This window comes from Lynx rufus, unplaced genomic scaffold, assembly GCF_022079265.1.
Source record: "Lynx rufus isolate CCGP_SWC_20201006 ecotype Redwood Valley unplaced genomic scaffold, mLynRuf1.p SCAF_13, whole genome shotgun sequence".
NCBI classification, from domain to species: domain Eukaryota; kingdom Metazoa; phylum Chordata; class Mammalia; order Carnivora; family Felidae; genus Lynx; species Lynx rufus.
In genome coordinates, this window is record NW_025814827.1 from 65,050,880 (window position 1) to 65,339,237 (window position 288,358).

Consider the following 288,358-nt stretch of genomic DNA (forward strand, 5'->3'; position numbering starts at 1 on the left):
CAACAAAAATTGGAGACTGATCACTGATTAAAAGAACTAATGCAGCCGAAGTCCTGAATAAATTGGAATGAAGGAATAATTATACAAGTAGTGATAATTATAAAAGTTTATCCTCACACTGTAACTAAAAAATAAAGAGAAAAATTTAAATGGCAGATTTCCCCAATGGAATCCATATCATATAGTCATTAAAAATGATGGGGCACCTGGGTGGCTCAGTTGGTTAAGTGTCCGACTTCGGCTCAGGTCATGATCTCACGGTCCGTGAGTTCAAGCCCTGTGTTGGGCTCTGTGCTGACGGCTCAGAGCCTGGAGCCTGTTTCGGATTCTGTGTCTCCGTCTCTCTCTGACCCTCCCCTGTTCATGCTCTGTCTCTCTCTGTCTCAAAAATAAATAAAGGTTAAAAAAAATTTTTTTAAACGTTAAATACTTTAATCACAGGACAAAAAATGTTAAATACTTTAATCACAAGACAATATCCATAGTGTGTTAAAGGAAAAAAGTCTGACTACAAAATAAATGCAGTGTCTCTATCAAATATATATGCATACAGAAAATAGAATTGGAATAATATACAGCAACATGTTAAACTGTAGTAAACTATGAGTAAAGAAGTTAATTTTTTTTCAGTGTATTATTATGCAATTTCTATTTTTTCAGAAATTAGCAATATGTGTTACTTATGTAATAAAATTTCAGTTACAATAGGTAAAAGTCTGAAGAGAATCTGAAAATAAAGATAATGTGAAGAGAAAAAATAAGGCAAAAGAGAGAGACAGTGAATTATCAGTGTTAAGAGAGGTAGAAATGACTAGAAGGGAGATGAGAAAGGGGAGCAAGATATTATGAAGGTAAAGAGCTTAAGACTTTGATTTAGAAAGCATGGATTTGGAAGCCAGTTTTATTATCACTTATCAAACCTTATGAATATTCTGAGCTACCATGAGGTCCAAAATTAAAATGGGATTAGGAATAAGAAAACATTTGTAAACTTCAAATTTTCTACAAAGGTAATTTTTTGCCAGAAGCAGATGAAGAAAGATGAACACAAACCCTATAGAAATCTTGAGTGTTAGGATAAGCTAAACCTACTTATTTCATTGCTAGTTAGGGGGGGTTGAATATATCAAACAAAGGCAAAATCAATTAAGTACTCAATTATCATTAATGATTTATGGTTTCATAAAGCATACTATAACAGAGAACCTAAATTCTTAATTCATAAACTCTCTGGGCAGAACAATGGATAAGCAGAGACTTAAAGATTTTAAAGTAATTTACAGATTTATCAAAGTAGTCGTTAATATATATATATATGTATGTATATATATACATATACTATACACATATATACATATACATATGTATATGTGTGTGTGTGTATATACATATATGGGACAGCATTATGTAAAATGAAGACAGAATGATCTGGTGGTACCAAATTTTGGCCAATCCTGAATTACTTTTTTTTTTTCACCACTCTACCTGGAGTAGTACCTAAGCTGGATGCTAAATAAATGATATTTGAATAAGATGGTGAATGTTACATAAATTTGAAATTTATTCTGGAGACAGAAAGCAATGTTTTCAAGGGTGGAAGTGGTGTATTAAAAAATAAAGCAAAATAACCAGTAGCAGAGGGTTAGTTGGATGGAGCAAGGCAAGGGTGTAGGCAAGGAAGTCAATTTGAAGCACTAATCCAAAAGGGACAAATAAATCTCATCAAATGTTACAGTCTAATGAGTTGACAGTATCTGCCTGTGCAATGTGTTGAAAAAGTTAAATCAAATTTCAGTAGGAAGGAGTGTATTGATCTATCCAGGACTCAGAGTCAGACTCTAGATAGTAAAGTATAGTAGAAGCAGTGAGAATTGAAAAAATGGATCTGAAATGTATTGGTAACACAGTTGACTGAATTGATGACACACTTAGATTTGGAGGATAGAGGAGTCAAAAATTAATGAAGTTTGTAACACTGGTGAGTTTCTCTAGAGCTTCTGCTTTTTTTGCTTAGGAAAGGAGGCCTTTTTTATGTACTTCTAGCTCTATCTCATTGACCACCCTTAGATTCATGGGAAGCTGAGAAATTGAGTATTTCATTTCCTCGTCTCAAAAGTAGAGGAAAATAATAGGGATTGTAGTGGGAATAGATATGACTGAGCCAGTCAATAATATCTGTCATATTCTATAAGCCCCCATTCTGTCTGATGAACCACAAAGGCATTCTATGCCCCTGGGAACTGGTATTAGTTCAGAACCAGTGTCCAATTCTGAAAAGCATATTTTTTCCCCCAGTGTGAAGTTACCTTGATACGTAGCCAGAGATCCCTTTCATAGTGATATTTTCATTGTGATATTATTGCAGAATCCTTAGTGGTTCCTTCCCTTATTTCAAGTGGTCATGGGAACTAGGTGAGAAATTGTGATTCCCTTATTTAGAGTTTTTTTTTTAATACAAAACAACTAAGATCTTAGTATTTTATTCATCTATTTCGATCCCATGATCAATTTGATATTACTAAGTATTGTTGCTCCTGGCTGGCTCAGTGGGTTAAGCATCTGACTTTGGCTTAGGTCATGATCTAACGGTTTGGCTCATGAATTCAAGCCCCAAATCTGCTGTCAGCACAGAGCCCACTTGGTATCTTCTGTCTCCCTAGCTCTCTGCCCTTTCCCCGCTCGTGTGCGCATGCACACTCTCTCAAAAATAAATAAATGTTAAAAAAACAACAACAACAACAACAACAACAACAACTTTGGGGCAAGTGGGTGGCTCAGTTAGTTAAGTGTCTGACTCCAGCTCAGGTCATAATCTCATGGTTCGTGGGTTCAAGCCACACATCAGGCTCTGCACTGGTGGCTTGGACCCTGCTTGGGGATTCTCTCTCCCTCTCTCTGTTCCTCCCCCACTCACATTCGCTTTCTCTCAAAATAGATAAACTTAAAAAAATAAAAAGATATTGCTAAGTATCCCTGCTGGTCAGACCATTTAATCACCACAAGATCCTGCTCCCTATTATCCTTATTATGCTTCTTTGCCTCTAATAATTGAGTTCTCTGCCATCTAGGAATCTTTGTATCACCATAGAAATCACTGCACGTATATCAACAGAAGACCCTACTATAGCACCCCCAGCCACAGAGAAAAACTACCACACAATCTTCCTTGACTTACAATGGGGTTTTGTCCCAATAAACCCATTGTAAGTTGAAAATGTTGTAAGCTGAAAATGCATCTAACACACATATCAAACATCATAGCGTAGCATAGTCTACCTTAAACGTGCTCAGTACTGGGGTGCCTGGGTAGCTCAGTTGGTTGAGCATCCGACTTCAGCTCAGGTCATGATCTCGCAGTCCGTGAGTTTGGCCCTGCGTTGGGCTCTGTGCTGACAGCTCAGAGCCTGGATCCTGCTTCGAATTCTGGGTCTCCCTCTCTCTCTGCCCCTCCCCCCACTTGTGCTCTCTCTTTCTCTCTGTCAAAAATAAAATAAACATTAGAAAAAAAAATTTTTAATAAAAAAAATGTGCTCAAGCACTCTCAACAATAGCCAAATTGTGGAAAAAGCCTAAATGTCCATCACCTGATGAATGGATAAGGAAATTGTGGTTTACATACACAATGGAGTACTACATGGCTAGTAAGAATGAAATATGGCCCTTTGTGGCAACATGGATGGAACTGGAGAGTGTGAAGCTAAGTGAAATAAGCCATACAGAGAAAGACAGATACCATATGGTTTCACTCTTATGTGGATCCTGAGAAACTTAACAGAAACCCATGGGGGAGGGGAAGGAAAAAAAAAAGAGGTTAGAGTGGGAGAGAGCCAAAGCATAAGAGACTCTTAAAAACTGAGTGCAAACTGAGGGTTGATGGGGGATGGGAGGGAGGGAGGGGTGGGTGATGGGCATTGAAGAGGGCATCTTTTGGGATGAGCACTGGGTGTTGCATGGAAACCAATTTGACAGTAAATTTCATATATTAAAAAAATAATAAAAAAAATATTTTCTACCAAAAAAAAACGTGCTCACAACACAATGGCCTATAGTTGGGCAAAATCATGTAACACAAAGCCTATTATATAATTAACTGTTGAATATCTCATGTAATTTATTGAATACTGTACTGAAAGTGAATAACAATGGTTGTATGTGTACAGAATGGTTTTAAGTGTTTTAATGTTTTTAAAAATGTTTTAATGTTTTATTTTTGAGAGAGAGAGAGAGAGAGAGAGAGAGACTGAGAGGGAGAGAATGAGTAGGCTAGGGGCAGAGAGAGAGGGAGACAGAATCTGAAACAGGCTCTAGGCTCTGAGCTGTCGGAGCTGGATGCAGCGCTTGAACTTGTGAACTGTGAGATCATGACATGAGCCAAAGTCATACCCTTAACCGACTGAGCCACCCAGGTGCCCCAAGTGTTTTAATGGTTTTAAGGGTATGTTTACCCTCGTGACTGAGTGGCTGACTATGTGCTTAATCACTCTTGCACCATCTTGAAGTTGAAAAATCATTAACTTGAACCATGTAAGATGGAGACTGTAGTACTTTTCAAAGATGCTGACTCTCCCCTCTCCTGTGTATTTCTTAAATCTTGGTGAAGGGAGTATACCTGGCACTCTTAGGGATACATGGTTACAGGTAAATGGAAATTTGTTGATGAATAGTTCATGCCAACACTCTTACAAAACAAACTATTAGAACCATTGAATTTATATATACATATATGCATATATGTCAATATGTAATATTATAAATATAGATAATACATATTACATATATATAATCTCATCTAAAATTATTTTCTTCTTCGTCTAGCACTCAGTGAAATTTCTCGTGTATTCTCCATACTTTTGTCAAGGTAAATTTGTAAACTTTCAACTGTCTTGCTATTTAAGTCTTGCTATACAAGTTTGACATTATAACTGGCCCCCAGAATATGCTGGAATCTGATTCTAAGTTGAGGAAAAATGTAAGTATTGGGAGTAGAAAATGAGAAAAACTGGCCTCTTCATGCAAGGTGTGGCCTCAACAGATTTGGTGAAGTCTATATAGATTTCCAAATAAGGCAGGAATGATCTCTTCAGACCAGTGAGAAGGGGTTGCTTTTGTTTGATGAATGAGGCTCAAACACTGAGAGGTTATGAGTTAAAGATACTTCAAATTATTTGAATTCTACCATGTGCCCATTTCATTTCTTTGGTTCTGCTCTTTCCTGAACAATGCCTTAATCTTCACAGAAGAGTTCTGACAAGGCTATGAATTCAACTGACATTGCAATTTGGCAATCTGTGGGCTCAGACTTTGAGTGTATTTGGCTCTTTTAGGCCCATGGCTGCGAAGAATAAATTCTTTTGTTACTATCAGAGGAAGTCCTTGATTTTTGGTCCCTACTTTAAGCTAAGAATTTAGAAATCTGATCTTATCACTGTCTTTAAGCTGTCCAGTATTAGTATAAATAACCACCCCACCCTTCATTTTCTGCCAAAAGTTTTGCCTTCCATGGGCACGTCATTCTAGATGGCTGCAGTTTTATGCCATATGTGTACTGTATGTGTTGAGAATCCCAAGCAGGCTCCACAAAGTCATTATGGAGCCCAATGTGGGGCTTGAACTCACAAACCATGAGATCACGACCTGAACAGAAATCAAGGGTTGGATGCTTAATCAACTGAGCCACCCAGGAGCCCCTGTAGATGCCTAATTCAAACAGAAGAGAGTTCATAAAAAGCATATGTTATTATAGTTTTTTATGAGGCTAGGTAGCTAGTAAGAATGTCCAAATTGCATCACAGAGCTGGTCTGGGGAAAACACTACTGCCAGTATTATAGAGGAGAGGTACCACATCACCCACTGATACCACACACTCCCACACTGAATCCTGGCCTTAAGAGTCATGTGTGCATATCTCTAAGTGTGTGTGTGTGTGTGTGTGTGTGTGTGTGTGCACGTGCGTGTTTGTAGGGGGACTAGGAAAGTAAGTGTCTAGTAGTTTTGGCTCCTACAGTGGAATGTAGGCTCTCTGCGTCAGAGAGAGGTGATATCCCAAACAGAGCGAGGGTTTTGTATGCTAAAACAAAAAATGTCCACTGCATGAGTCACTGACATATGGAAGGTAATGTAATCAATTAGGAGAAAACACATTGCATTTAAATTTCACATTTATGTGAGGTTTTGTGTTAGTCTGGGTCTTCCAAAAAGCAGATGCCATAATGGCAAGAAATTTATCAGGAAAAAAAAAAACAGTGGAGATTTTAAAGCAGGAGAGTGAGAGCAAGAGCACTGACTGGTTGGAAAGGTAAGATGTAGAAAACTAGATAAAGAGAAACAATGAATCTACAGTGAATAAAGAATAAGTAGATAGATTTTTACAAAATGGCTATTGGAGGGGAATGCTATCTCAGAGCTAATCTTATTTACTGATGAAGAATTTGTAATAAGTTTAGGAAAGATTGGAAGAACCAGAAAAGGAGTGACGGCTTGGCACTCAGAAACACTGAATGACAGTGCTGGGGCAAATTCTGCCAGTCTTTCCAATATATTATTCCCTTAACTGTTCCTTCCCATAGTCAACATCTAAAGTTGCTGGTTAAAACCAGTAAAAGGTGTAGCTGCACTGAGAATCCAAAAGTTAGCTTGAATATTAGAAGTGCCAATGGAAAGGGAAAGGGAAAGTTGCAACACAGTTTGATGAAAGTGAAAGGTAGACATAAGAAGACTGATTTTTTTAAGTTTATTTTTGTATTTAAGTAGTCTCTACCCCTAATGGGGGGCTTGAATTCAGCACCCGGAGACAGAGTCCCATGCTCCTCTGACTGAGACAGCCAGGTGCCCCCGCTTTTCCTATTTGGAAGCAAAGTTAGTATCGAGGGGATTTACGATTAACAGGGTTGTGCACAGGAAATGCCATCTTGCAAAGAAATATTTCTGGAATCAGATTCCAAAGGAGGAACTTGCAGTGCAATTATGGTACTGCTGAACCTTGAACAAGAGATTGCATGGTAGGTGGTGTGTGAACTCAGGAACCTTGTAACAGAAACAGGATAGAGGCCGGATTGGAAGAAAAAAAAAACCATTTTTAAAGTGAGGATGGGAGTGTAATTCGAGAGGACTGCTAAGATTGTCAAGGCAAGAAGCCTTCATATTTGTCCAGAGGATAATCTTACACATCCTTTTAATGATCAGTTCCTCAAGCCCCTAACTTGTTTCCACCAGTTTCCTCTTTTTTTTTTTTTTTTCTGTTTCCTCGTGAGGAGACCTGAGAGGACCCAGAATCCGTATCATCCTGAAGTATGGAGATTTAAGACCGAATTTCTGTTGATGTCTAGGGAGAGTGGTAAATTGTTCGGAAAAACCTTATACTTGCCCCAAAAGACAACATTTTTCTACAATATTTTTCTTTCCGGGGTGGGGCGGGGCGGTATCTGTGTTTAAGATCAAGAATTTAAAAGACCCTACACACCGTCTTCTAGTTTAGAAAGTCTCCACAGAGGGAAGAAAACAGCAGGAGCAGCTGCCCGGTCTTCGGTGACGGCGGGGCGTACACCAGGCGGAGACCGGGCGGGGCCGGGGCCCTAGGATCCCGCTGAGGGCGAGGCCTGCGCGCAGCACAACCACGTGACTCCTTCGCCCCTTGGGACACCGACGCATGCGCGCCGCGCTCTCGACGAGGCGGCTTTGGTGTTGGTGGCGGCTGCCGCGGTGGCTGTGGGACGGTGACGGTGGAACTGCCATCCTCGGCTCGGTTGGCCCAGACTGCGGCTCATGGCCTTGAGTGGCATCCGTCATCAGGTCAGCTGCGGCGGGCGTCTTGGAATTGGCCTGGGGGGGTGGGGTTGGTGATTCCAGGGACTGGAAGGGGCCTGCCTTGTTTCAGGCCGCACTGGGGTTGCGGCCTCCCTCTCCCGCCGTGTTTGAGGCCAGGCTTGGCCTGGCCTCGGCTCCCAGCTGTCCATTCCTTTCTCCTTCCCACCTGTTGGGTGGAGCAGTGCAAGGTTTCTTTTCTTAGTTAGACCAAACGCTTCTCTGACGAGTGCTTACGGAGCGCGGGGAAATGTGGGCCTCCACCTTGATATAGGAAGCGTTTTGGGGGTGAGTCTGAAGCCCTTGCTTCCTCAAGAGATGCAAACCAGTGTGCCGGGACAACTGGGAATGGAAGGGACTCAGTAGTAGCCGCTAGAGAATTGGGAGAATTCAAATTCTGTTAATTAAAGCTTGTAGGCGCCTTGTAGGGGCGCGCGCTGCGTGTTCTGACTACACTAGTCACACTTTTAGGACCCTGAGTCACAGCACCTCAAATACCAGCCAGAGGTTTTGGCGGCACAGGATAGAAGCAGGAAAAGCAGCCATTGAAGATCTTAATAGGATCTCTTAAAGAAATCTATTTAAAAATAATGTTTACCTTTTGTAGTCAGAGACCAACAGTGTGTTTTTCTCGCTTTGAAATTTAGTAAGTAGTACTGCTCTTTTTATCGATGATATTATAATACCATATTATTTTATGCCGATTTTTTAGTTTGATGTTCATGTTGCCTTCTCTGTAAGGACTTCATGTTATTTGGCAACTGATCCAATCTGTTCAGAAATACTGTAAACTTTTTTACAGCTGGAAAGGTTGAAGCTTACAGGGAAGCATGAAGCTCGTGTTGGAACTTAAGTGTTTTGTATGAAGCTCGTGTTGGAACTTAAGTGTTTTGTCTCTCTGGGAGCTTAAGTGGATTGAAAAAAAACAAACAACTGTCAGGTACCCCCCCCCTCCTTCCTCCCATTTATAACCTCATTCTAGAGTTGCAAAAGTTGGAACTTTCCACTGTTCAGCTTCTGGTAGGGATAAAGTGAACTAAAGGAGTTCTACTAAAGAATACAGTTCTTAGACTCTGAACTCTGGAATAATTAGGTGTTGACCAAAGATGGCTAATTAGTAGGTGGTATGAGATATTTGAAATGAGAATTGAAAAGCAGAATTTTTTTTTTTTTTTTTTAGTGTCAGAGTATTTGGTAATATTTTTACTTGCTTACCTATAGTTGAGTAAGAAAAAGAATTTTATAAATCAGATGATAAAAGTGTGTGTGTGTGTGTGTGTGTGTGTGCACACGCCTGTGTTTTAAAGATAAAGAACAGGGATACCTGGCTGGCTCAGTCCGTAGAGCATGGGACTATTGATGTCAGGGTTACGAGTTCGAGCTCCATGTTGGGTGTGGAGATTACTTAAAAATAAAATCTTAAAAACTAAATAAATAGAACAGAACCTTCTGTGGTATGTTAGTAAGTAATTCCACGTAGAACATAGGATTTTCTGTGTATGTGAAAAATAGTCAAAGGAGATAGGAAGTAGTAGTAGTAGTAGTTCCAGTCAAATGGTGATTTTTTTTCAAAGACCTGAAGATGACGCAGACATTTATGTAAATATGTGTATATAAAGTTGAGTTTTTGGAACATACTAAGTGTTTAATATGTGGAAACTTAAAAAAGGTCTATCTGTGAACATTCTGTTTAGCCTCTGAAAGTTGTTGCCAAAACCAGTGGTTAGTCTCTTTTCTTAACAGCATTTGTTTTCAAATTGGCTTATCTGTGTGTGAGGAACAGAGTATCTGATTGTAAAGCTAGTTGATTTGCAGTACGCAAACTACTGACTTTTTAGTCCTTAGATTTTTTTTGTGGGTTGCTCTGTTTATGAAAAGAATAATAAACAGTATGATCTTGAGTGCCTATAGAGTTAGAAGACATTAAATTAGACTTCCCATTCTTAGTTAAGTATGGGTTAAGTGATCCACCAAAAGACCTTTTAAATTTTGTTAGTGAAATGTTTAATGTATGTTATAACTGAACTAAAAGTTCAATGTATGATAAAGAACTGTATTTATTTAATGTACTACACTGTCATTTTATAATTTATCATGTTTTCTTCCGTGCTTATGAACTTTAGGTCTCTAATAAGATTTTATAAGAAAGTGCAATGTAGTAAAAAGGCATTGATTGGTTTGGTGAGTTGAGAAAAGGAGGAAAGTTTTGTTAGGCTCAGAAAACAGGGTGAGCCAAGGCTCAGACATGAAAAATATATTGGGCTTTGTAAATGGCAATGAGGAGGAATACTGTAGGATTCGTGTGTTTGAAAAGTTATGTCACTCACTTGTTCAACAGACATTTAATGTGCTGTTACATACCAGACACTGTTTTAGGTTCTAGGAACACAGTACTGAGCAAAACCAAGATCCCTGTTCTTCTGAATTTAACATTACAGTAATATTAATTTATCCGTAGCCTTAGTGTAGCAGTGTTTTTCAATTTTTTTTGACTGAGACCTGTAATAATTTGTACATGTAATAGTGAATCCCAAAAAACAGTAGTTGCATTCTGTATGTGTTTCAACAATAGGCCCTCAATATGTGCCTGAACTCTGATACTTTGTTTTCAATTCTATATTTTTCTATTAAAAAACAAATGAGAAGCTGATTTGAAAAGCTGATTTGAAGCGGTCTAAAGTTTGATAAACATTACTTAAGAGGGGAGATAAAATAGGAGCACCTGGCTAGCTCAGTCAGTAGAGCATGCAACTCTTGATCTCCGGGTTGTGAGTTTGAGCCCCATGTTGGGTGTAGTGATTGCTTAAATAAACAAACTTTGGGGGTGCCTGGGTGGCTCAGTTGGTTAAGCATCCAACTTTAGCTCAGGTCATGATCTCACGGTTTGGTTCGTGAGTTCTAGCCCTGTGTCGGGCTTTGTGCTGATAGCTCAGAGACTGGAGCCTGCTGAGAGAGGGAGACACAGAATCCGAAGTAGGCTCCAGGCTCTGAGCTGTCAGCACAGATCCTGATGTGGGGCCCAAACTCACAAACTGCGAGATCATGACCTGAGCCGAAGTCAGACGCTTAACCAACTGAACCACCCAGGCACCCCTAAAATGTTTTTCTATTTTATTTTTCATTTGCAAAAAAGAACAAGCTGGTCTGAAGCAGTCTACAGTTTGAAAAATGTTGGTCTATTGAGGGAGATAATGATTACTTAAACTATAGCAATACTACTGTGAGTAAAAAGAAGGGGATGGTTAATTCTTATGTTAGGGTATATACCATGTTATAGTGTAATACTATGAATAAAAGAAAAAAAAATAGGGGCACCTGGGCGGCTCAGTAGGTTCAGGTCACGATCTTGTGGTTTGTGAGTTCAAGCCCCATATCAGGCTCTCTGCTGTCAGCCTGTCAGTGCAGAGACTACTTCAGATCCTCTGTCCCCCCCTCCTGCTTGCACTGTCTCAAAAATAAATAAATATTAAAAAAAAAGATTGAGGAAGGTAAAGGGAATCTTGTGTGCTGGGGATGGGAGCAAGTTACAATTTTAAATAGGGTTGTCCAGGTAGGTCTTATTGAGAAAGTGACCTTTCAACAAAGGAGGAGATAAGGAAGTTATCCATATGAGTATCTGGGAGAAGATAATGCTGGTAGAGGAAACAGCCACCTAAAAGGTTCTAAGGCTGGAGAATGTGGTCTGTTTCAGAGAAAACAAGATGTCATTGTGACTGGGGCTGAGTGAGACCAAGGGTAGGAGAAGATGAGGTCAAAAGGACAGTGAGTCATTGCAAGGACAGTGACTTTTACTCTGTGAGAGCAGTGGAGTGACATGGTCTTATTTATGTTTTAAAAAGAATACTATCTGCTGTATTGAGAATGGACTGGGGATTGGGAGCTGGTGGAATGCAGCAAAAGGGAAGAAGCGGGAGACCTGTAGAAGGTTATGGAAGACTGTCATAGTATTGTAGATGAGAGATGAGTGGTTTGAATGAAGATTATAAGAAGTGTGATGCTGAATATAAAAGATTCCATAAAAAATTGGTTGGGTGTGAGGGAAAGAAGAGTCAAGCAAGGGTGAGTCCCCGAGATTTTTGGCCTGAGCAACTGAAAGGAGGGATTTTCTGTCAGAGATGGAGAAGGAAATGGATAGAGCAGGTTTTGGGGGAGAGATCAGAAGTTCTTTTAAGGACATTTTGTAATTTGAAATGACTGGATGGGAATTTGGGAGTTGGCACATAATTAGTATTTAAAACCATGTGAGATTGGGGAGTTAATGGAGATAGGAGTAGATGACCAAGGATTGAGTCCTGGGGCACTCTAAAAGATCACATAGAGGGGTGCCTGGGTGGCTCAGTCGGTCGAGTGTCCGACTTTGGCTAAGGTCATGATCTCGTGTTTTGTGACTGTGAGCCCCGCATTGAGCTCTGGGCAGACAGCTTGGAGCCTGGAGCCTGCTTCGGATTCTGTGTCTCCCTCTCTCTCTGCCCCTCCCCTGCTTGCACTCTGTCCCTCTCTCAAAAAAAAAAAAAAAAAAAAAATCACATGGAAGAGGAATACCCAATTTGCCTCAGGAGACTGGCACTCAGGTGAAACAGTGATAGGTAGGAAGAAGAGATGATGTGACTTGGAAGCCAAGTGAGAAAATATATCAGATGGGAGAACATTATCAGCCCAAGGAGAGTGTTGGTTGAAAAAAAGAGCTGAGGATAACATCTTGGGAGCTACCAATTCTTTTTTTTTTTTTTTAATTTTTTTAAATATTTATTTTTGAGACAATGTGAGAGACAGAGTGCAAGCAGTGGAGGGGCGGACAGAGAGAGACACAGAATCCGAAGCAGGCTCCAGGCTCTGAGCTGTCAGCACAGAGCCCGATGCGGGGCTCGAACTCACGAACTGTGAGATCATGACCTGAGCCAATGTTGGATGCTTAACCGATGTTGGACGCTTAACTGACTGAGCCACTCAGGCGCCCCGGGTGCTACCAATTCTTATAGGACTGTGAGAAGAAAAAAATTTCTTCCAAATGGTAAGGGAGCAATCCAAGAAGGTAGGAGGAAAGCTATGTAAATGCGGTATTGTCAGAAAAGGCAAGGAAAGAGAACCTTTCAAGTAGAAAGTCATCATTCCTGTTGGATGCTGTGAAGAGTGAATCAGAGAAAAACAAAACAAAAAAAAACAAGAGTAGATCAGAAAGATGAATTAGGAAGCGTTCAAATGGATTTATACACAAGAAGATTGTGACCTTGGCAAATTTCAGAGTGGTAAGGAAACCAAATTACCAAGTGAATGGAGGTTACAGAAGTAGAGATAACAAGCTTAGACAACTTAGTTGACTTTGTCCTTAGAATAAAATCCAAATTTTAACATAGCTTATGCTTGATTACCCTTTGCTTTTGTTTTTTTTTTTTTTAAGTTTACTTATTTTGAGAAGGAGAGGCAGAGAGAGAGGGAGAGAGAGAGAGAGAGAATATCCAAACAGGCACAGAGCCTGACATGGGGCTCGATCTCAGGAACCATGACATAATGACCTAAGCTGAAAGCAAGAGTCAGATGTCCCACAGACTGAAACACACCCAGGTGCCCCTACCATTTGCTTGTTTTTAAGTTAAGCTACATTGTAGTATATATGTTATAAATTATTATATAAAAGAAGAAAAACATTTACACATGTTGAATGCTAGTGGAATAGATTTAGTACACTGAGAGAAACTGATGAAGAGTAAAGATAATTTAAGAAGCAACATTCTTGGGGCGCCTGAGTGGCGCAGTCGGTTAAGCGTCCGACTTCAGCCAGGTCACGATCTCGCGGTCCGTGAGTTCGAGCCCCGCGTCAGGCTCTGGGCTGATAGCTCAGAGCCTGGAGCCTGTTTCCGATTCTGTGTCTCCCTCTCTCTCTGCCCCTCCCCCGTTCATGCTCTGTCTCTCTCTGTCCCAAAAATAAATAAAAACGTTGAAAAAAAATTTTAAAAAAAAAGAAGCAACATTCTTGAGAAGATGGGTGGGAGAAATGATCAGATCATGAGTTGTTCAGGGTATGACCTTTGGTAGGAGCAGAGATACTTAATCAGTTATGACCAAGGCAAGGAGGAGGACCAGTAATGATGGATTTCCGCCATTATAGGAGTGCTATAAAACAAATACTTTGAGAGGGGAAAAGAGGCAAGATTATAAATGAGGTGAGGGGGTTGGGAGGTTGGTATCATAATATATTTCTTGGAGGTGTAAGGAATTTTAAGAAGGAAATGGAGGATTAATGGAGATCTAATAGGATAAAGACTGACCACTGGTTGTGGCAAATAGCTCACTATGAGAAATTAGTATTTTTATTGGAGTGATATGGGCTGGACTGCATAGTGTACTAACAGATGGTTAAATTATTTCTAACTATAGAAATGTCACTTATTTTTAGGTATCTCTTTTATTGACTTTGTTAGTCTAAAACTTACAGGATTCATCATTCTTTCTTTTTTTTTTTTTTTAATTTTTTTTTTCAACGTTTTTTTTTTTTATTTATTTTTGGGACAGAGAGAGACAGAGCATGAACGGGGGAGGGGCAGAGAGAGAGGGAGACACAGAATCGGAAACAGGCTCCAGGCTCTGAGCCATCAGCCCAGAGCCTGACGCGGGGCTCGAACTCACGGACCGCAAGATCGTGACCTGGCTGATGTCGGACGCTTAACCGACTGCGCCACCCAGGCGCCCCCATCATTATTTCTTTAAGAGAAAATTCTACAAGTGTTAGTGTTAGGTTAAAATATGCTTAATTTTAAGGTTTATGCTACATGTTGGCATATTGAAATTTTAGAATATAATCCCAAAGAAATAGCTTTTCAAAAATAAGTATTTACATGAGATTCACTGTGACATACTTAGTAAGTATTAGGAAGGACTCAAACCAGATTGAGGGATATTTAAGCAAATATGGACATAGGGTCCTTCTTGCTTAGCGGGCTTCTCTGAACATGCTAAATAAACACTTGTCTCAGAACGTGGCTCTTTCTGCTGCCTGGAATTTTCTTGCTTTGCATATCTGTATAATTGACTTTCCTACTACCTCATCTTCTCCTTTGTTTTGTTCTTAGTACTTAATGCCATGTACATACTGTAAACTTACTTTTTTTTTTTTTTTTTAAAGAGATGTCTGTATTATTCAACTAAGATGCCAGCTCCTTGTAAGGACTTTGTTTTGTTCAGTTAAATTTCCAGTACTGGAACAGTAGTATCTGACACACAGATGTTGCTTACTAAATATTGAATGAATATTATTACACAGGGAAATGATACTGGTTAGAAATTTTTTAAAAACCCTAAATGGAGGGGATTCAGCATAATTTGTACACCTAATTTCAGTAAAATAAAAAAATAACATAAAAAAAGAAATAAAATTGTGTAAACCCTAAAGGACAAAGAACAGAAGAGCAAATCAGCATGAGAATTAACATCTTGGAAGAAACAGATGGACAGGACTTAACTGATGAACTTAGGTTTTCATTTTTCTGCGTTTAGTTCTGTACTTGCAGAAAGGGACGTTAATAAAAAAAAAGTAAGATGGATCATCCCACAAAATTCCAGAGAGGCTCAGGAATTCCGGGTACCAAGTGCCTCTGAAGATGAGAGTGCTGAGTGGAGCTAAAAATTCGAGGGTTGGTTGAAAGTCTGGAGTAGGTTAGACCATAGATTTTCCTTCTCCATGTAGTATAGAGTGCAAAAAACTGAACGCTAATTATTTGAAGAGGGTGGAACCAGAGAAGTTTTGACACAGGTGGTGGGAGGTGGGGCAAGGGTAAAGGGTCTTGATGCAAATGGGAAATGAATGAAAGCTTACATACTGAATGGTGACATCACTAGCCCTGTTTATTTTCTTTGGTCCCAGAATGCATGTTGCCTTCTTTATAGATTTTTAAGTTGAAACATTCTTCTTTGGGAAAACTTAACACAAGGGAAGTGATGTAAAGCACTGACATTTAGTGAGCTCCCCCTCAATAGAATGCCATCCTGTGTGGAGCCTCACCAGTTTCCAAACTTGTATCTAGCTTCTGATTTTTTGTGATGCCTCACACTTCTTCAACAGCAGTTTGAAGACCACTCCACTTGGGAGAACAAAGCAAATACTCAAAAGACACTCAGAAGAGATAGTGCTGAGAACAGAAGAAAATTTAAAAGTGACTTATAGAGAGAGAGAGAGCAGGAGATACTGCACTAGTGAAACAGGAATAGGAAACTACAAAATAGATTATTCAGAGAATTAAAAAAGGGAATTAAAATAAAAATCTAGTAAAAGTGATTTGAGGAGAATGGGGATGGGGATGAGGTAAATGAAGGAAAAGGTAAGAAAAGTAGAGAATCAGTCCAGGAGGTCTAACACCTGAGTAATGTGAGTTCAAAAAAAAGATAAAAGATAAAACCAAGTGGAGAAAATATCACTGAAATGATACATGTGGAACATAAGAATTGAATGATGTAAATATCTAAAGTAGGCCTCTGAAATAAATGCCAGAAGAATAAGTAGAAAAGAATCACCTTAAGGCACATATCATTATGGAATTTCGGAACACCTGAGATGAAGAGAGATGTTAAACACTGCCTTGGAGAAAAAACCAGGTCTCATATAGAGGAATTTTCTCAATAGGAGTACACTATGCTAGGAAACAATGGAAAGATTCCTTCAAAACTCCTTTTTTTAATGTTTATTTTTGAGGTGGGGGGAGGGAGGGAGGGAGAGAGAGAACGTGATCAGGAGAGGGGCAGAGAGAGACTGAGACACGGAATCCAAAGCAGGTTCCAGCCTCTGAGCTGTCAGCGCAGAACCCGATGCAAGGCTCAGACTCACAAACTGAGATCATGACCCGAGCCAAAGTCAGATGCTCAACCAACTGTGCCACCCAGACAGGCGCCCCCTTATCTATCTATCTATCTATCTATCTAATCTTTATGCCCAGCATGGGGCTCAAACTCACGACCCCAACATCAAGAGTTGCCTCTTCTGACTGAGCCAGCCAAGCACCCCCCTTCAAAACTCTTTAAGAAACAATTATTTTCATTCTAGAATTTTATACTTAGACAATCTATCATTCAATTGTGAGAATTTTAGAATTGAAAAGTCTTAATTTTTTTACACCACATACCCTTTTTGAGAAAGTTATAGAAATATTCTCTAAAAGAGGGAATAAGTCAAGAAAGAAAAAGGCTGTTATAAATGAGAAATAAGTGAAGGAATTCCTTGGATCAAAATGAACAGACAAAACCTAGACCAGACAAGCCAGTCTAGATTGCTGCAGATTAGATAGTTTTGGAAAGGATGTCTCCCGAAGGGAAAATGGACTTGATACTATAAGTATCAGGTTTTTTGTTTTGTTTTGTTTTGTTTTTTAAGTAAACTGTGCCACACATGGGGCTCAATCAGACTCATGACCCTGAGATCAAGAGTCGTATGCTCTACCAACTGAGCCAGCCAGGCATCCCAAATGTCATTTTTTTTTTTTTTTGAAGGACTTTTATAAGGCCTCTACAGGAGTTTGGAGTCATTTTTCAAAGACAGCCAAACTTGAAAATAATAAGGAAAGATTTAAAGAGGTAGAAGCAAGGAAATGTAATTATAGTATATAAGATAGCTTGAAAAAAATGTTTACAGAGGCATGCTAATATAAACCTGAATGTTGATTTAACTCCAAACTGATAGAAATTAGAGCATGTGAGAGGGAAATTGTGAAGGTATGTTTGGTACAATAGTTAAACCCTAATCTTCTGTAAGATGGTAAAAAATGTCTAAAATTGAAAAATCAAGAAATAAGATAGACCTCCAGATAAACTCTGTGTTGACTACTAGTTTTATGAAGTCAAAGTCAACAGCTCTTTCCCTCCTAATACTTATGCAAAAAAATTTAAGTGCATTGTGAAGTTCTTTTTTCTTTTCTGTTATTTAAGAAAAATTTTTTGAATGTTTATTTTTGAAGGAGAGACAGACAGAGAGTGAGCAGGGGAGGAGCAGAGAGAAAGGGAGACAATCCAAAGTGGGCTCCAGGCTTTGAGCTGTCAGCACACAGAGTCCAACTCGGGGCTTGAAATTCACAAACAGTGAGATCATGACCTGAGCCGAAGTCGGAGGTTAGGACGGAAGGTTAGGATGCTTAACCAGCTGAGCCACCCAGGTGCCCCTCCTTTGTTATTTTAAAGTATAACATCTTAGGTTTAGATAAAACTTTCTAAGGAACTTGTTTGCCATGATACTTTTCATTTATGTGAATTTATAGACCTCCACATGCTTTTATCTCATCTGATCTTAACAGCCCTGTGCAAGTAGTATAAAGTGTTTTAGAAGTGAGGAAAGTAAGAATGACCTAGGATCACATGCTTATATTAAGGGAGAGAAGTAGGACTTACTCCCCCTACTCTGTTTATTCTGATATTTACCATTTTATATCTTCTTATGATGAAAGAAAGATCTGGAAATTCTAATTCCTACTAGTCTTTTGTACTTTGTATTTCCTTTTTTTTTTTAATTTTTTTTTTTTTCAACGTTTATTTATTTTTGGGACAGAGAGAGACAGAGCATGAACGGGGGAGGGGCAGAGAGAGAGGGAGACACAGAATCGGAAACAGGCTCCAGGCTCTGAGCCATCAGCCCAGAGCCCGACGCGGGGCTCGAACTCCCGGACCGCGAGATCGTGACCTGGCTGAAGTCGGACGCTTAACCGACTGCGCCACCCAGGCGCCCCAGTACTTTGTATTTCCTAATGTAGTTATAATTAAACTGTTGTCTTACCTTTTATTTAAAATTGTAATAAAAACCACATAACATAAAATTTACCTTAACTATTCTTAAGTGTATAGTTCAGTAGTGTTAAATATATTCACATGGTTATAAACAGATTACTAGAACTTTTCATCTTAATCTGAAACTACACTCATTAAACAACTCCCCTTTTCTCCCTCACTCCATTCCCTGGTAACTGCATTCTACTTTCTGTTTCTATGAATTTGGTTTGTGACTGGCTTACTTCACTTAGCATAATGTCCTCAAGGTTCATCCATAGAGAATATGACAGGATTTCCTCCATTTTAAAGGCTGGATAATATTTCATTGTATATACCACATATTATTTATCTGTCAATGGACATTTGGTTTGCTTCCTTCTTTTGGCTGTTGCATGTAGTGCTGCTAATGAACATGGATGTGCATATAGCTGTTTGGGGCCCTGCTTTTAGTTGGATTATACCAAGTGGGATTCTTAGGTCATATATAGTAGTTTTATTATTACTTTTCTCAGGAAACTCCATACTATTTTTTATAGCAGTTGCATCATTTTACAATTCCACTAACAGTGTATGAGGATTCCAGTTTCTCCTCATCTTTACCAACACTTGTTATTTTCTGTTTTTTTTTTTTAAGTTTATTTATTTAGTTTGAGAGTGAGAGTGTGCAGGAGGGGCAGAGAGAGAGGGAGAGAGAGAGAGAATCCCACACCCCGTGAGATCATGACCTGAGCCAAAATGAAGAGTTGGACACCTAACCGACTGAGCCACCCAGGCACCCCTCTGTTTTTTTGATAGTAGTTATCATAACAGATGTGAGGTAATACCTCATTGTGATTTTGTTTTGCATTTTTCTGATGATTTGTGATATTGAGCATCTTTTCATATGCTTCCTGGCCATTTGCACATCATCTGTGGAGAAATGTCCATTGAAGTCCTTTGCCCTTTTTTTTTCTTAGAACAATTTTTTTAATGTTTATTTTTGAGAGAGAGAGAGAGAGAGACAGACAGACAGACACACACACACCAAGGAGGGGAGGGGCAGAGAGAGAGAGGGAGATACAGACTCTGAAGCAGGCTCCAAGCTGTCAGCACAGAGCCTGATGTGGGGCTCGAACTCACGAACTGCGATCATGAACTGAGCTGTAGTCAGACGCTTAACCGACTGAGCCACCCAGGTGCCCTGTCCTTTGCCCATTTTTAAATCAAATTATTTTTTTTTTTTGCTGTTGTTACTGAGTTGTAGTTCTTTACATATCCTGGATATTAACCCCGATTGGATATAAGATTTGCAAATATTTCCTCCTATTTCTGTAGGTTGCCATTTCACTCTGTTGATTGTGTTCTTTGATCCACAAAAGTTGTAAAGTTTGCTATAGCCTATTTGTCTGTTTTTACTTTTGTTCCCTTTGTTTTTGGTGTCATTTCCAAGAAATCATTGCCAAATTCAATGTAATGAAGATTCCCATACGTTTTATTTTAGAAGTTTTATATTTCTAGGTTTTACATTCAGGTTTTTAATCCGTTTTGAGTTAATTTTTGTATATGGTATAAAGTAATGATCCAATTCCATTCTTCTGCATGTGAATATCCAGTTTTCCCAGCACCACATGTTAAAGATACTGCCCTTTCTTCATGGAGTGATCTTAGTAGCCTTGTTGAATAAAACCACCCTGTGACCCAGCAATTGCACTATGAGGTATTTACCCAAAAGATACAAAAATACAGATCCGAAGGGGCACATGAACCCCGATGTTTTTAGCAGCATTATCAACAACAGCCAAATTATGGAAAGAGCCCAAATGTCCATTGACTGATGAATGGTTAAAGAGTTGGGGTGTGTGTGTGTGTGTGTGTGTGTAAACATACATACATATGTACATGTGTATAATGGAATATTACTCAGCCATCAAAAATAATGAAATCTTGCCATTTGCAACGACATGGATGGAGCTAGAGTATATTATGTTAAGCAAAATAAGTCAGAGAAAAACAAATACCATATGACTGCACTCATATGCAGAACTTAAGAAAGAAAACAGATGCACATAGGGTAAGTTGGGGGAGGGTGGAGAGAGGGAGGCAAACCATAAGAGACTCTTAAATACAGAGAACAAAGACAGGGTTGTGGGAGGGGTGGTGGATGGGGGATGGGCTAAATTGGGTGATGGGTGTTAAGCGCTGGATGAGCTGATGAGCTGGATGAGCTGATGAGGCTGGATGTTACAGGTAAGTGATGAATCACTAAATTCTCTTGAAGCCAATATACTATATGTTAACTAACTAGAATTTAAATAAAAACTTAAAAAGAAAATCATTTATATATGCAAAAGTTTCTTTCTGGGCTCTTTGTTCTATTGGTGCATTTGTTTTTATGCTAAAACCATGCTGTTGTCTTCTTCCTTTTGTTATTTTTTACCCCTTTGTGGTTTTGCTAATTGGAAGTATTGTTGTTAAGAATAAAGTGAGACCAGTTAATTGCCACATTATGAAGAATGTGTTGGAATAACTTACTGAAAAATAACTTTAGTGTATTCTTTTGGCTATGTGATTTTTGGATTAATCTGAAAAAATGATCTCCCTAAGGGTAAGGATGATGTTCTTAATTCTTCTTACAACACTTTAATTGCAGGGTGTGGAGTAATTGATAATGTCTGAAGATGCAGGGGTGTGGTAAATTTGCTGATTCCAGAAGAAACCATTTTGTTCCACTTAAGTGTGCTATTAGAGTAGGGCTGGTAGTAAATGACTCAATGTATCAGCCAACATTCTTTGTTTTTTTGAGTGGCTTTGAAATAAAAGGACACAAGTCAGTGACTGATTTGCATATTAATCTTCAAATGTGTCTTTTCTTTAAAGAAGGGGGGAAAAAAGGAAAAAATAAATTGAGAACTTCTTTGCCTTTTTCTAGGCTTTCAAATGGCTTAAGCCTGGAAAAGCTTAGGACATTAATCAGTCATTGCAGTAACTTATTTTTTCTGTTAGTGTAATACTGTACTTTGAATTCTATACTGTATACTGGTGAGATTGCTGCTTGTTTTATTTCTTCTCAGAATCCTCTGTAGACTTCATCTCTGTCTTTTCTTCTCAAATCCCTCTGGCTCTACCCTGCTTACCTGCTGCTTACCTTCCACTTTCCCCATAAAACCGTGTTCATTCTGGTCAGTTTCTCTTGTCTCTGAATCAGTCCTAATTTCTACCTGTTTGTCTGTCAAGAAAGATTATTCTATCAAGTCAAGTGGACTTTTCTTCTATTCTGGAGTAATTATTTTCCTATTATTCTAAAACTTACAGCTTTTCAAAGTTAAGACCACGTTCTGTATTTCATGAGGGTCTTCTAGATGGCTGTAATTTTCAGTTGATTTCTCTAAACTTTGTTTCATTTGAAATTCTCTGTTTTGCCTGGTTTTTTGATCTCTCTCCCACTGAATTGATAAGAACTTTATCTTATACTTAGGTATGCTCTACCAGCAATGTAATATAGTACTGGATATACATCAGGCATTAAAAACTTTTTGTTTCCATCTGAATTCCCCCCTCATCTTTTTTTATTTTTTTCTTCTCTCTATTCTTCCCATCCCTTCCCACTTCTTTTTTAACATTCCTTAGATTTAGCTGATTATAGTTAATTCTTCCAGTGGCATTCAGCCTCAAAAAGTCTCCTGATTTAATATGTTAAATTTCTTTGTTGGGAAAAAATTTGCTTCATACTGTATTTTTAAATAATGTTTTAAACATGTATTAAAGTTTGGATTTCATATCTGTTTGACAATTGACCTATACACATAAGCTAGTAAGAAGGCAAACTCACAGAAAATGTTTTACAATGAAGATCATATTTCCTTAGTTTACAAAGAACTTATATAAGCCAATAAGAATAAAAATTAGTAATGCAATAGAAAATGTGAATATAGGTTCTGAAAAGGCATTTAAGAAAAAAAGAAAAAAATAGAAATTTGGTTTTTTCATAGTTAAATGCAAATCACAATGAGGTACTACTTTTTTTTTTAATCAGATAAACAAAAATTAAGTTTTATGGTACTTACTGCTGACAAGGGGAAATGGAGAAATGGCCATTCTAATGCATTGTTAGTGGGACTTCATTTGTCTGCAAGTAATAGAAATTAGGACTTCATTTGTCTGCAAATAATAGAAAATCTGTCTATTGATAGTAGTTTAAACTAATAGGGACTTAGTTTCTCGTACTGTGTGAAGTTGACATTGTGTTATTAGTAGCTTGATGATGTTAGGGCTGGCATTTGAAATTTTTTTAAAATTAAAATCTTTATTTTGAGAGAGACAGAGAGCAGAGGAGGGGCAGAGAGAGAGGAAGGGAGAGAATCCACACTATCAGCACAGAGCCTGACGTGGGGCTCGATACTCTGAACCATGAGATCATAACCTGAGCCAAAAATCAAGAGCTGGACACCTAACTGACTGAGCCACCCCGGTGCCCTTGGCATGTTTGAAAAAAAAATGTTTATTTAAGTAATCTCTACACCCAATGTGGGCCTCAAACTAAGAGTTGCACGCTCTTCCTACTGAGCCAGCAGGTGCCCCAGGGCTGGCTCTCTTAATTTTCCTGGCCAACCCCTAATTGACTGCTTCACGGACATAGGTTGTTTTAGATAACAATGTTCAAGGTGAGAAGAAATTGGTAGAACCTACACTATTTGTGACTGTTCCGTTTAATCAGAAAAGCAGAATCTTTCCCAGGGCTCTGTAGCAGATGTCTTTTTCAGTCTCATGATTACTTCCTTATATGGGATTAGGTATATTGCTACTTTGACCAAGAACAGTGTTTTATTAGGAAGATGGTGAGAGGGGATATTGGATTAGGCAACTAACAGTGTCTTGCCACATGGCTAATGGAATTTTTCTAGAGGTGAAATGTCAACATCTTCTCAGATTTAATATACACGTATTCTTTGATCCAGTGGTTCCATTGTTCAGAGTTTACCCATGAGTAAGTTTCTGTTCTTCTGAGTTACTTAGAGAACTTGGTAGAAGTACAACTTTCGGGGCTGAGTCTACATCTCAGAATCATTGGAGTTGGGACCAAGGAATATGTATTTTAAAAAAATGGCCTACTAGGTGACTATTGAGTGGAGCTGCATTTGAGAATTTCTGTATAGACTGTAAGGAAACTCAGTTGTTTTTTTTAAGGTTTCATTTTAAATGTTTATTTATTTTTGAGAGAGAGAGTGTGTGTATGTATGTGTGCACATGAACTGGGGAGGAGCAGACAGAGAAATAGAGGATCCTAAGTGGGCTCTGCGCTGACGGCAGAGAGCCCAGTGCAGGGCTTGAATTCCACAAACCCTAGAACATGACTTGAGCCGAAGTTGTACCTTAACCGACCGACTGAGCTACCCAGGCACCCCCGGGAAACCCAGCTTTTTAAAGTAGACATTAAAAAAAAAGGCAGCCAGGCAGCCATTGGCATGCATAGCTGGCTTTTCTTAGAACGAAACAAAACACCTCCTTTTTTCCTTCACTTGAGCCAAATTATTGCAGATAAGCCAAAAGAAGTAATCATCAGCCCAGTTATATAGGGAGAACAGGTGTTAATATCAAATATTTTTATTGTATTTCATTTTATTTGGTATAAATACCTGTGTGTCTCTGTGTTTTCATGTATATAGTATATACATAGTGAACATCTTTCTGTATCAATACAAATGTATGTATTTCCTTTTTAATTATTGTTTTGTATAAATATGCCACTTACTAAAGCAATTCTGTTAGTACTTCCTTCTCTGGTTGCTGTTATACAGTGTTGTAATGAATGCTTTTGAACAAATAAATGTTTTTGTGTGATTATTTCTATAACATGAAATACACACAATTTCCATTTGGTACATTTTACTTGACTGTCCACCCAAGAGATGTCTTTCTAATTGTTGCCAATTTAATATCTCATTTTAATTTACATCCTTATTAGTAAAGATATGCTTTCATGTTTATTGGTCACTTTCATTTCTTTTTTTGAATTACTTAGAGTCTTAGTCATCTTTTTAATTATATTGTACTATATTAAGTAATTGTGTATTCTGAGCATATTTTAAGAGTAAATCAGTTTTATGGTCTGTTTAGTTTTGAGAATAATCCCTCACTTTAATAAATAAGACACGTTTTATGATTCAATGATTCAGTTTCTATTTAAACTGTTAGTGAAAGGGATGAAGCCAGCTGTTAAAATCTATTGTGTTAATATTTTATAGGATAGGGGTGCCTGGGTTCCTCAGTTGGTTATGGGTCTGAATTTTGATAGTGGCTCAGGTCGTGAGATGCCCCTGCGTCAGGCTCGGCGCAGAGTTTGGAGCCTGCTTTGGGATTCTCTCTACGCCCCTCCCCAACTCGCTTGTGTATGTAAGCTCTCTCTTTCCTTCTCTTTCTCTCAAAATAAACATTAAAAAATTTTTATAGGATAAAAGAATAATCTCTTACTATTTTGTGCTCTTAATGAGATGATTAATTTATTATATTTCAAAAATGTTTATTTATGGGGGGGTAGAGCATGAGCACGGGAGGTACAGACAGATGGGGGAGAGAGAATCCCAAACAGGCTCCATATCTCAGCATGGAACCCATGCAGGGCTGGATATCACAAAACATGAGATCATGACCTGAGCTGAAATCAAAAGTTGGATGCTTGGGGCGCCTGGGTGGCGCAGTCGGTTAAGCGTCCGACTTCAGCCAGGTCACGATCTCGCGGTCCGTGAGTTCGAGCCCCACGTCGGGCTCTGGACTGATGGCTCAGAGCCTGGAGCCTGTTTCCGATTCTGTGTCTCCCTCTCTCTCTGCCCCTCCCCCGTTCATGCTCTGTCTCTCTCTGTCCCAAAAATAAATAAACGTTGAAAAAAAAAAAATTAAAAAAAAAAAAGTTGGATGCTTAACTGAGACACCCAGGCACCCCTGAGATGATTTAATTTAAAAGACTTTATGCAGTTGCTATCTAGATTGTCAAACTTTCATAAATGTATTTTTAATAACTTTATTCATTAAAAAAATCACTTTAATTTTTTAAAATCTTATTTTGTATCTTCTGTAATAAAATCAAACCTAAGGGTACCTGGGTAGCTCAGCTGGTTAAGCATCTGATTTTTGGTTTCAGCTCAAGTTATGATCTCCTAGTTTGTGGGATTGAGCCTTGTGTCGGGCTTTGCTCTGACAGCATGAAGTCTGCTTGAGATTCTCTCTTTCTACCTCTCACTGTGCTCCTCCCCTGCTCTTGTGCATGCTTGTGTGCGTGCTTTCTCTCTCTCAAAATAAATTTAAAAAGTTAAACCTAGTTGCTAGCAGTTTTAAAATTTATAAGTATGTATGTTTTCTTTCTCCTTTCTAAAACTTTATCCTCAGCTAAGTAATGAACCTCTCTCTGAAACATTTATATCCAAGACCAGAATATGTTTTGTTAATTTTATTTTTATCCTACAGAACAAATATTAAAGATATTTTGGTTTTCCAGGATTAATAGCAAGATAAATTTAGACATTGGGTTTTTTATTTTTAGCTAGCTAGGAAACATTGAATTCTAGATATGATTATTTCTTGAGGGAGCAAGCATAACACTCAGTTATTGAAGAATGAATTAAATCCACCTTTACTTCATTTTTACTCAAGCACCCAGCAATAAAATAGCAAATTTTGGGGAAATTTAGATGTTATAGAAATTCATTTATAATATAGAAACTAGCCTGGAGCCTGCTTCAGATCCTGTTTCCCTCTCTCTCTGCCCCTCACCTACTTGCATTCTCTCTCAAAAATAGATAAACATTGGGGCGCCTGGGTGGCACAGTCGGTTAAGCGTCCGACTTCAGCCAGGTCACGATCTCGCGGTCCGTGAGTTCGAGCCCCGCGTCAGGCTCTGGGCTGATGGCTCAGAGCCTGGAGCCTGTTTCCAATTCTGTGTCTCCCTCTCTCTGCCCCTCCCCCGTTCATGCTCTGTCTCTCTCTGTCCCAAAAATAAATAAACGTTGAAAAAAAAATAGATAAACATTAATTTTTTATTTAATTTTTTATTTTTTTATATGTACGGAAACTAATAGGGTACCTGGGTCACTCATTTAAGCGTCTGACTCTTTGTTTCAGCTCAGGTCATGATCTCACGGTTTCAAGCCCCACATTGGACTCTGCGCCGGCAGCTGGGAGCCTGCTTGAGATTCTCTCTTCTTCTCTCTTTCTCTCTGCCCTTCCTCCACTTGTGCTGGCTCTGTCTCTCTCAAAATAAATAAATAAACTTAAAAAAATTTAAATACAGAAACTAATAAACTTGCTAATAATAACTTACAGGAGAGATCAGAATGAAATTACTGTATTGCTTTAGTAACTAAATTACTATTGCTTTAGTAACTGTGCCTTTTAAAAGGTGATTTCAGGGGCGCCTGGGTGGCACAGTCGGTTAAGCGTCCGACTTCAGCCAGGTCACGATCTCGCGGTCCGGGAGTTCGAGCCCCGCGTCAGGCTCTGGGCTGACGGCTCGGAGCCTGGAGCCTGTTTCCGATTCTGTGTCTCCCTCTCTCTCTGCCCCTCCCCCATTCATGCTCTGTCTCTCTCTGTCCCAAAAATAAATAAACGTTGAAAAAAAAAATAAAAAAAAAAAATAAAAAAAAAATAAAAGGTGATTTCGATGATGACAAATAAACATTTGGAAGATGTTCCTCTTTGTGTTTCCACAGATCATTAACTGAAGACAAAATAAGCAACTATGCAAAATTCTCACATGGAAGAGTACAGAAATTCTACTAATGGCAGCACAGGCAACAGTTCAGAGGTAGTGGTAGAACAGTCTGCTGATTTCAGTACTGAGATTATGAATGTTACGGAAATGGAACAGTCCCCTGATGGATCTCCTAATGTGAATACATCTACAGAAGAAAATGAAATAACAAATGTTGTGGACCTTCCAGTGACAGAAACGGAAGCAAATTTCCCTCCTGAATATGAAAAATTCTGGAAAACTGTAGAAAACAATCCTCAGGATTTTACAGGCTGGGTATATTTGCTTCAGTATGTAGAACAGGAGGTTAGTAACTATTTAAATGGGACTAGAGGGACAGGTTAATCAAGTAATACCTGATGAGGCTTTATTGTTTTGTAATTAAAGTTGCATCTTTTATAATTTTCAGATTAAGTTGAATAACATTAGATATGTACATTTTTTGGCTTCAAAGGATAACTTTCATAGCATTTGTATGTTATGGAAAGACAATATTAATAGAGTCAAAGTCTAACATTTGTAAAAATTGGTGTGTGTGTGCATGCATGCACGTGTAGAATCACTGAATTAAAAGGTTACCTTTGAATACCTTGCTATTCAACAGAATTATGTGCTTTTGTTTCAAAGGATTAAGATTGTATATGCAGGAAAAAGAGATGTTGTGTGTGTGGTTTTTAAACCTGTCATTTATTTTGAGATATTACATTTGGAAGAAATAATAAATATTTTCTGACAGAAACCTCCAAGGTTTTTAAACACCTTGTTTTATTTTCATCAGAATCACTTGATGGCTGCCAGGAAAGCGTTTGACAAATTTTTCATACACTATCCGTATTGCTATGGTTACTGGAAAAAGTATGCAGACCTTGAAAAGCGGCATGACAACATTAAACAATCAGATGAGGTGCGTACATTACTGAATAAAATTGTCTCCATTAGGTACTGTAAGCCAAATAATAACAAAACAAAGACTTTTTTTTTTGGCTGGCAGTACCTACGATTTATGGTCAAACAATTTTATAGGGTATTTTATTTGCATTTGTCACTCTTGTGGCATTTGTAGCTAATATTTTCTCTCTTTGTTGGCAGGTGCGTTAAACCTCTACAGTTTGTCAAGCTTTGCAGTGCAAGCCTCTGTATTACACTGCAGCTTAACAAGTAGGGCAGGGCTTTTCTCTCACTTACATTTATTTCTCATTTTCCAAACAATATAGTTGGTTTGCTAGTCACATTTGCTACGTCTTATTGCATTTTTGGTCAGACGCTGTCATTGATGCTCTAATGGGTCTGTGCCCTATGGTCTGTAACCCAAAGCCTGCCCACACAACCCGGTCAGAATGCAGGGACTGCTGCGCTTTGAAGATCAAGACTCTGCACGTGGGGATCAGAACATTGCCATGTTCTATCCAACCTCCACCCAAATGGTAATGGTAGATTATTTAAACAAAATTCCAGTAATTAGTATTTCTAAGGTTCACCGGATAACACAGTGTTGCCTCTCTGTTAAGAAATAATTAAATATTTGAAGTACAGTTTGTTGTTTTCTTCTTAGGTGTATCGGCGGGGGCTTCAGGCAATACCTCTTAGTGTTGACCTATGGATACATTATATAAACTTCTTAAAAGAAACATTGGACCCTGGTGATCCTGAGACAAACAGCACAATAAGAGGGTATGGGAAACATTGATATTCAAATGTATTCAAAGTAGGAATAAGTATTCTGATGTTGATAATAGAACTACTTATGAATGGTAAACTGAATGTTTAACATGTATTTCTTTTTCACTATTTAAAAAAATGATACATGTAATAAACTTATGCATGAATATAAAAATTGCAAATAAAAATATCCTCCTTCATTTGACACCTCTGTTCCTTATGTCCCCAGTCCCATTTCTTTTGTGGTTTATAAATTGTGTGTTCTTTAATACATACATAGATGTACATACATGTGTGCATTTTGTACATATATGATTTTTTAAAAAATGTAACAGAATGCTTTGGAATCTCTCCCTACTGTATTTTTTTAACCATTGCATAAGTATTTTGTAGTGTCAAAGGTACTGTCTTTTATTTGACCAAATCCTTATTCATAGGAAATAATCAGTGCTGTAGTAAACATGTCTGTACAAAGTTATTATTTATGTAGAGCATGCTAGAAATGGAATTTCTGTCAAAGAGAATCCAGGGCTAAGTTTTATCAAGTGTTATTTCAAAAGTGGTATCATTTTTAAATTCCCACAGTATACATGAGTAGTCTTATTTCCCAAAGCTGTCCATGCCACTTCCAGTGGTAGCTCGTTATTTTAGTTTGTGTATCTCTAGATTGTTCATCCTAGTTTGTTGTTTTTTTCATATACTCGTATAAGCCATTTACTCATTGCCTGTTCATATCATTTGCTCATTTTACTTTTGGATTGTCTTTTTCTTACTGATTATAAGCATTTTAAAATGTGTTTTCTTTTTTTATCAAAGTATGTGCATATAGTTTAAAAAGTCAGTGTTAAACTGCTTAAGTGTTAAACCCCTGTTGAACTATTTTAGCTGTTTTTTCTGACATTTTCCCACATGTTTATAATAGCAATTCTTTACTGCTGTTTTCTGTCTCTTCAGTTCTTAAGATTCTGTGATGGTAGAGGAGAACTTTAGCTAATGTATACTCTGTTTTCCCTTTACTTATTTTCCACAATGGATAGGTTTCAAAGCCTTCTATTTTTCTTGGAGTTAATTACCCTTTCTTACATCTCCCTCTTTTTTCCCATTTGCTTAGTTTTTCTTTGAACATTTAAAATTTCCCACTCCCTCCCAACAGCTAATTTCAGTAGTCAGTACTAATACAGACTTTCCACGATGTACGAATGCTTTGTTAAGTCATTTTTTGAAACTAAAAAAGTATATATATCTAGTGTTATTCTACTTAATCTGAAAACTGTTAAAGTTATACTCAGAAATATAGAAATTCCATTTTTTACCCTTCCTCTTGGTGGAGTATTCCTCTTGGAACCTTCTTTTCTGTAGTCTGGATTAGTCTCTGTTTCTGTCTATCATACAGCAGTTATTTTGGAATTTCCTTCTTCTCCTAATTCTAGCATATGTCTTTACTTCTTTCCTGGGTTTCAGGCTCTATTTTTGAGAGTTTATTAGATGCTACTTTTTCCTGATTGATGTGTGCCTTTAGAGGAGTGTAACTTCTTGATAAAGGATGCTTGGGATGAAAAAAATTAAGATTTTGTATGCCTGAAACACTTAGTTGATGGTCCAATGGGGTATAGAACTTCGAGTTGGAAGTAATTTTTCCTTAGGGCTTTGAAGGCATCTCTCCATTCTCATATTGCTTCTGGTGTTGTTATTCAGAAGTGTGATAATGCTCTTCTGGATTCCCTTTATATGACTTGTTTTTCCTCATGGAAGCTTATAAAATGATTTATCTTTGATAAAAATGCAGTTTTGTTTGTTTTTTTGTTTAAAGAGTAGATCTTTGTTTATTTACTTATTTTGAGAGAGTGTGAGCAGGGGAGGGGCAGAGAGAGAGGAAGAGAGAGAATCCCAAGCAGGCTCTATGCTACTAGCACAGACATGGGCTTGATCTCATGAGCTGTGAGGTCATAACCTGAGCCGAAGTCAAGAGTCAGATGCTTAACCAACTGAGCCACCCAGGCGCCCCCAAAATACAATTTTCTAATGATATGCTTTGGCGTGGGTTTTCTTTTTCTAATTCATTGTGTTTTACTTAGTGGGTCTTTTCAATCTAGGGTGCTCATGTCTTTCTGTTCTGAGAAGTATTATTATTAGGGTACCCGGCTGGCTTAGTCCATAGAACATGCAACTCTTGATCTTGGGGTTGTGAGTTTAAGCTACATGTTGGGTGTAGAATGTACTTAATAAAATTAAAATAAAATAATTAGTACTGTATTTATTTTTGTGTTGCTAATTTCCTTTCTATGTTTTTGTCTGTTTTAGTTGTTGGACATTGGATCTTGTTTTAGTCATTTAATTTTCTTATCTTTTACTTTTTTCATGTCAGATTTTGTTTGACTTTTTGAGGTATTTCTGTGACCCTTGTATTGGATTTTTAATATCTGCCATCAGTTTTTTAATGTCCAAGAATCTTTCTTGTTCATTGTTCCGTTTTTTTTTTTTTTAAGTTTATTTTTGTGAGACAGCGTGTGTATGCGAGCAGAGGAGGTACAGAGAGAGAAGGAGAGAGAATCTCAAGCAGGCCCTATGCTGACAGTGTGGGGCTCAATCCCATGAGGCATGAGATCATGACCTGAACCAAAATCAAGAGTCAGTTGCTTAACTGACTGAGCCACCCACGTGTCCCTCATTGTTCCTGTTCTTATAGTCTCCTATTCTTGTTATGTGGGTTAATGTATTTTTATTATTTTTTAAAAGGTATTAAGAAATGTTGATGTTTTCCTCTACTCCCAGCACTGTTTCCTCTAAAGTGTTTCTGTTTACTTGTTTTTGTCTCTGACTTGTGTGATATCTGGATTTCTGTTCATGTTAAAGATGTGATTTTAATAAATGGAATGTAAGCTCTGTGGGTCTTATTTGTGGGCTATTAGTTGGCCTGGCAAGCTTCACAGTAGCATGGTCAAGTGGCCACTCAGGTTTTTGTTGGGGGAATCCCAGTGTTGGTATTCTTATATCTTACTCCTGTGTCAGGTGGTTTCTCGTTTAAGGATCATCTGATCTGCCTGGAGAATGTATACCTAGCTCTTGAAATCCCATAGCTGGGCAGAAAAGAAGAGGGTTTAAGGTTTCTTACCATTCATTAAACAAATCTTCTTGTAACATCCTGTCTTTAGTTCATTACCTTCTTATCATACTTCCTCTCCCAACTCCCCAACTTTTCTTAGTGTCTGGTGTGTTAATTTCCTGAATCATTTTGGGATTCTGCAGGGGCAGTAACATGTGTTTTACTGTCTTAAAAAGGTTAGATATAAACATACACATGTGCATGCACACACATACACATTCAATCCTTTATTACCTATATTAACATATTCCCTCCAGTTTTAGCACATAACACATTCTTTAAAGTTTGTTTAGGATGTTTCTTTTTCATGTCTTTTTATCATTTTTTTCTTAATGTGGCTCAGTCTTTAATCTTTTGTTGGTGTCTGAGTTTTGGGCCTATCTTGTCAAGAATATATAAATCTGGTGTTTTCTTCTAATTTCTTAATAGTTTTTTGTTACCATTTATTCATCTAGCATTTAAATTTGTATCTTTTTTAAGACACAAATTAACCTTTTATTTTGTCAGGCTTTTCTATGTTGGTTTAAAATAACTTCTTTATCGTATACTAATCTTTCACATGTACATTGATCTATTTTGTTTTCTTGAAACTATTTTGTGATCCATTTTTATGTTACCTGGCTAGTGCCATACTTTTAATTACTATAGCTTCCTAATTTCTTTTGATGTCTTTCAGGAAAATGCCACTGCATTGCCCTTTTTGTATGTTAGCTCACTGTTAGAATTTGTTTTACCTGACCCACTCAAAATTTGTTAGAGCTTTGATTGGGATTGTATTAAAGTTGTAGGTTAATCTAGGCAGGGTACTTTTATACTGTTAAAAACCCCTGTTGATTATAAGATACTTATTTTGAAAATGTGTATCTAAAAGTTTTATCCCATCGGGATGTCAAATCCAGTGATCAAAATTGCTTACAAAAATCTCTTTGAAATGAGTTAGGTAGTTTAAAAATACATGTGTTTTTTTGTTTGTTTGTTTTTTAGTTATTTTTTAGTTAGCTGGAGACGTAGCAGGAGAGACTTTTGAAAGTTTTAAAATATATGTCTACTTCTCATTCCGTTACAAGGCAGCTGGGTCCCTTCTTGGAGTTATTTTTCCAGAAAATTATTCTTTAAATTGAGATAAAATTAGTTTCTGTCTTCTGCCCTAAATGTATCTATTCAACATTTCAAGTTTAACAAATATTTAAGTGTCTGCATTGACACTCTATATGTTTGCAGTGTGTATGTTTGCATTATAATTCTGTATAAGATAAAATTCTATAAACATACATATATTCCCTTTTTGTTTCCTTACTCTTTTTTAATAATTAGTTATTGTATACTTGCGTTATTCCTTCTGCTTTTTGCTCCCTGCTTATATGAGAAGCAGTTGAATATAATTTTGAATTTAGCATAATCTTCTGAAATTTAGAAATAATGTTTTAATTTTTAAAAATTTTTTGAAATTGAGGTATAATTGACATAATAGTTTTAGGCGTACAACTTAAGGATTTGATATCTGTATATATTGCAGGGTGTAGAAATAATATTTTAAAAGTGATTTTATCTTGGAAAGATACCTTAGAAGTAATTTAATTTTTCAGAACTTTCGAGCATGCTGTTTTAGCTGCAGGAACAGATTTCCGATCTGACAGACTATGGGAAATGTATATAAACTGGGAAAATGAACAGGGAAACCTGAGAGAAGTTACAGCTATATATGATCGCATTCTTGGTATTCCAACACAGCTGTACAGTCATCATTTTCAGAGGTGGGTGGAAAAGTCCGATCATTAAGATATATTATGATTAATCAGGTAATTCTTAATATTGAGGATTGTAATTCTCTTGAAATGTCATGTAAGATTCTTTTAGATACAAACAGGAATAAAGTTTCTTGCTTGATAATCACAATTTACACACTTTTGAATTTTGATATTTTTCCACATACCTTATGAAATGTTTAGGAATTTTAACCATTTTTAAACAGAAGCTTCTCTATACCCCTTTTATAGATGAAGAATAATGGGACTCCTAAGATATTTCAGAGTGGTGAAGAATGAGAAAATAGAATCAAATTTTAATTATTTTTTGTGGTACTAAACTTACAGTGTACATGGCACATAAAGATGCTTATTTAAAACTTAATGATTTACTTAGGATGCCTTGGTTGGCTTAGTCAGTGGAGCATATGACTCGATCTCAGGGTTTTAAGTTTGAGCCCCACTTTGGGTGTAGAGATTACTTAAGAAAAAAAAGTTAAAAAAAAACAATGATGTACTAAAGGTACATTTTTGTGATTCATATAATACCTTATGTTCAAAACTGTGAAAGATCTATTATTTATGTAGTAAATCTAGATCTGTTTATATCAAAATCAAAATCAAAAATCAAAATCAAAATCAAAAATAATTTCATTTAAATTTTCCACTATGAATTTGTCCTGACTGGTATCATTTCATTTTTATGAGTACTGTTAAAACAACTAATTCTGTGTGATACGATTTCCACATTCTGTTTTCTGATGTACTCAAAGTGTCCCACTGATATGGACTCAGAGTCTTTCTAACAAGAAAGTATGTGTTGTAAGTATTTACTATGTTGATAAATACTTGCTTTTTTAGCTACCATATTTTCTATAGTTTGTTACAATTTTTATAAGTAGTATTGTGTTAAAGCCTGTAAGTTAGGTACTTTTTGAAGGATTTTCTAAATTTTTCTTTACTGAAAAAGTAGAAGACTTAATGAAGCATCTGAAAAGTACCGTGGATCAGTTTGCTAAAGACAGAAGTTATGCTGATCCAGTTTAGGAATAGGAATGATGTAGATCTGAATATACTGTCTTTGTTTTTTTATGGAGTATAGGAGATGCACAGGTTTCTAGGCAGAAACTTGCTAAAAGACATTATTAACACAAGACTTCCCATATGCAAATGCTTGGTGAATGTTTGAAAGAATGAGTGAACACAAAGTTTTTAAAAATCCTTATGAGAACAAGAGGGTGCCTTTTCACATGCCAATTTTTCTAGGATCTATAGTATAGATACAAAGTCTGTGACAATAAGAACTTTATTGTTGGTAAGAAAGATAAATTAGGAAACACTTGTTATATACCATTTGCCATGTACGAGATGCTGTTCTGAATCCCATATAGTTAATTTAATCCTCACATGAAGCCAGTGAGGTATAGGTACTATTGTTATCCCCATTTTATGGAAGTAGAGGCACAGAAAGATTAAAATACTTGCATAATGTCACAGAGTTAGTTAGTTGGAAGCTGTTTGGAACCTAGACAGTGTGGCTCCAAAGTTCTTGGTATAGTTTCCTCCACATCTTTTTTTTGTTATTAAATGAATATCCCACTAGATTTTTAAAAATGTATAGATGCTTATAATAGACATTAGTGGATTGCATTACAAATATTGCTCTTTAATCTGCTCTTGTTCTTTTAATATTTTGACATTTTCCTTATCAGTGTATATAGCAAACTCACAAGTAGTGTTTGTGTAAGTAAATCTTATGACATGACTAACTGCTTTGTGAACTAGGGGAATGTTTTCTTTTGCCTAATACACTCCTCCTACTTAGTTGTTTATTTAGCACTAGCTATGTAAAAGATTATATACCATTTAAGTTGTAGAAATAAAGGCTCAAACAAGTTATGTGTGAATGGTGTTGGCCGTCAAGCTTGTTGAAAATGTAGAAGAGGAAGAGCATATTTTTTTAAAAAGTGTTCTAAGTGCTGTAATAGTTTTTCTGTTGTGTAGGTTTGTATACTGGATATACACTGATGACATCTCTAAGAAAGTATCTAATTTAAAATATTGTTAGCATGTGGACTTTGTTGATGTGATCTGACTTCTCAGACCCATGCCCTCGTAGTTCCTAAGCTCCAGAAATAATATCTAAATACTGATAATTTCCCAAAGGGCAGTATTTTTTACTTCTATGGCTGTGATACCTTTTCTGCTCCCCCATTTGTCTGGTTGCTCATATTACTCAAAACCAGATAGCTTAATGTTTTCTATATGAAACTTAGTTTAGCAAAATAGAAAGTATTTCTGTCATTTGTGCCAGCACTCTGCCTATTTATTTACATTTGTCTTAACGCTAATAACACCACTTTAAATTTATGTCTCTTGTATATAGTTCTTGCACATTGGTCAGTTTCTGAGACTTACTAATACTTTTTATCCTTAATACCTAGGAATAGGGCTCAGTATATTAGATACTCAGCCATTTTTTATTGAATAAATTAGTTTTCAGTAGAAAAAAGGCTGATGAAAAATTACTGCTTAGTATTCCTATTTTATCACCATTTGAAAGAATTTCCTATATAACATAGCAGTTATTTTAAGTTTGTGCTCTGTAAGTAGTTAAAAAGTTTTTTATTTGTATCCTAACAATTTTAATATTTATATGAATATTAAATCTGTTCATTTTCTTACTATACTTTTGAGTTCTTCATTAAAAAAAATTTTTTAATAAGGAAGTCTGTATTTTTTGTCTCCCAGTGGTGAAACGGATCCAAGTTAAGCCTCTGTATCCATTGACTATGCAAAATTTAGATTAGTTTCCAATGTTATTTACATACATGAGTGACAGCCTTAAAATCCATAAAAATTCAGGTGTCAGTAGCCTAAATCAGTTTTAAGAAACTTGGGAAAATATCCATAAGATTGGAACATAAGATAAATATACAACTATGTGTAATAATTTGATTGGAGAGGTTGGTTTGGATCAGCATAAAGACTTTAAGGAGATTGGATTTTAGCCTGAATGCAGGGTAAATGTACTGAAGTTATTTTGACATGGGCTGGGGGGCAGGGAGGATATGATCATGTTTACTATTTTGTTTTTCATGTTTACTTTTTAATATTTTTATAGCAATATTGGGGTTGAGATGGGAATAGTGAGACTAGAGGCTGGAAGAGCAGTTTATATTTAGAAGGTGAAATCAATAGGACCTGGTACCCAGTGGAATGTAAATGATAAAAGCAAAATAGAAGAGATGTAGAAACTGAGTGGTTGGCAGTACCATTAATCAAAATTAGAAATGCTGAGGGTGTTGATTGTGGATGAAATGACACAATTAGTTCAAGATGTTGCATAAAATTTCCAAATTTAGATAGTGTAGCTATTTTAGGTCTTTAGCTTGGTGTTTTTTATTAAAATTTGCATATATATAAACTAGTGTGCATGGATAAAATGAAATGACTTTTTTTCCAAAACACTTTTTGCTTAAAATTAACCTATTTCTTTGTGCAGAGTTTTGGCAATTGGATAGAAAAGTACGGGCTTGAGTTATAGGTTTTAGAGTCACCATAGAATGCTTATTATTTCTGTATTAATAAGATTGGGCATGAATTAAATGAAAATAGATGAGAACAAAATGTCAGATGGAGTCCTTGGCAATCCTAACATTTAGGGACTGATAGGAAGGGACAACCCTCAGAGGAGATCAGATCAAGGATCAGTCAGAGACTTGGAAGAAAACCAAGAACGCAGTAACTCTGAGCCAAGGGCAAAGAAGGTTCTAAAAGGAAAGTGTGGTTAAAGGGCTTAAGTAGTGAAGACTTAAGTGATAGTGATAACGTTTAGGATAGAGGCTGTACTGTGAAACAAGTGTCCATTTAATTTTGCATGTAAAAGGCACTTGGTGGCTTTAATTAGGGCAATTTCATTGAAGTTTTTGGCACAGACACAGATTCAGGAGTAATTGAGAAGTGGGAAGGAGCTACAAATGTTTGTTGATCATTTATAAATGATCATTTATAATTTAAATAGGGATTACTATTATTTCATTTTAAAGTAATTTTGCAGAAAGAAAGAAAACTTTGCAAAATAGCATTGTGCCATTTTACAGATGAGAAAGCCAAGACATAAAGAAGGGAAAACTTCCCATAAGTCAAATAACTAATAATGGACAGAACTAGGATTTGGATTTATGCCTCTCCATGCTTTTTCCATTCCATTGCCAAGGCATGAAGAAAATTAAGTTGTCTGTAGACCATTTAATCAAGTGGTAGCTTTCACTGTAGACAAGGAAAGGGTTTGGTTTTAAATCAGAATTTTTTTGGAAGAGTAATGTGTAGTAGTAATTGAAAATGGGATCTAAAATTACGCTTCGTATATAGAGCATTTATTTTCATTGGCTTCTTTTAGATTTAAAGAACATGTACAGAATAACTTGCCTAGAGATCTGTTAACTGGTGAACAGTTTATTCAGCTGCGAAGGGAATTAGCTTCTGTAAATGGACATAGTGGTGATGATGGTCCTCCTGGTGATGATCTACCATCGGGAATTGAAGACATAACAGATCCAGCAAAGGTAACTAAACTTAGGGAAAAAATCCTTTAATGCATGAGAAACTAGACTTTATATCCCTTTACTTCATGTGTTGTATCACTTGTAGCTCATATAAAATTAATTTCTGATTGAGGCAAGTGGGAATTCTTTAGCTGTGGTGTAGTTTAAATACAGATTTAACGTAGAGAATCTATTTTACTATGAGACACCTGGAAATAGCTTAGAAGGGGCATTTTGCCTGTGTTGTGATCTACTAGCCCCTTTTAAATACATACACATGAGAAAGTGGGTTTTTTTAAGGAGATTTTTAACTAACTTTTAGTATTGTTAATTGTACTTTACACATAATTGATAACAGCTTAAAACTTATCACAATTATAAGATTAAAGTAGGTGTGAATAATACTTAAATGTAAGCAGTAATATTAAAAAATTTCATTATCTAACTTGTGTGATTTAAATTTTTTCTTTTTCTTCCCAAGCTAATTACAGAAATAGAAAACATGAGACATAGAATCATTGAAATTCATCAAGAAATGTTTAATTATAATGAGCATGAAGTTAGTAAAAGGTGGACATTTGAAGAAGGTGTAAGTGTTTTTGTTTTGTAATAGGCTTCAAAATATAAAAATAGGAATAATGTATTTTTCCGTTTTGAGTAATGTCTTTACTATTTTGTTTATTTAAGTAATAAGACATTTGTCCCACTTATCTCTACCATTATCAGTTTTCTGTTATTAATTTTAGAATCTTATAGAATGAATTCAGATTTATTTGATTTGCAAGATATGTTTACTCTGAACCATTTTATTATAGTTCTGTTTTTAGAATCAAGTTTGAGTTCATACTTTACGTATTACAAAATACACCCATTTTAGATGTGTAGTAAAATGAAGGTTTCCCCCCCACAGATTCTAATTATTTTTGTTTTTGAAATAGCTTTATTGAGATATAATTCACTTACCATATAGTTTACCCATTTAAAGTGTATAATTCAGTAGTTCTTAGTGTATTCACAGATACATGCAGCAATCACCATAGTGCATTTTGGAACATTTTCATCACCTCACAAATTCCTTACCCTTGGGGCGCCTGGGTCACTGAGTTGCTTAAGCATCCGACTTTTTTTTTTTTTTTTAGACGTTTATTTATTATTGAGGGAGACAGAGACACACACAGAGCATGAGCAGGGGAGGGCAGAGAGAGGGGAAGACAGAATCCGAAGCAGGCTCCAGGCTCTGAGCTGTCAGCACAGAGCCCGACGCGGGGCTCGAACTCACAAACTGCGAGATCATGACCTGAGCCGAAGTTGGTCGCTCAACCAACTGAGCCATCCAGGTGCCCCAGCATCCAACTCTTGATTTTGGCTCAGGTCATGATCTCCTGGTTTATGAGAGAGAGCACCACATCGGGCTCTGTGCTAACAGCATGGAGTCTGCTTGGGATTCTCTCTTCCTCTCTCTGCCCCTCTCCTGCTCGTGTGCACATGCACGTTAAAAAAACAAAACAAACCTTGCTTTTTAGCTGTCACCCCTCTACTACCTCACCTGCCTGCTCTAGCCCTAAGGTACCACTAATCTCCTCGATGTTTCTATAGATTTCCCTATTCTGGCCTTTCGTATGAGAGTGGAATCATACAGTATTTGGTTTTTTGTGACTGGCTAGTAAATTCAGTTTTGGCATGTATATGTACATTATGGTATGGCACACTACAGCAATTAGGACATAGAACTAGTCTGTCATCCCAGAAAGTTCCCTTGGCCCCATTTCATTTAGTAACCTGTATCCCACTCCTAGCCCCAGTTACCTACTGATCTGCTTTCTGTTATGTAGCATAATTGTTCAATTTTAAATTAATAAAGAAATAAATTTGCTGAAAATAAAAAAAATTATGTAGTGCCATTAAAATGACTAAATAGAGAATACATTCTGTTTCTTCAGTTTTTAAAGCCTAAGAAATTTAAGGGGTTTTAGTTGTATTTTTTTATCATGAAATATGGTGATGAAAATTTTCTTGGTTCACCATCATTAATTATGTACATAGTTTAGATAGTTTGTATTGTTCCTATAGTCTAGTGTTTTCTGGTGTTGGTATTGGTTTACTTTCGTTGCAATGTCCTACTTTTTTTTCCTGTTATACTTTTGTTACAGATTAAAAGACCTTATTTTCATGTGAAACCATTGGAGAAGGCACAACTAAAAAACTGGAAAGAATACTTAGAATTTGAAATAGAAAACGGGACTCATGAACGAGTTGTGGTTCTCTTTGAAAGATGTGTCATATCATGTGCCCTCTATGAGGAGTTTTGGATTAAGGTAAGAAAATTATATGCTCTGAAACTTGAACATATTATAAACATTGATCTAGTGACTAACCTTTTTTGTACTTCTGTTGAATGTTGTTCATATAACTATATCTGTTGCATTAGGAGATGGTCTGCTTGCAACCAGATTTGACTGCTGCATATGCCAACCTCGTTGCCTCTCTTCGTCCTTCCTTACAGAAACTAGTCTAGTGGTTCAATAAAGGTGCTGAATGGGTTTAAAAATAGAATTTTATCGTTCTGTCACATATTTAATGGCTTGTTCAACTGTAAATTATTCAGTATTTCCTCTGTTTCTGTACGTAGTATGCCAAGTACATGGAAAACCATAGCATTGAAGGAGTGAGGCATGTCTTCAGCAGAGCTTGCACTATTCATCTCCCAAAGAAACCCATGGTGCATATGCTTTGGGCAGCTTTTGAGGAACAGCAGGGTAAGAATGAGGAAATTCAGTTGATATTTTTGGGATTTTAAGTTAACTTCAAGATAAAGTTCTAGGAATTGAGTCTTGAGGGATGGTATAGAGCAGAGGTCAGTCTTGTTTTTTGTTTTTGCTTTTCTTCCTTCAGGGGGTAAACTTTTTTTCTATTAAAGGCCAGATAGTGAATATTTTAGGCTTTGAAGGCCATATGGTCTCTTTCCTGACAACCCTGCCATTGTAGCCCACCCAAAAGCATCTGTAGACCATAGATAAACAAATGAGCACAGTTATTTTCAATTAAAAAAAACAACCAGGCAGAGGGCTAGATTTAGCCTGTGGACTGTTATTTGCCAATACCTGGCATAAAGGATATTTCAGAAGTTTAAATCAAAGCATAAACATTTAATTAACATTTCTAGGTAATATTAATGAAGCCAGGAATATCTTGAGAACATTTGAAGAATGTGTTCTAGGATTGGCAATGGTTCGATTGAGAAGAGTAAGTTTAGAACGACGGCATGGAAATATGGAAGAAGCTGAACATTTGCTTCAGGATGCCATTAAGAATGCTAAATCAAATAATGAATCATCGTTTTATGCTATCAAACTAGCCCGACATCTTTTCAAAATACAAAAAAACCTTCCAAAATCAAGAAAGGTGCTTTTGGAAGCAATCGAAAGAGACAAAGTATGTATTTGTATTTTAGAATATCTTCCATAAAAAAAAAAATAAATGGTCGTTTTTGTTTTTTTTCTTTCCCATTTTGGCAACTATGATGAAAGATTTGGTCTGTATGTAATATATTTTATTACTAAATGAAGACAACAGTCCCTCTAAACTGATGTTGCCATCTTTAACAATTGTTTAAATTATTATGTATTAAAAGGTTGAGAAAATTAAGATTATTGGGTTTAAAAAGTGTTGCAGACATTGTGACACTTTGTATTTCCCTCACATTTAGAAATTTCACAACAAATTTACTGATAGTTTTAAGTAGAGGACCTGGGAGAGTACTTTATAAACAAAAACATGGCAGATGTCTACGTTTTAGCAACTGTAACAGTGAGATTCTTTTTTAAAGTATTTCGTTTTACATATCGGTTGGCAAAAGGCAGTGTATAGGAAATTTCTTACTTTTTAGATTTTAAGCTAATGACAGGTCTGTGGAACTGTGGAAACCATTTTTTAATGTTTTATATTTGTCATGGTAGGTCAAGCCACAGTAAATCTAAGATAAGATACAGGGTCTTAACTTATTGGCATTTAATAATTTTAATAGTTGGGGAGATACCAGGATGATGTCATTACTTATCAGTATGCTAATTAGTTTTTTCACCTGTTATGTGTATGCTGAAAATATTTAACTTGAGTTACATTTTAATGACTTTCAATATTTTTCAAATTTAGGCATAAAAATTAAGACATTTTAAATATCTGTGTTCTAATCAAAACATTTTAGAAATATTATTAATTGATACTGCTTTTTACACAGGAGAATACAAAGTTATACCTCAATTTACTTGAAATGGAATATAGTGGTGACCTCAAACAAAATGAAGAAAATATCCTAACTTGTTTTGACAAAGCTATACATGGTTCATTACCTATTAAAATGAGAATTACATTTTCTCAGAGAAAAGTGGAGTTTCTTGAAGATTTTGGTTCAGATGTTAATAAGTAAGATCTTAATTATATATTATTTGAATAATAAATGAGCATTAATAATTTTGTATGAGTTTAATGATTAGTAGAAGTTAACATGTTTCTTTTTCCTCATATATATATGGGGATAAATGCAGTTTTGCAAATGTGTATGTGTAACAGGATATATGGTTTGTCTTTCCTTCAAATTGTTTTCAAAATTTTGGCATTGTAATGTAAACAATGAGAAGGCAAGAAACAGCAAATCCTTTGAAAAAGTAAATGGGTCAAGGATTGAACCTTGAAACACAGAAACAGTATATACACCACAAAAGGTGGATGTGGTTAATCTAGAATAGGGATGCCATTTTATCTCTGATTGGAGGAAACAGTATGGTTGCACAGATGATGCCTAGTGGCCTCATTTCATGCATTGTAAAAAGCTGAAAGTTGAGGGTGGTGGAAGGGTTTACTCTAGGGGATTTGGGAAAAGGACAAGTTTGCAACTTATATTTACAAAATAGAAGAGCAGAAGTATTGATTAGAGCATTGCTGCTGTTCCATTCTTAACTGATTGTAGTAGGGAACTATCACAGTTCTTATAAGGCATGTCCCTTCTCTAATTACCCTAATTTAGAGTGATTTCTATTGAAACAGCTGTTGATAAAATGAGGATTATTTGTCTCTGTTTATGTATGTGTGTATACATTTTTGATGGTTGAGTAAAATTAAAAAACATTTAACAGAAGTTAAATTTTAATACAGTTGTATATATGTGCTTTACATCATAGTAAATGTTTTCCATGAATTGTCTAATGTAAAATACCTAACGGTCTAATGAGGCTGTAGGTACTGTTCTTATTTTTTTGTTGCTACTGTTGTTCTTTTAATAGATGAAGAGAGGCTTAAAGAGATTAGGAAGTTTTTCCAAGGTCAGTTAGCTATTATTACGTTGTGCAACTGGGATTAGAACTTGCTTCAAAGTCTATGCTGCTAACCACCTGTGCTGTATATTTAGTGTCTTCTGTTTGTTTTGCACTGAAGAAAGTGCACAAAAGAAATGGGATATGTAATTCTAGCTTCTAGTCTAGTTGGATGGTTTAATCAGAGGAAATAGGTAAGTATATGAGGTGGCACAGAACTGTTAAGAAGGCTGTGCTTTCTGTGGATCAGAATGGATTTGTCATCCTTCACAGAGGAGATGGGGCTTCATTTGGGTACTATGGGATTCTGGTAAGGAAAGAATAAAATTGTGGAAGAAAGTTAAAGTTCATGTGAAAGTAACATCTGCTTGATGGGAGGATTTTTGAAGTAGAAGGTGTGATGTTGATTGTGCTGTGCTTGGTTCAGAGCACACGCAGTGCCATGATTGACAGTAGGAAGCTATTAAGAATTTTGACTGGGATTAAATGACATATTTGAAATTGGCAGTAATATGTGGACAAATCTGAGGCTTAACACAAAGATAACAGGTCCTTGCAAATAAAATTATGGAGGGTCTGGATATCAGGTCTAAGATTGTTGTAGTTGAAATTTAAAAAGGGTTTGACTGAAAAATAGATGAGCTTAGAAATTAGAAACTTAGGAATTTAGGTAGTAGGTATTGGTAAGAACTGATTTTTTATTTCTTTTTAATTTTAGTTAGCCAACATACAGTGCAGTATTGGTTTCAGGAGTTGAATTCAGTGATTCATCACTTACATACAACACCCAGTGGCCACCACAAGTGCCCCCCCTTAGTACTCATGAATTGATGTTTAATTCAGCTAAATATATACTTAAATCCTAGCTGTGTCACTTACTATTTGTGTATTCCTCACTTTTCAGATTTTCTCATGTATAGATTGAGTCTCTTACCACCTAATCCATAAGTGGATTCCTTAAGCCTTAAGGAAATTAGTCCATTTAAAGTGCTTGGTGTTGAGGAACAACCAGAGCACTGGGATTAACAATTTCATAGCCTCTTGAACATTTTGGGGCCAGAGTTATTTGTTGTTATCATTGGATGTGTATATATGCAGATTGCTCAGGGATGTTGTATATGCATGTAAATTATCAAGGTCATTTCTACAGAAATGTTAACTATCTGGGTTAGGGTTAATGATTACTTTAAAAAATAAGGCCATCTTTGTTTTTAAAAAAATATTTCAGAAAATGGTAAAAGGAAAACAGAATCTTTAGGATTTTTCTGTCAGTTTGGCTTCAAGTGACATTGTTTTTGAAGTTCTGAGTTCCAGGTGAGACTTAATACGCATATTATATCGGAATTTTTTTACTAAAAAAAATCATCAGTGATAAAAATTATATTGTATTTTTATATTAGTTCTAATTCAGTTTATCACATGGTCAAAGCTTAAATACACTTGATCCTAATTGGTGTCAAGTGTCTTTAATAAGCATGGTTAGATTTCAAAAATGTAGAAATTACAGAACGTTCAGGACTTCTTTGCACTGGACAAAAACACATCCTCAAGGCCACTGTCTCAGTTGTACAATAACTTCTTAGGCAGGCTCTCCCCGTGTGTTAGAAATGATAATAAAAGGTAGCTCTTGACCAATATCCCATCAGCTCAGTCAACTGTAGTAGTGAAAACAGGCACTTTTCTAGTAGCTCAAAAATCCTGGGAGTTATTAAACGTCTTGGTTTGGGTCAAATGTTCACTCTAAACCAAATTATTGGTCAGGGGTATATAGTGCTGTGGTTGGCCAGTTCTGAATCCCTGAAGCCCATTTGAATCACATGGACTGAGAAGGAAAGTGTAGAGCAGTGGTTTCCCAAGAAGAAATAAATTGGAAAAGGTGGCTGGGAGGAGGTTTGCTTGCAGGTTCATTAAAAAAAAAAAAAAATTATGTTCATTGCAACATATTTTTGTTACCAAGTGAAAGTAAGTCCAAACTTTAAAACTTTTAACAGTTTGGCTTTTGTATATTCCATAGGATGTTATTTTTCCTTCCCTCTCAGGCTTCTGAATGCTTATGATGAACATCAAACACTCCTAAAAGAACAGGATTCTTTAAAAAGGAAAGCAGAAAATGGGTATGTAACTTCTTGCTCAGAATGATTCATGATGCTTAAAAAAAAGACATTTCATTGCTAAAATGCCTTTAAAGATAAATATTAAAAAAAATTTTTTTAATGTTTATTGTTTAGCGGGCGGGTGGGGGGGGGGAGAGCGTGCGTGAGTAGGGGAGGGGCAGAGAGAGAGGGAGGGAAACACAGAATCTGAAGCAGGCTCCAGGCTCTGCTCTGTTAGCACAGAGCTGAACCCAGGGTTCAAACACACAAACTGAACTGTAAATCATGACCTGAGTTGAAGTCAGACGCTCAGCACCCCTAAAGATACGTACTTTTAAATGTTGCCTTCAAGTTGTGGTAATTTAGATACTTTACATTCATGATTTGAAAAAAACTGTACAAAACTTGAGTAGTTGAGAACTTTACTAAAACAAATGTACACAGGTACAAATGTAAACATGCATACATTTGTTTTAAAAGTACTTACTGTGGGAATTTAAAGTTTTTTCCCTTGTATTTAGGTCAGAAGAACCAGAGGAAAAGAAAGCTCACACAGAAGACACAACTTCATCATCTACACAGATGATTGATGGTGATTTACAGGCAAATCAAGCGGCATATAATTATAGTGCCTGGTATCAAGTGAGTTCACCTAATTGAATTTTTTGCTTGTAGATGTTATTCGAAAATGAAAATAAAAATAATTTAATAATTTTTTATTTAATAATTAGAATAATTTATTTAATAATAAAATTAAAAATAAATTAGGATAGTCTTTTTTTTTTTTTTTTTTGTAACAACTACTTCTATTCCAGACTGTATAATAAATTGTCTATTGTGGTTAAGTCTTGGAATTTTAGCACTGAACACATGCCTGGTTTCTTAAATGTATATGCTTTAATTATACTTTCATAAATGGAACCGAGCCAGTTTTAGCATGCTAACATGTGCTTTTTCCTTTCAGTACAATTATCAGAATCCGTGGAATTATGGACAGTATTACCCTCCCCCTCCAACCTGATGGGAAAATATATCAGATGGAATGTATTAAAAGTATGAAATTATTTTTTTTTAATGAGGGATGTAAACATAGCATAAGCTTGTTGTATTTGATAACTTGTCTTCCTGTTTTCTGTGTAACATGATTTGTTTAGTAATAGGGGAAAATGTCACTTAGTAGCTTACCACAGATACTATTTCCTACCATTTATAAAATTTACTTTTTATTGGAGAACTATTTTTTTGATTTTTTTGCATTAAGTGGTCTAGAATTCTTTTGCAATGGATTTGCAACAGAAATCCTTTGTAGCCTTAAGGGGTAGGAAAAAAACTGACTGGAAATCATGTCAGTGTAGTTCAAGATACTGAAAATATATAAGGGCTGGTTATTAAGGATTTACCTCCTCTGTAAAAAAAAAAAAAATGGATTTTTAACCTTTAATGACAAGGTTTTGTCTGTTTCAATTATCCTTGTGAATTTGGATTTAACTGCAGAAAAGATACACTATTAAATACTATGTCTTGGGATAGAGATTATAAATGAAAAAATGGAGTGTTTGCATCCCTTTTAAAAAATGAAAATCATATCAAAAGTATGTTGTTTCAGGAGACTTTGTATTTAGAATATTCATGTAAAACTTGTGAGCAAGCTTTCATTTTGATCAAACTGATCATCTTCATTTTTGTAATAAAACTTAAGACTCCTTAACTAATTGTTATGAATTTATTTGGGGGCAGGTTCACCTAACAATATTAACTTTATCATTATTAGTGGACCACTGGTTCTGAAGTATACTTTTCTTGAATTTAGCTAAAATCACACCATTTACAGCTTTTTGCTCCGTTTCTCTGCTTGTTTTCTCACTATACAGGAATATTTATTTAAAGAGGAGTGTGCCTCTGGAAAAGCTGTCTGGACAGTTTTACTATAACTCCCTGTTTTGATTAAACATTAGTCCTGGTTAACCTAATCAGAACAATTATCGATTAACAACAAATAAATCAAGACACTGAATACATTTTATTGAGCCTTTCAGTTTACAACATGAGGTAAAAGGAAAGTCAGTTCTCTTTAACCAATATTTTACACAGCTGTAGTAAAATATTTCAAACTTTAGGGAATTATAATGGATTACATATATTAAAAGTTGCGGATCGGGTAAACAGTATCTGCATTCTTGAATTTTCCAGTTGACTCTTCCGTTACAATAGTAACCAGCTCTAATTAGTTACATAAATTTCTTCAAGGCCATGTTTTATTGTTGCTGATGTCTTTACATCTGAAGCATTGCTATTTCAGTCAATATCCACTAATTCCACTTCAAAAATGAGTTTTGCATTTGGTGGAATTCTGTTGCAGAAGTCAAGGTAAACTTGATAAAAATTGCTTCTTCCTTCACTCCCAATATCCTCAGTCTAAAATTTGCATTATATCTAATGGATATTTGGTATTAACCTCAAAGAGAAGGGCTTAAGAATGACTGAGAGGCTAACACATACTAGCCTAGTGGTTCCCCAAAGTATCTTTGTGAATGGTGATCATAACCTACTAGTATAGGCTGACAAGACAAGTTGAGTTTGGACTAGGATCTTCCTTACCTGGATGCCTCACCAGTACTCCCAAATTAGCCACCCCCTAATGAAGATGGTTACTCAGTGCTTTAAAAAAAAACAAAACAAAAACAAGGACGTGATTTCAATCTAGCTGGGTGTATAGGTTATGTTAAATCAAATTTCGTATGAGGTAGTGCCTTATATTTGCTGTGATTTTTAAGATGCCAAGTTCAGAAAAGTGTTATTTTTACCTGATTGGTTTTGAGATGCTTCCCATGAGAGAGAGGCAGCTGTCGTTGGGCCATCTAATTTTGGTAGGCTTAGAAAAGGGCTATATTCCTAAATAATTTTAACTAATACAAGTGGAGAGAACTTCCAAGTTTTTTAAAAGTTACTTTAACTAATCCAACTAGTACAATGGGAATGGAACCAACAAAGGAAAAAACAACTTCTCAGTTATTGGATTGTTCTGATCATAATGGTCAGGAGCCATGTTTATTTTTTTCTTTTTTTTTTTTAAATTTTCACAAACTGGGCCTATCAGAAAAGTACTGTCAGTAGTAGTAATCACAGATGCTTACACTATGGTGGACCCATGGTCCCCTTAAATTTCACAACCAGTAATCCCCAACATATGTTCCATTTCTAAGCTTTGAGTACCCATTTAAATGCCTGAAATTATACTGCAGCATAAAATTACCATGAGCCATATTTATATCCTATAATTTGCTATAGTTGTTTGTACTGGACATCTTAACTCCTTTAAGTAAATCCTTCAAATAGTAACAACTGCCTTTCAAAGATGAAAACGTAAACCTCACAATTTAGCTCTTAAAAATCAAGAACTGGGGCGCCTGGGTGGCGCAGTCGGTTAAGCGTCCGACTTCAGCCAGGTCACGATCTCGCGGTCCGTGAGTTCGAGCCCCGCGTCGGGCTCTGGGCTGATGGCTCAGAGCCTGGAGCATGTTTCCGATTCTGTGTCTCCCTCTCTCTCTGCCCCTCCCCCGTTCATGCTCTGTCTCTCTCTGTCCCAAAAATAAATAAACATTGAAAAAAAAAAAAAATCAAGAACTGATTTCAAGAGGACAAAAATGTAAATTCTATTCTAGCTCAGGTTTGGATACTTTGTACTACTAAGACATGTTAACTCCTGTCTCTATTGGAGGTGTCTACACAGAAGCATCTAAGTATTAGGAATACTGGTCTGGACATGATTCCTGATCTGGAAATTAACCTAGATAGCATCTTTTGTGCCTTCAGGTGGTCTTCATGTTTTTGTTTGTTTTTACTCACAAAGGAGAAAAGGATACTTGGCATCAGGCTGTCCTTTCTTTCCATAAGCCCATTCTGGTTCAATCTCTAGTCGAGCCTTTTCTCCTTTACTCATGGTCAAGAGTGCTTCATCCCACTACAGGCAAGAACATGAAATAAATACTAATGATAATTTGCAAAAACTACATGTAAATCTAGAAAACAGTATATACCAAAAAGCATTCCACTACTGAATTTCATTATATTCTAAGGTAATGTCCTTGGGTGAATCTTGGTCCTTTATTTCCTCATTGCAAAAAAAAAAAAAAAAAAAAAAGATGTATTAATTTTAACTAAACTCTACCCCCAATGTGGGGGTAGAGATCTTCATAACTCCAAGATAAAGAGTTGCATGCTTTACCAGCCAAGGCAGCCAGGCACCTTGGGTCTTAAAGTCAGTTACCAAAAACAGTTAAATCAACAGATGCAAAGATATGACTAATATCATATACTCTTGTTGAAATGTCAGTCACATAAAGCTTAAGGGATAGAGATCTGTTACATAATGGCAACTAAGAATATGGTTCACTAGAAGAAATACACAAGCAAATTAGTCACAGGAATAGAAAAATTGATCAGTTTGGTATATAGTTCGTATCAACTAGGTACAATCAGGTAGCAGTTAAGGTTATTTTCAACTAAACCTTTAGTTTGAAGATGTTTTACATGCTATTTTAGGCTCTGGATACGATTGAGTTGTATTTTAGGACTTATCACAGTACAAAGAATAACATTGAGGATTCTCATAAATGCATGTGAATAGGTATGTCAGTTACAACGTTTGATGTTGTGAATAAAGACCATTTAATAATAAATGGGCCCTAGAATGACAGCTTCAGTGAAGCTGATAATCAGTGCTACTATCCATTACCTCCTTTTGTACACTGCAGTGGTCACTGCAGCTCAAGCCTATCTTCCCCTTTTCTCAAAGTCTCCTTCTGTTACCTCTCACAAGAAGGGTGGGTAAAAAAGGCATCCTTAGGTTTGAAAGATTTTCCGGTGTTTGAACCTCAATTGTGCAAGGTGAAAAAACTCAGAACAAACTCTTTCTTCTATGAGTAATTCAGTGAAACAGGTATTTTACCTTTCTCTACCATGTATAAGTAGTACAACTATGTAACATTTTGCAAGAATCTTAAAAAAAATTTTTTTTTTAATGTTTATTCATTTTTGAGAGCGCAAGCAGGGCAGGGGCAGAGAGAGGGAGACAGAATCCGAAGCAGGCTCCAGGCTCTCAGCTTTCAGGACAGAACCCGACGTGGGGTTCGAACTCACGAACCAAGAAATCATGACCTGAGCTGAAGCTGGATGCTTAACCAACTGAGCCACCCAGACGCCCCTACAAGAATCTTAAAGATAAATTTAGAAAGCCAAACTTTCTGACAAAGAATTACTTTACGAAGAAAAAAAATATTAAAAGGGGCAGGCATTTAATAACATGAGTCTCTACTATATATTATGTGCTGCAGTTAAGCTTATTTGTTTAGCAACCTTGAGGAAGGTTGTACTGTCCATAACTGAGACCCAGAAAAATTGTGCCAGATCAGTTAGCAATGATAGTACTTGATTTGTTAGACTCCAAAGATTTTTTTTATCATAGCCCCAATCCTAATTCTTTATGGCACCATACCACAAGTAGCATGTGCCAGAACATCTGTTGATTCATTGCCATTTTTTACTTACTCCTCTGATAACTTTGCCTATTCCAACCTTAAAACTTAAAGGCTTGGCGTTTTTCTTCTTCTTTGAACCTGTAAAACAAATTTTCCTTATAATGCATGATGAAATTAAGTTTCATTGGAAAAACAGTTGACTTAAGTCTTTAAATTGATTTTAGAACTTACTATGCATTTGAAAAGAAAATAAAAATTCAGAAAACTCAAGAAAATTCTATCTTTACATATAGTTATGGTCTAAAAGGTAGAGGAGAGGGACCTATATTTACACCACTAAAACAGCACACTATTCTCCCTTTTACATTGAAATATGAAAGCCTCACTTTGGGACAATAACCAAGTTTAGACTAAGCTTCCCTATATTTTGCTTCCCAATTAACCAAGAGATATTTATTCACCCAGCCAATAGTGAATTGAAGACCTCTTCCAAGTAAATCACAGGTGCAAAGACTTCTGGAAAAATTGACAGCCAAGAGAAAGGTACAGCCAACTGCTCATGTACCACACAAATATTTTGCAATGCCTTATAGCTAAAAAGGTAAGATTACATTTAGACTTACTCGTTTGAATATTAGTATCAAAAACAGTCCCATCCTGTAGTGTTCCTGTATACCAGCAGTGAACAACATCTCCCTTTTTGGGAAAGTTGGTTTTATCTCCTTTTTTAAGAACAGATTTTACATATTTTGGTGGACCCTAAAAACAGAAATAACACACAGAGTTATTAACTCATATCCTTCTTTTTTAGAAGGATGACCAAGAGAATTCTAATACTGCCAACTGAGACCCAAGTCTGGTCACAGAGTTTCAAAGATTTGGCAACAAACTATTTTCCTTCTGGTTCACCTCTGAGTTAAAAAAAAAACCCACCAACTCATTGCAAGTCTGTGATGACAATGTTAGTAAATAGCCTCTAATTTCAAATAACTTCCAGCCTCTCTGGAAACCAATGTTCTTTTGACAAAATTCTGTTAATTAACAAATCACAAAATAAATCCTATTATTTTCCAAGGTCAGAAATATCATTACTATTTAATTCCTATAAAATCATAAGGCATTAAATAAAACACTGCGACTTTTTTTAAAAAAGATTTGAGTTGTTACCAATTACGAACATTACTGAATATTTTATTATATCCAATTAGAATGAATACAGTAATGCTCTATTGGTTTCTGAACTTGAAAATAAATTCACACAATGAATAGAATTATCTATAGAAATTACCATAACATGGGGTACCTGGGTGGCTCAGTCAGCTGAGTGTCTGACTTCAACTCAGTTCATGCATGAACTCACAGTTCATGAGTTTGAGCCCTGCATCAGGCTCAATGCTGTCTATAAAGAGCCTGCTTAGGATCCTCTGTCCCCTCTCCCCCTTCCCCTACTTGTGCTCTCTCAAAAATTAATAAAACAGGATCATCTGGGTCTTCTTTAAAAGTTACAGGCTTAACCTAATCAGCAGTGATTCCAAACATGTGAGAAAAGCAAGTTTTTATTACTGATAAACTGAAATGTAAATGGATGGTAAGTATGGTCAGTAAAGGAGTAAGAATTATTTGTGCCGGGGCTTTGTTATTGCCTTATAATTACTAACGTCAAATACTTATGTGAACTAGAATAATGCAAAAAAACCATTAAATTGGTGATTATGGCTCAGACTTCATGGTGAAGGTGCCAGTCTGCTCATGGATGGCATCCATTTCTGTGTTTCACAAAGTGTCTTTTACAGACCACTCATTGCTTAGTATTGTTACCACTGTTAGAAAAAAAGGGGTCTACCATAATTGTTTCGGAAACACTATGTTAAACAAAGTTAAATATACCTCTATTCTGCATGATTTCTCAGAACTGTCATCAGCTAACATGCACTGTGAATCTTCAAGGAGACAGAAAGCACAGGTTTTGATGACGCTATAAAACAACCTGGACCTTCTGGAACCTATATAACACACTTTAAGAAATGCTGTTCTAGTTATTTGATCTGATTTTGCGTTTCACTGCAAGAACCTGATTGGTTTATGGTGAGAGGTCAGATCAGTCCCAAGGCTATACCTGAGTTATATGCTTGAATGGACCTGGCTTTAAGAAAATTTCTTAGCTTTGCAGCAATTTCTTTAGTTCAGAATTTTGAGAGTAAACATTACGATTTCAGTTAAATGGATAACATCATAGCCTCTAAACATGAAAGTATGTTACATAATTATTACTATTATCCTTTCAAGAAATATTTGAACATGTTCTATGTGTTAGAAATTGGAGATACATAGGGTGCAGACAGGGTCCTGACCCTCACTCTAGAAGAGAATATAGTCATGTGTATAATTACGTGGGTTATGAGACCTAAAGAGGAAGCACAGGGTGCTAAGATGCGAAGTTTATAACAGAGAAGAGCATTTTCACAGCAGGGAACAGCATGAAAATAGTATAGTCTGCAAGGGAGTAATGAAGGAGACAATGGGATGAGATGAGGATGGAAAGATAAGTAGCATAAGTTAAGAAACTGTTTTGTTTTAAATCTTCAGGTCACTGAACAGCCAATTAAGAGTTTTAAACACAGAAGTTATAGAATCAGATTTGTTTTTTTGTTTTTAATTTTAGAGAGAGAGAGAGAGAGAGAGAGAGAGAACGCAAGCGAGAAGCACAGAGGGCAACAGAGGATCCCAAGCAGGCTCCTTGCATAGGGCTCAATCCCATGAACCTGGGATCATGACCTGAGCCAAAATCAAGAGTCCAACACTCTACCAACTGAGATACCCAGGCACCTGAACAGATCACTGTGACCTAGTAAGGGATGGATATGAAATCAAAGTGGAAGTGGGGAGACCTGTTAGGAAGAGGTTAGTATAGTAGTCTGGATCTACACCAGATATAGTTTTGAGATACATGTACTGCAAAATCAACAGAATTTGGTGATGATTAGATGCAGAGGAACTGTACAGGATGAATCTCAATTTTTAGCTGAAGTATTTTTAGTCATTTCTGACTGCTGAGCCTGAATTCCTGCACCATCTTGTATTTTCTCCCATCCAATATTCATTCCTACTTGAAAACTTTAACATTAAACACATAAAAGAAAATATATTGACGAGGACTGACTTATTTAAAGTCCAGTAAGAGCTATTAGACACGATTCTTTACATTAAAATAAATAAGGCAGAGACAAATAATATAGATACCATGTGCTACAGGAATTTATGCAGTTAAGTATAAAGTCTGGGATGGTGAAAACTTCAGAGGAAGTGATGAGCCCATGACCTGGTTCTTAAAAGTGACATTGAATTGACAAATAGGGAGTTAAAGAGAAAGACACATTAAATAAGAAATAAAAGTATGAGAGTGAGAAAGGGCAGTTTAATAGGCAATGAGCAGACATTTGTGGTTAAAGAAGAACGTTTCTACCGAAGTAGTAAATATGGAGCTGGGCAGACACCGGAAAACTTTGAATGCCAATAATGCTGTCCAACAGAAATACAATGAGGACCACAAATATGATTTTACCTTGTCTGGCTGCCACATAAAACCAACACACTCAAAATAACATGTCAGTATTTAATCAATATAAAAGATAGATTATAAATTCTTTTGTAAAAAAAACATACCAAGCTTCTGAAACAGAGTGCGTATTTTACACTGCAAGCACATTTTAATTTGGAGTTGCCACAAAGTGCTCAGTAGCCACATAAGGCTAGGGACTGCTGTATCGGAACAGCACAGTTCTAAACAGTACAGAATTACTGAAGACTTTTGAGCAGGGTATGGTTTGCAAAATACTATTTTACTTAAGTAAAACTTACGCATTTTACTAGAATAAATATTTTGGGGCTAAATGGAGGAAGAAAGAGAATGAAGGCAGATCAATGATTTTTCCAGTACTTCAGGTCTGAGGACTTGGAATGCCTGAGAATCAAAAAGGAATGAAGATTTGAAAAAAAGATTTCGAAAGATTTAAAAGGTTTGAAAAGATGTTTGAGAGCATTAGTCCTGAGGGAGACATGAGAAGGAAAACATTAAAGATTCAGGAATCTTTAATTCTAAGGTAGGAAGAAGAAAATGGTTACAACTATGTTAACATTTTGGTAAAATAGGAGTATAAAATGATACAATGGTGAAGGAGTATGAGGACTGAGAACTTGTGGGAGAAGTGTCCAGTAGTTTATGTGGGCAATGTGATGAGGAATGCAGCAAGAGATAATATAAAAGTTGCTGAGTAACAGTGAAATTAGAAATCATGCTTGGCTGATATGAAGCATGAATTTATGCCAAACCCAATAAACAGCTTATGATTATTTTTCTTCACAGTGTTCACTCTGCAGCTCCAAAGCACACAGAAAGTAGACAGCAGGAATCAGCCGAGTATTAGCTATGGAATCCAGGTGCTAGAAAGACAGTCAGAATACATAACTGGGTTCAGGCCTGCCAGTTAAATAAAATGAAAAGAGGTCTTTAAAAAAGGGATATGGTTTAGGATCCTCACAAGATCTCTTTGAGAGTGTCTCCAGCCCTTACAACCTTTTATTTGTAACTCTCTTTTCCTTAAGCTCTTAATGATATACTATCTGCTACCTTATCCCTCCTTTATTCTAATTTTCTGGAAGGCAAACTGTTTTGCTAATTGCTTTTGTAATCCTTTTAGTAATTATTATACCTTTATTTACTTTAGTAGCTGCTCAGTGTTTGCCCAGTACAATATCTGTCAAATCTTGGGGCACCTGGGTGGCTCAGTCGGTTGGGCATCCGACTTCGGCTCAGGTCATGATCTCGCAGTCTGTGAGTTCGAGCCCCGCATCGGGCTCTGTGCTCAGAGCCTGGAGCCTGTTTCAGATTCTGTGTCTCCCTCTCTCTCTGACCCTCCCCCGTTCATGCTCTGTTTCTCTCTGTCTCAAAAATAAATAAACGTAAAAAAAAAAAATTAAAAAAAAAAATTTGTCAAATCATATTGGATGTGATAAACCTCAAAACTGCTTTAGTGTGAATACATATCCATAAATATTAATTTGTGCTTTTCAATCAACAGGAAAATACCATGTAAATTAACTAGGTTTAGTTGTATAAACTTCTGTAATTCTGTACCTGAACTTATACTCTGTCCACAAATATCCAAATGCTATACACCTTCATCATTAGGTCACACCTCTTTATAAGACCTGAGGAATATTATTATTACTATTGGATTATTATCACTGATACTAATTGCTAGGAATGAGTGAGCTTAGTTAGCAAGGTATTATCAGAAGTGTTACGATTGTAATTATTCAGCTCTACTGTGGCTGTTTTAAGTGCTGTCCTTGGCTCTACTGAGGCTGTCCATTTGCAGAAATGGTTTAATATGGCTCTTCAAACATGTGTACCAAAATGTAAAAATCTGTGTTGGGAAAGATGAGACAGATGACTCCATACCCTGCAGCCAAGCCTGGACTATATCTATTGCCAAGGATAGCGTGTACATTAGAAAAAGCTAAAAATAGTCACAGTGAAGTATCTTTCACTCAGTCCAACTTGGCTATACAATCAGGACCTTAAAATGGCTTTGGAAGCTCAGAAGTTCTGGTCAGACATAGAGGAAATATAAAATACAAAGCTAGAGGTTTTACAGGAAAGCCTTATACTGTAAAGTACTGGTTCTTAGGTGTTTTTTATGATTTAGTATACCTAAGAGGGAGAATACACTCCAAATCAGTGTTTGGTTCACTGAAAAGTGCCCATATCCACCACTCCTTACTAGGAGAAATCAGTGCTGTAAGCAAATACTTTTATCAAATTCACATTAGAAATAAAAGAATATTCTACACAAACCTCATCCATAGTCTCTTCAGACTTGGTTTCTTTGGGTTTATCTTCATTAAGCTTCACATTTTTCACCTGCTCAGACACTTTACTTATACTTTCAGTACCCTTGAAACGCTGTAAGGAAAATGTTCACCATATTCAGGACAGGTTAAAAGCTAGAAGGGACATCTAGATTTTCAACATTTCAATTGAATGAACATCTGTGCCATGAATATAGGCTACTTTATTCAAATGTAAATAAATGGAAACTGCCTAGGAAAAATCTTCATTTTAATCAACAAATATGACCCTCAAAGTATTTTACAAGATAAATTCTGAAATGAAATCTTTAGAAAAGGCAACTCAGACTCATATATGAATACCATTCACAAAACTCCTTAATAATGACTCTTTGCTTTGTCATTTCAGAATGAACAAATACTGGAGAATTTAAAATTTGTTTTTCTAAAGGCTCAGCCTCAGTCTGAGATTTTAAATTCATTGGTTTAATCTGGAAATAGTTTGGATTTTAACTTTTCAGTGTGCTTAGTTGTCTTAATTTAAACTATAGGGAATTATTTTTAAGAATTTGGTTCCTTTTAAAATATCAAAACATCCTCCCATACTACAGATGAGCTTTGCTAGATTTGACAGCTAGTCCACTTATGACTAGAGTTAAGAAAAACTGCAGGTGGAAAAACTTAACAACATATTTTGGGAATAAGTTTAAACCTTCTTTTTGCAAATAAAATATTTAAAATAATATTTTGGTAATAAAATGTAACAATACTCACCTTACTTTCAAAAAGATGGTTATAGGCTGTAACCAAATGGTCCTTGTTAGCTGTCTTAGCCACATTTTTAATGTTTCCTAATAACTTATGTTCTGCAAGAAACTACAAAAAAAAAAAAAAAAGCTGGTTAGAATAATCTCCCTCACGTAATAAGGGTCTAAATGTTAGAAAATTCCCTTGTATGTTAGCAATTATGCCTTCAATAGAACTACTAATGACAGAAGAAATGAAATAAACATATTTATACCCTACTTCATAACAAAAAGATTTATGGAAGATTAAAAATATTACTTATAAAAATTGACAAGAGTGGAACTATAATATACAGAAGCTCACACTGTTGCATTCTAACCCTTTTCCTTCCCATTATGGAATTCACAGAACATTTATACAGCAAGTACACTCTGGTGACTGGACAATGCTGCTACCGGTAGGCCATGGCCCTGGGAGCCTCAAACCATTGGGCATAGCTGTCTTGACAAATCTGTAACCCATTCTTAGCAGACCAGGAAGCATTATTAGCTAACGCTGGATATATGGTGGTTAAGTATATGGGCTGAGGAGTCAGATCATCTGGGTTAAAATCCTAGCTATCTGATCTTAGACGAGGGAGTAAGTTTTCCTAAAGACTCCATTTCTGTATCAGAGTGGAAGATTAGTAACAGCATCTATGTCAGAAGGTTGTTCTAAGGACAAATGCAACAATCCACTTAATGCCTTTTATGTACAGCCTGTCACATGGTCAGAACTCAGTATTAGCTATTGGGACTAATAACATAATGTACTTAATAATTCAAAGTAATATAATTCCATTTATCTCAAATAAAAGACTAAATTGGCAGATGGACAACAAAATACTACTATTGAATATTGAGTCATCAAATTGTAACTTCATCTCAAAATCATGTCTTTGTTTTCCTTATTCTTCCTTTTCTGCCTTCTGGCCCTTGAATCATCATTTTTGTTACTTTCTCAAAGTTCTTCTGGCATCTTCTTTTGATAAGGCAGCTTTTCTAATACTATCACTATTGTATTTTTTTCTCCTCTGCTTTTTCCTCTTCCCCTCTTAGAGAAATGTTCTAAATGATAAAGGTGGCTGGGGAAAGGCTCTTTTGATTAAATGGAAGTAATAAGTTGCTTTAGCACTCTTGTGATTTCTTTAGCAAGATTCCAAAAAGAAATCCAAAATATATACATCTCCTTGATATCCTATGATCAATAGAACAGTGATTGTCAAATATAGGTTTAAGTATGTGAATGAATACTGGATAATATGCACTCAAAAGGTTAATGCATTAAAAAATACTCTGATAATTCCAGTCTCTTGAAATTGTCCCATGTGGGCCAGTTTGAGGTTAGATTCCACATTGGGATGATTTGTTCTGTAACAATTTGATGAAGTACAGTACTGAGGCATTAAATGTTAACAAATGATATGCCTAGTTTATTCTATTGTTCCAATTGAAATATGAACTGACTTAAGAGAAAATAATTCCACTAGAATGGCATGGTCTTTCTTTTTATCCTGTATCACCAAACACTAAGCGTAGTTCTTGCTATCGATGTATAAATATTTGCTGATGTCAGGATACTTATTATGGGTGTATGGAACCGGAAGCTAGAGAGTAACTATATCTCCTCCTCTTCAAGACACTTCAAAATGAAAATAAAGTACAATCCTCACAGAAGCCAAAAAAATTTTTTTTAAATCCAAGTTTAGAACTTAAATTAAAAATTGTAGAGAAATCATACTGCTGCTTCTATTTCCCGTAAGTGGGGGGGGATGCAGCGAGCACAAATTATACAGTAGTTCAGCAGTTTAAGAGAGGCATGGTCTTAATTTCCAAAGGGAAAAGTCTGACCAAAAAAACAACCCAAAAAGCAAAAAAACAAACACTTATGACCACAGTCAGTTAAGATGGAGCCTATATTGAAAAATGCAGCGCGTACAGTATAAAGAATGCCAAATACATTTCTTAAGTTTGTTTATAACAATGGGAGACACTACCCTAAATGCGCATGTAACTCCCCTAAGTATAAAGGGTGAAAAGGTCATGTGAAGAGTCGAAATTTTAAAAAGTTAACCCGCAATCTACAGATTTTTAAAAATTACACGCACTAGCGTTCAGTATTTAGTAACTGATGAGAAAAGCAAATTGCACATACCGTTCCCACAAAAATATTCAGAATCCTCATTTCCCTAATGGCCTACTCCCCTGTAAGGGTCTCATCCAGGTCCCCAGTCCTCAGGCACTAGTCCCAACCCCCAGTATCTCCTGTTTGTTTTTGCTTTCTTTTTTTCAGGGTTTCCACCCTCACTCAACGCGCCCAAGGAGGTTCTAATTATGCAATTGCTGCCTGCCTGCCTGCCCCAAGAAATAAAGCCATTCCCTCCGCCCAAACGAGACAGCCCGGGAAGGCGGGAGCATGGCTCCGCGGCGCACGCAAGGCCTCTCCGGCCTTCCAGGCCACAGGCCGCGGGAGGACGAGGGCGGGGGCACGGAGGAATACGGAATGTACGGGCATCTCCGGGGGGGTGAGGCGTCCCTCAGCAGCATCAGCCCGGCCGCCCCGCCGCCTCTGGTACCGAATCTGAACCGTGGTCCTGTAGAAACTTGATAATGTCCTTCTTGGGGAGCTGCTCGCTGCGCAGCTGCTCCACGGTCCAGGCCCGCTGTGGAACAGCCGCCGCCATCTTCCCCCGCTGCCTCTGCTTTACTGAGCCAGCCCGCCTCGGTTCAGCATCGCCCCGCCCCTGGGGCGTGGCGTGGGCTCCGCCTAGAGCTCGGGGAGGCGGGGTCACGGCGCTACCCGTCGGGATTGGGGCCGGTCCTTGAGTGATGTCAAGGCTGTGCTTTGAGGGCTTCTTTGTTGAGTCCCGGAATAAACCAGTTGATGGGGTCCTTGTGGCGGACTATGCGGATGACCTAAAACTGTCATCTGCTCTTAATTGGAACCATTGTGAGGTGACCAAAGTTGGTAGTGATTTTTATTTACTAGCCATTACCCCCATTTGTGTATTACCGACGGGCTTCTATGCCTTTAAGGCCTGTATATTACCTGGTTCAAGAAAACAACAGCAGTCAGAATCTAATTTCATTCTATCTAGTTTTAGCCTAAAAATTCACACCTGAATTGGCTTGTCCATCAGAACAACATATGCCCCACCATCTCCCTTTTAAAACTCACACAAATTAAACTAAAATACAACTTTTCACTTTCCCTGCCCAAGAAATAAAAACACACGAGAAAGTTTGTCTAAAAGCAAGTTCAAGAAACTTGAGCAAATAAAACGATGTAAAGAAGCTACACGCAGGATACTGCTTGCTGATGAGGGTGACGTTATCAATGTTCAAAACAACTTCAGGTGAATGTACTTTTTCTCAATACACAAGGAAACAAATTTAGAGAGGTTACTCCAAGTTGCCAAGGTTTAGAGTGAAGTCGGGAATCATATCCAAGTCTGAGGTAGAAAGCTATTGCTAGAATAGAATAATACCACACTGACGCTTACTGCTCTGTATCATTTATGAAGATGTAATGGTGGAGTATCAGGAAAACCTAACTTTTTTCTTTTGGATTTCCCGATGAATACAGGACCAAACCATTCACTCTTAACAATAAAACTATTAACATAACGGGTTGCCTCTCCAAATACTGTGAAAAAGAGACATTTTTTTTTCTCAGTTTGGATAAAGAAATAAGACTAGATATTTAATTCTACCTAAATCCTTTTCACCTCATCTTCTGATTTAAAAACACAGCCAACAAGGAATGTTAGACACTCAAAAACGTTAAATTCACAAAAATATGGGTATCTGTTGTTCCTAGTATCTCAAGGTTATTTATTTTTATCTTTTTAAGCAGTATCACTTTAGCGATGAGGCCCGGAAACACACAGTCCTTGGGAACGGAACTTAGATTTAGAGTCTGTAAAGAAATTAACTACGGACCACATTTAGACTAACTCCTTAACAATGCGCATGCGTCACCGGGAGGCCGCGAGAGTTTCCGGGAAGCCAGCCAATTATATTTCCAACGCAAACTCAGTGGCGGTATTTTCAACTAGATGAACCGGCTGCAGTCCCGCCTTCACGTTCCACTGTTGTGTGCGAAGGTAACGGATGTGGAGCCGAATGGCGGTTGAGCTGCTGCAGCTGCTAGTGTCCGAGAGAAGCGTTTGGTGGTTGTCGGCCTAATGAGCGGACGGCAAAGAACGCTTTTCCAGACGTGGGGCTCAAGTTTTTCTCGATCTGCAGGGGCTCCGGCTTGCAACTCTGGACCTGAGCGGCCTCAGAGCCCTGGCATCTCCAGGGCACGTTGTCCTCCAACGGTAGAGGTTGCCGAGGTTCCGCCGGAGTCGGACGATGATGTATTGCTGGTTGCAGTGTACGAGGCAGAGCGGCAGCTGAGTCTAGAGAATGGCGGTTTCTGCACCTCAGCGGGCGCCCTGTGGATTTACCCAACTAATTGCCCAGTGCGGGACTACCAGCTGCACATTGCCCGGACCTCTCTGTTTTGCAACACGCTGGTGTGTCTTCCGACTGGATTGGGAAAGACTTTTATTGCCGCCGTGGTCATGTACAATTTCTACCGCTGGTTTCCTTCCGGCAAGGTGGTCTTCATGGCCCCCACGAAACCTTTGGTGACACAGCAGATAGAGGCTTGCTACCGAGTGATGGGTATCCCGCAGTCCCACATGGCCGAAATGACAGGTATTTTAGAAAGAATGGGCTAATTTGAAATTAAGAGCACGCATTCTGGTGGAAATGGAAGTAAAGGAATTCCTGACCCATGTGGAATAGTCCCCAGATCACAATATCCGTATTTTAAATCTTCTCCCTTAAGGCATTATCTACTTGTAGCAAGTCTGGCCCTAACGAAAAGGGCTGATTTATTCAATTTTCAGAGACTCCCCGTAGTTTGAGCATTTTGAAGCGATTGATTGTGTATACCCCATTGGTAAGTGAACATGAGGTTTTCTGACTTTCTTCCCCAGAAAGATTTCCCAGTTGAAGAAGGTACTTCTCTGCAGCTGTTATGCCATTTTGGTAGGAATTCTCTAAAGACAGGCTAGTTTTGTTGTTTTTAACCAGCGTTGACATTTGGGTCACAGCAGAGTTTAAAACGTAACATTTCCGTGATTTGTTAAATTGTTCTTGTCTGAAGGCAGATTACCAAGCAGGGCTGCATTCTGAAATTAGGCCAGATTGTTTATAAATATTTTAAAGATAAATAGCCTTGGTGTTTAGAATGTAGGATGTCACTTTTGTTTACAGGATCTACTCAAGCTTTAACCAGGAAGGAAATATGGCGCAGTAAGAGAGTCCTTTTTCTTACACCTCAAGTCATGGTAAATGATCTTTCTAGAGGAGCTTGTCCGGCTGCTGAAATAAAGTGTCTAGTTATTGATGAAGCTCATAAAGCTCTTGGAAACTATGCTTATTGCCAGGTAATATTTTATTTAAAAGTATTTTGTACTGTGAATATATTGTTAACGAGTATTTTGGTGAATACTTATTGATGGAAGTTATTGATGTATTATCATTATGAAACAGCCTGTTATTTCCGAATAGATGATGATAGGAACTGCTTCATTCAAATTAGTGTCTGTGCTGTCTTTTTTTTTTTTTTTTAATTCTTGACAAGACCATTAGTGTCAGGTGTAGATGATGAAAGCCTAGTCCTGATTGAGGCAGTGATCCAAAATAAGGTTATGGGTGAGTTTTGGAAGTAAGATAATAATCCAAAGATTGGTAGTGGATATGCAGTATCATTCCTTGGTAGCTAGGTAGAAATCATACTTAACTGTCAAGAGTTGTTACCAAGAATGATTGACATAACGTATGGGACATACCTATCACAGTGCCTTCTGTTTAAGGCACATGAATATGAATTACAGAGGTGAAGAGGTGTGATATGGATGGGGAGGTACTTGAAGTCCAGGTCATGAAGGCATTTGTATTTTATGCTTAGCAGTTTGAATGTTGTTTGTAGGACACTGGGGATGTAGGTAGTGGAGACTCATTGAAAAGTGTTTACTGGGGTGATACTTAAGATTTAAAAGAGATTAGAAGAGAGAAGACTAAAAGTAGAGTGTAGGATGAGAGAGAGGAGCAATTTAGGATGACTCCCAAGTGTCTGACTTGGAAGATTGTGCTTCTAGTCGAGATGGACAGTTCTGGAGACACAGAAGATTTGGGTACTGTGGAAAGATGAGTGCAGTTTAGATTGTTGAGTTTGAAGTGTCTGTGAGGAATCTAGCTATCAAGGCCCAGTGGGCAGTGGGAGACAAGTTTCAATCTCAGTGGGGAGTTCTGAGCTGGAGATACAGATTTGGAAATTACCAGCATATAGGTGGTAGGTAGTTAAAACTATAAGCTGGTGACATCAGGGAGAAGGTATAGAGTAAGAATACAAGTGAAAATTGATTTTATTTAGTGCAAAGAGATGAATTTTACTGCCAGTTTGTGCATTTGTAGTTTCCTTGGGGACTTTATGTGTTATTGTATTATATCTCTTTGTTATCTTCTGAAGAGAATAGTCCTCTTTCTTAGAGTTGATTTTAAGAAGGAAATGGATATATATATATATATATATATACACACACACACACACATATACATATATCTGTGTGTGTGTATATATCTATATATACACACATTTGTATATCTGTGTGTGTGTGTGTATATATATATATTATTAATATCTTTCTAAGTTAATATCCAATGTGTTAATGTTTCTGCTTGAGAGGGGCATTTAAAAATTTTAATTTTAAGTCTGTGAATTTACTTTGTAGATTTACTAATACTCAGCAACTTTAACTCATTTATTTTATTTGCAAAAAATTTCTAGCATTGTTAATTTTTTTAATTACAATATTGATGCTTTTATTGAGTACAAAGAGACATACACTGACTTCATTTTTTTTTTTTTTAAATTTTTTTTTCAACGTTTTTTATTTATTTTTTTTGGGACAGAGAGAAACAGAGCATGAACGGGGGAGGGGCAGAGAGAGAGGGAGACACAGCATCGGAAACAGGCTCCAGGCTCTGAGCCATAAGCCCAGAGCCCGACGCGGGGCTCGAACTCACAGACCGCGAGATCGTGACCTGGCTGAAGTCGGACGCTTAACCGACTGCGCCACCCAGGCGCCCCTACACTGACTTCATTAATATCCAAATACCCCTTAGTGTTTATGCTGTATTGAATATTATAGAGTCCAACAGGCACACCAAGTCCATGAAGAATGTAGCTTCCTGGGTTACAAACACAGCATCATTTCCTCTTCTACAAAATGCTTGACAATCCCGCTTTCATAAGAATAGTGTATTAGGGACATTTTGTCTTGCATCAGTTTTTAGAACAATTCTACATTAAGTATGATATTTTATCTTTGTGTATTTTCTATTATATTAAAAAAAAAATAATGTTTTTTGAGATTAGTCCAAATTCAGTATCTCATTGAATTCATCCCTGACATAGGTTGAAATAAGAGCAGTTTTTAGATAATCTGGTTTAACTGTTTCCTATATCTAATGTGGAAATCTGGGGTACTGAGAGCTGTTCCTGCAGTTGAGTTTACTTAGGGGTCCTTTTGCCTATATAAGGACCACATGTAAAGGGGTATATGGGAATCTGGTGAAATATCCAATATTAATCATACCAGAAGGGGTGGGTTGAAATCATACTGCAAAGTCTAGAATGATGCTTTGGTGCCACTGAGAAAATGTGTTAGAATTTAAAAGGAGAGGTGGGTTTTTAAAGTCTTTTCCTAAAACATTTTTTTTTTTCCATTTCAAATCTAAATTCATACTGGTATTTTTTTTCCATTTTTATGTTATGACTTATCTTAATCTGGTAAGTGTGTATATGGATATAGCTGTAAAGCTAAACTGTGGCCCAGACCACAGAGAATAGACTCTCCTTCTTTCATTTGCCCTTGAATTAGCTCTCATTATTTCGATTTGCCTCTAATTAGGCCTTGACATTGTAGCTTTATGTATATAAGAATCCCTAAAGTGTTTTTGATTGGTATAGAGTATGAACTTGAATTATTTGCTTTTCAGGTAATGTGACTAATGATAGTTCCATCCCTTAGCCCATCAATACTCTGAATAAGGAATAATGATAATAGAACATTGGAACAATATAATAGCTTGTTTAACAGAATCACTGATATTTTTGTATTGGATAGATGAAATTAAAAAAAAAATTTTTTTTTTTAAGGTTGTGAGAGAACTAGTCAAATACACAGATCATTTTAGAATCTTGGCTCTTAGTGCCACACCAGGTAGTGATATAAAGGTAAGTAAAATGTCTTTTCATTTATTAACAGTTGAGAATATAAGAACTTTTGTATGGGGCCAGATCAGTTTGCCATTCTAGTATTTAATTTGACATCAAGACTACATTTCTTAAACATGCCTACCTTGGTTGGAGGAGGTTTTTTCTACATTAGTAGTTTTCAGATGTGAGTGTGCATAAGAAACCTAAAGTAGTTTGTTAAAAGTACTAAATTTGTACATAGTATAAGTGGTTTTTAAATTGTATTTTCAGGGTTCTTTTAAAGTTTTATTTTGAGGGGCACCTGGGTGCCTCAGTTGGTTAAACATCTGACTTTGGCTCAGGTCATGATCTCACATTTCATGAGTTTGAGTCCCATGTTGGGCTTTGTGCTGACAGCTCAGAGCTGGTAGCCTGCTTCAGATACTATGTTTCTCTCTTCCTCTGATCCTCTCCTGCTTGTGCTCTCTTTCTCAAAAATAAATGAACATTAAAAAAAATTTTTTTTAAATAAAGTCTGAGATAACTTAGACTTACAGGTAAAATTGTAATCTCTATCCTTTGCTCAACTTCCCTTAATGTTAACATAGAACCATAATAAAATTGATAAAACCAGAAAATTAACATTGGTACAATACTAGTAACTACTCTGTAGACCTTGGCTTGAATTTGTCACTTTACCCACCACTGTTCTTTTCAGTTCCAGGGTCTGTCTGGTCCAGGATCTCATATTGCATTTAGTTGTCATGTGTCAGTCCTTCCTATCTGTGATAGCTCCTCAGTATTTTCTTGTCTTCCATGACCTTGATGCTTTTAAGAGTAAATGCCAGGGGCACCTGGGTGACTCAGTTGGTTAGGCATCTGACTCTTGATTTCTGACTTAGGTCATAATCTCGTGGTTCATGGGATCAAACCCCTCGTAGGGCTCCATACTAAGCATTGAGTCTGTTTGGGATTCTCTCTCTCTCTCTGTCTCTCTTTTTCCCTCCCTCCCCCTCATCCCTACTTGCATGCTCTCTCTCTAAAAAAAAAAAAAAAAAGTAGCTGCCAGTTATTTTGTAGAATATTCCTCAGCTTGGGTGTGTCTGATGTTTTCTAATGAAAACATTGGAGTGAGGTTATGCCTTTTTGGCAAGAATACTCCAGAAGTGATACCGTACCTTTCTTAGGGCATGGTATCAGAGAATACATGATGTTGATTTGTCTTACGGCTGTTGCTGTTAATTTTGACTTGGTTAAAGTGATGTCTTCCCAGTTTCTGCATTTTAGAATTACTGTTATCCTCTCTGTTTTCCAATGATGGTTCTTGCTTGCAATAGCAATTTCTGTGGTATTTTCCTAATCATTGTTTCCTTTCTCTCATTTCTTTTACATTTGTTAATGTGAATTCTTTTGTAGTGAAAAGCTATCTCTTCTCTCCAATTTATTCAATTCTTTGTATCAATATGGACTAATAGATATTTATTTTTATCTATGGGCTGCATTCCGGTGTTATCATTATTAATTTTTTGCTCAGATTATTCCAACTTTGGCCATTGGGAGCTCTTTTAAGATGGCACCTATGTTCTTTTGGACATGCACTTTTTTTTTCCTTTTGAACACTTTCCATCTTGCATCACAGGATATTTTATGCTCATTTAATATTTTTCATGTCCCAGCCATGGAATCAATCATTTCTCCAGGGAGCTCTGGTTTCCTTTATTAAAGGAGGATAAAAGTGCAGATTTTGAACCCCATCTCATGACACTCTAACTTAGTATCTCTGAATAGTCCTACTGTATTGAGTTTTGAAGATTTTCTATAAGTTTCAATCCTGTCAAGTTGTAAGACTTTTTTCTTCTGTTCATAGCCTTGATATTTTTTCAGAAATTTCTGTACTGTCTCTCATCTTACCCCAATCTCTTTAAACATGCTTGATGGTTTTTATTTATTTTTTATTATTTTTTAAGTTTATTTATTTATTTTGGGAAAGAAAAAGAGAACCGGTGGAGGCGGGGGGGGGGGGGCGGGGGGAAGGGCAGAGAGAGAGGGAAACAGAGGATCTGAAGCAGGCTCTCTGCTGACAGAGAAGAGAGCCTGATGCAGGGCTTGAACTCATGAACTGAGAAATCATGACCTGAGCTGAAGTTGAACTCTTAACTGACTGAGCCACCCAGTTGCCCCCATGCTTGATGGTTTTTGTCATCTTTCAAGTCTTTGCTGAAATGTTACACTTCAAAAAGTTTCACTCTAAGCTATCAAAAGTTAGCTCTCCGTATGTTGTGATTTCCTCTTGTGTGTGTGTGTGTTTGTTCTTAATCATAATATGTCATTCTTTTACTTATTTATTTGTTGTCTTTTTCCCCCGTGAAAATAGTAGCTATATGATTATAGAGATTATGTCTATCTTGGTCATAGCTGTATTATCAACCCAATGCCTGGCCTGTGGGAGTCATTCAAATATTTATTGAATGATTAAAAATATTAATGTCTTGGGGCGCCTGGGTGGCTCAGTCGGTTGAGTGTCCGACTTCGGCTCAGGTCATGATCTTGCGGTCCATGAGTTCGAGCCCCGCATTGGGCTCTGTACTGACAGCTCAGAGCCTGGAGCCTGCTTCGGATTCTGTGTCTCCCTCTCTCTCTCTGCCCCTCTCCTGCTCATGCTCTGTCTCTCTCACTCTCAAAAATGAATAAATGTTAAAATATTAATGTCTTACTCAGTTTTATAAAATGGTCATAATTCTGCAGATTATGTGGACCCTCAGTAACTGTAGTGTACTATATTATGTATTGTACCACATGTTGCGAATACAAAGATGATTAAGATATGATTCTTGTTCTAGAGTATTTTTTATTTGAAATTATATTTATATAATTTGATAATATATAAATTTGTTAAATTGATTTTATATGATTTGTTAAATTGATATTATATAAATTTATATAATACATTTATATAAATATAATTTGAAATTATATTTAGTTTGTTTGGGGCACCTGGCTGGCTCAGTCAGTAATGCGTATGACTCATGATCTCAGGATTGTAAGCTCAAGGCCCACATTGGGGGTAGACCTTACTTAAAAACTAATATATACATGCAATTATATTTTGTTTGTTTTTTTGAAAACTTATGAGGCTTTTCTAGCTTTAAAAAAAAAGCTCTTGGGATGCCCAGGTGGCTCAGTCAGTAAAGCATCTGACTTTGGCTCAGGTCATGATCTCATGGTTCATGAATCCGAGCTCCTCATCAAACTCTCTGCTATCAGCTTGGAGTCCACTTCAGATCTTCTGTCTCCCTCTGTCTCTCTCCCCTCTCCCACTGTCTCTCTTGCTCTGTCTCAAGAATAAATAAACATTAAAATAAAAATAAAGCTCTTAATTTCTAGACACTTTCAGATTCTCCCCACTGCCCCCCACCCCCACATTGGTTCATTTATTCTTTCTTTCAATTCTTTTTTGAAAAAAAAATTATCATTGAGGTATAGTTGACATGTTATGTTAGTTTCAGGTGTCCCACATTAGTGACTTGACAATTCTATACATTACTCAGTGCTCACCACAATAATTAAAGTCACAATTTGTCACTGTATAACATTATTACAGTATTATTGACTATATTCTCTATGCTGTGCTTTTCATCTCTGTAACTTATTTTATGACTGGAAGTTTGTACTTCACTTATTTTGCCTATTCCCCCACCCACCTCTTCTCTGGCAATCACCAGTTTATTTTCTATATTTAAGAGTCTTGTTTGTTTGTTTTGATTTTTAGATTCCACGTATAAGTGAAATAATATGGCATTTGTTTTTTTCTGACTTATTTCACTTAGCATATCCATGTCCATCTATGTTGTCACAAATGGCATGATTTCATTTTTTATGGCTGCATAATCAGTGTGTGTGTGTGAGTGTAACATACACACATATATATATATGTATATATATATCACATGTATGTGAGGTATCTCACATATTTATTGAGGTACAATTGGGTTGCTTTCATATCTTGGCTATTGTAAATAATGCTGCAATAGGTCTTTCACCTCTTTGGTTACATTTATTTCTAGGTATTTTATTCTTTTGGGTGCAGTTGTAAATTGAGTTTTCTTCATTTCTCTCTCTACTTCTTTGTTACTAGTCTATAGAAATGCAACAGATTTCTGTATAATAATTTTGTATCCTGCAACTTTATTGAATTCATTTATTCTAAGTTTTTTGGTGGAGTCTTTAAGTTTCTTTGAACTTTAAAAAAAAAAATTATTTATTTATTTTGAGATGGAGATAGAGAGTGTGCGTGCGTGAGCACTACCAGGGGAGGGGCAGGGAAAGGGGGAGAGAGAATCCTAGGCAGGCTCTGTGCTGTGCTAGGGCTCGATCTCACTAACTGTGAGATCATGACCTGAGCTGAAATCAAGATTCTCTTAACCGACTGAGGCACACAGGTGCCTCTTTCTTTCAACTTTGATCACACTGTCAGTATTTGAATTTATGTTTTTGCTCCAGTTCCCTGAAATTACAATTCAACTTTTGTATAAGCTTTCAGTGAAGAAAATTTAGAAGTACAGTATATCCAGAAATATATTCACATTATATATACTGGAAAATATTCTAATTTATCAATAATTGATTTAGTGTAGCATATACCCTATCCCCTCAATTTCTTAACAAGTCAATTTGTAAAGTACTTCTAAGATATATTTGTGTCATTTAATAGTAACAAGACTTCTCTGTTCTACACACACACACACACACACACACACACACACACAGCATTGGACAAAAGTGTTTGCCAGAAAACAAGGAAATCTGGGTTGTAGTTCTGGCTCTAAAATTGACTATGTTACATAATGTTTTGGTGATTTATTTGCTAATCTAAAGCTTCTGTTTTGTCTGAGTCTTCATAAGATGTAGATGAAGGAATATATCACTCCCATTGAAAGGTGCAAAATATGTTTGAGGAACTTATTGGATGTTTACTAATATTCTTATTTTTTAGATGCTTGGCTGGAAAGGCTGCATGAAAGATGTTTCAAAGCCTTATCCTCCTATTGTACCACTATTATAGTTTAAAAAAGGTTTAATATGAATTTTACCACTATTTTATTTTTGTTGGTAGCCTAAACTAAAAATTTAACATGTAATATAATTATAATCATACTTGATTTTGTGTAGGCTGTTCAACAGGTTATTACTAACCTACGAATTGGGCAGATAGAACTTCGTTCTGAAGATTCTCCAGATATTTTGCCGTACTCTCATGAAAGACGAGTTGAAAAGCTAGTTGTTCCCCTTGGTGAAGAACTTGTAGCCATCCAAAAGGCATATATCCAGGTAAGACATTTGTATCACAGTTCAGGGTTTTGATGAATGAACTGATAATGTATTTTATTTTGTAGAATCTGGTGTGAGCATATTACATATTTATATCATTTTATATTATTAGTATTTGAAATATTCTTTGAAATTAATATTTTTGGAATGAGTACCCTGTTTTGTTAGTTACTATTAGTTAAAGAGGAAATGTAAAATGATGGACCATTTCTACAAGCCAATAACAACCTTATTTTTTATTATTTATTTATTTAAAAAAATTTTTTTTTTTAATGTTTATTTATTTTTGAGAGAGACAGAGACAGAATGTGAGTGGGTTAGGGGCAGAGAGAGAGGGAGACACAGAAGCAGAAGCAGGCTCCAGACTCTGAGCTGTCAGCACAGAGCCCGACGCGGGGCTCGAACTCACGAGCTGTGAGATCATGACCTGAGCCGAAGTCGGACGCTCAACCGACTGAGCCACCCAGGCGCCCCCAACCTTATTTTTTTAAAATACACCTATTAAAACACACACACATGCATATAAATAGCAGAGCATAGAAAACCTAAGTGTATAGCTCACTGAATTTTCATGTAGTGAACACACTTAGAATACATGTCCAGATGTAAACAGAAGCTTCTTTATAAGAAAATATATTTTCAGTATTTTCTTCCTGGGTCTCTTATACAGCAATGATTCTCAACTGGAGGCAGTTTTGCCCACCTGGTGACATTTGGCAGTCTTGACACAGTTTTGGTTGTCATAACTGGAAAGGGTAGAGTACAGTTGCTAGTAGAAACCAATATGTAGAGACTAAGAATGCAGCTTAACATCTGTAACGAACAGGATAGACCTCCAACCACAAAGAATTATCTGGGCCAATTGTCAGTATTACAGTGATTGAGAAATTGCTTAGACAGTCATCACATCCAATGGGAAAAATTTGAGGTAACACATTCTTTTTCTATAGTTCATAATTAGTGTCATGCTAAGAGAACATTTTGTTTTCATATCTTCATTGTTATGGATTAAAGATGCCTGCAAATTTTTCACACTCCTCCCATGGAGAGAGAAGATGCATTTCCTTTTCCCTCCAATCTAGACTGGCTCTGTGACTCACTTTCACCGGCAGAATGTGATAAACCCTAAGTAAGCCATGATGAAACTCAGCTAAGCCATGTTCAGGAGAAATGAGGAAACAGTAGATAGCTAGAATCGAAGGCATAGACATATGGCCCCAGTCGAGGTATGTTAACCCTTAACCTCCAGCTATTTGAGGCTCTAGACATCAAAGAGCAGAGATTAGCTGTCCCTGCAGTGCCCTGACAGAATTTTTGACTTTTGACATTTTATTTTACAGTAGTTTTAGATTTTCAGGAAATATGCACAAATAGTATAGAGATTTCCATTGGGGAGATACTGTGAGATTACTTGAAGGTCCTATTTCTCAACATACTTTGGCCTATTTTATTTTATTTTATTTTATTTTATTTATATAATTTTTTTTTTATTTTTTAAAATTTGCATCCAAATTAGTTAGCATATAGTGAAACAGTGATTTCAAGAGTAGATTCCTTAATGTCCCTTACCCATTTAGCCCATACCCCTTCCCACAACCCCTCTAGCAACCCTCAGTTTGTTCTCCATATTTACGAGTCTCTTCTGTTTTGTCCCCCTCTCTGTTTTTATATTATTTTTGTTTCCCTACCCTTATGTTCATCTGTTTTGTCTCTTAAGGTCCTCATATGAGTGAAGTCATATGATTTTTGTCTTTCTCTGACTGATTTCACTTAGCATAATACCCTCCAGTACCATCCACGTAGTTGCAAATGGCAAGATTTCATTCTTTTTGATTGCTGAGTAATACTCCATTGTATATATATATACCACATCTTCTTTATCCATTCATCCATTGATGGGGCATTTGGGTTCTTTCCATACTTTGGCTGTTGTTTATAGTGCTGCTATAAACATGGGGGTGCATGTGTCCCTTTGAAACAGCACACTTGTATCCCGTGGATGAATGCCTAGTAGTGCATTTGCTAGGTCATGGGGTAGTTCTATTTTTAGTTTTTTGAGGAACCTCCATACTGTTTTCCAGAGTGGCTGCACCAGCTTGCATTGCCACCAACAATGCAAAAGAGATCCTCTTTCTCTGCATCCTTGCCAGCATCTGTTGTTGCCTGAGTTGTTAATGTTAGCCGTTCTGACAGGTGTAAGGTGGTATCTCATTGTGGTTTTGATTTGTATTTCCCTGATGATGAGTGATGTTGAACATTTTTCATGTGTCGGTTTGCCATCTGGATGTCTTCCTTGGAGAAGTGTCTATTCATGTCTTTTGCCCATTTCTTCACTGGATTATTTGTTTTTTGGATGTTGAGTTTGATAATTTCTTTATAGATTTTGGATACTAACCCTTTGTCTGATATGTCATTTGCAAATATCTTCTCCCATTTTTCCGTTTGCCTTTTAGTTTTGCTGATTGTTTCCTTTGTTGTGCAAAAGCTTTTTATTTTGATGAGGTCCCAGTAGTTCATTTTTGCTTTTGTTTCCCTTGCCTCTGGAGATATGTTGAGTAAGAAGTTGCCGTGGCCAAGATCAAAGAGGTTTTTGCCTGTGCCCTCCAATTTTAGCATGCAATAATGGTTCTTGCCTGCTACAGTTATTTCTGTTTGCATAATCACGGTTTCTCCTTTCCCTCATTCTTTCATATTGTCAACTTGAATTCTTATATAATGAAGACCTGTTTCTTCTCCTTCATTTACTAATTCAGTTCTTTGTATCAATATAGACTAATAGGTATTTATTTTTTTCTATGCACTACAATTTAATACTGTCATTATTAATTTTGTTGCTCATATTGCTTCAGCTTTGGCCATTTAGAGCTCCTTGTGGTTTTTGGGCTTGTGCCTTTTTGTTTTTTTTAATGCTTAACTTTCTGGCATCACAAGATGTTTCATGCTCATTAAGTTTTTCTTGTGTCCCAGCCATGGAATGGACCATTTCTCCAGGAAATTCTTGTTCGTTTTATGGGAGATTGGTATTTTCAAACCAAGATCTGTGTGTTAGGTGTGCTCATTATTACTGTGGTGTCTTGACCTGAGCACTTAGTGAATTCTTTTTTATTTTTTTTTAAGTTTTATTTATTTATTTGACGAGGGCCGGGGGTGTGGGGGAGAGAATCCCAAGGAGGCTCCTCACCACCAGAATAGAGCCCGACATGGGGCTCTATCCCATGAACCGTGAGATCATGACCTGAGCCAAAATCAAGAGTTGGAAGCTTAACTGACCACTAACTTAGCATTACTGCTTGAATTCTTATCTGAAGAATTAGAATCGTGAGTAAATGTTTTTTTAATTTTGTTTTTTTAAGTTTTTAATTTATTTATTTTGAGAGAAAGCATGCATGCACATAAGCTGAGGAGAGACAGAGAGGGAGAGAGAGAATCCAAGCAGGCTCCACACTGTCAGCACAGAGCTCAACACAAGGCTTGAACTCATGAAATGTGAGGTCATGACTTGAGCTGAAACCAAAAATCAGACGCTTAACCAACTGAGCCACTCATGTGCCCCAGTTGTTTTAATTTATTATGTTTTGAAGTACTTTGTAATGCAGAAATAGATAACCAAAATATTCATTTATCATTTAACCTTTAATAAGTCTTTTTAAAGAAGAGCTCTATAGGATTATGGTTAATATTTTTAAATTGTAACAAATTTGAAGCATTACTAATTTAAGATATGGCAAAGAATTTCAAGTAATCATCTCTTTTTTTAAATTTTAACTTAAAAAAAATATTTATTTATTTTTGAGGGTGGGGAAGGTCAGAGAGAGAGACAGAAAACCAAGCAGGGTATTCGAACTAACAACCTGAGCCAAAATTCAGAATCCAGCACTTAACTGACTAAGCCACTCAGGTGCCCCTCATCTCCTTTTTAATTAAAAAAAAATTTATTTAAATATAGTTGTCATGAAATGTTGCAGTAGTTTCAGGTGTACAAAATAGTGATTTGTCAAGTTTATATGTTTTGCTATGCTCATCACAATTGTAACTACCATCTGTCACCATGCGATGTTACTATATCATTGACTATGGTTTCCTTTGCAATGCCTATTTATTTACTTACTTTATTAATTTTTTTTTTTTTTTACTTAACTCTTTTTACATTTATTTATTTTTGATAGAGACAGAGCACAAGTGGGGGAGGGGCAGAGAGAGAAGGAGGCACACAATCTGAAGCAGGCTTCAGGCTCGGAGCTGTCAGCACAGAGTCCAACGCGGGGCTCAAACTCAGAAACTGCGAGATCATGACCTGAGCCGAAGTCGGATGCTTAACTGACTGAGCCACCCATGTGCCCCAATTTATTTTTTTAAAGTAAACTGTTCACCCAACGTGTGGCTTGAACTCACGACCCCAAGATCAAGAGTTGCATGCTATACCAACTAAGCCAGCCAGGAGCTCCCGGAAGCTTTTTATTTTGACGTAATAATCACTTCCTTAATACTAATACATTTTCTCATGATTAAAATCATTGCATTTATAAGGATCTAAAAATTATAATTTTTATAAACACATATAGTAGGCATTTAATTTTACTGATATTTTTAGAGTACTTCAGTAGGTATTATGATCAGCAAAACTGGAAGGGAGGAAAAATAAAACTCTACTAAATTGCCCTATTTTAGGAAATATGAATTAAGCAAAAGCTTAAACTGTTATACAACTGTATTGTTGTAGTAGGTCTTCATCGGGAAGTCTCTGTTTTCCTTCCCTCTGCCATCAAACTCATTCCTGCATCAGGACCTTTCGAATGCTGTTTCCTCTGGCTCTTTCCTCAAAATCTGTCAGCATTCAGATGTCGGTTCCAATAATACCTCTTCAGAGAGACTATCTTTGTTTACCTTTCCCTCAAAAACTATAGTATTACTGTGTTTTAGGTTCTTGTACATTTATCTCTTTGTTCACTCTTTATTCTTTGCTTCCCTTCATCGGATATATGTTTTTATGAAAGTAGTGACTTCATTTGTCTCAGCTACAAATTCTCAGCCGTTAGGACAATGCTTGACATATACTAGGTGCTTAATAAATATTTCTTGAAAGAATGAATCAACAAATCACATTGAATGTACTCAAGGCATTTTGATTTAGTCAGCCAGACTGCAAATATTTACCTATATGCCAGACTTTGTTCTTCATATTGAGATGCATCAGTGAGAAATTAAAAGTCCTCCATTAATTGTGCTTAGATTATAGTGTGTGTGGGTTGGGGAGGAAAGGGACTTCGGAAATACACAGATAAACATGTATGTCTTGTTATTTTAAAAAAATTTTTTTAATATTTATTTTTGAGAGAAGGAGAAAGCAAGAGAGGGGCAGAGAGAGAGGGAGACACAGAATCTGAAGCAGGCTTCAGGTTCTGAGCTGTCAGCACAGAGCCTGACATGGGGCTTGAACTCACAGACTGTGACATCATGACCTGAGCTGAAGTCGGACACTCAACCGACTGAGCCACCTAGGCACCCCAACATATATGTTCTTAAATTATAGTTGGATCTAGTAATTGGTTATGCTGACTTTCATATGGATGTTTTCTGGGGATAAATGTTAAGTACTCTTAAGTTTTGTTATTTTGCTGTGTTTACTTCAAAACGCAAGACAAACTTCATTTAATATATGACTTCTATTTTAATGTGTGAGGAAATGATTATATTTGAGAAAAGACTTTATTTTTTTAATGTTTATTTCTGAGAGAGACAGAGCACATGAGCAGGGGAGGAGCAGAGAGAATGGGAGACACAGAATCCGAAGCAAGCTCCAAGCTGTCAACACAGAGCCTGATGTGGGGCTCGAACCCACCCGTGAGCTCATGACCTGAGCTGAAGTCAGACGCTTAACTAACTGAGCCACCTAGGCGCCCCTTGAAAAAGGACTTTAAATTAAGCTTAAACTAAATTTCATTGAAATTTTCAGGTTTTGGAAGCATTTGCCAGTTCTTTGATTCAGAGGAATGTTTTGATGAGAAGGGATATCCCTAATCTAACAAAATACCAGATAATTTTGGCAAGAGATCAGTTTAGGAAAAACCCATCTCCAAATATTGTGGTAGGTATTTTTAAATTAATTTTGAAGAGATTAAGTTTTAGTTAGTGCTATGATAAAATGTAAATAATGGTTGTTTTCTTGGTATATATTAGCTCATCAAGAATTCTGATATGATTTATGTAGTTCATAAAAGCATGAAAAAAATCTAGCAAGAATGTACCTTAATGCTTTGAATTAAGTTAATTTTATCTTCTAACTTTTAATAAAGACTTGGTATTTTAGTTCATTTCTGTGTTGCAAAATCAAAGTGCTATGAGAGGGTAGATTCTAACTAACTTTTAGACCTAGAGCATCATAGTAAGTTTCTTATTTCTAATCTTCTTAGGAAAAAATTAGATGGATAGGAACATACCCATCAAGCTAGGTCCAAAGTTAGAAGAGATGCTCACAAATACAAAAAGGCACTGAGTCATTCTTTGAACTGAGAGGTAATGCATGTGCAAAAGAACAGAGGCATTGAATGATGGTATGAAGGAGTCAGTGAACTAGCCATTGTGGCTGAGGTAAAAGATTGAGGAAGTCAGATATGATAGTCTAGGTTGTGTGCACACAAGAATGGTTTTAAATATTACACCGAGAAATACTGATTTTTATCTCATAGTATCTGGGGAACCACTAAGGGAAACTTTTCTGTAAAATTACATTATATTATACTAAACTTTAATAGGATGTGTTTAAATTTCTGCTAGGAGTTAAAGGTTCATTTAAATTTTAAGTACTAAATCTGAACCTGTTGAACTTGGATCTCACTAATGAGAGTTTATATTTTGTAGAGAGAGGGTTTTACCCTTTCAGGTAATTGGGGTGCCATTTTAGGGCATTTATCACTATGCTGTGAACATTTAAAATGGCTATTACTATTTACTGATCTTAAATGCTACTAGGAATGTAAGGTCCAGAATAATAGTTATCTTGAATAAAGGAAAATAATAAAAATCTATTTTCAGTGGTCTCTCTTATCCTATTACATAGTTACACCTGCTGTATGTTCTCATTAAAGGAATACGTATTTCACTTTTCCTTGAGAGTAGTGGTTAAAAGCACAAGTACCCTGAGCTAGAGTTTGTGGATTCAAATACTGGCTCTACAGTTTCCTCATCTATAAAATGGGCATAACCATAGTACCTACCTCCCAGGTGTTGAGATTAAGTGAGTTTGTGTAAGTGATGTGCTTAGAACAGTGTCTGGTGCTAAGACAGTGTCACATGTTACTACAGTATGTATGTGTGGTGTTAAATGTTAGTGTTAAACTGTCTGATTAAATTCTGTTCTGGTACCAGTAACATTTATGAGGTAGGCCAATATGTGACTTATTTTCCATTATATCCCAAATATCTATCTCCATGCTTGATATGTTAAATAGTTTTAAAAGAACAAATGAATATACATACTGCTAATAACTTACCTATAATGAGAAACAGTATATGATAAATATTTCTCTCCTTCACTTATTCTCTTTAAAGTGTAAGTTTCATATTGAATTAAAAAAAATAAAGGCACAGATTTTATGTGGAAAATACACTGGCCCCTTTCCAAAGCAAGGTCCTATGATATGCTATAGGTAGACCTTCAATAGAGCAGTAAAGTCTACACAGAACATGTATCTTTATTTCTTCCTTTGGTTAAATTTGGTCTGTGCTTGTTTTTCTAGGGAATACAACAAGGCATTATCGAGGGAGAGTTTGCTATTTGTATTAGTTTATATCATGGTTATGAATTATTGCAGCAAATGGGAATGAGATCATTATATTTCTTTCTTTGTGGAATTATGGATGGAACTAAAGGTAAATTATATTAAATTATTTAAAGGAATAATGACATGTTATTATTTTGGTTAAAGATATATTGAACACTTGGGTTACTTAAAAATGCTTTATTTTAGGGGTGCCTGGGTGGCTCAGTTGGTTGAGCATCTGACTTTAGCTCAGGTCATGATCTCCCATCTCGTCAGTTCAAGCCCCACATTGGGTTCTGTGCTGACAGCCTGGAGCCTGCTTTGGATTCTGTGTCTCCCACTCTCTCTGCCCCTCTCCCACTCACGCTCTGTCTCTCTCAAAAATAAAATTAAAAAAAAAATTTAAATGCTTTATTTATTTATTTTAAATGTTTATTTATTTATTTGAAAGAGAGGGAGTATGAGCAGGGGAGGGACAGAAGAGGGGAGAGAGAGAATCCCAAGCAGGCTTCATGCTCAGTGCAGAGCTCAACATGGGTCTCAATCTCACAAACTGTGAGGTCATGTCCTGAGCTAAAGTCGGGAGTTGGATGCTTAACCCACTGAGCCACCTAGGTGCATCCAAAATGCTTTATTTTAAAAAGCAATAAAATAGGGGTGCCTGGCTGACTTAGTAGAATATGTAGCTCTTGATCTTGGGGTCATGAATTCGAACCCTACTTTGGGCATAGAGATTATTTAACAAAACAAAACAAAACAAACAAAAAGCAATGTAGTAATTATGTAACAAATGACTGTTTTTTTGTTTTTGATAAATTGGTAGTAAAAAGCAAGCCATTTAATACATATGTGACTGTGGAACTGAAAACAGTTGCTGGTTTTTATGTTTAAATTAGAAAAATTTGTATTCATGGCTAAAGTTTAATTTCTTTTATTTTTTATTTTATTATTTTTTAAAGCTGTATTTATTTATTTTCAGAGAGAGGGGCTAGGGAGAGAGAATCCTAAGCAGGCTCTGCACCTTCAGTGTCGAGCCCGCTGTGGGGCTTGAACTCACGAACCATGAGATCATGACATGAGCCGAAATTAAGTTTGATGCTCAACTGACTGAGCCACCCAGGCGCCCCTAATTTCTTTTTAATGAATAATAAATTTGATTAACTTATTTGTTAATTTGGAAAATCTTTACTTAATTTCTGAAGGAATGACTCGGGCAAAAAATGAACTTAGCCGAAATGAAGACTTCATGAAACTCTATAATCATCTAGAGTGCATGTTTGCACATACACGTGGTACTTCAGCAAGTGGCTCTTCTACTATCCAAAAAGGTCTGGTTTTTCTTTTAAAACTTTATTTCTTTATCAGATTAATTTTGAAATTAGGCTTCAGTGATCCAAATTATCTATAATCACTTTTATTTCTGTGGCAACGGATCTGTTAAATGCTTAAAGATTTTATTCTTTAAGTTAGGATAAGTATATATTCAAGGTTATAAACTTTAAATAGATGCTAGTAGTTGTTACTGTTAGTGAAAATTCTTTGAACTACCAAAAACTGATTTAAAGCTTAATTCAAAACCTATTTTTTCCCCATCTACTTTGCTTCTGATTTCATCTGGATTCTCTTTCAGAATGAAATTATAATAAAAATTCAAAGTTTATTTTATAGTAGGGCTTATGTGCTACCCAGATGCTACTTAGTATTTAAATGAACAGAAAAAAAGTAAGATTTAACAAATCTATTTTGAAAAGGATAATTAAAATACATTAATTGAATATAGAAAATATAGAATGATTTTTTGGTTTTTGTTTTGCAGGAGATAAAGATAAAAATTTTGTCTATAGTCATCCAAAGTTAAAGAAATTAGAAGAAGTTGTAGTTGAACATTTCAAGTCATGGAATAGTAAGTCATGTTTAGTAGCTTCAAGGCAAGACAAAGTTACTGAAAGAGCTAAAACTCTGACTTTATGGGGAAGATGGGCTTTTAATTACCCTGGATAATAAATGTAAAAGAGAAGATTTTGAGAAATTTTGGGAGGGTGGGACAAGGGACATGGTGGGAATGCTAAGAATAAGGTATTATGTGAAAAAGAAAAGTAAATCTGGGGCAATAGAAGGCAAGCAGACAGTAAAACAATATATAATAGTGGGGAGAAGTAAGGCAGGTAAGGAAATAGTCATGGAGGAGTGCTGTTTTATATAGAGTGTTAGAGAAAGCCTATCTCTAGGGTGATGTTTGAGTCATTACCTGATGGAAGTGAGGTAGTAAGCCTTGTATATTTCTGGGGGATGATCATATCAGGCAGAATAGTAGATTCAAAGTCCCTGAATCAATAGGGTATTTGGTATGATTGAGGATCAGTAAACAAACCAATGTGCTGGAGTAGTGTAAGAGTGGTATAGGCCTGGTGCCTGGGTGGCTCAGTTGATTGAGCATCTGACTTCAGCTCAGGTCATGATCTCACGGTTGGTGAGTTCAAGCCCTGCATTTTGCTGTCAGCGCAGAGCTTGCTTTGGATCCTCTGTGCCCCCTCTCTCTCTGCCCCTCCCCTGTTCATGTTCTGTCTCTCTCTCTCAAAAATAAACATTAAAGAAAAAAAAAAGAGTGGTATAGGCAAAGATTGGAGAGGTAGCTTATAGGCCAAGTCAAGGCTTTGGTTTTTATTTTACAAATGTTTGTGCTTTGTGAAACTGTTAGAGGGACCTTTAGAGCAGGAGAGTGATGTGTTCTGACTTACATTTTATTTATGTGTTTATGTATTTAATTTTTAAAGACATTCTTTTTTAGTGTTTATTTTGAGAGAAAGCACACAAGTGTGAGAGGGGCAGAGAGAGAGGGACAGAGGTTTCATAGCAGGCTCCATGCTGACAGCAGGGAACCTGATGTCGGGCTTGAACTCACGAACACAAGATCATGACCTGAGCCGAAGTCTGATACTTATTTGACTGAGCCACCCAGGTGCCTCTAATTTTTTTTTTTTTTTTTTAATATTTATGTATTAGAGTGAGAGACAGAGCATGAGTGCGGGATGGCAGAGAGAGGGAGACACAGAATCTAAAGCAGGCTCCAGCCTCTGAGCTGTCAGCACAGAGCCTGACACGGGGCTCAAACTCACAAACTGCAAGATCATGACCTGAGCTGAAGTCAGATGCTTAACCAGCTGAGCCACCCAGGCACCCCTGACTTACATTTTTAAAAGATAACTGTGGTAGCTTTTGCAGAGTGTAAACATTAGCATCTTAGGAGACTATCGTCATGTTTAAGAAGATGCCAGATGATGGTGGCTGGTGCCAAGATGGTAGTAGTGGAGGTGCTGAGTGGTTATAGATTCTACATATACTTTGAATTTGGAGCCAACAGTATTTGCTGGTAGATTGGACATAGGACATAAGAAAAATAAAAGGAATCCTGTGTGTGTGTGTGTGTGTGTGTGTGTGTGTGTGTGTGTGTGTGTGAGAGTAATTGTATGAACAAAAAAAAATAGGAACGGCATACAGAAGAAAGAACATGCACTTTTAGATGCTTCTGAGATGTGTAGGTAGAGATATGTAAGTACTGACTAAGCGAAACAGGATCTCAGAAGAATGATCTGGGCTATTTTTATAGAATATGTATATTCTCTACATATATATGAATAAATTTTGGAGTCTTCAGCATAAAGGTAATATTTAAAGTTTCAGAAATGGTTATGATCATATTACCAGGAATACAGTTTAGAGACAAGAGAAGGCCTAGAATGTAGTCCTTTTAAAGTTGGGGGGGGGGATGTCTGGCTGGCTCAGTTGGTGAATCATGTGACTCTTGATCTCAGGGTAGTGAGTTTGAGCCCCATGTTGGGTGTAGAGATTACTTAAAGATAAAATTCTAAAAAAAAAAAAAATTAGAGCAAAAAACCACCACAAAGGAGTTTAAGAAAGAAACTGAACAAGTGAATGGCAGAGAAGCTGAGGGAAGAGACTATTTCAGTGAGAAGTAGTGGACTGTGTTAGATGCTGCTGAGAGGTTGGTAAAATGAACTAAAAAGTGACCATTGGGGGCACCTGGGTGGCTCAGTCAGTTAAACATCTGACTTTGGTTCAGGTCATGATCTCATGGCTTGTGGGTTTAAGCTCCGTATCTGTGCTGATAGCTCTGAGCCTGGTGCTTGCTTTGCATTCTGTGTCTCCCTCTCTCTCTGCCCCTCCCCGCTCACACTCTGTCTCTCTCTTAAGATAAATAAAGGTAATAAATTAAAAAAAAAGTGGCTATTGAATTTGGCAATATGTAAGTTATTGATGTCTTTGGTAGAGGGTCTTCAGTGGAATGAAGGTAGAACTTTGGCTGCATAGCCTGTTGAAGCTGATAGGGTTTGCATTGAAAGTAGCAGTTGGTCAGAAGTTGGTCAGATGTAGAGGCTTGATGCTATGGTAATTCAAAGAAGGTTTATCTAGAATAATTTTCTTCGCAACAGCTGTTGCTTTTTCCTTAGGTATTGTGAATTAACTTTATATATATTAAATCATTTAATTCTTAGAGTTTTTATGAAGACTAAATGAGTTAATATATAAAATGCTTAGTGTATGGCACACACATAAAGATTAACATAAATCCTAAGAAAGAAAAGGATTGTCAAAGTCCTAAGCAAGCTTAAAAGTAAATAACAAAAAAGCCTCATACAACATTCAATTATTAACCAGTTGCTTTGTGCGAGTCTATATACTTTATATTCAATTCATTTTAGATATGAAGAAATTAAAGCTTAAAAAGATTAACTGTCACGGTTTCACATAACCCAGAAAATTAAGTGGCCCACCCTCAAAGATCATGTAATTATTCTGTGTATTCTACTACCTCCCAAGCACAGAGATGCTGGGATCAGCTTTGTGATTGACTATAGGGTATATTCTATAGTTAGACTTGGAGAATTAAAAAAAAAAATTATTTTAACATTTATTTATTTTAGGGAGAGACCACAAACAGGGGAAAGGCAGAGAGAGAAAGAGGGACAGAGGATCCAAATTGGGCTCTGCACTGACAGCAGAGAGCCCGATGCAGGGCTTGAACTCACAAACTGTGAGATCCTGACCTGAGCCCAAGTCAGACATCTAACAGACTGAGCCCCCAGGTGCCCCTAACCTTGGAGAATTTACAAGTATCTTAGATTCAGGGACAGAATGCTATGGCCTGGATTAAGAAAGTGCCTTTAGTGAACAAAAAGAAAAGGAAATATTTATGAAGTCAGTGGGAGCTCTACAATTCTGTGATTCTGACTTAGAAAGTAAAGGTGAATAACAGGCATCATGCATGAATTGAAGTACTGGTTAAAAGGGATTCAGGTAATGTTTATTTGATTTGTTTAGGATTATTATGACAGCCAATGATTTGTTTAGGATTATTATGATAGCCAATGAGAGGTAGGGAGCCAAGAACATTAAAATTACTAGACAAGGTAGGAGGAAACCAGCAAAGGTTTAAGACATTTTAAATTACTTTTTTGAAAGACTTATCATTCATTAGTATATAGTTTCAGGGTTGTCTTTTGAAATACTTTTTGTATATTGCTTTTAAAAAAAATTGTAATGAGAGTGTTTTTTTGTTATGTAGCTCAAAATGCCTCTGAAAAGAAATGTGGTGAGACCAGAGTTATGATCTTCTCTTCATTTCGAGATAGTGTTCAAGAAATTGCGGAAATGCTTTTAAAGCATCAGCCAGTTATTAGAGTGATGACTTTCGTTGGCCATGCCTCAGGAAAAAGCATGAAAGGGTTTACCCAGAAGGAACAACTGGAGGTAATTACTTTTGGAGGTGATGAATATTAAAATAATATTGATTAGCTTGTATTTATGCCTCTTTTGTTTTAATTTGTTGATCAGCTACTTTGTTTTTAAGTTTATTTATTTTAAGAGAGAGACAGAGAGGGAGTGCACGTGAATTGGGGAGAGGCAGAGAGAAAGAGAGAGAGGGGGAGAGAGAATCCCAAGCAGGCTCCACGCTGTCAGTGCAGAACCCAGCACAGAGCTCGATCCCATGAACCGTGAGATCATGACCTGAGCCGAAATCAAGAGTTGGACACTCAACCGACTGAGCCACCAGGCACCCCTCAATCAGCTACTTCTTAAAGATAATTTTATAGTAAACATGTAAATAAACAGAGGCATATTTTGAAAGATCAGAAAAGTGTTTTTTGTGATTTTGAGACTTTATTCAAGTAAGGTAATGTGTAGTGGTTAAGCAGAAAGGCTCTGAAATCGTATTACCGAGGTTGGAATCCTGGTCCTACCGCTTAGTTCCTCTACTTCTTGTGCCACAGTTTTCCTTACCTGTAAACATAGTTGATAGAGTTGTCGCAAGCATTAAATGAAATCATACTGTAGAGCCTTCAGTAAATGTTTACTATTTATTTAAGTCACTTTAGTTATATATTCTGAACAAATAATGAGCTTATTTCTTTTTTCTGTTATTTAAAAATCATTTTTTTACCTCAGATTTTATTTTTAAGAAATCCCTACCCCCAAGTGTGGGGCTTAAACTCACAGCCCTGAGATCAGGAGTCACACGTTGCACTGACTGAGCCAGCCAGGCACTCCAAAGATGCATTTTTTTTTTATTTTAATTTTTCTTTTTTTTTTTTATTAAAAATTTTTTTTTAATGTTTATTATTTTTGAGAGAGAGAGAGAGAGAGAGAGAGAGAGCAAGCAGAGAAGGGGCAGAGAGAGAGGAAGACACAGAATCGGAAGCAGGCTTCAGACTCTGAGCTGTCAGCACACAGCCTGACACGGGAATTGAACTCACAGACTGTGAGATTATGACCTGAGCTGAAGTCGGCCGCTTAACTGACTGAGCCACCTGGGAGCTCCAATTTTTATTTATTTCTTAAGTGATTTCTACACCCAATATGGGGCTCAAACTCACAACCCCCAGATCAAATGTCACATGCTCAACAGACTGAGCCAGTCAGGTGCCCTATTATTTAAAAATCTTAATTTAAAAATACAGTCAGATGAAACCATTTATGTTCTGAATAAGAGGTCATAAGTTTTCTAAGTGCTGTGTATGTGTTTTTGGGATGTTTTAGACTATTGATTTTTATAAATTGTATACAGGTTTCTGTAGATTAACTATAGGTCTTCATTTGAGTAGTCATTGACAATTAGGTGTGTCTTTAATGTCTAATTAATTTTGACAGATCTTTTCTTCACTTTGTAAACATTAGTTACAAGAGGAATACTATTCTTTAAATACCTTTTATACCAGTCCTCACTGCACTCAGCAGAGTTTGTTTAAGCTGACTGGATCTGTGGGGACAGTCTAAGAGGTTTCCCTGAGTCTGAAACAGAATAACTTTACCTTTCTCAAGTCTGATTATATGTATTTTAAAAGGTTCAGATATCTAGCAGGTTATTATTACTACTCTTAGATTTATATATGAATGAAAAATGAAGTAGATTTTTGTCTAAGGAGTTAAGCATTTTGAAATACTAATAGTACCCAACCTAATCTCTGGCCAGTTTTATTATTACCTAAAATCATTATTTCCTGAGTTTGTCAGTTACCATAAAAAACCTTATTGATTTTATATTAGCTTTGTCCTTTCCTCACTTATGTCAGTAATATTTTTATATAGGCTAGAGTAGCAACCCTTTTTCTTATTCCTGCAATAATTGCTTTCCTGCAGTTTTATTCTAAAATAAGCTTTTGTGCAAATAGTTGTAAGTAAATTTTTTATTTCTTTAAAAATGGGAGATGAAGTGAGAGAGGAAGTAGGAGACCAGATCCTTTAGGACTTTTTAGGTCATTTCCATTTTTTTTAAGTTAAAAAACATTTTTTTTAATGTTTTTATTTATTTTTGAGAGAGAGAGAGACAAAGAGTGAGAGGGGGTGGGGCACAGAGAGAGGGAGACATAGAACCCGAAGCAGGCTCCAGGTTCCAAGCTGTCAGCACAGAGCCTGATGAGGGGCCCAAACTCGTGAACTGTGAGATCATGACCTGAGCTGAAGTCGGATGCTTAACCAACTGAGCCACCCAGGCACCCCAGTTTTGTTTTAAGTTTTTATTTGAATTTCAGTTAATTAACATACAGTATAATATTAGTTTCAGATGTGTGATACAGTGAGTCACACTTCCATACAACAAATGGAGCTCATCACACAAGTGTATTCCTTAATCCCCATCACTTATTTTAGCCACTTTCCTACCCACCTCCCCTCTGATAACCGTCAGTTTGTTCTGTTTCCAGGTTTGTTTCCCTCTCTCTTCTTTCTTTTCCTTTGCTCATTTGTTTTGTTTCTTAAATTCCATATGAGTGAAATCATATGTGATTTGTCTTTCTTTGACTGACTTATTTCACTTAGCATAATACTGTCTAGCTCCATCCATGTCACTGCAAATGGCAAGATTTCATTCTCTTTTATGGCTGAGTAATATTCCATTATATATATATACACACACACACACACACACACACACACACACACACACACACTATATCTTCTTTATCCATTCATTAGTCGATAGATATTTGGGCTGTTTCCATAATTTGACTACTTTAAATAATGCTGCAAGGGGCGCCTGGGTGGCGCAGTCAGTTAAGCGTCCGACTTCAGCCAGGTCACGATCTCGCGGTCCGTGAGTTCGAGCCCCGCGTCGGGCTCTGGGCTGATGGCTCAGAGCCTGGAGCCTGTTTCCGATTCTGTGTCTCCCTCTCTCTCTGCCCCTCCCCCGTTCATGCTCTGTCTCTCTCTCTCCCAAAAATAAATAAACGTTGAAAAAAAAACCAAAAACACTGAGGATCCCTGATCCCTTAATTTAAAAAAAAAAAAAAAATAATGCTGCAATAAACATAGGGATCATGTATCCCTTGGAATTAGTATATTTGTCTTCTTTGGGTAAATACCTAGCGGTGCAATTGCTCGATCATATGGTACTTCTATTTTTAACTTTTTGAGGAACCTCCATACAGTTTTCCAGAGTGGCTGCACCAGTTTGCATTCCCACCACCAGCGTAAGAGGGTTCCCCTGTCTCCACATCCTTGTCAACACCTGCTGTCTCTTGTGTTGTTCAGTTGAGCCATTCTGACTAGTGTGAGGTGATCTCTCATTATAGTTTTGATTTGTATTTCCTTGATAGTGATGTTGAGCATCTTTTCATGTATCTGTTAGCCATCTGGATGTCTTCTTTGGAAGAATGTCAATTTATGTCCATTTTTAAATTGGATTCTTTCTTTTCTGGGTGTTGAGTTTTTTTTTTAAATACTTTTTAATGTTTATTAATTTTTGAGAGAGAGTGAAACAGAGAGAGAGAGACAGAGTGTGAGAAGGTGAGGGGCAGAGAGAGAGGGAGACACAGAATCCAAAGCAGGCTCCAGGCTCTGAGCTGTCAGCACAGAGTCCCATGTGGGGCTCGAACCCATGAACTGTGAGATCATGACCTGAGCTGAAGTTGGATGCTTAACCAACTGAGCCACCCAGGCACCCCGGGTGTTGAGTTTTATAAATTCTTTAGATATTTTGGATACTAACCTTTTGTCGGCTATGTCATTTGCAAATGTCTTCTTCCATTCCATAGGTTGCCTTTTAGTTTTATTGATTGTTTCCCTCATTGTGCACAAGTTTTTTATTTTGATGTAGTCCCAGTAGTTTATCTTTGCTTTTGTTTCCCTTCCCTCAGGATAAGTTGCTACAGCTGATGTCAAGAGGTTACTACCTTTATTCTACTCTAGAATTTTGATGGTTTCAAGTCTCACATTTAGGTCTTCAATCCATTTTGAATTTATTTTTTTGTATGGTGTAAAAAAAGTGGTCCAGTTTCATTCTTCTGTACGTTGCTGTCAAGTTTTCCCAACACCATTAATTTGAAGAGACTGTCTTTTCCCATTGGATATTCTTTCTTGCTTTGTGGAAGATTAATTGACCATACAGTTATGGATCCATTTTCAGATTTTCTATTCTGTTCTGTTGATCTATGTGTCTATTTTTGTGCCACTACCATATTATTTTGATCACTGTAGCTTTGTAATATAACTTGAAGTCCAGAATTGTGATGCCTCCAGCTTTACGTTTCTTTTTTAAGGTTGCTTTGGCTATTTGGGGTCTTTTGGAGTTCCATACAAATATTGGGATTGTTTGTTCTAGCTCTGTGAAAAATGCTGGTGGTATTTTGAAAGAGATTGATTAAATGTGTAAATTGCTTTGGGTAATATAGACAGTTTAACAATATTTGTTCTTCCAATCCATGAGCATGGAATGTTTTTCCATTTCTTTGTATCATCAGTTTCTTTCATCAGTGTTTTATAATTTTCAGAGTACAGGTCTTTTACCTCTTTGTTTCGGTTTATCCCTATGTATCTTATGGTTTTTGCTGCAGTTGTAAATGGGATCGATTCCATAATTTCTCTTTGGGCTACTTCATTATTGGTATATAGAAATGCAACAGATTTCTGTACATTGATTTTTTTTATTTAAAAAAAATTTTTTTTTTAACATTTATTTATTTTTGAGACAGAGAGCATGAACAGGGGAGGGTCAGAGAAAGAGGGAGACACAGATCTGAAACAGGCTCCAGGCTCTGAGCTGTCAGCACAGAGCCCGATTCGGGGCTCGAACCCATGGACTGCGAGATCATGACCTGAGCCGAAGTCGGACGCTCAACCGACTGAGCCACCCAGGGGCCCCTGTACATTGATTTTTGTATGCTGCAACTTTACTGAATTTATCAGTTGTAGCAGTTTTTGGTGGAGTCTTTGGGTTTTCTACATACAGTATCATGTTATTTGCAAATAGTGAATGTTTGACTTCTTCCTTGCTGATTTGGATGCCTTTTATTTCTTTGTGTTGTCTGATTGGTATAGCTAGACTTCCAGTACTATGTTAAATAACACAGGTGAGAATAGATATCCTTCTCTTGTTTCTGAACATAGAGAAAAGCTCTTACTTTTTCCCCATTGAGGTGATACTAGCTGTGGGTTTTGCGTCTATGGCCTTTATTATGTTGTGGTATATTCCCTGTAAACTTACCTTGTTGAGGGTTTTTATCATGAATGGATGTTGTACTTTTTCAAATGTCTTCTCTGCATCTATTGAAAAGATCATATGATTCTTATCCTTTCTTTTATTACTGTGGTGTATTACATCGATTGATTTGCAAATGTTGAACCACCCTTGGAGCCCAGGAATAAATCCCACTTGATGATTCTTTTAATGTATTTTTTTATTTCGTTTGCTGGTATTTTTTTTTTTTTTAAATTTTTTTTTCAACGTTTATTTATTTTTGGGACAGAGAGAGACAGAGCATGAACGGGGGAGGGGCAGAGAGAGAGGGAGACACAGAATCGGAAACAGGCTCCAGGCTCTGAGCCATCAGCCCAGAGCCAGACGCGGGGCTCGAACTCACGGACCGCGAGATCGTGACCTGGCTGAAGTCGGACGCTTAACCGACTGCGCCACCCAGGCGCCCCTGGTTTGCTGGTATTTTGTTGAGAATTTTTGCATTCATGTTCATCAGGGATATTGGCCTGTAGTTCTGTTTTTTTAGTGGTGTCTTTTTCTGCTTTTGGTGTCAGGATAATGCTGGCCTCATAGAATGAATTAGGAAGTTTTCCTTCCTTTTCTGTTGTTTTTTTTTTGTTTTTTTTTTTTTGGTTTTTTTTTGGGGAATAGTTTGAGAAGAATAGGTTTTTTTTTTTGTTGTTTTTTTTTTTTTTTTGGGAGAGAGAGAGACAGAGCATGAACAGGGGAGGGGCAGAGAGAGAGGGAGACACAGAATCGGAAACAGACTCCAGGCTCCGAGCCATCAGCCCAGAGCCTGATGCGGGGCTTGAACTCACGGACCGCGAGATCGTGACCTGGCTGAAGTCGGACGCTTAACCGACTGCGCCACCCAGGCGCCCCGAGAAGAATAGGTTTTAACTCTCCTTTTTTAAAAAAATTTTTTTTAATGTTTTATTTATTTTTGAGAGAGAGAGAGGGAGGGAGGGAGAGGCAGAAAGAGAGGGAGACACAGAATCTGAAGCAGGCTCCTGGCTCTTAGCTGTCAGCAGAGAGCCTGATGCGGAGCTTGAACTCGTGAACTATGAGATCATGACCTGAGCTGAAGTTGGAAGCTTAACCACCTGAGCCACCCAAGTGCCCCAGTATTAACTCTTCTTTAAATGTTTGGTAGAATTTGCCTGTGAAGCCATCTGGCCCTGGAGTTTTGTGTCTTGGGAGATTTTTGAATACTGATTCAGTTTCTTTGCTGGATATCAGTCTGTTCAAGTTTTCTATTTCGTCCTGTTTCCATTTGGTGGTTAATATGTTCCTAGGAATTTATCCATTTCTTCCAGGTTGTCTTATAATTGTACTTTTGTGGTATTCTTATTTCTCCTCTATGATTTGCAATTTTTTAAAATTTGGGCCCTCTTTTCTTTTTGATAAATCTGGCTAGAGTTTTATCACCTTTATTGATTTTTTTTTTTTCCCAAAGAACCAGCTCCTGGTTTCATTGACCCATTCTATTGTTTTGTTTTTGTTTCTTTTTTTAGTTTCCATATCATTTATTTCTGCTCTAATATTTATTGTTTCCTTTCTTCTCCTGACTTTAGGCTTCCTTTTTTTTTTTTTTTTTCTAGTCACTTTAGGTGTAAGGTTAGGTTGTTTGAGATTTTTCTTGCTTCCTGAAGTTGGCCTGTATTGCTGTATACTTCCCTCTTATGGCCACTTTTGCTGCATCCTAAAGATTTTCGACAGTTTAATTTTCATTTGTTTTACTGTATTTTGTTTTTATTTCTTTGATTTCTTGGTTGACCCATTCATGTTTTTAGTAGGATGTTCTTCAACCTCTATGTATTTGTGTCTTTCTAAATTTTTCATGTGGTTGACTTTTAGTTTCGTAGCATTGTGGTCAGATAAGATACATGGTATGCTCTCAATCTTTGTGAATTTCTTGGGGCCTGTTTTGTGGTCTAATATGTGATCTATTCTGGAGAATATCCATGTGCACTTGAAAAGAATGGGTATTCTGATATAGGATGGAATGTTCTGAATATATTTGTTAAGTCCATCTGGTCCAGCGTGTCATTCAAAGCCACTGTTTGCTTATTTATTGTCAATTTAGATGCTCTGTGCAGTGGTGTAAGTGGAGTGTATCCATTTCAGTAACTTTGGCTTTTACTGTGAGGGAGATGGGAAAAGAAGAAGCCCTTTTAGAGAGTTTGAAATAGGCGAGGGTTACAGCCTGGTTTATATTTTAAAAGAATCACACTGGTTGCTATCTTCAGAATAAAGTATAGGGTACTAAGGGTAGAAACAGGAAACCCAATTGGAAGACTTATTATAATACCAAGCTAAAGATGATGGTAGCTTAGACTATAGTGGTAGCATGGAAGGTTGTGAGAACTGGTTGGATTCTGGATATATTTTAAGGTCAAGCTGATGGGATTTATTGACAAATTAAAGTGGGGTGTGAGATTGAGGAGGGTGAAGGGTGACTGCAATGATGATTCCAGGAATTTGGCTTGAGCAACTGAAAAGAGCTGCTATTAACGAAGATGGATAAGACTGTAGGAAGAGCAAGTTTTGGAGAGAAATATCAGTAACTTGGTTCTGGATGAGTTAACTTTGGCATACCTATGAGATTAGTGTTTTTTGGAGTATCAAAGTTGATGGAGGACTAGTTGATGGAGGACTAGTTTATTTCCTCTTAGTATGTCACAGATACTGTTGAATAAAAATGAATTACTAAAAAAATAAAATTAATGAAAACAATATTCATGGCCAGATTTTTTATTATTAAAGCCAACAAACATAGTATTACTGTCAAATTTCTCAACACCTGAACCTCAACAGTAATAAACAGTTCATGAACTACACTTTGAGTTGCATTGTTTTAAATGTCAAATAGAGATGTTGAATAAACAGTTGAATATATGAATCTTAAGTTCATGAGTTCACAGGTTTGTGGAAATATATATTTGGGAATCGTCATCATCATATACGTGAGACTGGATGAAATTACCAAGTAATGGAATAGAGATAGACAAGATGTCCAAAGACTGAGCCAAGGGTTTCATTGTTATTAGTATAAGCAGTGATTATGATTTCCTTGGGAATAAGAGTAAGTAGCTAGTAATAGTAGAAAAACCAGGAGAGTGTGATACCTGTGGGCCAAATGAGCAGGAGGAACTGTTTAAGTGCTGCTAGTCGCAGACCTACTGCTAGTAGGTCATGAGATGAAAAATGGGAATTGACCTTTGGATTAAGAGATCAGAAGGGAGGTGAGCTTGAAAAGGACAGTTTCATTGGAATTGTGGGGACAAGACTGATTGAGGTATTTTCAAGACAGAACAGGAAGAGGAGACCTAGAGATAGCAAGTATACAAGTCTTTCAAGAATTTTTGCTGTAAAGGAGAGCAGAGATGGAAGTATTGTTTCTTTGAAATTAGGAGATATAACAATATGCTTGTATACTGATAGGAATGATCAACTGAGAAAGAAAAATTGTTAACAGAGACAAGAGTATTGCTAGTATGATCTTTGAGTAGGTGAGGAAACCGATGGGATCTAGTATACAAAACTATAGGAGCTGATCTCAGTTAAAAACGCAGTTTATCCAAAACAGCAGGAGGGAAGGTGGACTATTTAGGCACAGATACAGGTGAGTAAGTAGATGTGACAGTGATATCCTGTGGGAGGTCTTTTTTGATTGCTCAATTTTTGTCCTGTCATCAGCCAAGAATGAGAATGGGAGGAAATGTTGGATGGAAGTTTGATCAAAGAGGAGAAAAGAGGATATAGTTTTCTAGAAGAATGGGGAAAGTGAATGGATTAGGGAATATGAAATGATTTTCAGATAGCACTAAAGGCCCTCTCAAGTGAGGGATTATGAGTTTAAAGTGAAACCAATAAGAATGGTTGGTATTTTCTTCCATTCACCTATGTGGGTACAGGCTTAGATTTGGTTGGAAAGTGGGATATATTCAGTGGTGGAGTTTAGTCAGAGGACTCTGATATGAGAGTGGAGTGAGGGTAAAGTGTAAGCAATGAAAAAATGATAGGATCAGTGGATTACAAATCCTGGTAGAATTTGTGTAATTAATCATGTATCCCTTTCTATGATTGATTCTATGAACCTCTGGTTCTTATTTATTTTTCAAAGTCCCGGCAAATTAGTTAGTGTTAGGCAAATAAATAATAGTTTCATTTATACATGTTACCTAAAAAGTATGTCAACTATCCTTTATTCATCTGTTAACTATTTATATTAAAGAATTATTTTTCTTTTACATTTCTAAGACTGTGACCCATTTTTTGGTGGGGGGGAGCAAAGAGGACATGTGTTTTAAGTTATATACAGATAATATTAGGTCAGTCTTTCCTTGGCTTAATGTGATTCCAGATTCCAAAGAGAAATGATTAATCTTAACTTTTAATCATGATCACTGGTTATCCCTGTACTCTGAGGTTTCTCATATTCAAAGAAAACTCTCTTACTAAGCTACTGGAAAAGTTTACAAGAGGATTTAACATGATAAGTTTAAATTTATAAGCCTGCTTTTGAGGTTGTTGTTGTCAACAATAGAGCTAGTTTAAGGATAGGTGCTCAGTTGGTTGAAGTCCTGAGTCTTGATTTCGGCTCAGGTCATGATCCCAGGATTGTGGAATAGAGCCCTGTGTTGGGTATTCTGATATTTTAATAGGCATTTATAGAGGCTTTACTCAAGTGCATGACTGATTTCTCTGGAATACTATCATTCTACTTTTGTTTCTATTCTTTATCTGTTGAATATTATCTTATTACTACCTCTGTCTGCCACATACAAAACTGCAACTTTGGTGTTATGTGGAGAAACTGAGGCTCAGAGCAGTTCAGAATAAGTTTTTAAGGCTTAAGGAAGTTTTTCAAAATGTTTCGTTGACTTTTTATTAATTCTTAGGCTACTGCAGTTTTATTAAAGTGATAGAAATCTTGGTATAGAAGAGGAAAAATAATTATTCCTTTTTGGCTGTTAGTTGAGCCCCCAGTAATAAAAGGCAGCTTAACAAGAGAAAAACAAATAAGTTTATTAACATATATATCTTATGTTATACATGGGAGATACTCAGGGAAAAGTCAGTAACTCCCTAAGGTGGCTTAGAATTCAGACTTAAATACCATCTTAAAAAAATTTTTTTTTTAAATGTTCGTTTATTTTTGAAAGAGAGAGGGTGCAAGTGCAAGTGGGAGGGGGTGGCAGAGAGAGAGGGAGACACAGAATCCAAAGCAGGCTTCGGGCCCTGAGCTGTCAGCACAGAGCCCGACGCTGGCTCCAACCCATGAACCAGGAGATCATGACCTGAGTGGAAGTCAGATGCTCAACTGACTGAGCCACCCAGCTGCCCCTTAAATACCATCTTAAAAGAGAAAGGAGAGGAGGGACATAGGCTCCTAAGTAGAAATTAATTGATTTTTAGGAAAGATGAATGGGCCCTTAGAAGAAAAATGGGAGGTGTGATAATTTGTAATCAAGTTTGTCTAAGTGCAGGAATAACTTTTAGTTGCCTCTCCTTGTGATGAGTCAGTTTTTTCTGGTTGATGAAAATCTCAGGGGAGGGGATTTATGACAGTTGAATTCCTTTTGGAGAATCTGTTTTTGGACAGATAAGGGGAGAGGAAGCCTTTCCCTGCTTTTGCTGTTTTTCAAGTGTCTGCAGTTCAATATTGTCAATATGTCAAAGCAACATATTTTGGGGCAGTATGTCCTAGACTCCCACAGTCATATTTTGGGGTGGCGTATTCTGCTACCCTTCATTAGAATGGCAGTATAAAAGGTAAGATAGGAGTTTTAGGAGTAATAAAAGTTTTTACTTTAGATACACCAAAAAATAAATTTAAGTCTAGGATATGATTAAGCAGCAGTAATTGCTCTGGGCCATTTACCTGCCCATGGCTCTTTTAGTGATGCTAAATAATATCAGGGATTTCTTATTTATGTGTAAATGATTAGCAAACACTTTTGCCATCACAACCGTTATGTAACCAAAGCATTAGGACTGCTCTTTGCATTTTACCACAATCTGTTTTGGTTTATATTGCCATTTTGCCACTTCTTATTCCATGATATTCTGGATTCTGATTTATAATCCAATTTCACCATTTTGGGGTGAGTGGAAAAAGTATGTTTTGACCTACAAGTCTCTTATGTTTGTATCTGGTTATTTTTCAATCATTCTTATTTTAGGTTGTGAAACAGTTTCGTAGTGGTGGTTATAATACATTGGTTTCTACTTGTGTTGGTGAAGAAGGTTTGGATATCGGAGAAGTTGATCTTATAATATGTTTTGATGCCCAGAAGAGCCCAATTCGTCTTATACAACGAATGGGTAGAACTGGCCGCAAACGTCAAGGCAGAATTGTTGTTATCCTTGCTGAAGGACGAGAAGAACGTGTAAGTAGACTTTCAGAAACGAGATTTGATACTTGAAATTTGAGAAATAAAGCCTAAGACAAATATCAATCTGTTAACATTCAAAGTGGAAACAATCTGTAGGAAATTGTGGTTGATTTTTCCCCCCCACTTTGTAGTAGATTCTATTTATTTTCTTGTAATTGGGAGAATTCTTAACTGGATTCAGTCTCTAATTTTTATCCATATTGAAGAAACACATTTTTTGTACTTCAGTACCAACTTAGAGACACCAAAAAAAAAAATCACTATTTTTGTATTATTTTGTTTTACTATTTCCCTGTGCTTCTAAGGCTTGTTTTTTATTTTTAGTTTGGTTTTTTCTTTTAAAGTGATAAGAGACTTGAATTACATCACTCAAGATTATAGCAAAGTATGAATGTATCTTGCTATAATCTTGAGTAACTTTTGTAACTCAATGGTATTATTTCCTTGGCCCAATATGTCGTTTCATATTAGATTTTTCATTAATTATAGTAGTTTTAAAAAAGTGTTTTAAAATGTTTAATAGACTCTTTAAAATTCATCCTGAAAAATGAATTTCTCCCCAGATACTTTTCATGTGATTATAGCATGTTATGTAACATTCTTTTGATCTATAAAATGATCTCAATAAATGAAATATCTGGCAGCTTATAAAATCTATGTACTATCAATAAATGGATTAGGTTATAATTATGTTACCTCAGGCAAACCACTTAACCTCTGTGTTCAGTTGTTAGTTTTCTTATCTATAAACTAGTCATAATTGCCCACATTTAATGAGCACTTGCTCTCCTGGACACTCTTCTTCTAAGTGCTTCAGATACATTTTCTCATTTAAATGATATACAGTGTACAGTAAAGAAAGTTGAGGTGTAGAAAGATGAAGTAACAAGCTGGAATAAGGGAATAGTATTTTTTAAAAAAGCAATTTACACTTACATATAAATATTCACCTTATTAAAAAATGGCAAGATCCTAAATAATAGATTTCCTTTTTGCAATATAGTTGTGAAGGTAGACTTTTATAATACTAGGTTTTGAACTGATTTTTTGAAAAAATTTTTTAATGTTTATTTTTGACAGAGAGAGAGAGAGCACAAGCATGAGTGGGGGAGGGGCAGAGAGAGAGGGAGACACAGAATCCAAAGCAGGCTCCAGGCTCTGAGCTGTCAGCACAGAGCCTGACGCAGGGCTTGAGCTCACAGACTGCGAAATCATGACCTGAGCCGAAGTCGGACGCTCAACCGACTGAGCCACCCAGGCGCCCCTGAACTGATTTTCAAGAGTTAATTGAACCGGCCTCAAATTCAAGATAGATATTCTCAGTATTTAAGTGGATCAGAGTTTAATTTACTGTTTATAATAAATCCAAACTTCTTGTCATGGCTAGATGATTATTATAGAAATAATGTAATTTGACATTTGTCTTTGCAGACTTATAATCAAAGTCAGTGCAACAAAAGAAGTATTTATAAAGCTATTTCAGGTAACAGGCAAGTTCTTCATTTTTACCAAGGAAGTCCACGAATGGTGCCTGATGGAATCAATCCAGAATTACATAAAATGTTCATCACATGTGGTGTCTATGAACCAGAGAAGCCTTCTCGGAACTTGCAGCGGAAGTCCTCTATCTTTTCCTATAAGAATGGTGAGTAAAAAACTTTGCATTTGAACCATGCATTTTTTTTCTCTGTTGTTAAACAGGCCATATGTTGATATATTTCCTTTTTGAGAAAGTGTATATTTTAGGATGTTATGAGTGTTGAAGAGGATAAGAGATTATTCACGTGGCAAAGGGAAGGAGACAGTGACAGAATAGTGATAGAAACTCAGTGTTGGGAAGATTAAAAATGGCCTACCAACTCAGAGAATCATCTTTACAAAATATAGAAAAGGAAGGAAACAGTTTTATTATTGAATAGAGATTGAATCAGATTTTAGTGTGCATTCGTAGACAATCCACTAAGATAATACAAAACAAATTCTACCCTATACATCCCTTCAGGTAGTTACAATTGTTTACATACATATTCTCAAGATTAATGGTAACTTATCCTCACATAAGAGGATAGCACCTTTTTCTATATATTCTTTCATAGTTCATCTTCAATTCACCTGGTAATTAAGGTAGCCATTTGTGGTAGCTTTAGTGCCTTTATTCAAAGAAATAAGACTTCTTTTATCTGTGCAAATAGATAGTGAAGGGAATGGTGCCTAGGGCTAAACTCCCCTGGTAACTAGGAGAGAGAGTCACTATCTTCCTTGATGTTTACATTTCAGAGAGAGTTCCTACATCCTTTGGAAAACCTCTATGGTTGAAATGCTAACTAGAGGCTTGCTCAGACTGTACAGAGATTCACATAAAATACCAAAGAGTTAAAAGATTTACAAACATTAGGGATCTCTGGAATTATTTTAAGAAAAGGAAGGGGAATGGGGGCTCCTGACTGGCTTAGTGGGTAGAGCACCTGACTCTCCATCTTAGGGTTGTGAGTTCAAGCTCCACATTGGGCAAGGAACCTATTTAAAAAAAGAAAGTAAAAAAAATAAATAAAATAAAAAATAAAAGATAAGGAGGGGAAATGGTTTCTTTTCCTTTCTGCAAAAGAGATTTTTTTTTTCTTTAATTTTTAAATTTACTCTTATATGAGATAGTGGCCAAGTTAGACCAAGTTTCTGGTGATACTGAGTCAGTGAAAAACAAATACTTTGGTGCCAGGGAGAATCTCTAGTAATGAGAGTTGGTAGTTTAAGAACTGCAGAGATTTTGGTGATATCAAGAAAATATCTTGAAATGTTAACACTATGAAGAAGAGAAACTGAAAATTTTTTGTTTTAAATTTTGCTTAATCTTTAACTAGAGCTTTTAAAGAATCATAAAATCATATAGTTATATTTTAACATTTGGAAGGAACCTTGGGGATCATCTGGTCAAATTACCTATCAAGATAGGAGTTATTTCTGCAGCTATTTTTAAAAAATATTTTAAGAAGAAGATCATATTAGCTATAGGTACTATGTTATATAGCAGATCTATAAAATATATTCATCTTATACCACTGGAACTTTAGATGTTTTGAGTAAGAACTCCCAATTTTTCCCTCCACCCAGCCCCTGGCAACACCATTCTGTTCTCTGATTGTGTTATTTTAGATAATATTATATCTATAGTCTAATCATGCAGTATGTGTGCTTCAGTGACTGACTTATTTCCCTTACCATAATTTCCTATAGGTTCATTCATGTTGTAGCAAATGGTAGGATTTTTTTTTTTTTTAGGGTTGTACAGGGGCAGAGGGAGACAATCTTAAGCTCCACACCCAGCTCAGAGCCCAATATGGGGCTTGATCTCATGATCATGATATGACCTGAGCCGAAATCAAGAGTTGGATACTTAACTGACTGAGCCACCCAGGTGCCCCAGTTAGGATTTCTTTTTTAAGGTTAAATAATATTCCATTGTTTGTACATACCACATTTTCTCTATTCATTCATCTGTCAGTGGACATTTGGATTGCTTACATCTCTTACATATAGTGAATACTGCTACAGTGTACATGGGGTGTATGTATCTCTTTGATTTCAGTTCTTTTGAGTATGTACCCAGAAGTGGAATTGCTGGATCCTATGGTAGTTCTATTTTTAATTTTTTGAGGAACCTCCATGCTGTTTTCTCTAACAGCTGTACAGCTATGACGCCACCAACAGTATACTGGGATTCAAATTTCTCCATATCCTCACCAACACTTGTTATGTTTCAACTTTCTGATAGTAGCCATCCTAACAGCTGAGAGATGATGTTTCTTTGTGGTTTTGATCTGCATTCAGTATTCTTGTTAAATGCATATTCAGTCTCAGCTTGAATATCTTTTAATCTAGAAATTCTATTTCTTTATAAAGGTTCTTCCCTATGTAGAAGCCCTATACAGAAGAAGTTTCTTTCATATGTTGAAAAATGTCTTTGTACCTTCTTCTCATTGATTTAGTGTTATCTTCCAGATACAAGGAATGGTTTTGATCCTTTGTGTACTTAAGTAGCAGTTCTTTATATATTTGAAGACCATACCTCTCAAGTTTAACTGTCAATTCCACTGATTTTCATACCATGAAGTTTCAAGACCCTTTCCCTCCTAGTCTGTTGCTTTGGATTCACTTTATTAATGTTCTTTCCATTAACTCAGAGCTGTTAACCATTGTTATTGCTAATTATTAGTAACAGCTAATAATCAGCTGTTATTGGATATGCTTTATTAAACCTCAGACAAATCTACTTAATAGGAATATACCTGTCATTCACAATACTTTGCCAGACCTTTGGCTAAAGAAAAAAGATAGTATGTATAGTTGATCCATGAACAACACTGGTCTAACTGTAGTTTTTTTTAGTAAATATAGCTCAATAGTGTAAATATTTTCTCTTATGGTTTTCTTAATATTTTTCTACATTTATTATAAGGATATAGTAAATAATACATAAAACATAGAAAGCATATATGTTAATCGACTATTTATGTTATCAGTAAGGCTTCCAAACAACAGTAGGCTATTAGTAGTTAAGTTTTAGGGGAGCCAAAAGTTAAGTGCCCGTTTTTAGCTGGGGCATAACCTAACCCCTGAATTATTTAGGAGTCAATGGTATTTTGGATTCTTTTGAATTTATTTAACTAATAATAGCATCAAAACTTGATTAACTTGGCATTAATTATTCTTAGTGATAATTGTATTTTTGTAAATGTTAAAATAAACCATATGTTTAATAATTGGTTCTAAAATGTAACTAGACATGGATGACAAATTTCTTTTGTAAAATTCTAGAACCTTTTTTTTAGAACCTATTTTTAAAAATATTAGCTCATGTTCATGTTTCTATGCTTTTTTCCCCCATTCTCCCTGATTTTTCTTTTTTTTAAAAGATTTTTTTTTAATGTTTATTTATTTCTGAGACAGAGCATGAGTGGGGGAGGGGCAGAGAGTGAGGGAGACACAGAATCAGAAGCAGGCTCCAGGCTCTGAGCTGGCAGCACAGAGCCAGATGCGGGCTCGAACTCACAAATCGTGAGATCATGACCCGAGCCGAAGTCGGACGCTCAACCGACTGAACCACCCAGGCGCCCCTTCCTGATTTTTCAAGTGTCAGTGATTCATCTTGCTAAGATTGTATGTATAAATGTAATCTTCTGTATATTAGTATATAATTCATCTGGGCTTAGAGATCTGAACTTATTTAAAGTGACTAAAAGATAGGAATGCCTTCCAATTTTAAGAGTCTGAGAGCCTCAAATTGTTAGATCTCAAAGGGACCTGAAAATTTAAACCTGCTTTTTAACAAAAGCTTTTTTTTTTTTTTTAAAGTTTGTAATTTGTTTATTTTGAGAGAGAGAGAAAGCACGAATTGGGGAGGGGCAGAGAAAGAGACAGAATTCCAAGTAAGTTCTGTGCTGCCAGCACAGAGCCTAACACAGGCTCAAACCCATGAACCATGTGATCCTGACCCCAGCCAAAGTGGGACGCTTAACCAACTGAACCACCCAGGTGCCTTCAAAAGCTTGTTATACAGTATTTGGGAATAGCTAAGACAGAAGTTGTCTGATTCCTAATTCAGTAGACTTTCTGATTGTTTTCTGTCCTCATTGGTATTGGACCAGAGTTTGTTCTTTATACTGTTTATCCTTTCCAGTTTGCTGATTATTTTCCTTTGTAGAGGTTATGGAAGTCAGAAAGGGTTAATTTAGGATACCTTCAAAAAAAATTTTTTTTTAGTTTATTTTGAGAGAGACAGCGAGCAAGCCCATGCACAGGCAGGGGAGGGGCAGAGACAAAAAGAGTGACAGAATCCCAAGCAGGCTCTGCTCTATCAGTGCAGAGCCCCATGCAGAGCTTGAACTCATGAACCCTGAGATGATGACCTGAGCCAAGATCAAGAGTTGGACGCTTAACCGACTGTGCCACGTAGGTGCCCTAATTTGGTATACTTTTTAAAAAAAGTGTATTATTTCACTTTCTGAAGCAGGTCTTTTCTGTTTACCTCCACGTCCCCCCCTCATTTAAGACTTAAAGCTAAAAATGCTTTTTAGACTTGACATCTTCCCCTACTCCCAACCAAACGTCAGATAATCTTTCAGATGACAATGATAGAATCATACCAGTTTTCATTGGTAAGTTTTTTGACTCTTTTGTGCCAGATCTTAGACAACAACATGGAGAGAGTCTCCAAAACGAACCAAGATTGAGAGCCTAGCTGCCTGGCTCTGTTATATTAACAAAGTCATTATGGAAGGTTAGCTTCTGGACAGGAGGCTGTACTAGTACTTTCAAAGAGGTGAGAGAAAGTTAGAAGATCTATAGAAGCAGGAAGTGACAACCAAATGATTATGTGAAGAATACTGGTTTTGAGGAAGAGAATCAGTCATTTAGCAAACATAAATAGATATAAACAGAGAGTTTGAGTTAATGTTGTGTATTGTGTGTTTGCCTAGCAGATTTTTAAAAACTTCTTTTCAATTATTTTTTCAACTTGTAGGAATGAAGCAAAGTAATTCAAAGAAAGATTGGTACCTATCAGCAGAAGAATTTAAATTATGGAACAGACTTTATAGGTTAAGAGACAGTGATGAAATTAAGGAAATAACATTGCCTCAAGTTCAGTTTTTATCTTTAGAAAATGAGGAAGACAGACCAGTAAGTTGAACATGTTTTCAGATGCTCTTTATAGTGATAATGCAATAGCTTTGGGAGTGGAGAGGAATGTGTATGTTTAGAATGTCAGCTTACTTAAAAAATTAAGAATATAAACAGTTTAAAAAGAATATTAAAGTCTAAGTTTGTAGAACTAATTTCTTTATATTCTTTATTGTGTATATATTTTTATTTCACTGTAGTGTATTTACATAATGTCTGCATTTTTCCAATTTCTATATGAGCATTTCCATAGGCATAATTTACATGGTTGTTATGTTACTCTGTAGTATACCATAGTTTGCTTCACTACTTATTTTCCTGTTGTGTTTTTGGAATTCTTTTTAATATGTTACTAACAAAATCATGCTGTCATGAGTATCCTTGTACACTTTTTTGAAACTATGTAAAACTTTTTTTTAAAGTTATTTTGAGAGAGAGAGAGAGAAATAGTATGGGAGTGGGGGAGGCACAGAGAGAGAGGGGGAGGCAGGGGGCAGAGAGGAGAGGGAGAGAATTCCAAGCAGGCTATGTGCTGTCAGTCGGAGCCTGATGCAGGGCTCAAACTCATGAACTGTTATTTTCTTTTTCTTTATTCTCCTGAGTTTTTAGTTCAAAATACCCAAATCAATTCAGATTATTTATAGTAGGCTGATTATACTGTTTTTTAAATCAGTTTATGAAATCTGAGTATGTATATTTATCATTTTTACTATTTTTAAAATCATTATTCAAGACTCAAGACCCAGCCATTGGAATTCATCAACTCTCTCTATCTGATTGGAGAGTATGGCAGGATCATCCTTTTCCTACGTATCAAGTGGACCATTCAGATCGTTGCCACCATTTTATAAGCATTATGCAAATGATAGAAGGAATGAGACATGAAGAGGTAGAGTTTTGTTGTAACTTTGTCTTACTGATATGATGGTGAAACTAGAATACTTGATATTTATTCTTCTTAATTTGAAGTTACAAGAAACAAGTGTTTAATATAAATAGTTAGAATATTTTGGTTTCTTATAAAGTTCCTTGTGATCTTAATAGGGAACCAGTTTTCTGCCTTACGTGAGTTAGTAGACTTAATTAGAAGAATATCATCTAAAATACAGATAAACCAGAGTAAAAATTTAATATACTAATGATTTATATAAACCGTTAGTAAAGCTAGTTTAGGATTCTTGTTAGAATGGGATTTATTGAAATATTCTCCATCACATAGGTCATTTGGTATGTCTCTTTGATCCTGGTAGTAGTTTAGAGAATTATTGATTCCTTGAGCAGTTTCTTGATTTTCTTCCTTGAGAGAATCAGAATGATGAACCTACTATAAGTATGAAATCCAAAATGTCTGGGTTAGAATTCTAACTCTACATCTTACTAATCATGTATCTATAAATTACTTAACCTCTCTGGACCTCAGTTTCATCTGTAAAATGGGGATAATGATAATACTTTCTTCATAGGGTTGTGAGGATTAAATGAGTTAATATGTGTAAAGCACTTAGAATAGTACTGGCAGACTCAATAGATTGTAGCTGCTATTTGTATTATTGGCTAGTGTTCATGAATACATATATAAAGTAATTATTTGTGTATCCCGTAAAATCTGCACTTATATGTGTCCACCTCTATCCCAGGCCCAGTTATACATCATTTGGCTAAATGAAATACTCTGTCTGTGGGAAGCATAGACACCAGCAGGGAGACAAACATTCTCAAATAAATACTTAGTGTACTTACTATACAAAAAAATTAGTTAATTGCTCAGTCCCTGAATAGTAGAGGAATCCTGACTAAAGTAGCCACTCAGGGGGAAGAGGGAAGTGTGGGTCAGAAATGGGGGAGGGACTATTGTTTTAGATTTAGAGATAAATAAGACAAATTCACTCTAAGAGTTCTTGATTGGGAAATTTGTTAAAAATAGTATATTCCAGCCTACAGCCTAATAGATGTACCGGTACATCTATTTCAGATGTTCTAAAAGCTGTTCTTAGTTTACCTTTATCAAGAGAGTAAATTTAACATACATATATGTGGTTTGCATTATACATTAATTACTTAAATATCGATTTTTTTAGGAAATTAGAATAGTTGCTCAATTAAATGTTAGAAGTGAAAAACTTAGTGTTTATAATCTTACGTGTTCATTAAATTTGTTCTTTCTGCAAACAGTTATTGTGGGTCTTCCATGTATTAAATTTTGAGGATGCAAAAATATTGACTGATTAAAGATAATTTATGATAATTATACAGTAGTGTCATTTATAATTTTGTTTGATTTATTAGAATAATTTTTAAGTTATAAGAGAAAATTATTTGAATAATGTAATACTGTTTGGAAAATAACATAAAGTAAACTCGTTTAGTATTGGTTCTTGTTGTGACTTTTTCATTTTCCGATTTCCTAGGGAAAATGCAGCTATGAATCAGAAATTATATCTTATTTACAAATGGAAGATGTTAGTTCAACATTTCGTGCTTCCAAGAATGGATACAATCCTCTTGCCAATGGCACCTTTACTAGTAACAAGAAATCATTTTCAAGGAATATAAATCAAGACAGTTCATTCTCAGTGGCAGAATCTGATGAAGAATGTGCTGAAATTTTTAAACAAACTGAAATCAAACCTATTAAAATTGCTTCTTTAAAGAAAAAATCTTCTAAAGAATTGAAAAAAGATCAGCCTAAAAAAGAAAATAATGATGTTGTTATGGATTCTTTAGATACTGATGGCGGTGCTACTGTTGAAAATATTTTTCAGGTAGACGTACTAAATGATAAAAGGGCCTCAGATATAGATGAAGTTGCTGCTACCGTATGTGCTGTCAGTGAAAATGTTCATCAGCCACGTGGATTGATGGAAGGTCAATTCACAAATAAATCTAGTTCATTTGTTGGAAATTTTTTAGATTCTGGTTATAACAGTTTCATTGATGAGAAATATGTTTCATCTAGCTTATTTCTTCCATTTGAGGAAGAACTTTGTATAACTAGAATAGATGACAGATTTTATAATTGTCATTCATTAACGGAAGAGGTACTAGTTAATGTAGAGAGATTTTTGTCTCATTCTCCTCCACCTCTCATTGGACTCTCAAATTTGGAATATGAAATTGCTAAGGGTTCTGAACTTCATAATTTGCCTTTCCTACCCTGCACTGAGTATTTACAAAATGATAAATCTGCCCGTATGATGTCATATTCACCTGTAAATTCTCAACAGGATTTAGAATTGAATTCGCTTAAATCTATTAATCATTCTTTTGAAAAAAGTTGCTTTTATAGTGCAACTAATGATAAAATTTCTGATGACCCAAGCTTCAATGACTATGTTGATGAAGTACATAAAGATAATATAAATGAAAACTTAGTATCCAGCAGTCATATTCAAATAAACATAGGCCCTCCAAAGTATTTAGTTGAAAAGAAAAATTATAGGGATAGCAACGGCCTCCCAATACTGCTCACTGATCAGGATGAGAGTTTACCACTATTCAAAGATGTTAATACAGAGTTTAATGATGTGCGCCTTTCTCCCTCAAACAATAAATATAAATTTTCTTGTGTGCCAGACAAAACTGCTGTAAGTGAAATGGCACTGGTCTCTCAGTTCTTAATTTCTGATGAACTTTTGTTAGACAATGATTCTGAACCCCAAGATCAAATTATCTGTGATACTAATAGTTGGAAATCTCATCAAGATTTGAGAGGTGTGCATGAGGAAAACCTGAAGAGTGATGAATATGTTTTTGACTGCTCTGAGGATTTATTCTCTGTTACTTTTGATTTAGGATTTTGTGGTCCAGATTCTGATGATGAAATATTAGAACATGCATCGGGTATAAATAATAAGTTTTTAGATCTATCTGAAAGGTGTTTAGATATTAAGGAGATAAGTGATGCAAATTATGCTTCAAATCAAGCAGTAATACCACGAAATCATGTTGCTAGTTCTACGAGTAGAACCATTACTATCCCATCAAGTGAAGATAAGTGGAGTCCAAATTTTGCACAGTTTCCACTGAGTGCAGCAAAAAATAAAGAATTTATGTCTCCTGGTTATTCTCAATTTTCTTTGCCAGTAGGAGAAAAAGTTGTGAGTACACCACTTTCTGAATCAAACACATTGAACTCATTTTCTAAGAAGAGAAAGGAAATGCCTAGGACATCAGATTCTAATAAGGGAAAAGTAGATCTACAAAGTTTCAAAGAAATATTGAATTCAACTTTTGATGATTCAGGACTTTCTGTAGAAAAGGCTAAAAGCAGGGAGCAAATCAGTCTTCGTCAATCCTGTCATCTTGCTGAAGGTAAGATTCCATCTTAATAAAACACATAAATCTTGCTAGAATAATTTACATAAGCTTCTGTAATTTTTGAAAATGTAATTTTTCAATATTTGGTGTATTGAATGAGATCATTGATGTATTATGTATTTCTTAAGTTGATGCTTACTAAAAAAAGGTGTATTTTATTTGCATATATTTATGGCATGCATGCCATGGGAAAGGTATTCCTGCCCTTTGGCCCCTGCCCCTTGGCTGGAAAACCCAAACAATTGTGTGACATATACATTTGAAAAGATAATAGTAAATTGTGGAAATAACTACCAAATAAATAATAAGATAGTGGATATTTAGGAGGTTCAGAAGATGACAGAATTGTGGACTGGGTTAGATTGGTAATGTAGATTTCTTAACGTAGATTTTCATTTTGACTCTTCAGGAATATTTACAATTTGAATATGTTGAAAATAATAGGGAATTTGGTTGTTATAAAATGAAAACAAAGGGAAAAGGAAGTGTAAGATTTGGAGGGAACAGTATAAAGTAGATGATTCATATAGCAAAATAGTTGAAAAAAGTTGAGAAACAAGACTGTATTTGGAGGACTGAGATAAGACCACAGAAGTTCCAGAGAAATCTCTGGCTTTCTGTGATCTAATTCTAAACACTTGTAGAACACTAGAAAATAATAGTGATAGATGTTTGGTACTAAAATGACTTAGTAGTATTTAAGTACTGTGATAGAACTCAATTCTAGCTTATGTATAGATTATTGTAGCAGGCCGTAGGGTAAAATGAGCTTGCTCTGAAAATTTTTTTTTACTTTCCATGTTTATTTTCTTTCTTTCTTTCTTTCTTTCTTTCTTTCTTTCTTTCTTTCTTTCTTTCTTTCCTCTTTCTTTCTTTCTTTCCTCTTTCTTTCTTTCTTTCTTTCTTTCTTTCTTTCTTTCCTCTTTCTTTCTTTCTTTCTTCTTTCTTTTTTTCCTTATTTTTTTCATACAAATCATTATTATGATTTCAGGAGAATTTAGTGATTCATCCACTTATATATAACACTGGGTGCTCATCCCAGCAAGTGTCCTCCTTAATGCCCATCGTCCATTTAGCCCATCCCCCCCCCCCCAATACCCCACCAGCAACCTTTAGTTTGTTCTGTGTATTTAAGAGTCTCCTATGGTTTGTCTCCCTCTCTGTTTTTATCTTATTTTTGCTTCCCTTCCCTATGTTCATCTGTTTTGTTTCTTAAATTTCACATGAGTGAAATCATATATTTGTCTTTTTCTCACTGACTTACTTTGCTTAACATAATACACTCTCATTCCATCCACATTGTTGTAAATGAAAGATTTCATTCTTTCTGATCACTGAATAATATTCCATTGTGTATATACGTATATATTATATATATACATACATACATGTACACACACCACATCATTATCCATTCATCAGTCAATGGACATTTGGGCTCTTGCCAGACTTTGGCTATTGTCCATTGTGCTGCTGTAAACATTGGGGTGCACGTGCCCCTTCAAATCAACACTGCTGTATCCTTTGGATAAATACCTAGTAATGTAATTGCTGAGTCTTAGGGTAGTTTTAGTTTTAATTTTTTGAGGAACCTCCATACTATTTTCCAGAGTGACTGCACCAGTTTGCATTCCCACCAGCAATGCAAAAGGGTTCTTATTTCTCCTCATCCTCGCCAACATCTGTTGCTGTCTGAGTTGTTAATTTTAGCCATTCTGACAAGCGTGAGGTGGTATCTCCTTATGGTTTTGATTTGTATTTCCATGGTAATGAATGATGTTGAGCATCTTTTCGTGTGTCTGTTAGCCATCTGGATGTCTTCTTTGGAAAAGTGTCTATTCATGTCTTTTGCCCATTTCTTCACTGGATTATTTGTCTTTTGGGTGTTGAGTTTGGTAAGTTCTTAATAGATTTTGGATACTAACCCTTTATTTGATATGTCATTTGCAAATATCTTCTCCCATTCTATCGGTTGCCTTTTAGTTTTGCTGATTGTTTCCTTCTCTTTGCAGAAGATTTTTATCTTAATGAAGTCCCAATACTTCATTTTTGCTTTTATTTCCCTTGCCTCCAGAGACATGTCAAGGAAGAAGCTGCTGTGGCCGAGGTCAAAGAGGTTTTTGCCTGCTTTCTCTAGGATTTTGATGGCTTCCTGTCTTATGTTTAGGTCTTTCATCCATTTTTAGTTTATTTTTGTGTATGGTGTAAGAAAGTGCTCCAGGTTCATTCTGCTCCATATCACTGTCCAGTTTTCCCAACAGCCATTTGCTGAAGAAACTTTTTTCCATTGAATATTCTTTCCTACTTTGACAAAGATTAGATGGCTGTACGTTTTTGAGTCCATTTCTGGGTTCTCTATTCTGTTCCATTGATCTGAGTGTTTTTGTGCCAGTACCATACTGGCTTGATGATTACAGTTTTGTAATACAGCTTGAAATCCAGAATTGTGATGGTTCCAGCTTTGATTTTCTTTCTCAGGATTGCTTTGGGCATTTGGGGTCTTTTCTGGTTCCATACACATTTCGGGATTGTTTGTTCTAGCTCTGTGGAGAATGCTGGTGTTCTTTAGAAAGGTGATTGCATTGAATGTGTAGATTGCTTTGGGTAGTATTGACATTTTAACAATATTTGTTATTCCAATCTATGAGCATGGATTGTTTTTCCATTTTTTTTTATGTCTTTTTGAATTTCTTTCATAAGTTTTCTGATAGTTTTCAGTGTAGATTTTTCACCTCTTTGGTTAGGTTTATTCCTAGGTATTTTATGTTTATTGGTGCATCTGTAAATGGGATTGATTCCTTGATTTCTCTCTCTGCTGCTTTATTATTAGTGTTTAGAAATGCACCCAATTTCTGTACATTGATTTTATATCCTGTGACTTTGCTGAATTCATGGATCAGTTCTAGTAGTTTTTTGGTGTAGTCTTTGGGGTTTTCCAGTATCATGTCATCTGTGAAGAGTGAAAGTTTGACTTCCTCCTTGCCAGTTTGGATGCCTTTTATTTCTTTGTGTTGTCTGATTGCTGAGGCTAGGACTTCCAACACTGTATTGAATAACAGAGGTGAGAGTGGACACCCTTGTCATGTTCCTTATCTTAGGGGGAAAGCTCTCAGCTTTTCTCCGTTGAGGATATTAGCTGTGGGTTTTTCTTTGGTATATGGCCTTTATGATCTTGAGGTATGTTCCTTCTATTCTGGCTTTCTTAAGGGTTTTTATCAAGAAACGATGCTGTATTTTGTCAAATGTTTTTTCTGCATCTATTGAGATGTAAATCTTTGATTATGTTATTCCCATTGGCGTCAAGGACATGATTTATGAATGTTTCATTTAAGATGAAAACTTATTTAAGGTCTGGAAATATGTTTAATTTTTAAAAATTAACTCTTTTGCATAGTTTTGGATATACTCTGACATTTATATTTTTACCAAGTTTATGTTACATTTGAGCCTCCAGTATTTGCTTTTAACACTTTAATATTAAGTCTCTTAATGGGTGAGATCATTTTTCCTATCTTTATGTCAGATTTTCATTAAAACTTTTTCTAGCATTATATTTAACTACCAACTATGGGCAATATAAACGTATTTATGCAAATGTTATTTTAGTTAAATATGTGGTTATTAGCAAAAGTTATCCTCTTAATTTCCTCACTGGCGCTGTTTTATTTTTCTGTCTCATGCTGATTTTTTGGCCAAACTTCTGAAAAACTCTTTAAATAATGCACCCATCAGGGGTACCTGGCTGGCTCAGTCAATTAAGTGTCTGACTCTTGATTTTAGCTTAGGTCATGATCTCATAGTTCATGAGATCAAACCCCACATTGGGGTCTTTGCTGCATTGCATGGAACCTACTTGGGATTCTCTCTCCCTCTCTCTCTGTCCCTCCCCTGCTTGCATGCTGTCTCTCAAAATAAACAATAAAAAAAAAAACCAACTAACATTAAATAATGTACCCAATCAATAAAATAGATAGTTGTGGATGAACTTAAATCTATTGACCAGATTCATTTTTTAATAAATTATAGATGAACAATTAACAAGCAGTGAAAGTGAAGATGATGAGATTTTCCGAAGAAAAAGTAAAAAAACAAAAGGAAATGTTTTAGAATCCCCTCAGGTGAGTCAGTAATGACAACAATGTGATTATATAAAGGCTTCCTCCTTCCTATCTCCCCCGCCCCCACTTAAGTCTTTTTTTAAAACTTTTTATCTATTTATCTACTTTATCCAGGATGAGAAAAATGGGGAAGTTGCTTCCCCACTTCATGCTGTGAAAAAGCGCAGAGTTCCTCTAAACAGAGTAAGTAGATAATAGATAATGTATAGTAGTTCAAATTATTTTAGAGTAAATATTACAAGAAAAATATTTGCGTAGGTGAATGTAGGCGTATTTGATCTAATAGGTATATGGTTAACACAAGAATAGTAATTCCTATGTGATTGGAATTTCTGTTTCAAATTTATACTTCTTTAAAAACTATTCTTACTTTAGTCAGTACACTTCAGTTCACTAAATATCTGCTCTCTATCTACTGTGTAAGATGTTCAGGATACTACTATAAGTATGATATCCTGGAATTGTCTAAAGTCACCTACAGTCTTAACAGGAGAGACAGATAAGTAAACAGATAATTTCAATATAATTCTTTAATAAGTGATAAAAAATTATAAGCCTTTAGCTTAGTCCTTAGGAGTTCTGGAATGTTTCTTGAAGATATAAATACCTTAGAGCATATATGGTAGTAAGCCAGTGGGAAGGCTTGCCAAGGAAGCTAGCAGCTTAATGAATGACGCAAAGCAGGGAAATAGCATCTCTTTATTACTGGATTGTAAAGACAAAGAGTGCCAGGAAGTAAAATTGCAGAAAAATTTGGGTCAGTTTTGGAAGGCCTTATTCTTTCATTTGCTTACTGAATGGGTTTGAAAGAAGGAAAGGAAGGAGTTCAAGATGAGTCTCTGGTTTTTGGCTAGGGCTGTTTGGAATATGTTTCACAAATTGAGAGAAGGCAAAAAGATGACAAATTCAGTGTTGAGCATGTTTGAGTTTGAGGATTTTGTGGAATAGTGATGTGACAGTGTCTGGCAGAAATTGTCTGGCAGGACTGAATCTGCAGTTTAGGTAGAGAGCAGGTCTGAAGGCTAATGATGTTCATTTGTTATCAGTTTATAGCTATTTGATAACTAAAAGCTGAGATTAGGTAATATTGTGTATTTTAATTCTCTAGTGCAATTTAGGAGAAACTGCAAAATTACTAAAAATGTTATCAGCTCATGTTTATTTTGTATATACTCCTATAACACTTCACTAGAAAAATTGCTTTAGCTTGCTACCTTAACTAGAATGTCTGGCTGCCTCATCATAAATGAATTAAAATATTGAGAATGCTGGTGATCAATCCATTTTAAAGTAAAGTTATTCCTGTTATTTGAAATTATTTTGGTAAACTTTTGATTCTTTTGATTGGTTTTATGTTGTTCTGAAGAGATAGAGTGATAGGCCTCATTGTCAAAATTTGTCATGGTTTTAGTCATTTCTTGGTTGGAAAGGGCTGTACGTTGATGACTGATTCTGAGTTATATTTATAGTCTTCATTAATTTTTGTACAGCCCTTTAGGATCTTCTAGAGGAGATAAATGAAAACTATAAGTATTCATCATATGCATTTGATGTATACTAAATTGAATGAAGACTATAGTAGTACCTAATTTAGTGTTTTAGTACTTAGCATCACTTAACTTTTAAATTCTTAAGTATTATGTATTTTTAACATGGCTTTGAGTTGTGAGAGTATTTTATGTTTCTAACAAAAAATGTTAGGTCAACTATTTAAAAAGAAAAAGAAAATAAAAGCAAAAACCTGTGAGAAATACATTAAAATACAATTCAATTATATTTTCTTATGCAAGACATTTATTGAATTATTACAGTTAGAATTTTCATCTAGTGATGAGAGTGACAATTTTCACAAACAACATCCACAGTTAGAAGACTTCAGGGGTCATAACAGGAATGCAAATAGAGGCATCAAAGTCCAAAAGAAACAGAGTCACCTTAAGGTAAACTTTTTTCATTTTCTTATTTATATATATATATATATATATATATATATATATATATATATATATATACACACACACACGCACACCCATATATCATATGTATTAATAATAAAAATTAGGTTTTACATTAGTAGATTTCTTGTTAAAATGTCTTTATAGGAAAAAATCCAAAAATTAAAAATATTTTCACCCTAATTTTACTTGTTTTACTGGAATTAAAATCTCAAGGTGTGATAGTTTAGTTTCTTTTTATGTTTTGAAATTATCTTTCAGTGCTTTGTTATTTTGAATGACTGAATGAAGAAACTTTAGTGAAAATTTAAGATTCAAACTGAGAAAATACAGAGACAGAAATCTGAGTTTTAGATTATTTGTTTTTACAGTCAGTACATCATTTTTCTTACGTCTATGCGATACTCAAATCCTTGGAAAAGAATCCTCAGCACCTTTTTTTTTTCCTTTTATGTTTATGAGAGGGAGAGAAGAGAGGGCAAGGGTGAGGGCAGGGGAGGGGCAGAGAGAGGGAGACACAGAATCTGAAGCAGGTTCCAGGCTCTGAGCAGTCAGCACAGACCCTGATGCGGGACTCGAATTCACGAACCACGAGATCACGACCTGAGCCAAAGTCAGACGCTTAACTGACTGAGCCACCCAGGCACCCCTACACCTTTTCTTTTCGTAATCAACCTTTTTGTGGTGCAGTATTTTTCCTGGCAAAAATTAGCCAGAAGACTTGGGAAACTCTCTGCTTATTAAGAAACATCCAGCAAGCTGACATGCTGAGTTGTACTGTATTTTACTTACAGTAGAGTTTGCAGAGGAAAATTTAAATAGGTGTGCTACTTTGGCATTTCTTCTTGAAGTTTTCTTTTTCTTTAAAGCATTGGCAAGAAATCCATTTTACAAAACTATTTCCAGTTATGTAAGAAAGTAAATTATTTTAAGTGTGTTTCCTTGTTTTCTAATTTGTCACAGCTTGCAGCTAGAAAGTTTTTAGATGACGAAGCAGAACTTTCCCAAGGAGAGGCAGAGTATGTTTCATCAGATGAAAATGATCAGTCAGAAAATGAACAAGATTCCTCATTACTTGACTTCTTAAATGATGCAACTCAACTTTCACAGGATATAAATGGTAAATGATATAATGATGCTTCTTTTTCTTCTAGTTTTCAGTGCTTTTAACGTGATTATGTTTAAATATTTTAGTTTTTAAAGATGTTTGAGTTATAAAGGAAGAAAATTTGGTATGTCTGAAATATTTGGTCACTTTCATTCAAATTCTGTAATGTTTGCTTTATTTTAGACTTGGTTGCTTATAGGCTTCTGCTAATTTGATCAGATCTTACCAGAATGACCTGGTTGGCTCAGTGTCATATGTTCATTTTACAAGTAGTTAGTGACTACTGTGTGCTGGTACTGTGTAAAGTTCTTGAAAAAGCTGTATCAGTGGACAAAAATCCTTGCCCTTATGAAGCTTCCATGTGAATGGAAAGAGATAAACAGTATACACAACAGTTTACATAAAAATGAAAAAAAGAGTAAGATGAGGATTTGGAGTGGGAGGAGCTAGCAGTATTAACAATGGACATGGTGTAACTTTAAATAAGGTAATTAGGGGTAGGCTTCATTGAGAAGATGATATTTGATCAAAGATTAGAAGGAGATGAGGACTTGAGCAATGTTGAATGTTAAAAACAGGTGAGATACAAACCTAAATTTATTAAATTTGCCAAGTAAGAGAGATCTGCTTTTGGAAAACAGTCTCTCCAAACAATGCTTCAGCAGATCTTATATATAATATATTAATTACAGATGAGTCGGATTGGCTGTAATAGAAATAGGAAAGATTCTGGTGAGATTTTCAGTGTTCTAATCTTTCACAGATCTTGCCATTTATTTTGCTCCTGTACTCTCTGATATGTTGTAAGACAGCAAATTTTCCCAAGCTCTACTTGAGAGAAAAAAAGGTTTTAGGGGCACCTGGGTGGCTCAGTTGGTTAAGCGTCCAACTTTAGCTCAGGTCATGATCTTGTACTCTCAGGTTTGAGACCCATATTGGGCTCTGTGCTGACAGCTCAGAGCCTGGAGCATGCTTCAGGTTCTGTGTCTCCTGTCTCTGCCCCTCCCCTGCTCACGCTCTCTCTCAAAAACCAAAAAAAAAAAAAAAAAAAAAAAAAAAAAAAAAAAAAAAGGTTTTAGAGACTTAAGTTCTCAGTACTATGCCCTTGATACTGATATGACTTGCAGAATAAGGTTTCTTAGTATTATGCCCTTAATGTTCATTAACAGAGCGGCTTTTGAAGATGTGCAGTATTAATCTGGTGGGGAATATTGATGCAAAGGCAACAAGCAATGTCCAACTCATGGTCTGACTTATTTTAGTAGTATCACTCTAGCTTCACTGTTGAGAATGGTCTTCAGGGGAGCAAAGGTGGGAGAAGAGACCAATTACAAGTTCATTGCAGTAATCTAAGGAATGATACAGTCTTTTACCAATGTGGTAGCAGTGCCAGGGTCAGAAAGATTGGATTGTGGATACTTAGAGCTGCCAGGTTTTCCTGATGGATTTGAGAGAAAAAAAGGAGTCAGTGTGTTTGGGCAACAGGAAGGACATAGTTGTTGCTGTCTTATATTAGGCTACAGGTGGAGCCCTGAGGATAGGGAGTAAGGAGATCTGAAACTCCATTTTAATTTTTTTAATTTTTCAAAAGTTATTTTTTTAATCTCTACACTGAGTATGGGGCTTGAACTCATGACCCCTAGATCAAGAGTTAAAAGCTCTTCTGACTGAGCCAGCCAGACATCCCTGAAACTCCATTTAGACATAGTGCATTTAAAATATGTAGGATTTCAGGGATGCCTGGGTGGCTCAGTTGGTTAAGTGTTCGACTTCGGCTCAGGTCATGATCATATGGTTTGTGAGTTTGAGCCTTGCATTGGGCTCTGTGCTGACAGCTTGGAGCCTGGAGCCTGCTTCTGATTCTGTGTCTCCTCTCTCTGCCCCTTCCCTGTTCATGCTCTGTGTCTCACTCTCTCTAAAAATAAACATTAAAAAAATTTTTTTTTAAATATGTAGGATTTCAAAGTTTTTTTTGTTTTTTTTTTTCATTTGTATGACATTTGGGAAAAGGTAAAAACAGCAGGGACAGCAAATAGATTATTGTTTGTCATATGATGCATTTGTCAAGACAGAATTGTATCCTGAAGGAGGATGCATTTTATTTTATATACATTCTACCAAAAAAAAAAAATCCATAAAACAAAAAAAGTCTCTAAAGCTCCTAGATCTGAGTCCTTCTAAATAAGAAACTAGAAGTAAAGTCTCACTAAGTTTATAGGGATTTAGCATGAGTAAGGAGTGGATAGGTAATCAGGAGGATACCTAGTAGTTGATAGCTATGCTATGGAATGGAGGGAAGGGGAATATTATTCAAAGAAAAAATTATACATCTTGTTCCAAGAAGTGCGGTCATTAAATTAGTGTTAGCCTTGAAAATAACCTAAGTTGATTAATTTAATCACTCCAAAAAATGTAATGGAAAATGAGAGACAAAAATAAAATTGCTCTCTGATTATAACCCTGAAAGTATACATAAATAGAAACTCATGTGTTTCCCAGTTTTTGCTTGACAGCAAGTTATGAAACGACCTTACCTCCTAGCTGTGTCTTTTGATGTCTTTAAGCATATGTTTTCTTTTTTGCCTGCCTGTCTTATGTTTTATTTAGTACTTTCTGTAAGTACAGTCCTCAGATTTTCATACACATTTATTTTTCATGAAAAGACACTACCTTAATACTCATTTTCAGAGCTAAGGCAGAGAGCTTAAATGAATTGTCACAATCATGCAACCAGATGGTCTGATTTTGAAGGCAAAACTAACTTTACGGTTTTTAATAATTGTTTTTAAACTTGTTTCGATATACATTAAATATCTTTTGTATAAAATAATTCTGCAGGTTTGAATTATGTGGATTTGGAATAAGTCAAAGTTAAATACTCTACTAGTTTTCATTTAAATAATTCTGCTACTTGAAATTCTTACTATCTTATACAGATTCTGAAATGAGAGCTATTTACATGAAGTCTTTGCGTAGTCCACTGATGAACAATCAGTATAAAATGGTCCGTAAGAAGCATAACAACATAAATATTTTCTCACAGGTATGAACTATAGAAATACAGTGGAGAATTTCCTGATGGTAATGTTGAGATATGTTCCTGTTAATGAAGTCTCCATTTTGTTTCTAGTACTGGACTGTCAGAGCTATTTGGGATAATTTCTGCTCTGCCTCAGAAAGGTGGACTAAATGAATTCTCAGAATCCCTTTTAGTCCTCATTTGATCAAATTACCCTATCTTTAATTTGAGCTAATTAGAATATACTGTTGAATTGGTTTCCAATTAGGAGAATATTTAAAAGAAGTGAATGGAATTTAATCATAAGAGTTAAATTTTTAATTCTTATTTTTTCTTTTATTCTTTTATTTGTCTTGAAAATTATTATTTATAAAGATGTTATTTTCTAAAATTATAGATTATTTTTGATTTATGGACAACATTTTCACATTAGTCTTCTTTGTTAATAAATTGCCAGTATTCAGCTTGGTGTAATGTTCGTATCTCTGTACTTCCATTGTGTTTGTTATGTAGCCCTTATCACATTGTTTATAAATTGTTTATTTTTCTGGCTACCTACAAGAGACTGTACATTTCTAGAGAGTAAATCATTCTTTTTATAACCCCAGTCTCCCCATTTTTTTCCATAAAGCATATACTCAGTATTATGGTAGTTGAGCACAAGTGACTGAATTAATGAAGTAAGTGAAATAATCATAAAGATTTCATGTACTTAAAAGAATGTTAAATACATACTGGTTTTATGAAAGAAATTTATAATATGCTAATTTGTATTTTTACTGTAGATTCCTGAGCAAGACGAAACCTATTTAGAAGACAGTTTTTGTGTTGATGAAGATGAGTCTTATAAAAGTCAATCAAGTGAAGAAGAAGTGTGTGTTGATTTTAACATAATAACTGAAGATTGCCTTGCAAGTGGGAGCAAAAACTATAGAACCAGACGTGCAGTAAAGCTAAAACAAATGGAGATGAGACAAAATTGTGCACGTTCAAAAAAAAAATTATCCAGAATTATTTTACCCGGTGACTCGAGTGAGGAAGAAAACAATGTAAATGATAAAAGAGAATCCAGTCTTGTGGTTAACCCAAGCACTGTTAATAAGAGCAAACAGCAGGACCATTGTGTCAATAGAGTGCCTTTTGGGTCTTCATTGCAGTCCAAGGACCATTCTGATCCAACTGTTAATCAGTCACCAAAGCAGAGAGGACAGATACCTCTCACTTTAAAGGATGCAGTTTCTGATGTCTCAGACTTCAAAACTCGGAGCTGTAATAAAATTGAACCTACTTCACCACCATTCCCTACTGTTGATTCAAAGAAGGACTGTAGAAAATTTCCAATTCATATGAAGGTATGAATCAAATTAGAGAAAAAGCCTTATGTTTACCGAAAGGTTTTTTTTTGTCGTTTTGCCTTTTTAAGTTTATTTATTTATTTGTTTAAAGTAATCTCTGCATCCAATGTGGGGCTTGAACTCACAACCCCAAGGTCCCGAGTCACATGCTCTTCTGACTGAGCCAGCCAGGAGCCCCTGTTGTTTTGCTTTCTTTTGTGTTTTGTATTAAATAACTAGGTCAAACAAAAATTAGTAAGCGGTGAAATTCTTCAAACAAGAAAATAGCATGCTAAATTATATTGATAATTTGTATAAGGATGCGTAGGTTTTAATTTTTTTAATGTTTATTTATTTATTTTTGAGAGAAAGAGGGTGGGGGAGGGGCAGAGAGAGGGAGACAGAATCCCAAGGAGGCTTCACACTGTCAGCATAGTGCCCACTGTCAGTGTAGTGCCCTATGTGAGGCTTGAACCCACAAACTGTGAGATCATGATCTGAGCGGACATGAAGAGTCAGGGGCTTAACCAACTGAGCCACTCAGGTGCGCCTTTAGGTTTTAATTTTTTAAGTGTGATCACAGTTTTCTTAGTAAAACTCTGTAAGGAAACTTGGTAGTTTTATGAAAAGGAGATAGGAAAATAGGCTTCCTACAAGATAAAATTAACAGAAATTACATGCTCAGAACTAATTCCCCACAGATTAACTTTTCTTTTCCCCACTGAAGGCTTCAGCTATGTAACTGTCTTTATTGAGGAGAAGAGTTAGGGACACTACCTGATTTCCTTCATTTAAATTTCTCTTTTTAGAATGGTTAAGTATTCCAGTTTCCTGCTTCTCCTTGTCTTATTATTGCTGAAATAATCCATCCCTAAAACCACTTTTAGTTTTTAAGAGTTTATAGTTCTAGGGGCTTATAGTTTAATAAGAGTTTATAGTTATAGTAGTTAAATAGGGGTTAATTAAAGGTTTAGTAACAGGAATCCCTTACCTGTATATAACTGATTCCTTTCCTTGATTGTCATCTTGGAGTGAGACCCAGACCTAACCTTCTATTTCTCTGTAGTATTCGGGTGTTTCAGGCCATTGTGCTGTAGCAACATGCTTCAGTGTTGACCCAGGGGCACTTAAATAGAAGTTTACAGTTTTAAATTGTCCCCAGGCTTTTTTGCACAAAGTTATTTCTTCAAGACATACTTAGGATAAGGTTGACTAGGTTAAGTCTTGTAATAGATTGGGGAAGTAGAGGCTACTTCATTTCTCTGAGCCTCAGTATCCTCAACTGTAGTATAAAGATAGTAATCCCAAGGGTCAAGGTAGGTAATATGGTCCCAGATTCATGATGGTTCAACTTACAATTTTTTGACATTATGATGGTGTGAAAGCAATATGCATTCTGTAGAAACCATACTTCAAATATTGAATTTTGATCTTCTCCTGAGCTAGCAACTTGCTGTATGATATCCATCATGTTGGCAGCCACAGTTCCCAGTCACATGGTTACAAGGGCAAACAGCTGATACACTTAGAACTTTTATGTACCCATACAGCCATCCTGTTTTTCACTTTCAGTACAGTATTCAGGAAATTACCTGAGATATTCAACACTTTCTTATAAAATAGGCTTTATATCAGATGATTGCCCAGCTACAGGCCAGTATAAGTGTTCTGAGCATAATTAAGGCAGGCTAGGCTTTGCTAAGCTATGATGTTTGGTAGGTTACTTTAAATGCATTTTCTACTTATGATTTTTTTGACTTATGATGGGTTTATTGGGAGGTAATCTTATTATAAGTTGAGAAAGATCTGTCTATGAACAGTACTTTGAAAACCACTAAGCACTAGCTACATTTCTACGTTGGCATGCTCTAACTAAAAACTGGATTCAGGCTAGTAATACTTTGGGGACTGTGAAAAAAAGACACATAGATTTTTACAGAAATGTGTTTTAAATTTTTTTCTGTTACCCTATGATTCCATGTAGTATGATTCTTCTCACTTGAAATTAGGAGGGGAAGAATTTGAGGTAGTTTTGAGAAGACAGAAAATAGACTATCTTGTAAAAAACTGTTAGATATATAAAAAAAAGTTGACATCTATTTTGTCATGTATATTGCAAACAGTATTCCATGTCAGTCATTTGCCTTTTTGTTTATTTATGGTGGTTTGTGCCATAGGAAAAGGTAACTTTTTTATTCAGTCTCAGTTTTTTCTTTAGGGTTCCTGAACTTCAGTGTCATGTTTAGGAAGCCATTTTCTACTTCAAAATAACTAAGTAGTTCCAGTACTTTTGTTTTGTTCTTTAGTACCATTTTTTCCTTTACTACATTTATTTTTTGCTTTTTGGAATTGAATACTGAATTATTTTAAAGATTATTTTCTGAATGATTAGGATTTCTATCTTTAGGATATAGAAAATTGGAAAGAGTGCTCTTCCATCCTAGTAACAACAAAAAAAGCCGGATAGTCTCCAGAACCATGGTTTTATCTGAAACTATTATGGAGCTGAGGGTGTAGGACAACCAATTGGTCTCATTTCTAAGGAAAGACAAGTGTCTCCAAAGAGAGACTTATTGATTTGGGACATTCCCTGGGCTCTGTATAATTTGGTAAGAGGAATTGAGCTAAACTTTTAATAAATTGCAAAAGGCAGTGAACTAGCATGAGAGTTTAGAACCCCTGGGAATTGCAGACAAAAGGGGAGTTAATAACCATTTGAGGGCTCTTCTCCATAGACTCATTGGGTGTTCACAGGAAAGACTGAGAATCAGAGAAAGCCTCCCTTGCTGATGCCACGGCTTGGGGGAAGTGACCAGCAATTATTGTGGAAAAGGCAACAAACCCCATCTGGTTCCTTCTACCCTATTTCCCCTATAGAACAAAAAGCTTTAAGCTGCTGGGGATTACCAGCAGACCTTATAGCTATTCCTCAGGGCCTAGGTGAAGAAGACCCTTTACAGATGGAGGAAGGCAAGAATTAAAAAAGGTTCTGTACCTGAGACAGAGGCATGAAAACATCTTGGGCCTAGATCATTAGCTATCTCCAGCCCTGGGAAGGGAGGGCAGGATCACTGTAAAGGTCCTGTTTTGGGAACTGACAGACACAAGTCCTGTTCAGGCTGAAGTAGGAGAATAGAACTTACCCTCTCCTCCTGCCCTGCCACCATGCCACCCCATGCACCTAGCATTCCCTCCAACTAGGCTAGCAAGCACTTAGTAACATAAAAGCAGTCAACTGCTGAGAGAAAGACAAGAGTATGAGGAAAGAACCTCTCTAAGGTACAAGGAAACAGAGGAGATCGAAAGCTGAGAGAACATTTGGAAAAATCATCTGACAAACCTTGTCCCACCCTAAATCCAAATAACACTATGGGAGTTTGAAGCCTCTGGTTGTACCTAGGGTAATCATAGCAGTAAACCCAAACTCATCTCAACCTTTGACTAGACCATGATCCCTGGGATCATGACCTGAGCTGAAAGCAAGAGTTGGACGCTCAACCACCTGAACCACCCAGGTGCCCCAGATGAGGAATATCTTTAATGAGCCCATCAATAGACTTAATACAGCCACAGAAAGAACCAAGAAACTTAAAGCTAGGCCTGTAGAAATGACGCAATATGAAACACAAAGAGTGAAAAACAGAATGGAGCATCCAAGAACTGTAGGATTGTATCCTATAGTCTAAGATACATGTAATTGGAATTAAGAAGTGAGGAAAGGGGGGCGCCTGGGTGGTGCAGTCGGTTAAGCGTCCGACTTCAGCCAGGTCACGATCTCGCGGTCCGTGAGTTCGAGCCCCGCGTCGGGCTCTGGGCTGATGGCTCAGAGCCTGGAGCCTGTTTCCAATTCTGTGTCTCCCTCTCTCTCTGCCCCTCCCCCGTTCATGCTCTGTCTCTCTCTGTCCCAAAAATAAATAAACGTTGAAAAAAAAAAAATTAAAAAAAAAAAAAGTGAGGAAAGGATAGAAAATGTATTTAAACAGTCAATGGCTGAGAATTTTCCAAAGTTAATGAACACTAGCAAATGAGTATGTGAGTCTGTTTTGAGGTCTTTTTGGTATATACCTAGGAATGGAATTTCTGGGTCATACAGTAATTCTCTTTAACTTTTGAGGACTCGCCAGTTTTCCACAGTGGCTGCACTATTTTACATTCCTACCAGATATGTATGTTCCAGTTTTTTTTCACATTCTAACAACGTTTATTTTACTGTTTTATTTTGTTTTTAATTTTAGCCATTCTACTAGGTGTGAAGTGGTAGCTTGGTCCTTCATGTATATAGTCACTTCGGTCATACTGAAGGAAGAAAAAAAGAGTTAAAAAAAAGGAAATAATATTATCACTAAGAAAAAATCAACTTCAGGTGTTAGAAGTTTTTGGCACTAATATATATTTAACCTGAAACCAATATTTTCCACCTTTGCAGGTTGGTAGTGCCCTGGAGGATTCTAGCACGTCAATGGCATACTGTTCCAACTCAAGACCACATTTGGCTGGCACACATGCTTCTCTTAGACTTCCACAGGAAGGCCAAAGAACTTGTATTCTTGTAGATAGTTGTGAAATCACTTCTGGTTCTGAAGTAATTTCTTCCTTAAGAGCAGTTCATGGCATTCAAGTAGAGGTCTGTCCTCTAAATGGCTGTGATTACATTGTGAGTAACCGCATGGTGGTAGAAAGGAGGTCTCAGTCTGAGATGTTAAATAGTATCAATAAGAACAAACTCATTGACCACATCCGGTACCTACAGAGCATGTTTGAAAGAATATGTGTGATTGTGGAAAAGGACAGAGAAAAAACAGGTTTGTGTTTTTAAATGTTTTTGTTTATAAGGCTATAAAGTAACTCAGCTATTATTTAGTTCACTCTTCTACTGTCAGGATGTGGAAAACTCTTAAAATATAAATACCTGACTCATAAATGTTACTTCATATTTATACAAAGCCATGCTTTTCATTAGTCATTGTGTTTATGTTTTTGTTTCATAAATAGGTTTCTTTCTGCATTTTTTTACTCATTGTGTTTAAATGAGTTTGAGAGTTGAAGGGTGAGAAACTGAAGGCAAGTGAACCAGTATGTCTTTTTTCAGGAGCCCCAGAAAGGATTAGCGCCTTTAAGGCAGCAGTGGGAAAAGGGACAAGGATTCAGCGGGTTTAGGAGGTAGGATTAGCAGTAGTTGGTGAAAGGAGGCAAGAATTACTTTTTTTTTTTTTTTTTTAGGTTTATTTTTTTTGGGACAGCGTGAGAGCTCCAGTGTGTACATGCACACACGAATGGGGAAGGTGCAGAGAGGGAGAGAATCCCAAGTAGGTTCCACGCTACCAGCATGGAATCTGAAGCAGACCTCAATCCCACAAACCATGAGATCATGACCTGAGTTGAAATCAAGAGTCTGACGCTTAACTGACTGGGCCACCCAGGCATTCCAAGAATTACTTTTGTGTTGACCAGTTTCTTGGTCACTGGGCAGTTAGGTAGTGGTGCTCTTTATTGAAATTATGAATATTAGAGAAGAGCAGATTTGAGGCACAAGGGGTGTTCAGTTGAACACACTGAGTTCTTATTTGGTAGCTCAAATAGGTGCATAGGAGCTTCAGTTAGGGGATTTCTATGGCTCATATTTAATTGTAGGCGGAGCCCTGAGGATGGTGTAAAGGTCATGGAATATGGAATCAGAAGACACTGAGTTCTGGTGTCCCTACAGCTGTGTGATGTTGCATTGACAAATCACTCCCTCTGAGGGATTAATAATATACTTGTCCTATTCATCTTTCGATGTTATGAGGATTATGTGAAATCATATAGGCAAATGCCACTATGGAAGAGTTCAAGAATTATACAGTCATAACAGGATATAGTAAAAGAAGATAGCATAGTTTATGTAAAACATTGGTTTGGTAATTGAGCATTGTACCTTTTTATCCCCATGCTGTCACTGGTAAACTGTGGCCTTGGATAAGTCACACTTTCAGTAACCAAGTTTTTTTCTTTATTTTATTTTATTTGACAAGTGAGGGCTTTATATTCAGTGATCTCTTGGGTTCTCTTAGTGCTAAAATTCTATAATTTCTTCTTCACCAACATATCCTTTATAAAGGAAATAAATTTGGAATAAAGAGAAAAGGAACATTGCACAAGTTACGGGGGGGGGGGGAAGTTATGTAAAAAGTTTTGTTTTTCCATAATGAAAAGTGCCCCCAAAATGATAGAGGGTAGAATATGGAAAGAAATGAATGGGAAAGTTAAGGAAGTAAATTAAGAGGCAAGAGTTAAAGATGACATTAAAATGGGTATGCAGGGTTTTGAGTTATTCTTAGAATAAATACGTAAGATTTTGTATCAAGCCAATACTTGAGTTATTTATCAGTTCTAGCATTATGAGGAATTGTAAAGATAAGTAATATGGTCTTGGTCTTCATGAGTGAATTATCTAGGAATATAAGCTCTCCTCTGCCTACTCATCTTACTATTTGATACCAACTGAAGACACTCATAAAGATAGTTCTTATTTTAACTCCCAGGTATTTGAGAGTCACTTTAAATCTTTACTAGTAGGGTTTCTCATTAGCATAATGTGGCACTAATTTGCTTAATGGTTGTAGATCTTGGGATTTTAATAATATAAAATATAGCATTAATGATTCTACTTAATGTAAGTTACTCACATTTGCATTTTCCTAAATATGAAATATTTAGGAGACACATCCAAGATGTTTAGGAGAACAAAGAGCTACGACAACTTGCTGACTACCTTAATTGGGGCCGGAATCCGAGTTCTTTTCAGTTCCTGCCAAGAAGAAACTGCAGATTTGCTAAAGGAACTGTCTTTAGTAGAACAAAGAAAGAATGTTGGTATTCATGTTCCAATAGTGGTGAACAGAAATAAATGTGAAGCACTTCAGTTTTATCTAAGTATTCCCAATATAAGTTATGTAACTGCATTAAATATGTGTCACTGGTTTTCTTCTGTGAGAAAGATGACTAACAGGTATGTCAGTGTTAATATTTTTAAACGGTTACTGTAAAATGATTCTTAGAAATACTTCATAGAAATTTTAATATTATTTAAAAAACTAAAGATGTATAGTGCGTATTAGAGTATCTCATTCAGTAAAGACTTTTTGCTTCCCAGTGTTACAGTCACTGCATGAAGTTGAGGACGTTAATGGAGGGAAAAGATAGGCACTACCTTTGGGGAGCTTAGAGTCCTCTGAGAGCTAGACAGCGCTTATATTTGATCTTGCATTCTAACATTTCTGGGCTGTTTAGTTCTAGAACTAGAAAAATATCACAGTGCAGATTTTACTAGTTTTTGATTATTATATTGCTTGAAAAGGAAAATTTTAGAAAATGCATTATTTTAAATTAAAGGCCCAGGTAAGATGTTGAAATTGTTATAAGTGACTTTGAATATAGGGAATAAGTGTGTTTTATTTAAACCATGCTAAGGACATATTAACTAGATGTAAAATGCTTAGAAGAAATGATTTTCTTAAAGGCTTATGTTTGGTGTTCTTTAAGCAAATAAGAATATTGTGTTAAGTCAAAAAGTTCTAATTTATTTTTCAGCTCACCTCAAGAAATCTCCACATGTGCACAAGTAACTCATCAGAAGGCTGAGGAGATCTATAGATATCTTCACCATGTATTTGACATGCAAATGTTACCAAATGGTCTTAACCAAGGGAGACTACAATCTGATGCATAATGATACTGCTCAAGGTGTGGTTATGAAAGAACTCTCACAATACTAAATGCATTTCAATAATCATTGCTGTGGTCTGTGATAATCAGTTTAAAATATGTAAAATAATATTCCCACATCTGTTTTATGTGGTGTACATTTTTATTTATATAGATTATAAATTATTTTAAAAGAAAACCTGACGTTCAGTAATCATTTTCATTAACTAGATTATGAAACTCATTTTTTTATTGAAAAAAAAAAAAGTTTACTGAAGGAGCTATTAAGAAAGTAAAAGCGGGCACCTGGGTGGCTCAGTCGATTAAGCATCCAACTCTTGGTTTGGCTCAGGTCATGATCTTGCGGTTTGTGAGTTCGAGCCCCACAAAATAAACTTAAAAGTAATAGAGTTAGAGACGTATTTTAGAATTTTTCCAAAGATTATAGTACTGTGGTTGCCATTTGTTAGCATTAATAGGTTGAGGTGTCTGCCACCAACTTAGTGGTCGTAATTTTTCCTATATATAAATCATAATATCTAGAATATTTTCAATGTCCTGAATCTACCTATATATTGGATAAGGGCAGTGTGTGTGTGTGTGTGTGTATATATATATATATATATATATATATATATGTGTGTGTGTGTGTGTGTGTGTGTGTGTGTATATTGGGCAGTAGCTGTATTGTGAGATAAATGCTCTAGTAACTAGTAGAGTTGGAAATTTAACTGAGTATGTTCATCTTACCAAAAGTGTCTCAATCAAGTACAGTCAGATCCTGTTATTATGAACTGCACTTTACACTTTTTTTTGTTGTTGAAATACCATATTCAAAGAAGTGGGATATTGGCCTAGATTTGGGAAATTTAGTATAGATGAGCTGTTGAATAGGGACTTCGTTGTGCCCATAACAGTGTATCTGTGATATTATTATTTTAAGACAGACATCTCCACATTTATATCTGCAACATCTGAGGCCCTTCTTTCTAGTTAGTCTAGTGCTAATGCAGCCTTTATGGATTCCCACCCCCACCGACACCCCCATTTAGGGTTTATTCTGTTTGTCTAATTTTTCTTGCTACACTGTAGGGTAGGTGAACCAACATCACAGCGGAGAGCTCTCCTTGCCTTAGACTTGGCAGGGGCTTCAGAGCTCATCTAAATCAAATTGCTTTTTTTCTTATCAGGTGATTGAAGTGAGGCCCACAAACAAGTGACTTACTCAAGTTTACTGGGAAATCCAGAACCAGAACCCAGGAACTAGATACAATTATTTTTCACTAAAAAGTTATTCTAATTGTAAACATAGCTTCCTTGGGGTAGTATAAATTCTTTTCTGAGACTAGCAGATTTCATAGTTCTGCTATTCAATAATTCTGTCAAAGCCAGAGAGAAGTTCTAGAAGTTGTTGGCTGATGTGCAGCTATTGATTTATTTATCTCTCAGGCTCAAATTTACCCTTTAGTACCTTGCTTTGCTATAATGGACTGGACTTTTTGAATATTTCTCCCTACAGTGAGCATGATTTAAGCTTTGTCAGTAGAAGGAAAAAAGGGGCTTCTTTCTTGTTCCAGTATGTTGTTTTGCTGCTTCTTGTTCCTCTTACATGGGGTTAGCGGTGCATGTGGGTGGAGACATTTGGTGGTTCTCTGCCTTACCTCAGCAAATTCACATTGACTTGGGCAGATGACCACCTTGCAGCATCTCCCACGCAGACAACAGTGTGCTCAAATTCTTTGTGTCCACCCATCAGACAAAATATAAGTTAACACGGTATGAGGGACATAACCTAGAGGATTTCACTTACTTATGCTTGCTGTGTGCAGAGATTTATCCATATTTAAGCTGCAATAGCCTTCATACTCTTACTGGTAGCACTGAACTTTCAGCCCTGTTGATGATTAATCTTTAAGCGCACTTTTAAGTGTCCTTTGGAGGTTACTTTAACCCTTCCTAGCATAACTTATGATCTGATGGGACTAACCAGGTACCTGGCAGGTGGGATACAATAAAACTGACTAGGAAGGACATTGAAGCAGCTCCAATAGGACACAGGGAATTTGGGGGAGGGAGGGCCACACTCTTTGGTTTGTATTAAGTCTGTGCTGCATCAAAATTATCCCTTTGTTTCTCAATATAACTACCTTCTAACTCCTTAAAAGGAGTTAACGTTAACATTATCCATTAACATTAATAAGCAGCATGGTATTATACCAAATACTGACAACTTAAGTTCTACAACAGTATTTCACTCTGAAATAATCCCTCATTTGTTCCATCCATCCACAAAGACATCTAAAAGTCTTTGTGGCAGAAACAATTATGATCTCAGTCTAACTGTAATATTCTTGTAAAATCTTATGTTTCTATAAATCCTATAGTTTTATAAACTGACTAAATTCTTAAAAAAAACTATGTTTTACTAAAAATTCTGGCATTTTTTTTGAAGAAACAAGCTGAACCAATAACAAAATGCCTATCTGTTTAATTTCAATGATCCAGCAAAATACAAATCCAATGTTCTAAAAGCAAAATTTATTTGAACAATCTAACTGGAGAGAAAGGGTAAGTGAATATATACTGTAACCAGAGGAGAAATATTCTGTCAAATTTTAAAACAGAATGACAGAATAAGCTAAAAAAAAGTTTATTTCCAAAGGAGCTGTCTGAAAGGAGGAAAATAATGTTTTATTATGACATGGCATATTAACTTGACTCTTTATAATGGTAGATCAATTACGTGAACGTCTAATCCAGTCTTTAATACTAAGGCCAAATGTAAACTATGAATGTCTGCATATGTAAATAAGGCTTAATGTGACAAAATTTATTCTCTGATTCTACCTAATAAAAGTACTAAATTTACATAGGTTTCATAGCTGTGCCAATGATAAGTTTTAAGGAAAAAATCAAGTGGTAACAAATGCTAATACAGTTGTCATGAATTTGTAGCCAGCAATACAGTCTACTTTTTATTTCCCCTCCCCTACCCCTTAAGGGTAGCAACATTTTCTTGGAAGCTTTTTAAAAAAATCTGTTTAGGACATGATTTTCTTAAACAGATGCTTAAGAGAGACTTATCTAGAATATTTTAATGTTCAAAAAACAGAAATATACAAGTATGTATACAAGCAAAACAATTTTCCTTATATTTTAGTAACCTAAATCAATGAACAGCATTCTACAGAAGGATGTTTTACTCTGAATACAAACACCTAAAACCTTTGAGAAGGAATCCACAGTTTCATATGAAGGCACATTATAAGGAAAATAATATGTATTCCAAAAAAAGATACAAATACACTGTCTGCTTCTTGACAAAAATCCTGGAAATATTTTCTCATTTATACTATGCAGAATCAGAGTTTGAAAAATAATAATCTTTCTCTTCTTCATCTAAAGACTCCATAGCATTGGTGAAAAGTTTTCCAATACCAGAGTGTTCTCCTAATTCTGTAAAGAGAAATTTAATAAAAAAGATTAATATACTTCTAAAAGTAATTTCAATGAAATTGAAAATAATGAGAAACTGAATAGGTCTGCCCACCTGCAAGCAGCTAATTTTAGTACCATGTGAATAAAGAGACTATCTTACAATAGAACTGAGCTACCAGAGAAAGATACAAATAAATTACCTTTGTTATACAGAGTTTTTTTCCTTGATGTTGGAGTTGAAAACTCAGTTTCAACCTGTAAGAGAGTTCATGTTAATAGCTAAATAGTACCTCCTGTGAATTCTGCCTCAAACATAGACAGAATAAGCTTGCTTCATCCCCTGAGTACCTTGAACACGTGCCTATAACAATACCTAATCACATAAGTATCTGTGAAACATCTAATTCTCCTTTAAGTCGAATTTATCCAGAGAAAGAATACTTCTTCAATGTTATTTCCCACTGCTGGCAAACTGTAAGAAAATATTACAAACTAATGCTAAATGCTATAGAGGTTACAAGATAGTCTATGGGCCTCTGACAGTTGTCAAAATCTAGGTACTCATTCCATTCCATGACACTAGCAAAACTTAAATTGTTGATAGACAAGTTTTAAGTGTATGATGGAGACTTACTACATCAGTGCTTTTAAACTATTGGCCATGGCTGGCTATCTTTAAAAATGAAAAGGAATAGAATAGAAAATGACAGGGCATATTTACTGTATTAAGAGTAAATATTGTTGAAACTTTTTTTTTTTTTTAAACTTTTTTTTTTTCAACGTTTATTTATTTTTGGGACAGAGAGAGACAGAGCATGAACGGGGGAGGGTCAGAGAGAGAGGGAGACACAGAATCGGAAACAGGCTCCAGGCTCCAAGCCATCAGCCCAGAGCCTGACACGGGGCTCGAACTCACGGACCGCGAGATCGTGACCTGGCTGAAGTCGGACGCTTAACCGACTGCGCCACCCAGGCGCCCCTATTGTTGAAACTTTCAAGATACACGTGTTCAGATTGTGACGTAAATGTACTTTGAAATGAGTCAAAACACTATTATATCATTTAGCTCTCAAGATCATTCAGTGACATTAAATCAATATGATTTCCACACTGATGGTACATTTTACTCATATATGAACAAAACGAGCTTAGAAAGTTCAAGTAGCTTATTATAAAGCTGTATGGTCAGATCTTGAAATAAAAATTTTTTGACACTAAATCCTTTGCTCTTTCTATCCTCATGCATTGACTAAAATATTAGTCAATGAAAAAATAGGACTAAATCACAAAGATACCATAGTTTGGTAGGCTACTCAAATTATGACCCATTAAGAAAAACAAAGGCCCAGTAGTGCTTAGGATGATGTCAGAAATGCAGAGAAATAAAAATTATTAATAGGAATAGTCCTTATAGATCTATCCATATGAACTTTTCATCATTATGCAGACAGAACAGACTGAATGGATTAGGATCTTGCTACCACTCAGTATGGTCCATGGATCAGCAACATAGACACCTGGATTTGGTGAGAAATGCAGAAATCTCAAATCTGCTGGATCAGAATCTGGTGTTTAACAAGATCCATAAGGGACTTCTATGCACATTAAAGCTTGTGAAACAACTGTCAAAGCAGCCTAACTTCACACTGGCAGAATAGGAACTAGAAGCCAAACAAGTCTTTCTTACTATGTTGATTCCAGGTCCTCTGCAACAAACCAAAATTTCATTCTCATAAGGAATGTGAGACTGGAAAAAGAGAATCTAAGAAACATGGAATCTGTCTACACCTTCAATTTTAGAGATTTCTTTTGAAGAATTTAGTCTCCAGGATGATTTTAAACCAAACAGCCCAGAAGTGTCTACCATTTCCTATGGACAAATGAAACCCATAAAGATTGGATGTGATTATGTAATGCCAGTGTTTAGAAACTCTGAGAAGAATTATACTGCATGCATGCTACAGTAACAATATTTCAACATGGGCGAGGGAGGAAGAACTTGCCATAACCTGATCAGAAGGAATATACAATCAGGAGAAAAAGTGGTCTTCAACATTTTTACCTCCATAAATTATATTTCTCTAAGATTAACTACTTTGAGAGCAAGGACTTATATAACTTAAAACTCCACAATTTGCCATCTATCAATATATCAACAGATGTGATGAATAAATGAATACTTACTGTTTTTTTCTTGATATTGCCCCAGACAATGCCACCTTTACTTTTATGTTCTTTTTGCATACGAAAAACATATTTATCACAGTCATCCCTGTTTGAATACAAAATAATTTTGTCAACATTTCTTTTTTTTTTTTTTTTTTTTTTTTTTAACGTTCATTTATTTTTGGGACAGAGAGAGACAGAGCATGAATGGGGGAGGGGCAGAGAGAGAGGGAGACACAGAATCGGAAACAGGCTCCAGGCTCCGAGCCATCAGCCCAGAGCCTGACGCGGGGCTCGAACTCACGGACCGCGAGATCGTGACCTGGCTGAAGTCGGACGCTTAACCGACTGCGCCACCCAGGCGCCCCTAAACATTATATTTCTATTCACAGGTTGAACAGCAGTTGACAAAATGTGTTCCAAGCTTTACTTTAAAAATTTTTTTTAGCGTTTATTCATTTTTGAGAGACAGAAACAGAGCATGAGTGGGGGAGGGGGCAGAGAGAGAGGGAGACACAGAATCTGAAATAGGCTCCCGGTTCCGCGCTGTCAGCACAGAGCCCAACGTGGGGCTCGAACTCTTGAACTGCGAGATCATGACCTGAGCCAAAGTCGGACGCTTAACTGACTGAACCACCCAGGCACCCCTCCCAAGCTTTTCTAAAAAGTATATTTTCTGGGAAACAAAAACAAAAATAAACTATTGGGACTATATCAAAGTAAATAGCTTCCGCCTCCCCGACCCCCCCCCCCCCCCCGGCAAAGTAGATAGCTTCTGTACAGCAAAGGAAACCATCAACAAAACTAAAAGGCAACCTATGGAATTGGAGAAGATATTTGCAAATGACATATCCAACAAAGGTTTAGTATCCAAAATATATAAAGAACTTATAAAACTCAACACCCAAAAAACAATCCAATTGAAAAATGGGCAAAAGAAATAGACATTTTTTCCAAAGAAGACATCCAGATAGCCAACAGACACATGAAAAGCTGCTCAACATCACTCATCCAGGAAATACAAATCAAACTACAATGAGACAGCATCTTACACCTGTCAGGCTAAAATCAGGGGTGTCTGGGTGGTTCAGTCAGGTGTCTTTGGCTCAGGTCATGGTCTCGTGCTTCATGAGTTCAAGCCCTGAGTTGGGCTCTGTGCTGACAGCCCGGAGCCTGAGATTCTCTCTCTCCATCTCTGCCCTTGTCCTCATCTCTCTCTCAAAATAAATACACTTTAAAAAAAGAAAAAATGGCTAAAATCAGCAACACATGAAACAACAGGTGTTAGGATGTAGAAAGGGGGGAATCTTGCACTTTTAGTGGGAATGCAAATTGGTGCAGCCATTCTCGAAAACAAGAGCCTCCTCAAAAAGTTAAAACTTGAACTATCCTATGATCCAGCAATTGCACTACTAGCTATTTAACCAAAGAACACAAAAAAAAACTAATTCAAAGGGATACATGCACCCCGATGTTAAGAGCAGCACTATCTACAATAGCCAAATTATGGAAACAGCCCAAGTGTCCATCTGATGAATGGATAAAGATGTGGTATACATATACAATGGAATATTACTCAGCCATCAAAAAGAATGAAATCTTACAATGACATGGATGGAGCTAGAGAGTATAATGTTAAGCAAAATAGGTCAGAGAAAGACAAATACCATATGATTTAATTCATATGTGGAATTTAAGAAACGAGCAAAGGGAAACAAAAAGAGGCAAGCCAAGAAACAGACTCTCAACTATAAAGAACTGATGGTTACCAGAGGAGAGCTGTAGGGGGATGGGTGAAACAGGTGGTGGGTTTTAAGGAGGGCACTTGCTGTGATGAGCACTGATAATACAGAAGTGCTGAATCACTATATCATACACCTGAAACTAGTATTACTTTATGTTAACTGGAATTTAAATAAAACTACAACAAAAAGGTATATTTTTCTTTTCCATTTTTAAAAAGACCATGGTGTACTGATAGAAATGGACAAAATGCTTCAACCAAACATTTAAAAGGAAACACTGAATATGAGTATTCTAGGAAATTATGGTTTTGCTTACTGTTCATTGTCCCATTTGTGCCCTTTCCAACCACTATCTTGCTGCCTCTCTTTTCCAGAATCCAGAGGCTTCTTGTCCCTGGACTCCCTTTTATTAGACCTCTCACTCCTTTCTCCTGTTCACTTTCTTCCCCATCACATTGAATCTAACAGGTAACCATTTTAAGGATATACCTGGTGATGAAAACAATTCAGTCTTCAATTCAGTTCACAAGTCTTTTATTTCTACATAGTTACATCTTGTTTATATTCTCCACACCAACTATGAAATTTTTTTTCATTTCTTTTTACTTTCTTTCCCCTCTCATTCTTAGCAAACAGGCTTGACCCAAGTAGAGTTACAAATTGAAGCCAAACAGAATGGCTATTTCATTTCTCCCTGCAATTTCTAGTGCTGCTTATGACAGTAAATCGCAGTTGAACAACACTTCTGATTCTCTCTCTTGGCTCCAAGATCCTTTTTGATCAATGATCTTTTCCTTTATGACGATTTAGGAGCAACCTTAAAGGTATGACACATAGAAATTTCTAAATGTGTGATTGTATTAAGAGATTAATGTGAACCACAAACAATGCTGCGTAGCTAGTAAGAAGCCTAGCCAGCTGTTCAGGATCAGTACCTCATGACTCTGTTGTCAGAAGTCACTTCTGAAGTGATAAAAACTGTTTCATTATTTAAAATTGTTATAAAAAGGAAGCAATCTATTTGAGCTGGTGAGTCAAGAGATAGTGTAGAGGCCTAGGAGACATTTTTTAAAATAAAGTGTTAGTAAATATATTCATGATATAAATGAGTCTATGTATACTATGTATACTATGTAGTCTATAAGAAAAAAGAATGTATTCCTGTAATTGTAAAAGTGATACACCAAAACTCACTTAAATGTAATTCAATAACCTAGATAACAGCTGGTGATGTTTTTAGTCAAGAAATTTCCTTTCTGAATACATGCTGTTGTGAATTGGAATCATACTGTATATAATTTAACTTCTTAGCTTTTAAAAACTATTGTCGGGGTGCCTGGGTGGCTCAGTCAGTTGAGTGTCTGACTTCAGCTCAGGTCATGATCTCGCGGTCTGTGAGTTCGAGCCCTGTGTCAGGCTCTGTGCTGACAGCTCAGAGCCTGGAGCCTGCTTCAGATTCTGTGTCTTCCTTCCCCTCTGCCCCTCCCCCACTCATGCTCTGTCTCTCCCTGTCTCAGAAATAAATAAACATTAAAAAAAAAAACAAAAAAAAAAAACAAAAACTATTGTCTACTGAACACTATTCTTTGTCATTAAAAATTCTTGAAGGCATGGTTTTTAATTATTACTTATTCTATTATGTGGATAAATCCTAATTTCTTAACTTATTGGACATTTAGGTCATTTTTATATTTTCAGTATTATGTTTCATGATGAACATCTTTGTTCATACAAATTTACATACATACTTGCCCAAATATATTTCCTCAGAATTGACTCACAAAACCCAAGAGCCAAAGAGATGAGTATTTTAAAGCTTTTCATGATTTGGCCAACGTGCTTACCAAAAGCTTTGTCCAAAATTATACTCTGAATACTTTCACCTGCAATGAATACTAAATAAAAAATAAACAAAAATAATTTATGGATTGCTGGGGAAAAATTATGTTTTTAATAAATAAATGCAAATTAAAATTTCACCAAGCTTCAGGAGATGAATGAATACTTTTTTCACAGTCATTATTATTGGCTTTTGCCTCATACCCCATGGAAATTACTCTTACTAAAAACAGCGTTGTCCTGCTTGATTGCCAGATAGAATGGCTTATTTTCAGGCCTCATTTTTATTACTTTCCATTTTTTCTCTGTGTCATTCAACTGCTGGCCACCCCTGATTTTTCTTAATTTTATTTATATTTTAAGTGCTTCTTTTTTTTTTTTTTTTTTTAATTTTTTTTTTTTTCCAACATTTATTTATTTTTGGGACAGAGAGAGACAGAGCATGAACGGGGGAGGGGCAGGGAGAGAGGGAGACACAGAATCGGAAACAGGCTCCAGGCTCCGAGCCATCAGCCCAGAGCCTGACGCGGGGCTCGAACTCACGGACCGCGAGATCGTGACCTGGCTGAAGTCGGACGCTTAACCGAATGCGCCACCCAGGCGCCCCTTTAAGTGCTTCTATATTCACATAGTTCAAAATTCAAAAAGCTTCCCTCTTTTCTAGTCTCCAAGCTATCTTAGTTTCTCTTTGTAGGGATCACCCGTTTTCAATTTATGTATTCTATAAGAGATATTTCATCAAAGGAAAGCAATTCTGTATATATACACATATATATGCAAGTATATACATATACATACACAAATACACAGCTCTTATTTACACAAATGATAACACGTAATTCACGGTATCTACCTTTTTTCATTTAATAAATCGTGAACATTTTTCCGTAATAATAATTTCCTCATTAATTTCTATGGCTATATAATATACCCAATTTTTGTGATCAGTCCCAGTGGTGAGGATTCGAATTGTTTCCAGACTTTTGCTATTATAAACAATACCCTAAAAAGCTGTACATTCACTATTCTAAAAGCAGGATGGATAGGTTAAAGACTGTATTTACAATTTTGATAGGTATTTACAAATTGCTGTCTGCAGAGACTGTACTAATTTACCTTCTCACTAGTAATGCATGAGAATGGCTTTCTTTTCCTCTTAATTTGTAGGAGTGCTGTATTAGGAAAATTAGCCTTTTCCTTTGATGGGTTCCATATATTCTTTTCTCAGATTACTGTTGACCTTTTGATTGCTTAGGGTGGTTGGTATGGGGTAAAACTTTTTATTTGGTTGACTTCACCATTTGTTTTGTTAGTGTTTTCTGAGTCTTGCATCATAGTTAGAAAAGACTTTCACTAATCTACAATTATAAGATAATCCTCCAAGGTTTCTTTAGGTATATTTTATAGTTAAATTTGTTACATGCAAAACTTTGATCCATTTGGAATTATCCTGAGGTAAAGTGTGAGCTGTGTGTGTCCCTACACTACTGAACCACACCCCTACTTGTTGAAACTGTCCATCCTTTACCTCTAGAAACTATCCTTTCTTGATTTCCTTTTTCATGATGCCTCTTCTCATTATTGACATCTACTCTCTTCAACTCATGAAATGCCAAATGCTGATGCAGAGATTACAGTATCATATGCATATTTACCTATTTATAGAGGCTAGCATGCCAGGACTGACATGCTGACACTGAGGAGTTTTTGCCAATGGAAAGACAACTGATGATGGAGTTGTTGGATTTTTGTCCATACTGGGCAGAATATCATCCTCTTCTGCACTGTCCTGGAGACTTGGCAACTAAAAAACAAATATTTCTTACTAGCCAGCAGGCTCCCCTAAGAATGGGATTTCTCATTATCACTAAATATTTTTGGGTGGGATAGAACAGAACCTTAACCTCTAAAAAAACCTTATTTTCTATTGTGTTAAATGGAGACAATGACAAAGTTGTGAAAAGACCAGTGTCAGCAAATGTTTTCTGTAATGAGTTAGTATATACTTTAAGCTTTGTGGTGCATACAGTCTCTGTCCCAAATATTAAACTCTGCTGTTGTAGCATGAAATCAGACATAGCTATGTAAACAGTGAGCATGTCTATGTGCCAATAAAATTTTGTTTATAGAAAATGTGGTCCACCGGATTTGATCCATGGGTCATGGTTTGCTTACCTTTGTGTAATCAGAACAAAACAGAATTAATTCACTGAATGTTATGGGAACTCAAGCAAGTATTAAACTTTTGTGTATATATATTTCTAGTAAACAGCAATTCAATCATTAAGATTTTATCTAAGTTTACATCAAAACATTAGAAAAAGCGGATTTATCCCACAGAAAATGAACTTACTTCACTGCTTTCTACGTTTTATTATTTTTGTTTTTAAAATGTCGCTACTATGGGGCGCCTGGGTGGCGCAGTCGGTTAAGCGTCCGACTTCAGCCAGGTCACGATCTCGCGGTCCGTGAGTTCGAGCCCCGCGTCAGGCTCTGGGCTGATGGCTCGGAGCCTGGAGCCTGTTTCCGATTCTGTGTCTCCCTCTCTCTCTGCCCCTCCCCCGTTCATGCTCTGTCTCTCTCTGTCCCAAAAATGAATAAACGTTGAAAAAAAAAAATTAAAGAAAAAAATGTCGCTACTATTGCATTTAAGCCAAAACATATGTAAAATCTGAAATGATGGTAGAATTATATAAAGGATATAACCTCTAAAGGACCATGGTTGTTATGCAGGGAACACAGTAAGAGACTCAGCTGGCTCCTTTAGAGATCTCCCTTTACAACCTGTGTAGGCAAAAGGAGCCTAGATAATGATGTTACTAAATTCTTAAGGCATTTGTGTAGCCTTTTAATATTGGAGATAATGTAACAATATTAAGAAATGAGGGGCACCTGGGTGGCTCAGTTCATTAAGCATCCAATCCTTAATTTCAGCTCAGGTCATAATCTCACAGTTTGTGGGATCAAGTCCTTGCATTGGGCTTCACCTGCCAGCACAGAGCCTGCTTGGGATTCTCTCTCTCTGCCCCTCCCTTGCCCCTGTGTGCTTGCTCGCTCTCTCTCAAAATAAATAAAGTTAAAAAAATATATTAAATGAGTAAATTAAAAAATTATCCCTGAAGGTTAGCTCACTAAAAAATTTTATACTTCTATCAGTTGTCTATATCTACCCATTTTTGCATTAACCTTAATATTCTTAACATTTATATTTATATTCTAGAAATAGTCTCAAATTTGTACTTTATATTGTATTTGACCATTTACGAAGAACATCCTTATTGGATATAGGCTGCTTCCAGTTTTTTGCTGTAAAGATAAACCTGCAATGAAGGTCTTTGTGGAGACTTTTGGCTTCTTTTGAATTTCTTAGGATAAATTTCCATGAACAGAATTAGTCTTATGGCTCTCAAATATTGCCATGATGCTTTACAAAAGGTATGATTCACTTATACATCCACTGATGTATGACTATTTCAAAGTTTCCACTGCTTTTTGTTATGGAAATTTTAACTTTTTTTGTAAAAGATTCTGTAATTTAGAATATATACATATGATTTACTTTGTTTTCCTCCAATTGCTAGCCAGTATAACTAACCACTTTTCCAAGTATTCATTCAGCCTTTAAAATATTTTCTTGCCCACTTTTCCCCTGTGATCTTGACAATTTTTAGTATTCCAGTAACATCTGAATGAGTTCTTCATATTATAAGCATTCTTTATTTGTTGTAAATATTTTTCCCCAATTGAAGTTTTTAGTTGTATGATTTTCATACTACAAAAATTATTTTATACATTCAAATGTCAACTTCGTGCTGTCATCTAATCCTTCCATTGAATTTACTATAGAGTAGGTAATAATCTTTTCTTACCACCTTTTTTTTTTGTTTTTAAGTAGGCTTCATGCCCATTGCCAAGCCCAATGTGGAGCTTGAAATCATGACCCTGAGATCAAGACCTGAGCTGAGATCAAGGGTCAGATGCTTAACTGACTGAGCCACCCAGGTGCCCCATCACCTTTTTAAATTTGCCTCATTACATACGAAATTTTAAATACAGACGTTTAGCCTATTTCTGGGTTTTCAATTTGGCTCTACAACCATTACACTGATGAGAACAGCATGTACTGGCAGACTGCTTCCTACAGTACATTTTGGGTGATGTCTGTATAGGCTATCAATCCTTGGCCTAAATACTAGGGATGAACACTAACCATATATAAAAATGAAAGATGTAAAAGTCAATATAAAGAGAGCAATTATTTCATGCATTTAAGACTCTTACCACTACTCTCTGGTTCTGCAAAGGTGTTGTACTGAAAAAATCATCATGATCATCTTTTGGCAACTGTTCCAGAAAATTCCTCATTTGCTGCTTCCTTTTAAGAGTTCCCACTTTGGCAGTTATCTTAATCATTTGCTTCTTATCAGCATCACCTATTTTGCCTTAAGAGTTAGCAAACATTTTGATAAGGATTCATTTATAGTAAGTGCTTTAAAGTTAACAGACTTTACAAAACCTAAACTGTTTATCTGTATTAAGTATACTCATCTACTATTAGTAAATCTCCTATATAGCAAATTATTTTTTCTATACTGGGATCTATGCAGTATGACTAGCCCACAAGATACTCATGAAGAAACTACCTAAGATTAGCCAGTGTGAGGTGAAAAAGTTCTATACCCTGTGAGAAAGGTTACCTCCCATATTCCCCTTGCTGAATGCCTAATTTATTGATTTTGCAAAAATATAAACCTTACTGGATTAGGGTAGGGATAGGATATGCTCTAAAGCTTAGTACAAGCCCTGTCATAAACCCTGAGCAGGAATGCGTACTCCTGGGGAGTACAAAAACTAAATTTATTTTGGATTTTATTATGAAATTTCTAGAAGGTCTTTCCCAAGTGGCCTCAGATTAGAATAGACTCTTTGAACAATAATCCAGATATTGGAATCTTTGGATCTAACTGCATATCTAACTAACTGCATCTAGTTTCCTAGAACAAACTCAAAGCACAAGGCTGCTAAGGCTACTATTGATAGAAGTAACTGTCTAGATAAGACTTAAAAATTAAATAATGACCTTTATAGTTCTTTCTAGCTTTAACATTTTGAGAAAACACCTATAAGATGATACATAGATAAATATAAAATACATCTAGTGACTAATCAGAAATCAATACTGAGAACTAGGCAAAAACAATTTATAAAGATTACCATTTTGGCCTTTGGGATTAACTGGTTTTTTCTTAGTGACAGGTTTCTGGGATTCTTTTCCTCTGGGGTCTTCCATGTATTTCCTCTGGCATTCTTCAGCAGATCGAGAACCTACAGCCATTGCTACATCTGACCAGAAACCAGGTTTGTGCTTTGGAAAAGATGCAAAAGCACTATGGAAGACCAAAACCAATTAAAGAACCAGAAATTCAAATCAATAAAAACAACCTCCTGAATGCATACCACTAAATCAATGAGATTTATTCAGCTAAAGGAATCATTCTAGATAACTGTTTGAAAAGACGATACTATTATTTCCACTCAGTAACTTACTTGAGTGCTTAAAATATAAAGGTGTAATTTTACATATTGAGTAGATACCTTCTATTTTGTTGTATTCTATGAAACCTGAACAATCATCCCAGGTCTTTTTTTCAATATCTTTTTCCTAAGTCCACCTATCAGTGATTTGATCTTCTGGGGGACTCTAGCATGACTAACTTTTCAACAATGTTGCTCAAACCTTGCTGGTGCTAAGTATATTGGAAAATGAGCTCTTAGTTCCTATATACTCTAGGTTATAAATTCTTATTAAAAAGTGTTATTCTTGGGGCACCTGGATGGCTCAGTTGGTTAAGCGTCCAACTCAGTTTCAGCTCAGGTCATGGTCTCACAATTCATGGGATCAAGCCCCATGTAGAGCTCTATGCTGTCAGCTTAGGATCCTCTCACATCCTATCTGCCCTCCCCCACTAGTGCACACAGGCTCTCTCAAAACAAACTTTTTTTAAAAGTATTATTCTTGCTTTCACTCTATTATAATTTACAGAATGTGATGTTTTATATATAATTGAGGGAAATGAAAACTGAAAGAGAAAAAAACTGTTAGTCAATATAAGGTTGTCATCTAACTTAACAAATGAGTTACATTCTAAAGTTTATTTGTAAATATTTAGAAACTGGTACATGTATTTCTGCTCCCCTCCCTCCCAAATATATTTTACATATTGCAGTTAAGCTGGCAGTTCAGCCAGAAAAGATCTAATTAACCTATGCAGCGTTATTATGCTGGTAAATTTTTAAAATCAGCTCTCACTGAAATAGTCCTTATTTGTAGTGTTTGCCAATTTCCATATTGTAAATAACTATTGTGGCTGATTTCAAGCTACCAACAAGATGTCTCTGAATGTGGAATAAGAAATGTGTGATGGGACACAATTATACAGAATTTCCACCATACAGACAAATGATGTGAAGAACTTAAGGCATATATAACAATAATAAAATTTAGTACAATAATTAGGAAGTGATGAGTTAGGGTATTAATAAATTTACTTGTAAATCTGTGTGAATCTGATCTTGTGAATGGGCACCAGGTGACTACAGAATACCACTCATTCCATGTATAAAAGGAAGACAAATACTTATTGTTAATGAATGCTCTACTCTTTTGCACATAATCATTCTACAGGTGTTCTAAAGTGGAGAACTAAAAGGATATGGAGGCTCAAGCTTCCATTTGTGTACATTGTTTTCCATTTGTGTACATCATTAATTTGCAAGTGTAGAACTGCTAGGACTATGTTTCATGATAAAAATACTTAATGCGGGGCACCTGGGTGGCTCAGTTGGTTAAGCGTCCCACTTCGGCTCAGGTCATGACCTCACAGTTCGTGGGTTCGAGCCCCGTGTTGGACTCTGTGCTGACAGCTCAGAGCCTGGAGCCTGTTTCAGATTCTGTGTCTCCCTCTCTATCTGCCCCTCCCCTGTTCACACTCTGTCTCTGTCTCATGAATAAATAAGCATTAAGAAAATTAAAAAATAAAAATACTTAATGCATTTAATGAGAAATTAGTCTTTAATTAACACATCTCTAGTTTATCCTAGATAATTTTTAAAGGCAAATATAGTCATGTCACTCCAATTCTACTTAAAACTTGCTTTCATAGGTGACAGAGGAAGAAAAAAGCAACTTGCTTTTATAATTCCCTAGCATGAAAACCACCAAAGCATTTAATATGACTTTCATTGTTCTGGTCTCTCTAGTCTCATCCCGTACTGTTCGTCCCTCATTTTTCTGTACTCCACTTATTTTGGCCTTCTTTTAGGATTTCTAAATGTGTTTTCCTCCTATCCACTTTTACATATGCTGTTTTATTTCAAATGAACTTATCATGGAAATTTGGCTTAAATAATTCTTATTTGTCCTTCAGATCTTAGTTCAAGTATCTGCTTAAGCTAAGTCAGATGTCCCTGATCTATATTCTCCTAAACTTAAGAGTGATTATTTGCTAACTAGGTTATAAGCATGATGAGTACAAAACTGGGCTGCAACTCAGAGTCATTGGAGTTTAGATCAGAAGTACAAGCAAGCAGGGCACCTGGGTGGTTCAGTCAAGGTTAAGTGTCCGACTCCAGCTCAGGTCATGATCTTGTGGTTCCTGAGTTTGAGCCCCACATCGGGCTCTGTGTGGACAGCTCGGAGCCTGGAGCCTGCTTCAGATTCTGTGTCTCTATCTCTGTCCCTCCCTTGCTCACACTTAGTCTCTCTCTCTCAAAACTAAATGAACATTAAAAAAAAAGTACGAGCAAGCAAATAAGGCAGTAAAACAAGTAAACAGATTCATAAAATCAGTCCCTTAAGATTTCAATTTAGTAGGTTTGCATTGGCAACACTTCACATTTTTCAGAAGTTCCTCAGGTGATTGTTCTGCTGTGCAGTCAGGATTAGAATTACTTTATGTTAAAAAAAAAAGAGCATTATATCCCAATTGAGTGGGTAGCAGGAATACGTGATGACAAAGAAAGGTTACAGGGAAGAGGTGACTGATATGTGAGGGAAAATTTGAAGGATGGATAAAATATAACAGTTGAAAATGAGGCAACAGTATTGACAAAGAAATGAAGATGAGGAGACAGGACATAAGGTTAGGGAATAGACAGTGGTTCATATTTATAGTATGGTAAATTTCAAAGGAACAGCTGCAGATTAGAGCTTTGAAAAAACGAGAGAGCCCAAACCCAAGCTTGCCATATCTAAATATTTTAGTAGTATGCAGTCTAGGCACCTTAACATATATTTTTTTAAGTTAACATACAGTAAATGGTCTTTTTGCATATGGTTCTATGAATCTTAATGGATAAACAGATTTGTAGAGCCATGATCACAGTTAGGATACAGAACTGTTCCATTACACCGAAAAAAATTCCTAGTGCATCCTCTTTGTTGTTGTCCACCACTATAATCACCAGCAATTGCTGATCTCTTTTCTTAGTTTTTTCTTTCCAGAATGTGATATAAATGGAATCATACAGTATGTACCCATTTGATCTGGCTTTTTTCACTTGGCATAATGCCTTTAAAATTCATTCAAGTTGTTACACACACCGATAGTTCTTACTTTTTATTACACAGTCGCCCATTCATTTAAGAGTGTACCATGGTTTATGTAGAAAGTTCCATGGAAGCCAACAGAACTGAGCTCTATAAAACCACCATATAAAGTTGTTTGTGAACTTCTGTGCTCACACCACAAATTATGACATATTTTCATTTCTGTTCAGCATTTTTTTTTCTCTTGAGACTTTGTCCTTTTTGACCCATGGATTATTCACAAATATGTTATTTAACTTTCAACTGCTTGGAAATGTTCCTTTTTCTTTTATTGATTTGTAGTTTAATTCAACTGTGATGAGAGAACACCCTCTGTATGACTTCAGTTATTTTAAATTTGTTAAGGTTTGTTTTGTGACCTAGTCAATGTTCTATCAGGTGAATGATCCATCTACCCTTGGGGAAAAAAATGTATTTCTTTCCCTATTGTTGAATGGAATGTTACACAAATGTTGATTAGATAGTTGGTGGATGGTGGTGTTCAGTTCTTGTATCCTTGCTAGTTTTGTCTACTAGTCAACCATTACAAGAGAAAAGCATTGAAGTTTCCAACTATAAATGTAGTTTTAACTTTTCAGTTCAGTTGTTTCCTTTTAGTTATGTCAGATTTTGATTCATGTATTTTGCGGGTTCGGTGCATATACATTTAGGATTGCTCTCTTCCTGGTGAACTCACAGTTCTATCATTTTGTAATGTTCTTTATCCTTGATAATTTTCTTTGTACTGAAATCTTTGATAGGGTACAGCCACTCCAGCTATGAGTGTGCATGGTATTTTTCTACCCTTCTACTTGTAACTTATCTATTCATATTTGAAGTGAGTTTCTTTTACATGGTAATAAAATGGAATGTTTTTAAATTCATTCCGACAATCTGTTTTTTAAATGGTGCATTCAGATCTCTAACATAATGTTTGGATTCAGGTCAACCATTTTATTTGCTTTCTGTTTTGTTTCCTATTTCTCTATTTCTTTTCTGTATTTTTTTTTCAGTATTTGATCTATTGTATATAAAAAAAATCTTTGTAGTTGTTAGTAGTTGCTCTAGTGATTACTACATACTTAAGTTTTTTACTGCTTCAAGTGGAATGTAAAAATTTACCATCTTCTCCATTCTTCTTTATGTTGTTATGTATTAAATTTACATATATTGAAAACCCCACCATACAATGTTAATATTTGCTTTCAGCCATTAAACATTTTAAAGAACTCAAGAGAACAATTTATTATATATCCAGATACCATTTCTCTTGCTATTCCTTCATACCTGATACTGACTGCCTCCTTCCTCTGTCCTCTGTCCTCTCCATTCTGTTATTGAGCCTATCTAGTAAGTTTTATATTTTGATTATCCTATTTTCCCAGTTCTAAAATTTCCATTTGATCCTTCTTTTTATCTTCTATTTCTCTCTGAGATTTTCTAAATTTCTGTTCTTTTCAAGAATGTATGCTCTTGGTTCCTGGAGTTTTCTTTTTTCTTTTTTTTTGACTAGAGAAGTCTGTGTCTTTATTGGCTAAACAGGCTACTTGGGAGAGATGAAACAGGAGGAGTAGGTGGCCCAGATGCTGGGCCTGTCCTGCTTCAAAGGCTTGTAGGTGGTGAAGAACTTGCCCAGGTAGTGGTCAATCACCTTGGGCTTAATTTCCACCTGGTTGAAGGTCTTGGCATTGTAGACAGCCACCACACTGCCCACCACCTTGGGCAGGACGATCATGTTCCACAGGTGCTTCTTAACCACCTCGGACTTCTCCATGGGGAGAGCATCCTTCTGAGGCTTCCTCTGCAAACTTCCGTTCAGCTGCCACCACTGCACAGCCCCATACAGCTGCATCAACGGCTTGTAAGACGCGTCCAGCAGCTGGTCTAGATCCACACCGTGGTATGAGAACTTATGGGAAGGTGTGCTTCTTCTGCTCTACTTCTGCCATCTTGTCAGCCTTTTTTTCTGAAGCAATTTTATATACCTGCTTCAGAATCTTGTCAGATAATTTCAACATCTGTGTCATCCTAGCAATGGCATCTGTTCTTTTTTTTCCTATGAGAGTTAAAAATTTTCCTGGTTCTTCATATACTGACTAATTTTGGATTATTTCCTAGGCATTTAAAAATACTATAAAACTCTGGGTCATGTTTATATCCTATGGAGAATGTTAATATTTTTGTTTTAGCAGGCAATCAACCTGGTTGTAACAACTATAAATTCTAGTCAGTCTTTTGTGGTTGCAGTTTCAGTATCAGTTCCATTTTTAAAGTTTTGCAGTGATATTAAAATATTCTGTGTAGGAGACACTGAGTGGCTGGCTTGGAAACTGGGGGCCAGTCTACCTCTTAGTTCAGTTGTCAGTCTTGGGTATGCTGTTTAGGATCAAATCCTTAAATGCTCAACTCAGGAGTGAGATCTAAAATTCATAAACAACTTTATATAAGGTTGTTTTCCCTAGATTTTCCCTTTGCAACTTTTAGTTCCCCAGGATTCCTGTTTTTGGTTCTTTGGCAGAAAGCTAGGGCTTTAGTTACCCAACTCTGGAGTACATATCACACAACTGCATCTTTCTGCAGTGTCAAGCACAAAAGACAGAAAAAGAAACATGTAACACAAGTTGCCCTACACTTTCTGAGTCCTATATTCCAGAAGAGAAGGTTTCCTACTTTCAGAGTTTTAGGTGCATATGGGCTCCATATGCTGCTGTGATTTTTACCCCTGCAGGACTGTATGCAGACTGGGCCATAAGAGAAAGGAGAAAAGAAAAAGAAAACTGGGGATTTCTTTCACTGTTTCTGAGTGTTAGTAGTCCCCTTCCCTCTTCCTCAAGCCAAAAATATAAGGCTTTTCTTTGAACTCTCTTAGTCATGCCTCAGCAACAACTTCTAATTTTTAAGTGGCCTTAATCTAGGTTAAGGAACACCAGAGGAAAACTGGAAATCTGCCCCCACTTCAGTGTTACTTAAAATTCTAGTCTTTCTGGGAATGCCTGGGTGGCTCAGTCATATTCCTGATTTCCTCATCTTACTGGGAACTGGAATCTTTGCAGTTCAGGTATTAAAATAATCTTCTTAGATGATATGGATATACAGTAAAGGTTGAGAACCTTTACTATAACGAAACAACAGGAGAGACAGCTGGAAAGATAATTAAGGTAAAGTATGATATGCTGTCAATTTAAGGCAGAATGATCTCCATATAATTTGAAAATGAGTAAGAATGCAGTGAAGGTTTCTGATGTTAGAATCACAACTATACATTAAAACTAACCTGGGGGCGCCTGGGTGGCTCGGTTAAGCGTCTGACTTTGGCTCAGGTCATGGTCTCGCGGTCCGTGGGTTCGAGCCCCGTGTCAGGCTCTGTGCTGACAGCTAGGAGCCTGGAGCCTGTTTCAGATTCTGTGTTTCCCTCTCTCTCTGACTCTCCCCCATTCATGCTCTGTCTCTCTCTGTCTCAAAAATAAACATTAAAAAAAAACACAAAAACTAATCTGGAGAGGGGCGCCTGGGTGGCTCAGTCCATTAAGCGTCTGACTTCAGCTCAGGTCATGATCTCACAGTCTGTGAGTTCGAGCCCCACATCGAGCTCTGTGCTGACAGCTCAGAGCCTGGAGAGTGCTTCAGATTCTGTGTCTCCCTCTCTCTCTCTGCCTCTCCCCAACTCATGCTCTCTCTCTCAAAAATAAATAAAACTTGAAAAAAAATTTAAAGAAACACGAATCTGAAGATATATAAAACAGATCACCAGATGAAAACAACAAAGTACAAATACAAGGCTACTTCCATTAAAGTAGGCAGGCATTAAAAGTCTGAAAAAAAGTAGTGTCAAGAAAGGGTGCAGATGGAATGGTCCTGTGGGAAAATCTATAGTTCCTTGGGAACTAATTAGATTTTTTAATTTTTACTTTTCATTTTATTTATTATTTTTTATTTTTTTACAAAGTTAGACACGAATAAAAAACACTGGGAAGGGGTAACCCCCTCATCCCCAGGAGTGGGCCAGGGGGACAGAGGCTACCTGAGGTATCAATAATGATCAAGGAGTTAAACCTAGTTGACTGAAAGAATTCCATTTTCAGAATCAGGAATGTCAGACAAAGTAGATAGGCAGGGAAAAAATGTTTAGTTTTTGACATATTAAGTGAGAATCTCTGTAAATGAGATTTATAGAGAGATGTCCAACAGGCAAAGGGAAATAAAAATCTAAATATAAGAATTTAGAACTAGAGATACAGATTTGGGAATCCCTGTCCAAAGAGTAAAGTTAGAACTATAGAAGGAAAAGACCATTGAAGACTACATTATAATAGGAAGAAAGCATCCAAAAACAAGAACTATGGAGAAGAAGGAAAATTATCTTAACTACCTGAAAATAAGACAGAGAAGGAACACTTAAGAAATTAAAAAAGGAGCGTAGTGGCACAGAGATGCCTGAGGAATAGTGTTTCAAGAAGGTAGATCTGAAAATAAATTCCAAATATAAGGTTAGGGAGTACTCAAGCAAGTGAATCACTGAATGTAGTATGTTTCTATGCTCTTCACTCTGATCAATCACATCTTCCTTTCTACTAGATCATTTCCATCAACACCACCATACTCTGGCATGAGTCCTCTTACAAACAAGCAATCAAACATATGTCTTCCCTTATCTTCACATTCTTCTATTACCTATCCATTTTGTTGTCCCCTATCACTGCCAATTTCTTGTGTTGTCCACCTAGGTTGTTTTTACTCTTTCACTCACTCTTCATTGCTCAGCTATGTTTTAGCTTCCAGTGCTACTACACTACTCAAACTGCTTGTCAAGGCTATGCAGCCAAATCCAATTCTTGTCATACTTGGTTTATTACTAGCACTAACCATGAAACCTTGGATGCATCACCTAATTTTTGAGGCTATTTCTATTCTATAAATGCAGGGAAAAGAGCATCTTAAATAATCTGCAGGTCTGAATTCAGCTTTAAGGTTTTAAAACAGAAAAAATAACAATAAAATATTTCTTAAAATATGAAGATCTGGGAGAGCAGCATTTGTCTATGTTAAAATATTTTCCACACCCTGAGGTATAAGTGGCAAATAAATCATACTGTATACAGTGTACATGGGATCACTTTATATACATTTCATGGGGAAATGATCACCACAATCAAGATAAATGACACATCCATCCCCCACACAGTTACCCTTTTCTTGAGGGGGAGGGTAGTTGTCTTGAAATATTAAATGGAAAGAAAAGAAGGTTAACTTTTCCTTTGCTCATATGCAAGTTGTAGAGATGGCCACAAAGTACCTAGTTAGAAGTTTTATCTGTATTCTCCCTATATTCTTTGTATAAATTGTTATTTCTCTCCATGTGTTTTTGGATATTTTCCATTTTAATGATTAGAGGTCACTAAATCAGCCCTTTATTGGAATTTTTAGGTTTTCAACTGTTGTGTGGCCACTCTAGATATTTCAGAGTCAAATCTAACTACTTACCAATGAAGTTTCTGTAATTCCTTCTCATTCCATTCCTCATCCTGAATTAAACCAGGAAAACATTCAATGGGACGCCTGTTTGTCTCATCAGATCTGATCGCCTCAAAAACTGGAAACTCATTCCTAATACCAGACTTCTGAAGATTTTCTTTAGCAGAACATCTAGCTTTCTTTTGTTTGATATAAAATTCACTTTCACTCTCTTCAGTTTCAGATTCAGAAATCACTGGGATTTTCCTTGTGGTGTTTCTTGTGCTTTTCCTCAGGTGAACCACTGTTTCTTCAGTATTTCTTGCTGTATTTTTCTTAGCAACTGCAGCTTTCCTTCTAATTCCCTTTTCTGTTTCACTCTCTTCACTAGACAAATCTGATGAGGACTGCTGCTTGTAAAATGACATAGACACATTTTTTATTTTCTTCGATTTTGGTAACAACCTTGCATTTTTCTTAAAGTCAGAGGTGACCATTTGTTCTTTTTTAGGACTAGATATTTTGATTTTCTGGTTGACAGTGAGTAAATCACATTCACTGCAGTCTTCCTTGTTTTTACTTTCATGGCCCTCACTAAACTCAAATGCATTTTTGAAGGTTTTTGTGGGCTTACTGATCAAACTGGTAGTTTCATTTAAGTCTGATTTACTTTCTTTTTGATGCTTTGGCACTGCAAAATCTGTAACTGCTTTAATGGTGCTATAAGAGAGATTATACTTCATGCATTTTTGTTCTATCACTTTTTTAGATTTAAGTGGTGTCATTAAAATATAAGCTTTCTTCGGATTAAGAGCCATACATTTTCTTTCTTCGTCCAAGAAAAACGGTTGCCTTAAGGTCAGAATGTCAATGGATACATTCGATTCTTCAGTTCTCTCTTTAATTTCATAAGACAAAACCAAAGATCAAAATCTCAAATTAGCTACAAACAAAGCACAGAATTTTTTTTTCTAAAATAAAATATATATATTTTTTCTCCATAAACTCCATTGTACACACTACTGCCATTATTAGTTTTTCAGAAGCACCGGTTGATTCAGATTACTGCCCCTTCAATTGTAAACATATTTTTTATACCAACCGGTCCTTGACTTCTTAAAGTCTACTTAGTGTACATATAAGCTCCTCTGTCTGGCCTTCAATGTAGTTCTAATCTCTCACTGTACTCAAATGTGAACCAAATTCCATGTCTACTACACCACGGTTTTCCTGATTCTCAACTTTTCCCTAATATCATTCTACATGGAAAGTTTTCTTCACTCAAAAACCAAATCACTACCTGCTTCAATTCCATTCTATAACCCACCTAATCCACAAACTTTATCCTGATTCTCTCAATTGAATGAAAACTCTCCTTCAAATTTCCAGAATACTTTTAAATAATGCCATGTTTGACAATGTGCCTTGCATTATACTTAACAAATTTGTCTTTGAAGTAGACTGAAAAAAAAAAATCCTTAATGGTATGAATTTTGTTTTTGCTTTTGGAATCTTTTTTTCTTTTCTTTTTTTTTTTTTTTTCGCAGTTAGTACAGAGTCTTTCACACGTACAGTAAATGATAAATCAGTATTTGTTAAATCTTATTTAGGTGACATAAGAAAACCAGTAAGGTTGCAAAACCTTACTAGGTATGTAATATACGGAATGGAAGCTATCCTAATTAGGGGAATATGGAACTCGATAGGTATGGCCCTATTCTCATCCCCAGTGGTGGCCATGGAAAGACATTTCTGCTGATTCACCCAAACTCCATGAAGTATCATGGATAACAAGCAAACCAGAAATTGAGAATCTTTATTATACTGTGTCACTAAAGAAAGCAAATTAAAATGAGAGAAATTCTCTAATTTGAAACTTAAGAAACCAGAAGCCAAACTAATTTAATTTCTAATTGTAAATTATCCAATTACAATTATAAACATATACAAATTATAAATTGTCACAGCAATCATCCTAGTTAAATACTTCAATGACCTACACATGTTACGTACCACTTTACAAGATGAATGATAAAATAAAATTAAAGACTGATGAGTAATGCTGAATGCTGGGGAGAAAAGAAGCCACTAAATTATAATTCATGGAAAAGTGGTACTGATAAAAGGTAATCAAAGTTTCTATAAGATTTCTCAATGGAATTATCTATCTTTGTGAAGGAAGTGTTTTCTTTTAATTCCTCATATAAATCTGACTCAAATGTTTAACGGGAAATTTGAAAATTTTGAAATTTCTAATTTTGAACAAATCACTTTTAAAATATTTTTATTCATTTTATTAAATAATTTGAATGAAGATTCAAGCTATTCTGGATACTTTAATCTAAGTTACATGATCCTGATAGTCTAAACAGTATTGCCTTCCTCTCTACTTCTTTTAAACACTTATAAATGTTCTTCACTTTCACTACTTTCCACTTATAAGAAGAAATACAAAAAAATGCTACTAAGCTGATGGATTTAACTCAATATGAAATTTCAAACTTGCTAATGTGTCAAGAAAAGGTTCTTTAAATCTGTCATATAGGATTTCAATGAAATCATACTGGAAATCCACAGTCACACATAGCTAAACTATGGCATTAATTTCATAAGAAGATTCATAGCCTTTAAACATTCCAAAAAGCATATTTAAAATGATATACAATTCTGTTTTTAACAAAAAGATTAGGGAAGCCTGGCTGGCTCAGTTGGTAGAGCATGTGAGTCTTGATCTTGGGGTCGTGAGTTTAAGCCCATGTTGGACATACAGTTTAAATAATTAAATAGATAAATAAATAAATAATAAAAATTATTTAGTGCCAAGATTAAGGGAGGCAAACCTACAAGTAAATACGTATGGTATGTAATGTAATGGATTTTTTTACTAATGTAATGGATTTTACAGCAAATCATGCTGTATAGAAAAGCAAAACCCTATTGTACATCTGAAACTAGTAACACTATATTATGCTTTAAAGAAAAAAAAAGTAATTCTAAAAAAAAAACCAACAAAACAATAAAAAATCCCCAGACATTTATAATGACTGTAATACTTAGTTTGCCATTTTTAGATTTGGAAATTTAAGACATCACATTTATTATATTAAAAACATTTCAAATAAGAGCTGTATGCTTATTATAAAACCAATAAAGATATATCACCTTGCTTCTGACTTTTAATTATCCTTTCATTTGTTCTTTCACAATTTTCAAGTTTCTTTGAAGACAACTTTTTGTATGCTTTCTTTCCAATTATTTCCTTCAAAACAAAAAGTTAGCTTTTTAACAACTATTATCTATAAACATGACCTCAAGCATTTTCACAGTATGTATCAAGCATACAAGTATCTAGGTACTTGCCGTTCTACAAATTTCATTAGTGGAGGTATTTAGAAACTCATTTGCCAGAGCCTGAGCTTTGGAAGAACCATGTGGGCATCCACTATCTTAGATTTCTTTTATAAATTTAATACATGTGATTTGTTAGGTGCAAACACACACACACACTTTAACCCTAACTCTAAGAGCTAACCTTTCTGTTATTACTGATTACAGTTTCCCAATGAGACACTGAGAAAATAAATATCAAGCAAGACATTGCCAAACTGATTGTTAAGCTGATACTTAACAAACAGATACTTAACAAACAAAATGATTTCTGATTTGGTCCCAAAACTTTTTAGTAGCATCACACCATCACTCTTCGTATCATAGGGTATAGTAAAAGTTTACCTGATTAGTTAAGTCATTTTCTCCTCCATTTTGACAAGTATTATGCATTTGGTCATCTGAGAGCCTTAATCGTGGTTTATTTTGGCAATTATCATGGCACACGTTTAATTCTGGGGCTGCTGGCAACCTCCTGCGCTTACCATTTTTCAGTTCTATGAGTACAAAGATGGAGATTTCAATAAATTATTATATATAAGCTGCCTTTCCATATTAAAGAATTCACTTTCGAAAATATTATCTAGCAAGGGCTGTAGGTTAATGTTCATACTTTTTTTTCCAGCAGGGAGGGTGCGATGGGATGTTAGTCAGATTATAGTTTTGGCAAAGAGTGAACACAAAAAAGTTCTGCCAGCTACCTTTATAGTAATGGACATTAAAAAAAAAAAAAAAAAAAAAAAAAAAGAAAAATACAGGCGCCTGGGGTGGGCTCAGTTGGTTGAGCATTCAACTTGATTTCAGCTCAGGTCATGATCTCATGGTTTGTGGGACCGAGACCTGTGTTGGGCTTTGTGCTGAGCGTGGAGCCTGCTTACGATTTTCTCTCTCCCTCACTCTGCCCCTCTCCCCAGTTCAGGCACATGTGCTCTCTCCTTCTCTTTAAAAAAAAAAAAAAAAAAAAAAAAAAGCTGAATGCTGACTATGAGCAGACTGCACTACAGTTTTTTAAGTATTAAAAAATAATTTCAAGGCAGTACAAGTCAAAAACTGAATACATATAAACTATAAACAGATAAATATGGAGCTCATGTAAGAATTTGCCACTATATCAGCAGAAAAGAAGAGACATACCCAAATGACAACAATCAATGTCATAAGTGGTGCTGGCTCTTTGCAGAACATCTGTTTGGTTTTCTCTTGCATTATTTTTCGCTGATTTTTGTACGTCAGGGATAAATTTTCCAGTTTTCTGTTTTTGTCTGGCCTTTCTCTCTTTCTTTTCACAAGCCCTAAAACACAAGTGTAATATTTTTCCTTTAATTTTTATCTCAAAAAAAACAAAAAAACTAAATTTAAATAAAGTCCCTCAGATAAAGTTTTATGCGCCCAGCAAAGATTACCTTTAATCTTACATTATTTAAGTCTTCATGATTCTACCCTTTCTCCCACAAAGAACTTAAGTATAAGGTCTTAAGTCAAAAGAATCAAATAAAACCCAAGTGCTTCCGGGGCGCCTGGGTGGCGCAGTCGGTTAAGCGTCCGACTTCAGCCAGGTCACGATCCCGCGGTCCGTGAGTTCGAGCCCCGCGTCAGGCTCTGGGCTGATGGCTCGGAGCCTGGAGCCTGTTTCCGATTCTGTGTCTCCCTCTCTCTCTGCCCCTCCCCCGTTCATGCTCTGTCTCTCTCTGTCCCAAAAATAAATAAACGTTGAAAAAAAAAATTTTTAAAAAAATTAAAAAAAAAAAAAAAAAACCCAAGTGCTTCCTACTCTATGCACTCTTACATCTCTACTTAAGCTAATCCTGTAAAAAAATTACAGGACAAATCCTGCCATTACCTATTTTTGGAAATAAATTTTATTTATTTCACCACATTCATCCACACCACCACATTCATTCAACTACTGTCTATGGCTGCTCTTCTGCTACAAAGGCAGAGTTGAACAGTTGCAATAGAGGCAGCATGCCCATAAAAACACTTCCTATCTGGCTCTTTACAAGAAAAAACTGTCCCCCCCATTCTAAGTTATTATATTGTACTATGATTAATTAACTTGTATCACAGTATCCCCTATGAGTTCCTTAAGGGCAAGAATTAATCAAATTTTCTTTGCTTTCCCTGTGCCAATACAGTGTGTGCTAAACAACTGATATTAACTTCTGAAGGAATGAATGAAAGAAAAAGGACCAAGAACTTCACACTCATGTTTAATAGGTACACCCTCTCAAAGGGTGGGTGAAATGAGGATGCTTCCTGAAATGTCAACACTGTTATTTTCCTTTTACATTTATTTCATATGACAGAAATTCTAGTAAACTATTGCTTTCTAAAAATCCAAGATCAAGAGAACTACTTCAAAACTGTCATTTGCAAAAAAAAAAAAAAAAAGAAAAGAAAACCAATTTACATTGGTTAGATGAAAAGATACATTTGTAAAACCTCCAATTTTATACCCAAAATGGGCACATTTTATCAAATGCAAATTAAACCTCAATAAAGTTAGTTTTTAAAAAGTTAAGGAGTACTTTACCTTAATTGTTCTAGAAAATTATCAATATGCTCTTTCCACTTTTCTGGAAAGCCAAACATAAACTTCCTTATGAGATAATTTGGATATCCTATTCAACAAAAAACAAACAAAAAATTACCTAAAAGCCAAAAATTTTAAAGACATGTAATTGGTTCACTAAGTCATTAAAAATATATACACTTATTGCTAACTGTGCGCCAGGCACAGCCACAAATACTAAGGATTCATCAGTCAACAAAATGAAACAAAAATCCCTGCCTTCATGGAACCTGCCTTTTCATGTCAAACAGAAAGCAAACCAATAAACATACATTTTTTTTTGTTAGATGGTCATCAATGCTATGGAGAAAAATTATGCACTTAATGGGTCAAGGAGTATTAGTGTATTTATGCTGAGGGAGGAAAGGGAAGCAGATTGCACTTTTAAAAGACAGAGAGGTTCTTACTGAAATAGCATCATTTGAGTAAAGCTCTGAAGGACATGAGTTAGTGAGTTTAATATGGGATTAACACACTGGAAGCAAAAGGGACAAAGCAAAAGGCTATGGTAAGTGTGTGCCTGGCCTGTCTGTAAAAATTAGTGCAGATGGAGCAGAGTGAAGAAAGGCTAGTACTAGGAGGCTCTTCAGAAGGGAATAGGAACAGTGGAGGAACATGAAAGATTATAAGGCCTTGTGGTTACTTCATGACCTAGTCTTTGACTTTGGGTGAAATGGGAAGCTATATAAAGATTGTGAGCAGAGGAGCCACAGGATTTGACTCACTTTAACAGGACTGTATTAGCTGCTATTTTGAGAAGTCTGTGGAAGTAAAAGTGAAGAAATAACGAGACCAGTTAGGATTTTGTAATCATTCAGACAAAAGATAAGGGAGATGTATATACCATAGAGGTCAGCAGAGGCCTGGGTTCTGGATATATTTTTGGAGATAATGCCAATAGGATGTACCTACTCACTAGATGTGGGTGTGAGAGAAACAGGATTCAAGATGTCTCCAAGGATTCTGGCTAGCCACTGGAAACAAAGAAAGGGGGAAGACCATTAAACAGATTTCAGGGAGATCAGGTTTTAGACACATGAGGTTTGAGATGCCTGTAGATATCCTAGTGGAGATGTCAAATGGGCAGATGGAAAATGAGTTGGGTGGCTTGAGGAGTATTTTTGGTAAGAGACATAAATTTGGCATTTGTCATCATATAGATGAAATTTAAAGCCTAAAAGAAATCAACACAGCACTGAGTGTGGAAAGAGCTTTAGTCTATCCTATTATTCAGAGGCAAAGAAGAAAGAGCAAAATAAGCAAATAAACTAAGAAGGAACAGGAAGTGAGGTGGCATGAAAATTGGAATATGGTGTTCCAGAAGGCAAATAAGGAATTAAAAGGGGGTAAGTGTGATTAAGTGCAGTAAACATATATTGGATTTAACAATGTGGGGGCCACTGGTAACTGTGATAAGGGCTGTTTGGTAAAGATTTGGGGTTTAAGGCATGATTAAAGAGAATTTTTTAAAAGTGGGAAAGAATTCAAGGAATTAGATATAACAAATCTTCTGAGTTGTTTTGCTGTAAATAAGAGCAAACAGTGGCTGAAATAAGTGGAGTTAAAAGAATTTTTTTTGTTTGTTTTTGTTTTGACAGGAGAAGGGAGAATTACTAGAGCGATATCCTTGAGTAAGAGAAAAAATGAGAAATAGAGTACAAATGGAGAGGCTAACAAAGACAGAACATGAACAGTTCATTCATAACAAAAACAGATACAGATGCAAGCAGGTCAGTTAGGTGATGGTGAAGTTCTCTTCTGATTGTTTCTATTGCTAAGGTGCTCCCCTCCCTGCCACCTCCCCTGTGAGTGGGAGAAAGGAGGTATTGAAAATTTGTAAACATATGCAGTAGTCACTAAGGAGGATGGGAGAGTGAATGCATTAGGGAAATGTGGTAGGACACCAAATGGCACTAAGAGACCACAATTTTTGCTGGTAATCACCATCTTAAAGTAGAATGCTCAGGTGTGTTTTTCTTCAGCCACATTACCGTGTTCAAGGCATAGACAGAAAATTAGATTATACCAGGAATGGGGTTGTACTGGGCAGGTTCAATAAACTAGTTAAATTATAGCCTTATAATATCTCACATGAACTTTTTAAAATCACTAGACTGACTCAAACTGTCAACAAGGGTGATTAAATCAGGGAAAAATGACCAACACATATAATAGTTTTACATAATGTAGTCAATTCTGTTTTAAAACTTAGTTTTGATTGATTCATCATTTTAAAACACCTAATTAAGAGTAAAAACATATATATCAGTTAGAAATATGGTTAACTGCTTCACTGAAAGTAATTTATCAACTAATAATGTCAGTCATTACCTGCTTCTTTCATGGAAATCCGGTCTATCATCCCTTTTAATATATAAATGTTGCCTGATAAAGTCTTAAGTTTGTTGTGCTTAATCCGTTCTATAATTACATTACTGTGCCAATATATGTTAGTGATGTCTCTAGGAGAAAATAGCATAGTTAAGGCCAAAATATTCACATTTTACCAATAATCACAATGTACATATATAAGTATACAAATTATAATAGAAAGTAATAAATTTGCACTCCAGCTACATTAGCAGTGTTATTCATCTAATTACAAAACATCTGAGGGCCAAACATTGCAGAACTCAACTGCCTTGCTAATGTGATCCTCAGAATATGTGCCAAACTGTACTGTGGCCAAACCAAACCACTAATATAAAATTTATCCTCATCAAGGAAGCAGGGGCCTTCTCTAAATAACTGATGCTGACAATGCCTGCAACTTCATCTTAACTGATGCCAACTTTCCAAAGAATGATTTTCCTGTCCCTCTCCTCAGAGCCTATACTGTTGTTAGATTTCATGCAGTTATATAGTTTGGATCCCTCTAATCTTGCGGGGTTTTTTTTACCCTCACTACACAGCCAAGTGTTTTTACCTTCCTCTTTAAAAAGTACCAAAAAGAGGTTCCAGTTGGGAAAAAAACAAACTGCAGAATCAAATCACTAACCCATAAATCTACTCTTCTTATTTCCTTAAATGATGCTAAGAATATAAAACAGAAAGAACAAAACTTTAAGATGTATTAGATAGATGTTGAACATTCCCAATTCATCAGATAAACATACTAAATACAAGCATAATATGACAGTGAAGTTCCTTTCATTTGGTCAAATGGGGTTAAACTCCTACTATTTTAATACAGTGATCTTGTTCCTTTGTATTTTATTTAACTAACATTTAAATAGCACTCTAAAAGCACTGTTTTCAAGTCTCACAAATATTAATTTAATACTCAAAATAACGCAAGAATGGGTAATATTTATCACCACTGCGCAGAGAAAGAGACTGAAACTGAAAAAGGATAAGTAACTTGTCCAGGTCATATAGCTTGGAAGATAGCAGCAACAGGGATTCCAACAAAGGCAACATAGACTGTCTCTTTGATATTAAGAAAACGGGCACAAGACAAGCAGAAATAGAGTGGGGAAGGTAGATTTTAAATAATCAACTTACAAACTTCTAGGTAAGTACCCTGACCAGTAATATCCTGTATTATTTTATTACAACCTTTTATTACAAATATTGTACCACTAAGAAATTGGTTTCGAAAAAAAGGAAATGGTGATAAGAGAGTAGCAGAATTAGGCAAAGCCCACTTACCTGATGATACTTTTGCTTTAGGGACAACCAGAAAGTGCCAATGATTACCTAATATGTAGCTGTATGGCAAAGTTTTAAATAATTCTGATTCCTTTTCTGGATCAGTAATTTAAATCTGGTTGTCCCAATTTACATGTGAGAATCTGAACTGAAATGCATGTAGTAAATATTAGCTAACTATATATAATTAAGCAGAGAATACCAGTCCACTTATTAGAGCCTCTGAAAAAAAAATGAAGCTCTGTGTATATAAATTTGAGCTGTTACTATTCTAAAAGTAACTTAACAGGCAAAACCAAGAAAGCTGTTCACAATCAACATGGTCAGGTACTGCATAGTCATTTTACTTTCCTGTCTTCAGTATGTAACCTTGTTAGAAAGTCTTTTGTTTTGTAGGAGGATGCTATTTTCCATCAACCTCCTTTAAGCTCTTATACATGAGTATCTTATTTTGTTATACATTTTATAAGAATATTGAAATGTTATACTTACGTCAATTTTCCTTCTACACATATAGCAGTATTATTATTGATGACTTTAATCATCCATTCCTGTAGTTGGACCACCTAATCAGCATAAAATGAAGTACATATTCCCTGTATTACTTGTAGTATAAATATTACAAAATCAATTTACATTAAATTAAAAGAAAAACTCATATAAGTAATGCAAATGATTCCTTACTGCTCATCTATATAAGAATCACATTCTATTTCAAATAGTAATAAGGCATGGGGTGCCTGGGTGGCTAAGTCGGTTAAGTGTCCAACCACAGCCTGGGTCATGATCTCACAGTTCATGAGTTCGAGCCCCGCATCAGGCTCTGTGCTGACAGCTCAGAGCTTGGAGCCTGCTTCGGATTCTGTATCTCCCTCTCTCTGCCCTTCCCCTGCTCACATTCTCTGTCTCCCTCTCAAAAATAAATAAATATTAAAAAAAATTTTTTTAATAGTAATAAGGTAAAAACTCTTATATATAATGAAACAGAAAAGAGGGAGAATGAATGGGGGTTATACTGCATAATTTGCTCTCCAATCCAAAATCAATTATACTTCAAATATTATGTCAAATATCTCCAACACTGGAGAAAAAAAATTACCTAAAATTCTAAGGTATCCATTAAAGACAAAAGACCTAACTTAGAAAAAAGAATCAGTTATATAGTATACACTACACCATGACTCTTATCCCCTAAAAAATACAGCATTTCGTTTTTGCAAGGTTGATTTTGAGTTGCATTCAGTTTTTTCTAAACTATGAAGGTGATTGCTAATAATCTGTATTTAACAGCAATCTATCCCAAAGCAAACATCTAAACAGCTCAGAAAATTCTTTATTTTAGAACAAAATACAATTGTAGAGGAAAATTTCTGTGAATGTCTGTATTAAGGAATTGCTTTTATTGACTAACAATTTAACACTGAACTATTTCTGATGAGAAATTCAGCAAAAGTCATAAAATAATTTGAGTAGCCATTTACTTTACATATAAAAAATTACAAATTTATAAAGATAAATTCTTCAGTGGTAGTTTTATACTAAGCCAGAAAAATGTGCTAAAATGGAAGGTGCTCTTAATTATTGCACTTCTCAATTATCTTCATTTTAATTTTTATTTTTTTTCCTCAGTTATGTTCATTTTTAAAGTTACAGGTAGAACTTGGGGAACAGGCAATGAAATTCCTTTTTTCTTTTTAACACTTCCACATCTGGAACTACCTAAGATAGATCAAAGAACAGACAGATGTAGATGATATTAAAAATAAAAACCACTAGGCAGTGCTCCAACCACCTTAGATTCAATGACTCATGTTAACCTTGTAACACTAGGAGGCAGATAATATTATCCTCATTTTATACAGAAAAACTACAAAGTCTAGTTAAATACCTTGTCCATGTCACATGCAGCTAGTGAGGGGCACAGTGGGGTTACAAATTTGGGAATTCTGGCTCTAGTATCTTGTACCATCCTGCTTACATAAAATATCAAAATGTTTATTCATAGTCATTCAGCAAATATTTCTTGAGCTCTACTATGTGCCAGGCACTGTTTTAGGCAGTGGGTTTTGGCAAGAAACAAAATAAAACGGCTGCCCTATTAGAGCAAATGTGTAATGTGTGTGTGCATGCATGTATAAGCACAGGGGTTGGGAGAGGATGTGTGGAAGCAAGTCGACTGGTGGTGGTTATATCCAAACAAATGGACAAATAATGTCTGCCAGTGATAATGATCAAAAATAAGTACAAGGGGAGAAGTCGGGGGATCCATACTTCTCATGTCTCTCAAAGAAATAAGTGCAGAAGCCAGAGGACTTTGAACCCCAGAGCCTGGGAGGAAAAGAAACTGAATCTACCAGGAAGAAAATAGGAAAACTGGAGAAAAGATAGGTGGGTGATTGTGAACTGGGGGAGATAAAAAGGGCTGTGTGGGCACGGAGGTGAGAGACCCCCTTCTGCAGAAAAACAAAGGAAACAGAAAAAGCGGCTAGGGAAGTGCAGGACCGTATCTGGACAGGAGAAAGACCTCAGACTGAGACTGAGAGGGATCCTATCTCTAACTGAGGGGCTTTCTTTGCACTGGGGTCGGCTACCTGTTCACGCACCTGGGTAGGTCAGGGGAGAAGTCCGCAGTTGGAGAAAGTGATTCCCTCCCTGGGGGGCTGCGCGATAGTACAAAGCCTGCCTGCGTCTGCCATCCCCGGGCTCAGTGGCTGGGCTGAGGACACAGGCCGCAGGAGAAGGAGGCCCCCTCCCTGGAGTGGTGTGGGAAAAGACAAAGCCTGCCTGTGTCTGCCACCCTGGGGGGCTCCCCAGCAAGGTAGGTCGGCTGGCTGCGCAGTCTACAATAGGAGAAAGTGGCCCCCTCCCTGGAGTGCTGTGGGAAAAGACAAAGCCTGCCTGTGTCCGCCTGCGTTCGCCACCCCTGGCGGCAAGGACTGCGGTGCACTCTGCAGTAGGAGAAGGCAGTCCTCCCTGAAGTGCGGAGGCACAGACATATCCAGCCGGGACCACATATCGGGCTGCATTGAGAGAAGTTTCCCCAGTGCCAGAGTGCAGGGAACGGGACTTTGAGTCCTAGCCAAGCACAGGGTCAGGGGAGTTGGCAGAGAGAGAAGGACTGCCCCGTCTGCAACCATTGGAACAGTGAGGATGACTCAAACTGAGTCCACCGGGTCCAGCTCTGTGGAGAAGAGACTAGGGAATCACCATCTCCCTGCTGCCGCCACCACAACCACCACCAAGGCAGGGCCTCAGGGATCACTCAAGGGGCCCACAGTGGAGGTGGGTCCAGACTACACCAAACCATGCCCCTTCGCACTGGGTAACTAACTGCCTATCTACTGGAGAGGGACAGACCCTGCGGACAGCTCCTCCAAACAAGTGCAGCAGCATTGCCTGGGTTAACTCTAGGTCAATTCTGGATATATAGATATATTCTACCCACACCATTTCTCCTCCTTATCTCTTCCTTTCCCTAGGCTGGTTACTCTGGTTATTGGTCTAAACAGACATATTCAATCCATTGTCTTGATACATGTTCTACACCTCCTTCTTAACACTCCCTTCTCTCTCTCTGAAATAATCAAGCCATATAGTTTGTCTAGGTAACTTTATCTTTGTTTCATTTTCTCTGCCTCCTTTATTTTCCTTTCTCTCTCTCTGGATTAAGCCTTTTAGTCTCTCTGCCTCGTCAATGTTTATTTTTTCTCCCCCCCCAACCCCCGCCTCCTGTCATTTCTCTCTTTGTATGTGCTCCTCCATCAGGACCGCCTGCACCCTCTTCATTACTTGTAGTCGGTATTTTGGGGTTTCTTGTTTTTAGTCTTTAGATTTTTGTTTCTGTTTATTTGTTTGTGTTATTTGTTTGTGTGTTTGCATGTTTTTGTCTCCTGTTTGTCTATCTGTTCTCCTTTACAGGGCTAATCCAAAGAACAAATCAAAGCACACCTGGTGGGGGGTCCAAACTATCACTAAGAGTAGGGTAATAAAATAACCAAAGTCACAACAACAGAGAGCAAGTAACAATCTTTGAAAAAACACCTCCTGAAGGGGCAGGCCGTGGACAGTGTATGACCCTCCTTTAATATAGCAGTGCTCGCAGGTGCAGAGCATACAACAAGCTTTTAAAACACATAAGGGACAGAAAACTAGCCAAAATGATGAAACGGAAGAATTCTCCTCAAAAGAAATTCCAGTAAGTAGCAACAGCTAATGAACTAATCAAACCAATTTAAGTGATATAAGTGAACAAGAATTTAGAATAATAGTCATAAAATTAATTGCTGGGCTTGAAAAAAGCACAGAGGACAGCAGAGAATCTACTGCTACAGAGATCAAGGGACTCAAAAACAGTCGTGATGAATTAAAAAATGCTATAAATGAAGTGCAAAATAAAACTGAGGTGGCCACAGTGTGGACTGAAGAGGCAGAGGGGAGAATAGGTGAATGAGAAGATAAAATTATGGAACAAGAGGAAGCTGAGAAAAAGATTAAAAAATCCAGGAATACGAGGGGAGGATTAGAGAACTAAGGAGTGCAATCAAATGGAAGAAGATCTGTATCACAGGAATTCCAGAAGATGAAAAGAGAAAGAAAAGGGCTGAAGATGTACTTGAACAATTCATAGCTGAGAACTTCCCCAATCTGGGGAGGGAAACAGGCAGTGAAATCCAAGATGCACAGAGTACTTCCTTCAGATGAAACTTGAATCGATCTGCTGCATGACATATCATAGTGAAAGTGGCAAAATACAAGAATAAGGAGAGAATTCTGAAAGCAGCTAGGGATAAACAGGCCTTAAAATACTAAGGGTAGTAGCAGACTTATTTACTGAAACTTGGCAGGCCAGAAAGGAATGCCAGAAAATCTTCAATGTGATGAACAGGAAAAATGTGTAGCCAAGAATCCTTTATCCAGCAAGCCTGTAATTCAGAATAGGAGAGATAAAGGTTTTCCCAAACAAACAAAAACTGAAGGAATTCATCACCACTAAACCAGCCCTACAAGAGATCCTAAGGGGAACTCTGCGAGTGAAATGTTGCAAGGACCACAAAGTACCAGAGACATCACTACAAGCATGAAACCTACAGACATCACAATGACTCTAAACCCATATCTGTCAATAATAACACTGAATGTAAATGGACTAAATACTCCAACCAAAAGACAGAGGGTATCAGAATGGATAAAAAAACAAGACCCATTTCTCTGCTGTTTACAAGAGACTCATTTTAGACGTGAGGACACCTTCAGATTGAAAGTGAGGGGATGGAGAACTATCTGTCATGCTACTGGAAGTCAAAAGAAAGCTGGAGTAGCCATATTTACATCAAACAAACTCGACTTTAAATTAAAGGCTGTAACAAGAGATGAAGAAGGGCATTATATAATAATTACAGGGTCTATCCATCAGGAAAAGCTAACAATTATAAATGTCTATGCACCGAATTCGGCAACACCCAAAAATATAAAACAATTAATCACAAACATGAGCAATCTTACTGATAAGAATGTGGTAACTACAGGGGACGTTAATACTCTACTTACAACAATGGACAGATCATCTAGACAGAGAATCAATAAAGAAACAAGAACCCTGAATGATACATTGGACCGGATAGACTTGATAGATATATTTAGAACTCTGCATTCCAAAGCAACAGAATATACTTTCTTCTCGAGTGCACAAGGAAATTCTCTAAGATAGATCACATACTGGGCCACAAAACAGCCTTTAATAAGTATAAAATAACTGAGATCATACCATGCACACTTTCAGATCACAATGCTATGAAGTTTGAAATCAACCACAGGAAAAGTCTGGAAAACCTCCAAAAGCATGGAGGTTAAAGAACATCCTACTAAAGAATGAATGGGTCAACCAGGCAATTAGAGAAGAAATTAAAAAATATATGGAAACAAAACGAAAATACAACAATTCAAACGCTTTGGGATGCAGCGAAGGCAGTCCTGAGAGGAAAATACATTGCAATCCAGGCCTATCTCAAGATACAAGAAAAATCCCAAATACAAAATCGAATAGCACACCTAAAGAAACTAGAAGCAGAACAGCAAAGACACCTCAAACCCAGCAGAAAAAGAGAAATAATAAAGATCAGAGCAGAAATAAACAATACAGAATCCAAAAAAACAGTAGATCAGATCAATGAAACCAAGAGTTGGTTTTTTGAAAAAATAAACAAAATTGATAAACCTCTAGCCAGCCTTCTCAAAAAGAAGAGAGAGGACCCAAATAGATAAAATCACAAATGAAAATGAAATTATTACAATCAATCCCTGAGAAATTTTCAGGGAATACTATGAAAAATTATATGCCAACAAACTGGACAACCTGGAAGAAACGGACAAATTCCTAAGCACCCACACAGTTCCAAAACTCAAATGGGAAGAAATAGAAAATTTGAACAGGCCCATAAGTAGGGAAGATATTGAATCAGTTATCAAAAATCTCCCAAATGGGGCACCTGGATGGGGCTCAGTCAGTTGAGCGTCTGACTTTGGCTCAGGTCATGATCTCACGGTCTGTGAGTTCGAGCCCCATGTCAGGCTCTGTGCTGACACCTCAAAGCCTGGAGCTTGCTTTGGATTTTGTGTCTCCCTCTCTCTCTGCCCCTCCCCCGCTCATGCTCTGTCTCTCTCTCTGTCAAAAATAAATAAACATTAAAAAATAAAAATAAAAATCTCCCAACAAATAAAACTCCAGGACCAGATGGCTTCCCTGGGGAATTCTACCAGACATTTAAGCAGAGATAATACCTATCCTTCTCAAGCTGTTCCAAAAATAGAAAGGGAAGGAAAACTTCCAGACTTATTCTATGAAGCCACCATTACTTTGATTTCCAAACCAGAGAGACCCAGCAAAAAACGAGAACTACAGGCCAACATCCCTGATGAATATGGATGCAAAAATTCTCAACAAGAAATAGCAAATCGAATTCAACAGCATATAAAAAGAATTATTCACCATGATCTAGTGGGATTCATTCCTGGGTTGCAGGGCTGGTTCAGTATTTGCAAATCAATCAATGTGATACATCATATTAATAAAAGATAAGAACCATATGATCCTGTCACTAGATGTAGAAAAAGCATTTGACAAAATACAGCATCCTTTCTTAATAAAAGCCCTCCAGAAAGTTGGGATACAAGGAACATACTTAAACATCATAAAAGTCACTTATGAAAAGCCCACAGTTAGTATCATCCTCAATGCGGAAAATCTGAGAGCTTTCCGCCTGAGATCAGCAACACAACAGGGATGTCCACTCTCACCACTGTCGTTTAACATAGAATTGGAAGTCATAGCATCAGCAATCAGACAACAAAAGGAAATCAAAGGCATCAAAATTGGCAAAGATGAAGTCAAACTTTCACTTTTCACAGACGACATGATACTCTACATGGAAAACCTCACAGACTCCAAAAGTCTGCTGGAACTGATACATGAATTCAGCAAAGTCACAGGGTACAAAATCAATGTACAGAAATTGGTTGCATTTTTATACACCAATAATGAAGCAACAGAAAGAGAAATAAAGAAACTGATCCCATTCACAGTTGCACCCAGAACCACCTAACCAAAGAGGTAAAAGATCTGTATGCTGAAAACTATAGGAAGCTTATGAAGGAAATTGAAGAAGATACAAAGAAATGGAAAAACATTCCATGCTCATGGATTTGAAGAATAAATATTGTTAAAACGTCAATACTACCCAAAACAATCTACACATTCAAGGCAATTCCAATCAAAACTGCACTGGCATTCTTCTCAAAACTAGAACAAACAATTCTAAAATTTGTATGGAACCACAAAAGACCCCGAATAGCCAAGGTAATACTGAAGAAGAAAACCAAAGCGGGAGGCATCACAATCCCAGACTTTTAGCCTCTACTACAAAGCTGTAATCATCAAGACAGCATGGTATAGGCACAAAAACAGACACATAGACCAATGGACTAGAAAAGAGACTCCAGAATTGGACCCACAAAAGTATGGCCAACTAATCTTTGACAAAGCAGGAAAGAATATCCAATGGAAAAAAGACAGTCTCTTTAACAAATGGTGCTGGGAGAACTGGACAGCAACATGCAGGAGAATAAAACTAGAACACTTTCTTACACCATTCACAAAAATAAACTCAAAATGGATGAAGGACCTGAATGTGAGACAGGAAACCATCAAACCCTAGAGGAGAAAGCAGGAAAAAACTTCTCTGACCTCAGCCACAGCAATTTCTTACTCGACACATCTCCAAAGGCAAGGGAATTAAAAGCAAACATGAACTATTGGGACTTCATCAAGATAAAAAGCTTCTGCAATGCAAAGGAAACAATCAACAAAACTAAAAGGCAACTGACAGAATGGGAAAAGATATTTGCAAATGGCATATCGGAAAAAAGGGCTAGTATCCAAAATCTATAAAGAACTCACCAAACTCCACACCCGAAAAACAAATAATCTAGTGAAGAAATCGGCAGAAGACAAGAATAGACATTTTTCTAAAGAAGACATCCAGACGGCCAACAGGCACATGCAAAGATGCTCAATGTTATTCCTCATCAGGGAAATACAAATCAAAACCACACTGAGATACCACCTCGTTCCTGTCAGAGTGACTAAAATGAACAAATCAGGAGACTACTGATGCTGGAGAGGAGGTGGGGAAATGGGAACCTTCTTGCAGTGTTGGTGGGAATGCAAACTAATGCAGCCGCTCTGGAAGACAGTGTGGAATTTCCTCAAAAAATTAAAAATAGATCTACCCTATGACCAGCAATAGCACTGCTAGGAATTTACCCAAGGGATACAGGAGTGGTAATGCGCAGGGGCACTTGTACTGCAATGTTTATAGCAGCACTTTCAACGGTAGCCAAATTATGGAAAGAGCCTAAATGTCCATCAACTGATGAATGGATAAAGAAATTGTGGTTTATGTATACAATGGGATACTACTTGGCAATGACAAAGAATGAAATCTGGCCATTTGTAGCAACGGGGATGGAACTGGAGAGTATTATGGTAAGTGAAGTAAGTCAGGCAGAGAAAGAAAGGTATCGTATGTTTTCACTCCTACGTGGATCCTGAGAAACTTAACAGAAGTCCATGGGGGAGGTGAAGGGGGGGAAACGTTACAGAGAGGGAAGGAGGCAAACCATAATAGACTCTTACATACTGAGAACAAACTGAGGGTTGATGGGAGGTGGGGGAGAGGGGAAATGGGTGATGGGCACTGAGTAGGGCACCTGTTGGGATGAGCGCTGGATGTTGTATGGAAACCAATTTCACAATAAATTATATTTAATATAAAAAATAAAAATAAAAATTCTCCCTGTTCGTGTTCAAAATAAAAAAAATAGTAAGTATAAGGAATACTTACTTAGTCATGGAAGGTCTTGGAACAGAGAAATGAATAAAGTGAGGAATAAGCCATATGGGTATCTCCGAGTAGAGTCTTCCAGGCAAAGGGAACAGGTACAAAGGCCCTGAGCAGATAGCACAGAGGGCAAAGTAGCTTGAAAGGAGTAATCAAGAGAGCATGGGGTAGGCATGTCCAGGACAGAATTATGTAGAGTCTTGTAAACTATGGTAAAGGCTTAGGGTTTTCTCTTGAAGACAGAAAATTTAGAGGATTTGGAGCAGAGTAAGGAGATGATTTATTATTTTAAGGGGCTACTAGGTAGAAATTGGACTATATAAAAATTCTGGCTTCTTTCTGGAGAGGGAGGCAACAGAGGAAGCAGGGAGACCATTATTATATATATATAATGCAAGAAATTAAGTGCTCTGGACCACTAAGTAGTGATTGAATAGTGAGAAGTGGCCAAATTCAGGACAGCAGAATCAACAGGATTTCCTCAAGGTTTGGATGTGGTGTAGAAGAGAAAAACAAGAGTCTCAAGTAAATCTAAAAATTTTTAACCTAAGTATTTGGGGAAATGGTATTACTATGTACTACTATTGAAACAAAACAGAGAAGTTTTGGGGGGGAACAAATCATATTAAATCTGAGATTCCTATTAGATCTCAATGAAGAAGTCATATAGACAACTGAATATGTGAGTGTGGGATTCAGGAGAATGTTCTGGACTGGAGACATGTATTTGGAAACTATCAGCAGAGAAATAGAATTTAAAGCTATAGCACTGGATATACAGTCTTATAAGTGTGAATAGATACTAGAGAGTCAGTTTCTAGGACTGATTTTGGGGAATTCCAACATTACGGGTTGTGACAAGAGGAAGCAGCAAAGGGGAATGAGAAAAATGGCCAGTGAGATAATGAAAATCAAGAGTGAAATATCCTGAATTAAAAACAAAAAATGATACATTTTAAGAAGGATGTTTTGATTCACTGTGTTAAACCTTTGTAAGCAATGGAACAGTAAGAAATAATAACCATTGGGTTTGGTGATAAGGAGATTACTGGTGAGCCTAAAAAGGACAACTTTAATGGAGTGGTGATTATAAATGTCCAAAGTGGAACATATTTAAGAGGGAATGAGAAGAAATGAAAACTGTGAATACATATAACTCTTTCAAGGTGTTTTGCAGTTAAGTAGAAACAAATAAAAATTGGATGGTAGATGAAATAGGATAGGGAGTAAAAGGAAGGTGGGCTTAGTTTTGTTTTTTGTTTTTTTTTTTTAAATGCAGGCCCTGCCCCTCCCCTGCTTGTGCTCTCTCTCTCAAAATAGATAAATAAACTTAAAAAAAAAATGGGGCACCTGGGTGGCTCAGTCAATTAAGCATCCTTTGGTCTCAGCTCAGGTCATGATCCTATGGTTTGTGGGTTCAAGCCCCATGCCGGGGTTGGCACTGACAGTGAGGACCCTGTTTGGGATTTTCTCTATCTTCTCTCTCTGCCCCTTCCCTGCTTGTGCTCTCTCTCTAAAATAAACTTAAAAAAATAAAATAAAATGGAAGCCACGTTTCAACACGTTTCTATGCTAATGGAATGATCCAAAAGAGAGGAAACAAGAGGATAATTAGAGGGACAAAATCTTTTAGGTGGTAAGAGGAAATGAACTGGCCTTGAAAAGGGAGCACAAGGGGCACCTGGGTGGCTCAGTCAGTTGAGCGTCTGAATTTGGCTCAGGTCATGACCTCATGGTTCCTGAGTTCGAGCCCTGCATCAGGCTCTGTGCTGACAGTTCAAAGCCTGGAGCCTGTTTCAGATTCTGTGTCTCCCTCTCTCTCTGTTCTTCCCCTGCTTGTACTCTCTCTCTCTCTTAAAAATAAATAAGCATTAAAAAAAATTAAAGAAAAAAAAAAAAAAGAAACGGGAGCACAAATTGTTCATACAACAGAAGGGAAAGCAGAATATGTAGATGAAGCAGTAAGTAGATTGGCAGATTTAATAATGGGAATATAAGGCTCTCAATAAGTTGAGAATGAAGAAGAGAGAGATTTGGAGATCTTAAGAGAGAAAGAGCATGAAATATTATTCTATGAAAGTCAGAGTATAGGGTGGATTGACAAGTGAAGTGTAGCAGGACTGATGTGCAATACTGAGAGTCCACTTGAGGTTTGTTGTCAAATTTAAAATGAGACTAGTCAGTATGGTTGTGCATTTTGTTCCAGCTGCTGCTTCTTAGGTATAGGTATATAGCAAAAAAAGAGATAATTTTAACTAAGGTCACAATTTTGTTAAAAGGGGACAGAGGGAAAAGCAATAGAGAACTAAAAGTTAAATCAAAAGAATGGTTACAATAATAAGGCCATGGAATTTATGTCAGGTAAAGAGGGAAATGAGGACAAGAGAGAGCTGATGGACTAAAGAATGCCTTAGGTGGAATATTGATAGTGGGGGAAGAAGAGTGCTAGGGGTAGAATTGTCTAGAAAGATAGGAGTTAGTGAGAGCAGGATGCTTGAAACTGAAAATCTGGTGCAGGTACTGGCAAAGACAAGGTATGATGTGACTAGAATAGTGGATAAGGGAAAGGTCGCTTAAGATCAAGAATTTAAGGAGGCTGGGGGCACCTGGGTGGCTCAGTCAATTGGGTGTCCAACTCTTGGCTTCAGCTCAGGTCATGATTTCACAGTTCATGAGTTCGAGCCCTGTGTCAGGTTCCACGCTGACAGGGCAGGGCCTGCTTAGAATTCTCTCTCTCCCTCTCTCTGCCCCTCTCCTGTTCACTCTATCCATATAAATAAACTTTAAAAATATTTAAAAAAAAAAAAAGAATTCAAGGAGGCTGGATGGATTATCAATATGGATGTTGGTGTCACCAGAGTTGATGACAGAAGTAGTAACAGAGGAAAAAGTAACAGGTATTAAACACTTCAATAGTCATGCAACATGACTATATTGTATTTTATGTGACCACAAAAAGAGGAACAGGAATCAATAAAGTTTTACAGCACATACATCAAAGAAGCTGGGGCAGGGGAGGGTTTCTGTTAAAGACAAAGAAGGAAAATGGCCTGAAACTGTAATGAGGAACAAGAGAGGCATATTATATCATCTCTAGGTCCAACAATGTGGGATATGAGAGAAAAAAGAACCACCATTTAAGAAGTCATATTCTGGTTATAGCAAAGTTAAGAAAAGTTCACAGAAAACTGAGAATATAAGATTTTGCTAATGACATACCTTGAGTTCAAGAGGGTACAATGTAATGTTTGGATAACTGGAGATGAGTGAGAGATAGTGTCAGAATTAGGGGATGTATAGAACTGTATAGAGATAAGAGTCTTGGGAGGCTTGGTCTTCTTGTAGTAAGATAAACAGCATTGTAGCAATGATAGTATTAGTGCTGTGGGATCTCCCATTACAGTTGTCCTCAAACTTTTTTGTTCAACCCATCTCACATGTTTTTAAAGCAAAATCTAAAAATTTTCATTGTAAGTCTAAATATTTGCGAATAATGCAACTTCTAAGAATACACTGAAATATAAAACTATGATTGTTATATCACACTTTCAATTTAGATAGGATTTATTTTTTTAAAGATTTTATTTTATTTTTTTTTTAAAGATTTTATTTTAAAGTAATCTCTAAGGGGCCAAGATGGTAGAACAGCACAGAAGTTTTTTTCCATCTCTCATCCCTGAAATGCAGCCAGATCAACACTAAACCATCTTGTACACGTAGGAAACTGATTTGAGGATTAACACAACAATTGTACAATCTAAACCACAGAACTCGGCAAGCACACAGCAGCACGGAGAGGTGATCTCGGGGAGAGAGAAGCCGCAGAGGTCAGGGAGCTGTTTTTGCTTGTGGAGAAAAGACAGAGACAGGGAGAGAGTACAGGAAAAACACCCCCCACCCTGAAAGCAGCTGGAGAGTAACTGGAAGAGTGGAAACAGCCACAAGGGACTGAACAAAAAAAGGAAGAAAGCAGAAAGAAGGTTTAAATTCCACTAAGACTCTATAAACAGGGGGAGCACAGAGTCTGAACTCTGCAGCTCAATACCTGGCAGTGGTCTGGTGGGAAGGGCAAATCCTCAGGAACAGAGAGCGAGGTCCAAGGGCTCCTCGGGCCACATAAAGAGTGGCAGTTCCCCTCTGGGAGAACATCCGGTAGATGCTGTAGGCAAAGGTCCCAGTGGACCCTGGAGAACAACACATCCGCTGGTGTTGGAAGAAGGATGTTAAGGGGGAAGTCCGGTACCAAATGTATGTTGTGATTTGCCATAATCCCTGAAACGCTGCTGCTACATGATCACAAGAACTTTTTCTGGGGCAAGCTGGCACCCAGACACAGTCTCTGGGCATTGGCAGCAGCATAGTCTCACAAATGAAACTGGGGGCAGGCCTGCACCCAGTCATTGCTCAGTTAAGACCCTCCCCCTGAGGGTCTGAGAGGGAGGTCAAAGCTGCAGTCCCTCAGAAGTGAGGGGGGGTTGAGAAACACAGCCCCACTTATGATAAAACTTAGGAGGAGGTGCCTCCTGGCAGCCTGATGGCATGGTCACAGACACTGTAGAAGCGAGGAATGTATGGAAACTGGAGGCAAAGGAAGGATGCTTGATTACCGTTAGGGGAGAGCACAGAGTTCTGATACTAGAGACTGGGTAGCTGGGTGATGCCATTTTCAGCCCTCCCATGCATGCACATACATGCCTACATCTTCCCTAACAATCCACCCCAGTAAGCTAAGCAGCACCATCTGGCAGAGAACAGAGCCATTACACTAAGTCCCGCCCAACTAGGCCAACCTCGCTCTTGAAGAACACAAGTCTCTCCTTCTGCTTAGTTTACAGACTATTCATTGCTTCATAGTTTGACTTCTAGGGGAAACAGGATGTAATTTCAATCGTATTTCATTATATTTCTGGTCCATCTATTCAATTTTTTTTCTTTTTTTCTTATTCTTTAACACAGAAAGAGAAAAAATTTACTTTTAATTTCCATTTTTATTTAAAAGATTTTTCTTAAATTTTTTCTACTATATTTTTTACTTTTTTGTAAATTTTTTACATTCTATTTTACTTTCATCACTTCATTTTATTCTAGTTTATTGTTTTCCTTTTTTAAAATTTTCAAACATTTTCCATTTTCCCTTTCTTTCCCTTTTTTCTCTGTCAAGCTTCTTTCACAACCAGACCAAAACACACCTAGGATCTAGCATCATTTATTTGATTTTTTTGTGCTGTTTTTTATTAATTTTTTTTTTACTTTATTAATTCCTTTTTTTCCTTCAAAATGACAAAATGAAGGAATTCACCCCAAAAGGAAGAACAGAAAGAAATGACAGCCAGAGACTAAATCAACACAGATACAAGCAAGATGTCTGAACCAGAATTTAGAATCATGATAATAAGAATACTAGCTGGTGTTGAAAATAGCATAGAATCCCATTCTGTGGAGTTAAAACAAGTCAAAGTCAGGATGAAATAAAAAATGCTATAACTGAGCTGCATTTTTAAATGGATGCCATGGTGGCAAGGATGGAGGAAGTAGAGGAGCAAGTCAGTGATACAGAGGACAAACTTATAGAGAATAATGAAACAGAAAAAAGGAGGGAGACTAAGGCAAAATAGCATGATATAAGAATTAGAGAACTCAGTGACTCATTAAAAAGGAATAACGTCAAAATCACAGGGGTTCCAGAAGATGAAGAGAGAGAGAAAGGGGTAAAAGGGTTATGTGAGCACATGATAGCAGAAAATTTTCCTAACCTGGGGAAACACAAGACATCAAAATCCAGGAAGCACAGAGAATTCCCATTAGATCCAACAAAAACTGACCATCAACAAGGCATATCATAGTCAAATTCACAAAATACTCAGGCAAGGAAAGAATAATGAAAGCAGCAAGGGAAACAGTCCTTAACCTACAAGGAAGACAGATCAGGTTCAGAGCAGACCTATCCACAGAACCTTAGCAGGCAGAAAGGAGTGGCAGGATATATTCAATGTGCTGATTCAGAAAAAATATGCAGCCAAGAATTCTTTACCCAGTAAGGCTGTCATTCAGAATAGAAGGAGAGATTAAAAGTTTCCCAGACCAAAACCAAAGGAGTTCATGACCACTAAACCAGCCCTGCAAGAAATTTTAAGGGGGACTCTCTGAGGGGAGAAGAGATGAAACAAAACAAAACAAAACAAAACAAAACAAAACACCAAAAGCCCAAAAGCAACAAAAACTAGAAAGACCAGAGAACACCACTAGAAACTCCCAACTCTACAGACAACATAACGGTAATGAATTCATATCTTTTAGTCCCCACTCTAAACGTCAATGGACTAAATGCTCCAATCAAAAGACACAGGGTAACAGAATGGATAAGAAAACAAGATCCATCTATATGCTGTTTACAAAAGACCCACTTTAGACCTAAAGACACCTTCAGATTGAAAGTAAGGGGATGGAGAACCACCTATCATGCTAATGGTCATCAAAAGAAAGTTGGAGTAGCCATACTTATATCAGACAATCTACATTTTAAAATAAAGACTGTAACAGAGAGATGAAGAAAGGCATTATATCACAATTAAGGGGTCTATCCACCAAGAAGGTCTAACAATTGTAAACATTTATGCTCCAAACATGAAAGCACCCAAATATATAAATAAATTAATTACAAACATAAAGAAACTCATTGATAGTAATACCATAATAGTAGGGAACTTTAACACCTTACTTACAGCAATGGACAGATCATCTAAACAGAAAATCAATAAGGAAACAATGGCTTTGAATGACATACTGCACTGGATGGACTTTACAGACATATTCAGAACATTTCATCCTAAAGCAGCAGAATACACATCTTCTCGAGTTCACATGGAACATTCTCCAGAATAGATGACATAATGGGTCACAAATCAGCTCTCAACAAATACAAAAATTTCAAGATCATACAGTGCTTATTTTCAGACCACAACACTACAAAACTCAAAATCGACCACAAGAAAAAATTTGGAAAGATAACAAATACTTGGACACTAAAGAACATCCTACTAAAGAATGAAGGGCTAGCCAAGAAGTTAAAGAGGAAACTAAAAAGTACATGGAAGCCAGTGAAAATGACAACACAACAGCCCCAAACCTCTGGGACGCAGCAAAGGCAGTCATAAGAGGAAAGTATATAGCAATCCATGCTTCCTAAAGAAGAAAGAAAGGTCTCAGATACACAACCTAAACTTACACCTTAAGGAGGTATAAGATAAATAAAACCCAAAACCAGCAGTGGACAGGAAATAATAAAGATTACAGCAGAAATCAATGCTATTCAAACAAACAAAAAATCCAGTACAACAGATCAATGAAACCAGGAACTAGTTCTTTGAAAGAATTAACAAAATTGATAAACCCCTAGCCAGTCTGATCAAAAGAAAAAAGAAAGGACCCAAATAAATAAAATCAAGAATGAAAGAAGAGAGATCATAACCAACACAGCAGAAATACAAACAATATTAAGAGAATATTATGAGCAATCATATGCCAATATTTTGGGTAATCTGGAAGAAATGGACAAATTCCTGGAAACATATAAACTCCCAAAACTGAAACAGGAAGAAATAGAAAATTTGAACAGACCCATAACCAGTAAAGAAGTCAAATTAGTAATAAAAAATCTCCCAGGAAACAAGAGTCCAGGCCAGATGGCTTTCCAGGGGAATTCTACCAAACTTTTAAAGGAGAGTTGGCATCTATTCTCTTGAAGCTGTTCCAAAAAGAAATGGAAGGAAAATTTCCAAACTCTTTCTAGGAAGCCAGCATTACCTTGATTCCAAAACAAGACAAAGACCCCACTAAAAAAGAGAACTATAGACCAATTTCCCTGATTAACATGGATGCAAAAATCCTCAACAAGATAGTAGCCAACAGGATCCAACAATACATTAAAAGAATTATTCACCACGATTAATGGGTTTATACCTGGGATGCAGGGCTGGTTCAATATCCATAAAACAATCAATTTGATACATCACATCAATAGAAGAAAGGACAAGAACCACATGATCCTCTCAATAGATGCAGAGAAAGCATTTGAGAAAATACAGCACCCTTTCTTGATAAAAATCCTCAAGAAAGTAGGGATAGAAGGATCATACCTCAAGATCATAAAAGCCATATATGAAAGACCCACCTCTAATATCATCCTCAATGGGGAAAAACTGAGAGCTTTCCCCCAAAGGTCAGGAACATGACAGGGATGTCCACTATCACCACTGTTATTCAACGCAGTAGTTGAAGTCTTAGCCTCGGCAATCAGACAACACAAAGGAATAAAAGGTATCCAAATCAGCCAGGAGGAAGTCAAACTTTTCACTCTTCACTGATGACACGATACTCTATATGGAAAACCCAAAAGATTCCACCAAAACCCTGCTAGATTGATCCATGAATTCAGGAAAGTTGCAGGATATAAAATCAATACACAGAAATCGGTTGCATTCCTACACACCAACAATGAAGCAACAGAAAGAGAAATCAAGGAATCGATCCCATTTACAATTGCACCAAAAACCATAAAATACCTAGGAATAAACTTAACCAAAGAGGTGAAACATTTATACTAAAAACTATAGAAAGTTTATGACAGAAACTGAAGACACAAAAGAATGTAAAAATATTCCACGCTCCTGGATAAGAAGAACAAACATTGTTAAAATGTTGATACTACCAAAAGCAATCTACATATTCAACATGATCCCTATGAAAGTAATACGAACATTCTTCACAGAGCTAAAACAAACAATCCTGAAATTTGTATGGAACCAGAAAACACCCCGAATAGCCAAAGAAATCTTGAAAAAGAAAACCAAAGCAGGAGGCATCACAATCCCGGACTTCAAGTGATGTTACAAAGCTGTAATCATCATGACAGTATGGTACTGGCACAAAAACAGACACTCAGATCAATGGAACAGAATCCAGAATCTAGAAATAGAACCACAAATGAACACTGAATCTTTCTCCTTGAACTTGTATTTCCATTCCACTTCATTCAGAGAATTTATCCTAATATAACATAGTGTGATGGCCTAAAGTGTTTTAATGATCATTCTATATTACTTTACAACAGGAAAAATTCTCAAATATTCAGATGCTGTAATTCTTTTCTTTAAAAAAAAAAATTAATGTTTATTTTTTTGAAGGAGAGAGAGACAGAGTGTGAGGCAGGGAGGGGCAGACACAGATTCTGAAATGGGCTCCAGGCTCTGAGCTGTCAGCACAGAGCCCAACATGGGGCTTGAACTCACAAACCGCAAAATTGTGACCTGAGCCAAAGTTGGACACTTAACCATCTAAGCCACCCAGGCACCTCTAATACCTTTCTCTTTTAATAGCTGTTAATAGTACCCAAGAATCAGGAAAACAACAACAACAAATAAACAAAAAATAAGAAATGAACTCAGTGTTCATCCCCAAAGGGAATAAGTAAACTGTTGAAGATGATACAACTGATAATAGAGCAAAGTTAAAACTTAACACTTGGATTCTCTTACTTTCAACCCACTGCACTTTTCACTAGACCACCCTGCCTCTACACTAAATAATAATGAAACATGAAACTGTTAATGAGAGAGCTTAGGAGCTCAAGCTCTTGAAGAATGAGGGTAAAAACACAAATGTACATTGGCCTTCAGTTTTCCTACCTTAATTTCTTTAACTTCATTTGAAAGAGTTTGAGGTGTACTTGGAAGAGAATGATTTAAAGCATTTCTTTTTGATTTCTGAGGTATTGTTATATGAAATCTTGGAGTTGCAAGCACGATTTTACATGTATCATTCATGGAACCCAGAAGATCGGTCTCTCTGGGCACTGAGTTCTCATTTCCTTCCTTAATTTCCTGTTGTGAAGTCCTTTTTGTTGCCACTTTACTATCAGAAACCATTAACTGATCATCATTTTTAACAGGAACACAGTTAGTATTTAGAGTCTCAACAGTAGTATTTTGGGATTTTTCAATGATAGAATCAACACCTTCTAAAACAAAGGTGTCCTTTTTAGACTTAGTGGTTACAAATGTATTCTCCTTTGAGTGAAGAATTTGTTTATCCAACTGAGTTCTAGGTAATGTCTTGTTTGAGAATCCTGCAGCTGAAACATTTTCATGTTCTTGGTTCAGAAATGGAATCTCTGCAAAAAAAATACAAAGCCAAACAAAATTTAGAGAAGAATCAAATGAAATTAAAAGAGAGAAATAGAATAATATAAAACCGTTTATATACGAAAGAAGTCTTCAGGTTAGGAATGCTCCACCCTTCTGCCCAGTGTTTCTCTGAAATGGACTGCCTACGCCGGAGAATAATTATCCAGAACATTTAACTACACAATGAACAAAACAAAAAGCACTTTACCATAAGTTAAATTATGCAGAGGTGCTTTCTTTTCCTGCTGACACTGAATCTTTTGCTTTATCGGAACGAAAGTACTATTTGATGATTCTAGAGGAACTTCTTGCACTGAGGTTGAGTTTTTTTTTTTTTTTAAAGAAAGAGGAAATTGAATTATATTAGTCATTGAGAAGAAAAAAAAGCCTTCTTAAAGTCTTAAAGAGTTACATTCAATAATGATCAGATCAATATAGTACACTTCTGTAACATAGGAGTTCCATTTCTCATTTTATTTTTTCATGCCTTCATCCCATTCTATCTACATTACACCAAGAAAGAACTTTTTCTAAACTCTAAATGTTGTAACTTGCCAGCTCTAGACAAAAATATATTACTGGACTTAGAAGCTTAGAGATCTGGAATACAATTCTGGTGCTGCAACAAATCAGATAGGTATATCTTAAGATTATATATGAAGTACCATCCAGTCTTGAAAATTCTGATTCTGCTTCTGGTTGCTGTAAATTTCTAAAATGCTGAAAGAACAGCCGAAGAGTTGTGGCTTATATGTTAAAAGTTGAAATGTTGTGACTCAATAGCAGACACAACCATAATTTATACCCCTCTGACATCTCTTTAGTAAGCCTTCAAAGGCAAAAATCTGGTAGGCTTATCAACTAGACAAGTAGGGACTAATAATATTGCTTACATTTTATTCTACTTTGCATCCTAGATGATTTAAGTTTTATTTCTTGATGGTTTAGTTTCTTTTACATAAAGAGGGGAAGGTAATAGACTTAAAACTGGAGGAAAAAATCAATTATTTTATTTTATATGTTTAATTTCAAATATTATGATTGAAAAAAATTGGTGGTAACTTTGCTTAAGTATGTAGCTTTAGTCTTAGAAATCTTAATACGAAGATTTTTATCATAATGATGTGTGTCATAAAAGGATAAGTTTCTATTTCTTTAGCTCATTCTATTAGAAATGGCAAGGCAATGTAGTAAAGACAAACAGGTAATTCAATCAGATATAACATGCTATATATAGAATCTGGGTCATTTATTTTAGAGTACAAAGTCCATGTAGACTACCTAAAAAGTCTCTGAAATTACATACGAAATTTGTGTTTGTATATATGTGCATTTTCTGGGGAAAGAGTCATCAGATTCTCAAAGCAGTGAGTTGTTTCTTCCTCTCTAGTTCCACTTGACAAATAAAATATGTTTTAATGTGCATTATTTCATTTGCTACTCCCTTTTCTCCAAGACTGTATGAATCAGATTTTGTGTATTCCCCTACCTCTATCTTAAGCTCCCTTAGAAAACTTTTTGTGTTAAAATATAACACTGTCTTTGAAATACAACAGTATATCCACAATCTATTGTGCAGTAAAGAGCATGGGCTTTCAAATAGACACCTGTATTAATTCTTAGCCCATCGCTTATCATATGTCATACATAGAGCAGACATAACCTTTTTGTAAGCCCCATTTCCTAGACTATTAAATGAGCATCTACCCATAGTGTCTGCTGAAAGGATTGTATGAGATAAATCCATATAAAACATATTTATCAATTACTGTAACTCATTAAAAATTTCAACTTCAAATGTCTCAGATTCTGACCACTTCCTATCTTTCCAGATTATTCTCTCAAATCCAACGACTATCCTAACAACACCCTACACTTCTTTATACTTCCTCATTTCCTTCAGGTCCTCTTTTCTCTATATAACTAACTTAAATTTCATGGTGCCCTTACATACCACCTTTGTCCTCTTCATCCTATCTGATAAAATTACAATCCTGATAAAATCCAACTCTCTGCCTGCTCCTGAGCAGCATCTGTGCAGCTAAATAGGGCTGGAGGAAAACTCATAACCGTATTTATTGCTCTCATTTAAATTCATGCTCACAAGTTTCAAGCAGGTCCTTAATGTTACCCAAGAAATCAAATTTAGGCTTAGACTCTTCCATTCTCCTGCATTATTCAAACCTCCACCTCCTCAAACTTTAATACCTGCTTCCCATGCTTACTCTCAGCTGATGACTTTACTGTGTACTTCAGATTATTTCTCCATACAACACTGCCTATCTTCTTGTTTGATTTATGGTCTGTTTATGTTTCTTGCTAAGGCCAAAATCTCCACTTTTAGATTCAGTTCCCTTTCAACTACTCAAGGGTATCATACTACCAATTTTAGTTTTTCCTTCCCTACTGGATCATTTCCAATAGCATACAAAAATGTTCTTTCATCATACATTAAAAACAATATTTTAAAACCACACTGCCCATATTTCTCTGCTCTCTTCTAAGAGTTATCTATATTCACCACTGTCAATTTCTCTCCCTCACATTCTCTCTTGAACCCTCTTGAATCATGTTTTTGCTCCTATCACTTCACCAAACTCCCCTTATTAAAGCCACCAATGACCCTCATGTTGCTAAATCCAGCATTCAAATCTCAGCCTTTATCTTACTTCACTCATTAGCAGCATTAGATACAGCCAAAGACTCCTTCCTTCAAGCATTTTGTTCCTTTGGCTTCCAAAGTATCACTCTTGGTTTTTCTTCTTCCTCATCTTCTTCTCGTGGTCTTCACTACTATCTTTTATTTGAAATTCCAAATTTTGGGGTGCTCCAGGATTCATCACTGAATGTTTCTCTTTTTACACTTACTCCTTGATGATCTCCTTTAATCTCTTTAAATACCATTTAGGTGCTAATAATTCCCAAGTGTATTTTTCTCACCTGAACCACTTCTCTAAATTCCAACGAATTTTTTCAAAAGTGTTAATTCACATCTACACTTCAATTTTTAATAGATATAGCAAAATTAACATACCAAAAATGTAATTACAGAGCCCCCTGCCCTGTCTATTCCATTTCAGTTAAACCACTCTATCCTTCCAGTTACTCGGGCAAAAAACAAACAAACAAAAAACCAAAAAACCAAAAAAATCACCCAGAACCAACCAAACAACAAGAAAACACCCTACAGCCTCCCTTTATATCTTTTATGTTCCACATCCTATGAGCTCTTCCTTCAAAATACACCCAGAATCCAAGCACGTATTATCTTCACTGCTACCACCTAAACCAAACTAACACCATCTCTCACCTAGATTACTACAGTAACTATTTCAAATTGACAGTGAGTGATATTTTTAAAATGAATCAGATCTTGTCACTTATCAGCTTGGAACCCTCCACTGATTTCTTTCTTTGCTCACGTAATAGCCCAAACTCTTACATTCATCTATAACACTCTACATTATCTGACCCTTAATTAGCACCCCTTCCCCACCTCTATGCACTCACTCTATGATTTACTAATCTCATAACTGGTCCTTGAATTTGAGGAATGCTCCTATTTCAGGGCATTTGTACCAGCTGTTACTTTGTCTGGATCCTCCTTCCCAATTCCTCCAAGATATCCATCTGTATCTATCTATCACCTACTTCAATGTTTTGGTTCAAATGTCATCTCTCATTGAACCATACCCTGATCACCACATGGAAAATTACAACCTACTCCAACTGTCTCCATCATCCTTGCTCTGCTTTTTTTTCCATAGCACTTCTCTTCTATTGTACCATAAAAACTACTAATTTAAATTTGTCTCTCCCACAACCTGAATGTGAACGTGTTAGGGCTGGGATTTTTGTCCACTTTGTTCACTCTTATATCCTGAGTACCCACAACAGTATAAGACATAATAAAAATAACACATTATAGCTTTTCAACCAACACATAATAAAACTAACCTCTTGGTGAAATGTTATCTGATTGGAGTGATTTGTTGTTTTCCTTTTCTTCACAGACGCAGGTATTCTGCAATACTCTTTTCTCATCTCCTTTGGGAGTGAAAATTTTCTTTTCACTTTTCAGTGGTTCCAACAAACTACTGTTGCCTGACGCTTGTTCTTGCTTGTCACGCAGTACTTTTTCTTTCATTCTTTGAAATATTTTTCCTGGTGATTCATAGTTTGCTTTATTTTTTAATCTATCCTTGTTGGGCTTTATAACACTGATATCAAGAGAGCTGTTAGAGGAGGTAGTCTCTGCTAGCATGGTAGAATGAAATATTTTTTTATTATTAAAATTTGTCATTTCTAGGAAATGAGTTTTTTCATGGTCATTCAATTTTAAAGAGGGGTTTTGATATTTTGCCAAATCTTTTACAGGAGTAAGTGTGCCTGCAGGAATGCTGTCAAAAAAGACTGCATGCATAGGCATATTTCTTCTTTGAGAAGATGTCTCTGAAGACAAATGAATTCCTGGATGTTTCAAAGGTGTTGCAATCATCTTGATAAACAGTAGCAACAAGTTTTCTCTAACAGATAATTCACTTAACCACAATTTTCAGGATAGGAGACTTTCAGCAGGGGCCCAGAGGAACCTGTAGTTCAATGTGAAATCAACCTTTATCATGCTTTGATGCAAAAAAGATTATTTGCTTTCCATAATAATATTATACTAAGGCTTAAGTGGTTCATAACAACACTGGATAATCTATAGCTCACAAATCTAAGGTTTTATATTTTTGTTAAAGACTCATTTTATTATTATTTTAGATGAGCAGTTTGGTCTTTAAATTTACTTCTCTAAAAAAAGCAGCATTCATCAAATCATCTACTTAAGAAAACTAAGAATTGAATATCGAGTACCTGGTTTTTAAATATACTTGAACCTCAAGTCCTGGAGATTCCAATCTAATATTTACATCAAAAAGCATTAAATTACATCTGCATATGGTACTATATTAGACTATAAAGGATTAAATTTCACAAACATAACTTTTCCCTTTAGGCACTTAAATTTAAGGCAGCAACTATGATGATATGTCTTAATGAAAGCTGAAAAATTCATTCAATTTTTTAGTTAAATCATCCCCAATCTTGATTTTGTTATGCTGCAGAACATTTTAACTACGAGGTTTTAGTTGAAATACCCTCAAATCAAAAGTAAATTATACTCATTATTTTTAAAAGTTAATTTATTTACAATTTTTAGAGGCAATCATGTACTTGAGCATACATGGTCTTAGACTTGTTTTAGTTTGCTTTTATAAACACATTTTATTTCCCACACCTAGAAATTAAGATTCTAGGTGATGAACCATACAGTTGCATTCTGTAATACTTAGTAAATAAAACATTTCCATGCAAGGTGCTTGGAACTTACTAATTTCACCTTACTGCATCTCCTATTGCTGAATTTACAACTATTCTAACCAGTCTTTGACATCATATAAACATAAAAAGCCTACCACAGAAAATATTAATGTAGTCATATCAAAGACTCAAATATCTTTATTTAAGTAACTTCTGTGAGAAATATGCAAGATCAAAATTCATATACAAATAGCATTTTATCCAACAGTTTTTAAGAGAAAAAAGAAATAATCCTCAATAACAAGAACTGACAAAGCAGGCTATCTTGGGTCTAGCCCTGTGACACAAAAATCACTGAACTCTTCCACAAAATGTTAATTCAGTAAATATGTACTAATGCATAGATTCATGTGTTTGGCAATGTGTGAGTGATAAGAATCCTGTTCTGGGAGTTAAAATACTTACTAGCAGTTCACTTTAAACTCTCAAAATCGAAAGTGAATAAATTGAGCCAAGTGCACACACACACACACACACAAAAATGGCAAAGTATGTGCAGGCTTATAAAATCTTAATTCTCCACAACCTAAGGAAATGCTCAACAGAATTACAAAATACAAATAAATTAGTGGAACTGAAAACAGGACCAATCTGTAGTAGACGTACACATTAGTTTTTTCATCTAAAGGCAGATAACTATGGTCCTACTGAAAGGCTTAAAGAACCAGCATATAACTCTCTTGCATGTTGCCCAACCTCTTCCCTCCCAATTCAAGCATGTTATAGCATGGAGATGAGCGGTCAAGATTCTGAAAAACCTCAAATTCCACCCCCGTCTCCAAAAAAGACACAAAGATTCCTAGGAGCCCCTATTTCCCATTATGTTATAAATAGCAACTCAGCAGAAGCCCAAAGAGTTGGCAACAGTTGTCTGTGGTTTCAGTGTGGCTGGTAAAAGAGAGGATGTAGAGGGAAAAAAATTACCTAGAATTTTCTGACCTACAGCTTTGCAGAACAGATACAGAAGAAAACAAATCACTTGTTAGAGGCCAAACACTCAAAGCCCCATTCTCCTCCTGGTTAAAAAAGAGCAAAACAGAGAAAACAGATTATGATGCTCAGACTCTGATAGAAGAGACACATGTTAGAAGATGCGAATTCAAGTGACAGGCATTCCTAGGCTGAGGAAAACAGTATCCTGAAGGCCAAACATACTTGACCTAACAAAAGATTGCTAGCAAGAAACTGTTAGTTCCTTTTTGGACTAGAGAAGGGAAGGTGAATTCCAAAACATTATGCTTGTGCTTCACTAAGTGCTTAAAACTATTTGAAAAATCTGATCTTTGTCATTTACTCTGAATGTTGGCAAATGCTGATGTACGAAGAAAAATTTGCTATTTATTGAAATAAAGACAAGCATGGAAAATCATTAAATGAAAATCTAGCTATGAGCACTTACAACATATATAAATATATAAGTAAGGCTAAACAACTGTTATTATCATGGATATGAATGATTCTGAATGTAACTGTTACTCTTTTTCCCAAAATTTCCCAAAATTCATGAAAAGTTTTTCTAGGAATTTACTGTCGTGGTAGCAGCAGTAATTGAATTATTACTATAATGGAAAGAGTCAAAAATCCCAAAGAACACCAACCAAAACTGGGAAGTGGAGGTGGGAAAAATGAAACTAATTTTAAGTTAACTGACAAATGATAACACTTGGGGTGGGGGGTGGGGGGACCCAGCACTTGACATATAATATAAATAACATTCAAAGAGACCAATGAATCAATTTTAAAAATGATCAACACAGAAAATGGCCAAAAGGCACGAAAGGCAATTACTAAAGAATACAAAAGTCCACCTAGGGAGTCAAATGACACTTCATTTCACTAATAAGTGAAACTAAACAAACTAAACAGTGGAAGTTCTTAAGTTTAGCAGATTGGTAAAGATTAATTTCAAAATACAGGTGTGCATGCTGTTGATCAAGAAATTCCACTTCTAAATTTTTTTCTTACAGAAACTACTACGTAAGAATTCAAATATATGTAAGTAGTAATAACAGTGGATATTTACTGCATATATGTCAGACACTACATAACCTTACAGCAAATAATCTTAAGAGTTCTGAAGATGAGGAAACTAAAGCACAGGTGCCCAAGGTTCCACTGACGATTCAGAGCAGGACCTAAGTCTGACTGCCATGCCCAAGTTCTTAAACAAGCACTATACAGGGATATTCACTGACTTACCGGAGATATTATAAATAATCTAGATCTTCACCACTATGGGATGAAATTCTGCTACATCCATACAACCGAATTCTGTATATTCAATAAAAAGATACATGCCTGTATATGTACTGACAAAGAATATAGTTAGGATATATTAAAAAGGAAGCAGAACAGGACGTACAATTGCATTTCAGTAAACACACACGAGCGAAAGCATAGGCGGAAATATCTGGAATCATACTAAATTGTAAACAGTGTTTAACTTTGAAGAGGAGGATGAAGGGCCCTCCATTTTCTAAATAATTTTATTAATATCCACATGTGTTTGCAACCAATGTGAAATTTAACCAGAAAAAAACATGAGCTCGATGGATCAACTGTTTCTATAGCACTGTGGATCTTGGGGGTCCCAGGGCAGTGACGCACACAAATCATTCTAACGTAAAGTTTTTCTTGCTAGAAGTGATTTTAGAACAAAGGCCTACAGCGTTCACTTACAAAACGAATCTGAACGAATAGTGGTTTACTCTCTTGATAACTGCAGTAGACACGCAACAAATATGTATACAACGGATGAGTGAGTAGTCGTGAAACTCCTACCAAAGCTAAAAACTTACAGAAGTCTACGCGGACCGAGAATGTTGATGGGCTGGGACCCTCAGCGCCAGAGGCGGACCGATGGCAGGGGGCGAGGGAAGCAGAGCAAGGAGTGCATACCTTGGGTGAAGGGCCTGATAGAGCTAGAAGACGGCAGTCCGGGCTTGGCTTCGCGTGGGGGTGGGCCGGGCGCCCCAGGGCTCGCCCTCTGGCCCAAGTCGGCTCCAGCCCCCCGTAGTCCGGCCACAGGTGACCCTCACTTCCTCAGCGAGGCTCCCTGACACAAGTTTCGGAATTCAAATTTGAAGAGCCCGCCCTCCAGCCAGCCCTGATTGGCGCGCTCCGTAATGGCGTCACCGTGCGACTCAAGAAAACTGGCGCGGGGGGGTGGGGGGCGGCCCGCACCGCGTGCGCAGTGCTGTTTCCACAACAGGTGGGTAACCCCAAGCTGCCACGAGAACCGAGAGCACCGCTCTAGTCTTCCGCAGAATTCTTTTCGTTTACAGAGGGCGCGCGCCACCAGCGGGTTCCGCCGCTCCTCCCGTTATGCTCTGCGACAGGAAGGCTTACGTCAGACGTCGGCTGCGTTCTTCGGCGCTACTGCGGTTTTTTAAGTTTGGCCTTTCTCGGCCACTCTTCTACCCTACTGGTTTGGTAGCCCGTGGTGTATCGTTGCGTTGCTTACCTGTGGGAAGGAACAGCTTGCCGAGTTCGTCGGAGAGCTTTTAGCCCTCCCTGGCTGCCAGATATTTGAGAACGAGAAAGAACGTTTTGTTCTTGAGAGGATAATATACTGAATGCAAAGTTAAACTTGCCATGGGATGTTTAGTCTGAACTATTTCCCCAAGAAGTGTGATGTTTTTTGAACCTCATCTTATCGAATCCTAAAAGTTTTAATCTTGACGACTCAGGTTGCAAAGCAGTTTGTGACAGTGTCACTTAGACTGAGCCTGCCTTAGATTGGTTGCACCCAGTGATTCTGTACTCTAACCACCGCGGAGTGTTGTGCATCTTCCGCCTCAGCGCCCTGGCAAGAAGCATTCGCTGGCTGGAAGCATCTTACAGGGCGCCTTGTTTCAGTGTTGGGGGCGGAGACGTAGGAGCCGGAGGAGTAATGAATGTTTTCAGTCCTAAACCCCTTCCAGCTCCGATCCTGCATCTTCTCTCCATTAACTCCGCCCCGCTCCCCAACAAGTCAGAACGGGACAGGAGAGTTTATGCCTCATCCAAGAAAATTCCTTAGCATCCTAGAACCATATATCGCATTTCTCCGTTAACACCGGACTGAAATGGTTATAAAGGATTTTTTAAAGTGACTTTCGCAATCCCCTCGTCTAAATCTTGTAACCACTAAGTCTTGTACACAATATTCAGAATCCGAAATAATTTAAAACGTGCAAATGAATGCAAGTAAGGAGAAGAAACCAGTTTCGGCGAGGAGAGGAAAGCAAATTTACGTAGATAAAATGAAGTTTCTGTCTGTGCAGCATAATGAGAAAATGGCTGGACATGAATTTGTACCAGATTTCTGGGAAAAGCTACACTTAAGATACCTGTTAAATGACATGTATGAAAGTGTATGAAATGCATTTTGTGTGACAGAGAGACTTTGAGGGGATAGGCATTCATATTCCAAAGCATCAGAAATAGAAGTATAAAAGGTTTTTATGCCTGATATGGAGATGGCCGTGTCTCACACATTCAGCCAGAATAGGAACCTTGAAATATTAAGAGTAGACTCTCAGAAATATACACTTTCATTTTTTTAATTAGTCATTTTTCTTTTGAGGAGTAGCTAGTGCGTACCAGACTCCAGGGTGAACAGCAACAGGGATTTATATAAGCATGACTAATGATTTTACAAACAAAACTGGAGAAAACAGTTTGTGGATAACAAAGTGTGATGACAAGGCATACAGGCCAAGGGACAATGTTCATCTGTCCACTGGGACATCAACATACTGCCCTGGTTGGGCCCTCCTTTAAGTTTCTGTCAAGAGGGGAGAGCTTCTCCAAGTCACAGCCAGCCACCTGGGACAATCTGTCCAGGCTTAAGTCTGTTATTCATGGAAACAAATGCAGACCCACTTAGGGTCCGAGGGACAGACACAGGAGGAAGGGAATGAAAACCACACACTGTGTGGGAGCTGCTGCCAAAACATCTGGGTCTGCTTAGCCTGAAAGAATATTCCCAGGACCATGGTAAGTTCCAGCAGGGAACAATCAGTACAATTAACCATATGGAATTTTGGGGATAATTAGAAAAAAGATGCTCTTTCTTTAAGGCTGAATATTCTCAACCAGGGGTGATTTTGCATACCCCCCCCCACCTCGGGGGGGGGGGACATTTGGCAATGTCTGGAGACATGTAAATCATAAATGTCACAATTGAGAGGAGTGCTACTGGCATCTAGTGAGTAGAGGACAGGAATGCTACTAAACATCCTACGATGTGCAGGACAGCCCCTCCACTACAAAGAATTATCTAGTTTAAAATGTTGATAGTGCCAAGGGTTGAGAAATCCTACACTTGTCAGATATAGCCCTATCCTACACTTGTAAGAAGTTTAGACTCTTCTCACTCTCTCAGCTGTGTTCCCTTTTGTAAGGTGCAACTATAGAATCACTACTGCTATGTCAGGGCCTGGAGGAGAGATGAGGATGCAGTCAAAAGAGAGGTTATCCAGGCTGTGTGAGGGGAGGACCCTTCAGTGGAAAAAACTTCCAGAGATTGCTATGTGATAGAGTCAATATTACAAACATATCATTAAAAAATTGTAATAAGTGCTGTCGAGATATATCAGGACAGATCCTGCAAGAAGCTGATGGTACGATGGATTTAGGAGTACATGAGATTTATTGGGAGATAATACCTGTGAAGGTTTAAGGGAGAGTGAGAAGGATTGGGCCTGATAAATCTTCAGACTTTGATGCAGATGTGACATTTGTGAAAGAAAAAGGGAGAAGGAAGCAGAATTGGACGGGGAGCCTAAGCTTGCGATGCATATTTGACAAAGTATTGGCTAACCCAATAGGGAGACTTGGGGTAACCCATCAGAGGTGTCTTGAAATGGGCAGATCCTGGAATCCATTATTGTGGAGGCTGCCTGGGAAAAAGATGGCCTTGACTCAAAGGCTTAATAAACATTTTTTGGGGGGTACCTGGCTGGCTCAGTTGGTAAAGCTTGCCACTCTTGAGCTCAGGGTTGTGAATGCAAGCCACTTTGGGTGTAGTGATTATTCTAAAATCTTTAAAAAAAATTTGATTAATTTTTTTGGATTGAGATATAATTGATATATAGCATTATATTAGTGTCAGATGTACAACATAATGATTTGATATATGTATATATTGGAAAATGATCACAATATGTCTGGTTAACATCCATCAGTACACAGTTGCATTTTTTTCTTGTCATGAGAAATTTTAAGATCTACTCTATTACCAACTTTCAAATATAGAATAAGTATTATTAACTACAGTCACCATGATATACATTCCATCCTTAGGACTTATTTATCTTATAACTGGAAGTTTGTACCTTTTGACCACCTTTGCCCATTTTACACATCCCCACCCCTGCCTCTGGTAACCACCAATCTGTTCTCCATACCTATGAGTTTGTTTTTATTTTGTTTTGTTTTTAAATTTCATGTTAAAATAAAATCATATAGTTTTTGTGTTTCTTTGCCTGGCTTATTTTACTTAGCATAATGCCCTCAAGGTCCATCCATGTTGTTGCAAATGGCAGTATTTTCTTCTTTTATGGCTGAATATTATCATATATATTATTTATATATTATATATATTATTTATATATAATATAATATATATGTATATATATTACATATAACATATATGCCACATCTTTTATCCATTCATTCGTCAGTGGACACTTAGGTTGTTACCATCTTGGCTATTGTTAATAATGCTGCAGTGAACATGGGAGTGCATATATCTTTTTGAGATAGTGGTTTCATTTCCTTCAGATATATACCCAGTGGTACAATTGCTGGATCATATAGTAGTTCTATTTTAATTTTTGGAGCAATCTCTGTATTATTATTATTTTTTTTAGTGACTGCACCAGTTTACAATCTCAACAGCAGTACACAAATATTCCCCTTTCTTCACACCCTTGCCAACACTTGTTATCTCTTGTCTTTAAACAATTTTTTAAGTTTATTTGAGAGAGAGAGAGAGAGAGAGAGAGAGCGTGCGTGCGCACGCACAACTGGGGGAGAGGCAGAGAGAGGGGGGGAGAGAGAGAATACCAAGCAGGCTCCGCACTGTCAATGCTGAGGCTGATGCAGGGCTCGAACTCACAAACCATGAGATCATGACCTGAACCAAGATCAAGAGTTGGATGCCTAACTGTCTGAACCACCCAGGTTCCCCTCTTGTATTTTTGATGATAGCCATTCTGACAGGTGTGAGGTGATATCTCATTGTGGTTTTCATTTGCATTTCCTTGAGGATTAGTGATGTTAAATCTCTTTTCATGTACCTGTTGGCCATTTCTATGTCTTTTTGGAAAAAATGTCTATTCAGTCCCTCTGCCCATTTTTAAATCAGATTATGGGGTTTTGCTTTGCTTTTGAGTTGTGTGAATTCTTCATATATTTTGGATATTAATCCTTTATGAGGTTTATGATTCACAAATATTTTCTCCCATTCTGTAGGTTGCTTTTTCGTTTCATGGATGGCTTTCTTTGCTGTGCAGAAGCTTTTTAGTTTGATGTAGTCTCACTTGTTTATTTTTGCTTTTGTTGCCTTTGCTTGTGGTGTCAAAGTTTCTAACTATTTCTTGAAATATTCTTTCTTCACCATTCTTTCTTCTCTCCTTCAGGGCCTCCCATAATGAATATGTGGATGTACTTGATGGTTCCTGTAGATATCTTAGGTTCTGTTTATTTTTCTTCATTCTTTTTTCTTTATGTTCTTCAAACTGGATACTTTCAATTGGCCTATGTTCAGGTTCACCCATTCTTTCTTCTGCCTGCATAAATCTGCTATTGAAGCCAAAGCATAAGAGACTGTTGAAAACTGAGAACAAACTGAGGGTTGATGGGGGGTGGGAGGGAGGGGCGGGTGGGTGATGGGTATTGAGGAGGGCACCTTTTGGGATGAGCACTGGGTGTTGTATGGAAACCAATTTGTCAATAAACTTCATATATAAAAAAAAAATAAAAGTATTCAAATGACAAAAAAAAAAAAAAAAAAAAGAAAACCTCTAGTGAATTTTTCATTTCAGTTGTTATACTTTTCAGCTTCACAACTTATGTTTGGTTCCTTTTCATAATTTCTGTCTCTTTACTGATGTTTTCTGCTTGTCGAGAGATTATTCTGCTGGTTTCCTTTCACTCTTTGTCTATGGTTTTCTTAAGCAATTTGAACAGTTGACTTAAAATTTTTGTCTAGTAAGTCCAATGTCTGTGTCTCCTCAGGGATAATTTCTGTTAATTTCTCTTGTGAATGGGCCATAATTTCTTGTTTCTTTACATGCTTTGTCATTTTTCTGTTAGAAACTCGACATTTGAATATTAAAATGTACTATCTCTGGGGATGGCTAGGTGGCTCAGTTGGTTAATTTGTCCGACTTAGGCTCAGATCATGATCTCACAGTTTGTGAGTTTGAGCCCTGCATCAGGCTCCATGCTGACATGCCTGCTTTAGATTTTCTCTCTCTCCCTCTCTCTTTCTGCCCCTCCCCCGTGCGTGCTCTCCCTTTCTCTCTCTCTCTCTCTCTCTCTAAATATAAATAAATAAACTTTAAAAAATGTGCTAACTCTGGTAACAGATTCTTTTCCCTCATCAGGATTTGTTTTTGTTTCTGTAGCTGTTTGCTTTGGGCTGTAGCTGTTTGCTTGTTTAGAGATTTTTTTGGACACTATTTTTGTAAAGTTCGTATTCTTTGTTGTTATGTGTGATATCTGAAGTATCTGTTTCTTTAGCTTGTGTTTATCTAGTGTTTGACATAGATTTCCATGATCACCAGGAACTAGAATAGAATGAAAAATAAGTGTTAAAAAAATAAAATAAAATTTCATCAGAGGTGAAAGCTCAAGGTCTTCTCAGGTCATTTCTGCACATGCATTCTGCCCTAGGACTGTATGTGTCTTTCTAAATTATCCAGTATATGCAGGCATTTTTGAATGTCCCAATTTTCCAAAGAAACTCTTTTCCCAGCTTTTCCTTCCATTCTTTCAGTGCACCTACTATTTGCCTCAACAGTAATCTTTTGCTCCAGGCAATGGTATGTTGTTCATTTTTTTCTGACAATTTTTTGAGGAATGTGTGGCCATTTTTCTGTGCTGACTGACTTCCAACTTAAGCAAATCAAAGGCAGGCCCCTTGCATCATTTTTTCAAGTAGCACCCAGACAGTTGGGAACAGACAAACACAATTCTTTGAGAATGAAGTCTGTTCTGCTCTCTCTGGAGCAAGACACTGGGGTCCCATTCTTGGAATGTGGGATTCTGTCTTCAAGACTGCTACCTAGCCAGGAAGGAGAATTTAGGAATGGCAATTAAAAATGCTTCTCATAAAATTTTGCTACTACTTTTAAGTTGCCTCCTTTTTGATTTGACATTTTCTTGGTTGCTATAAACTTTTGACTATTTTCCAGAGTACTGACAAAGCATTTTCTAACAATTTGATTGTTTGATGTAAAAAAAAATTGGACTCTTGGAATTACCTGTTTTGCCATTTTTGCTTGATCAGGCTTTTTGAGTAAAGAAAATTGTCTTGTAATAAAGATGAAGAATGTCTTCTTCTACCAGATCCATTTGTTCCTCACATTTTAAGGGAATGAAATACAGAGGCATCTGTTTCTGTTCCACATGATTTGTTTACCTTAGGGAGATAAAGTTTTTTCTTCTCTCAGGAGATGAGGGTGTAGCAGTGTTGCAGTTGTTATATAAGCTCTCAGATTCATAATTTCAGGGATATTAAGAACCCTGTTTGTATAGGTGCAGAAATAACCATCTGGCTGTTATCACATCACTTCATACAGGGAAAATGGATCTTGGGACACTAATGTGGTTATTGCTCTAAGTAGTAATAGTAAGTCCTAATCTAGAAATCTCATGTTTGCTATTAAGACAAGAAAATAAATACAGGATTAAAATCTTATATACCACTAAAATAATTTCATATCGCACAGCAGTAGGAAAACCATACTGCAGGTCATTTTATTATGTTAATGGATCAAGATAGCCTTCCATGAGGCAATATTATTTAAGCTGACGCCTAAAGAATGTTAGGAGTTAACTAGGAGAAGGAAGGGAAAAATTCCTGGCAGAAGGATCATCTAGGATGATGACACTGAGACGGAAAGAATGTAATGGTTTGTTTAAAGACTTAAAGGATAAAAGATCCAGAAGAGTGGTGGTGGATAAAGTTAAAAAGGGAGTTAAGAGTCTGATCATTTTGAAGGAGCCTGTTAAGAACTCTAAGGAAAAAGTGAAGACACTGAATGGTTTTAAGTAAGAGAATGACAAGGTCAGATTGTTTTAAAGAGATCCCCTTGGCTGCAATGTGAAGATGATCATTTTCTAATGCAGGAAATAAAAAACTAAACAAATATTGATGCAAATAGAAGAAGCATGACTCAATGAAGTCTTCTGGCAAATAATAGAAAAGAGATCAACTTTAAAAAGATAGGATGGCTCAGGTATACTCTGCCCATAAGTGGGGACAAATTAGATATTTTAATCACCTTATTTTCTTTTACTACAACTTATTGAAAGCTTAAACTGCTATTTTAGTTTACTTTTAGCTTTTCATTTAAAAGTAACTAGAGATTTATAGGACGTTGCAAAGGTAGCGCAGAGAGTCCCTGAGTACCCTTTGTCTATTTTCCTCCAGTGGTTACATCTTATATAATTATAAGGATAGTACAATATCCAAATGGAAATTTGACAGTGATATAAATGCATATAGCTTCATGTCAATTTATCCTATCTGTAGATTTGTGTAACAACCACTACAATCAAGAAAAAACTGAAGGGGAACCAGGGTGACTCAGTTGGCTGAGCTTCTGCCTTTTGATTTCGGCTCAGGTCATGACCTCACAGGTGGTGAGATCGTGCCCCACATCAGCCTCTTCACTGTCAGCCTGGAGCCTGCCTGGGACTCTCTCTCTCTCCCTCTCTCTCTGCTCCTCCCCTACTGTTGTGCTTGCTCTACCTCTCCTTCTCTCTCTCTCTCTCAAAATAAATAAATAAACATTAAAAAAAAAGAAACAAAACTATTTAATTACCAGGAAGATCACCCTCATTCTAATCTGTATAGTTACACCCATACCTGCCCCCACCACCTCCCTGCCCAACAATTCCAAACCCTGACACCACTGATATGTTTTCTGTTTCAGTAATTTTGTCATTTCAAGAGTGTATATAAACAGAATCATTATACAACATGTTCTGAGGTTTTGAGATTGACTTTTTTTTCCCACCCAACATAATGCCTTGAGATCTATTCAAGCTGTATCAATAGTTTGTTCATTTTTATTTATATATAGATACCTACAGTTTGTTTACCTATTCATATATTTATGGAGATTTTAGTTATTTCCAGTTTTTTTGGCATTACAAAGAAACTGTTATAAACAATCATTTACAGATTTTGAGGGATTTATTTTCATTTTTCTGGGACAAATCCCCATGAGTGTAATATCTAGATCATATGGTAAGTGTGAGTGTATGTTTAGTTTTTTTAAGAAACTGCAAATTATTTTCCAGAGTGGCTGTAGCAGTTTGCAGTTCCACCAGCAATGTATGAGTGATTGAGTTTCTAAACATTCTTACTAGCATTTGGATTTTAGAATGACACTTTGGCTCTATGTGGAGAACTGATTAGAATGGTATGACATTGTAGAAGGGAAAAACCATTTCAGAAGATTTTGTAGCAGTCATGGTAAGACATGATAAGAGCCTAAACCCAAACTTTGAAAGTGAGGATGGACAGATAGAAGAGAGATTAAAGGAGTGCAGTTGACAGAATTAAATGGCCAGTTTTATGTGGGACCTGGGAGATGTAAAGTTTTATTTTATTTTATTTTATTTTATTTTATTTATTTTATTTTATTTATTTTATTTTATTTTATTTATTTTATTTTATTTTATTTATTTATTTTTTTTTTTTGAGAGACAGAGCATAAGCAGGGGAGGGGCGGAGAGACAGGGAGATACAGAATCCAAAGCGGGCTCCAGGCTGTGAGCTGTCAGCACAGTGCCCTATGCAGGGCTCAAACTCATGACCTGAGCTGAAGTCAGATGCTTAACTGACTGAGCCACCCAGGCACCCAAGGAGATGGAAAATTTTAAAACAAAACTTTCTTATTTCTGGTTTGGCAATTTGATGGATAATGGCACCATTTATAGAAGTAAATAGTATCAGAAAAAGTATTGGTCTCGGGCTAAAAAGATATGTTTGGTTTTGGACATAGTGATTTTGAAGTTCCTGTGTAGCATCCATGTGGGATTGGCCAGTAGGCAGCTCGTTATATGCATCTGAAAATAGCATACTCATTAAGAGAATGGATTTTGGATTCAGAGAAACCTTGATAGCAATCCCAGTTCTTTCTTTTACTCTATATTCATCCTCTGGCAAGTTACTTTACCTCCATTTTCTCATTTATGAGACATAATTATTGTGACAATTAAATAGGGTAATATGTATAAAACAGACAGGGGCTGCCATATATTAAGTACTCAGTAAATGGTAGTTGCTATTATTATTATAGACTCACAATTTGAATAATGTTCTCTCTATTGTCAAATGCTGCCCCAAAGACAAATGTGATAAGGGCTAGCTATAGTACAGTCTTTGGATTTAGCAACAACGAGGACTTGGGGGACCACACGTCTTCAGTAGGGCAGAAACTCAGTTACAGTAGGTTAGGGAACATTTGGGTGGAAATGCATGGAGATAGTCACAGAGACTCAAATTATTAGGAAATAAACAGGAAATGGTTTGATTTTCCAAATCTCTGTTTCCAATTGTGGTCTGTCAAATACCTGTTTCTCTAAATAGTTACCACCCTGAAAATATCTTGACCTAATTCTGCCACCTGAAGATCCCTGTCACTCAAAGAAAAGCACAATATTCCATCTCCTTCCCCTCCAGGAGGCGGGAATGCCTAAAATTTCACTGTAGTCCTGCTGCCTCCATCTCCTCCCTGTGCTGAGATGATTCCTAGGAACTAAATTGGGAATGAAGAAATGAGATGCTAAGACAGATTTGGTTTCTTTTTTGCTAACTCATCTGAATCCACAGTGAGTGACCGCACTGCAGTGTTTGCAGTGGCATTTATTAAGGGCCAAGATGGCATGATGCCCAGATGTAATATTTAGCCTGGGGGGTACCTGAGACTCTTCAAAGATCAACTGGAGTGAAGCCTGGAGTCCTGCTTGGTGTTGCATAGACTGGTTAGTGTCTTCATTCTTGTTTCTGACTGTTATGCCAATTGATCTAACTTCTTGATCAGCTTTTAAAACTTGTAGTTCATCTTCAAGGCTCAGACCCACTATCTCATAGCCCCTAAGGTCCAATGTAAACAGACATCTGACTCTTGAGTCCCTTCAGTTGTCTGCTCATCACACACTATCTTCTTGGCTCCTAAACCATACTGGCACCTATATAATTTGTTTTAGAATGTTATCAATGGTTGTTTTCAGCCATATTCGCCAGCAAGTAGCTCTTCTTTGCTAAAAAACAAAATCTACAGATGGCATAAGTGATGGCTTCGCTGCATTGGAGGAGGTTCTGACTAAGGCTCTCCTGTAGTTCAACTCTGACTCCATCTTGTGGTTAAATAGGTGACTGCACTGGGAACCTTTTATTCCAGTCTTGCCTACTGCCTACTGCTCTCTTAAATTGGTTAAAAGCAATTTAGCTTAGCTTTTTTTCTGTGGATCTAGATCTAGTTTACACTGACTAGATGAGTTCAGTGAGTTGAAGGAAAGCTCTTTCCCTGTGCCTCAAGGAAGATTTCACCTTGATTTCCCATAGGTATTCCAAATCAACATCTTCAGAATAGAACTTTGCATTATGCTGCCTACTGTCTCCTGTATACACCCCCTCCTTGCCCTCATTCCCTTCCCTTCAGTGAATGCCACTCTGAAACTCTCTTCTCCTCTGCTCTTTATCTCAGTGAAAGACAGTTCATCCACTCCTAAAAATTAGAGGCTTAAGAGCAATTCTGATTCTTTTTCTTTTCTCCCCTTCATTCCTTTATTCTGCCTCAAAATTCCAAATGACATCTCATTTTCAGTCTCTTTCCTCCGTTCTTCTGCTACTGTCCAAGTTATGACAAGTACTCTTTGAGTTGGCGTTTGTCTACTTCTGAGCCTCCTCTCCACTCTTCACCTCACACATCTAGTAACACTTATTGTTCCTGGAATACAGGGAGCTGTTCCCTTTTGTTTAGGAACAAACACCTGTAGATCTTTCTCTCCAGCTTGTTCAGGTTCACTAGAGGCATGCTGCAAAACTTCCACAAGTATGTATCTGTTTGGTCCTGAAGGAAGCAGTTGAATCACATTGAAGAGCATAATGGAAGGGCACCTAGAGGAGAATTTAATGGGGGGAATATTTACAAACAGGGTCCTTCAAAGATGGTAAAATACCTAAAGACTAAAAACAGTTGGAAGCCTTTATCTCTCGTAGGCCTGAAGATGCAAGGAGAAAGGACTGTGTTACTGGAACCTGGAAAGATCTGTAACTGTATATGGGAGTACACTGAACAGTTACTGTGTTTGAAAGCAAAGGAACATAGCTACTGTCAAAAGTGTGTGGTGGTTGTTGGGGGCTGAGGTAGGATACAGAGTCCAACCCCCCTCTCCTTCTACCCTTTGTTATTCTGCTGGTGTCTCACTGGCTGATTTCAAATGATAGCAAAGGCAAAGGAATCCTGGGTGATGTAGTCCATGGAGGTATCTTCCCAGAGTAGGGCAGCGAATGGTGGAGAGCTAAACAAAGGACAGTCGGCACAGAACATAAACTTGTCTGCTAGTGTTCCATGAGAGGAACATGGGGAGAGGGCTGGGATGTCACCTTTCAATATGAAGACTTTCAATTAGTCTGTTTTCAGATGGCAACTTAACCCTCAGCTTTAAACAGGTGTCCCCAAATCTAGGCTGAAGAAAAAGGTCATGGAAACTTTTTTTTCTTTTTAATGTAGACTCTCAACCATTTCTCCTATTTTCACCTCAGTTCCACACTCTGCCTTCAGATATACCTGAAGCATAATTACAATTCCTGAAATTTTCTGGCATTTGTGATATAAATCAGCTTGTTTCTTGCTGGTTTCCTTACCCCTGCAGGTTAGGTCTCTGATATATCTTGTCCACTAGGTCAGTTTTCACTGAAACATTTCACTAAAGACGTTAGCTTTACTATTTCTGGTATTTACTATTTCAGAAAGATCAGGAAAATACTAGAGAAATATCAATAGGCTTCACAAGGACATTTGATAAGGACTTCTTAAATTTTAGAATTTGGGATGATATATGTATTTCTGAAATGACTGGCTGAACGATGCCCACTAGTGGTTGCTTTGATGGCTCTATCTGCCCCAACTGTGAGACTTAACATTAAAAAAAATTTCCCCAATTTTATTGAGAAATAATTGGCATAACATCACTGTATAAATTTAATGTGTACAGCATGATGATTTGATTTACATGTGTTGTAAAAATGATTACACAATAGGTTCAGCTAACGTCTATCATCTCATATAGATACAATAAAAAGAAAACAAGAAGAAGAAAAAAAATTTTCCTTGTGATGAGAACTCTTAGAATTAACTCTCAGCAATTTTTCAACATATCATACAGCAATGTAAATATAGTCACTATGTTGTTCATTACATCCCTGATACTTACTTATTTTAGTTATTTATTAAAAAAATTTTTAATGTTTATTTATTTTGGAGAGAGAGAGAGAGAGAAGAGAGAGAGAGTGACAGAGCATGTGGGGGAGGGGCAGAGAGAGAGGAAGACACAGAATCTGAAGCAGGATCCAGGCTCTGAGCTGTCAACACAGAGCCTGATGTGGGGCTTGAACCCATGAACCGCAAGATCATGACCTAAGCCAAAGTCAGATATGTAACTGACTGAGCCACCCAGGTGTCCCAACGTACTCATTTTATAACTGGAAGTTTGTACCTTTTGACCATCTTCCTCCAATTCCCTCTTCCCCCAACTCCACCTGTAGTAACCACAAATCTGATCTCTTTTTTATGAGTTTAAGTGTTTCTTTGTTTTATATTCCACTTATAAGTAAGATTGTACAGTTTTGTCTTTCTCTGTCTGACTTATTTCACTTAGCGTAATACCTTCAAGGTTCATCCATATTGTTGCCAATGGTAGGATTTCCTCATTTTTATGACTGAAATATATATATATATATATATATATATATATATATACATATATATATATATCCCAACTTCATTATCCATTCATTATTCAACTGACACTTAAGTTTCCCTATGTCTTGGCTCTTGTAAATAATGCTGCTATGAACACGGGGGTGCAGATATCTTTCCAAGTTAGTGTTTTCATTTCTTTTGGATGTAGTCCCAACAGTGGAATTACTGGATCATGTAGTAGTTCTATTTTTAATTTTTTGAGGACCTTTCATACTGTTTTATATACTGGCTGTACCAATTTACAATCCTTGTAACAGTACACAAGTGTTCCCTTTTGTCCACATCCATGCCAGCATTTGTTATCTCTTGTCTTTTTGATGATGGCCGTACTTACAGACACGAGGTGATATCTCATTATGGTTTAAATTTACACTTCCATAATGACTAGTGATGTTGAACATCTTTTCATGTACCTGTTAGCCTTTCATATATGTTTTTTGGAAAGTATCTATTTAGGTCCTTTGCCCATTTTTAATTGGGTTATTTGTGTTTTTTCTATTAAGTTGTATGAGTTTTTCTTAAAATATATTTTGCATATTAACCCCTTATCAGATGTATCATTGCAAATATTTTTTCCTGTTCTGTAGGTGGTCTTTTCACTTTGTTGATGGTTTCTTTTGCTGTACAGAAAGAAGCTTTTTAGTTTGAGGTAGTCCCACATGTTTATTTTGATTTGATTGCTTGTGTTTTAGGTCTCATATCCCCAAAATAATTACCAAAACATTTATCCAAAATATTTATCCAAAAAATAATTACCAAGACCCATGTCAAGGCTTTACTTCTTTGTTTTTTCTAGGAGTTTTATGACTTAAGGTATTCCATTTAAGTTTTTAATCCATTTGGAGTTAATTTTTGTGAGTGGTGTAAGATAGATGTCCAGCTTCATTCTTTTAGGTCCAAATATCCAGTGAAACTAGCACAATTTATTGAAGAGATTGTCTTTTCTCCTTTGAGTATTCTTGGTTCCCTTGTCATAGTTGGCCAACATTTTAAGGATTTTGATAAGGATGATAAAGAAAGGCAAATCAAATGTGCCACCATTATAACTCTAGGGTAGAGCAAATATATGGTAAAATCAGGATACAAAATGTCTTCAAAAGGCTTGATGGGCTAAATAAACTCAATAGAATTTAATTGGGGAGTGAAAAAGGTCTTATTGGGGTGGAAATAAGTGGGTTCCTCAAAACCATAACCAACTGCAGAAATGTAATGTAGAGAAGTGGCAAGGAAGTAACATTTGCATCCTAAATATTATGAATATTTATAGCTTTATGGGGTTACCCTTTCTTTTAACAGTCAAGTACAATAAGTCCATATTCTTTCTTGTGTACCTTTGGGAAATCCAAGGATTTAGGCATGGCAGGGAGATGGTGGTTGTGGAGTTTATGTTCTCTCAGTGTCTCTTGGAGAGACCATCTTCATGGTCTTAACTACTACTTTTCACTCATTTTTTTTTCCTAGTGAATTCTCAGTCTTTTCTGTTTCTTTTTCTCTCTTTCTCACTTTCAGGAGAGGGAAGGGATAAAAAATCCTGACTGAGATACCATGTTCTCTACATTCTTTCTGGTCTCTGATGTGGAGTAACTGGTTAGTTTTGCTCATTGGACTGGTGACTACTGAGATAAGATTCATTCTATCTGCCTTTCAGGGTGCTAATGTATGCTGCTGGAGTGCATGGTCTTACATATTTTAAGGTGTCTTGAAGTATCCCCACACCATGTCCTCTCTATTCTTCCCAAGGATCTCAGACTTGCATATCTCTTCACTGGAGGCATATGTGGGTCTAGTGCATAAAAGGACTACACATAGGGAACCAGGGTTGCTGCCTCCATCTTATCCATCCACAGCTGCCTGAAGTTGCTACTGCACTGTCCCTTTGCCATGTTGGAAGTGGTCACTGTGTGCAGAGCTTTTCCTTGGATATAGAGATAGAAATGTATCCCAATATAATTGTTTTGGGAATCCAAGCATTTCATTTGATGAATTATAAAACATTATTTTGATAAGGGATCCATAAGCCTCACCAGACTTCCAATGAGATATATTTGGAGATAGGACCGTTAAGGAAATAATTAAGGTTAGATGAGGTCGTTAGAATGGGGCACTAATCCAAAAGAACTTGTGTCCATGTGAGAAAGGGAAAAAACAACAGTCTTTTCTCTCCATGCACCGTAGAGGAACAACCATGTAAGGATGCAACAAGAAGGAGGCCATCTGCAAGCCAGGAAGACAGCTCTCCCCAGAAACCAAATTGGCCGGCATGTTGATCTAGGACATCTAGCCTCCAGAATTGTGAGAAAATTCTGTCATTTAAGCTACCCAGTCTGTGATATTTTGTTATGGCAGCCTGAGCAGACTAAGGATTGGGAGAGAAGAGAAAGAGGAGAAACATTATAAAGGCATGTGCAAAAAATGTGGGGGTGATGGATATATGTTTATTATTTGATTCCATTCAATCTGTATACCAACTTGGGGAGAATTGCGTGTTAACAATATTGCTTCCAGTAGATGAACATCATACATACCTACTTATTTAGATCCTCTTTAATTCTTAATTCTTTTTTTTCAATATATGAAATTTATTGTCAAATTGGTTTCCATACAACACCCAGTGCTCATCCCAAAAGGTGCCCTCCTCAATACCCATCACCCACCCTCCCCTCCCTCCCACCCCCCATCAACCCTCAGTTTGTTCTCAGTTTTTAACAGTCTCTTATGCTTTGGCTCTCTCCCACTCTAACCTCTTTTTTTTTTTTTCCTTGCTCTCCTCCATGGGTTTCTGTTAAGTTTCTCAGGATCCACCTAAGAGTGAAAACATATGGTATCTGTCTTTCTCTGTATGGCTTATTTCACTTAGCATCACACTCTCCAGTTCCATCCACGTTGCGACAAAAGGCCATATTTCATTCTTTCTCATTGCCATGTAGTACTCCATTGTGTATATAAACCACAATTTCTTCATCCATTCATCAGTGGATGGACATTTAGGTTCTTTCCATAATTTGACTATTGTTGAGAGTGCTGCTATAAACATTGAGGTACACGTGCCCCTATGCATCAGTACTCCTGTATCCCTTGGGTAAATTCCTAGCAGTGCTATTGCTGGGTCATAGGGTAGGTCTATTTTTAATTTTCTGAGGAACCTCCACACTGCTTTCCAGAGTGGCTGCACCAATTTGCATTCCCACCAACAGTGCAAGAGGGTTCCCATTTCTCCACATCCTTGCCAGCATCTGTAGTCTCCTGATTTGTTCATTTTGGCCACTCTGACTGGCGTGAAGTGATATCTGAGTGTGGTTTTGATTTGTATTTCCCTGATAAGGAGCGACGTTGAGCATCTTTTCATGTGCCTGTTGGCCATCCGGATGTCTTCTTTAGAGAAGTGTCTATTCATGTTTTCTGCCCATTTCTTCACTGGGTTATTTGTTTTTCAGGTGTGGAGTTTGGTGAGCTCTTTATAGATTTTGGATACTAGCCCTTTGTCCGATATGTCACTTGCAAATATCTTTTCCCGTTCCATTGGTTCCCTTTTAGTTTTGTTGGTTGTGTCCTTTGCTGTGCAGAAGCTTTGTATCTTCATAAGGTCCCAGTAGTTCATTTTTGCTTTTAATTCCCTTGCCTTTGGGGATGTGTCAAGTAAGAGATTGCTACGGCTGAGGTCAGAGAGGTCTTTTCCTGCTTTGTCCTCTAGGGTTTTGACAGTTTCCTGTCTCACATTCAGGTCCTTTATCCATTTTGAGTTTATTTTTGTGAATGGTGTGAGAAAGTGGTCTAGTTTCAACCTTCTGCATGTTGCTGTCCAGTTCTCCCAGCACCATTTGTTGAAGAGACTGTCTTTTTTCCATTGGATGTTCTTTCCTGCTTTGTCAAAGATTAGTTGGCCATACGTTTGTGGGTCTAGTTCTGGGGTTTCTATTCTATTCCATTGGTCTATGTGTCTGTTTTTGTGCCAATACCATGCTGTCTTGATGATGACAGCTTTGTAGTAGAGGCTAAAGTCTGGGATTGTGATGCCTCCTGCTTTGGTCTTCTTCTTCAAAATTACTTTGGCTATTTGGGGCCTTTTGTGGTTCCATATGAATTTGAGGATTGCTTGTTCTAGTTTCGAGAAGAATGCTGGTGCAATTTTGATTGGGATTGCATTGAATGTGTAGATAGCTTTGGGCAGTATTGACATTTTGACAATATTTATTCTTCCAATCCATGAGCACGGAATGTCTTCCCATTTCTTTATATCTTCTTCAATTTCCTTCATAAGCTTTCTATAGTTTTCAGCATACAGATCTTCTACATCTTTGGTTAGATTTATTCCTAGGTATTTTATGCTTCTTGGTGCAATTGTGAATGGGATCAGTTTCTTTATTTGTCTTTCTGTTGCTTCATTGTTAGTGTATAAGAATGCAACTGATTTGTGTACATTGATTTTGTATCCTGCAACTTTGCTGAATTCAAGTATGAGTTCTAGCAGACTTTTGGTGGAGTCTATCGGATTTTCCATGTATAATATCATGTCATCTGCAAAAAGTGAAAGCTTAACTTCATCTTTGCCAATTTGATGCCTTTGATTTCCTTTTGTTGTCTGATTGCTGATGCTAGAACTTCCAACACTATGTTAAACAACAGCAGTGAGAGTGGGCATCCCTGTCGTGTTCCTGATCTCAGGGAAAAAGCTCTCAGTTTTTCCCCATTGAGGATGATGTTGGCTGTGGGCTTTTCATAAATGGCTTTTATGATCTTTAAGTATGTTCCTTCTATCCCGACTTTCTCAAGGGTTTTTATGAAGAAAGGGTGCTGGATTTTGTCAAAGGCCTTTTCTGCATCGATTGACAGGATCATATGGTTCTTATCTTTTCTTTTATTAATGTGATGTATCATATTGTTTGATTTGCAAATGTTGAACCAGCCCTGCATCCCAGGAATGAATCCCACTTGATCATGATGAAGAATTCTTTTTATATGCTGTTGAATTCGATTTGCTAGTATCTTATTGAGAATTTTTGCATCCATATTCATCAGGGATATTGGCCTGTAGTTCTCTTTTTTTACTGGGTCTCTGTCTGGTTTAGGAATCAAAGTAATACTGGCTTCATAGAATGAGTCTGGAAGTTTTCCTTCCCTTTCTATTTTTTTGAATAGCTTGAGAAGGATAGGTATTATCTCTGCTTTAAATGTCTGGTAAAACTCCCCTGGGAAGCCATCTGGTCCTGGACTCTTATTTGTTGGGAGATTTTTGATCACTGATTCAATTTCTTCACTGGTTTTGGGTTTGTTCTAGCTTCTATTTCCTCCTGATTGAGTTTTGGAAGCATGTGGGTATTTAGGAATTTGTCCATTTCTTCCAGGTTGTCCAGTTTGTTGGCATATAATATTTCATAGTATTCCCTGATAATTGTTTGTATCTCTGAGGGATTGGTTGTAATAATTCCATTTTCATTCATGATTTTATCTATTTGGGTCATCTCCCTTTTCTTTTTGAGAAGCCTGGCTAGAGGTTTGTCAATTTTGTTTGTTTTTTCAAAAAACCAACTCTTGGTTTTGTTGATCTACCCTACAGTTTTTTTTAGATTCTATATTGTTTATTTCTGCTCTGATCTTTATTATTTCTCTTCTTCTGCTGGATTTAGGCTGTCTTTGCTGTTGTGCTTCTATTTCCTTTAGGTGTGCTGTTAGATTTTGTATTTGGGATTTTTCTTGTTTCTTGAGATAGGCCTGGATTGCAATGTATTTTCCTCTCAGGACTGCCTTCGCTGCATCCCAAAGCGTTTTGATTGTTGTATTTTCATTTTCGTTTGTTTCCATATATTTAATTTCTTCTCTAATTGCCTGGTTGACCCACTCCTTCTTTAGTAGGGTATTCTTTAACCTCCATGCTTTTGAGGTTTCCAGACTTTTTCCTGTGGTTGATTTCAAGCTTCATAGCATTGTGGTCTGAAAGTATGCATGGTGTGATTTCAATTCTTGTACACTTATGAAGGGCTGTTTTGTGACCCAGTATGTGATCTATCTTGGAGAATGTTCCATGTGCACTCGAGAAGAAAGTATATTCTGTTGCTTTGGGATGCAGAATTATAAATATATCTGTCAGGTCCATCTGATCCAATGTATCATTCAGGGCCTTGTTTCTTTATTGACTGTGTGTCTAGATGATCTATACATTTCTGTGAGTGGAGTGTTAAAGTCCCCTGCAATTACCACATTCTTATCAATAAGGTTGCTTATGTTTGTGAGTAATTGTTTTATATATTTGGGGGCTCCTGTATTCGGCGCATAGACATTTAGAATTGTTAGCTCTTCCTGATGGATAGACCCTGTTATATAGACCTTATATATCCTGATGGATAGACCCTATTATATAATGCCCTTCTTCATCTCTTGTTACAGCCTTTAATTTAAAGTCTAGTTTGTCTGATATAAGTATGGCTACCCCAGCTCTCTTTTGACTTCCAGTAGCATGATAAATAGTTCTCCATCCCCTCACTCTCAATCTGAAGGTGTCCTCAGGTCTAAAATGAGTCTCTTGTAGACAGCAAATAGATATGTCTTGTTTTTTTATCCATTCTGATACCTATGTCTTTTGGTTGGTGCATTTAGTCAATTTACATTCAGTGTTATTATAGAAAGATATGGGTTTAGAGTCATTGTGATGTCTGTAGGTTTCATGCTTGTTGCGATGTCTCTGGTACTTTGTCTCACAGGATCCCCCTTAGGATCTCTTATAGGGCTGGTTTAGTGGTGACGAATTCCTTCAGTTTTTGCTTGTTTGGGAAGACCTTTGTCTCTCCTTCTATTCTAAATGACAGACTTCCTGGATAAAGGATTCTCGGCTGCATATTTTTTTCTGTTCATCACATTGAAGATCTTCTGCCATTCCTTTCTGGCCTGCCAAGTTTCAGTAGAGAGATCGGTCACGAGTCTTATAGGTCTCCCTTTATATGTTAGAGCACGTTTATCCCTAGCTGCTTTCAGAATTTTCTCTTTATCCTTGTATTTTGCCAGTTTCACTATGATATGTCGTGCAGAAGATCGATTCAATTATGTCTGAAGGGACTTCTCTGTGCCTCTTGGATTTCAATGCCTTTTTCCTTTCCAGATCAGGGAAGTTCTCAGCTATTATTTCTTCAAGTATACCTTCAGCACCTTTCCCTCTCTCTTCCTCCTCTGGAATACCAATTATGCATAGATTATTTCTCTTTAGTTCATCACTTAGTTCTCTAATTTTCCCCTCATACTCCTGGATTTTTTTATCTCTCTTTTTCTCAGCTTCTTCTTTTTCCATAACTTTATCTTCTAGTTCACCTATTCTCTCCTCTGCCTCTTTAATCCGAGCCGTAGTTGTCTCCATTTTATTTTGCAGATCATTAATAGCATTTTTTAGCTCCTCCTGGCTGTTCCTTAGTCCCTTGATCTCTGTAGTGATAGATTCTCTGCTGTCCTTTATACTGTTTTCAAGCCCAGCGATTAATTTTATGACAATTATTCTAAATTCACTTTCTGTTGTATTGTTTAAACCGTTTTTGATCAGTTGAGGGGAATTCTTCCATTTCGTCATTTTGGATAGTCCCTGGAGTGGTGGGGAACTGCGGGGCACTTCCTCTGTGCTGTCTTGAATAACTTGCATTGGTGGGTGGGGCCGCAGTCAGACTGGTGTGTGCCTTCTCTTCCCCTCTCCTAGGGGTGGGATTCACTGTGGGGTGGCGTGGCTGTCTGGGCTGCTTGCACACTGCCAGGCTTGTGGTGCTGGGGATCTGGCGTATTAGCTGGGGTGGATCGGCAAGGTGCACAGGGGCGGGAGGGGCAGGCTCAGCTCGCTTTTCCTCCGGAGATCCGCTTCAGGAGGGGCCCTGCAGCACCGGGAAGGAGTCAGACCCGCCGGAGGGATGGATCCGCAGAAGCACAGCATTCAGTGTTTGCGCAGTGCAAGCATGTTCCCTGGCAGGAACTGGTTCCCTTTGGGATTTTGGCTGGGGGATGGGTGAGGGAGATGGCGCTGGTGAGCGCCTTTGTTCCCCGCCAAGCTGAGCTCTGTCGTCTGGGGCTCAGCAACTCTCCCTCCCGTTGTCCTCTAGCTCTCCCGTTCTCTGAGCGGAGCTGTTAACTTATAACCTTCCAGATGTTAAGTCCTGCTTGCTGTCAGAACACACTCTGTCCAGCCCCTCCACTTTTGCCAGCCAGACTGGGGACCTCCTCTTGGCCGGCGGGCTGTCCCTCCACCCTGGGTCCCTCCTGCCAGTCCGTGTAGCGTGCACTGCCTCTCCGCCCTTCCTACCCTCTTCCGTGAACCTCTCATCTATGCTTGCCTCCAAGAATCCATTCTGCTAGTCTTCTGGTGATTTTCTGGGTTATTTAGGCAGGTGTGGGTGGAATCTAAGTGATCCGCAGGAGGTAGTGAGCTCAGCATCCTCCTACGCAACCATCTTCCCAGAAGCCCCGCCTCTTTAATTCTTAATTCCTAATTTGGCCTGCTCCTCATTATATATGTGTTCTCTACTCCTACCAAAAGTAACCTGAAGAGAAGGTAGAAGATATAGTCTTCTTTCCAGAAAGAATCAGCGATCATGGACTTAATTTATTTGTGAAAAAGATATCAGGGTTTAGGTTGGCAGTTCATTTAGTTAATAATAATTGTGACTATCTGTAGGAGTTATTTGTTGATTGCCTCTCTAGCTTCCTTTCACCCTTCTTTTGGTAACAATATCTAGAATCTAGTCTTATTTCTAGAATTTAGTCTTTTCCCACTCTCAATACTATATAGTTCTAAATGGTACTTCACCTTTGGCCCTAGTGATAGAATAGGTGACCAAGGCTTTAATCAATCAGTATATTTTACTGCCTGATCAGTGTTTGGGTCAGGGTGGACAAATGATCTAGGTCACTCATAGTAAATCTTAGGAGATTTGTTACTAGGAATGTTACTGAATCCCAAGTTTGGCTGCCTGTTGATTGAAAAGACAAGACTCAAGAGGTGAGTGTTGATTGGAAAGGAATATGAGCTTTATTCAGGAGGCCAACCAACCATCTGAGGAGAAGATGTACTTTTGTTCAAAAGCCGACTCTGCAGTTTCTGTCTAGCCAAGAAGATTTTAAAAGGACTGGGGGTCATTAATCAGTGAGAGAGTGCAGTGGCCTATACCATTTCCTGATTCTGTGTAGATTTAGTGGTGCCTATTTACAGTTTTCAGTGCTTGAAGATTGTGGAAGAGGTCTAATTTCTGTTCTGTGATGTGTGAGGGCTTTCTATTCATCTTCTAGAAAGGAATGTAAGATTTATAGACATACAAGAAAGGTTAGTAAATCAATCATATGAACTTAAAGACACCTATTTAAGATCACCATGCTAGTTATGAAGATCAAGGTGGCCTCAGGAAAGTACAGTTTCTTGTTTCTCATGGACTTAAATCAGAGACGATGTGAGCAGTTTCTGTGGTTATCTTGACACCATATGTGAAGAGTTTTGCCTGAGAAAAGAATAAATACAGAACAAGCAGAGCCAAGATATGGAGAGAGCAGAGCTAGGCTGTGGATCAAGGTACATTTCAACCCAGCAATAGCCCTTGGCTTCTTAATTACATGAATGAATTTTCCCTTTATTCCTTAAGCCAGTTTGAATCTTTTGTCACTTGTCTTAACTCATATGTAACTCAAAAAATGTATGTAATATATGACAGCATTACCGTAAGTATTTGGAATAAATGCAGTGATTGATATTCCTGCCCTGTTCTGGACCCAATATATCAGTCCTGGAGTGTTATGTTTGTTACAGGATGTCATTCTCAAAGAAAGAGGTGGAGGAAGAAGAGGAGGAGGAAAAAAAGGAGAAGAGAAAGAAGTATAATTATGAATGGCCAAAGTGAAAAGATGCTCAATCTTTCTTCTAGTTAGATAACCAAAAATAAAAACAGCAATGAGACAGCACATTTGACAACTATATTGGTAAAGATTAAACTGTGATTATACTCAGTGCTGGTGAGGGCACTTGCCCACACAGTTGCTAGAAATAGAAATGTTTACAACTTTCTAGATGGAAATTTGATAATAGCTATCAAAGTTTTAAATGTATGTATCCTTTGAGCCAACAATTTTGCTTTTAGAAATTTATTCAAAATAATTAACTGCGTAAGTATCTGATAATATATGTACAAGGATAAGTGAAGTATTATTTATACGAATGAAATGAAAAATTATCTAAATATTTTCCATAGGTAATTGGTTAAATAAGAAATGGTACCTTAACTGAGGGCTCATGGGGGGTGGGAGGGAGGGGAGCGTGGGTGATGGGTATTGAAGAGGGCATCTTTTGGGATGAGCACTAGGTGTTGTATGGAAACCAATTTGACAATAAATTTCGTATATTTAAAAAAAAAGAAATGGTACCTTATACAAATTAATGCTTAAAACTTATGAGAGAGCCTTTAAAACTGATGAGAAATGTATAGGTTTTGCCATAGAAATGCCATGATTTTTTTTAAAAGATTTAAAAAAATTTTAGAGTAATCTCTACACTTGAATTGGGGCCTGAACTTACAACCCTAAGATCAAGAGTTGCATGCTTCACCAACTGAGCCAGCCAGGTCCCCCTGCCATGATTAAAAAATATATATATTTATTTATTTTGAGAGGGAGAGAGAGAGAGAGAGCACGCGCACAAGTGTGAGCAGGGGAGGCCAGAGAGAGGGAGAGAGAGAATCCTAAGAAGGCTCCATGCTCAGCATGGAACCTGATGTGGGGCTAGATTTCAGGAACTGAGATCATGACCTGAGCTGAAATCAAGAGTCAGGTGTTTAACTGACTGAGCCACCCAGGCACCCCGCCATGAATACTTTTAAGTTAAGATGCAAAACAAGTTAAATAATAGTAATTACACTATAATCTCACTTATTTGAACATATTTTTGATGCATTTAAAAAATTTGAAAAGATATTCTTTGAATTAGCCAGTAACTCCTAGGGTTCCAAATTCAACTCAAATTAGTTTATACAGAAAAGGAGATTTGTTGAAGGGACTGAGGTAGTTCACACTAAAAGAAATTACGTGGCACCTGGGTGGCTCAGTTAGTTAAGTGACTGACTCTTGATTTCAGCTCAGGCCATGATCTCTTTGTTGTGGATCAAGCCTGGTGTAGGGCTCCTTACTGGTTATGGTACAGATACAGATACACATTGTATAATTCTAAAACAAGAATGGGAGAAAAGATTTCTCTCTTTTAGCTTCCCAGTATGAAAATCTCGGGGCAGGATTTTGATTAGCCTTGTATTATATGCCCACATTTTTGACCAATTAGTGTTACAATGAGGGTTAGAGTCTACAATTTGCCAGCTTGTTGTCATGGTTGAGGACTGCTTCCATAAGCACGAATATGGCCCCTGAGGTATAGCTGTGAACTGGAAAAGCCATCCCAGCTGTGTCTATTTTATACATTAAAATATTAACTGTGGTTGTTTTGAAGAGGTGGGATTAGGAGTGAGGCTTTTACATTACATTTTATATACACATATATTAAAAATTGTTTATAGTGAGAATATATTTCTTTCATATGGAGTAAAAGTTATTCCAATTTTGAAACAAAAAGATAAATGATAAGAACTTAGTATTGAACTCTAGTTTCAACTATAGTATTGAAAACAAGACTCAGGGGAACATGACAGTTCTGTTTAAATATTTATTGGCTACCTTGTAAAAAAGTATTTGTATAGTCCCAAGGCTATGATGCATGGCCCTATGAGTTAGAAATAGAAAGAGGGGATGGAGGCCATGAAGAGGTGTTGGCTACACATAAGAATTTTCAAAGTTAGAATTTTCGAAGAATGGAGTGCATTGCTTCAAGAAATACTAAGTTCTAACATAGGTTCAAATATAGGCTAGATGATCACTTGGAAAAGGTAATACCATGGAGATAAATTATTAGAAGTGTATGTGAACCAAGTAAACTTGAGTTCCTTTTCTCAAGGGTAAATCTGTTTTTTAGGTTCATTTTGTTCATGCTCGATAAAAATAGTTTTGACTTTTTTGGGCCATGAAATCTCCTTCACCTAAAATATACATGAAATTAAGAGAAAAACATTCTTGTTTTAAACAGTATTTTACTCTTCCTTTTTACATGTCTAAGCACCAAGTAAGGAGGAGATTTTAGAAGATGGCATAGTAGGAGGACCCTAAGTTTGTCTTGTCCCTTTAATACAACTAGGTAACTATCAAATCCTAATGAATATCCAAGAAATAGATGCGAGGACTGATAGAACAAACTGCGCAACCACAGGGAGAGAAGAGGCCACATTGAGGAAGGTAGGAGGCATGGAGACATGGTTTGGGGGAGAAATGGATTTTGGGTGCAGCAGAGGGGAGGAAACCCTGGTCTCAGAGAAAGGTGAGAGAGAGCAGAGTGCACAGAGATATGTGCAAGGAGAATACTCTCCCAAAGCCATTGGCTGGAAAAACAAGAGTGGCTGATTTTGTGAGTTTTTGTAACCAGTAGGGCTCGAACACTGGAGTTTTAGATGTTCGTGGGTTTGGCTGTGATAGAGCCCTGAGGGTGCTGCCTTACTCCTAAAGAGAAGGCACACAAGCAACCCAGCATAGAATGCGTGACCTGAGGATCACCTAAGGCACAGGAGTAGAGACTGTTGGCTCTTCTTGGAGCACATCTGTGAGAGATGGTATTCACAGAGATGCTTCTCCAGGGACAAATGAGCCACTGGGTTCCATTTCCCACCCCCCCACCCCTCGGCATAGGTACAGAGACATCTGCTGAGGGTGGCTAACCTGGACACCATCTGTTTAGCCTGCTTGCTCCAAATCCCACACCCCTGTACTCTGGTGCGACTGCCCTTGGTCAAACCTGCATCTGTCTCAGTGCAGTGAGACTCTCCCACAGAAGACCAGAACAGGTCTCCACCATACCAGGTCCCTAAAGTTTGGAGTTTTTAAAAAAAAATTTTTTTTTAACGTTTTATTTATTTTTGAGACAGGGAGAGACAGAGCATGAACAGGGGAGGGTCAGATAGAGGGAGACACAGAATCTGAAACAGGCTCCAGGCTCTGAGCTGTCAGCACAGAGACCGACGCGGGGCTCGAACTCACGGACTGTGAGATCATGACCTGAGCCAAAGTCGGCCGCCCAACCGACTGAGCCACCCAGGCGCCCCTAAAGTTTGGAGTTTTAAAAGTCAGCAGGCTTGGCTGGAATAGAAGCCAAAGTGCACTGTGCTGCTCCAGGCAGGCAAGCAACCTTGAGACAGACAGCATGAAAACAGTGATCTGAAAATGTCTGGGATGCACAAGAGGAAATTATCTGCTCTTTTGGGAGTGCTTCTGAGAGCGGCAAGCACGGACACCCCTCTCTGGGGACAAAGGAACTGGCTAGAACCATTTCCCTCCCCTGCCCCTCAGCATAAACCAACTTCAGTAAACAGCACAGTGCAAACACTGGCTGCTTAACCTGCTTCACCAAGTCCCACCCTCCTGTGTTCTGCTGGTACTGGTTTTCTTGGGTAAGTGTGCCTAAGGACCAGCTCAGTGGGCCCCTTCCCCAGAAGACCAGCAGAACCCCCTGCACACACAACATTTACTGACCAGAGAGTTCTGTAAGGCTTCAGTTCCAGTGGAAATAGCATCAGGTCTCATTTAACAAGCAGACCAGAGCACACCTAATTAAAACTCATCACACTCTGGTCAAGGTTCAAACACTACCCATTGCAGGCAAGGAGAGCCTCTACAGATAACTGACCTGAAGGATGAATCAGTCAAAACACAGCAGCAGAGTGCATACAACACACACCAGAGACACTTCCTGAAACGCCATACCATGGACACTGTTATGACCTTTCCTTCATAAAGCCATTACTCTCAGGAGCAGGAAACAACAGGCTTTTCTAACACATGGAAAAAGACAGAGATTTAGGTAAAATGCCAAGACAGAGGAATTCATCCCAAAAGAAAGAACAAGAAAAGGTCACAGCCAGAGATCTAATTGAAATAGACATAAGTAATAGGTCTGATGGAGAATTTAAATTAATAATCGTAAGGATACTTGCTGGACTTAAGAAAAGGATGGAAGACATCAGGGAGAACCTTACTGCAGAAATAAGAGTTAAAAACAACCAGTCAGAACTGAAGAATATAATAACTGAGATTTGAAACAGACTGGATGTAATGACCTTAAGGATGAAAGAACCAGAGTAATGAATAAATGATATAGAAGATAGAATAATGAAAAATAATGAAGCTGAACAGAAGAGAGAAAGAATTATGGGGTCACAAGAATAGACTTAGGGAACTCAGAGACGCCATCAAATGTTATAACATTCACATCATAGGGAGTACCAGAAGATGAGAGAGAAAAAAGGGAAGAAGGTTTATATGAGGATATAAAAGCTGAAAAATTCCCTAATCTGGGAAAGGAAACAGACATCCAAATCCAGGACACACAGAAAACTCCTATCAAAATCAACAAAGCAAGCCAATACCAAGACATATTGTAGTTAAGTTTGCAAAATATAGTGATAAAGAAAAAATCCTAAAAGCAGTAATACAAGAGAAGTCCCTAATTTACAAGGGAAGACCCATAAGGATAGTTACAGATCTCACCACAGAAACTTGGCAGGCCAGGAGGGAGTGGCATGATATATTCAATGTGCTAAATGGGAAAAATCTGCAGCCAAGAATACTCTATCCAGCAAGGTTATCATTCAGAATAGAAAGAAAGAAAAAGAATTTCCCAGACAAACAAAAACTAAGGGAGTTTGTGACCATTAAACCAGTCCTGCAAGAAATATTAAAGGGGACTCTTTGAGTGGGAAAGAAAGACCAGAAAGGAACAAAGAAAGTGACAGACTAGAAAGGAACAGAAAAAATCTTCATAAACAATGACAAAACAAGTAATAAAATGGCACTAAACACATATCTATCAATGACTACTCTGAATGTAAATGGACTAAATGCTCCAATCAAAAGACATAGAGTGTCAGAATGCATAAAAAAACCAAGACTCCTCTATATGCTGCCTACAAAATACTAATTTTAGACCTAAAGTCGCCTTCAGATTGAAAGTAAGGGGATGGAGAATCATTTACTGGGCAAATGGAAGTCAAAAGGAAGCCAGAGTAGCAATACTTATATCAGACAAACTCAATTTTAAATCAAAGATTGTAATAAGGTATTGGAAAAAGACATTATATCATCATAAAAGAGCCTGTCCAACAAGAAGATCTAACATTGGTTAATATTTATGTCCCCAAACATGGAAACACCCAAATATATGAAACAATTAATAACAAACATAAAGGAACTCATCGATAATAATACAATAATAGTAGGGGACTTTATTTTTATTTATTTATTTATTTATTTATTTTGAGAGGAGAGAGAGTACATGTGCTTGCAAGTGGGTAAGGCGCAGAGAGAGAGACAGAGAGAGAGAGAGAGAGAGAAAGATAGAATCCCAAGCAGGTTCTGTGCTGTCAGAGGTGGTATATTATATATATGCTCAGCCATGAAAAATAATGAAATCTTGCCATTTGCAGCAATGTTGATGGAACTAGAAAGCATTATGGAAAGCAAAATAAGTCAGTCAGAGAAAGACAAAAACCAAGTGATTTTACTTATGTGGAATTTAATAAACAAAACAAATGAACATATTGGGGAATAAAGAAAGATAAACCAGGAAACAGACTCTTAACTACAGAGAACAAACAGGGTTAATGGAGCGGAGTTGGGTAGGGGGATGGATTAAATAGGTGATGGGTATTGAGGAGGGCACTGGGTGGTGTATATAAGTGATGAATCACTAAATTCTACATGTGAAGCTAATATTACACTGTATGTTAACTGGAATTTAAATAAACATTTGAATAAAGAAAAAAAAGAATGGGGAGTTTAGATTAGACTGTGACATTTTCTAGATCTAGCCAGTTATTAGTTAAACTAAGGTATCTTCTCTTCAGAGTTAATAAGTACATATGCAGTCTCAATATCTACCTAAATAAAGTCATTCATTTCCAATAAAACAAAACAAAATAAAGCAAACTTAAAACAATAAATACTAAATAAGCAAACTTTTAGTCTACTCTTCATAAAGTCATCATCAATATATTCTTGAGAGCTATTTTTTGTGGTCTACCAGTCTTTCTAATTAGAGAAGCTGGATTTCACAGTATGAATCCTTGAATCAGGGAATTAGAACTCCAGATTTTTTTCAGAGCAGCAATACACCCAACTAAAGGATTATATTTTCCAATCTTATTTTCAGGTAGATGTGACCAACTGACTGAGTTCAATGGTAGTGTTGTGTGGGACTTCTGGGAAGGTTCTTGCTGGGAGTGGGTTTGGTTGGAAGAGGATTAATTTGCCTTTTCTGCTATTTTGGAATGTGAATGTGTTAGCTAGAGCTCAGCAGTCATCCTGGTTCATGAGGCAACTTTGAAAATGAAAACTATTCACAGAAGATGGAGGAGATAGAATGATTCAGGGTCCTTGATGCTTTTCGTGGAGCCATCCTATCACCTCTGTATTCTTAGAAAAGAGAACAAGATTTTTTTTTTGCTTTACGCTTTTTTTTAATGACTATTTATTGCAGCCCAACTGCAGTTCCTGATACGATAAATATTTCTTAGTCATACTTGTGTTCTCCTTTGAAACCAATGATTATATTGAGAGTAGGATAATTTGTAGAGTAAAAGAATGAGAGTGTAGCACAAAGAGATCCTGTTTCCTCGTAATTGCTTAACGTGCTTTTAAGGAGTAATCTTAGGCATGAAGAAGAGGATAACTACCATAACAAGAGCTAGTATGTATTGTGTATTTATTTATTCAAGACACTGTTGAAAGCACTGCACATGAATTGACTCCTTTAATCTTCACAACCTCCCATGAGGCAGTTACTCACCCATTTTATAGATGAAGAAATCAATGCACAGAGAAGTTAAATAAACTTGCCTGAGGACACACAGCTGGCAGAGCTGGTCATCCATCTCCAGGGCTCATGCTATACTTTCTGCAAACAGGGATCTTATAGGGAGCCTTCTGAGAGCAAGTAACAGTATAATGCACTTGTCCTAAGACCTAAATCCAACAGATACTTCATACATGGAAAATTAGCGATAATTTGAGTTGCTAATATGTCAACAAAAGCATGGTACAGGATATACAATTTCTGTGATATGATGAGTAAAACAATTCACATGTGTGATGTAGCTTAAATGGCAATGACTTTACATTTTTGTGCCTTTTTTTGTATATGAAAGAAAATGCCCATTATTTTATATAATGTATATATCCTTAATTATGTTTATTTGACTTATTTTTCTATCAAATAGCGATTTTACTTTTCCTTTGTTCTTTTGTTTCAGTTGACATGTTTGTATGTGGGCAAAATGATTTTTAGCAAATGATTGTTTTTTTTTTTTAAAGAGAACTGATTTTATTTTAAATTCATACTATTATTTTTGTAGTACTTACATATATCTATCTGGTTAATATATGTCCCATGTGAGTTGGATTTCGTTAGCATCCTAAAATATTTAATTCGTCTTTCCAAAAACTGTTATAACTACTTTGTCATAAAGTATTATGGCTCACAACAAAGTATCTAGTTAAAACCTAATATTCAAAGTAATTGAAGGAATTCAGAGATAAGTTTTGGTGCCTTGTTCCTTGAATAAAGCAGAGTAGGTAGGGAAATTCTGATAGTTAACTAAAATGATATAAAGATATTAGAATGCTCCGTTAGAGACTTAGCTTATTTCTGCTCCGATGAGAGGTGGCTACTCAATCTTGAGACATGTGCTTCATGGACTCTCAGGGATGACACTCCTTAGGGATGACCCTAGAAGACTCTTAGAGGAACAGGACATGGGTTGTTTTATACTTGCTATTAGTCATCAGTAGGTAAAGTACCTGAGTGCTGGTTATTTTCTTTCCTCCACTCCTCTTCCCCAGATTTATTTTCCACCCTTCTCTGCCCTACTTTTTGCCCCTCGAGGTGGATCCTGATAAACTGCATTATGTAGACTCTCTTGTCCTCTGGCTTCCAATAAAGTAACAGCAAGAGTTTATAGGCAGTGGGAGCCACCAGCAAGAGGTTGTAGGGTGTGAGTAGAGAGAGAGAACAGATGAAGGTGTTTCTTCCTTCTCTCTGTTCCTGCCTTATAGCTGTGTTCTGGCTGTGGTTGAAGCACTACACACTATAGGCTTCCATTTTCCTAACTCCTTGGTCACTCCAGCTCCAGCTTGTCCTTTAGGCCTAGAAGTGGTAACAGTCCCATAGTGCTCAACATCCCTGTTGCATATCTTAACTCTTTTCATACATCTGTGGATAGTCTCTTTATTAAAATATCTGCAAACCTCAGCTGAGTGTCTTCTGTTTCCTACTGAGACATATACTTTGGGAGCTGACTAAGGCAGGTTAGTATACCCTTTTGTAGTGACAGAAATAGTCACCTGCATTATAAAAGAAGATTCCTGGGGCACCTGGGTGCTCAGTCAGTTAAGCATCACTCTTGATTTAGGCTCAGGTCATGGTCTCATGGTTCATGAGTTCAAGCCCTGCACTGGGCTCTGTGCTGACAGTGCAGAGCCTACTTGGGATTCTCTCTCTCCCTCTCTTTCTCTGCCCCTTCCCTACTCATGTGCACTCTCTTACTCTCTCAAAATAAATAAACTTAAAAAAAAAAACCCAGAAAAGATTCCTGACAGATGATGTGAAGTATCCAAGTTTTTTTCTTTGGAAGTCTTTACAAAATAAGAGGAATCTTCTCTTTGGAACAGTTTATGTCTGTTTAATAGATGAGATTAGAATATCAATAACTATCATACTTTGCGTACCCAAATGGTTGTTCAACAGTGCCACTCAGCCATTTCAGAGCTATTGTGCAGTTTAAAAATATACAAAAATGTCTTTTGCTGTTTCAGTTTTTAAAGCGTCTTCTCCCCACTCCTTTTTGCAAATCTGAGTCAGTTAAAAAAAAGTCTTATAGAGGTATTTTCTTAGGTTTTATGATTATCTAAACTTGGGGGGTGAACATAGAACAAATGTAAAATTTATTTCCGCTGGGTTCTGAGGATTTTCTTCTGCAGATGTTTTTTTATTCCTTTGGAAAATAGAAGCCAAGGCCATCCTAATGTCCAAGGTTCAAATAGTGAGTGTGCTTTGGTTCCGAGTGTATTATAAATATAAAGATAATTTCATTCATATCTACATAATCCAGAGATGATGTACTGATGTATTAAACTGGTAGTGGAACCAATAGAAGTTTTCTCTCATATTTCTGCCTCTGTCTTAGGAGAAAATATGCAATAAAAGATAACCCCTCTGTTCCTCATGAAATAGTCCTGAAAATCACCACCCTCTCTCTCTCTGGCCCAGTCCTAAATTAGGTGATGAGCAATAAAAAGCTCAAAACTCTTATCACAGTCTGAGGTTACTGTAGTGAACCTTGCATCTATTCTATTAAGATGACTTCTCCAGAGCTAAACTTACTCTTCTGATTCTCCTAAGGATGGGAAGGATGGGAACTAGCACAGTAAGCCATGTCCTTTCATATGCCACATCCAAAGGAACAAATGCCAAGAACATAAGCATTTGCTAACTTGGGGGCAGTAGTTTTTGGCTCTCTTCTAGTTTTACTTTTGCCCACTGTTACTGAACTGAGCCTGGTGGGAGTATGGGTAGGGGAGGAGACATGGAAGGTTACCAGAGGAAGAGGAATCAAAGAGAGTCTGAAGGGGTTCATGGAGGAGGGAGGGAGAGGAGCAACTTTGTCTGGAATTGAGCATTATGCATTAGTTCATCTCAACAAAACAGTGTCTCATTAAACATGATCCAATATCTATGATTCTCAGTTGAGTTTTACTTTTTGGACCAATATACCCTAAATATATAGGGCATGGTAGAATAGGAACCTGGAGGAACTCCATCCATGTATTTGTATTATTGCAGTCTTGTAGAATATGCCATTCCCATGATTACAGAAGTCATTGGGAGCTGTTTCCTGGTTTGGTGTTCCATGAAGCATAAAACCAAGAACCTTTAGATTATCTAATGAATGGGTGATATTTCTGGATATCAACCCATCTTTGTGTTCTACGATGTAGTATCTTAGAATCTAGTGTCTAAGCCTGCATCATTTGGAGTTCCTGATGTTTAAGTCTTGAGGCTTCTAAGACCAACATTATCTTCTATCTCTAAATGATTCATAGTGCTCCCTACCCATGAATGGTAGACTGTGATTTTGATCCATCATGACTTACAGCGTGTATTTAATCTCATGAAATCATATTTTCTGCCTGCTTCCTTTTCTTTGTTACAATAAAGTGGTTTCTAGGGTGCAGGTGTTGTAGTGAAGCTTATATACCTCCTGTAAGACCCATAGACTGAGATTTAATGACTTTACTAGTGTGGTAGGCAGGGACATACACCAACCACATTTGTGGCAGTATTAGTTTTCTATGGCTGCTGTAACAAATTATTGATTTAAAGCCACACGGATTTATTTTTTTTACACAGTTCTGAAGGTCAGAAGTCCAAAATCAGTGTCACTGGACTAAAGGCAAGCTATAGGTAGAGGCAGTTCATTCTGGGAGCTCTGAGCTCTGAAGGGAGAATCTGTTGCCCTGCCTTATTCAGTTTCTAGTGGTCATTTGTATTCCTTGGCTTGTGGCCCCTCCCCCATCTTCAAAGTGTATAACTATAATTTTTGCTTCCATCATTATGTTGCCTTCTCCTTTAACTCTGACTCCTCCTGCATCTGTTTTCAAAGAACCACCATGATTACACCACCTCTTCAGCGGCTCCCCTCTTCCTCCTCCCAATAGTCTAAGATATTCTCTGTTCTCAAGACCCTTAACTTAATCACATATGCAAAGTCCCTTTTACCGTATAGGGTAACATTCACAGGTTTCATTAGAACATGGATACATTTGGAACCATTATTCAGCCCACCACAGCTGTTAAGTCTCTTTCTAGTGTCTGCAGAGAACCACTTTCCCTGAAGTCACATCCTGTCTGCTCAGCTTGCATCGGGTGACTGAGTGAAACAGCAATTTAAATGCCTGGCCATTTTGGCCCAGCCCAGGATAGTTTGATAGGCAATACTAGCTTCAGGGCTCCATGCCAAATTGATTGAGGCTTTATTGGATGTTTGTTATAGTTAAATTTCTGTCTTTCCTCAGTCCTGTTTTCTCCTCTTTCCTTTCATTGGTGTTGATCATTAATCAACATCTTGTACCTCAAACTCTGATCCATCTGCTTGTAGAGAACTTCAATTGCTGGCTGTTGGACTGGGAGTAGGCTAAAAAGAAAACATTGATAAGGTGGGATTTTAGAGTTGGATTATTCACTTCCTGGCAGCCAATGAAGAACCTAAATAGTTCCTGACAAAAGTGGTGGTTCATTGTTAAGCTTTTACCCTTAGCGAACTGGGAGGGTAAACTGGTATATGGGAATATACTAATGGGTGAATATATTAGGTATTGGAGATTTATGGAGGAAAAGTCCATATATGCATGTATACAGATAACAAAATTGGATGGCTGTTACTAAGTACGTGACCTGATACCTGTTTTTGTAAATAGAATTTAATTGTAATACAGCTATGCTGATTTATTTATATTTTGTCTATGGCTACTTTTGCACTACAATGGCAGAGTTGAATAGTAGCCGCAGAGATAGTATGACCCACAGACTCATACACAGAATTATTTACAACTTTGCCTTTTACAGAGAAAGTTTGTCAGCTCCCAGTTGGATGCTGGAGTGGTAATACCTATCACATCTCCATTTAATTTACCTGGCATCTGCAGAATCCAGCATATCTTAAAGAATGACTGTAGACTAACACAGCCTCATCTAATCACTGTGGATTCATTTGACCTTAGGTGTGTGGTGAGTGGCCACTGAGTTGGAAAATGCTTTCTTTTTTATTTCAGGTAGAAAAGAGAATAAGAAACAGTTAATAGTCATATGAAATGGATAATGATATGTATTTATAGGCTTGTCCCAGGGCTGTTTTAAGTCTCCTACCTTCTGTCAAAATATAGTCTGAGTAGATATGGACCATCTTGTCATTCTGCACTATATTACTTTAATGACATTATATTGATTGAGTTGGATTTGCAAGAGATAGCTAGCACAGTGGAGGCATTGGTAAGATATGTACTCTAGAGTGTAGGAGACAAATCCTACGAAGATTCAAGTGCCTGCCACATCCATAAATATTATAGAGGCCTATTGCTCAGTGATATGCCTGGATATATCCTTCAAAGTAAAATACAAATTATTGCATCATGTATCTCTTATTAAAAAGGAAGCACAATACCTGGTGAGCCCTTGAGTTCTGAAGGCAGCATAATTCCATTCCTAGGGATACTTCCCTGGGTCATAAGTAAAAGGCTGCCAATTTTAAATGGGATCTCGAGTAGAAAAGAGCTCAGTGACAGGTTCAAGCTGTGGTGTAGGTAGCTTTGCCATTTGGGCCATACAGTTTGGCAGAACCTATTATGTTAAAGGTGTTTGTGAGAAAACATGTTACATGGAGATTGTCACAAGCCCCAGTGGGAAAAGCCTAATGGAAGCCCCTTGAGTTCTGAAGCAAGGCCATGATTTTCAGTGGAGAATTATATGCCTTTTCATGTGCCTCTATTTTCTGGTGGAGACACAATGCCTGGCCATGGAGCATCTAGTGGCCATCTATTTAGAAATTTCTATGATGGGCTGAATCCTGTCAGACTCCCCAAATAATAAGGTCAGATAGGATCAGCAACAGTACATTGCAAGATGGAAGTGGTACATTTGGGAGTAAGTACAAGCATTACCAGATGGTACAAACAAGCTTCATGAGCAAATATCACAGACCCTCATGGCAGAGTTATATCAGTGCCCTTCCCTTAGCTCATGCCTCTGATTATGTAGGGTATTCTGTATGGACTATCTGAAGGGTAAAAAGAAAACTCAACCTTAATTTATGGATGAGTCAGCTTAGTATGTAGATGAAAGTCAAAAATAGCCCTACTCAATGGTAGCCTTAAAAGACAGAAGGTCCTGGAAATCATTGTCTACTATATCCTTTGCACACATGCTTTTATCCTATCTTACTGGCACATTTTTTTCCTGTTACTCATAGTTCCTGTGTCATTATATTTTAAAGCCATTAACCTTTCAAATAATTTTATGGAATCTACTTACTTGCCTCTTTTAAGAATTATCACCCATAACTTTGTCAGGTTCCCTCATTTTCAAAGAAAAGGAACCTTATTCAACATGCAGATTGGTTACCCTTTGACCCAAGAACTGTACATCAATGCCAAAACTCATGGCCCTACCAGTGTAATTTGTTTCTTGAAATATGAGTTAGTTTCTTAAGACTTAACTACTTTAGGGTTTTATCTCTATGGTGATTACAGGAGTAAAATTAAACTCAAATCAAGAAGTGCTTGTAAAACATGGTAATCTATTAAGGGAAAAGAAAATGTGTTTAGGTAGTTTTTTAATAGTAAAAGGAAATGGTTTCTTGAAAGACAGAATAGGTTGGAATTTTGTGATCAGACTTTGATCCAAAAAAAAAAAATAAATGCAGAGAAAAAGAAAGGAGAGTAACTATAGAGAAACTGGACATTAAAATCAGAAAACTGAGAGCATGAACCCACTTATAGTTGTGGCCCTTCTGCAGGGGCACTGTGGAAGAAATTCTGAAATTTCCTTGAATGAGTGTGTGTCTTTTGTACTGTTGATTATTCTCTGGAATTTTCTTTCAAGCTTCATTTGAAAATACTGTTACAAAGCATAAGAGACTCTTAAAAACTGAGAACAAACTGAGGGTTGATGGGGGGTGGGAGGGCGGGGAGGGTGGGTGATGGATATTGAGGAGGGCATCTTTTGGGATGAGCACTGGCTGTTGTATGGAAACCAATTTGACAATAAATTTCATATTAAAAAACAAAACAAAACAAAAATGAAAATACTGTTACACATATATTATCTGGTAAAACAGATCCTGTTTGATCAGAGGTTAATTCAAGGCTGCTGCTGCTGAGGATGATGATGATGATTTTGCTCTACTGCAGAGCTTTTTCTCCCTATAAATGTGTACGAAAAATTATGTGAAGGAAGTTTCTCACAAAAGGTATTACAAAATGAATAATTCACTTGATCCTAAAAACTTGCCAAAATGCAGAAGCAGTGCTGGAATTTAACAGGTTTCCACTAGATGGCAAGCATCCTCTTTCAATTTCTCCATGGCATCAAGCTAAAAAATTGCAGCTATTTCAAACTTACATGTTTTCATGAGACAGCTGCACTTGTATCAAAAAATGATAAAGGCCTGATTCTCAGGCTTAGTCAGATTTAGAATCAAGTTATTCAAACTGAAACTGAAAATATATTATGGTGTTCAAAAGTTTTATCCAGAGAATATATATTCATTCATTCATGTGACAAACACTGTGTACCTCTTATGTGTTTTTCATACTTTGTTTCACTTACTCCCCTCCCAACAATGATATCAGATGCTTTAATTAGTCCATTTTTTGGGATTGAAATGGCATTTTATCTAAGAATGCAAAGTTGGTTTAATGTCAGCAAACTCAAACAATATAATACAGAACATTAAGAGAATAAAAGAGACTAATGATACAATCATCTTAATAGATGCAGCAAAAGCATTTGATGAAATTCAACACTCCTTTGCAATAAAAATTCTCATAAAACTAGGAATAGAAGACCACATCTTTAAACTGATAAAATAGATCTATGTAAAACTTACAGCAATATCATAGTAATGATGAAACATGAAATTCTTTTCCCCTAAGATTGGAAAAATGGCAAGGATGTCCACTTGCACCACGTCAATTCAACATATATATGAAGTGCTCAGGACAAGGCCTGGCACATAGGTGTTCATTCAGTAAATGTTACTAGCTTCTGGGTCACACGAGGTACATGTTCAGCTTCAATAGATATTGCCAGATAGTTTCCCAAAGAGGTTGGTGAGGACCCTTTTTAAAATGATAATCTTTTTCTATTTTTTAAAATTAAAAGAAAATATAAAAAATAGTCCTGTTATAATAACCATTGTTAATGTTTTGTACATTATCTTTCAGTCTTTTTCTTGCATGTTTATTAATTAGCTAAGATTGTGCCTTTTTTCCAGCTTTGTATCTTGCTTTTTAAACTTAATATTAAAAGAAGCATTTTCCCATGCTTCAGAAAATGTAAAGGCTTCTAAATATGTGATTTTAATAAATCAGGAAGCTTACTTTGTTCTTATTTACAAATTCTGAAAAAATATTTTTTGTAAAATAATTCCAATAACTATATTACTTAACATAATATCCTCTAGGTTCATCCATGTTGTCACAAATAACATGGTTTCCCTTTTTTATGACTCAATAATATTCCAGTGTATACATACACACATTTTCTTTATCCATTAATCCACTGACGAACATGTAGGTTGTTTCCACATCTTGGCTATTGTGAACAATGCTTTCCCAAAGTGCTAGGATTTGAATGCCACAATACAAATTGATTCATTTTTTTCCATTAATGGTCTGTGGATTTCTTTAAATGAGGTCCATGTTAGAGTCCATAGATGTCAGGGTTCTGCAAAACTGCCTAGGATCCAAGTTTCCAGGATCTATTAGTCTTACTTTAGAGATTGGGAAATGGAAGCTTAGAGAGATTAAATAATATACTAGCTGAAGATAAACTGTCTAGGTTCAAGCCTAGATAGTTTGATCCACAGCCTATTCTCCTAACCACTACTTTTTAAGTGTTTTTTCAAAAACATAGTAAATTAAAGTATTTAGCACAGTGTTTGACACATAGTTGCATTTAAAATATTAGTTATTATTTTCTTCTCTCTTGTAGACATTCTAGCATAACCTTTGTGAAAGACTGTGTAAAGAAATAAGAATGATTGCAAAACACTATACTAGAGCAAATAATGTCTGGACAATGTTAACTATTTAAGTATGTACAAGATGAAAAGAAATGACATAAAACTGTATAAATTTACCATAGAGAAAGACAGAGATATATCTATATCTGTCTATCTATCTATCTATCTATCTATCTATATGTATCAGATGAGGAAATTGTCTGAAATAAATCATAACTTCATTAACAGAAACTGTTTCCTTATGAATGCTTTTTGCTGTAGAAGAATTTTATATGAATACAAATTCAATAAAATGAAAGTTTAAACAGAAGAACATAAAACAACAGAATGAAATAAAAAGGCAAGTGCATAGGGAAACTCACTGAGATAACATTTTAAATCTACTAAATGTGTTAAAAGAGTAAGGAACAGAAATGATAAAATTCATTATAATGTAACAAGAAAGGCATAAGATTACAGTGAATGGAAAGCAGGTGGAGATGAAAGCAATTAAGAAGAGGAAGACAGACATGGATGAATGACAAAGATAACTGGTATCTCTGAAGTAGACAACCGATGGTGAAAAAAGTATTCAGAGATACAGTAATAGAAAATTTCTTTAATCAGGAAGTGTGCACATCTAACAGGAAAATCTGATATTGAATATCAACATTGAGACATGTCCTGGTTGTTATTGAGCCTCAAGGACTAAAAAAAGAAAGAATTCTTTTTTTTAATTGTTTTTAAAGTTTACAGATTTATTTTGAGAGAGAGCGAGGGTGAGGGAGGGACAGAGAGAGAGAGAGAGATGGAGAGAGAGAATCCCAAGCAGATTCTGTGCTGTCAGCACAGAACTCAATGCGGGGCTTCAACTCACGAACCATGAGATCATGACCTGAGCTGAGATCAAGAGTCAGACACTTAAAGCAACTGAGCCATGCAGAAGCCCCAGGAAAGAGTTCTTTAGATATCAAGCAGTTACTTACAAAGGGGAAAATTCAAGCTGGTGTCAGACTGTTGCAGAAACACTTAATGCTGAAAGATACAGATATGCCTACCACATTCTTTGACAAAGGAATATTTGTCTAAATATTCAAAATATTATGTCCACACATGTTTTCATTCAAATATGAAGGATTCAGAGAATGAATATTGAAGATCTTAAAAAGAAAAAGAAAGAAATCAACACCAGGTCTCATCAAATGGAGTCCAGCTAATCAAGAAATTAATAAAAAATAGAGAATCCAGGAATGGAGACACACATCTAGTGCTCTCTAGTGTACTAGGTACTGGGGTTAAAAGATGAGTAAGGAGGGGTGCCTGGGTGGCTTAGGCGGTTGGGCGTCCGACTGCAGCTCAGGTCATGATCTTGTGGTTCATGGGTTCAAGCCCCGCATCTGGTTCTGTGCTGACAGCTCAGAGCCTGGAGCCTGCTTTGTGGAGCCTGTCTCCCTCTCTCTCTGCCCCTACCCAGCTCATACTCTCTCTCTCTCTCTCTCAAAAATAAATAAAACATTTAAAAAATTTAAAAAAAGATGAGTAAGGGATTTCTGTTCTTAAGGAACTTAGCTTAGTGGAAGAGAAAGAGATGTCAATAAATTTTTTGTGTGTTTTATTTATTTATTTTGAGAAAGAGAGAGAGAGAAAAAAAAAAAAATCCCAAGCAGGCTTCATGCTATCAACATAGAGCCTGATGTAGGAATTGAACTCATGAACTGAAAGATGACCTGAGGCAGAATCAAGAGTTGACTGCATAACTGACTGAGCCACCCAGGTAACCTGAGATGTCAATAAATTTGAATAGAGCATATTAAGTGCTACTACATTGGTAGAACAGAGGGAAGACTAATTCTACTGAAACCTGAGACTTGAAGGATATGTACCCAGGAGATAAGGGGAAAGCACCAGAGAGGACCATTTTAGGAAGAAGGAACAAAGGTCAAAGACTTGAATGCTTGAGTTTGCAGTGTGAGATGGCTGTATGGTGGGGCATGTGGAAGTAGCAGGATGTGAGCCTGGAAAGTCATAAGCAGCTCATGAAAGGATCTGTGTATTTGTTAAGGGGGTTGGACCACTGAAGGATTCAATCTGGAAAATAATTTTTTGTTTGCATTAAAAAATCAGTCTGGTAAAAATATAGGGAGGGATTAAAGATGTTTGTTTAAAAATCCTGGAGTGATCACTTGCTTGAAGTTGTTTAGGAGCAGTTTTGCCCAGAGATGAGGACACAGGGTTCTCTCCACAACACCTCCGTGGGGCAGGGTGGGGCAGAGAGACAAAGGGGAGGATTTAATAAGATCTACATCATGACTCTCTGTAACTGTCATTTTCACAACAATCTGCACAAAAATTCAATTTCCTATTTCAAATACAACCTTACATTTGGTATTATAATTTTCTTCTTGCCTTTGTCTTTGATGTTCTTTCATTTCAGTATAGCTACTTCATTTGATCTTACTTAGTAGCATCCTTTGCACCTTTACAAGCAGTAAGCATACTGAATGTGTTATATCCATCATATTTGTTTTCCCTGCTTAAGTACAATTTTCCTGTAACTTTCATTCTTGCCACCACAATCAGTTATTTATTCATTATTTGACAAGTTCATACAAATTTTTATTCCAGTTAATTTAAAAGGAATGCAGGACTCAACAATATATGTATTATTCACGTGCTTTAGTTATTTAAATGGGAGTACAGGGTCCTGACTGTGGAAGATCAAAGCTTGAAGAGAGTTTTAAAGTCTACATTTCTCAAATTTCAGCGTGCATAGGAATCACCTGGGGATCTCTTTAAAGTGAAGATTATAACTTGGAAGTAAGGGGTGGGGCCAGAGATTCTGCATTTTTAAAAAGCTCATAGCTGAGGCCAATGTTACTGATCTATAAACCACACTTTGAGTCAGAAGGGACTAGGGTACAAGTAAAAATACCCATATATCTGATTCCTGTAATTGTGTAATAAATATTTATAACTGGAAAATTTTCTATTTGACCATATCTTGTAGATGGGCCATGAATCCATTGGGAAGTTCAGGAAATGCTACGGATAGAGAATGCCATTTAAATAAAAAATGGACCATTTCCTTCTGAGTACTTGTTTGCTTTATATGTAAAGTTAATTCTACTGAATAAATCATGTTTTTTATCTCACAACATCTTGAGGTGATGTCACTTTGACAGCTGGGGCTTTCTTTTTGGAGGTTAGACCTCATTAGCAATTAAGCCTATGTAGTAACATACTTTTCCAAGGTAAAGAAAAAGCACTATTTTTATTGAGCGATAGTCATCTCAGGGTATAGATAAAACTCAGTGTATTGTAAAAATAAAGCCTGATAGTATGTGATTTCATTGATATAAGCTCATTTAGAAGAAAAAAATCACTTGAATTGTGTAGTAATATTTTAAGCTCAGATTTAATTTGTATTCATTTCTTATAGCAGTCTGCATTAACTATAAAAATTTCTAAAGCAAAAGAAGGGAGAAAAATTAGAATTAATTATTGGCAAACATTTTATTACTCAAGGGAGTAGCTATGACTGTTTAAAAATAGCTTTAGAGTTGTGTTTGGAACCTGTTTTCTGACATGCTTTAATTTAGCATAATGTTAGCACAGTTTTCTTATCTCTGGTAAAAGTGTTTGTTTTGGCTGGAAAGGAGTCACTCCTGGTTTTCTTTTCCTCCATGCATCTTACACACAGCCTGTGAGTAATAGAAATGAAATTGTGTGGTAGACTACTCACCTGGCTCATAAATGTGGTATTTTTCCTTTGCCATTTGTGCCTTTTGTCACACTGAAAAAGGTATCAGAAAAGGGCAGAGAGAAAATAGTTTCTCCTATAAGTGTCACACAGCCCCCTCTCTCTTGACATGTATTAAGATTCAGACAACAGGAAACACTCCCTTTATGGCGCAAAGAAGTGTTATGTTGGCCTTACAAGGTTTTTGCTTTTTTTTTTTTTTTTTTTGTTTCTGAACATCTGCAACTCCCTCAGGATTGTGTTGAACACTAAAAATAAAACAAGTATAGCTTGTGATTCACCTCGTTTTCACTGAGTCAGGGCTGTAGATTCTAGGGAAGATTCAGTGACATAAGAGAGTTATAAAAATGGAAGTAAAATTGCTGAATCCAAAATGAATTTAGAAGATGATCATAGTAACTTATGTATGCCAAAAATCAAGCCTAATATCTGGATATTCTGACTTCCTTCAGATTTTACATAAGGAAATCATTTTAATATTGTATTGTTACAGCCCTCATGATTACCTGGAACCCTTAGAGATTCTTTATGTGGAGCTGCTCACCACAGATATTAGTATGAGAGATAATATGCATTAGAGTTTATGTTTAAAAGAAATCAGCTGATCATATCTCCCTCAGATCAGTCTCACTCAAGGCAATACTTTTAATAAATTCTCAGCACAATTCAACTACTATTGTGAAGAGAAGGAATTAAAAACCTAGGCAAGGATGCTATTAGCTAGTGTAGGCTTATGAATAGACAGACAACTACAATAGAACTCTCCTGGCAGAACTTTTTCTCCCACAACTCTTAAGTTTCATGGTTAGAAATTAATTTCTATTGGCCTTGCAGGTTTTGGTCTTTTAAAGGTTTCATACTAAAATATAAACATGCTTGTAAGGCATAGTACATGAAAAACACAGAAATTGGATTTTTAACTTGTTTGAAGGCTGTGCTCAAATAGTGCCTAAAATAGATCTCTAGTAATGGGTCTTTTGAAATGTTGGGGGCAACATTTAAAAATCATTTTATTAAAATGACATACTCATTAACCTGGGAAATGATGAAGCTGGGAGACATAGCTTATATGTCAAATGATTGAATTAAAATATAAGTGATCCTAATTAGCTGGAATGGGAGATCAAAAGTTAAATCTAAGAAAATGAAATTTCCTAAAACTGAATACAAAGTGCTTCACTTAGGTGGGGGAAAAAGACAACCAAAAACCCCGTGCAAACTTTAGTACATGTGAAAACATCTTAAGGATATCGTTGACTGTAAAGTTAAAATAAGTTGACAGTGTGATATAGTTGCCAGGGAAAAAGAAAAAAGCAGTAATCCAGTCATTGGTCCTATCACAGGGAAATAACACCTTCCCTTCCCTGTAAAATACATTTGGTAGATTGTGTTTAGTTCTGGGTGTCATATTTTGAAAATGACTTTGACCAACTAGAGTGTATCCAGAGAAGAGTGAGCTGAAGCCACATCATATAAGGTATAGTTGAGGGAATGTATACAATGGAGGAGAGAATAATTCCTGCCCATTGGAGCTCATATTTTGACAGAAGAGATAGATATATAGACAAATAATTCACAACACAACGTGGTAAGTGCTTTGGCAGTAAATGACAGGCAGTTCACTAGGGATTGACATGTGGTCAGTGAGTTTACAAACATGTAACAAGCAATTCAGATAACTCAAATTGGCAACAAGAAAACCATGATTATGCCATACCAATTTATTGTCAGCTAAAGCATGTACTCAGGAAAGTCTGTTCTTGGGTCAATCTATGGGAAATACATCCTAAGAGGAGCTTCCTTAACAATATTCTATGAAAAACACCTGGGGATTTTATTTGCTGCCAAGCTCAATTGTGAGTTCAGTAACCAAAAAAGCCTATGCTATTTTTTAAAATATAATAATGAATATATAGTATGCAGAATAATGAGAATAATTTAAGTAGCATAAGAGTGTTTCTGATAAAGTACCATTATTTAAAATTTTTAAAAAATTTATTTATTTATTTTGGGAGAGAGAGCATGAGCAAGTGGGGGAGGGGCTTGAGAGAGGGAGAGAGAATCCCAAGCAGGCTGGGTGCAGAGCTCAATGTGGGGCTTGATGTGGGGTTGGAACCCACCAACAATGAGATCATGACCTGAACTGAAACCAAGAGTCAGAAGCTTAACTGACTGAGCCACCCAGGTGCCCCTAAAGTATCATGATTTAAAGGGAATGTTGACAGTGTAAGCCAGATCATTTTCCAGATATGAAGTACAAAAGAAGGAACTGAGTTTTTTTTTTAAGCTGGCAAAAAATGATTTATGACGAATCTAATCAAATATTTTAATGCTACTTAATGTCATTTGGAATAACAATTAGAGTTACGCAGTTATAGCTCCAGAGAATTAACTAAGAACAAATCAGAGAAGTTAAAGGGAGGGAAGTTTTGGCTTAGCCCCAGTACCTGACAATTGCATAGGACTGACTTTTGATGTAATAAACTCCCTGTGTATAATGGCAGTGATGATCTAACTTATCACCACTCTCTGTATCCATGTCTTTTGTAATGTAACTTAGCAGAGCCTCCCACTATGGGCAGTTTGAGCTGTCCTACCCCTTAACGCTGGGCTGAACCTTGTGACTTGTTTGGTCAATGGGATGTTAGCAGATGTGATACAAGCGGAGGATTGATGTAGGCTTGCACGTTGGGGTTTGTTTACTCCTATATCTTTGTGGGGACCATAGGAACATGCTTGGCCTAGATTTTTGGAGAGTGAGATGCACATGAGTCATCTTGGTCTTTCCAGTTGAGGCGTTTATAAATCAGCTGAAGGCCAGCTGGCCCCCAGACATACAAGTTGAATACAACTAAGTCCAGAACTGCCCAGGCAAGCCCACTTTAAATTGCTGATCCATTTGTTTATTATAAATTGAAAAAAATGGTTATGGTTTTAAGTCACTGTGTTTTTAGGTGGTTTGTTATGCAGTATTATTGTGCCAATAGGTAGCTGACACATTCTCTGTTGGTTAGTCATGTTAAAGAAGGAGATGATTGGCTATCAGTCAAGACTGTTATAGAAAAAAATACTTGGGTGAACACTTAGACTAGAAGAGTTCAAAGATGGTTTCCTTCTCATGGAATACAATGGTAATATTAACATAATAATTTTTTTAATTAAAAAATTTTCTTATTTGAGAGAGAGAGTGCATGCGCACATGTGCAAGCAGGAGAGGGGCAGAGAGATAGGGACACAGAGAGAGAGAATCCCAAGCAGGCTCCATGCACAGCATAGAGCCTGGTGTGGGGCTCAATCCCACGACCTTGGGATCATGACCTAAGCTGACACCAAGAGTTGGTCCTTCAACCGACTGAGCCACTGAGGTGCCCCCATAATTAATAGTTAATGAGCATTTTACTATCTGCCAGACATGGTTTTACACATGTTAGTATTTACTCCTATGAGGTAGTTACTAAAGAAACAAGCAAAGATCATGCAAATAGTAAGTGGTGGATCTAGGATTGAACCTAGGCATCTGGTTCTGGATATCACACCCTTTACCAGCACGATGTGCTCACACTGGTGCATGAGCTATTCCTAAAGCCCATTGGAAAGTGGGCATAGCTCCATATATTCATTAAGAGTAGGAAAAATAATCACTTCTCTAAATGCATTTTTTTTTGATATAGAGAATTTTTAAAACATCAATTATATTAGATAGCATTTAAAAGGATTTTTTTCCTGGTAAAATCATTGGCAATTACTGCTTTCAACAGTCTTCCAACTTTAAGATTCCGTGATTCTTAGACACAATCTATTCTAGTTTTAATATACAAGGGTTTTCTTTTCTTCAAAATAATAATCTAGTGAAAAGCATTACATGCAAATTTTCTTAGAGCACTCAGTTTATACTAAGTAGTTCATAGGACCGTTTATGAAGAAAATATAAATTTGCAGGTGATAGTAGAAATGTTCTGCTTATCTACCAAAAAAAAGATGTATTACAACATAAAAAAATTAAAAACAAAATGCTCATTAGTCAAACTATGAGTGATAGCATTGTATTTTAATAAAACCCCTTTATTTCAACTGATTATGCAAGTAGAATTAGCAGTAACTTTCAGTTGGTAAGTTAAACATGCTGTGTCAGTGTTTGGTTATGTAGATATTTGGGGAAGATGGCTTAATCTTTCATGTCTTGCTGGATGCTATAATTAACTATACTACTTTCATGGCAACAGAATCTGTATTTTGATACATTATCTGCAGCAGAAGATAAATATTGAATAGGATTCAATGGGAACTGTTGAAACACATCTTTTGTAAACCTAATGAACTTATATGAGTTTAGCAGATGAGCTCTGTTTTTAAAGTTGTTTTAAAAATTATATTCTCTTCTGCATTGCTTGCTTTTCTAACATCAAGGCAGTATGGTACTGGCACAAAAATAGACACATAGATCAATGGAACAGAATAGAAAACCTGGAAATGAACCCACAAATGTATGGTCAATTAGTCTTTGACAAAGCAGGAAAGAATATCCATGGAAAAAAGTCTTTGCAACAAATGGTGTTGGGAAAACTGGACAGCAGCATGCAAAAGAATGAAACTGGACCACTTTCTTACACCATACACAAAAATAAATTCAAAATGGGTGAAAGATCTAAATGTGAGACAGGAAACCATTAAAATCATACCTATTTTTAAACTAAGGAAGTTGGCAGCAGGGTGGTAGGATCTTTTTTGAATGTTTGTTTCTTGAAAAAAATCACCACTATTAAAAAACTACTTTAATGCAAGTGATCTCCAGCTTTCTTCACACTTTTCAAAAAGGAATAAACATATTTTTTTAATATGTAAAAATATTTGACCTAATGTTTATACATATGTATTTATGTAAAAAATAAACATTATTTTAAATAATGTCAGTCAGTTGAACCTTCTTGGCAGTGCTGCACTGGCAGTTTGAATTGGGATATTCTGGACCAAAGCTATTTTAGTAATTTTCTCTAGATCTGTTCACAGTCTTTCTTTCACACATGTGAATGGATTTTCTTATTCACACGAAGGCAAACTAAGTGAAAAGCAAAAAAAATTTCATCAGCAGGAAAATGACTTATATGACAACAAATACTAGCTATACTAGGGATAGAAACATGGCTATTTCCCCATTCTGGGCTCATAGTAGAGAGCAATAACTGATAATTCTTTTCTGCTGAGTCCAAACTCAGATTGATTGTGAAATTATGTAAGAAGTTGTTATAACAAATATATTAAAAATTCTCCCCTCTTTTATTAAGCAAATATAATCTTTCCTTGGTTTGAAGCGATGCTTCATTGACTATTCTTAACACAATGCTCCAAACAACTGCTGCCAATTGATTGCAGCTATAGATAAGTTCAAAATCTGTTTATTATTCTGGAGTTATACTGAGTTTAGAAATGTCCAGATGATTAATCAGAGTCTTAATGTAATAAAAGTAAAATATCTACTGATCATTCTCTAGGGACCAAGCACTGGGTTCAGTGTTACACCTGCATTATCTCCTAATTCTCACAGGAGCCCTATGATGGTGGTATTATCATTATTTCCATTTTACAGATGAGAAAACTGAGACTTAAAGGGATTAAGTAATTTGCTCCCAGTCATAGAACTAATAAGTTGGTGGCCAATATTTAGATCTGCTCTCTCTGACTTTCTGACTTCACAGCTCAGACTCTTAACCATTATTTGGTATCAGTTCTTTTCATTTAAGTTTTGGTGGTGTGTAACAATACTGTTTTAGGCTACCTGCATACTGTGCTGATTACACTTTTATGCAGAGCTAGCTTGTTTTCTGGAAGTGGGGTGGAGAACTTGTTGCTCTTTTTGTGAAGGAAAGAAATGAGCCAGAAAGCACATTATGGGAGTCATTTCTTATAGCATAGTGTTAGGAATTTGGAACATCTTGATTTTGAAATTATGGAAGACATTGTCCTGGTATATTAAAAAATACCCCACCCCTTTTAAATTAAACAAGTATGTTTCCTTGTTTTGAAGTGATGCTTCATTGGTTATGAAAGGTGGCTTAGTCAGAATTAAACATGACCCTTTAACATGGGTTGAGAAATGAAACCAAAACCTTAAATAGTGCCCTGAAGTGCTATTATAGAACTGGCAGTGTATGCAGGCCTGGAAAATATTAATTCATAAAGAATAATAGATGTTAATGCTCTGCTTAGCATTTCAATGTCACAATTAAAAATTCTACAGGAGAGTTAATTGAATATTTTATGCTTCTAGAAAGGGCCTTGATCCTCAGAATTGCATACTAATTCTCAAATTTCTTTTGTATAATGCAGAATCCCTTTAAGGAATTAAAAAAGTCATTTATATTTCAGATGAGGACATTATATATTTACCAACTTTTTTATAAAGGAAATATCTAGAATTAATATATTAACTAAAAATTTTGTGTGTAAGTCAGACTTTTGAAGCTTAAGCTATGCACACAAATTATCATAATTCTCCCATGTAATGGAGCTCCCTTTATATGAGCAATAATTATTATTTCTAATTGTAATGTCATTGAGTTGTCAGATGAGGATGCAAAACATTACATGCTCCAATTTTCACTTATTAATAATCTTATTTGGCCCTTTCCCTTTTCCACTTTGTGAGTTTTGAGCTTTTCAGCCTAGTCTTTATTTTTCTCTTGATGCTAATTAATGAAATTCTGGTACTAGCAATAAAACTGTGGGGACTTCTAACTGCTGATGAAAATCTCAGCAAGATAAGAAGGATAAAGTATTCCCTCTTCCTTTATATTTGCAGAAACACACACACACAATTTTATTTTTTGTCATAAAAACATCCTTGCAAATTTTATTTCTAGCAAAGGGTCTTGTAAGATGCTTGGATTTTATACATCGTTGCTATGTTCTGGGAAAGAAACCTGTAACCCCTAAAAACTCTACGATGCTGTTGCTCATCTTACATGATAATTTGTTGTTCTGAAAATAATATTTAAAGCAACATTTCTGTGTTCTGAAAGGTAAAAATATTCAAAAGTTGAAAAGCTTAAAAAGGTTAGGTCAGAAGGGAATTATTGTTACTTCTTTTATTTTCCATATGCCAAGAGGGAAAAAGATGAAAGCTGTTGGATTCCTTATTTGAACAAAATTTTTGAAAGCCTAATCTATTTGACTAGAACTGTTTGTTAAATTTATGATTGTGTCTTACTGAAAGGAGAGCTTGAAAGGCTCTTAAGAAATTTTTGTAGTGTATGCCACGCCATGCCGGACTTTCCTTATTTGAAGAAGTGGGACGGATGCTTAGTAAAACATCAGCCTAGCTCAGCTCAGGTAGGAAGACAAATGGCTGTGGCACTGAGTCAGTCAGGCACAAGTCAGGGCTCAGGCTCCCCATGCAGATGGGCTCCAGGTTGTTGCTTCATTGCTGGCCAAGTAGGCTTTGCATGTGACACAGCCTTGAGAAGAGCTGGACAATTGGAGTATTCTCCTTTGGAATTAGGGCTTCCTTTTCTCTCTTCTGTTCCTAAATTAGGATGAATTTATATTAGTTTGACCTTGACCTTAAGAGGTAGGAAGCCTCTTAAGGAATTTTGAATTTTCCCATCTTCTCATGAAATGCCCCCCCTTGCTTTGATGTATAGCTTCTTTCTCTAACTTTCCCCTAAGCCACTGGGAAAGCAGAATATAAAGCATAAAAATCAGCCTCTCTCTAGACCACTGAGGACCTTCCCTAAGGGAGAAACTGATAAGCAATTCCCCTTTCCTTCTATTGTTTTTCATTTTCTCCCTGGAACGAACCAGGAAAGAAAATGAGTGGCTGTTTTCTTTTCTTTTCCGTTTTTTTTTGAGACTTTTAATAAGGTATGGATAGGTTAGAATCTTATTTTACCTAAGCCTGATGAGAGTAACTTTCTCAGCTGAGCCTTCTAAACCAGAGAAACTAGCATGCACATCATTATGGCATGTGCTGTTCTAGAAAAGCTAAGCAATTTTCAGTATGTGTAAATCTCAGTCTCAGTTCACTTATGGTAACATTGTGTTATTGAATGATTGAGGTCAGAAAGAAAGAGTGGTATCTCAGACCATTAGGTTGTACCTTTTCATACCAACTTAGGTTGTCAGTTTTTATTTTCTTATGAGGAATACTATCTATAAGAACCAGACACTACAGTTGTTGAAGTCCTTGTTGCATCTGTAATGCATTTACTGAATCCCTCGGAGTGAACAATAATGAGATAGATCAAGACAGTTATGTGGTGTTTTCAGCCATTTTAAAATGAAATGTTGATGGACATACAGTCAGCCCTATTTGTAGTATTACATTTGGTTGTGAATATGGAACTTCAAAACAACCTACCCCAGTTAGGAGCACAGTCAACATGAAACCCAATGTATGAAATTTCAACTTTTTTTTTTTTTTAATTTTTTTTTTCAACGTTTATTTATTTTTGGGACAGAGAGAGACAGAGCATGAACGGGGGAGGGGCAGAGAGAGAGGGAGACACAGAATCGGAAACAGGCTCCAGGCTCTGAGCCATCAGCCCAGAGCCCGACGCGGGGCTCGAACCCAGGGACCGTGAGATCGTGACCTGGCTGAAGTCGGACACTTAACCGACTGCGCCACCCAGGCGCCCCTGAAATTTCAACTTTATGCATTGCTACAAATATTCACTTTAACAAAAAGGTTTACCACAGATTAAGTATTGTGTTTCTAATTCATGTGAAATGATTAAAATAGAAGATTCATTTTGAATGCACAATAAAAGCTTTTCAAACAATAGCAGTACTTCTGTCTGTTAAAAACTAAACAGTATTACAGGATGAATAATCAGGAATATGGTAAAAATATTCTAAGAAAGAAATATGGTAAGGAATAAAATATGAGGCCTCTTAATTACAATGAACCTATCTGAGGTCTCTGGTAGTTTTCTATCTGATGTCCCCTTTTGGATTTGATTATTTTGAATTTGGATGTGGATTAGGGTGTGTGTGTGTGTGTGTGTGTGTGTGTGTGTGTTACTAAACTCTATATAGTTCAGAGATCTAGTTCTAAAAAAAACTAAATAACAACCACAAAAGCAAGCAAGCAAACAAAAATCAAAACAAGCAAACAAGCAAAAAACCTTTCCCAAAATGAAACAACTGAACCCTTTGTTGATATTACCTATTAAGTCAGGGCAAGAGGTGATTCAGAGTTGTTCTTTCTGCAACACTATGTGGATATGAGTGGTCCTAATTAGGAACTTTTAGTTCTGAGTTATATTTGTAGCTTATTGCTTTGTGGAAGAAAGAAAGAGAGGGAAGGATAAGGAGACCGTTAAGACAAGATATCAAATAAAAATTATTGTCCATTTTCCAGGGGCCTGAACCACAAGGTCTCTAAAGCTCTACCACTATTACTAATTTTGTGCTAGTTGTGGCAGGTACAGGCTCGCATGTTCTCTAACTCGCATGTTCTACTAAACTCTTTGTAGATACAATGCTATATCTATGAAAGGGATTTTTTACTTTCAATAGCTTAATGTCTCTTCTTTTAAAAAAGTTTTTACTTAAATTCCAGTTAGTTAACAACAGTGTAATATTAGTTTCAGGTGTACAATATAGTGATTCAACACTTTCATACTTCCCTTGATGAATAGCTTAATATCTTTTCCATCACTTCTTGGACATGAGACTGAGAAAGACTGAGTTGCTGGAGAAGCTGTTTCTTTTCAGATTTACACTAATTTTCCTAGCAAACACACCCATGTAAGTGGGTGAACGTCCTGGGATGACCTTAACTTGGGTTCTTTGGTTACCCTGTATTTATGTTAAAAAAATTTTTTTTAAGTTTATTTATTTTTGACAGAGACAGAATGAGAGCATGAACTGGGGAGGAGCAGAGAGAGAGGGAGACACAGAATCCGAAGAGGGCTCCAGGCTCCAAGCCGTCAGCACAGAGCCCGACGCGGGGCTTGAACTCACAAACTGTGAGATCATGACCTGGGCCGAGGTCGGACGCTTAACCGACTGAGCCACCCAGGCGCCCCCCCTGTATTTGTGTTTTATATGTATAATAAGCATGACAAAATTTCCTGATTTTGACCCTAAATTTTAGTATAATATGTTTGATTCAGATACAGAAATTAAGTTCGCTCTGAGAGAATGGGGACAAGTAGAGTGTTTGCTTTGTTCTAGACAGTTATCACTGATGCTTTGGATGACTATGGAACATGATAATTAGTAGCAGTTAGAGACTGATGACCAGAGCAAATAGAGGCCTTTTCAGTATTGTATATGGATTGAGATGATATACAACCCTACAAATTAAAGAAAAAAATTTTTTTAAGGTTTTTAACTCATCCCTTTTGAATAAGCCTCACGCATCTTGAGTCAATAGAGAAGCAGTGTGATAGATGGAAGGATCAGATGATGGACTCTGTTTGAATCTTGACTTTGTTTTTACCCTTCCGAGCCTCCATGACTTATTTGAAAAATGAAGATGAATAATATTGTCTACAGCATCTAAATGTAGTCTGGATTAAGTGTTATAATGTATATGTAAGTGCTTTTGTAAAATTGCTAAGAGCTATGAAAATGGCATTTAATAGTACTCCCACCCAGCCTCTACTCCCTCATGCATTTCTTTCTCCTATTTATGTCAGTTCCAGGTAGTGTAATGACCATATTTGGGGATAAAGAGGTGAGACTAGAGTGAAATTGATTTATTCTGCTCTGTGGGAAGTTCTGTATGCTTCCTTTAGACTTTCCATTTCTTTTAGATTTAGAGTTTGTGCAGATGAAAAATGTGTGGATGAGAAAATGATTTTCTTTATGAACATATTGTTCGAACAGCTTTTTATACACAGCCCGGCAGTGTAGCAAACAACCAATTTTATGAATTTGTCAGTTAACACATATAGCATATAGCACATAATGCACATCATCTAAAAAAAGAAGATAAAGAGAGATGATAAAAATAATGAGCAATAATGGTGATGAAGGCAACTGCTCCACCTATGTCTGGATTCATATTCAGGGCAGTTTTGGCATCAGTGGGGCTGAGCTTTCCAGGGATACATAGGCAGGAAACAGCAGGATAGGAAGGAACAAGGAAACCATTTCACACATGGAATGTTCAATGTTTCTTGTCAGCTGTCCTATTGGCCACCTGACTGCAGACATCTACTCAATGCTTACAGACAGCTTATCATGACTTGCAGCTCAATTCTTTAGGGCATTCTCCTCCACACCCTCTGAGGTAATTGCCCATGCTATATATGTTCTATCAGATGAAGTCTCTTAAACAAACTTTATTATGGACAGGTCCATATAAAATATTTCCCATTTTAACAAGAAATACCATTTTACACTTACATATTTTGTACATAGACACATAAACTCTTCAGCACCCATAGGCATATATACCTTTATTTATAGACCTGGGGAAATGACAACCATTATATACTAAATACTGGGGGAGAATGAACTCAACATGTAAGTTTGGAGTCCTCTCCAGATCCTTCTATGAGAGGAGGCAAGTTGAACTATCATATTAATAATTGACACTGTTCTGATATTATAAGGAGATCTGGCAGATCAGGTGACCTGTACTCTCCCCTCATCTGCTGAAAATTATGTCAATATAGCATTGTCAATATGGTGTATTTCCTGGTTTGACTCATTCCATGTTAATAGATTAGGGCAGTGTTTCACAACTATTTTGACTTGTGACCCTGACTAAGAAAGCATTTTATATCATGAGCCAGTACATGTGAACCTAAATAAAATATATAACATAATTTTGAAAAATGGATTTCATGATCTTTTTTTTTTTTTTTGGAAATAGTTGCAAAGCATAGTTTGAAAGCTTCACTAATTGAAAACCAGTTAGCTGAGGTATGGAGGCTAATTTTCTAATGATCAGTTATGGCTCCCTCTGAAAACAAGGCTAAGGTGGGAATGGTAAAGACTGATTTCCTTCATTTATTCCCTTATACATTTAAGATCTGTGAGGCTGGTCTTGAGGGATAAAGGAGTCTCATCATGACCTATTTGAAAGATCAAAAAGTAAGTAAAGCCATTGAACCAGATAGGTTTAGAAACCTCTTAGGAAAAAGCAAGCTTTCTTTCCTGACATGACACCTGCTCCTCCTCCTTCTCTTCCCCTCTCCATGTTACATGGATGTAGGCAATATGATGACAGAAGGGAGCATTGTGAAGCTAAAAAGGTTACTGTAATGTGGGGACTTAGAAAGTTTTCATGAAATCTTCTGTGTCAGGCTGAGACCATATCTTTGATCTCTGTAGTTGCCAATAAAATCTTACATTCTGCCAGTCAAATTATCTCTGATTTAATTATGTTACCCCAGGACCTTTGGAGTTATTGATACTGGGAAGTGTTGTGTGGAGCAAGAGATGGGTTCCTGTAGCCTCAGTAAAGTAGATGATTTGTCCCTTCTATCTCTAAACTTCTATGGCCTTACTGTTTATTTCAGATACTTTAGTTTTTTGCTATATGCTGTTTGATACAGTCTCTAATTATTTCATGATTATGAATTGTGTTTCTCCTAGTGAATTTCTTGATAACACTATTTATTTATTTATTATTTATTTGCTTATTTATTTATATCCTTTGCATAGCTCTAGGTAGGTACTATACTGCCCAAATGCTTTTTATTAGTTCATTTAGTCAAAGGGAAAGAAGGAGTCCTAGGCACTGCTGTTCCACTTTTAAACTAGGCTCTTGTCTTTGCTCTATGACTGTGAGCAAAATATTGTGGACCTTACAGTATATTATTTCTTCTTTTTATCTTTTACAAACCTACTACTTCATGTTCTCCCAAATCTCCACTCCTGATTCCTCGTGTTTTTTTTTCCCTCAAATCTTCCCTCAGATCTTTTATTTAGACTTTAGTATAAACAACCAATCCTAAGTTACAGAGTTATCCCCAGAGGCATTTATACTTTTTTAAACTAAGGGAAGAATTTTAGTTATCTGGCAGGAATAGTAGCTAAGATTTATTAAGGATTTACTATGTTTCATGCACTACTCACCGCTGCATGTAGATTAATTCATTTAATTTTTACAGTAGCACTATCAGGTAGGTGCTATTATTATATTTGCCTTATAGATCAGGAAACTAAATCCCAAAGACGTTAGGAATTTCCTGAAATAAGTAGGCCTATAAATGGTGGAGCTGGGAGTTGAAACTGGGTGATCTGTTTTCAGCACTCTCATGCTGCCAACCACAACATTATGCTGCCTATATCCTTTCTGAGTTATTTCTTTGGAAAATTGATTATTCTAGGTCCATGTAGTCATATATTGACTAAAAAAATACCAGGCAGGCTCTGCTTTCAACTCAAGGCAAGCCATTTCACTACATTAAAATCTGTGGTAGGCTCTGCTTTTGCTCTATGCCTTCTTCTAGCTGGGAGTTGGGACTTTGTGAACTTTGCCAGAATTTATCTTTAGAAACAATTTGATTATAAGGAAAGCAATTAAGACATAGTCTTCCTAGTGAAAGTTTTGTTTTTTAATTAAAAAAATTTTTATTTGTTATATTTTTTGAGAGAGAGAGGGCGCAAGAGATCTAGGGGCAGAGAGAGAAGAGAATCCCAGGAGGGGCAGAGACAGAGAGAGAGAGAGAGAGAGAGAGAGAAAGACACACAGAGAGAGAGAGAGAGAGAGAGAGAGAGAGAGAGAGAGAGAAGCGGGGTTCACCAGAAGCAGGGCTGGTGCTCACTCTAAGTGGAGCTTGAGCTTACCCAATGTGGGACTCAAACTCACCAACAGTGAAATCATGACCTGAGCCTAAGTCAGACACTTAATGACTAAGCCACCCAGGCTCCCCCTAGTGAAAGTTTTAATTAATTGATGTACTAATTATTTAGTCATTTTTTTTTAATGTTTATTTTTGAGAGAGAGACAGAGTGTGAGTGGGGGAGGAGCAGAGAGAGAGAGAGAGAGAGAGAGAGAGAGAGAGAGAGGGAGACACAGAATCTGAAGCAGGTTCCAGGCTCTGAGCTGTCAGCACAGAGCCCGATGCGGGGCTTGAACCCACCAACCTTGAGATCATGACCTGAGCTAAAGTCGGACGCTTACCAACTGAGCCACCCAGGCGCCCCATAGCCATTGTATTTCAGTTGCAATTGACGCTCTATTGCCCCAGCATTGCAACTTTATCAGGGTATCGAGAATATTATCTTGGGCACAAAATTTAAGGAGGCTAGCCTTGCTCTTGCAGTCGATAAGAGAGTGCCTTCTTAAATGTTGTGCCTGGGCACCTCACTTGCTTTACCCTAGTCCCTGCCCTGAAAACTACTACTAATGTCTCATTAGTCTTTTCACAAAATGCACTTTTTATGTAGTTTTTAATCACATTGTTGAACAACTGTGTATTTTTCTCTGTTCATTTGACATTACAACATAAGCATTCTCTCATGTTATTAATAATCTTTTAATGAATATCTTTAATAGCTCTCTTAGAATCTATCATGTAAATATTTGTATAATAATCATTTTAAGCACTATCACACACATCATCTCATTTCAATTCTCATAATCTTATGAGGTTAGTGGACAGATGTTATTAATTTTTACAGATAGAAAAACTGAAGTTTTGATAGGCTAAACATCTTGCTTGGGATCATAAAATTACTGCATAGCGAAATCAACTTTTAATAACTGCTAATTGTTATTGCTATTAATAATGATAATGACCAGTAGTATTCATTGAGGGTCTGCTAGAGTGTCAGAGATGAATTCTTATTTCCTCTTAAGGACTATACTTTTCATTATACCATTTTGATTAATTAAATCAGGACATGTTGGAATCTTGTGGCATAGACTTTTCTTTATAGGAATTCAGAGGAAGGAATGTGCAGGGAGGACTTTCTGAAGTTCGGACTTGAATTAGACCTGAAATGATGAATGGGAATTGGGAGGAAAAGAGGAAGAGACAGTCGGGAAGAAGTGAGAAAAGAACAGAGTAGAGGCAGGAGTGGAGACAAGTGTGGGAGGGATGGGAGGAACGGGAAGTCCATCGTAGACAAAGGAAACTTCACAAGCAAAAACATGGAAGAATAAATATATTGCAAGAAACTGCAAAGCCTGACTACTTTAGTGTGATTGATGCCTGTTAGGAAGTGAGGCCAAGTTAGATTATTGAGGTTGTTTTTATGGCCCTTATAACTGGAATGATCTTTTAGAAAATTTACTTGCACATGTTTTTCATATCTTTCTGTAGCTGTGGTGGAAACTGAGAGCAACTCCTTCTGTTGAATTTAATTTCTCTTTTGAGTTTTCAGTTTACTCAAAGATATACATTTGCCCTTTCCTCATTCTCTGTATTTAGAAATTATCACCCTGAAACAGACCAGGATTCTTATAGAGTAGGGTGAAATCCCTCAGTAATTCTCTTGATCACACGTGTAGTGCTATTCCTTGGGGGAAAAAATCTCATTTCAATCCCAGCTAGAAGTCAGCTTATTCATTAAATCCTCAGGATTGAGACCCTTTGTATAATTTTAACAAGAAAATATATCGTAAGAAACTCATGCCTTGACAAAGGGACAAATCAGACAGACCTCTTCCATCTTTTACTTTCATAAAATTCTTTCCACAGGGACAGACTGCCATGTAAAGTTTTATTTCTAGGATGCCTTTTGTGTTTAACATTTCAAAAAAATCACTTGTGAATAGTCAAATAAAAAACTTGATAAGTCAAATAGGAAATGCTGTGTATACTGTGTGCTCAGAGTAGACTATTGTGTGTAATTTGTTAATGGTATATATGGCTGAACTCTTCACTTGTTTGCTATTCTTTTTTCAATTCTGTTTTTTTAAATCATCTTAAATCAATGTAACTATATGCTTATTTAAAATTACATAGTAGATGGCCTCCACAAATAGATAATTAAATGTATCAAATAGGGTTCTTTGGGCTGCAAGTAACAGAAGCCTTAACTTAACCTAAACAGTAAGGTCATTTATTGTCTCAAATAAAAGGAAATTCAAAAGTAGAGTAGGCGATAAATGTAACTGCATTAGTGATACACTAATGGCATTGGGACCTAGGCTCTTTTTTCCCCCCCATTATGCTGTCAGTAGTACTGGGTTTCAAACCAAGGCTAGTTGCCTTGTGATTTTTAACTGGCTGCCCTCTTGTCTGCATGGTTGCATGTTTTCTTATTCATTTCCAGCTATAGAAAGACACCAGTTTTTTGTTTGTTTGTTTGTTTTTGCCACTGCCTTAGAAGGAAAGCATAATACTTCTAAAAGCTTCTTGCATTTCTCTTCTCATGTCTAATTGATAATAATTGTGCCACATACTCATTCCTGAACCAATCACTGGCAAATTTGCACTTAAATAAATTTCTAAGCCACAATTTATATTACTCAGTGGAAGAATGGGAGAGTAACTATCGTGTATCTGTTATAAGCATCACCACAATGACTTTATTAACTGGTTCTGGGTCATTCCCTATACTTTATGACTTACATTATAATCTTTCATATTGTATTATTATTATACAAAGCACAATATAGTACAAAGCATCTGCTACAGAGAGTTTTATTAGATATAAAATGTCTTTCTTTCATGTTTTGAATGGTTACAATAGCCTGCTTGAATAAATTTCATATATTGGAATCCAAAAGTTAAAATGCTTCTCTCCCACACTGCTCTCCTAAGTCAGAAAGGATTCCTGAGGGAGGGAACAGAGGACTAATCCTCGATTCTTGAATATAGTGCCAAAATTCAATAGAACAGAAGTTGAATCAAGCAATAGGGATAAAATACAAAATAAAATGTGGTAAGCATGAAGCTGGCAGCAACTACAGATTATTCTCTTCCAGAATCTTCCATGGTATCTACTATAAACCTCTTTTTATTGTGTATAGTCTTGAGTCTGTGTTTTGAGGAGAGATATAGGCTTAAGTGTGCATGTGTTCATACATGTGTGTTGGGAGACCGAGAGAATCTGTTCCTTTACCATAGGATTTCTATAGAAAAGGATAGCCAGTTGCTTATTCAGAATGCCAGTCCTAAGCCCATCTACACTGAGTAATAGAAAAGCATATTCTAATAATTTGACAAGAAAACCAAATGCTAAGATATTTGTTGCTGAATGTTATAATTTCTCTTATCTTTAGCTTCTGTCAGTAACTTAGGGCTTTGGCTGTTTCAAAATTTTGCTATATCAGTTATTGTGTGAAAGAAGAAATAGACTTGGGACTGATACTGTGTTTCTCAATTGGAATGGGCTCATTTGTTTATTCAATGCACATTTATTTAAATACTTTAATGGGCCAGGCACTATGCTAGGTGCTGAGGATATGCCGGTGAACAAAACAGACTTCTCTCTTCCTTCATGATTCTTATAATCTAGTAGAGTATGGTTGGAAGATAGGAGATGGGTTTGCTGGTGATGTAGATTGCTGAACACAAAGAATGGAAGGAACCTCATAGTTATTTGGGCCCATACTTTAACGTGATAGAGTAAGAGACAAAAGTCTAGACAAGTTTAATTATATGGCTGGGGCCAAATCAAGTCAATGGCAGATCTAGGAATAGAACTAATGTCTCAGCTCACTTAACACCCAGGATCCTTTTTGGTGAAACTATATTTTTTTCATGCTGGTGAAGTGTTGGACCACGAATGTAACACAATGCCTCTGAGAGTCACAGACTGTTCCATTTTACTCTTGGATCTCTACTTCACCTCTAAATCAAGTCTTGATTGTAAGGTAGATACTCCTTGGACACTACTTCATTTTTAAACTCCAAAAAGGTACATTTGCATCACATTATCCTACAAAAACAAACATTTAGAATGCAAAGTAGCCATGAGATGATGATTATTTTTTAAATAAATGAGCTAGTTTAATAGATAAGGCATACCCCCCAACAGTACAGATGATACATCTTTGTAATCATTCTGCATTGTTTCAGCTGGCTGTGAGAGAACTGCCAAAGAAGCTGGAAGAATTAGGTTCCATGAATTATTCATTGGATTCAGTTTAACACTCTCATTATTTATAGTGCTTCAGGTTTGTCTGACTATTTGCCTTAATAAGGATGGGAATAATGACTTGGCAGTGTATCTGTTTGCATTAGTATGTGTTATTGTTTGCTGAAATAAAGCCCAAGGTATTTTCAGAAATACACCTCTTTAAAAATAGTCATGGCTAAGAAATACTGCATTTCATACCTTGGGGCCTAAAAACTTTTATTTGTATGAAATATTTTATCCCTTAATGAATATGATTAATACAAGGAGCTGCATTCATATTTAGGATATCATTGCTTATTGTTCAGTTAATGCATGGTGGGATCATATAAATCTTTCTATGCCTGGTTTATTTTGGAATTAAAAAAAAATATCTAAAGAGGCAAACTAGAACTAGTTGATTGAAGTTGGTATGTATACTACAGCTCTGCTCTTTGGAATCCAATGGTAAGTATTTATTTTAGAGGGGAAAGTTTGCTTTGTAGATTAGATCATAGCAATTATTTCCCCAATTATTTATTAGATTAAGTTTATGTATATGTTGTGTTCAAGGTGTAAAACATACCTGATAGGTAAATTATTCTCCCCACCTCAGGTTTTTATTTAAATTCATTTAATTGACATACAGTGTAATATTAGTTTCAGGTGTAGAATCTAATGCTTCATCACTTACATACAAAACAGCAAATGTGATGGACCAATTCTGAAGAATGCAGTTTATTACACAGAAGCATGGAGGGAGGTAATTTTTATTTTTGAGACAGTTCTATTAGACTCCATTGATAATTGCCTATTAAAGGAATAAGAGAGACTAGAAGAGAAGGGAAAGGTATTTAGATGGAAAAGCAAGAAATAATAAATCATTAATAATGCCCAGAAAATATTTCTAATAATTTCCTATACTATTAGATTGATTGAATTTTTAAAACAGCTAGCTACCTAGCTAAGGCTCTACAGTGGGTGGAGGATTAGTTTGAATTTCCTTGGCCATACGGTTTTCCATCTTTTTGTAATGTAAAGCACTGTGCTTCTCTTCAGTAGGACTTGCCATCTTTAATCCTCAAGCTGTGATTAGACCACAGTACAGGCAACTTTGTCTTAATTTGAAGTATGATCCAAAGTCTGCTTTGTGAGACTTTGCCAACAGGTACTCCTGTAGCTCACCTCTAGTTTGTAGAAAATTCACAGATTGGTTACATAAAAAATTCATGATCTCTGACATCAACTGGGCTCTCAATGCTACCGAAATATCCTTCTGTATTTTCCTGGTCACCTCTTTCCTATACTCCATAGTAGCTATGTAAAATTTCTTTTTAACATTTTAAAAATATATTGTTTTTATTTTTTTTGAAGATTTTATTGAAATTCTAGTTAGTTAACATGCAGTGTGATGTTAGTTTTAGGTGTACAATATAGTGATTCAACATTTCCATACAACACCCGATGCTCATCACAAGTGCCCTCCTTAATCTCCATCCTATTCATTTTTTAAAAACGTTTATTTTGGATCCTGAGAAACTTAACAGGAACCCATGGGGGAGGGGAAGGAAAAAAAAAAAAAAGGACGTTAGAGTGGGAGAGAGCCAAAGCATAAGAGACTGTTAAAAACTGAGAACAAACTGAGGGTTGATGGGGGGTGGGAGGGAGGGGCGGGTGGGTGATGGGTATTGAGGAGGGCACCTTTTGGGATGAGCACTGGGTGTTGTATGGAAACCAATTTGTCAATAAACTTCATAAAAAAAAATGACAAAACTATAAAAAAAAATAAATAAATAAAAACGTTTATTTATTTTCGGGAGGGAGAGAGAGAGAGAGAGAGAGAGAGAGGAACAGGAGATCCCAAACGGGTTCCACGCTGACAGCAGTGAGCCTGATATGTGGCTCAAACTCACAAACCATGAGATCATGACCTGAGCCAAAGTCAGATGCTCAGCTGAATGAGCCACTGTTCCCCCCTTCAGACGTGAAACTTCTCCCACCTCTTTCATCACTCATAACAGATGACCCCACTTTCTACTGACAGAGAAAGCAAGACTATCAAATGCAAACTTCTTTACTCCCTGCCACTGACCAACAGCTTTGACCTCAAACCATCATCCTTTTATTTTCCTCCTGTGAAATGAATGACACACTCTTTTTTGATCTGAAGTTGATCATCTCACTTAGAGAACACTCTTTTTCTACCTGCCCAGACACCTTGTGTATCAATTATTTCCTTCTTTTGTACTTTTAACTTCTCCCTTTTAACACTATAACCTTTTGTATTAATTATCTATTGCTGCATAACAGTTTACCATCTTAAAACAACACATGTTTATTATCTCACAATTTTTGTAGATCAGGAATGTGGGAGATTTTGGCTCAGAGTCTCTCATGAGGTTGCAGTCAAGATGTCAGCCTCAGGGGACAGTCATCTGAATGCTTGATTGGGGTTGGAAAATCTGTTTCAAGATGGCTCACTTACATGGCTATTGGCAGGGAGCCTCACTTTCTTGCTAGCTGTGAGCGGAATGAATGTTCTGTGCCACCTGGACCTCTCCATAGGGCTGCTTGAGTGTCTTCACAAGATGACAGCTGGCTTCCTCCAGAGCTAGTGATTCAAGAGAGCAAGGCAGAAGTCACAATGTCTTTTATCATTTACCTCAAGAATCACACGCCATTATTTCTACACTTTCCTATTACTTGCACAGATCTGTACTATTCAATGTGGTAGGGGGTAGGCAGGACGCTACATGAATACCAGGAGGCAGGGATTATTAAGGTTGTCTCTGTGGCTGGCTGCCATAGTTTCTCATAGACTTTGAAACATATTTAATGTTCGCCCATCTTAAAAACAAATAAATGCAAACAACTAACCAAACAACTAACCAAAGAATCAGAATTTGATTACACCAAATAATCTCTTTGTAGTGTACAACCTCTTCTAAATCTTGCCTTATTTTTCTCCTTTTTTTTCTTTTCTTTACATTTGAAATTCTTGAAACTGTTGTCTATATTCTTTGCTACTGTTCTCTCCCTTGCATTCATTTCTCAATCTTTTGCCATATAGACTCCTTTCATTTCACTAAACTACTTCTGTCAAGGTCCTGACTTCATCGTTCTGAGTGCAATGGATATTTTTCAGCTCTTTTTATTTTTACTTGACCTATCAGTAATATTTGACACCATTGACCTGGTGTCACACTCAACTCCTTTCTGAAAAATCTCTCCTTCTCTAGTTGCTCTGATACATCACCCTCTGTCTTGCGTCTTCTTATCTCCTTTGACCAATATTTACCATTCTTTAGGTAATCCTCAAAGTATTGTCATTCATCTTTTCTCACTGTATACATTCTTTTGGGTACTATTCAGCACTATCGTGACTTTAAGAATTAGTTATGTGTTGCTGACTCCCTGAATCTAAATTTCCAGACCACAATTCTCTCTGAACTCAAACCCAACAGACACTTTATCTCTGCTTGTGTATCATACAGTTGTCTTACACTAAAACTATCTCAAAACCCTACTTAATATTTTACTTCCAAACTTTCTACTCCTGTTATGTTTCCAAGCTCTGTGAATGACACTGTATCCACTAGGTGGCAAATTTAGTAAGCCCAGCACCATTCTCACTTCCTTCCTCTCTCTTACCTCTAACATTTCATCAACTTGCAAGTTATGGTGATTCTCATTTTTAAGATATTTCTTGGATTTGTACATTTATCTCCATTCCTTCTGCCATTTCCATTATTTAGTCCCCTGTCACTTCCTCTTTGGATTACCACAAAGGCTTAAAAAGTTTTATCCCATGTCCACTCTTGCCCTCTTTTAATCCACTTTCCACATTCTCTTTCAAAATGCAAATCTGATTGTTATTCCCCTGCTTAAAACTATTTTGTTCAGTTTATCTGTCTGTAAATGTCACATTTTAACATTTATGGTTTTATAATATGTTTTCGTATCTATACCTCATTTTTTCCTTTTGAACAACTTTAGCTATTCTTAGATCTGTCAAAATGGATATTTCTGTGGAAATAAACCAGTGTACCAAATATTCAACCCATCTTTTCATTACCACCTCTCAGGAGAAATATATCCATAGGGACAATACCAGAAAAAGCAATATTATTTTTTTCTAGCCTGAGCTTTGACTCAAAACCTAGTGGAATCCCTAGTGCTGGTGAGTTAGGTTATTTTTGAGTACTTCTTTTTCTTTTAAAGTTTATTTATTTATTTTGAAGGAGAGAGAGTGAGAGAGGGAGAGGGGCAGAGAGAAAATCTCAAGCAGGCTCCACTGCCAATGAAGAGCCTAATGTGGGTCTCAAACTCTCGAGCCATGAGATCATGACCTGAGCCAAAATCAAGAGTCAGACACTCAACCTACTGAGCCACCTCCACCACCAGGTACTCCTCCCTTTTTTATTTTTAAGTTTATTCACTTATTCTGATAGGGAAAGAGAGAATCCCAAGCAGGCTCTGTGCTGTCAGCACAGAGCCCAACATGGGCTCAATCTCACAAACTGTAAAATCTTGACCTGAGCTGAAATCAAGAGTCAGATGAATAACTCACTGAACCACCCAGACACCCTTGAGTACTTCTTTTTCTTAGAATAGGCAGACCAAAGTACATATCTTTTCCCTCAGGCTTATTCTGGTTTCCCAGTTGGCTTTTTAAGAGGGTAGAAGGCAATGAGATATGGGTGAGGAGATTACTTCTTTCCAAGGAAGTGAAACACCTGGGCCCCACTTCATATCTCCAGCATCACTGAAGTTAGACATTCCCAAAAGACAATGCTGTAACCCAAAGATTATTTTGGAATTTGACCAGTCCATGGAAAGCTTCTTCCATCTTAGGGATACAGTGAGTAGGGCCTCTTTAATTTTCTAAACTTGATAGTGTTTTGTGTATTTTACTACTTTTCTTTGAAGAAACTAGCTTTGGATCTGAGCAAACATAAAATTAAAAAAATAAATTTCTCTGTGGGACTTCATATAGAGTACACTGATTATTGAAGAAGACAATATCATTAACAATATGTATACTGAAAATGCAGGAGTGATATCTTATGTCTATTTCCAGCTTTTTATAAAAGCCAGAGGCTTAATACGAAGAGCAACTCAGTGGAGATGATTCCAGGACCACTGCTTTATATAACTCTATTCAAATAGACTATAAAGTATATGCAAGGGGAGTTGGGGGAAGAGTGTGCTTTTCACACAGAATTCTAAGTACATAGTGCCCCTGGAGTTTTCAGATGTAGTGGCTTCAGGTGAACCTTTGAGGGACTAAAATGGTATGTCCAAATATGTCGACTTTTTGGTGGTTCAACTTGATTCTTCTTTTTATACTTTTAGAGTAATATGAAGCTATTTTCTTCTTAGACTTTTTTAAAAGATAGTTCAGAGCATGTAAAGGAAAAGGCATATTGCTTTTTCCTAGGGCAATTTGTCTTAAATTCTCTTGGCTAAGATTCTACAGAAAGAGGAGAACAGACAATTTGAGGTTGTAGTTTCTGACAATGGCATTGAATGCTTGCACTTCCTGTTAAGACTGAAAGCGACTGCATCGCATGAAAACAGATAAGAAGGTGACATGGATAACATCCTATATTGAGAGTTCAGGAGCCTAGTCAGTGTCCTGGTTTCAACATTAAAGACTGGGCCACTTTCATAATCATTCATTACTTCATTCAACAAATATTTATTCATTAATATTATATGTACTATAAAGAACACAACAAATATTATCCTGATGAAGTTATGATTTAGTATGGGGTAGAGACAAGAAAATGGGCAATTGATAAAGTGTAACAAATACAGACCTGTTGAGGATCCTTTTTCAGATTGCAGACTGCTGACTTCTCATTATATCCTCACATGGTGGAAAGAAGAGAGGGAAAGCAAGCACCCTCATAACCCTTTTAAGGGCATAAGTCTCATTCATGAGGGCTCCACTCTGATGAGCTCACCTAATCCTAATTACCTCCCAATGGTCCCAACTTCTAATATCACACTGGGGAGTAGGGCTCCAATGGGGGGGGGCACAAGTGTTCAGTCCATAATAAATGCTATGCAAGATAAAATAGAGGAGGTTCCTAGACCTAGATTTGGAGCCCTGGTAGCACAGAAGACTACCTAGAAGAAGTGGTATTCAAGCTGAGATGTGAAGGATGTATTGGAATTAGTAAATCAAAGAGGATATAGATGAATGCTCCTAGAGCAATAGTGGAGAGATATTGAACTCAACTCCACTGAAACAAAAGGCAGGAGGTTTTTTTTAATGTATTGAGGTGACGTAGTAGAAAAATACTGGAGAACATAGGGGTAGGAGTTGGTCAGTGTGATTAGGCCATCTGCCTTTACTAATTGGCACTTAATAGAAGTTAGGCTCCTACCCTCACAGAGAAACTGGGAGTTAGAGGTACTGTCTTTCTCCATGATTACATTTCAAAAGGATAGCCCTTAAATCCTTGAGAAAGACATTCCTTGGGTATAAGACTAGCAAGAGGCTGGGAGATAATTTACCCTCTAAGAGGGGCAGAGAAAGAATTATAATTTGAAATTTTCTAAAATAAATGCTCTAAGAAAAAGGGAGATCAGGGGGCTAACTTCAGGAAGAAACCTAAGTTTTAGTCAAGCTGAAGGGAATGTCAGGACTGTCTTGGTCACACTAAGAATAAAATTAGATATTAACTGTTGCTAATTTTGAGACTAACTTTTTAATCTTTACAGAGCAGGATTTGCTGGATTTGTGTAACAAATTATTTCTATTTCAAGAAAGAGTATTTTAAACTTTTTAAATAGTCAGCTTAGATGTAATATTTCTTTTTATTTTTGTGGTAATATGAAAGTGTCTTCTATTTTAGGAGTTATTGTTTTTAGGCTTTATGGAAAGTTTTTAGCCTTTCAGGTTAATCTTCCATATCACTGCTATGGTAATTTTTCTAAATGAGAAATTTGATGTCACAAATTTTCTTATGATCCTTTCCCTTCAATTTTAGGATAAAATGAAAACTCTGCAGAGCGAAATGTGCAAAATCTTTTTAACAATAAGTCCTACTTGCTTTTCCAGACTTTACTTTCCTCCTTTCAGTTTCTTCAGCCCTTTAATTTTCAAAGATTTATGAATTCTTTTTTTCAGCCTAAATTTTCCTTGTCTCCTTTTTTAAGGTCACTCTTTTCTTTCAACTGGCAGGACTGAAATCTGTCTTGGCACCTATCAAGTTGTATGAATTTTCTTTCTCCTTCCCTAGACTCTGAGCTCCTTGAAGGCAGGGACTATAATTTTCATCTTTTTCCCCAAGTTGAGTGCCTGACAAGTATTTAATACAAACCTTTGTTGTACAAATGAATAAATGAAGGTGGGCAGTTAATTCCTTTGTGACCATGACAATTAGCTGTTGGATGACTTATTGAGTTATTGTTTTTTGTTTTTTTTTTTTAATTTTTTTTTCAACGTTTATTTATTTTTGGGACAGAGAGAGACACAGCATGAACGGGGGAGGGGCAGAGAGAGAGGGAGACACAGAATCGGAAACAGGCTCCAGGCTCTGAGCCATCAGCCCAGAGCCCGACGCGGGGCTCGAACTCACGGACCGCGAGATCATGACCTGGCTGAAGTCAGACGCTTAACTGACTGCGCCACCCAGGCGCCCCTTATTGAGTTATTGTTAATGGGATAAAGGAATTTTTCTGCTATTTACTAGTAATTTCATAACTTTGTTCTTCCTGTTCACCTAAAAAGAGAAGGCATAAAAGCACTTAAACACCCATAGTTAAATTAACACATTAATCATTGTTTTTCTGGAGAGAGCATCTGGTTTTAAATGGGTTAAGGAAGAAAATATATTGGCAAATCAGGATCTCTACTTTAGTTAAGGAGTGAATATGAGGTATAATTCCTGAATTTTTTAATAGATAAGCAGCTCTGTGGATAGAAAAACTTTAGAAAGATTGGAGAGTGTCCAAATCCAATGAAGTAATGTTCCGTCTGTTTAATTAAAAAAACAGATGGATTATCTGGCCTGCTGATGGCTAGAAGTTTGGTGAAGATGATACTTATTTTTACTCAGAAGGAAATGGAAGAGGAAACTCTTATTGAATAGGTTTTGTGTTTTTATCAGTCTCCTTATAGTCTGTTCTCAGCATTTTTAAAAGCTGAAAATAGGAATCAGAGAGGGTAGGCCACCTAAAAGATGGTAAAAATCTGCCGCATTGCTTAGATGGCATAAAATCTTAAGTGTCCCATTTCAGAGCTCACTTCCAATTATATCTTATTTTATTTGTGTGTTTTCTTGTGTTTTATATATTGACATTACTTCAGCACAACTTATCCATCAACAATTGATCCATCATGATCAATTGTGTTCATGGCATTGGGGAGCCAATGTTTCTGGAATTGTTGCTGTGTAAGTAAAAATTACTGTTGTTCTCTAAGGCCTTTACAGAATTCTTGCAGATTTCAGTAAGCATGCTATTTATTTATGAATTAAACAAATACATATTAATGTATAGTTCCTGTTCACATTGAACTTATAGTATAGAAGATAGACTTTAGTCAAATAATCTTATAAATGAATTTAAAATTGCAATCATGATCAATGCCACAAAAGATATATGCATTAATGTCCTGAAGGCACACATCTGAAGGATGAAAAGAAATTAATTAGGCAAATGTGAAAATGGTGATAGAAGTGGTGGAAAGTACTGGAAGAGTGTTCAAAGCTGCAAGAGCATTATGTGCAAAGGGCCAGTGGTGGAGAGCATATATAAAGTTAAAATTACTGGAAGAAGGCCATTGTGGCTGGAGGACAGCAATGGCTCCATGTAAGGTGAGGGTGGGGGGCATGATGGAGATGATGCCTAGACCTGACCCTGCAGAGGATTGAAGACCATGTTAATGCTAATCGGTTTTTATCTTAAGAGAAATGGGAAGTCACTACAATATTATAAGTAGGAAGTTTGACACAGTAGGATATGCATTATGAGATCACTGTGGCTGACAATAGAGAATGCAAGGGAAAGAGTCATCCCTAGTTAGGAGATGGTAAGAATTTGTACTAAGGTGGAGAGGATGCCCCATACAGTTGTATGGAAAATGCACTGCACAAAAGCTCTGTGCTCCACTTGCCCATAGATTTTTATCTACTCACAGGGAGTGACAGTTGGTGATAGATGAGAAATGTGGATTACGAGACATGGAAAAGTCAACAATGACTCCTGAGTTAGTGACTAACCTACTGGATAGATGGTGATGTCATTCAGGAAATATGCTTGGATTTATGACTTTGAGAATATTTTTCTATAGATTGATGTATAAGGCTTTATGCCATCTTTAACCAAATAAACTCTCTAGCCCTATCACTTGGCATTTATCTGGATTACAGTACAGCCTAGCCATAGTAAGGACACCGAGTTCCTGAAAGTACTTCCATGCTCCCATGCTGTTGCTAACGCTATTTTCCCTGGCTAGACTTGAATATCTTTTCCCTATTATTCTGACTGGAAAACCACTAAAAACTTAAAAACAACTTAAAACCACTTAAAAACTTTAGGTTCTAACCAAAGAAGACCTAATCTGTAGCTTCTTACCTATTCCTTCTGCCCAAAGAAGAATGAATGTACCTCCTTAGTTTCACCCAAAACATTTGTACATGCTTCTAATACTACTTAACCAATTACCATTTGATGTCTTCCATTGAATTGTGGACACCTTGAGAGTAACTGCCTTTTCTTTCTTTGTGAAGATTAGTTTTCTTCTTGTTTTTGATCACATGGCTTAAAAAGTCAAAAGTAAACCAAGGCTTGTTTCAAAAAGGAGCAGACTCCCCTGTCTTGCTTTCCAGCCACTTTCATAGGCAACCATTTTCAACAATTTATACATTGTCTTTTGATCATTTATTGCCATATAAGCAATATACTATTCTTAATTTTTTAGTTTGAGGCATTATCTATTGACTCCCTCCTATGAAAAATGATAGCTTTTTATTTTTGCAGTGTTGGTTCTTATCTCTCCTCTTCCATTCTTGATTTTATATTTGGGTCCTTTCCTTTTTCTTTTTGATCATTATGGCTAGGGGTTTATCAGTTTTGTTAATTCTTTCAAAGAACCAGATCCTGGTTTCATTGATCTGTTCTACTGTGTGTGTGTGTGTGTGTGTGTGTGTGTGTGTGTGTGTGTGTGTTTGGTTTCAATAGCATTAATTTCTACTCTAATCTTTATTATTTCACGTCTATTTCACGCTAGTTTTGGGTTTTATTTGTTGTTATTTTTCCAGCTCTTCTAAGGTGTAAGGTTAAGTTGTGTATCTGAGATCATTCTTCCTTCTTTGGGAAGGCCTGGATTGCTATATACTTCCCTCTTATGACTGCCTTTGCTGCTTCCTAGAGATTTTGGGCTGCGGTGTTATCATTTTCATTGGCTTCCATGTACTTTTTAATTTCCTCTTTAACTTCTTGGTTAACCCATTCATTCTTTAGAGGGATGTTCTTTAATCTCCAATTATTCATGGTTTTTCCAAATTTTTTCTTGTGGTTGATTTCAAGTTTCATAGTGTTGTTGTCTGAAAATATGCATAGTATGATCTAGATATTTTTGTACTTGCTAAGGGCTGATTTGTGACCCAGTATGTGATCTATTCTGGAGGATGTTCCATGTGCACTCAGGAAGATGTGTATTCTGCTGCTTTAGGATTAAATGGTCTGAATATATCTGTTAAGTCCATCTGGTCCAGTGTGTCATTCAAAGCCGTTGTTTCCTTGTTGATTTTCTGCTCACATGATCTTTCCATTGCTGTAAGTGGGATGATGAAGTCCCCTACTATTATGGTATTATTATCAATGAGTTTCTTTATGTTTGTGATTAATTGATTTATATATTTGTGTGCTTTCACATTGGGGACATAAATGTTTACAATTGTTAGATCATGTTGGTAGATAGATTATGATATCTAATTATTATCCTTAATTATGATATAATGCCCTTCATCTCTCTGTTACAGTCTTTATTTTAAAATTTAGATTGTCTTATATAAGTATGGCTACTCCAGCTTTCTTTTGGCGACCATTAGCATGATAGATGGTTATCCATCCCCTTACATTCAATTTGAAGGTGACTTTAGATCTAAAATGGGTCTCTTGTAAACAGCATATAGACGTATCTTGTTTTCTTATCCATTCTGATACCCTATGTCTTTTGATTGGAGCATTTAGTCCATTGACATTTAGTGAGTACTGAAAGATATGAATTTACTATTATTGTGTTTCTTGTAGAGTTGGAGTTTCTGGTGGCCTCTGGTCCTTTCTAGTCTTTGTTGCTTTTGGTCTTTTTTGTTGTTGTTGTTGTTTCATCTTTTCTCCCTTCAGAGAGTCCCCCTTAAAATATTTTGCAGGGCTGGTTTAGTGGTCATGCACTCATTTAGTTTTTGTTTGTCTGGGAAACTCTTTACCTCTCTCCTTCTATTCTGAATGTCAGCATTGCTGGATAAAGAATTCTTGGCTGCATATTTTTCTGATTCAGCACATTGAATATATTCTGCTTCTCCTTTCTGGCCTGCCAAGTTTCTGTGGATAGGTCTGCTGTGAACCTGATCTGTCTTCCCCTATAGGTTAAGGACTTTTTCCCCTTGCTGCTTTCATAATTCTTTCACTGTCTTTTTGTGAATTTGACTATGATATGCCTTGTTGATGGTTGGTTTTTGTTGAATCTGATGGGAGTTCTCTGTGATTCTTGGATTTTCATGTCTGTGTCTTTCCCCAGGTTAGGAAAGTTTTCTACCCTGATTTGCTCACATAAACCTTCTACCCTTTTTTCTCTCTCTTCATCTTCTGGGACTCCTATGATTCAGATGTCATTCCTTTTTAATGAGTCACAGAGTTCTCTAATTTTTATATTGTGCTGTTTTGCCTTAGTTTTTCTCATGCTGCTCTGCTTCATCCATCCTTGCCACTGTGGCATCCATTAAAAATTGCATCTCAGTTATAGCATTTTTAATTTCACCCTGACTAGATTTTACTTCTTTTATCTCCACAGAAAGGGGTTCTATGCTATTTTCAAAACAAGCTAGTATTCTTATCATTATGATTCTAAATTCTAGTTCAGACATCTTGCTTATATATGTGTTGATTAAATCCCTGGCTGTCATATCTTCCTATTCTTTCTTTTTGGGTGAATTCCTTCATTTCATCATTTTGGAGGAAAAAAATATTAATAAAATAAAAAGTTAAAATTAAAAAATTAAAAACAACACAAAAAATCAAATAAAGGAAACTAGATCCTAACTGTGTTTTCATCTGGATGTTGAAAGAAGCTTGATAGAACAGAGAAAAAGGGAAAGGAAAAAAAAGAAAAAAGAAAAAAAGGTAAGAAAACGTTAAAAAATTAAAAAGTGTATACAATAAAATAGAATAAGATGAAATGAAGAGAGTAAAATAGAATAAAAAAGATTTACAAAAATATAATAAAAAATTAAACTTTTAAAATAAAAACAGAAAATAAAATTAAATTTTTTCTCTTTCTATATCCAAGAATAAGAAAAGAAAAAGAAAAAACATGACTAGATGGACCAGCGAACAGAATTAAATCCGAATGAAATTACAGCCATTTTCCCTTAGAAGTCAAACTATGAAGCATTTTATAGTCCATACACTAAGTAGGTGGAGAGTTGTGGTTGTCCTCTAGGACTTGGTTGGCACAGTTGGACAGGGCTTAGTGTAATAGCCCTGTTCTACACTAGGTGGCATTGCTTAGCTTAATGGCATGGATTGTTGTGGCATGTGTATGCATTTATGTGATGAGCAGGAGAGGTGAAAATGGCATCACCCAGCTTTCCAGTCTCTAGCGCCAGAGCTCTGTGCTCTCACCGACCAGCAAACAAGCACCCCTCTTTTGTCTCTGGCGTCCATCCACTCCCCACTTCTACGCTGTCTGCGACCAAGCCGCCAGCCTGCCAGGCAGCACCTCCGTCCCGAATTTTATCTCAGATGGGGCTGTGTTTCCAAACCCCTCACTTTTGAGGCCCTGTGGCTTAGACCCACTTTGACCCTATGGGGGAGGGTCTTGCCGAGCAGTGACTGGGTGCTGGCTTGCCCCCAGGAACATTCCTGCAATTGCACTGCTGCAGAGGCTTCGAGATTGTGGCTGGGTGCCTGCTTGCCACAGAAAAAGTTTGTGTGATCATGTAGCAGCAGTGGTTCAGGGATTATGGTAAATCACAACACACAACCAGCACCAGGTTTCATCATACCCTAGCATTTTTATTCCAAAGCCAGCAAATGTGGCTGTAATCTGGGGTCTGCTGGGACCTTTGCCTGTGTGGAGGCCATATGTGCTCCACCAAATGCCCTCCTAGCAGGGGAGCCACTTCTCCCTGGGTAGCCCATGGACTCCTTAAACTTTGCTTCCTGCTTCTGGGGATTTGCTCTTCCCACCAGAGTACTGCCAGGTATCGAGCTGCGGAATTTCCAACTCTGCTTTCCCCTGTTTATAAAGTCCTAAAGGCATTGAAACCCTCTCCTTTTTCCTTTGTCCCTTTCTTGTTTAGTCACTTGTTGGTGTTTCCACTCTTTCTCTTTCTCTCCAGCTACTTCTGGAGGGAGTGCTTTTCTGGCACTCTCCCCCATTCCTCTGCCCTCTCTCCACAAAAACAGGTCCCCACCCTCCACAGCTTCTGTCTCTCTCTCAGTTCACCTCTCTGTGCCGTGTACCTGCCAAGGTCTGTAGCTCAAGTCATGCAGATTGTTGTGTTAATCCTCAGATCAATTTTCTAGGTGCACAAAATGGTTTGGTGCTGATCTAGCTGCATTTCACGGATGAGAAAAGCAGAGCACTTCCATGCTGCTCTGCCATCTTGGTCCCTCCTCCAAAAGATGATAGCTTAAAGATTTTTTTAATGTTTATTTTTGAGAGAGAGAGTATGAGCAGGGGAGGGGCAGAGAGAGAGAGGGAGGAATAGAATCTGAAGCAGGCTTCAGGTTCTGAGCTGTCAGCACAGAGCCTGATGCATAAATTGAACCCACAGACCATGAGATCATGACCATGAGTTGATTGCTTAGCCAACTGAGCCACCCAGGCTCCCCAAGATGATAGCTTTTTAAATGAAGGATTTAGTGGTTTTTTTCACATCCCACCTTAAGCACACACATTCCCTAGTATGTATGTATACTAGTGTGTCCCTTCTTGTCCCTTATCCTGTCAATAGAGCTATACTGCAATTTTGGTTAGTTAAAAGTTTGGTGTTTACATTGCTGTTACTTTCTGTATGCTGTTAAAAGCTGAACCATACAGTAGACATGTATATACAACTTTTTGCTTTCCTTGAGGTTATAATTTTCATTTTTTGCTTTGTTTTGTTTTCTACATATTTTTTAATTTGTCTCCTCACAATATGCTCAAACATATCAGGTAGTCCATCAATTTCATCTTCTTAAGAAGATGAATAAAAAGGGTTGAAAATGTATTCTACCTTCATATCTAACTGATAGTTTGGCTGTTAACAGAATTCTAGCAAATAATTTTAGGAAATAATAAATAAGTTTTAGGAAATAATTTGAAAGCATTTTGTTACCGACCTTTAGCATCAGTGTGACACTTGACAAATTTGACTCTAATCTGATTCTTGATTTTTTTTTGTATAAAACTTCTTCTCTTGGGAGCCTCATAAAAGATGAGCCTGCAGGGGCGCCTGGGTGGCGCAGTCGGTTAAGCGTCCGACTTCAGCCAGGTCACGATCTCGCGGTCGGTGAGTTCGAGCCCCGCGTCAGGCTCTGGGCTGATGGCTCGGAGCCTGGAGCCTGTTTCTGATTCTGTGTCTCCTTGTCTCTCTGCCCCTCCCCTGTTCATGCTCTGTCTCTCTCTGTCCCAAAAATAAATAAACGTTGGAAAAAAAAATTAAAAAAAAAAAAAAGATGAGCCTGCAGTAGTCAGAGACGCTCTTGTATTACATTTCAATATACAGAGAGGCATGGTGACATTCTGGAGAGGGTGTGAATTAGACAAACTTCGTTCAAATCCTGGCCCTGTCCATTACTGACTGAGCCACAGAAATAAGTCCCTTCATGTCCCTGAGCCTCAGTTTCCTAAGCTGAAAATAGAGGGCATGATACCACCATTTGGGGTTGAGTGAGGATCAGAAAATGAGACCTATAGTAGACATCTTACCAATGATCATCAGTATTATTCTTTGTGGATTATCACAAAAAAGATGACCAGTATCTATTCCTCAAAACATTATTTTGCTGAATTTTGAGTATCAGCACAGAGATAAATCATGAACTTTCAACCAGGAAGGATTTTGTCTTTGCTTTCTAGCAGATTTTTTGCTTTTATAAATTTGAGTGTTTCTCAAAAGTCCTTAGAGTTAAAATTTAAATATCTTGATTTTTTTTTCCTATTTGTAAAAGTAAACCATGCTCATTGCAAAATACCTAACCATTATGGAAGCAAAAGGAATTAGGAACTCAGCTGTTAATTTATTGACTTACTCCTACTTAGGGTTGATACATAAGAAGACAGAAGATGACCTGGAAGGTAAACAGCTGCATATGCCTATCATGAATAGGACTTGTATTTCACGTCCTATGGATTAAAATTCTAGTATATTGAACTCTTGGTTAATACATTGCATAAAAACATGAGAGGATATATTTGGATAGAGCCAAATTACTTTGAGGAGGAAGGTACTGAGCTGCATATAAAAGGAGAAAGAAAAATACTTAGATAAACTAATGAGAACAGTGGCTAATGATGATACCATATATGACTTGGAGCAAAGAGTGAAGGAGTGCTTCATAAGATGATATACCACTTAGGAAGAGGTCAGTAATGCTGCTTATGCCCTCAAATTTCTCCTTAGTATTATACTAAGTAACCAAGAAAGTGAGCTTAGGAAACATTGGTGGTTTGAAGCTCAGGACTGAAATGTAGTCAGGCAACAGCGTATGTTATTCAGAATAGACATGTTAGAAGTGGAGGAAGAATATTGCTGTGAGCAATTACAAATATGCCCATGAGAAAACCCATGGAGAGAAAAGAAAGAGAAAAGAAACAATATTATAGTGGAATTTCACTATTGGTCACATTGTAAGTTTGTATGATCAGATCACAAGAACTTCCATGAAGGCAAGCTTTGGTGGAGATGGGCATTTTAAGCTATCTAGAACATTCTAAACCTCTAATAAACTAAGAACATTTGGCATGCTCTTGACCTGTTTTACTGATAATTTAATCTAACTAGTTAAAAGATCTGCTGCTTGGAACTTAATTCTGACCAGCAAGAGAAATGTTCTGGTTATGAAAAAGGGAGCATATTTATCAGGCAACATGGCAGTCACTTTTTATAGAGTATATTTTTTCACTTAGTAAATTATGAAGTAAGTATTAGAATATTAGCCTCATTTTTCAAAGGGTGAAATTTGGGCTCAGAGAAGTTATATAAGCCATCTCCCTGGTTGAGTAATGAACAAAATATGGGATTACAATCCAGGCTTTGTGACTCTAAGCCTCTTGTCTGTGACTCCATGACTGCATACTCCATGACAACCAGTGAGAAGACTGGGCATAATAAACAGCCTAGATTTTAGGAAGGCAGATTTTACCAAGTTGAGAAGAAAAAAATAGGCATAATTATATGGCATGAGTCCCTGAAAGAGAAATGAGCTAAAGGTTTAGAATATTATCAAAGAGGCCATTCTTGCCACATGATTACAAATGAGGGAGAAGAGGAAGAAGGACCCAAAGAAATCAGCATGAGCACACTGAGGATTCCTAACGAGCTCAGATGTTAAAAGCCATGACCAAAGATAGAAAGAAGAGCACATGACAGAGGATGAAGTGAGACTGTCATAGACTTTTAAGAATAGAATCAGAAGTTGAGTCTTATAAAAAAGTATGATGCAGTTAACAAAATTAAAAAAAATTTAGAGTATAAGAAAGTTAAAAAAGTATATGTTCAGCTTAGGGCTGATGGAAAAGCCACTGGGTGAAAAAAAGAAGAAATGAATCAAATCCAATTTTGCTTCTATCTTCTCTGTGGAAAAAAAAATCTTAAAATTGATAAGGATAAAACAAATATTTGAAGGAGGCATATAAGGCTATAAAAAGTGAAGAGATTTTAAGAGGACATCTACTGTCTTCAAGTGAATAGAGTCTCCAAAATAACCTCTGAGGAGATAAAGAACTGAACTGCTCCTGGTGTCTCGGTATCTTGATTCACTAGTGCCTGTTATAACATGGAGCCAGGAGGACTGATTTGAAAGTGAAAGTGGAGGTACCACTGCAGTAGAAGCAGTCAGATGGGTTGGGTTTTGAGCTAAGGTTGGATAGTTGATCGATTTAGTCAGAAGCATCAAGCAAAAGACAGCAACACAAAATGTAAGAGGAAGAGAGGCTAGGAAAGACATTTGACCCAGCAGTGGTGACAATCATGGGTGCATAGTATCAGTCTTGTAAATAATTGCACCAGTGACAGGTTTGTTTTCGTGAACTCGCAGGCAGGATGGTGAATGGAAAAACAAGGTTACCTTGAAGAGAGTTAGTAGACGCTGAGATATACTGAAAATTAACCTAGAAAGAGACCTGGAAAACACCTAAAGTTGTCAAGCCTCAGAGAGATTGGAACATTGGAGCTAATGTGGGGCTGATTCAAACAATTCTCTAGGATTGAAGGGCTGATCCTTCTCGACCCAGTGGCAACTTTTAAAAATGTGCTCACAACTTTGAGCACAGTTTAAAAATCTATTTGAAATTTACCATTTTATAATGTTCATTATTAGAATAAATAATGCCATAAGCAAAATCTCTTTAAAGCATACATTTCAAGTCTCAAAGATCTTAAACTGAGATTTTCTATAGCTGAAATGTAAGCAATTTTCCTCTGAAGTCCATATTAAAAAGAGAAATATTTGTCAAAAATAATTAAGTGATACTGTTAAATGAAAACATTTGAAGTGATATCTTGTTTTTCCCTGTTTTAGAGATTCCTGTGATATGGATTCCTAGATTGTCATAATGAATTTAATGTATAGCAATATCAAATTATACTTTAATTTCTTTAGATGTTTCTTATCCATACAATAAGAGGCATAGACTTGATGAATTCTATTTCTGTCTGTGTCTATTTCTCTGTCTCTTTCTTCAGCCATCACATTCTGTAGTTTTCTTGGTAGCCCAGAAATCAAGGCAGTTTATCAAAACAAATGAAATAAATGTAAATCAAATAGGCAAAGGAAGTCTATTTACCCAGGGACATCTTAAAGTCACTTGCTGGCAGTTGACAGCCCCCAGGTGAGATTGCAAGACTAAAAGAAATGTCACGTCACAAAGGAAAAAACCAGTGCCCATGGGTTAGACAAAGAGTGAGGTTCAAAGAGAAGAGGTCACAAGTGTGTCTGGAGATTAGTGGGTCCAATTTATCTCAGCTTTTACTAAGTTCAAGGTCTTACTATTTATTTCTTTCCTTTTATGAGCTACTGATTTTTTCCTTTGTCAGCTAATTGCAATATATGCTATATTAGTTCTTAGCTCTCCAGCTCATAAGTTTAAATTACTATGTTGCTCCTTAAGCCCTGAAGTCTCCATTTCCTTTTCTTTCTTCATTTTTGAAACATTTCATTCTAGGGGCGCCTGGGTGGCGCAGTCGGTTAAGTGTCCGACTTCAGCCAGGTCACGATCTCGCACTCCGTGAGTTCAAGCCCCGCGTCAGGCTCTGGGCTGATGGCTCGGAGCCTGGAGCCTGCTTCCGATTCTGTGTCTCCCTCTCTCTCTGCCCCTCCCCCGTTCATGCTCTGTCTCTCTCTGTCCCAAAAATAAATAAACGTTGAAAAAAAAAATTAAAAAAAAAGAAACATTTCATTCTAGCATCCTGGAAATGGTTCCAAGAGCATCTTGTCACCATCATTCAATACTAAATTTTCTTGAAATAATAACAACAATAACAATTCCAACTTATCTCCAGGGGAATACAAGAGAACCCCCAAATACAATATGCCTGGTATCAAGAACTATGAAGTTGTCTAGGATTTCACCCTGTCTACAAACTCACAAGTTAGCCTGCATGATTTCACCAGTGCTGGCAGAAGACACAGGATTTCTGAGTTAGATACAAAGGACATTGTTACTCAGCACAGCTGTCAGCATGAGCTTCATGTTCCCCTCAGTTCCCGGTAATCCCCAAGTCCTACAGGGTTATACATAGCAGGCCCAGGTAGATGCCTCACAGACAGTGGTTTGCATCAGAGCTGAGTTCCTGCACAATGAATAAAGATAACAATGAAAGGCAAAATAAGACAAACATTGGCTTTCAAGTTTGTTTAATGTCTTTTCCCAGTTTTTTCCCATTTGTACTCCATATTTGAATTTATTTTCTTTAGAAAATATATGTGTCTTATATATATGCATAATTTTAAACTAATATCATATCCTCAATTTTATATTCTGTGGTCATTGCATGGTCATCAGTGGAAAAGCAGAAAATAATATTAAAGGATTAATTTCCATAAAAGAGTCAAGTATAACAATGTTCTTATTCCATTTTAAGTTTGGAGCAAAGGGCAAAAAAAGTTCTAGCAGTAAAGAAGTTTGCTTTCTCATTTCTATGATATCTTTTATTTTTAGTTTATATTAAAATATTTAAAAAATTTTAAGTTTATTTATTTATTTTGAGAGAGAAAGCGAGTGAGGGAAGGGCAGAGAGAGAAGGAGAGAGAGAAAGGATCTCAAGCAGGCTCTGCTCTGTCAGCACAGAGCCCAGGGCAGGGCTTGAAAGCACAAACCATGGGATCATGACCTGAGCTGAAACCAAGAGTTGGATGCTTAACCAACTGAGCCACCCAGGTGCCCCTATATTAAAAGCTTTTAATGCTAAAATGTTCCAAGTGGAAAACCTTTGTAAGCCTCTTCAACAAATCACTGTGTATTAGAGAAGGGCTATGGAGGTGATGGTGTTGCACTCAGAAGTCACGGCCTCATGCCAATGTTCCAAAATGATAAAACAGAATAAAAACATATAGTTCAAAAGCCTTAGTTTCTGGGAAGAACATTTTGATACCCCCGTTTCTACTGTTTCTAGGCATATTACTGTCAAATTATACCCTCTCTTATCTCTTTCTACTGGGTATAATTCAGGCCCCAGTAAAAATTTTTCCATGAATTAGAGATGTTAGTAATTTAAAACACTCATGTTTATGCCAAATATTTAGTTTAATTTTCTTAAGACCATTGCAGTTCAGTATACAAGGGAATGTGGACCGCCCTGGAAATGATTAAATGTAGAGGCTTTCACTGTCCTTCACACCTAGACCAAATATGTAATTGATCCATTTGATCAGGCTGTATACACCACATCTACCTATTCCAAGCAGAATTTCAAAAGTTAGTTTTTTAATTTTATGAAAAGGAATATACATTTATACATATACATAAAATATACACGTATATTCCCAACGAAACAAATTCTGGAACCTCTGGACACATGTACACCAACTGGTTTTCAGTATGATCTCAGAGATTTGAGAAAGGTTTAGTGCCTTCATTTTAATATAGAGTTACTCATAGATAAAACATTAACTCGGAAACTTTGTTTATGCTTAGCCACCTCTTCAGAAAAGGCCAGTAAAATAGCTTAGCTTTAGTTGTGCTCCCTCCACCATTCGAAACTTTTGGAATTTATTCAGTGCACCTCTGGGGTCTCTGTATCTCTGAATGCTTACAGAGATTTCTTCCACTTGTCTCTGAGGGAAGTGTTATTTTGAAGAAGATCAGGAAATTTCCCTTGCCATGACTAGCCTCCCTCTTCTCCTATTCCTCCTTGATTCCTCCTTGGACACAGAACTTGGGAATCAGCCTTCAAGTATTCAGCCTTAAGTTCCTGACTTGCTTTCTAACAGGAGTGACATCACTTTTTCCTGGCATGGTGATTAAACAACCCTGGGCCCCTGGCCAGCTGTGTACTTGGAAGCCCCTGGGGACCTCATCTGGAGCTCTGCTCCAATCATCCCAGTGCCTGTACTGTTCTTAGTCACCCTCTCCCATGAGCAGAAAGAGGAAGGGAAGCTCCTTTTCATTTTGTCCTCCCTGGTCTCCTTGGGGTTTGGCACAGTTCCTCCTTCAGCAGGTAGTTGTTGCTTTTTCAGTCCTGCTGTCAAATTGGTGTGGGTCAAGATGCGCAGGGATTATCTGTCCCAGCTTCATTGCTTCCTACATTCATTCGAATTCTCCATATATCCTGGCTCATACCATGGCCGAACCTTTAGAAGGACTGATTCTCTGTCTTGCAAGCCTCTATGTTTTTTGCTAGCACCATGGGCAAGCTTTGCAAAAGGAACTTTGTGCCTTGGATACCTGGATGCCTGGCCTTTCTTCTTTCCTTGCCCTGAGGAAAACTCTTCCAGTTTCTTCATTTGAACTTCTTCCCCATGAGTTCCCTTGGGAACCTGAGAAGATTCTCCCTTCCATCTCCCCACCCCCTTACCTCTACTGATTTTTCAAATTGATCAGATACAGACAAGCCTGTATTTAGCATCATCTTTTTGGGAAACTCCATCCCAGAGAATATGCCAAGCACTGTTCCAGTCCTTTGCCATCCTCTTCAGTGCTGGTCAGTGAGCTGTGGTTGGTATCACAGAGAGTGACTCACCCACTTATCCTCCCTAGTGGGGATTGGAAGATGGAAGGAGAGGCTGAACAATCCAAGCATTTACCTGCCCAGATGCAGAATCTTTACACAGATGTAAGCTAGTCAGCAGTCATCTTCCCCTGGGCCAGGATTCCAGGTACTTGGTGCTTGCTTGCTTTCTTTCTTTCTTTCTTTCTTTCTTTCTTTCTTTCTTTCTTTCTATGCAGTAATGCCAACAGGGGGACTAAGAAAGACAATCTGGACTCTACTTACATGATTTACTACTCAACTTTGGCTTGTCCAGAGTTAGAAGAAGCAGGGTCTTCAGTAGAATTTATGGATCCTATGTGAGAATAGAAAAAGTCTCCTTTTTCCTAGGCTGATGCTGGCCTTATGCAGCTCTGTACTCAGCCTGGCAATTGGACTTCAGCTCCCACATAGGCACTTGGCTACACATGCCTGGGCAGGGCCCAATTTAAGCTATAAGAATGTAGAGACTCAGTTAATTTTGTGTCGCATTATTACAGTAATGACATGATGTAATGTAGTGGTGAGTTTATTTTAGAGGGAGAATTTATTTTAATAGTTTTACAAATGACTCTAGTCTCATATTTATGGAATCATTAAACATCTGAAGTAATCACCTAAATTTCTCATTTGTACCTCATTGATTTTTATGAAGGAGATGATGTGCTTTAGTATATTCACAAATTTGGGATTCATGAGGGCTCAGACACATCCTTGGGTATAACAAAAGCCTATATTTTCAAACCATTTGGATAACTCTATATTCTTTTTCCTTCATTCCAAGGCTACTTTACACAACATAGGTTGGGTCTATTTTAATATTACTTTATTTAAACATTATGTATCTTCTTTTTCTATCTGAAATATTTTGAGAGACCTGATTTGTATGTATAGGAGGTTAAACCATTAGGTAAGCAAGATCATGAAAATTAAATGTGCAGTCATAAAACAAAATTGTTAATATAGTGGACACATATGATTAAGCGATATTATGACTTATTTTATACAAATATGAAAAACAACATGCTATTCCTTACATCAGATAATTGTTCAGTGAGGAAAATAAATCATACGGTGTTAAGGTACATGACTTCTGAATATTGTTGGGAAAATTTCCAAACATATTGGCTATGTAACATAAAGCTAAACTGTTTATTGAAGAAAACTGTTGATATACTTGACGATCTGTTTCAAGGAATTAAGTGTATACTGAAAACAACAACAACCAAAAAGAAAGCAATTATCCTGAAGGTCATTTGGCCTCTTTAAACAATATACATGGTAATAATTGAATAATTAAGGAATTTAATGCAGGTGAGTTGTAAACTAATTTAGCTATGAGCACTAACATCTTGTACCACAACTATGGGAAATGCTTTTTAAATTAAGCACTTTTTGATAGCTCCAACTGCCTTTGTAATTCATTATTCTTCACTCTTTTCATTTTTTTTAATCTTTAAAAGCAGACTGCATGCTGGGATGCCATAAAACTTCATTTTTAATTAGTCTATAATGGTAAGGGTCACATTTCAATATCTGCAGTATAAAAGGAGTGTACTTCAGGAGCCTGGGTTTAATGTTTTACCAGCATAGCATGGGGTAGCAGTTAATGTTTTTATTTTAAATAAAGGATAAGAATTAACTTTTTAAAAAAGTGCTATATTCTTGGCTATGAATATATACTAATTGATGAGGTGAGAGAGAGTGCTTCATTGTGATTAAGAGCTAGAGATGAAGCCAGCTCAAATTAGTTTTTTGAATAGTTCAGGTATATGCATAGCTGTGATCAATAATGAACAAAAATATGATGGGAGGCATTATTCTTGTTCTGGCTGCTGTGTCTCAGCTGCCACTGTATTCTTAACAATGGAAGGTATTATTAGCAGGAGGGCACATGGCACGGGCAAGGGGAGGGGCAAAGGTTGTGACATAACAACTTCACTCTAAGTATTGAAGGAGGGTGTGAGAAGCATCTAGGTGCAATGGTACAAAAAGGCAAAGCAACAAAAGAGAAATAGTCTGGGAAGGGTAGCAGCCTAGGGCGTATGTTTACCATTTCATTATTTATTTACCCAGACATATGCAGGATTGCTATTTGCTAGGAGAAGTATTAGTAATAGGAATTTCTTTCAGTGATTCAAAGATGAATAAATCTTTTCTTTTTGCTGAGCTATAGTGGTTAGCACTCTGATATGCATGGGGCTGATGAACTACCCTCTTCTCATCTATCTACTTTATGGAAGATATAAGGCTTTTAAAAATCAACTTAAGGTCTAACGTCAGAGATGAGCAATTCTGGAAGATTTTTCTTTTCTTTTTAGCTTTTTAGGATGTAATCAAGTCTATCTTAAGAACTTATCAAGCCTTAAAAGGTAAATATTTACAAGCAGAAATAATTCTGACAAAGTATCAACATTACTCAAAGTAAGAAGTGTTTATAGATCCCTGGAAAGAACTGAGAACCTGAGTGTCAAGAGACATGGAGAGTTCTGGGTGTGCCTCTGGCTGGCTGATGACTCTGGGCAAGTTGTACAGTACCTGTAATTTAAGTTGTTTTTTTTTTTGTTTGTTTTTTGCTTTTTTACCTGAAAAATAAGGAGGTTGGCTATGTTCCTGGATTTAAAAGTATTCTGTGGAGCTCCAGGATTCTCAGAGGTGCCTCACTGTCCACTTTGGAGGCTGAATGTCAGGGCTGCTAGGTGAATGCCCTCCGCTGAGCTTTCTGCTAACCCAGATTTTCAGCTCTTATCAGTTGTATGTATTAAATGTGGCTAAAAATATTTGAAAAACACTGAGTTAAGATTAAAAATAAAATAAATTCAAAATTCCTGAAATGGCATTTCCTTGGAGATAAAGCACTTTGTCTCTTAATCTTTTTACTATGTAGCACATGCCAGGCACTCCGTATATATTTATTATATGAACACAGTAACTGTAATGTACAAGTGGGAAGGAAATGCAAAAACAAAAGGTATCATATTTTTGTTTCATAAACCTGGGTGTCAATTCTCTGTAGCTTTTGATAACCAGTAGCGAAGAGCAATGTGGACTGTTTGATGCGCAACAGATAATTTTATTGGATTTGTGTACATAATGAGAAATTCATTCTAAGAACACAAGCTGTATTATTATAAAGTCTAGGAAACCTAGACAGAAAAACTGGGAAGTTTGGAACATACTAGAAAAGTAACTCAGTTTAATTAGAAAACACAATCTAAAGAATGAAGCTAGTTTGCAGTTTCTTTCATATAGGATTGAATACTCTTTTCCTTTATGCAGCTTATAAATACACAAAACATTTTCTTTGCATGAAAATATATATTTTATGATTTCTTCTAAACAGAGAGAAGGTTTACAATTTAGCTTCTCCAATAAATAATGTTTTGTTTGTGTGTTGCCAAAACAAAAAAGAAGTAAGAATAACTCTAGCAGATGCTTAAAGGTTTAAGATTAAAAACATAGGAAAATGTGATTCATGGCCGTTGTTATATGGACCTGAATGAATACTCCCAAATCACAGCTAGAAAAATTTTAGAGCAAACTGACTTAACTTAGGGTAAATCTCTAACTGGAATGGAATAGATGAACAAGAAAAAAATATAGTTGACAGGACTCCACTAAGGAAAACAACATTTAAGTGAATAATGAGATATTCTACTGCCTAGAGGAATTACTCAGCCTATGGTAAGGTGAAGTCAAGCTTCAATTGGCAAGAGGTTTGTTTTAAAAGTGAAATAAGAAAAAAGTCTTGGCTTACAAATGATATGGGAAGATATGTTATCAACAGGGGAAAATTTAGAAAATAGCAGCCAACTTATTTCTGCAACACAACTGAAAGGAGGAAGAAAGAAAGCAATATAATGTACTCTGGTTAAGCAGTTACTTTGCTTTATCCTTACTAACAGGGCTTATCAAGATGGTTCTGGAAATTGAATGAATGTAAAAATGAATCATGACAGACATTGGTGAAATACCTTATTTCTGTTTCTCTTGGTTTATTGTTTCTTGCTTGATTTTCATAGGGAGTTTAGAGTCGTTTTCATTCTTTAGATAGATAGGTCCTGACTTCCCTAGTCATGAGTTTGGATAAATAATTACAGGAGGAAGGAGGAGGTAAAGTTTCTGCTTCTTCTTTCTCTCTCAATCTCAATCTCTTTCTCTCCCTTCAGCATATCAACATATCAGTGTCAATGAATCATGAATGGACTCTCTGGTTTTAAGCTTGATTCTTAAATTACCAGTCTGACTATGATGTGATGATGCTTATTGCTATATTTGAGAGAGCCACACTTTGTGCAGCTTTAATGAGCTCATGTCTAAGATGGTCTTATATCATATTAATAGGGTAAAAAAAGAATAGTTTGAGTTCCTCCCAAACAACTCTAATCTTGACAATTCTTTATTACCTTTAACAGTTATTAGAAGGAGAATATTGTTTTTCTGACTTGATTGGATTACTTAACTCTGTTCCAATGAATAATAATACAGTATCATTCATGAATTTTTATTTTTTGTCCTTTTTAAGGGCATAGATAGATCTGCTTGATATCTAGCATTATATCCCAGAAAAAAAGGAGAATTGATGAAACTAATAGCCAAACTCCATAATCTAGACATGTTGCTTCTGCTTTAGTTCTTGTTCTAAAGACTAAGAAGGGGAGTTGGAGTTGACTTTAGCACCAGAGCCAAATTCACAAGGAACTTATTAAGATGGCATAGTGGTCAAGTTAACTATTGAAGGAAAACGCCCAATATAGGAAGTACCAATAATTATTAGCAAATCCTGTTCAGAATTCAGTGTCTTCTTCTTCCAGTAAACTGATCTGTCATAGCAAATATCATGGTTGTAATTTCAGGGTTAGGCTTATCAAAACCTATTTAAATTGTAAAGTACTTTATTTTCAATATTATTAATGTTTTACAAGGTTACTGACATTCTTATCATTTATGAAAGTCCCAGACTGCTGCAGAGACATATATGGATATTTGAGGACCTAGGTGAGACTGTGAGGGACACAGGGAAACAATCCAGTATTTTCAGTAACAGAGAAGAGACCTGTTTGAAAAGCCACTGGTTTTGACTGCTGGTAGCTTCCACAGCAATGTCATGAGAGGGATTTTGTGGGACTGAGGAGGACAAGGTTATGGAAGTTATTTATATTATGGATTTTCAGGCACTTAGTCATAGACGTAAATAATTTTATAGATAGGAAATTACTGCCTGATGGGATAAATATAAATCAAGACATAGAGTATAAGTGATAAACCTTGATTTGTCAGCGACTGTCCTCACTTATGCCTGATGTCGTGGCTTAATTATAATAAGATCCTCCACGATGGTACCCAATGATCCCTGCTTGCCAGTGTTCACACTCTACCACATTACACCAGGATTGGTCTGTTTGACCAGTAGAATAAAGCAAAAGTGATTATATGTTGTTTCTGGGATTACATTATAAAAGGCACGGTGATTCAAACTCTCTCTCTTTTCTCTCTTTCTCTCTCTCTCTTTCTGGTCATTCAGAAAGCCTGGTACCTTGCCAGGAGCAGCCTTCATGGAAAGGCCTTGGAGAAGCCTGATACCTTGCTGGGAATAGCCTTCATGGAAAGGCTTATGTGAGGAACTAATCCATCCCAGTCAAGCCTTCAGATCACTATAGTCTGGGCCTATATCTTGACTGCAACTTCATAAGAAACTCTGACATAGAACCACCCAGTTAGACCTCTCTTGAATTTATGACCCTGGGAAAGTGGGTGAGATAACGAGTATTTGTTATGCTGGTAAATTTGGGGATAATTTGTTATGCAGCAAAATATAGTAAATAGAGTACCCCCTCTACTTCCAAAAGTGTTTTTATTTGGATGAAAAATTATAAAGTCACCTTACATAAAGCTGATATGTTAACACAAGTCTAATTCATGAATTTATTAGGAATTTTTCTTTTCTATTGACAGCTGGAGATTTCACTATGACATTAATATGCAGATACTTATGAAGGTTATTAGAATAAAAAAATTTGTTAGTGCCAGAAGTCTAAATCTGTAGATTCAGAATCATGAAAGAACAGTATAGCAGAATAGACTGGAATATTAGATTTGGAATCAAATTTTCCTGGATTTGAATTCTGACTGTATAATTTACTGGCTTTGAAAACTTATTTAACTTTTCTCTGCCTCAGCTTTACATTAAAAAAAATGAGGATAGTGGGGTGCCTGGGTGGCTCAGTCAGTTAAGTGACCGACTCTTGATTTTTGATCAGGCCAGGTCATGATTTCATGGTTTCATGGGTTTGAGCCCTGCATTGGGCTCTGTGAGGACCGTGAATGGAGTCAGCTTGGAATTCTCCCTCTCTCTCAGCCCCTTCCCTGCTTGCACTCTCTCTGTCTCTCTCAAAATAAATAAACTTAAAAAAAATGATGATAGTAATAGTACCTTTCATAAGATTTTATTTTGAGGGATTAAATATGTGTAAAAATCTTACAATGATGGTTGGCACATATAACTAATAAAAGTTACATATTATTTTTGCAATAAGGAACTAAGTTGATGTTTTTCCTCTGTTCTATTTTTCCCCCAAAAGATGTTCCCTTTCCAATGGTGTTCTTTATGATACATTTCTTAAATAGTTGTATGTTCTTACTGTGTGCTACAGGCATTAAATAGAAATATGTTATCCTTTAAGAACTTACAAAGTAGTTGAGAAGTTTTCCATATGCCTTCAAACATATTATTTATGTTATATAATGTAGCATTAAATATGCATATGTGTTACAAATAGATTATATATGTGTATATTAGCTATAAAAATTATTCAACTCAAGGACTAGATGATAAGGTACAGGTTATATACAACAGAAAATGAGAATGAATTAAAAAAAGAAAAACTGAGATGGAGAACAAGAATGGGATACCTTTATGGATATGGTAAAGTCCTTTGAAAGAAATGTAGGAACTGGACAATCTCAGTGAAGGGGGCTTCAAACTTGATGAGGTGTCTATCTTATTGATTTTATTAATCTTGTTGACTGCCATATCCCTAGCCTCTCAGATGTGTCTGGCAGGTGGTGAGTATTCAGCAAATATTTGTCAAATGAATTTGAGAAAAACTATTAAAGAGTAGAAAAACTCTTAAAACAGTAAAGAGCAATGAGAATTGGCACAGTTGGAAAGGACAGCAAAGGACTGGCTGCTGGCTAATTTGGTGGGAAGAATTTAAGAGAGGAAGACATGTTTTGGTGACATAGGTTTGAAGCTTAGTTACAGTCAACCTAGGAGTCTTCAATATTGTGGTGATGGTTTAAGCCATGAGGAGACAGGTGATCTCTCCATGGAAGTTAATTTGGAGAGAAATTCTCCATCAAAGAGGTGCAAAGGTGCTGAGGTCTGCATGGGTGTGGGGTAGAGAGTGCGGTGTACAGGCATATAAGTGAGGGGAAAGAGAAGTTAGAAGAGCCATTTTAAGAACCATTAGAGGAGGTTAGAGGTCTGTGGAAGATAGTGTTAGAAAAGAGATGGTGGCCAACAATAGCAAATACTGCAGAGAGATTTCTGTTTGAGACTTAAAAATGGATCTTAGATGCCAGTTTCAGACTATAGAAGGAAGGTTTTAAGGAACTCAGGGACACTGAGGAAATGAAGATGGCATTTATAATCAACAATTTGAAGAGTTTGTGAAATGAACAAAATAAATAGAATCATAGTTAGAAAAAGCAGCAGAGCCAGTCTTAAAAATTGAGACTCTGAGTGTTGGAAGATGAAAAAAAAAAAAAAAACAGAACTGTTAAAAGACGTTTGTTGAATACTATATAATTATACTGCCAGACTTTATTATGAAGATTGTCCCTTACATTTTGTATTGTATGGGTATTATATTGCCTGTAATTTGCTTTAAAATATTTCAGTACAAACAGTGTGAGGTACATGGTGTGTTTAAGTTAATTTTCTTTTATAGCTAAGGGGCTGTTAGTGAACATTAGAGGGGCCCTAATCAGAATTTACATTCCAGGGGTTGTTGGTTACTCTCTGAAGTAACTTAATGAGGAATATACACTCCAAAGGTTGCTATAGCAAACAACTCAAATATCACCATCTAAGTAAGTACCAAAATGTTCATTAGTTAACAAAAGGGATCTTAGAAATAATTATCCCCTGCTGAAATGAGTGGTGCTCAGGAAATGCTGAGGACTAGAACTGTACATTCATTGCATCTCTTGAGAAAAACAAGGGGTAAAAATTTGGGAAGAAAATCACTTATACAAAATAGTGCTGGCAGTGGCCTAGATCTGGAGTTCCAAGAACTCCAAGAACTCTACAGAGTTGGCGGGTGTTGCCTTCAGGATATTATTGTGTCCACTTAATTAAAAAAATTTTTTTTCATGTTTATTTATTTTTGAGAGAGAGAGAGAGAGAGAGAGAGAGAGAGAGCGAGCAGGGGAGGAGCAGAAAGAGAGGGAGACACAGAATCTGAAGCAGGCTCCAGACTCTGAGCTGTCGATCTGAGCTGAAGTTGGACACTTAACAGACTGAGCCACTCAGGCGCTCCTTATTGTGTCCACTTGGAATTGAACCTTTTAAGTGTTGAGGTCATCAAGATGCCTTACAGGCTTACAGGACAGGGGAGTATGAACTTTACCAAGCTTACAAAATAATCTTATATAACTATTTGAGTCATGATGGCTAATGAGTGTTTTTATATATAGCAGAATTTGTTTTGAAGCTTACTTTCACTGTAACATACTACCTGGAAGTCAGGTTGTGGAGGAGTAATCATAGCACTTACCCCTATCTATAGTGTGGTACGACCAGGGGATATACATGTACAGACAAATAAGGCTGGTGTAGCTGTTAAGAATAAGGCAAAAAAAGAAATTTTCCTAATTTCTAGCATTTTCTAAAAGTTTGCTAGTTTGCTTTGTAGTTTCCATATTAATCCTATTTATTGCCCATGTCTCGTCTCAATTATGTGGTAGAGTGCTTTAATAACCCCCATTCTTTACCTCTCTTTGTTAACCACACAATTTGCCAGGTAAGTTTACCACTCCTTCCATAGTTTCCTTTCTATTGAATCTGTGATTGGATATATTGCTTGCTTCTGTTGATGGAACACTAGAAATCATGATATAAGCAAAACTTGAAAAAGTGCTTATGTGATTTCTTCTGTTCTCTAGTAATTCTGCTACCAGCACAAGAAGGACATGGAACATGTCCAGCCTAGCCTGCTAGTTTTAGGAGGAGGATGAGACACACTTGGAGTGGAGGTGCCCTAGTTAAGCTGCTCTAGATGAAGTCAACCTAGAGCAGAGTCCCTAGACAACTTCCAGTGGCACGAATAATGCACAGTAGGTACATGGATGAGCCCAGTTGAATTAAGCTGACCTCTAGCTGACTCACAGACATGTGAACTATAATAACAAATAACTTGTTTTAAGCCATTGAGTTATGTTGTGGTTTGTTACGCAGAAATAGCTAACTGATACAAGCATGATAATGTCCATTTATGTCCTTTACTAGCTAATAAAAAATATAAATTAACTTTCCCTTATAGCATGTGTTATATGGGAATTATTTTATTAACATAAGCTATTTTGTTATATAGGTTTTTGCACAAAAGGGGAAACATTTATTTAGTTATTTTCTTCAAAATGATACTTCTTTACAAGAGAGATAATCCAATGAATAAACCTCTCAAGGTCATCTACTCACAAGGCTCCACTTCTGTACATTTTCCCTTTATGTACAGGACAGAAATTCAGTCCCTAGAGGTTTAACTATAAAACTTTTCAGAGGTATAAGTTGTGCATTTTATTAACAAGGGCAGAAATAGAATGGATTTTTCAACTGTCATAGACCTTGTGCTAAAAAAACATGTTGCAGATTTTTACTGGGTACTGTACTGTTTTAACCTTCCTAGAATGATTAATGACCACCTATCAACACCTAAAGATCATGTGTCTGTGTATTCATTTCTTATCCTAGTTAATTAATTTGTGTCTTTTTTATTGACATCAAAAATTTTTACATTACTAAGAGCTGAACTACCTCATCAATTAAGCTTAACATGGAAAAGAAATGTAAGGGGAAAAAAATCTAATGGCCAGCCAATGTATTCTCTGAGACAATTTTATTTTCTATGAATAAAGGCCTCCTTTGGTATTCTTTTTAAAGCTATCTTAAACACATATCAACCATGTAAAATTAAACTCATTATTTCTCTCTGCAAGAAGAAAAAATAATTCAAATGATGAATTCCGTATCTATAATGAAATACGCAGACTTTAGAGAAGAGGTAATTTGTATTTAAATTACTTGACTCATCAAAATTATATATAATTTATAAGTGATTCACTAGCTAGAGTTATTTAAGTTTATTAAGGGGATGAGTTTGGTGGAATGAGGATTTTATTTCCTTGTAAAGTTTCCCTTTATCTTTGTGTTTCAATGTTGATAACTTCTGAAGGTTTCATATGATCATCTGATATATACATCATGCCAATTTTGTCCTAAGTTTGGCATACTTCCTTCTCTCTAAAGTTAGGGTATGTTTTTGGAGCAATCCTTTAAGGCAGTAGTATTAGTAGGGTAATGCTTTGGTCCCTGACTAGTTTTGGTTGCTTGTGATGATGTGACTTTATCCTAAAGCAAGGTGAAAATAAGTAAGTCCAAGGGTTAGAATTGCATATTGCTGACACACTTATGGAGAACCTGGGGGCATGAGGCATGCCTCCTTTTCTGAGTGCTTGTGGACCTGAAATAAATTGGCTTGAGGGTAAATAAGACTGATAAGAAATCTGAGTAGTCCATCACAGTGCCATCATTGGCATCTGTTTGAAGATCATACAGGGGTTTGAAGAAAGGTTTTGGTTCTCATTCTCTCTATCCTGCAGAAACTGAGATACATCAGTACAACTTATGTGTCAGTTTTATAAGTTTTGTGGCAAGCGATTGTGATTGATCCTACTTTTGATTCCAAAGATGGAAATCAGTGTCCTATCCACTTTAGATAACAGCAGCACACCAAATTTTACATAATTTTCACTGGATATTGGAACTTGAACTTTATTATCTTTAAAAATATGCAGAGTTTTGACATTCCAAATGCATTCATATTCATTTCTTCTATTTCATATTTTCTAGTCATTAGCAGTTAAGAAATAAAGAGATTTTTAAATCATATGACTTAAATCTGAATTTGACAAAAATGAGTCATTAATGGGTTTTCTAAGAGGCACAGTCACTTGTGGAAACAGGAAGAATCGAGTGTCATTGTTGATGGAAGAAAAATTATCTCTGTGATAAGATATGTATTTTGGGTAAGAAATTGATATCACTATTTAAATGAATAAGGACTCTCAACTGGAAATGTCTTTTATATTATGTGACATAATGCATAATTATCTATTACAGTTGTTGATGTAGTTTGTGTATAGGTTATGATGTTCATTTGAAGAACATCCCACTTATAAGGTTTATACAATACAACATGTAAGAAACTTGGTGCCCCAGAGTTTTAAAAATCATTAATCATAGTGAATTAAGACAGTTAATCAAGCCTTTAGACACTGACTAAAGATTGTCCCTGAGGATTTCTACCTTGAAAACCTTTAGAAAATGATGGTTTTTGCTTTCTACTTGACTGCCTCAGTAAGCCAATTCATTTTCTTCAGAAGCAGCTCAAGGTCAATGATATGACTATGTCAGCTTTAAGTGATGTTCTCCCTCACACATGTAAGCTAGAGTTTCATTGTTATGACTGATGCTGAGAGTGGTACTGTCAAGAAGAACCCATCAAATTGTCTAGGGGGAGATTAAATAAAAGGAAGGACCAGTAATATTGCACATTTCAATTTGTATTCAAGTGAAAATATTTAATTGAATATTTATACCTCTAGATGCAATTACATTTTTTTTTACTGTAAATGGTATTACTCTATCATAAAAATATGCAAAGGAATTAGGCAAGGCTATGGTATATTACCCTGGGGAAAAAAATCAAAGAAAATATCTAATTGGGTTAATATCTCTAAATTTTATAATTTCTGTAATTAGTTTCAGATGGAATTTCTTAATCAGTTTTTTCTCCTTTGATTCTCTTGGGCTCTCCATGGTAGTAAATTATTTCAGTGCTGAGTCACAGAGATTGGATTCTTGAAGTCCTGGCAGAGGCAAATGTCTCATTAATGCTTATCTGAGAGACATCTGTGATGAGCTTGTATATCCCACCAATTTGCAGAGCTGATCTGAAGCTGAAGAGCAGTTCTGAAGTAAGGCAGACTGGGGACAAAGAACCCACCAGAATAAGGTGATCACATCTGTGTTTTCAGAAAATGACCTCTTTACCCCCAAATTATATGTTGAATTTCTTAAGGCTTAACTATATAAACTCCTCCAATATATCATCCTCTACAATTTGAAAGTGAGTTGAAGGATTGAGTCAACTGTCAGGAGAATTCAAGCTCCTTAAATCCACTTTGCTTGGACATACTGGAACTTAGATAATCCTGAAATTTGTTCTAATTCTTTACTTAGTTTTGTAGAGACATTCTTGTCTCTGATGCAACAATGACACACACTTCTTTCCCAATATCTGTTTTTTTAAAGAATTTTTTAAAGTTTATTTACTTATTTTGAGAGAGACAGAGACAGCACAAGCGGGGGAGGAGCAAAGAGAGAGGGAGAGAGAAACCCAAGCAGGCTCCATGCTGTCAGCTTAGAGCCCAATGTGGGCTGAGCTGACCTGAGTTGAAACTGAGCCAGACGCTCAAATGACTGAGTCACCCAGGTGCCCCCCCTCTTTTTTTTTAAAGGAAAAAAGAATGCCTTGAATTTGTGGCAAAAAATAATCTTGAAAAAAAATTTTAAATAGACATTTTTTTGGAGCACCTGGGTGGCTCAGTTGGTTGAGCATTGGACTTGGGCTCAGGTCATGATCCTGCATTCATTGGTTGGAGCCCCGTGTTGGGCTCTGTGCTGACAGCTCAGAGCCTGGATCCTGCTTCATATTCTGTGTCTACCTCTCTCTCTACCCCTCCCCTGCTCCCATCTGTCTCTCTCTGTCTCTCAAAAAATAAAATAAAACGTTAAAAAAATTTTTTTTAATGGCCAACTTTTTCCAGCAATGTATGTCAGGCCTAGAGTTTATTACCAGAATACATTCTATAGTGAATGGCAAAGTAATAAAGGGGAAAAAAAGATAGTTGGAAGTAGGTGACATTAAAATTAGTGATATGTTGCTTTCATGTCTCTTTTCTAAGAATTATGGTTAAAATTATGTCATTTTAAAAATGAGTTTTAAACATTAAGTTGAAAAATAAAAGCAAAGCATTGTTATAAAAACACCAAATGATACTGTTCTGAAGAATTAGAATTAACTATGAAGTACTTTTCAGCCATTAACTTGTATAATTTCCAAGGCATTTTTCTGCCTTTCTCACTATGCCTCACCATACATTGGGCATAATACTAATGCTGAATTTTACTCATGTATCAATGAGCAGGATAACAAGTGTTGAGAACTATTTTAAACAAATTAACAAACAGGTAAATAGAAGGGCATCTGGGTGACTCAGTCAGTTAAGTGTCCAACTCTTGATTTTGGCTGAGGTCATGATCTCACAGATTGTGGGTTTAAGCCCTGCATTGCTTGAGATTCTTTGTCTTCCTCTCTCTCTGCCCCTCCCCTACTCTCTTTCTCTCAAAATAAATAAATAAACTTTATTAATATTTTTTATCAACATAGTTTTTCAAAAATTAAAAAGAATTTATTTAAATCCAAGTTAGTTAATATATAGTGTAATAATGGTTTCAGGAGTAGAATTTACATACATCACTTACATATAACACCCAGTGCCCATTCCAATAAGTGCCCTCCTTAATGCCCATCACTCATTTCACCCATCCTCCCACACAACATGTCTCCAATAACCCTCAGTTCTCTGTATTGAAGAGTCTTTTATGGTTTGCTTTCATATCTATTTTTATCTTATTTTTCCTTCTCTTACCCTATGTTCATCTGCTTAGTTTCTTAAATTCCACATATGAGTGAATGATATTTGTCTTTATTTGACTGACTTATTTCACTTAGCATAATACCTTCTGGTTTGATCCACTTATTGCAAATGGCAAGATTTCATTCTTTTTGATTGCTGAGTAATATTCCATTATCTATATCTATCTATATCTCTCTATGTATGTATGTATGTGTGTATGTATGTATCTATAATTACATACACCACCTCTTCTTTATCCATTCATCAGTCAATGGATATTTGGGTTCTTTCCATAATTTGGCTATTGTTGATAGTGCTGCTCTAAACATTGGAGTGCATGTGCCCCTTTGAATCATTATTTTGTATCCTTTTAATAAATACCTAGTAGTGCAATTGCTGGGTTGTAGGGTAGCTCTCTTTTATTTTCTTTGACGATGCTCCATAATGTTTTCCAGAGTGGCTGCACCAGCTTACATTACCACCAACAGTGCAAAAATGTTCCCCTTTCTCCACATGCTTGCCAACATCTGTTGTTTCCTGAGTTGTTGATTTTAACCATTGTGACAGGTGTGAGGTGATATCTCACTGTGGTTTTGATTTGTATTTCCTTGCTGATGAGTGGTGTTGAGCATCTTTTCATTTGTCTATTAGCCATTTGGATATCTTCTTTGGAAAAGTGTTCATGTCTTTTGCCGATTTCTTCACTGGATTATTTGTTTTGTGGGTGTTGAGTTTGATAAATTATTTATAGTTTTTGTATACTAACCCTTTATCTGATATGTCATTTGCAAATATTCAGTTTGGAGGAATTCATCCCAAAAGAAAGAACAGGAAGAAGTGACCACCAGGGATTTAATCAACAGATATAATTAAGATGTATGAACTAGATTTTAAAACCACGATTATAAGAATACTAGCTGGGGTCGAAAAAAGCATAGAAGACCCCATAGAATTCCTTTATATAGAGATAAAATAACTAAAAACTAGTCAGGCTGAAATTAAAAATTCTATAACTGATATTCAATCTCGAATGAATGTTGTGATGGCAAGGATGAATGAAGCAGAGGAGCAAATCAGTGATACAGAAGAAAAATTATGGAAAATAATGAATCAGAAAAAAAAGAGGAAAACAAGGCAAGAGATCACGATATGAGACTTAGGGAACTCAGTGACTTATTAAAGAGGAATAGCATTCATATCATAGGAGTCCCAGAAGATGAAGAGAGAGAAAAAGGGGCAGAAGATTTATGTAAACATATTCTAGATGAAAACTTTCCTAATCTGGGGAAGGACACACATCAAAATCCAAGAAACACAAAGAACTTCCATTAGATTCAACAAAATCCATCACCAAGGCATATCATAGTCAAATTTATAAAATATGCAGACAAGGAAAGAATTCTGAGAGCAGCAAGAGAAAAAAAATTGCTTAATCTACAAGGGAAGCCAGATGAGGTTCACAGGAGATCTGTCCACAGAAACTTGGCAGGCCAGAAAGAAGTGGCAGGATATATTCAACATATTGAATTGGAATAATATGCAGCCAAGAATTCTTTATCCAGCAAGGCTGTCATTCAAAATAGAAGGAGAGATAAAGAGTTTCTCAGACAAACAAAAACTAAAGGAGTTAATGACCACTAAATCAGTTCTACAAGAAATGGTAGGACTTTCTGAGTGGAGAAAACACAAAACAAAACAAAACAAAACAAGACCAAAAGCAACAAAGACTAGAAGGGACCAGAGAAACACCAACTCTACAGGTAGCACAATGGCACTAAACTTGTATTTTTCAGTAATAGCTCTAAATGTAAATGGACTAAATGCTCCAATCAAAAGACATAGCATATCAGAATGGATTAAAACAAACAAACAAACAAACAAACAAAAAACCACCAAGACCCATCTATATGCTGCCTAGAAGAAGCTAATTTTAAATAGTTTTTAAAATATTTATTATTATTTTTGAAAGAAAGGATGCACACAAGTGGGGGAGGGACAGAGAGAAAGAAGGGAACAGAGGATCCAAATTGGGTTCCATGCTGACAGCAGAGAGCCCAATGAGGGTCTTGGACCCACATGAGATCGTGACCTGAGCTGAAGTCAGATGCTCAACCAACTGAGACACCCGGGCACTCCAAGATTCATTTTAGACCTTAAGATACCTGCAGATTGAAAGGGGATGGAGAACCATCTATCATCCTACTGGCCATCAAAAGAAAGCCAGAGTAGCCATACTTATATCAGACAAACTAGATTTTAAAATAAAGACTGTACCAAGAAAGGAAGAAGGGCATTATACCATAATTAAAAGTCCTATTCACCAAGATCTAACAATCATAAATATTTATGCCCTCAACTTGGAAATGCCCAAATATATAAATCAATTAATCACAAACATAAACAAATGTATTGGTAATAATACCATTATTGTAGGGGACTTTAACACCCCACTTAGAGGAACAGACAGGTCATCTAAGCAGAAAATCAACAAGGAAACAATGGCTTTGAATGACACAATGGACTGGATGGACGTAACAGATATATTCAGAACATTTCATCCTTAAGCAACAGAATACACATTCTTCTCAAATGCACATGGAAAATTCTCCAAAATAGATCACATACTAGGTCACAAATCAGCCCTCAACAAGTATAAAAAGATCTAGATCATACTATGCATATTTTCAGACTACAACAGTATGAAACTTGAAATCAACCACAAGAAAAAAATTTGGAAAAACCATGGATAATTGGAGATTCAAGAACATCCCTCTAAAGAATGAATGAATTAATGAAGAAATTAAAGAGGAAGTTAAAAAGTACATAGAAAGCCAATGGAAATGAAACATGACAGTCCAAAACCTTTGGGATGCAACAAAGGCATTTACAAGAGGGAAGTCTATAACATTCCAAGCTTTCCTAAAGAAGGAAGAAAGGTCTCAAATACACAACCTAACTTTACACCTAAAGGATCTGGATAAAGAACACCAAATAAAGCCCAAATCAGCAGAAGAAGGGAAATAATAAAGATCAGAGCAGAAATCAATGATATTGAAATAAATAAAAACAAAACAAAACAAAAAACGGTAGAACAGAGCAATGAAACTAGGAGCTGTTTCTTTGAAAGAATTAAAAAAAAATTGACACCCCCCCAGCCAGATTTATCAAAAATGAAAGAGAAAGGACCCAAATAAATAAAATCATGAATGAAAGAGAAAGATCATAACCAACACTACAGAAATACAAACAAAAGAGAACATAATGAGCAATTATATGTCAACAAATTGGGCAATCTGGAAGCACTGGATAAATTCCTAGAAACATATAAACTCCCAAAACTGAAACAGGAAGAAATAGAAAATTTGAAAAGACATAACCATTAAGGAAATTGAATCAGTAATCAAAAAAGAAATAAGCTTAAAAAAAGGTAAATATATACTGAAAGCTGATGTCCAATGAATAGCACAAATTAAAATGGCTAATAGGTTGATATTCTTCTTTTCAACTTTGAGATCTTAAAATTAATGTGTAGAGAAAGGAATAAAAAAATTTAATGTTTAGTTATCATCAGACAAGATCCAGAAGAAAAATAATTTAAAATAAGTAGTCATACAATCATGTGTTGAATTCTTTCTATTTTGAAAACTGAAGCAAGATAATTCATCTTACAAATTAGTAATATATTACAACAGTGGTAATTATGCTTATGCTGGTATAATTAAGTCATGGCATGATTGAGAGTCTGTCTGCCCTCCCAATTATAAATAAATATTTTAAGCCATTATCGTAGGATTCCATGCTGTTTTCAGGGATGAAATTTTCTTCATCAAATACAAGTCAAACCTTAAATTACATGAGCAAAATTTGCTATTTTCTGCAGGTTTCCTTGTAGTGATGTGTGGAAATTAAGACTAAGGTTCATAATCTTAATTTGCTTGTGTTAAGTGGAATAGAGAATAAAGCAATAAACATTTAAAATAATGATAAAAAAAAAGAAAGCCTGGCAAGAAATAGCTTTTGGGACTAAAAGAGTTTACTATCAAGCTTTATTGTACTTCAGGTTAAGTTAGCTCTCCCAGCTTAGTTTTTGAAATTAGCTGTAAGGTAGAACTACAAATATAAACAAGAGCTTGTTCATAAAGGGTCTTGATACCATGTGCTATAATACCCAATTTATCCATATTGACCAAAATGAAACATCCTAACTGACCACTTAATTTATTTCTGTTCTAGGCGGCATCATTTGAATTCAATATGGAATTAATTTAATCTATTCCAAGCAACATTACAGACATAGCAAATCATCCATTTGACCTTATTGAATCATCAAGAAATATTTGCATGTCTGAGTTCATGACACCTTAATAGATAGTATTTCT

At 36.7% G+C, this 288,358-nt stretch overlaps 4 protein-coding genes, 1 non-coding gene and 1 pseudogene across 12 annotated transcripts; 3 read left to right on the forward strand and 3 right to left on the reverse strand.

Moving 5' to 3' along the window:
• The first annotated feature begins 7,684 nt into the window (after positions 1–7,684).
• PRPF39 (pre-mRNA processing factor 39) lies at positions 7,685–47,424 on the forward strand. 6 transcript variants are annotated; one of them, XM_047075652.1, is made up of 14 exons: positions 7,685–7,789; positions 27,220–27,566; positions 28,039–28,164; positions 28,813–28,931; positions 33,609–33,776; positions 38,170–38,335; positions 38,796–38,903; positions 40,465–40,629; positions 40,944–41,070; positions 41,478–41,746; positions 42,552–42,736; positions 45,663–45,737; positions 46,238–46,358; positions 46,681–47,424. In XM_047075652.1, the coding sequence occupies exons 2-14, from the start codon at positions 27,249–27,251 to the stop codon at positions 46,735–46,737; spliced, it is 2,004 nt and encodes a 667-aa protein (XP_046931608.1). In that variant the 5' UTR covers positions 7,685–7,789; positions 27,220–27,248; the 3' UTR covers positions 46,738–47,424. The 6 variants fall into 6 exon arrangements, 5 of the variants coding, with proteins under 5 accessions (XP_046931608.1, XP_046931609.1, XP_046931611.1 ...); XM_047075655.1 differs by lacking the exons at positions 7,685–7,789; positions 27,220–27,566 and adding exons at positions 28,350–28,418; positions 28,522–28,684 and having other exon boundaries at positions 28,094–28,164; XR_006961339.1 differs by lacking the exon at positions 46,681–47,424 and having other exon boundaries at positions 45,638–45,737; positions 46,238–46,325.
• On the forward strand, positions 41,824–41,909 carry LOC124509034 (small nucleolar RNA SNORD127). The gene has a single exon (XR_006961393.1). It is a non-coding gene; the product is annotated as a small nucleolar RNA SNORD127 (small nucleolar RNA).
• Positions 47,425–47,717: 293 nt separating the features above from the next.
• FKBP3 (FKBP prolyl isomerase 3) lies at positions 47,718–60,526 on the reverse strand. Of its 2 annotated transcripts, none has more exons than XM_047075657.1 (7): positions 60,405–60,526; positions 57,818–57,919; positions 57,051–57,158; positions 51,817–51,952; positions 51,264–51,331; positions 49,580–49,677; positions 47,718–48,066 (listed from the first exon to the last, which is right to left on the reverse strand). In XM_047075657.1, exons 1-7 carry the CDS (start codon positions 60,510–60,512, stop codon positions 48,012–48,014), a joined length of 675 nt encoding a protein of 224 aa, XP_046931613.1. In that variant the 5' UTR covers positions 60,513–60,526; the 3' UTR covers positions 47,718–48,011. The 2 variants fall into 2 exon arrangements, with proteins under 2 accessions (XP_046931613.1, XP_046931615.1); XM_047075659.1 differs by lacking the exon at positions 60,405–60,526 and adding an exon at positions 59,984–60,246.
• Positions 60,527–62,005: 1,479 nt separating this feature from the next.
• On the forward strand, positions 62,006–126,900 carry FANCM (FA complementation group M). The gene is made up of 23 exons (XM_047075662.1): positions 62,006–62,532; positions 63,097–63,269; positions 66,047–66,124; positions 71,255–71,413; positions 77,367–77,498; positions 79,150–79,282; positions 80,376–80,501; positions 80,990–81,076; positions 84,758–84,942; positions 96,349–96,555; positions 97,993–98,206; positions 103,079–103,236; positions 103,970–104,125; positions 105,645–107,547; positions 111,580–111,671; positions 111,786–111,854; positions 113,483–113,611; positions 114,590–114,746; positions 117,671–117,777; positions 118,539–119,105; positions 123,514–123,889; positions 125,784–126,075; positions 126,657–126,900. The coding sequence occupies exons 1-23, from the start codon at positions 62,016–62,018 to the stop codon at positions 126,793–126,795; spliced, it is 6,156 nt and encodes a 2,051-aa protein (XP_046931618.1). The 5' UTR covers positions 62,006–62,015; the 3' UTR covers positions 126,796–126,900.
• Positions 126,901–129,404: 2,504 nt separating this feature from the next.
• Positions 129,405–187,771, reverse strand: MIS18BP1 (MIS18 binding protein 1). 2 transcript variants are annotated; one of them, XM_047075660.1, is made up of 17 exons: positions 187,448–187,771; positions 183,140–183,774; positions 179,391–179,495; positions 178,685–179,169; positions 160,099–160,172; positions 158,287–158,417; positions 155,917–156,004; positions 154,518–154,675; positions 153,729–153,880; positions 153,159–153,255; positions 150,027–150,894; positions 141,173–141,345; positions 140,240–140,400; positions 137,614–137,762; positions 132,393–132,480; positions 130,409–130,463; positions 129,405–130,226 (listed from the first exon to the last, which is right to left on the reverse strand). In XM_047075660.1, the coding sequence occupies exons 2-17, from the start codon at positions 183,678–183,680 to the stop codon at positions 130,123–130,125; spliced, it is 3,429 nt and encodes a 1,142-aa protein (XP_046931616.1). In that variant the 5' UTR covers positions 183,681–183,774; positions 187,448–187,771; the 3' UTR covers positions 129,405–130,122. The 2 variants fall into 2 exon arrangements, with proteins under 2 accessions (XP_046931616.1, XP_046931617.1); XM_047075661.1 differs by lacking the exon at positions 179,391–179,495.
• On the reverse strand, positions 145,999–147,873 carry LOC124508934 (40S ribosomal protein S15-like; annotated as a pseudogene).
• Positions 187,772–288,358: the final 100,587 nt, after the last annotated feature.

Coding starts and splice junctions, on each gene's coding strand:
- FANCM (XM_047075662.1), top strand. CDS start 62,016: ATGAGCGGACGGCAAAGAACGCTTTTCCAGACGTGGGGCTCAAGTTTT. Junction 81,077..84,757: donor ACATTTCAAGTCATGGAATA/GTAAGTCATGTT, acceptor TTTGTTATGTAG/CTCAAAATGCCTCTGAAAAG. Junction 111,672..111,785: donor ATGTTTTAGAATCCCCTCAG/GTGAGTCAGTAA, acceptor TACTTTATCCAG/GATGAGAAAAATGGGGAAGT.
- FKBP3 (XM_047075657.1), bottom strand. CDS start 60,512: ATGGCGGCGGCTGTTCCACAGCGGGCCTGGACCGTGGAGCAGCTGCGC. Junction 57,159..57,817: donor ACCATCTTTTTGAAAGTAAG/GTGAGTATTGTT, acceptor TTTTCCTTACAG/CGTTTCAAGGGTACTGAAAG. Junction 51,953..57,050: donor CTGAAGAGACTATGGATGAG/GTTTGTGTAGAA, acceptor TTCTGTTTTTAG/GGTCCACCAAAATATGTAAA.
- PRPF39 (XM_047075652.1), top strand. CDS start 27,249: ATGCAAAATTCTCACATGGAAGAGTACAGAAATTCTACTAATGGCAGC. Junction 28,932..33,608: donor ACAAACAGCACAATAAGAGG/GTATGGGAAACA, acceptor TTAATTTTTCAG/AACTTTCGAGCATGCTGTTT. Junction 33,777..38,169: donor TACAGTCATCATTTTCAGAG/GTGGGTGGAAAA, acceptor GGCTTCTTTTAG/ATTTAAAGAACATGTACAGA.
- MIS18BP1 (XM_047075660.1), bottom strand. CDS start 183,680: ATGATTGCAACACCTTTGAAACATCCAGGAATTCATTTGTCTTCAGAG. Junction 158,418..160,098: donor TGTGTAGAAGGAAAATTGAC/GTAAGTATAACA, acceptor ATTTTCTCCTAG/AGACATCACTAACATATATT. Junction 137,763..140,239: donor TGCAGAACCAGAGAGTAGTG/GTAAGAGTCTTA, acceptor TTTGTTTTTTAG/TTGCCAAGTCTCCAGGACAG.